The sequence below is a fragment of the Emys orbicularis genome, chromosome 1 (assembly GCF_028017835.1).
Source record: "Emys orbicularis isolate rEmyOrb1 chromosome 1, rEmyOrb1.hap1, whole genome shotgun sequence".
NCBI classification, from domain to species: domain Eukaryota; kingdom Metazoa; phylum Chordata; order Testudines; family Emydidae; genus Emys; species Emys orbicularis.
This window is the reverse complement of record NC_088683.1, coordinates 347,830,676-348,119,033: the sequence shown is the minus strand read 5'-3', so window position 1 is coordinate 348,119,033 and position 288,358 is coordinate 347,830,676. Positions and strand designations below refer to the sequence as shown.

Sequence of the window (288,358 nt, the reverse complement as noted above, 5' to 3'; positions counted from 1 at the left end):
TCCCCAGCCATGCTCTCCAGGGAGTTGTCCCTTCCCACCATAAGTGCCTTCCCAGGCTCCACAAATAGGTTGCCACCAGTTCTCCTTCCCTAATTTTCACCACCACTGCATTATTTCAGGTAGCAAGGCAAGATGAGCAGCTGAGTCTTTGGGCATTGTGAATGCTGCTGTGCATGCTTAACAGGTGTCATGCAACAGGCATGCAGCTGCATGACTGGCATGTTTCTCTTGGTGCTCAGGGAATCTCATTTATAACATCACAACCGAAGGTCATTCCTGAACGTGTAGTCTCCCACATGGGCTGTGCAACAGCACTGGCCCTTTGCCCAATAGAGAGTTTTCAGGATGGCATGTCCAGGTTATGAACATTCTTCTCTGGAGTTTATGATAATTCAATGATTTTATTTAACCTTATATTTTAATTTTCTGTACAGTGCCCAAAACAGCTTATGTGAATATTCTTATAGGCAAATGTTAGCAGGATTGAGGCCAAAATGTTTAACTAGGCGAATTAATTCACAGTGTTTAAGTGCAGAAGGGACCATTAGATCATCTAGTCTGACCTTCACAGGCCAGAGAAGTTCACCCCATTATCCCTGTATTGAGACCAATAACTTGTGATGGGCTAAAGCAGGGATTGGGAACCTTTGGCACGCGACCCGTCAGGGAAATCTGCTGGCAGGCCGGGCCAGTTTGTTTACCTGCAGCGTCCGCAGTTTTGGCCGATCGCAGCTCCCACTGGCCCCGGTTCACCGTTCCAGGCCAATGGGGGCTGCGGGAAGTGGCGGCCAGCACATCCCTCAGCCGGCGCCGCTTCCCACAGCCCCCATTGGCCTGGAACAGCGAACCACGGCCAGTGGGAGCTGCGATCGGCCGAACCTGCAGACGCTGCAGGTAAACAAACCGGCCCGGCCCACCAGCAGATTTCCCTGATGGGCTGCGTGCCAAAGGTTGCCGATCCCTGGGCTAAAGCATATCTTCTAGAAAGACATCAAATTATGTACATATCAATATTTTATCAAGAATAAATTAATTATATATCATTGATCTAATATAATTTTTGAGGGCTTTGAGTTTGAACTGATAGCATATTTGTGTGGCTTTGGGACATCTGAGTTTAGTTTGGTATATAGGTAAAAATCAGGCTTATGTTGGGAAACAAACTTCGATCAGAATAAGGACATGAAAACTATATTTTGTTCCCTTAGCTGAGAATAATTGTGCTTCCGAATAGTTCAGAGTTGCCCTCATTGCAGAGAGGTGAAATGCAATTATGCCAGTGTTTTGAAAGGAAAATGTAGGATGTACTTGATTAAGCACTGAAATGTGTCCTTAAAAACAATGAGAACATTTTCAAATTGTTTGTTTATCTGTGTTGCATTCTGGAAGGATGAGAGCTAACAGTATTAAGAAGAGAATTTTTCTCTACCCAGACTAGATATGGTCAATGCAGCTACAATTTTCATTTTCTATTCCTTTAACACCACCCTCATTCTTGACTCATTCAAAGCAAATGTTTTTAAATGAACAAAAGAGAACTGATTTCACCTCTGTGCTATGTCCCTGTTGGACTTTCCTTTGAACAAAGAGAGTGAATCTTGGTGAAACACTGCAAAGCTAGGTTTGGCTGTGTGACATGGTCAGATGATTCCTATCAGAACACACCAAATTTCAGACTGTAAATCATGCAGAATTAAGTCACCTAGTATGAATGTAAGATACATTATGCTATTCAGTACACAAAACCATTCACTTTAGTAATTTGTAAAGAGGGATTGTAATCTGAAAAGTTATTTTGTAGAAATATATATTATTTGTTTAGCACCAACAGTGTATTTGGTACTCCTGCCCTGAAGTCTTTAAATAACCAGAAATTGACTCCTGGGATCTAATTGTAATCTAAATTACATTAGTCTAAATAAGAAATAATCTCAACGAAGCCTACAGTGTAACCAAGATCAGAATTTGGCCCTCTGTATTTAATACTTTATTTGCAGAGTTGAGAAGCTAGGGATTTGTGTGCATAGTATATAATGTTTTGTTACGCATGGAGGACCCAAATGGATTCTCCATCTCTGGCAATTTTAAAATGAAGATTAGATGTTTTTCTAAAATATATGCACTAATTCAAATACAAATTATTTCAGGGAAGTCCTATGGCCTGTGCTATAAAGGTCAAACTAAATGTTCACAGTGTTCCTTTCTGGTTTTATAATCTAGGAATCTCTGAAAAGCAACACCTTTTTGGAAGGGGGAATTGTTTTTCTTTAACTCTGTGTGTGTGGGCACGTTATTATGGTAGATAAATGAGTGCTATGGCATGGTTACAGATCAGCTGGAAGGAGAAGAACAAACTCATAACTCCCGCAGAAGCAAATAAAGCTAATGGAAGTAGCTTCCTCTGCTCCAGCTTGATGAAGAGAAAATTGGGATCTCCTTTTAAACTTACTTCCTGGTAAGTGCTGACATTAGGCTCCAGTTAGCCCAGCTGCTACTAATTTCACCATGGTAAAGAATTTTTCTGGCTCATCACTTTGACCACATCACCCTCACTTTGCATCCTTTCTTCACATCAAACACAAAGTTTTTGTCTTCTCTTTTAAGGTCCTTCATGGCCTATCACTGTGTCCACAAGTCCCAGGGTCTGATCTATGCCCCACCCTTTAACCAGTCTCCTGGGTGCTGGGTCCCAACAATTTCCACTGTTTTACAGGAGCAGGCCTGTGGCCTCCATAACTCTCAGGCCTTCAGGCCCCAGCAATCCCTGTTGCTCTCTGCAGCCAGGGCCGGCTTTAGGCCGATTCGGCTGAATTGGGCCCGGCGCTAAGAGGGCCCCACGCCGCAGCTCTCCACCCCGCCCTCAGCTCACTTCCCCCTCCTCCCCTCTCCTGAACGCTCCGCCCCCTGCTCCTCCCCCTCCCCTGCTTCCCGCGAATCAGAGGTTCGCGGGAAGTCTGAAAAGAAGCAGGGGCGGGCAGGCAGCACCAGGTAAGCTGGGGTGGCGGGGGGTGCGAGAAGGGCTCCGGGGAGGCGCGGCCCAGTCCGGCCCCGGTTCCGGCCGAGCACGCAGGCCCCAGCGGCTCTGGCCCGGCTTGGCTCCAGCCCGGCCCCCGCGGCGCGGCGCAGCTCCGGGCCTGACCCAAGCCCGGCAACCCCGGCCGGAGCGCGGCTTGATTCCTGGAGGCGGGGCTTGCAGCAAGCCCCGCCCCCAGGAATCGGGCCCCGCTCTTGCTAAAGCCGGCCCTGTCTGCAGCTGGTTCAGCCAAGCCAGACTCCTGTGAAAGAATTTTTCCTCCCTTCGGGGCATGGTGTTCTTCAGTCTGTAACTGCAGTGACGCCAGGCAGCCCTTTAAAAAAAGGGAACAATTTATTAACCACCTGGAATACAAAATCTGAAAGCCTTTGGGTTAGTGTGAGAAAGGCAGACTTCAGATAGAGTTCCTGTGGGTGGAAGCCAGGGCTTCGCTATGCCCTACTTTCCTGAGCTCCATCCTCACTCTACACCCCCCCACAAGTCTCTCAGTCCCCAGAGAGCTGCTGTGAGTCTGCAAACTCTGTTTTTATCACAGGTTCCTGACACCTCCAGTCCATTTTCCTCCCACTGCAAAACCATGGTGAGTTCACATGTTCAGCCTGCCTGAACAGCCCCTGCTAATTATTTGATCATTGGGGTTCCTATTGTCTTCTGATCCTCCACTGATTTGTGGAGACTCCAGCTAGCTCCTGACAGCTCACATTCATACCACCCCAGACAGCTGTGTGACCCAAACATCTCATGCCTTCCCTCTGTCCTAGAAGAAGGATTTTAACCCATCTGCACCCACTGGGTAGCACTACCAAGCCAAATGGGTCAAGTAACATTCATATTGTCAAATATCAGGGGGTAGCCGTGTTAGTCTGTATCCACAAAAACAACAAGGAGTCCGGTGGCACCTTAAAGACTAACAGATTTATTTGGGCATAAGCTTTCGTGGGTAAAAAACCTCACTTCTTCAGATGCATGGAGACATTCATATTCATAAAAATGTTACAAAAAATTTCTTCTTTCATCGAATCCTGCCCTACTTTCCCTATCATTTCTTATAAGCTATAGAGACATAGACTTTTGCTTCTGTTGTGCCAGTGATGCCAATCTTTCTCACCGCTTTGTGAAATTCTTGAACAAGCACCTTCATACTTTCTTCAGTGCTGTCCCACTCGCTTTGGAGGAGCTTCCCGTAAATCCCTGCCAAGTCACCACGTTGTCCTCCTTCAAATTCCTCCTTAAGACTCTCTTCTGTTGTTATGCCTACCAAAAATAAAAACAGAAAAACCTAGCCAGTGGTTAGGCAGATAGTGTGCTGTGACTGCTGCTTATCATGCTGACTACAGTTGGTCAGAATTTTTTACCACAAAATGTTCCAGTTGGAAAATGTGGTTTTGCCATTTTGATTAAGTGTTTTGATTTTCCAACTGGAAAATTTAAAATGGAAAAAATTGTTTCTGATCAACATGTTGAAATGAAGTGCAATTGTCCATTTCACTTCTACTTAAAATTGTGGGTTTGGAAAAGGAAAAATTGGTTTTGATTTTCTTGTTTCTGGATTTCTTCATCTCTCTCTTTTTTTACTTCCGCCTCTGCACCTATTATTGTAAAAAAGGAATTGGTATAGTGTGGGTAATTTTGTTGCATGGTAGGGAAGAGATAAGACTGGATAATGAATATAAAGGGGATTCTTTATTGAATGTACTGAACACAGACAGGGGACAGGGCCTTATACTTTTCCCTGACTCTCTTGCTCCCATATAAGCCAAGCATATAGTACCTAGTGCCAACACGCAGGGTTTCTCTACATTTTGGCTTAAATTCAGCAATCCTGGGAAGGACTATTGAATATACAGTAGTGCTTTGTGTAAAAGACCTGAAGCCCTAGCTTTATGCTGACATTTGCTAGGAGCTGAAGAGGAATATGAGGAAAAAGCCCTAGTGTTGCCTCAAGGGCAAATCAAATGTCCTAGATTCTGGTTGCTCTTGTGATTTCTAGGAGGCTGTAACTCATGTTTAATTTATCATTTCTTTGTCAGTAAATGTTTTATTTTTACACCTTGAATCAACTTGTTCTGAGTCATCTGTTTCTAGGCCCTACCCAAGTCACCTGGCTGGTGACACATGCTGTTGTGTCAGTAGCGCTGCAATTATGGTGCTTCCTCACTTTCATTTGTAAGCCTCATTTGTTAGGAATTCAGATCTTTTCAGATAAATTTTTATGTTGTCAAAAATGGTGTGTGTGTGTATAATGATTTATTCTGAAGTGCTCAGAATATGGCAGAATAAAGAGTGGTGGGGAATGATACACATTAAAATTGTTCCAATATTTTTTTTTAATTTTTTTTTTGCACTCATACTTTCAAACTTTCTATAGTATCAATCCTCAGTTAGGATGGTAGGGAACTTTAAAGAAATGCAGTTTTAAAAATCACTGTACAGATTTTAGCTCAGAACAGTGACACCTCTTGTTTTCTGTATACTGTATCTTTAAATTTCTAAGACATGCCTGTCTGCAGAGACAGCCACCATTTTATTCTTTTACAGTTGCTAAATTACAGAGGAAACAGGGTCACTGTGCTATATGATAGAGACTTTTCTTTTGTTCTTTCTTGTTGATATTTTTCTTAATCTAAAAGGAAGTCTCTAGACTGAAGTGCCTGTTTTGCTATTTTTGTATGAAAACATAACAGAAATAACTAACCATTTTCAAACACAACTTTGTGTACTTGGTAAAGAGTTCCTGACTCTGTTACAGGTATAGAAGCAAGATCCAAAAATAGGTCATTTGTCTATCCTACCTTAGACCAGATAAAAAGTGGATTGGGTACTTATCTAGCCCCCACTTATATTGTAAGCAAGCACCTCATCATGCTTGTCACAACACCCCTGTGAGGTAGGGAAGACCCTATTTTTCAGATGGGGCACTGATACACAGAAAGGTTAAGTGACTTGCCTAAGGTCACACAGGAAGTATGTGGCAGAACAGGGACTTGAAACCAGGTATCTTAAGTCCTAAGCTATTGCCTTAATCACAGGACCATCCTTTCTCTGGCTTTCTGGAAGTACTCACTTACTGGAAGGTGAGACAATCCTACCGAAAGCAGAACATGCTCCTTAACAGGTGTTAGCTTTGAATAGCTAGGGGTTTTCCAGTTTGGCACAGGAAGGTGGAGTTTATTGGGAATCAACTCCATTAAGATCTTGTTCTTTAAATTATGACACATGACATAGTTATTTTTAAGGGTGAGGAAAGAGAAATAATTTATGTACAGTTTTTATGGGCCCTAACTTATAAAAGCCAATAAAAATTAATAGCATTATTCCACAATTCTTAGTATTGCAATGCAACAGAAGGAGAGTGCCTCTGATCTGCTGTTGACACTACTGTATTTATCTATACATTTTACTCTGTCTAGGGCTGCTTCCCCTGCTGGTATTCTTCCCCCATCTCTTCAAAGGGACGCTCAGGACTTTTAAAAAACAGGTCACTTACTCAGGTCCTAAATATGGATTTAGGAGTCTAACTTTAGGCACCCATTCTTGGAAATCATGGCCTGTATCTTGGGTCTAATACATGGGCACTCACCTGAATAACTTAGCAGGGTGTCCCCAGTTGAAACCTAGTCAGACTAAACACACGCTTTGAACTAACATCAGCCTGAACAACCATCTGAAAACTCACAGGGCTCTGTTTTCTCTGAAAAACAAACAAACAAACAAACTTGGATACTCTGTTAAACCTACTGCACCAGCTTCTGGCTCTCCACTCAGACACAGAATTCCATCCTGAAGAAAAAGAAACCTCAAAACTCCTCACATAGAACAAAAGGCCCCATGCCCCACACTCACTTCCAGAGGAGTGTGGACTAACCTCCACGCTCATTTGTGCTCTTGGGCACTTCAGAACAAAACTCAATTCAGGGAAAGAGAGTGGTCTGTGTTAGACTGCCTGCATAGGGCATAAACACTCCCCTGTGGCTCTAAGGGGAGGAGGCGAGGGAGAGAGACATTGGGTATCATGCTGTTAATACCTTCTCTTCCCCAGCACACATGAAAGGACCAAGTTCTGCCCTGACTTAAACTCTTTAAATCATGTTAAAATCAGTGGGGTTGCTGGGGGTGGTGTTACATCAGGGGCAGAACTTGGCTCTGGTTCTTGGGGGCTGACACTGAGCTCCCCTCTACTCAATCTTCTTGCACCCAGTGTGGGAAAGAGGGTATCCATAGGGAAAATGCCAGGTTCTTAATCCTGATGCCCAGTCTCTGGAGACATTGAGGGCTGAGGGCAAGATAGAACCTCAAAACATCCATCCCATTGTTAGCTTAAGAGACCTACTTTCATGGAAACCACAATAGCCCAATTAATGGCAAATACATTAATTCTTTAAAGGCTCTGCCCATCCTCAGTTCTGAGAGGCTGTATAAATAGTTTCCCTCTGTACGACTAAAGTGTAATTAACCTTTGGCAAATATTGATATTGTAGGAGTGGAACCTTGTAGAGAATGCAGCAGTGCTAGCCAAGATGCAATGCAGATTTTTAAATGAATGGGCAGCTTAAATAAATAGCAAGCAAACATTCAAACTGGGAGAAAAGGAGCCAAATCCATCCCATGGATTATGTAATTTTAATTTTTTTAAATTAAGCAACAGAGCAAATTTCTACATCATAGTAAATGTTTTCACTGGCTTCTTATGGCTGCTTTTCAAGTAATCTAGCTTGCAATTATACTATATTATCTAAGTTAGCCACATAGGCCTTTGTAGCAGGCCCTTCAGTATAGTATCTAGAATCAGGCCAGGCCAGAACTTGGAAGTGAGACCACCAACGAAAACTTAGCTGCTGCAGACAATGGTGCTGGAGATATAGGAAATGACCCAGTGCCCCACATGCTGTGAGGGGGCTCTGTGCTGTTTTTCAGAAGGGATGTGAAACAGAGGTTCTGATCTCTTGTGGTCATTAAAAATACTAGCGCACTTTGCGCAAGAGTAGTGGTCTGCTCTCCAGGTCCCATTGTAATTTGGATGACTACATTTGACCTACCTAAATCTCCTCTGGAGTCTCACTTGCTTGTTGCTTATGTGGCATTCTTCTCTACTTCCTGTCCTAAATTGTTGGGGAGTTTTGCTCCTGCGCTTCATGCCAGAAGCACTTGCATTTCAGAGGCAAGTGAAACCATTTTAAAAAGTATATTAGGAACAAAAAGAATCTTAACAATGGTATTGGTCCATTACTAGGTAGAAATGGTAGAATTGTCAAAAATAATTGAAAAAAGGCAGAAGTGTTCAATAAATATTTCTGTTCTGTATTTGGAAAAAATTAGATGATGTACTCATATTGTATGATGATAAAACACTTTCCATTACACTAGTATCTCAGGAGGCTATTAAACAGGAGTTACTCAAGTTAGACATTTTAAAATCAACAGGTCTAGGTAACTTGCATCCAAGAGTTTTAAAAGAAATGGTGATGAGCTTGCTGGACTGTTAATGGGGCAAGTTCCAGAGGACTGGAAGAAAGCTAATGTTGTACCTATATTTTAAAAAGGCAAACAGAATGACCTGGGTAATTATAGGCCTGTCATACTGACATTGATCCCAGACCAAAAAAATTCATGGTTGATACATGATTTGATTAATAAAGAACTAAAGGAGGCTATATAATGAATGCCAATCAACGTGGGCTTATAGATAGATCCTGTCAAACTAGCACAATATCTTTTTTTTTTATAAGATTACAAGTTTGGTTGATAAAGATAATAGTGTTGATACTTAGACTTCTGTAAGGTGTTTGATTTGGTACCGCATGACATTTTGATTAAGAAACTAGAATGATATAAAATTCATGACATGGATTAACAACTGGTTAAATAATAGGCCTCAAAATTTAATTGTAAACCAGAATCATAATCAAATGGGTGTGTTTCTAGTGGGATTTCACAGGGATATTATTGGCCCTCAGCTATTTAACATTTTCATCATTGAGCTGGAAAAGAGCATATAATCAGTGATGAAGTTTGCAGATGACACAAAGAATGGGAGAGTGGTAAATAATGAAGAGGACAGGTCACTGATACAGAATAATTTGGATCGCTTGGTAAAATGGATGCAATCAACCAATATGTGTTCTAATATTGCCAAATGGAAAGTTATACATCTAGGAACAAAGAATGTAGGCCATACTTACAAAATGGAGGACTGTATCCAGGGAGGCAGCGACTCCAAAAAAGATTTGGGGGTTGTGGTGGATAATCAACTGAACACGAGTTCCCAGTGCGATGTTATGGCCAGAAGGGTTAATGGGATCTTTGGATGTGTAAACAAGGGGATATTAAGTAGGAGCAGAGACATTATATTACCTCTGTATTTGGCACTGGTACAACCACTGCTGGAATATTGTGTCCAGTTCTTGTGCCCACAATTCAGGAAGGATGTTGATAAATTGGAAAGGGTTCAGAGAAGAGCCACAAGAATGACTAAAGAATTGGAAAATATGCCTTATAGTGATAGACTCAAGGAGTTCAATCTAATTATCTTAATGAAGAGAAGGTTAAGGGGTGACTTAATTACAGTCTACACGTATCTACATGGGGAACAAATATTTAATAATGGGCTCTTCAGTCTAGCAGAGAATGATAACTTCCAATGGCTGGAAGTTGAAGCTAGACAAATACAAACAGGAAATAAGGGTAAGTTTATAACAGTGAGGATAATTAACCCTTGGAACAACTTATCAAGGGTTATGGTGAGAAAAGGTGGGTGAGGTAATATCTTTTATTGGACCAACTTCTGGTAGTAAGGGAGACAATCTTTCAAGCCACACAGAGCTCTTCTTCATGTCTGGTAAAAGAACTCCAAGTGTCACAGCAAAATGCAAGGTAGAACAGATTGTTTAGCATAAGTAATTAGCACATATTGTCAGGGAACATTCAAGGTAGAGTGACCTGTTAACACCTCTAAAGTCATAGGACAAAAAGAGGGGGGTTACAGATTTTTGTAATAAACCATAAATCCAGTGTCTCTGTTTAGCCTAGCAGAGTAATTAATTTAAGTTCCCAGGCTCACCTTTTGAAAGTGTTGTGCAGGTTTCATTTGAGGATGAGGAATGAAAGGTCAGATATAGAGTGATTGCTTTCAGGGGTGCTGAAACAATTTTTATAACGGGGGTGCTGACAGCCATCGAACCACACTGTAAACCCTGTATATAATGGAAACTCCTTCAAGCCAGGCGGTCCAGCAGCACTTTGTGAAAAGTGTTCACAGTGATAGAGGTATTTTTGTCTTTTGTCATTTTCCTGTGTGAGTTCATTCAATAGCATGGCCGGCTTTAGGCCGATTCGGCTGAATTGGGCCCCGCGCTAAGAGGGCCCCGTGCCGCAGCTCTCCACCCCGCCCCCAGCTCACTTCCCCCTCCTCTGAATGCTCCGCCCCCTGCTCCTCCCCCTCCCCTACTTCCCGCGAATCAGAGGTTCGCGGGAAGTCTGAAAAGAAGCAGGGGCAGGCAGGCAGCACCAGGTAAGCTGGGGTGGCGGGGGGGGCGCGAGAAGGGCTCCGGGGAGGCGTGGCCCGGCCCAGTCCAGCCCCAGCCGAGCAGCTCCCTCCGGCCCCGGTTCCGGCCAAGTGCGCCGGCCCGGCTCGGCTCTGGCCCCCACGGCTCGGCTCGGCTTCGGCCCCCGCGGCACGGCTCGGCTCGGCTCCGGCACGGCCCCCGCGGCTCGGGTCCGGCCCGGTCTCCGCGGCGCGGCTCGGTTCGGGTCCGGCCCGGCCTCCGCGGCGCGGCTCGGTTCAGGTCCGGCCCGGCCCCTGCGGCGCGGCTCGGCTCGGGTCCGGCCTGGCCCAGCCCCGCGGCTCGGGCCCAGCCCGGCTCGGCTCCGGCCCCCCGGCCCGGCCCCCGTGGCTCGGCTCCGGCCGCCGACCGGCTCCAGGCCGGACCCAAGCCCCGTGACCCCGGCCGGAGCGTGGCTCGATTCCTGGGGGCGGGGCTTGCGGCAAGCCCCGCCCCCAGGAATCAGGCCCCGCTCTTGCTAAAGCCGGCCCTGTTCAATAGCATAGTGATTGTCTGGTTTCACCCACATAATTGTTATTGGGGCATTTAGTGCACTGGATGAGGTACACCACATGTTGTGATAGGCATGTGTAAGATCAATGGATCTTGAAAGGTGTGTTGTGGGGGGTGTTGATCGTTGTAGCAGTGGAGAGATGTCTGCAAGTTTTGCATCTGTTATTCTGGCAGGGTCTGATGCCACTTTGAGTTTGTGTGTCCTGGTCAGTGAGAAGCTTGCTTCTGATGAGGTTGGGGGGTTGTTTGAAGGCCAGAAATGGGGGGTTGGGAAAGATTTATTTCAGAATGGGGTCCCCATCGAGTATGGGTTGTAGTTGTTTGATGATACCCTATATGGGTCCCAATGTGGGCTGGGAGATGACAACTAGGGGTGTGTGGTTGAAGGAGGTTTTATTTCTGTATTGAAGCAGGTTCTGTTGGGTTATTTTGGTGGCTCATTCCATTATGTGATCTACTTCTCTGGGGCAGGGTTTGTCTTTTTGTTCTGTGTTTGTACAGCAGTAACGACAGTGGGACCCTGCTTTGTGCCCTGGGGCTACTAGGCACGACAACAATACAAATAATAAAAAGTTCCAACGCTGCAATACTGGCACAAGAGTTGGGTTGGGTCTTCCCTCACCCTCACCAATTCCTCTTGAGAATCTCGGCTTTGAACTTGGCCAAGAGATTCCCACCCAGGGGACAATTCTTACTTCCTGAGAGGTGTCTGCAGCCCTTTCTGTTGCTGACCTTCAGCAAATCACAGAAGAGTCTGAAAGCAATTTTGGCAGGTGCTCCTTTTTGGCCCCAACCCTGCTGCCTCCTTGATGGGTACAGAGGGCCCTTCCCGGGGAGCAGGTACTGAGGTAGGGATTTGGAGAGATGCATGCTCCCTGCACAGCAAGGCAGACAGCCCTGCAGATGCCATTGTCCTCCATACAAAGTGTGTGGGTGGGTGGGTGGGTGGGGTGAGGGGTGCTGCAGAGCTCCCTAGGGCCCGGCTACTCGAATGGGGAGGGGATTGTCCCCCCGCTTTGCGCTGGAAGCTGCAACTCCCACACGGGCCCACCAGGGGGCGCTGCTTGAACGCCGACACCACAGCGCAGCTGCAAAGGGCGGGGAGGGGGCTGAGGTTGCCGGAGTTACGGGAGGAAGTTTGGGCTGAGGAGCCCGAGCGAGGACGGCCGCGGAGCTCGGGAAGTGGGGGCGCCACAGCCGGCCAGGCCCTGGTAACAGCCCCGCCACCCGCCTGGGCCCGCGGCAGCTGGGGAGGGGGACCTGTGGGGCGGGGGCGGGAGTCGGAGGGTCAGGGAAGCGCCAGGGTGGTAGTGGCGATAGTGGCTGGGGGTGCAGGAGGGTGACAGCAGTGATGGTGGGGGTGCAGGTGGGTGTTGGTGACAGCGGCCGAGGGTGCAGGAGGGTGACAACAATGATGGTGGGGGTGCAGGTGGGTGTTGGTGATAGTGGCTGAGGGTGCAGGAGGGTGACAGCAATGATGGTGGGGGTGCAGGTGGGTGTTGGTGATAGTGGCTGGGGGTGCAGGTGGGTGACAGCAGTGATGGCGGGGGTGCAGGTGGGTGTTGGTGACAGCGGCTGAGGGTGCAGGAGGGTGACAACAATGATGGTGGGGGTGCAGATGGGTGTTGGTGATAGTGGCTGAGGGTGCAGGTGGGTGTTGGTGACAGTGGCTTGGGGTGCGGGTGGAGGTTGGTGATAGTGGCTGAGGGTGCAGGTGGGTGTTGGCGACAGTGGCTGGGGGTGCAGGTGGGTGTTGGTGACAGCGGCTGAGGGTGCAGGAGGGTGACAACAATGATGGTGGGGGTGCAGATGGGTGTTGGTGATAGTGGCTGAGGGTGCAGGTGGGTGTTGGTGACAGTGGCTTGGGGTGCGGGTGGAGGTTGGTGATAGTGGCTGAGGGTGCAGGTGGGTGTTGGTGACAGTGGCTTGGGGTGCGGGTGGGTGTTGGTGATAGTGGCTGGGGGTGCAGGAGGGTGACAGCAGTGATGGTGGGGGTGCAGGTGGGTGTTGGTGATAGTGGCTGGGGGTGCAGGAGGGTGACAGCAGTGATGGTGGGGGTGCAGGTGGGTGTTGGTGATAGTGGCTGAGGGTGCAGGTGGGTGTTGGTGACAGTGGCTTGGGGTGCGGGTGGGTGTTGGTGATAGTGGCTGAGGGTGCAGGAGGGTGACAGCAATGATGGCGGGGGTGCAGGTGGGTGTTGGTGATAGTGGCTGGGGGTGCAGGAGGGTGACAGCAGTGATGGCGGGGGTGCAGGTGGGTGTTGGTGACAGCGGCCGAGGGTGCAGGAGGGTGACAACAATGATGGTGGGGGTGCAGGTGGGTGTTGGTGATAGTGGCTGGGGGTGCAGGTGGGTGACAGCAGTGATGGCGGGGGTGCAGGTGGGTGTTGGTGACAGCGGCTGAGGGTGCAGGAGGGTGACAACAATGATGGTGGGGGTGCAGATGGGTGTTGGTGATAGTGGCTGAGGGTGCAGGTGGGTGTTGGCGACAGTGGCTGGGGGTGCAGGTGGGTGTTGGTGACAGCGGCTGAGGGTGCAGGAGGGTGACAACAATGATGGTGGGGGTGCAGATGGGTGTTGGTGATAGTGGCTGAGGGTGCAGGTGGGTGTTGGTGACAGTGGCTTGGGGTGCGGGTGGAGGTTGGTGATAGTGGCTGAGGGTGCAGGTGGGTGTTGGTGACAGTGGCTTGGGGTGCGGGTGGGTGTTGGTGATAGTGGCTGGGGGTGCAGGAGGGTGACAGCAGTGATGGTGGGGGTGCAGGTGGGTGTTGGTGATAGTGGCTGGGGGTGCAGGAGGGTGACAGCAGTGATGGTGGGGGTGCAGGTGGGTGTTGGTGATAGTGGCTGGGGGTGCAGGAGGGTGACAGCAGTGATGGTGGGGGTGCAGGTGGGTGTTGGTCATAGTGGCTGAGGGTGCAGGTGGGTGTTGGTGACAGTGGCTTGGGGTGCGGGTGGGTGTTGGTGATAGTGGCTGAGGGTGCAGGAGGGTGACAGCAATGATGGCGGGGGTGCAGGTGGGTGTTGGTGATAGTGGCTGGGGGTGCAGGAGGGTGACAGCAGTGATGGCGGGGGTGCAGGTGGGTGTTGGTGACAGCGGCTGAGGGTGCAGGAGGGTGACAACAATGATGGTGGGGGTGCAGGTGGGTGTTGGTGATAGTGGCTGAGGGTGCAGGTGGGTGTTGGTGACAGTGGCTTGGGGTGCGGGTGGAGGTTGGTGATAGTGGCTGAGGGTGCAGGTGGGTGTTGGTTACAGTGGCTTGGGGTGTGGGTGGGTGTTGGTGATAGTGGCTGAGGGTGCAGGAGGGTGACAGCAGTGATGGTGGGGGTGCAGGTGGGTGTTGGTGATAGTGGCTGGGGGTGCAGGAGGGTGACAGCAGTGATGGTGGGGGTGCAGGTGGGTGTTGGTGACAGCGGCTGAGGGTGCAGGAGGGTGACAACAATGATGGTGGGGGTGCAGGTGGGTGTTGGTGATAGTGGCTGAGGGTGCAGGTGGGTGTTGGTGACAGTGGCTTGGGGTGCGGGTGGGTGTTGGTGATAGTGGCTGAGGGTGCAGGAGGGTGACAGCAATGATGGCGGGGGTGCAGGTGGGTGTTGGTGATAGTGGCTGGGGGTGCAGGAGGGTGACAACAGTGATGGTGGGGGTGCAGGTGGGTGTTGGCGACAGTGGCTGGGGGTGCAGGTGGGTGTTGGTGACAGCGGCTGAGGGTGCAGGAGGGTGACAAAAATGATGTTGGGGGTGCAGGTGGGTGTTGGTGATAGTGGCTGGGGGTGCAGGAGGGTGACAGCAGTGATGGTGGGGGTGCAGGTGGGTGTTGGCGACAGTGGCTGGGGGTGCAGGTGGGTGTTGGTGACAGCGGCTGAGGGTGCAGGAGGGTGACAACAATGATGCTGGGGGTGCAGGTGGGTGTTGGTGATAGTGGCTGGGGGTGCAGGAGGGTGACAGCAGTGATGGCGGGGGTGCAGGTGGGTGTTGGTGACAGCGGCTGAGGGTGCGGGTGGGTGACAGCGGTGATGGTGGGGGTGCAGGTGGGTGTTGGTGACAGCGGCTGAGGGTGCAGGAGGGTGACAGCAGTGATGGTGGGGGTGCAGGTGGGTATTGGTGATAGTGGCTGGGGGTGCAGGAGGGTGACAGCAGTGATGGTGGGGGTGCAGGTGGGTGTTGGTGATAGTGGCTGGGGGTGCAGGTGGGTGACAGCAGTGATGGCGGGGGTGCAGGTGGGTGTTGGTGACAGCGGCTGAGGGTGCAGGAGGGTGACAACAATGATGGTGGGGGTGCAGATGGGTGTTGGCGATAGTGGCTGAGGGTGCAGGTGGGTGTTGGTGACAGTGGCTTGGGGTGCGGGTGGAGGTTGGTGATAGTGGCTGAGGGTGCAGGTGGGTGTTGGCGACAGTGGCTGGGGGTGCAGGTGGGTGTTGGTGACAGCGGCTGAGGGTGCAGGAGGGTGACAACAATGATGGTGGGGGTGCAGGTGGGTGTTGGTGATAGTGGCTGAGGGTGCAGGTGGGTGTTGGTGACAGTGGCTTGGGGTGCGGGTGGAGGTTGGTGATAGTGGCTGAGGGTGCAGGTGGGTGTTGGCGACAGTGGCTGGGGGTGCAGGTGGGTGTTGGTGACAGCGGCTGAGGGTGCAGGAGGGTGACAACAATGATGGTGGGGGTGCAGATGGGTGTTGGTGATAGTGGCTGAGGGTGCAGGTGGGTGTTGGTGACAGTGGCTTGGGGTGCGGGTGGAGGTTGGTGATAGTGGCTGAGGGTGCAGGTCGGTGTTGGTGACAGTGGCTTGGGGTGCGGGTGGGTGTTGGTGATAGTGGCTGGGGGTGCAGGAGGGTGACAGCAGTGATGGTGGGGGTGCAGGTGGGTGTTGGTGATAGTGGCTGGGGGTGCAGGAGGGTGACAGCAGTGATGGTGGGGGTGCAGGTGGGTGTTGGTGATAGTGGCTGGGGGTGCAGGAGGGTGACAGCAGTGATGGTGGGGGTGCAGGTGGGTGTTGGTGATAGTGGCTGAGGGTGCAGGTGGGTGTTGGTGACAGTGGCTTGGGGTGCGGGTGGGTGTTGGTGATAGTGGCTGAGGGTGCAGGAGGGTGACAGCAATGATGGCGGGGGTGCAGGTGGGTGTTGGTGATAGTGGCTGGGGGTGCAGGAGGGTGACAGCAGTGATGGCGGGGGTGCAGGTGGGTGTTGGTGACAGCGGCCGAGGGTGCAGGAGGGTGACAACAATGATGGTGGGGGTGCAGGTGGGTGTTGGTGATAGTGGCTGGGGGTGCAGGTGGGTGACAGCAGTGATGGCGGGGGTGCAGGTGGGTGTTGGTGACAGCGGCTGAGGGTGCAGGAGGGTGACAACAATGATGGTGGGGGTGCAGATGGGTGTTGGTGATAGTGGCTGAGGGTGCAGGTGGGTGTTGGTGACAGTGGCTTGGGGTGCGGGTGGAGGTTGGTGATAGTGGCTGAGGGTGCAGGTGGGTGTTGGCGACAGTGGCTGGGGGTGCAGGTGGGTGTTGGTGACAGCGGCTGAGGGTGCAGGAGGGTGACAACAATGATGGTGGGGGTGCAGATGGGTGTTGGTGATAGTGGCTGAGGGTGCAGGTGGGTGTTGGTGACAGTGGCTTGGGGTGCGGGTGGAGGTTGGTGATAGTGGCTGAGGGTGCAGGTGGGTGTTGGTGACAGTGGCTTGGGGTGCGGGTGGGTGTTGGTGATAGTGGCTGGGGGTGCAGGAGGGTGACAGCAGTGATGGTGGGGGTGCAGGTGGGTGTTGGTGATAGTGGCTGGGGGTGCAGGAGGGTGACAGCAGTGATGGTGGGGGTGCAGGTGGGTGTTGGTGATAGTGGCTGAGGGTGCAGGTGGGTGTTGGTGACAGTGGCTTGGGGTGCGGGTGGGTGTTGGTGATAGTGGCTGAGGGTGCAGGAGGGTGACAGCAATGATGGCGGGGGTGCAGGTGGGTGTTGGTGATAGTGGCTGGGGGTGCAGGAGGGTGACAGCAGTGATGGCGGGGGTGCAGGTGGGTGTTGGTGACAGCGGCCGAGGGTGCAGGAGGGTGACAACAATGATGGTGGGGGTGCAGGTGGGTGTTGGTGATAGTGGCTGGGGGTGCAGGTGGGTGACAGCAGTGATGGCGGGGGTGCAGGTGGGTGTTGGTGACAGCGGCTGAGGGTGCAGGAGGGTGACAACAATGATGGTGGGGGTGCAGATGGGTGTTGGTGATAGTGGCTGAGGGTGCAGGTGGGTGTTGGCGACAGTGGCTGGGGGTGCAGGTGGGTGTTGGTGACAGCGGCTGAGGGTGCAGGAGGGTGACAACAATGATGGTGGGGGTGCAGATGGGTGTTGGTGATAGTGGCTGAGGGTGCAGGTGGGTGTTGGTGACAGTGGCTTGGGGTGCGGGTGGAGGTTGGTGATAGTGGCTGAGGGTGCAGGTGGGTGTTGGTGACAGTGGCTTGGGGTGCGGGTGGGTGTTGGTGATAGTGGCTGGGGGTGCAGGAGGGTGACAGCAGTGATGGTGGGGGTGCAGGTGGGTGTTGGTGATAGTGGCTGGGGGTGCAGGAGGGTGACAGCAGTGATGGTGGGGGTGCAGGTGGGTGTTGGTGATAGTGGCTGGGGGTGCAGGAGGGTGACAGCAGTGATGGTGGGGGTGCAGGTGGGTGTTGGTCATAGTGGCTGAGGGTGCAGGTGGGTGTTGGTGACAGTGGCTTGGGGTGCGGGTGGGTGTTGGTGATAGTGGCTGAGGGTGCAGGAGGGTGACAGCAATGATGGCGGGGGTGCAGGTGGGTGTTGGTGATAGTGGCTGGGGGTGCAGGAGGGTGACAGCAGTGATGGCGGGGGTGCAGGTGGGTGTTGGTGACAGCGGCTGAGGGTGCAGGAGGGTGACAACAATGATGGTGGGGGTGCAGGTGGGTGTTGGTGATAGTGGCTGAGGGTGCAGGTGGGTGTTGGTGACAGTGGCTTGGGGTGCGGGTGGAGGTTGGTGATAGTGGCTGAGGGTGCAGGTGGGTGTTGGTTACAGTGGCTTGGGGTGTGGGTGGGTGTTGGTGATAGTGGCTGAGGGTGCAGGAGGGTGACAGCAGTGATGGTGGGGGTGCAGGTGGGTGTTGGTGATAGTGGCTGGGGGTGCAGGAGGGTGACAGCAGTGATGGTGGGGGTGCAGGTGGGTGTTGGTGACAGCGGCTGAGGGTGCAGGAGGGTGACAACAATGATGGTGGGGGTGCAGGTGGGTGTTGGTGATAGTGGCTGAGGGTGCAGGTGGGTGTTGGTGACAGTGGCTTGGGGTGCGGGTGGGTGTTGGTGATAGTGGCTGAGGGTGCAGGAGGGTGACAGCAATGATGGCGGGGGTGCAGGTGGGTGTTGGTGATAGTGGCTGGGGGTGCAGGAGGGTGACAACAGTGATGGTGGGGGTGCAGGTGGGTGTTGGCGACAGTGGCTGGGGGTGCAGGTGGGTGTTGGTGACAGCGGCTGAGGGTGCAGGAGGGTGACAAAAATGATGTTGGGGGTGCAGGTGGGTGTTGGTGATAGTGGCTGGGGGTGCAGGAGGGTGACAGCAGTGATGGTGGGGGTGCAGGTGGGTGTTGGCGACAGTGGCTGGGGGTGCAGGTGGGTGTTGGTGACAGCGGCTGAGGGTGCAGGAGGGTGACAACAATGATGCTGGGGGTGCAGGTGGGTGTTGGTGATAGTGGCTGGGGGTGCAGGAGGGTGACAGCAGTGATGGCGGGGGTGCAGGTGGGTGTTGGTGACAGCGGCTGAGGGTGCGGGTGGGTGACAGCGGTGATGGTGGGGGTGCAGGTGGGTGTTGGTGACAGCGGCTGAGGGTGCAGGAGGGTGACAGCAGTGATGGTGGGGGTGCAGGTGGGTATTGGTGATAGTGGCTGGGGGTGCAGGAGGGTGACAGCAGTGATGGTGGGGGTGCAGGTGGGTGTTGGTGATAGTGGCTGGGGGTGCAGGTGGGTGACAGCAGTGATGGCGGGGGTGCAGGTGGGTGTTGGTGACAGCGGCTGAGGGTGCAGGAGGGTGACAACAATGATGGTGGGGGTGCAGATGGGTGTTGGCGATAGTGGCTGAGGGTGCAGGTGGGTGTTGGTGACAGTGGCTTGGGGTGCGGGTGGAGGTTGGTGATAGTGGCTGAGGGTGCAGGTGGGTGTTGGCGACAGTGGCTGGGGGTGCAGGTGGGTGTTGGTGACAGCGGCTGAGGGTGCAGGAGGGTGACAACAATGATGGTGGGGGTGCAGGTGGGTGTTGGTGATAGTGGCTGAGGGTGCAGGTGGGTGTTGGTGACAGTGGCTTGGGGTGCGGGTGGAGGTTGGTGATAGTGGCTGAGGGTGCAGGTGGGTGTTGGCGACAGTGGCTGGGGGTGCAGGTGGGTGTTGGTGACAGCGGCTGAGGGTGCAGGAGGGTGACAACAATGATGGTGGGGGTGCAGATGGGTGTTGGTGATAGTGGCTGAGGGTGCAGGAGGGTGACAGCAGTGATGGTGGGGGTGCAGGTGGGTGTTGGTGATAGTGGCTGGGGGTGCAGGAGGGTGACAGCAGTGATGGTGGGGGTGCAGGTGGGTGTTGGTGATAGTGGCTGAGGGTGCAGGTGGGTGTTGGTGACAGTGGCTTGGGGTGCGGGTGGGTGTTGGTGATAGTGGCTGAGGGTGCAGGAGGGTGACAGCAATGATGGCGGGGGTGCAGGTGGGTGTTGGTGATAGTGGCTGGGGGTGCAGGAGGGTGACAGCAGTGATGGCGGGGGTGCAGGTGGGTGTTGGTGACAGCGGCCGAGGGTGCAGGAGGGTGACAACAATGATGGTGGGGGTGCAGGTGGGTGTTGGTGATAGTGGCTGGGGGTGCAGGTGGGTGACAGCAGTGATGGCGGGGGTGCAGGTGGGTGTTGGTGACAGCGGCTGAGGGTGCAGGAGGGTGACAACAATGATGGTGGGGGTGCAGATGGGTGTTGGTGATAGTGGCTGAGGGTGCAGGTGGGTGTTGGTGACAGTGGCTTGGGGTGCGGGTGGAGGTTGGTGATAGTAGCCGAGGGTGCAGGTGGGTGTTGGCGACAGTGGCTGGGGGTGCAGGTGGGTGTTGGTGACAGCGGCTGAGGGTGCAGGAGGGTGACAACAATGATGGTGGGGGTGCAGATGGGTGTTGGTGATAGTGGCTGAGGGTGCAGGTGGGTGTTGGTGACAGTGGCTTGGGGTGCGGGTGGAGGTTGGTGATAGTGGCTGAGGGTGCAGGTGGGTGTTGGTGACAGTGGCTTGGGGTGCGGGTGGGTGTTGGTGATAGTGGCTGGGGGTGCAGGAGGGTGACAGCAGTGATGGTGGGGGTGCAGGTGGGTGTTGGTGATAGTGGCTGGGGGTGCAGGAGGGTGACAGCAGTGATGGTGGGGGTGCAGGTGGGTGTTGGTGATAGTGGCTGAGGGTGCAGGTGGGTGTTGGTGACAGTGGCTTGGGGTGCGGGTGGGTGTTGGTGATAGTGGCTGAGGGTGCAGGAGGGTGACAGCAATGATGGCGGGGGTGCAGGTGGGTGTTGGTGATAGTGGCTGGGGGTGCAGGAGGGTGACAGCAGTGATGGCGGGGGTGCAGGTGGGTGTTGGTGACAGCGGCCGAGGGTGCAGGAGGGTGACAACAATGATGGTGGGGGTGCAGGTGGGTGTTGGTGATAGTGGCTGGGGGTGCAGGTGGGTGACAGCAGTGATGGCGGGGGTGCAGGTGGGTGTTGGTGACAGCGGCTGAGGGTGCAGGAGGGTGACAACAATGATGGTGGGGGTGCAGATGGGTGTTGGTGATAGTGGCTGAGGGTGCAGGTGGGTGTTGGCGACAGTGGCTGGGGGTGCAGGTGGGTGTTGGTGACAGCGGCTGAGGGTGCAGGAGGGTGACAACAATGATGGTGGGGGTGCAGATGGGTGTTGGTGATAGTGGCTGAGGGTGCAGGTGGGTGTTGGTGACAGTGGCTTGGGGTGCGGGTGGAGGTTGGTGATAGTGGCTGAGGGTGCAGGTGGGTGTTGGTGACAGTGGCTTGGGGTGCGGGTGGGTGTTGGTGATAGTGGCTGGGGGTGCAGGAGGGTGACAGCAGTGATGGTGGGGGTGCAGGTGGGTGTTGGTGATAGTGGCTGGGGGTGCAGGAGGGTGACAGCAGTGATGGTGGGGGTGCAGGTGGGTGTTGGTGATAGTGGCTGGGGGTGCAGGAGGGTGACAGCAGTGATGGTGGGGGTGCAGGTGGGTGTTGGTCATAGTGGCTGAGGGTGCAGGTGGGTGTTGGTGACAGTGGCTTGGGGTGCGGGTGGGTGTTGGTGATAGTGGCTGAGGGTGCAGGAGGGTGACAGCAATGATGGCGGGGGTGCAGGTGGGTGTTGGTGATAGTGGCTGGGGGTGCAGGAGGGTGACAGCAGTGATGGCGGGGGTGCAGGTGGGTGTTGGTGACAGCGGCTGAGGGTGCAGGAGGGTGACAACAATGATGGTGGGGGTGCAGGTGGGTGTTGGTGATAGTGGCTGAGGGTGCAGGTGGGTGTTGGTGACAGTGGCTTGGGGTGCGGGTGGAGGTTGGTGATAGTGGCTGAGGGTGCAGGTGGGTGTTGGTTACAGTGGCTTGGGGTGTGGGTGGGTGTTGGTGATAGTGGCTGAGGGTGCAGGAGGGTGACAGCAGTGATGGTGGGGGTGCAGGTGGGTGTTGGTGATAGTGGCTGGGGGTGCAGGAGGGTGACAACAATGATGGTGGGGGTGCAGGTGGGTGTTGGTGATAGTGGCTGAGGGTGCAGGTGGGTGTTGGTGACAGTGGCTTGGGGTGCGGGTGGGTGTTGGTGATAGTGGCTGAGGGTGCAGGAGGGTGACAGCAATGATGGCGGGGGTGCAGGTGGGTGTTGGTGATAGTGGCTGGGGGTGCAGGAGGGTGACAGCAGTGATGGTGGGGGTGCAGGTGGGTGTTGGCGACAGTGGCTGGGGGTGCAGGTGGGTGTTGGTGACAGCGGCTGAGGGTGCAGGAGGGTGACAAAAATGATGTTGGGGGTGCAGGTGGGTGTTGGTGATAGTGGCTGGGGGTGCAGGAGGGTGACAGCAGTGATGGTGGGGGTGCAGGTGGGTGTTGGCGACAGTGGCTGGGGGTGCAGGTGGGTGTTGGTGACAGCGGCTGAGGGTGCAGGAGGGTGACAACAATGATGCTGGGGGTGCAGGTGGGTGTTGGTGATAGTGGCTGGGGGTGCAGGAGGGTGACAGCAGTGATGGCGGGGGTGCAGGTGGGTGTTGGTGACAGCGGCTGAGGGTGCGGGTGGGTGACAGCGGTGATGGTGGGGGTGCAGGTGGGTGTTGGTGACAGCGGCTGAGGGTGCAGGAGGGTGACAGCAGTGATGGTGGGGGTGCAGGTGGGTATTGGTGATAGTGGCTGGGGGTGCAGGAGGGTGACAGCAGTGATGGTGGGGGTGCAGGTGGGTGTTGGTGATAGTGGCTGGGGGTGCAGGTGGGTGACAGCAGTGATGGCGGGGGTGCAGGTGGGTGTTGGTGACAGCGGCTGAGGGTGCAGGAGGGTGACAACAATGATGGTGGGGGTGCAGATGGGTGTTGGCGATAGTGGCTGAGGGTGCAGGTGGGTGTTGGTGACAGTGGCTTGGGGTGCGGGTGGAGGTTGGTGATAGTGGCTGAGGGTGCAGGTGGGTGTTGGCGACAGTGGCTGGGGGTGCAGGTGGGTGTTGGTGACAGCGGCTGAGGGTGCAGGAGGGTGACAACAATGATGGTGGGGGTGCAGGTGGGTGTTGGTGATAGTGGCTGAGGGTGCAGGTGGGTGTTGGTGACAGTGGCTTGGGGTGCGGGTGGAGGTTGGTGATAGTGGCTGAGGGTGCAGGTGGGTGTTGGCGACAGTGGCTGGGGGTGCAGGTGGGTGTTGGTGACAGCGGCTGAGGGTGCAGGAGGGTGACAACAATGATGGTGGGGGTGCAGATGGGTGTTGGTGATAGTGGCTGAGGGTGCAGGTGGGTGTTGGTGACAGTGGCTTGGGGTGCGGGTGGAGGTTGGTGATAGTGGCTGAGGGTGCAGGTCGGTGTTGGTGACAGTGGCTTGGGGTGCGGGTGGGTGTTGGTGATAGTGGCTGGGGGTGCAGGAGGGTGACAGCAGTGATGGTGGGGGTGCAGGTGGGTGTTGGTGATAGTGGCTGGGGGTGCAGGAGGGTGACAGCAGTGATGGTGGGGGTGCAGGTGGGTGTTGGTGATAGTGGCTGGGGGTGCAGGAGGGTGACAGCAGTGATGGTGGGGGTGCAGGTGGGTGTTGGTGATAGTGGCTGAGGGTGCAGGTGGGTGTTGGTGACAGTGGCTTGGGGTGCGGGTGGGTGTTGGTGATAGTGGCTGAGGGTGCAGGAGGGTGACAGCAATGATGGCGGGGGTGCAGGTGGGTGTTGGTGATAGTGGCTGGGGGTGCAGGAGGGTGACAGCAGTGATGGCGGGGGTGCAGGTGGGTGTTGGTGACAGCGGCCGAGGGTGCAGGAGGGTGACGACAATGATGGTGGGGGTGCAGGTGGGTGTTGGTGATAGTGGCTGGGGGTGCAGGTGGGTGACAGCAGTGATGGCGGGGGTGCAGGTGGGTGTTGGTGACAGCGGCTGAGGGTGCAGGAGGGTGACAACAATGATGGTGGGGGTGCAGATGGGTGTTGGTGATAGTGGCTGAGGGTGCAGGTTGGTGTTGGTGACAGTGGCTTGGGGTGCGGGTGGAGGTTGGTGATAGTGGCTGAGGGTGCAGGTGGGTGTTGGCGACAGTGGCTGGGGGTGCAGGTGGGTGTTGGTGACAGCGGCTGAGGGTGCAGGAGGGTGACAACAATGATGGTGGGGGTGCAGATGGGTGTTGGTGATAGTGGCTGAGGGTGCAGGTGGGTGTTGGTGACAGTGGCTTGGGGTGCGGGTGGAGGTTGGTGATAGTGGCTGAGGGTGCAGGTGGGTGTTGGTGACAGTGGCTTGGGGTGCGGGTGGGTGTTGGTGATAGTGGCTGGGGGTGCAGGAGGGTGACAGCAGTGATGGTGGGGGTGCAGGTGGGTGTTGGTGATAGTGGCTGGGGGTGCAGGAGGGTGACAGCAGTGATGGTGGGGGTGCAGGTGGGTGTTGGTGATAGTGGCTGAGGGTGCAGGTGGGTGTTGGTGACAGTGGCTTGGGGTGCGGGTGGGTGTTGGTGATAGTGGCTGAGGGTGCAGGAGGGTGACAGCAATGATGGCGGGGGTGCAGGTGGGTGTTGGTGATAGTGGCTGGGGGTGCAGGAGGGTGACAGCAGTGATGGCGGGGGTGCAGGTGGGTGTTGGTGACAGCGGCCGAGGGTGCAGGAGGGTGACAACAATGATGGTGGGGGTGCAGGTGGGTGTTGGTGATAGTGGCTGCGGGTGCAGGTGGGTGACAGCAGTGATGGCGGGGGTGCAGGTGGGTGTTGGTGACAGCGGCTGAGGGTGCAGGAGGGTGACAACAATGATGGTGGGGGTGCAGATGGGTGTTGGTGATAGTGGCTGAGGGTGCAGGTGGGTGTTGGCGACAGTGGCTGGGGGTGCAGGTGGGTGTTGGTGACAGCGGCTGAGGGTGCAGGAGGGTGACAACAATGATGGTGGGGGTGCAGATGGGTGTTGGTGATAGTGGCTGAGGGTGCAGGTGGGTGTTGGTGACAGTGGCTTGGGGTGCGGGTGGAGGTTGGTGATAGTGGCTGAGGGTGCAGGTGGGTGTTGGTGACAGTGGCTTGGGGTGCGGGTGGGTGTTGGTGATAGTGGCTGGGGGTGCAGGAGGGTGACAGCAGTGATGGTGGGGGTGCAGGTGGGTGTTGGTGATAGTGGCTGGGGGTGCAGGAGGGTGACAGCAGTGATGGTGGGGGTGCAGGTGGGTGTTGGTGATAGTGGCTGGGGGTGCAGGAGGGTGACAGCAGTGATGGTGGGGGTGCAGGTGGGTGTTGGTGATAGTGGCTGGGGGTGCAGGAGGGTGACAGCAGTGATGGTGGGGGTGCAGGTGGGTGTTGGTCATAGTGGCTGAGGGTGCAGGTGGGTGTTGGTGACAGTGGCTTGGGGTGCGGGTGGGTGTTGGTGATAGTGGCTGAGGGTGCAGGAGGGTGACAGCAATGATGGCGGGGGTGCAGGTGGGTGTTGGTGATAGTGGCTGGGGGTGCAGGAGGGTGACAGCAGTGATGGCGGGGGTGCAGGTGGGTGTTGGTGACAGCGGCTGAGGGTGCAGGAGGGTGACAACAATGATGGTGGGGGTGCAGGTGGGTGTTGGTGATAGTGGCTGAGGGTGCAGGTGGGTGTTGGTGACAGTGGCTTGGGGTGCGGGTGGAGGTTGGTGATAGTGGCTGAGGGTGCAGGTGGGTGTTGGTTACAGTGGCTTGGGGTGTGGGTGGGTGTTGGTGATAGTGGCTGAGGGTGCAGGAGGGTGACAGCAGTGATGGTGGGGGTGCAGGTGGGTGTTGGTGATAGTGGCTGGGGGTGCAGGAGGGTGACAGCAGTGATGGTGGGGGTGCAGGTGGGTGTTGGTGACAGCGGCTGAGGGTGCAGGAGGGTGACAACAATGATGGTGGGGGTGCAGGTGGGTGTTGGTGATAGTGGCTGAGGGTGCAGGTGGGTGTTGGTGACAGTGGCTTGGGGTGCGGGTGGGTGTTGGTGATAGTGGCTGAGGGTGCAGGAGGGTGACAGCAATGATGGCGGGGGTGCAGGTGGGTGTTGGTGATAGTGGCTGGGGGTGCAGGAGGGTGACAGCAGTGATGGTGGGGGTGCAGGTGGGTGTTGGCGACAGTGGCTGGGGGTGCAGGTGGGTGTTGGTGACAGCGGCTGAGGGTGCAGGAGGGTGACAAAAATGATGTTGGGGGTGCAGGTGGGTGTTGGTGATAGTGGCTGGGGGTGCAGGAGGGTGACAGCAGTGATGGTGGGGGTGCAGGTGGGTGTTGGCGACAGTGGCTGGGGGTGCAGGTGGGTGTTGGTGACAGCGGCTGAGGGTGCAGGAGGGTGACAACAATGATGCTGGGGGTGCAGGTGGGTGTTGGTGATAGTGGCTGGGGGTGCAGGAGGGTGACAGCAGTGATGGCGGGGGTGCAGGTGGGTGTTGGTGACAGCGGCTGAGGGTGCGGGTGGGTGACAGCGGTGATGGTGGGGGTGCAGGTGGGTGTTGGTGACAGCGGCTGAGGGTGCAGGAGGGTGACAGCAGTGATGGTGGGGGTGCAGGTGGGTATTGGTGATAGTGGCTGGGGGTGCAGGAGGGTGACAGCAGTGATGGTGGGGGTGCAGGTGGGTGTTGGTGATAGTGGCTGGGGGTGCAGGTGGGTGACAGCAGTGATGGCGGGGGTGCAGGTGGGTGTTGGTGACAGCGGCTGAGGGTGCAGGAGGGTGACAACAATGATGGTGGGGGTGCAGATGGGTGTTGGCGATAGTGGCTGAGGGTGCAGGTGGGTGTTGGTGACAGTGGCTTGGGGTGCGGGTGGAGGTTGGTGATAGTGGCTGAGGGTGCAGGTGGGTGTTGGCGACAGTGGCTGGGGGTGCAGGTGGGTGTTGGTGACAGCGGCTGAGGGTGCAGGAGGGTGACAACAATGATGGTGGGGGTGCAGGTGGGTGTTGGTGATAGTGGCTGAGGGTGCAGGTGGGTGTTGGTGACAGTGGCTTGGGGTGCGGGTGGAGGTTGGTGATAGTGGCTGAGGGTGCAGGTGGGTGTTGGTGACAGTGGCTTGGGGTGCGGGTGGGTGTTGGTGATAGTGGCTGGGGGTGCAGGAGGGTGACAGCAGTGATGGTGGGGGTGCAGGTGGGTGTTGGTGATAGTGGCTGGGGGTGCAGGAGGGTGACAGCAGTGATGGTGGGGGTGCAGGTGGGTGTTGGTGATAGTGGCTGGGGGTGCAGGAGGGTGACAGCAGTGCTGGTGGGGGTGCAGGTGGGTGTTGGTGATAGTGGCTGAGGGTGCAGGTGGGTGTTGGTGACAGTGGCTTGGGGTGCGGGTGGGTGTTGGTGATAGTGGCTGAGGGTGCAGGAGGGTGACAGCAATGATGGCGGGGGTGCAGGTGGGTGTTGGTGACAGCGGCCGAGGGTGCAGGAGGGTGACAACAATGATGGTGGGGGTGCAGGTGGGTGTTGGTGACAGTGGCTGGGGGTGCAGGTGGGTGACAGCAGTGATGGCGGGGGTGCAGGTGGGTGTTGGTGACAGCGGCTGAGGGTGCAGGAGGGTGACAACAATGATGGTGGGGGTGCAGATGGGTGTTGGTGATAGTGGCTGAGGGTGCAGGTGGGTGTTGGTGACAGTGGCTTGGGGTGCGGGTGGAGGTTGGTGATAGTGGCTGAGGGTGCAGGTGGGTGTTGGCGACAGTGGCTGGGGGTGCAGGTGGGTGTTGGTGACAGCGGCTGAGGGTGCAGGAGGGTGACAACAATGATGGTGGGGGTGGAGATGGGTGTTGGTGATAGTGGCTGAGGGTGCAGGTGGGTGTTGGTGACAGTGGCTTGGGGTGCGGGTGGAGGTTGGTGATAGTGGCTGAGGGTGCAGGTGGGTGTTGGTGACAGTGGCTTGGGGTGCGGGTGGGTGTTGGTGATAGTGGCTGGGGGTGCAGGAGGGTGACAGCAGTGATGGTGGGGGTGCAGGTGGGTGTTGGTGATAGTGGCTGGGGGTGCAGGAGGGTGACAGCAGTGATGGTGGGGGTGCAGGTGGGTGTTGGTGATAGTGGCTGAGGGTGCAGGTGGGTGTTGGTGACAGTGGCTTGGGGTGCGGGTGGGTGTTGGTGATAGTGGCTGAGGGTGCAGGAGGGTGACAGCAATGATGGCGGGGGTGCAGGTGGGTGTTGGTGATAGTGGCTGGGGGTGCAGGAGGGTGACAGCAGTGATGGCGGGGGTGCAGGTGGGTGTTGGTGACAGCGGCCGAGGGTGCAGGAGGGTGACAACAATGATGGTGGGGGTGCAGGTGGGTGTTGGTGATAGTGGCTGGGGGTGCAGGTGGGTGACAGCAGTGATGGCGGGGGTGCAGGTGGGTGTTGGTGACAGCGGCTGAGGGTGCAGGAGGGTGACAACAATGATGGTGGGGGTGCAGATGGGTGTTGGTGATAGTGGCTGAGGGTGCAGGTGGGTGTTGGCGACAGTGGCTGGGGGTGCAGGTGGGTGTTGGTGACAGCGGCTGAGGGTGCAGGAGGGTGACAACAATGATGGTGGGGGTGCAGATGGGTGTTGGTGATAGTGGCTGAGGGTGCAGGTGGGTGTTGGTGACAGTGGCTTGGGGTGCGGGTGGAGGTTGGTGATAGTGGCTGAGGGTGCAGGTGGGTGTTGGTGACAGTGGCTTGGGGTGCGGGTGGGTGTTGGTGATAGTGGCTGGGGGTGCAGGAGGGTGACAGCAGTGATGGTGGGGGTGCAGGTGGGTGTTGGTGATAGTGGCTGGGGGTGCAGGAGGGTGACAGCAGTGATGGTGGGGGTGCAGGTGGGTGTTGGTGATAGTGGCTGGGGGTGCAGGAGGGTGACAGCAGTGATGGTGGGGGTGCAGGTGGGTGTTGGTGATAGTGGCTGAGGGTGCAGGTGGGTGTTGGTGACAGTGGCTTGGGGTGCGGGTGGGTGTTGGTGATAGTGGCTGAGGGTGCAGGAGGGTGACAGCAATGATGGCGGGGGTGCAGGTGGGTGTTGGTGATAGTGGCTGGGGGTGCAGGAGGGTGACAGCAGTGATGGCGGGGGTGCAGGTGGGTGTTGGTGACAGCGGCTGAGGGTGCAGGAGGGTGACAACAATGATGGTGGGGGTGCAGGTGGGTGTTGGTGATAGTGGCTGAGGGTGCAGGTGGGTGTTGGTGACAGTGGCTTGGGGTGCGGGTGGAGGTTGGTGATAGTGGCTGAGGGTGCAGGTGGGTGTTGGTTACAGTGGCTTGGGGTGTGGGTGGGTGTTGGTGATAGTGGCTGAGGGTGCAGGAGGGTGACAGCAGTGATGGTGGGGGTGCAGGTGGGTGTTGGTGATAGTGGCTGGGGGTGCAGGAGGGTGACAGCAGTGATGGTGGGGGTGCAGGTGGGTGTTGGTGACAGCGGCTGAGGGTGCAGGAGGGTGACAACAATGATGGTGGGGGTGCAGGTGGGTGTTGGTGATAGTGGCTGAGGGTGCAGGTGGGTGTTGGTGACAGTGGCTTGGGGTGTGGGTGGGTGTTGGTGATAGTGGCTGAGGGTGCAGGAGGGTGACAGCAATGATGGCGGGGGTGCAGGTGGGTGTTGGTGATAGTGGCTGGGGGTGCAGGAGGGTGACAGCAGTGATGGTGGGGGTGCAGGTGGGTGTTGGCGACAGTGGCTGGGGGTGCAGGTGGGTGTTGGTGACAGCGGCTGAGGGTGCAGGAGGGTGACAAAAATGATGTTGGGGGTGCAGGTGGGTGTTGGTGATAGTGGCTGGGGGTGCAGGAGGGTGACAGCAGTGATGGTGGGGGTGCAGGTGGGTGTTGGCGACAGTGGCTGGGGGTGCAGGTGGGTGTTGGTGACAGCGGCTGAGGGTGCAGGAGGGTGACAACAATGATGCTGGGGGTGGAGGTGGGTGTTGGTGATAGTGGCTGGGGGTGCAGGAGGGTGACAGCAGTGATGGCGGGGGTGCAGGTGGGTGTTGGTGACAGCGGCTGAGGGTGCGGGTGGGTGACAGCGGTGATGGTGGGGGTGCAGGTGGGTGTTGGTGACAGCGGCTGAGGGTGCAGGAGGGTGACAGCAGTGATGGTGGGGGTGCAGGTGGGTATTGGTGATAGTGGCTGGGGGTGCAGGAGGGTGACAGCAGTGATGGTGGGGGTGCAGGTGGGTGTTGGTGATAGTGGCTGGGGGTGCAGGTGGGTGACAGCAGTGATGGCGGGGGTGCAGGTGGGTGTTGGTGACAGCGGCTGAGGGTGCAGGAGGGTGACAACAATGATGGTGGGGGTGCAGATGGGTGTTGGCGATAGTGGCTGAGGGTGCAGGTGGGTGTTGGTGACAGTGGCTTGGGGTGCGGGTGGAGGTTGGTGATAGTGGCTGAGGGTGCAGGTGGGTGTTGGCGACAGTGGCTGGGGGTGCAGGTGGGTGTTGGTGACAGCGGCTGAGGGTGCAGGAGGGTGACAACAATGATGGTGGGGGTGCAGGTGGGTGTTGGTGATAGTGGCTGAGGGTGCAGGTGGGTGTTGGTGACAGTGGCTTGGGGTGCGGGTGGAGGTTGGTGATAGTGGCTGAGGGTGCAGGTGGGTGTTGGTGACAGTGGCTTGGGGTGCGGGTGGAGGTTGGTGATAGTGGCTGAGGGTGCAGGTGGGTGTTGGCGACAGTGGCTGGGGGTGCAGGTGGGTGTTGGTGACAGCGGCTGAGGGTGCAGGAGGGTGACAACAATGATGGTGGGGGTGCAGATGGGTGTTGGTGATAGTGGCTGAGGGTGCAGGTGGGTGTTGGTGACAGTGGCTTGGGGTGCGGGTGGAGGTTGGTGATAGTGGCTGAGGGTGCAGGTGGGTGTTGGTGACAGTGGCTTGGGGTGCGGGTGGGTGTTGGTGATAGTGGCTGGGGGTGCAGGAGGGTGACAGCAGTGATGGTGGGGGTGCAGGTGGGTGTTGGTGATAGTGGCTGGGGGTGCAGGAGGGTGACAGCAGTGATGGTGGGGGTGCAGGTGGGTGTTGGTGATAGTGGCTGGGGGTGCAGGAGGGTGACAGCAGTGATGGTGGGGGTGCAGGTGGGTGTTGGTGATAGTGGCTGAGGGTGCAGGTGGGTGTTGGTGACAGTGGCTTGGGGTGCGGGTGGGTGTTGGTGATAGTGGCTGAGGGTGCAGGAGGGTGACAGCAATGATGGCGGGGGTGCAGGTGGGTGTTGGTGATAGTGGCTGGGGGTAAAGGAGGGTGACAGCAGTGATGGCGGGGGTGCAGGTGGGTGTTGGTGACAGCGGCTGAGGGTGCAGGAGGGTGACAACAATGATGGTGGGGGTGCAGGTGGGTGTTGGTGATAGTGGCTGAGGGTGCAGGTGGGTGTTGGTGACAGTGGCTTGGGGTGCGGGTGGAGGTTGGTGATAGTGGCTGAGGGTGCAGGTGGGTGTTGGTGAAAGTGGCTTGGGGTGCGGGTGGGTGTTGGTGATAGTGGCTGAGGGTGCAGGAGGGTGACAGCAGTGATGGTGGGGGTGCAGGTGGGTGTTGGTGATAGTGGCTGGGGGTGCAGGAGGGTGACAGCAGTGATGGTGGGGGTGCAGGTGGGTGTTGGTGACAGCGGCTGAGGGTGCAGGAGGGTGACAACAATGATGGTGGGGGTGCAGGTGGGTGTTGGTGATAGTGGCTGAGGGTGCAGGTGGGTGTTGGTGACAGTGGCTTGGGGTGCGGGTGGGTGTTGGTGATAGTGGCTGAGGGTGCAGGAGGGTGACAGCAATGATGGCGGGGGTGCAGGTGGGTGTTGGTGATAGTGGCTGGGGGTGCAGGAGGGTGACAGCAGTGATGGTGGGGGTGCAGGTGGGTGTTGGCGACAGTGGCTGGGGGTGCAGGTGGGTGTTGGTGACAGCGGCTGAGGGTGCAGGAGGGTGACAAAAATGATGTTGGGGGTGCAGGTGGGTGTTGGTGATAGTGGCTGGGGGTGCAGGAGGGTGACAGCAGTGATGGTGGGGGTGCAGGTGGGTGTTGGCGACAGTGGCTGGGGGTGCAGGTGGGTGTTGGTGACAGCGGCTGAGGGTGCAGGAGGGTGACAACAATGATGCTGGGGGTGCAGGTGGGTGTTGGTGATAGTGGCTGGGGGTGCAGGAGGGTGACAGCAGTGATGGCGGGGGTGCAGGTGGGTGTTGGTGACAGCGGCTGAGGGTGCGGGTGGGTGACAGCGGTGATGGTGGGGGTGCAGGTGGGTGTTGGTGACAGCGGCTGAGGGTGCAGGAGGGTGACAGCAGTGATGGTGGGGGTGCAGGTGGGTATTGGTGATAGTGCCTGGGGGTGCAGGAGGGTGACAGCAGTGATGGTGGGGGTGCAGGTGGGTGTTGGTGATAGTGGCTGGGGGTGCAGGTGGGTGACAGCAGTGATGGCGGGGGTGCAGGTGGGTGTTGGTGACAGCGGCTGAGGGTGCAGGAGGGTGACAACAATGATGGTGGGGGTGCAGGTGGGTGTTGGTGATAGTGGCTGAGGGTGCAGGAGGGTGACAGCAATGATGGCGGGGGTGCAGGTGGGTGTTGGTGATAGTGGCTGGGGGTGCAGGAGGGTGACAGCAGTGATGGTGGGGGTGCAGGTGGGTGTTGGTGACAGCGGCTGAGGGTGCAGGAGGGTGACAACAATGATGGTGGGGGTGCAGGTGGGTGTTGGTGATAGTGGCTGAGGGTGCAGGTGGGTGTTGGTGACAGTGGCTTGGGGTGCAGGTGGGTGTTGGTGATAGTGGCTGAGGGTGCAGGAGGGTGACAGCAATGATGGCGGGGGTGCAGGTGGGTGTTGGTGATAGTGGCTGGGGGTGCAGGAGGGTGACAGCAGTGATGGTGGGGGTGCAGGTGGGTGTTGGTGATAGTGGCTGGGGGTGCAGGAGGGTGACAGCAGTGATGGTGGGGGTGCAGGTGGGTGTTGGTGACAGCGGCTGAGGGTGCAGGAGGGTGACAACAATGATGGTGGGGGTGCAGGTGGGTGTTGGTGATAGTGGCTGAGGGTGCAGGTGGGTGTTGGTGACAGTGGCTTGGGGTGCGGGTGGAGGTTGGTGATAGTGGCTGAGGGTGCAGGTGGGTGTTGGTGAGAGTGGCTTGGGGTGCGGGTGGGTGTTGGTGATAGTGGCTGAGGGTGCAGGAGGGTGACAGCAATGATGGCGGGGGTGCAGGTGGGTGTTGGTGATAGTGGCTGGCGGTGCAGGAGGGTGACAGCAGTGATGGTGGGGGTGCAGGTGTGTGTTGGCGACAGTGGCTGGGGGTGCAGGTGGGTGTTGGTGACAGCGGCTGAGGGTGCAGGAGGGTGACAACAATGATGTTGGGGGTGCAGGTGGGTGTTGGTGATAGTGGCTGGGGGTGCAGGAGGGTGACAGCAGTGATGGTGGGGGTGCAGGTGGGTGTTGGCGACAGTGGCTGGGGGTGCAGGTGGGTGTTGGTGACAGCAGCTGAGGGTGCAGGAGGGTGACAACAATGATGGTGGGGGTGCAGGTGGGTGTTGGTGATAGTGGCTGAGGGTGCAGGTGGGTGTTGGTGACAGTGGCTTGGGGTGCGGGTGGGTGTTGGTGATAGTGGCTGAGGGTGCAGGAGGGTGACAGCAATGATGGCGGGGGTGCAGGTGATAGTGGCTGGGGGTGCAGGAGGGTGACAGCAGTGATGGTGGGGGTGCAGGTGGGTGTTGGTGATAGTGGCTGGGGGTGCAGGAGGGTGACAGCAGTGATGGTGGGGGTGCAGGTGGGTGTTGGTGACAGCGGCTGAGGGTGCAGGAGGGTGACAACAATGATGGTGGGGGTGCAGGTGGGTGTTGGTGACAGCGGCTGAGGGTGCAGGAGGGTGACAACAATGATGGTGGGGGTGCAGGTGGGTGTTGGTGATAGTGGCTGAGGGTGCAGGTGGGTGTTGGTGACAGTGGCTTGGGGTGCGGGTGGAGGTTGGTGATAGTGGCTGAGGGTGCAGGTGGGTGTTGGTGAGAGTGGCTTGGGGTGCGGGTGGGTGTTGGTGATAGTGGCTGAGGGTGCAGGAGGGTGACAGCAGTGACGGTGGGGGTGCAGGTGTGTGTTGGCGACAGTGGCTGGGGGTGCAGGTGGGTGTTGGTGACAGCGGCTGAGGGTGCAGGAGGGTGACAACAATGATGTTGGGGGTGCAGGTGGGTGTTGGTGATAGCGGCTGGGGGTGCAGGAGGGTGACAGCAGTGATGGTGGGGGTGCAGGTGGGTGTTGGCGACAGTGGCTGGGGGTGCAGGTGGGTGTTGGTGACAGCGGCTGAGGGTGCAGGAGGGTGACAACAATGATGGTGGGGGTGCAGGTGGGTGTTGGTGATAGTGGCTGAGGGTGCAGGTGGGTGTTGGTGACAGTGGCTTGGGGTGCGGGTGGGTGTTGGTGATAGTGGCTGAGGGTGCAGGAGGGTGACAGCAATGATGGCGGGGGTGCAGGTGGGTGTTGGTGATAGTGGCTGGGGGTGCAGGAGGGTGACAGCAGTGATGGTGGGGGTGCAGGTGGGTGTTGGTGATAGTGGCTGGGGGTGCAGGAGGGTGACAGCAGTGATGGTGGGGGTGCAGGTGGGTGTTGGTGATAGTGGCTGAGGGTGCAGGTGGGTGTTGGTGACAGTGGCTTGGGGTGCGGGTGGGTGTTGGTGATAGTGGCTGAGGGTGCAGGAGGGTGACAGCAATGATGGCGGGGGTGCAGGTGGGTGTTGGCGACAGTGGCTGGGGGTGCAGGTGGGTGTTGGTGACAGCGGCTGAGGGTGCAGGAGGGTGACAACAATGATGTTGGGGGTGCAGGTGGGTGTTGGTGATAGTGGCTGGGGGTGCAGGAGGGTGACAGCAGTGATGGTGGGGGTGCAGGTGGGTGTTGGCGACAGTGGCTGGGGGTGCAGGAGGGTGACAGCAGTGATGGCGGGGGTGCAGGTGGGTGTTGGTGACAGCGGCTGAGGGTGCGGGTGGGTGACAGCGGTGATGGTGGGGGTGCAGGTGGGTGTTGGTGACAGCGGCTGAGGGTGCAGGAGGGTGACAGCAGTGATGGTGGGGGTGCAGGTGGGTATTGGTGACAGCGGCTGAGGGTGCAGGAGGGTGACAACAATGATGGTGGAGGTGCAGGTGGGGGTTGGTGATAGTGGCTGAGGGTGCAGGTGGGTGTTGGTGACAGTGGCTGAGGGTGCAGGAGGGTGACAGCAGTGATGGTGGGGGTGCAGGTGGGTATTGGTGATAGTGCCTGGGGGTGCAGGAGGGTGACAGCAGTGATGGTGGGGGTGCAGGTGGGTGTTGGTGATAGTGGCTGGGGGTGCAGGTGGGTGACAGCAGTGATGGCGGGGGTGCAGGTGGGTGTTGGTGACAGCGGCTGAGGGTGCAGGAGGGTGACAACAATGATGGTGGGGGTGCAGGTGGGTGTTGGTGATAGTGGCTGAGGGTGCAGGAGGGTGACAGCAATGATGGCGGGGGTGCAGGTGGGTGTTGGTGATAGTGGCTGGGGGTGCAGGAGGGTGACAGCAGTGATGGTGGGGGTGCAGGTGGGTGTTGGTGACAGCGGCTGAGGGTGCAGGAGGGTGACAACAATGATGGTGGGGGTGCAGGTGGGTGTTGGTGATAGTGGCTGAGGGTGCAGGTGGGTGTTGGTGACAGTGGCTTGGGGTGCAGGTGGGTGTTGGTGATAGTGGCTGAGGGTGCAGGAGGGTGACAGCAATGATGGCGGGGGTGCAGGTGGGTGTTGGTGATAGTGGCTGGGGGTGCAGGAGGGTGACAGCAGTGATGGTGGGGGTGCAGGTGGGTGTTGGTGATAGTGGCTGGGGGTGCAGGAGGGTGACAGCAGTGATGGTGGGGGTGCAGGTGGGTGTTGGTGACAGCGGCTGAGGGTGCAGGAGGGTGACAACAATGATGGTGGGGGTGCAGGTGGGTGTTGGTGATAGTGGCTGAGGGTGCAGGTGGGTGTTGGTGACAGTGGCTTGGGGTGCGGGTGGAGGTTGGTGATAGTGGCTGAGGGTGCAGGTGGGTGTTGGTGAGAGTGGCTTGGGGTGCGGGTGGGTGTTGGTGATAGTGGCTGAGGGTGCAGGAGGGTGACAGCAATGATGGCGGGGGTGCAGGTGGGTGTTGGTGATAGTGGCTGGCGGTGCAGGAGGGTGACAGCAGTGATGGTGGGGGTGCAGGTGTGTGTTGGCGACAGTGGCTGGGGGTGCAGGTGGGTGTTGGTGACAGCGGCTGAGGGTGCAGGAGGGTGACAACAATGATGTTGGGGGTGCAGGTGGGTGTTGGTGATAGTGGCTGGGGGTGCAGGAGGGTGACAGCAGTGATGGTGGGGGTGCAGGTGGGTGTTGGCGACAGTGGCTGGGGGTGCAGGTGGGTGTTGGTGACAGCAGCTGAGGGTGCAGGAGGGTGACAACAATGATGGTGGGGGTGCAGGTGGGTGTTGGTGATAGTGGCTGAGGGTGCAGGTGGGTGTTGGTGACAGTGGCTTGGGGTGCGGGTGGGTGTTGGTGATAGTGGCTGAGGGTGCAGGAGGGTGACAGCAATGATGGCGGGGGTGCAGGTGATAGTGGCTGGGGGTGCAGGAGGGTGACAGCAGTGATGGTGGGGGTGCAGGTGGGTGTTGGTGATAGTGGCTGGGGGTGCAGGAGGGTGACAGCAGTGATGGTGGGGGTGCAGGTGGGTGTTGGTGACAGCGGCTGAGGGTGCAGGAGGGTGACAACAATGATGGTGGGGGTGCAGGTGGGTGTTGGTGACAGCGGCTGAGGGTGCAGGAGGGTGACAACAATGATGGTGGGGGTGCAGGTGGGTGTTGGTGATAGTGGCTGAGGGTGCAGGTGGGTGTTGGTGACAGTGGCTTGGGGTGCGGGTGGAGGTTGGTGATAGTGGCTGAGGGTGCAGGTGGGTGTTGGTGAGAGTGGCTTGGGGTGCGGGTGGGTGTTGGTGATAGTGGCTGAGGGTGCAGGAGGGTGACAGCAGTGACGGTGGGGGTGCAGGTGTGTGTTGGCGACAGTGGCTGGGGGTGCAGGTGGGTGTTGGTGACAGCGGCTGAGGGTGCAGGAGGGTGACAACAATGATGTTGGGGGTGCAGGTGGGTGTTGGTGATAGCGGCTGGGGGTGCAGGAGGGTGACAGCAGTGATGGTGGGGGTGCAGGTGGGTGTTGGCGACAGTGGCTGGGGGTGCAGGTGGGTGTTGGTGACAGCGGCTGAGGGTGCAGGAGGGTGACAACAATGATGGTGGGGGTGCAGGTGGGTGTTGGTGATAGTGGCTGAGGGTGCAGGTGGGTGTTGGTGACAGTGGCTTGGGGTGCGGGTGGGTGTTGGTGATAGTGGCTGAGGGTGCAGGAGGGTGACAGCAATGATGGCGGGGGTGCAGGTGGGTGTTGGTGATAGTGGCTGGGGGTGCAGGAGGGTGACAGCAGTGATGGTGGGGGTGCAGGTGGGTGTTGGTGATAGTGGCTGGGGGTGCAGGAGGGTGACAGCAGTGATGGTGGGGGTGCAGGTGGGTGTTGGTGATAGTGGCTGAGGGTGCAGGTGGGTGTTGGTGACAGTGGCTTGGGGTGCGGGTGGGTGTTGGTGATAGTGGCTGAGGGTGCAGGAGGGTGACAGCAATGATGGCGGGGGTGCAGGTGGGTGTTGGCGACAGTGGCTGGGGGTGCAGGTGGGTGTTGGTGACAGCGGCTGAGGGTGCAGGAGGGTGACAACAATGATGTTGGGGGTGCAGGTGGGTGTTGGTGATAGTGGCTGGGGGTGCAGGAGGGTGACAGCAGTGATGGTGGGGCTGCAGGTGGGTGTTGGCGACAGTGGCTGGGGGTGCAGGAGGGTGACAGCAGTGATGGCGGGGGTGCAGGTGGGTGTTGGTGACAGCGGCTGAGGGTGCGGGTGGGTGACAGCGGTGATGGTGGGGGTGCAGGTGGGTGTTGGTGACAGCGGCTGAGGGTGCAGGAGGGTGACAGCAGTGATGGTGGGGGTGCAGGTGGGTATTGGTGACAGCGGCTGAGGGTGCAGGAGGGTGACAACAATGATGGTGGAGGTGCAGGTGGGGGTTGGTGATAGTGGCTGAGGGTGCAGGTGGGTGTTGGTGACAGTGGCTGAGGGTGCAGGAGGGTGACAGCAATGATGGCGGGGGTGCAGGTGGGTGTTGGTGATAGTGGCTGGGGGTGCAGGAGGGTGACAGCAGTGATGGTGGGGGTGCAGGTGGGTGTTGGTGATAGTGGCTGGGGGTGCAGGAGGGTGACAGCAGTGATGGTGGGGGTGCAGGTGGGTATTGGTGACAGCGGCTGAGGGTGCAGGAGGGTGACAACAATGATGGTGGGGGTGCAGGTGGGGGTTGGTGATAGTGGCTGAGGGTGCAGGTGGGTGTTGGTGATAGTGGCTGAGGGTGCAGGAGGGTGACAGCAATGATGGCGGGGGTGCAGGTGGGTGTTGGTGATAGTGGCTGGGGGTGCAGGAGGGTGACAGCAGTGATGGTGGGGGTGCAGGTGGGTGTTGGTGATAGTGGCTGGGGGTGCAGGAGGGTGACAGCAGTGATGGTGGGGGTGCAGGTGGGTGTTGGTGATAGTGGCTGGGGGTGCAGGTGGGTGACAGCAGTGATGGCGGGGGTGCAGGTGGGTGTTGGTGACAGCGGCTGAGGGTGCAGGAGGGTGACAACAATGATGGTGGGGGTGCAGATGGGTGTTGGCGATAGTGGCTGAGGGTGCAGGTGGGTGTTGGTGACAGTGGCTTGGGGTGCGGGTGGAGGTTGGTGATAGTGGCTGAGGGTGCAGGTGGGTGTTGGCGACAGTGGCTGGGGGTGCAGGTGGGTGTTGGTGACAGCGGCTGAGGGTGCAGGAGGGTGACAACAATGATGGTGGGGGTGCAGGTGGGTGTTGGTGATAGTGGCTGAGGGTGCAGGTGGGTGTTGGTGACAGTGGCTTGGGGTGCGGGTGGAGGTTGGTGATAGTGGCTGAGGGTGCAGGTGGGTGTTGGTGACAGTGGCTTGGGGTGCGGGTGGAGGTTGGTGATAGTGGCTGAGGGTGCAGGTGGGTGTTGGCGACAGTGGCTGGGGGTGCAGGTGGGTGTTGGTGACAGCGGCTGAGGGTGCAGGAGGGTGACAACAATGATGGTGGGGGTGCAGATGGGTGTTGGTGATAGTGGCTGAGGGTGCAGGTGGGTCTTGGTGACAGTGGCTTGGGGTGCGGGTGGAGGTTGGTGATAGTGGCTGAGGGTGCAGGTGGGTGTTGGTGACAGTGGCTTGGGGTGCGGGTGGGTGTTGGTGATAGTGGCTGGGGGTGCAGGAGGGTGACAGCAGTGATGGTGGGGGTGCAGGTGGGTGTTGGTGATAGTGGCTGGGGGTGCAGGAGGGTGACAGCAGTGATGGTGGGGGTGCAGGTGGGTGTTGGTGATAGTGGCTGGGGGTGCAGGAGGGTGACAGCAGTGATGGTGGGGGTGCAGGTGGGTGTTGGTGATAGTGGCTGAGGGTGCAGGTGGGTGTTGGTGACAGTGGCTTGGGGTGCGGGTGGGTGTTGGTGATAGTGGCTGAGGGTGCAGGAGGGTGACAGCAATGATGGCGGGGGTGCAGGTGGGTGTTGGTGATAGTGGCTGGGGGTGCAGGAGGGTGACAGCAGTGATGGCGGGGGTGCAGGTGGGTGTTGGTGACAGCGGCTGAGGGTGCAGGAGGGTGACAACAATGATGGTGGGGGTGCAGGTGGGTGTTGGTGATAGTGGCTGAGGGTGCAGGTGGGTGTTGGTGACAGTGGCTTGGGGTGCGGGTGGAGGTTGGTGATAGTGGCTGAGGGTGCAGGTGGGTGTTGGTGACAGTGGCTTGGGGTGCGGGTGGGTGTTGGTGATAGTGGCTGAGGGTGCAGGAGGGTGACAGCAGTGATGGTGGGGGTGCAGGTGGGTGTTGGTGATAGTGGCTGGGGGTGCAGGAGGGTGACAGCAGTGATGGTGGGGGTGCAGGTGGGTGTTGGTGACAGCGGCTGAGGGTGCAGGAGGGTGACAACAATGATGGTGGGGGTGCAGGTGGGTGTTGGTGATAGTGGCTGAGGGTGCAGGTGGGTGTTGGTGACAGTGGCTTGGGGTGCGGGTGGGTGTTGGTGATAGTGGCTGAGGGTGCAGGAGGGTGACAGCAATGATGGCGGGGGTGCAGGTGGGTGTTGGTGATAGTGGCTGGGGGTGCAGGAGGGTGACAGCAGTGATGGTGGGGGTGCAGGTGGGTGTTGGCGACAGTGGCTGGGGGTGCAGGTGGGTGTTGGTGACAGCGGCTGAGGGTGCAGGAGGGTGACAAAAATGATGTTGGGGGTGCAGGTGGGTGTTGGTGATAGTGGCTGGGGGTGCAGGAGGGTGACAGCAGTGATGGTGGGGGTGCAGGTGGGTGTTGGCGACAGTGGCTGGGGGTGCAGGTGGGTGTTGGTGACAGCGGCTGAGGGTGCAGGAGGGTGACAACAATGATGCTGGGGGTGCAGGTGGGTGTTGGTGATAGTGGCTGGGGGTGCAGGAGGGTGACAGCAGTGATGGCGGGGGTGCAGGTGGGTGTTGGTGATAGTGGCTGGGGGTGCAGGAGGGTGACAGCAGTGATGGTGGGGGTGCAGGTGGGTGTTGGCGACAGTGGCTGGGGGTGCAGGTGGGTGTTGGTGACAGCGGCTGAGGGTGCAGGAGGGTGACAACAATGATGGTGGGGGTGCAGGTGGGTGTTGGTGATAGTGGCTGAGGGTGCAGGTGGGTGTTGGTGACAGTGGCTTGGGGTGCGGGTGGGTGTTGGTGATAGTGGCTGAGGGTGCAGGAGGGTGACAGCAATGATGGCGGGGGTGCAGGTGGGTGTTGGTGATAGTGGTTGGGGGTGCAGGAGGGTGACAGCAGTGATGGTGGGGGTGCAGGTGGGTGTTGGTGATAGTGGCTGGGGGTGCAGGAGGGTGACAGCAGTGATGGTGGGGGTGCAGGTGGGTGTTGGTGACAGCGGCTGAGGGTGCAGGAGGGTGACAACAATGATGGTGGGGGTGCAGGTGGGTGTTGGTGACAGCGGCTGAGGGTGCAGGAGGGTGACAACAATGATGGTGGGGGTGCAGGTGGGTGTTGGTGATAGTGGCTGAGGGTGCAGGTGGGTGTTGGTGACAGTGGCTTGGGGTGCGGGTGGAGGTTGGTGATAGTGGCTGAGGGTGCAGGTGGGTGTTGGTGAGAGTGGCTTGGGGTGCGGGTGGGTGTTGGTGATAGTGGCTGAGGGTGCAGGAGGGTGACAGCAATGATGGCGGGGGTGCAGGTGGGTGTTGGTGATAGTGGCTGGGGGTGCAGGAGGGTGACAGCAGTGACGGTGGGGGTGCAGGTGTGTGTTGGCGACAGTGGCTGGGGGTGCAGGTGGGTGTTGGTGACAGCGGCTGAGGGTGCAGGAGGGTGACAACAATGATGTTGGGGGTGCAGGTGGGTGTTGGTGATAGTGGCTGGGGGTGCAGGAGGGTGACAGCAGTGATGGTGGGGGTGCAGGTGGGTGTTGGCGACAGTGGCTGGGGGTGCAGGTGGGTGTTGGTGACAGCGGCTGAGGGTGCAGGAGGGTGACAACAATGATGGTGGGGGTGCAGGTGGGTGTTGGTGATAGTGGCTGAGGGTGCAGGTGGGTGTTGGTGACAGTGGCTTGGGGTGCGGGTGGGTGTTGGTGATAGTGGCTGAGGGTGCAGGAGGGTGACAGCAATGATGGCGGGGGTGCAGGTGGGTGTTGGTGATAGTGGCTGGGGGTGCAGGAGGGTGACAGCAGTGATGGTGGGGGTGCAGGTGGGTGTTGGTGATAGTGGCTGGGGTGCAGGAGGGTGACAGCAGTGATGGTGGGGGTGCAGGTGGGTGTTGGTGATAGTGGCTGAGGGTGCAGGTGGGTGTTGGTGACAGTGGCTTGGGGTGCGGGTGGGTGTTGGTGATAGTGGCTGAGGGTGCAGGAGGGTGACAGCAATGATGGCGGGGGTGCAGGTGGGTGTTGGCGACAGTGGCTGGGGGTGCAGGTGGGTGTTGGTGACAGCGGCTGAGGGTGCAGGAGGGTGACAACAATGATGTTGGGGGTGCAGGTGGGTGTTGGTGATAGTGGCTGGGGGTGCAGGAGGGTGACAGCAGTGATGGTGGGGGTGCAGGTGGGTGTTGGCGACAGTGGCTGGGGGTGCAGGAGGGTGACAGCAGTGATGGCGGGGGTGCAGGTGGGTGTTGGTGACAGCGGCTGAGGGTGCGGGTGGGTGACAGCGGTGATGGTGGGGGTGCAGGTGGGTGTTGGTGACAGCGGCTGAGGGTGCAAGAGGGTGACAGCAGTGATGGTGGGGGTGCAGGTGGGTATTGGTGATAGTGGCTGGGGGTGCAGGAGGGTGACAGCAGTGATGGCGGGGGTGCAGGTGGGTGTTGGTGACAGCGGCTGAGGGTGCAGGAGGGTGACAACAATGATGGTGGGGGTGCAGGTGGGGGTTGGTGATAGTGGCTGAGGGTGCAGGTGGGTGTTGTTGACAGTGGCTTGGGGTGCGGGTGGGTGTTGGTGATAGTGGCTGAGGGTGCAGGAGGGTGACAGCAATGATGGCGGGGGTGCAGGTGGGTGTTGGTGATAGTGGCTGGGGGTGCAGGAGGGTGACAGCAGTGATGGTGGGGGTGCAGGTGGGTGTTGGCGACAGTGGCTGGGGGTGCAGGTGGGTGTTGGTGACAGCGGCTGAGGGTGCAGGAGGGTGACAACAATGATGCTGGGGGTGCAGGTGGGTGTTGGTGATAGTGGCTGGGGGTGCAGGAGGGTGACAGCAGTGATGGCGGGGGTGCAGGTGGGTGTTGGTGACAGCGGCTGAGGGTGCGGGTGGGTGACTGCGGTGATGGTGGGGGTGCAGGTGGGTGTTGGTGACAGCGGCTGAGGGTGCAGGAGGGTGACAGCAGTGATGGTGGGGGTGCAGGTGGGTATTGGTGATAGTGGCTGGGGGTGCAGGAGGGTGACAGCAGTGATGGTGGGGGTGCAGGTGGGTGTTGGTGATAGTGGCTGGGGGTGCAGGTGGGTGACAGCAGTGATGGCGGGGGTGCAGGTGGGTGTTGGTGACAGCGGCTGAGGGTGCAGGAGGGTGACAACAATGATGGTGGGGGTGCAGGTGGGTGTTGGTGATAGTGGCTGAGGGTGCAGGAGGGTGACAGCAATGATGGCGGGGGTGCAGGTGGGTGTTGGTGATAGTGGCTGGGGGTGCAGGAGGGTGACAGCAGTGATGGTGGGGGTGCAGGTGGGTGTTGGTGACAGCGGCTGAGGGTGCAGGAGGGTGACAACAATGATGGTGGGGGTGCAGGTGGGTGTTGGTGATAGTGGCTGAGGGTGCAGGTGGGTGTTGGTGACAGTGGCTTGGGGTGCAGGTGGGTGTTGGTGATAGTGGCTGAGGGTGCAGGAGGGTGACAGCAATGATGGCGGGGGTGCAGGTGGGTGTTGGTGATAGTGGCTGGGGGTGCAGGAGGGTGACAGCAGTGATGGTGGGGGTGCAGGTGGGTGTTGGTGATAGTGGCTGGGGGTGCAGGAGGGTGACAGCAGTGATGGTGGGGGTGCAGGTGGGTGTTGGTGACAGCGGCTGAGGGTGCAGGAGGGTGACAACAATGATGGTGGGGGTGCAGGTGGGTGTTGGTGATAGTGGCTGAGGGTGCAGGTGGGTGTTGGTGACAGTGGCTTGGGGTGCGGGTGGAGGTTGGTGATAGTGGCTGAGGGTGCAGGTGGGTGTTGGTGAGAGTGGCTTGGGGTGCGGGTGGGTGTTGGTGATAGTGGCTGAGGGTGCAGGAGGGTGACAGCAATGATGGCGGGGGTGCAGGTGGGTGTTGGTGATAGTGGCTGGGGGTGCAGGAGGGTGACAGCAGTGATGGTGGGGGTGCAGGTGTGTGTTGGCGACAGTGGCTAGGGGTGCAGGTGGGTGTTGGTGACAGCGGCTGAGGGTGCAGGAGGGTGACAACAATGATGTTGGGGGTGCAGGTGGGTGTTGGTGATAGTGGCTGGGGGTGGAGGAGGGTGACAGCAGTGATGGTGGGGGTGCAGGTGGGTGTTGGCGACAGTGGCTGGGGGTGCAGGTGGGTGTTGGTGACAGCGGCTGAGGGTGCAGGAGGGTGACAACAATGATGGTGGGGGTGCAGGTGGGTGTTGGTGATAGTGGCTGAGGGTGCAGGTGGGTGTTGGTGACAGTGGCTTGGGGTGCGGGTGGGTGTTGGTGATAGTGGCTGAGGGTGCAGGAGGGTGACAGCAATGATGGCGGGGGTGCAGGTGGGTGTTGGTGATAGTGGCTGGGGGTGCAGGAGGGTGACAGCAGTGATGGTGGGGGTGCAGGTGGGTGTTGGTGATAGTGGCTGGGGGTGCAGGAGGGTGACAGCAGTGATGGTGGGGGTGCAGGTGGGTGTTGGTGACAGCGGCTGAGGGTGCAGGAGGGTGACAACAATGATGGTGGGGGTGCAGGTGGGTGTTGGTGACAGCGGCTGAGGGTGCAGGAGGGTGACAACAATGATGGTGGGGGTGCAGGTGGGTGTTGGTGATAGTGGCTGAGGGTGCAGGTGGGTGTTGGTGACAGTGGCTTGGGGTGCGGGTGGAGGTTGGTGATAATGGCTGAGGGTGCAGGTGGGTGTTGGTGATAGTGGCTGGGGGTGCAGGAGGGTGACAGCAGTGACGGTGGGGGTGCAGGTGTGTGTTGGCGACAGTGGCTGGGGGTGCAGGTGGGTGTTGGTGACAGCGGCTGAGGGTGCAGGAGGGTGACAACAATGATGTTGGGGGTGCAGGTGGGTGTTGGTGATAGTGGCTGGGGGTGCAGGAGGGTGACAGCAGTGATGGTGGGGGTGCAGGTGGGTGTTGGCGACAGTGGCTGGGGGTGCAGGTGGGTGTTGGTGACAGCGGCTGAGGGTGCAGGAGGGTGACAACAATGATGGTGGGGGTGCAGGTGGGTGTTGGTGATAGTGGCTGAGGGTGCAGGTGGGTGTTGGTGACAGTGGCTTGGGGTGCGGGTGGGTGTTGGTGATAGTGGCTGAGGGTGCAGGAGGGTGACAGCAATGATGGCGGGGGTGCAGGTGGGTGTTGGTGATAGTGGCTGGGGGTGCAGGAGGGTGACAGCAGTGATGGTGGGGGTGCAGGTGGGTGTTGGTGACAGCGGCTGAGGGTGCAGGAGGGTGACAGCAGTGATGGTGGGGGTGCAGGTGGGTATTGGTGATAGTGGCTGGGGGTGCAGGAGGGTGACAGCAGTGATGGTGGGGGTGCAGGTGGGTGTTGGTGATAGTGGCTGGGGGTGCAGGTGGGTGACAGCAGTGATGGCGGGGGTGCAGGTGGGTGTTGGTGACAGCGGCTGAGGGTGCAGGAGGGTGACAACAATGATGGTGGGGGTGCAGGTGGGTGTTGGTGATAGTGGCTGAGGGTGCAGGAGGGTGACAGCAATGATGGCGGGGGTGCAGGTGGGTGTTGGTGATAGTGGCTGGGGGTGCAGGAGGGTGACAGCAGTGATGGTGGGGGTGCAGGTGGGTGTTGGTGACAGCGGCTGAGGGTGCAGGAGGGTGACAACAATGATGGTGGGGGTGCAGGTGGGTGTTGGTGATAGTGGCTGAGGGTGCAGGTGGGTGTTGGTGACAGTGGCTTGGGGTGCAGGTGGGTGTTGGTGATAGTGGCTGAGGGTGCAGGAGGGTGACAGCAATGATGGCGGGGGTGCAGGTGGGTGTTGGTGATAGTGGCTGGGGGTGCAGGAGGGTGACAGCAGTGATGGTGGGGGTGCAGGTGGGTGTTGGTGATAGTGGCTGGGGGTGCAGGAGGGTGACAGCAGTGATGGTGGGGGTGCAGGTGGGTGTTGGTGACAGCGGCTGAGGGTGCAGGAGGGTGACAACAATGATGGTGGGGGTGCAGGTGGGTGTTGGTGATAGTGGCTGAGGGTGCAGGTGGGTGTTGGTGACAGTGGCTTGGGGTGCGGGTGGAGGTTGGTGATAGTGGCTGAGGGTGCAGGTGGGTGTTGGTGAGAGTGGCTTGGGGTGCGGGTGGGTGTTGGTGATAGTGGCTGAGGGTGCAGGAGGGTGACAGCAATGATGGCGGGGGTGCAGGTGGGTGTTGGTGATAGTGGCTGGGGGTGCAGGAGGGTGACAGCAGTGATGGTGGGGGTGCAGGTGTGTGTTGGCGACAGTGGCTAGGGGTGCAGGTGGGTGTTGGTGACAGCGGCTGAGGGTGCAGGAGGGTGACAACAATGATGTTGGGGGTGCAGGTGGGTGTTGGTGATAGTGGCTGGGGGTGGAGGAGGGTGACAGCAGTGATGGTGGGGGTGCAGGTGGGTGTTGGCGACAGTGGCTGGGGGTGCAGGTGGGTGTTGGTGACAGCGGCTGAGGGTGCAGGAGGGTGACAACAATGATGGTGGGGGTGCAGGTGGGTGTTGGTGATAGTGGCTGAGGGTGCAGGTGGGTGTTGGTGACAGTGGCTTGGGGTGCGGGTGGGTGTTGGTGATAGTGGCTGAGGGTGCAGGAGGGTGACAGCAATGATGGCGGGGGTGCAGGTGGGTGTTGGTGATAGTGGCTGGGGGTGCAGGAGGGTGACAGCAGTGATGGTGGGGGTGCAGGTGGGTGTTGGTGATAGTGGCTGGGGGTGCAGGAGGGTGACAGCAGTGATGGTGGGGGTGCAGGTGGGTGTTGGTGACAGCGGCTGAGGGTGCAGGAGGGTGACAACAATGATGGTGGGGGTGCAGGTGGGTGTTGGTGACAGCGGCTGAGGGTGCAGGAGGGTGACAACAATGATGGTGGGGGTGCAGGTGGGTGTTGGTGATAGTGGCTGAGGGTGCAGGTGGGTGTTGGTGACAGTGGCTTGGGGTGCGGGTGGAGGTTGGTGATAATGGCTGAGGGTGCAGGTGGGTGTTGGTGATAGTGGCTGGGGGTGCAGGAGGGTGACAGCAGTGACGGTGGGGGTGCAGGTGTGTGTTGGCGACAGTGGCTGGGGGTGCAGGTGGGTGTTGGTGACAGCGGCTGAGGGTGCAGGAGGGTGACAACAATGATGTTGGGGGTGCAGGTGGGTGTTGGTGATAGTGGCTGGGGGTGCAGGAGGGTGACAGCAGTGATGGTGGGGGTGCAGGTGGGTGTTGGCGACAGTGGCTGGGGGTGCAGGTGGGTGTTGGTGACAGCGGCTGAGGGTGCAGGAGGGTGACAACAATGATGGTGGGGGTGCAGGTGGGTGTTGGTGATAGTGGCTGAGGGTGCAGGTGGGTGTTGGTGACAGTGGCTTGGGGTGCGGGTGGGTGTTGGTGATAGTGGCTGAGGGTGCAGGAGGGTGACAGCAATGATGGCGGGGGTGCAGGTGGGTGTTGGTGATAGTGGCTGGGGGTGCAGGAGGGTGACAGCAGTGATGGTGGGGGTGCAGGTGGGTGTTGGTGATAGTGGCTGGGGGTGCAGGAGGGTGACAGCAGTGATGGTGGGGGTGGAGGTGGGTGTTGGTGATAGTGGCTGAGGGTGCAGGTGGGTGTTGGTGACAGTGGCTTGGGGTGCGGGTGGGTGTTGGTGATAGTGGCTGAGGGTGCAGGAGGGTGACAGCAATGATGGCGGGGGTGCAGGTGGGTGTTGGCGACAGTGGCTGGGGGTGCAGGTGGGTGTTGGTGACAGCGGCTGAGGGTGCAGGAGGGTGACAACAATGATGTTGGGGGTGCAGGTGGGTGTTGGTGATAGTGGCTGGGGGTGCAGGAGGGTGACAGCAGTGATGGTGGGGGTGCAGGTGGGTGTTGGCGACAGTGGCTGGGGGTGCAGGAGGGTGACAGCAGTGATGGCGGGGGTGCAGGTGGGTGTTGGTGACAGCGGCTGAGGGTGCGGGTGGGTGACAGCGGTGATGGTGGGGGTGCAGGTGGGTGTTGGTGACAGCGGCTGAGGGTGCAGGAGGGTGACAGCAGTGATGGTGGGGGTGCAGGTGGGTGTTGGTGACAGCGGCTGAGGGTGCAGGAGGGTGACAACAATGATGGTGGGGGTGCAGATGGGTGTTGGTGATAGTGGCTGAGGGTGCAGGTGGGTGTTGGTGACAGTGGCTTGGGGTGCGGGTGGAGGTTGGTGATAGTGGCTGAGGGTGCAGGTGGGTGTTGGTGACAGTGGCTTGGGGTGCGGGTGGGTGTTGGTGATAGTGGCTGGGGGTGCAGGAGGGTGACAGCAGTGATGGTGGGGGTGCAGGTGGGTGTTGGTGATAGTGGCTGGGGGTGCAGGAGGGTGACAGCAGTGATGGTGGGGGTGCAGGTGGGTGTTGGTGATAGTGGCTGGGGGTGCAGGAGGGTGACAGCAGTGATGGTGGGGGTGCAGGTGGGTGTTGGTGATAGTGGCTGAGGGTGCAGGTGGGTGTTGGTGACAGTGGCTTGGGGTGCGGGTGGGTGTTGGTGATAGTGGCTGAGGGTGCAGGAGGGTGACAGCAATGATGGCGGGGGTGCAGGTGGGTGTTGGTGATAGTGGCTGGGGGTGCAGGAGGGTGACAGCAGTGATGGTAGGGGTGCAGGTGGGTGTTGGCGACAGTGGCTGGGGGTGCAGGTGGGTGTTGGTGACAGCGGCTGAGGGTGCAGGAGGGTGACAACAATGATGTTGGGGGTGCAGGTGGGTGTTGGTGATAGTGGCTGGGGGTGCAGGAGGGTGACAGCAGTGATGGTGGGGGTGCAGGTGGGTGTTGGCGACAGTGGCTGGGGGTGCAGGTGGGTGTTGGTGATAGTGGCTGGGGGTGCAGGAGGGTGACAGCAGTGATGGTGGGGGTGCAGGTGGGTGTTGGTGATAGTGGCTGAGGGTGCAGGTGGGTGTTGGTGACAGTGGCTTGGGGTGCGGGTGGGTGTTGGTGATAGTGGCTGAGGGTGCAGGAGGGTGACAGCAATGATGGCGGGGGTGCAGGTGGGTGTTGGCGACAGTGGCTGGGGGTGCAGGTGGGTGTTGGTGACAGCGGCTGAGGGTGCAGGAGGGTGACAACAATGATGTTGGGGGTGCAGGTGGGTGTTGGTGATAGTGGCTGGGGGTGCAGGAGGGTGACAGCAGTGATGGTGGGGGTGCAGGTGGGTGTTGGCGACAGTGGCTGGGGGTGCAGGAGGGTGACAGCAGTGATGGCGGGGGTGCAGGTGGGTGTTGGTGACAGCGGCTGAGGGTGCGGGTGGGTGACAGCGGTGATGGTGGGGGTGCAGGTGGGTGTTGGTGACAGCGGCTGAGGGTGCAGGAGGGTGACAGCAGTGATGGTGGGGGTGCAGGTGGGTATTGGTGATAGTGGCTGAGGGTGCAGGTGGGTGTTGGTGACAGTGGCTTGGGGTGCGGGTGGGTGTTGGTGATAGTGGCTGAGGGTGCAGGAGGGTGACAGCAATGATGGCGAGGGTGCAGGTGGGTGTTGGTGATAGTGGCTGGGGGTGCAGGAGGGTGACAGCAGTGATGGTGGGGGTGCAGGTGGGTGTTGGTGACAGCGGCTGAGGGTGCAGGAGGGTGACAACAATGATGGTGGGGGTGCAGGTAGGTGTTGGTGATAGTGGCTGAGGGTGCAGGTGGGTGTTGGTGACAGTGGCTTGGGGTGCGGGTGGGTGTTGGTGATAGTGGCTGAGGGTGCAGGAGGGTGACAGCAATGATGGCGGGGGTGCAGGTGGGTGTTGGTGATAGTGGCTGGGGGTGCAGGAGGGTGACAGCAGTGATGGTAGGGGTGCAGGTGGGTGTTGGCGACAGTGGCTGGGGGTGCAGGTGGGTGTTGGTGACAGCGGCTGAGGGTGCAGGAGGGTGACAACAATGATGTTGGGGGTGCCGGTGGGTGTTGGTGATAGTGGCTGGGGGTGCAGGAGGGTGACAGCAGTGATGGTGGGGGTGCAGGTGGGTGTTGGCGACAGTGGCTGGGGGTGCAGGTGGGTGTTGGTGACAGCGGCTGAGGGTGCAGGAGGGTGACAACAATGATGGTGGGGGTGCAGGTGGGTGTTGGTGATAGTGGCTGAGGGTGCAGGTGGGTGTTGGTGACAGTGGCTTGGGGTGCGGGTGGGTGTTGGTGATAGTGGCTGAGGGTGCAGGAGGGTGACAGCAATGATGGCGGGGGTGCAGGTGGGTGTTGGTGATAGTGGCTGGGGGTGCAGGAGGGTGACAGCAGTGATGGTGGGGGTGCAGGTGGGTGTTGGTGATAGTGGCTGGGGGTGCAGGAGGGTGACAGCAGTGATGGTGGGGGTGCAGGTGGGTGTTGGTGACAGCGGCTGAGGGTGCAGGAGGGTGAGAACAATGATGGTGGGGGTGCAGGTGGGTGTTGGTGATAGTGGCTGAGGGTGCAGGTGGGTGTTGGTGACAGTGGCTTGGGGTGCGGGTGGGTGTTGGTGATAGTGGCTGAGGGTGCAGGAGGGTGACAGCAATGATGGTGGGGGTGCAGGTGGGTGTTGGCGACAGTGGCTGGGGGTGCAGGTGGGTGTTGGTGACAGCGGCTGAGGGTGCAGGAGGGTGACAACAATGATGTTGGGGGTGCAGGTGGGTGTTGGTGATAGTGGCTGGGGTTGCAGGAGGGTGACAGCAGTGATGGTGGGGGTGCAGGTGGGTGTTGGCGACAGTGGCTGGGGGTGCAGGTGGGTGTTGGTGACAGCGGCTGAGGGTGCAGGAGGGTGACAACAATGATGCTGGGGGTGCAGGTGGGTGTTGGTGATAGTGGCTGGGGGTGCAGGAGGGTGACAGCAGTGATGGCGGGGGTGCAGGTGGGTGTTGGTGACAGCGGCTGAGGGTGCGGGTGGGTGACAGCGGTGATGGTGGGGGTGCAGGTGGGTGTTGGTGACAGCGGCCGAGGGTGCAGGAGGGTGACAGCAGTGATGGTGGGGGTGCAGGTGGGTATTGGTGATAGTGGCTGGGGGTGCAGGAGGGTGACAGCAGTGATGGCGGGGGTGCAGGTGGGTGTTGGTGACAGCGGCTGAGGGTGCAGGAGGGTGACAACAATGATGGTGGGGGTGCAGGTGGGTGTTGGTGATAGTGGCTGAGCGTGCAGGTGGGTGTTGGTGACAGTGGCTTGGGGTGCGGGTGGGTGTTGGTGATAGTGGCTGAGGGTGCAGGAGGGTGACAGCAATGATGGCGGGGGTGCAGGTGGGTGTTGGTGATAGTGGCTGGGGGTGCAGGAGGGTGACAGCAGTGATGGTGGGGGTGCAGGTGGGTGTTGGTGACAGCGGCTGAGGGTGCAGGAGGGTGACAACAATGATGGTGGGGGTGCAGGTGGGTGTTGGTGATAGTGGCTGAGGGTGCAGGTGGGTGTTGGTGACAGTGGCTTGGGGTGCGGGTGGGTGTTGGTGATAGTGGCTGAGGGTGCAGGAGGGTGACAGCAATGATGGCTGGGGTGCAGGTGGGTGTTGGTGATAGTGGCTGGGGGTGCAGGAGGGTGACAGCAGTGATGGTGGGGGTGCAGGTGGGTGTTGGTGACAGCGGCTGAGGGTGCAGGAGGGTGACAACAATGATGGTGGGGGTGCAGGTGGGTGTTGGTGATAGTGGCTGAGGGTGCAGGTGGGTGTTGGTGACAGTGGCTTGGGGTGCAGGTGGGTGTTGGTGATAGTGGCTGAGGGTGCAGGAGGGTGACAGCAATGATGGCGGGGGTGCAGGTGGGTGTTGGTGATAGTGGCTGGGGGTGCAGGAGGGTGACAGCAGTGATGGTGGGGGTGCAGGTGGGTGTTGGTGATAGTGGCTGGGGGTGCAGGAGGGTGACAGCAGTGATGGTGGGGGTGCAGGTGGGTGTTGGTGACAGCGGCTGAGGGTGCAGGAGGGTGACAACAATGATGGTGGGGGTGCAGGTGGGTGTTGGTGATAGTGGCTGAGGGTGCAGGTGGGTGTTGGTGACAGTGGCTTGGGGTGCGGGTGGAGGTTGGTGATAGTGGCTGAGGGTGCAGGTGGGTGTTGGTGAGAGTGGCTTGGGGTGCGGGTGGGTGTTGGTGATAGTGGCTGAGGGTGCAGGAGGGTGACAGCAATGATGGCGGGGGTGCAGGTGGGTGTTGGTGATAGTGGCTGGGGGTGCAGGAGGGTGACAGCAGTGATGGTGGGGGTGCAGGTGTGTGTTGGCGACAGTGGCTAGGGGTGCAGGTGGGTGTTGGTGACAGCGGCTGAGGGTGCAGGAGGGTGACAACAATGATGTTGGGGGTGCAGGTGGGTGTTGGTGATAGTGGCTGGGGGTGGAGGAGGGTGACAGCAGTGATGGTGGGGGTGCAGGTGGGTGTTGGCGACAGTGGCTGGGGGTGCAGGTGGGTGTTGGTGACAGCGGCTGAGGGTGCAGGAGGGTGACAACAATGATGGTGGGGGTGCAGGTGGGTGTTGGTGATAGTGGCTGAGGGTGCAGGTGGGTGTTGGTGACAGTGGCTTGGGGTGCGGGTGGGTGTTGGTGATAGTGGCTGAGGGTGCAGGAGGGTGACAGCAATGATGGCGGGGGTGCAGGTGGGTGTTGGTGATAGTGGCTGGGGGTGCAGGAGGGTGACAGCAGTGATGGTGGGGGTGCAGGTGGGTGTTGGTGATAGTGGCTGGGGGTGCAGGAGGGTGACAGCAGTGATGGTGGGGGTGCAGGTGGGTGTTGGTGACAGCGGCTGAGGGTGCAGGAGGGTGACAACAATGATGGTGGGGGTGCAGGTGGGTGTTGGTGACAGCGGCTGAGGGTGCAGGAGGGTGACAACAATGATGGTGGGGGTGCAGGTGGGTGTTGGTGATAGTGGCTGAGGGTGCAGGTGGGTGTTGGTGACAGTGGCTTGGGGTGCGGGTGGAGGTTGGTGATAATGGCTGAGGGTGCAGGTGGGTGTTGGTGATAGTGGCTGGGGGTGCAGGAGGGTGACAGCAGTGACGGTGGGGGTGCAGGTGTGTGTTGGCGACAGTGGCTGGGGGTGCAGGTGGGTGTTGGTGACAGCGGCTGAGGGTGCAGGAGGGTGACAACAATGATGTTGGGGGTGCAGGTGGGTGTTGGTGATAGTGGCTGGGGGTGCAGGAGGGTGACAGCAGTGATGGTGGGGGTGCAGGTGGGTGTTGGCGACAGTGGCTGGGGGTGCAGGTGGGTGTTGGTGACAGCGGCTGAGGGTGCAGGAGGGTGACAACAATGATGGTGGGGGTGCAGGTGGGTGTTGGTGATAGTGGCTGAGGGTGCAGGTGGGTGTTGGTGACAGTGGCTTGGGGTGCGGGTGGGTGTTGGTGATAGTGGCTGAGGGTGCAGGAGGGTGACAGCAATGATGGCGGGGGTGCAGGTGGGTGTTGGTGATAGTGGCTGGGGGTGCAGGAGGGTGACAGCAGTGATGGTGGGGGTGCAGGTGGGTGTTGGTGACAGCGGCTGAGGGTGCAGGAGGGTGACAGCAGTGATGGTGGGGGTGCAGGTGGGTATTGGTGATAGTGGCTGGGGGTGCAGGAGGGTGACAGCAGTGATGGTGGGGGTGCAGGTGGGTGTTGGTGATAGTGGCTGGGGGTGCAGGTGGGTGACAGCAGTGATGGCGGGGGTGCAGGTGGGTGTTGGTGACAGCGGCTGAGGGTGCAGGAGGGTGACAACAATGATGGTGGGGGTGCAGGTGGGTGTTGGTGATAGTGGCTGAGGGTGCAGGAGGGTGACAGCAATGATGGCGGGGGTGCAGGTGGGTGTTGGTGATAGTGGCTGGGGGTGCAGGAGGGTGACAGCAGTGATGGTGGGGGTGCAGGTGGGTGTTGGTGACAGCGGCTGAGGGTGCAGGAGGGTGACAACAATGATGGTGGGGGTGCAGGTGGGTGTTGGTGATAGTGGCTGAGGGTGCAGGTGGGTGTTGGTGACAGTGGCTTGGGGTGCAGGTGGGTGTTGGTGATAGTGGCTGAGGGTGCAGGAGGGTGACAGCAATGATGGCGGGGGTGCAGGTGGGTGTTGGTGATAGTGGCTGGGGGTGCAGGAGGGTGACAGCAGTGATGGTGGGGGTGCAGGTGGGTGTTGGTGATAGTGGCTGGGGGTGCAGGAGGGTGACAGCAGTGATGGTGGGGGTGCAGGTGGGTGTTGGTGACAGCGGCTGAGGGTGCAGGAGGGTGACAACAATGATGGTGGGGGTGCAGGTGGGTGTTGGTGATAGTGGCTGAGGGTGCAGGTGGGTGTTGGTGACAGTGGCTTGGGGTGCGGGTGGAGGTTGGTGATAGTGGCTGAGGGTGCAGGTGGGTGTTGGTGAGAGTGGCTTGGGGTGCGGGTGGGTGTTGGTGATAGTGGCTGAGGGTGCAGGAGGGTGACAGCAATGATGGCGGGGGTGCAGGTGGGTGTTGGTGATAGTGGCTGGGGGTGCAGGAGGGTGACAGCAGTGATGGTGGGGGTGCAGGTGTGTGTTGGCGACAGTGGCTAGGGGTGCAGGTGGGTGTTGGTGACAGCGGCTGAGGGTGCAGGAGGGTGACAACAATGATGTTGGGGGTGCAGGTGGGTGTTGGTGATAGTGGCTGGGGGTGGAGGAGGGTGACAGCAGTGATGGTGGGGGTGCAGGTGGGTGTTGGCGACAGTGGCTGGGGGTGCAGGTGGGTGTTGGTGACAGCGGCTGAGGGTGCAGGAGGGTGACAACAATGATGGTGGGGGTGCAGGTGGGTGTTGGTGATAGTGGCTGAGGGTGCAGGTGGGTGTTGGTGACAGTGGCTTGGGGTGCGGGTGGGTGTTGGTGATAGTGGCTGAGGGTGCAGGAGGGTGACAGCAATGATGGCGGGGGTGCAGGTGGGTGTTGGTGATAGTGGCTGGGGGTGCAGGAGGGTGACAGCAGTGATGGTGGGGGTGCAGGTGGGTGTTGGTGATAGTGGCTGGGGGTGCAGGAGGGTGACAGCAGTGATGGTGGGGGTGCAGGTGGGTGTTGGTGACAGCGGCTGAGGGTGCAGGAGGGTGACAACAATGATGGTGGGGGTGCAGGTGGGTGTTGGTGACAGCGGCTGAGGGTGCAGGAGGGTGACAACAATGATGGTGGGGGTGCAGGTGGGTGTTGGTGATAGTGGCTGAGGGTGCAGGTGGGTGTTGGTGACAGTGGCTTGGGGTGCGGGTGGAGGTTGGTGATAATGGCTGAGGGTGCAGGTGGGTGTTGGTGATAGTGGCTGGGGGTGCAGGAGGGTGACAGCAGTGACGGTGGGGGTGCAGGTGTGTGTTGGCGACAGTGGCTGGGGGTGCAGGTGGGTGTTGGTGACAGCGGCTGAGGGTGCAGGAGGGTGACAACAATGATGTTGGGGGTGCAGGTGGGTGTTGGTGATAGTGGCTGGGGGTGCAGGAGGGTGACAGCAGTGATGGTGGGGGTGCAGGTGGGTGTTGGCGACAGTGGCTGGGGGTGCAGGTGGGTGTTGGTGACAGCGGCTGAGGGTGCAGGAGGGTGACAACAATGATGGTGGGGGTGCAGGTGGGTGTTGGTGATAGTGGCTGAGGGTGCAGGTGGGTGTTGGTGACAGTGGCTTGGGGTGCGGGTGGGTGTTGGTGATAGTGGCTGAGGGTGCAGGAGGGTGACAGCAATGATGGCGGGGGTGCAGGTGGGTGTTGGTGATAGTGGCTGGGGGTGCAGGAGGGTGACAGCAGTGATGGTGGGGGTGCAGGTGGGTGTTGGTGATAGTGGCTGGGGGTGCAGGAGGGTGACAGCAGTGATGGTGGGGGTGGAGGTGGGTGTTGGTGATAGTGGCTGAGGGTGCAGGTGGGTGTTGGTGACAGTGGCTTGGGGTGCGGGTGGGTGTTGGTGATAGTGGCTGAGGGTGCAGGAGGGTGACAGCAATGATGGCGGGGGTGCAGGTGGGTGTTGGCGACAGTGGCTGGGGGTGCAGGTGGGTGTTGGTGACAGCGGCTGAGGGTGCAGGAGGGTGACAACAATGATGTTGGGGGTGCAGGTGGGTGTTGGTGATAGTGGCTGGGGGTGCAGGAGGGTGACAGCAGTGATGGTGGGGGTGCAGGTGGGTGTTGGCGACAGTGGCTGGGGGTGCAGGAGGGTGACAGCAGTGATGGCGGGGGTGCAGGTGGGTGTTGGTGACAGCGGCTGAGGGTGCGGGTGGGTGACAGCGGTGATGGTGGGGGTGCAGGTGGGTGTTGGTGACAGCGGCTGAGGGTGCAGGAGGGTGACAGCAGTGATGGTGGGGGTGCAGGTGGGTGTTGGTGACAGCGGCTGAGGGTGCAGGAGGGTGACAACAATGATGGTGGGGGTGCAGATGGGTGTTGGTGATAGTGGCTGAGGGTGCAGGTGGGTGTTGGTGACAGTGGCTTGGGGTGCGGGTGGAGGTTGGTGATAGTGGCTGAGGGTGCAGGTGGGTGTTGGTGACAGTGGCTTGGGGTGCGGGTGGGTGTTGGTGATAGTGGCTGGGGGTGCAGGAGGGTGACAGCAGTGATGGTGGGGGTGCAGGTGGGTGTTGGTGATAGTGGCTGGGGGTGCAGGAGGGTGACAGCAGTGATGGTGGGGGTGCAGGTGGGTGTTGGTGATAGTGGCTGGGGGTGCAGGAGGGTGACAGCAGTGATGGTGGGGGTGCAGGTGGGTGTTGGTGATAGTGGCTGAGGGTGCAGGTGGGTGTTGGTGACAGTGGCTTGGGGTGCGGGTGGGTGTTGGTGATAGTGGCTGAGGGTGCAGGAGGGTGACAGCAATGATGGCGGGGGTGCAGGTGGGTGTTGGTGATAGTGGCTGGGGGTGCAGGAGGGTGACAGCAGTGATGGTAGGGGTGCAGGTGGGTGTTGGCGACAGTGGCTGGGGGTGCAGGTGGGTGTTGGTGACAGCGGCTGAGGGTGCAGGAGGGTGACAACAATGATGTTGGGGGTGCAGGTGGGTGTTGGTGATAGTGGCTGGGGGTGCAGGAGGGTGACAGCAGTGATGGTGGGGGTGCAGGTGGGTGTTGGCGACAGTGGCTGGGGGTGCAGGTGGGTGTTGGTGATAGTGGCTGGGGGTGCAGGAGGGTGACAGCAGTGATGGTGGGGGTGCAGGTGGGTGTTGGTGATAGTGGCTGAGGGTGCAGGTGGGTGTTGGTGACAGTGGCTTGGGGTGCGGGTGGGTGTTGGTGATAGTGGCTGAGGGTGCAGGAGGGTGACAGCAATGATGGCGGGGGTGCAGGTGGGTGTTGGCGACAGTGGCTGGGGGTGCAGGTGGGTGTTGGTGACAGCGGCTGAGGGTGCAGGAGGGTGACAACAATGATGTTGGGGGTGCAGGTGGGTGTTGGTGATAGTGGCTGGGGGTGCAGGAGGGTGACAGCAGTGATGGTGGGGGTGCAGGTGGGTGTTGGCGACAGTGGCTGGGGGTGCAGGAGGGTGACAGCAGTGATGGCGGGGGTGCAGGTGGGTGTTGGTGACAGCGGCTGAGGGTGCGGGTGGGTGACAGCGGTGATGGTGGGGGTGCAGGTGGGTGTTGGTGACAGCGGCTGAGGGTGCAGGAGGGTGACAGCAGTGATGGTGGGGGTGCAGGTGGGTATTGGTGATAGTGGCTGAGGGTGCAGGTGGGTGTTGGTGACAGTGGCTTGGGGTGCGGGTGGGTGTTGGTGATAGTGGCTGAGGGTGCAGGAGGGTGACAGCAATGATGGCGAGGGTGCAGGTGGGTGTTGGTGATAGTGGCTGGGGGTGCAGGAGGGTGACAGCAGTGATGGTGGGGGTGCAGGTGGGTGTTGGTGACAGCGGCTGAGGGTGCAGGAGGGTGACAACAATGATGGTGGGGGTGCAGGTAGGTGTTGGTGATAGTGGCTGAGGGTGCAGGTGGGTGTTGGTGACAGTGGCTTGGGGTGCGGGTGGGTGTTGGTGATAGTGGCTGAGGGTGCAGGAGGGTGACAGCAATGATGGCGGGGGTGCAGGTGGGTGTTGGTGATAGTGGCTGGGGGTGCAGGAGGGTGACAGCAGTGATGGTAGGGGTGCAGGTGGGTGTTGGCGACAGTGGCTGGGGGTGCAGGTGGGTGTTGGTGACAGCGGCTGAGGGTGCAGGAGGGTGACAACAATGATGTTGGGGGTGCCGGTGGGTGTTGGTGATAGTGGCTGGGGGTGCAGGAGGGTGACAGCAGTGATGGTGGGGGTGCAGGTGGGTGTTGGCGACAGTGGCTGGGGGTGCAGGTGGGTGTTGGTGACAGCGGCTGAGGGTGCAGGAGGGTGACAACAATGATGGTGGGGGTGCAGGTGGGTGTTGGTGATAGTGGCTGAGGGTGCAGGTGGGTGTTGGTGACAGTGGCTTGGGGTGCGGGTGGGTGTTGGTGATAGTGGCTGAGGGTGCAGGAGGGTGACAGCAATGATGGCGGGGGTGCAGGTGGGTGTTGGTGATAGTGGCTGGGGGTGCAGGAGGGTGACAGCAGTGATGGTGGGGGTGCAGGTGGGTGTTGGTGATAGTGGCTGGGGGTGCAGGAGGGTGACAGCAGTGATGGTGGGGGTGCAGGTGGGTGTTGGTGACAGCGGCTGAGGGTGCAGGAGGGTGAGAACAATGATGGTGGGGGTGCAGGTGGGTGTTGGTGATAGTGGCTGAGGGTGCAGGTGGGTGTTGGTGACAGTGGCTTGGGGTGCGGGTGGGTGTTGGTGATAGTGGCTGAGGGTGCAGGAGGGTGACAGCAATGATGGTGGGGGTGCAGGTGGGTGTTGGCGACAGTGGCTGGGGGTGCAGGTGGGTGTTGGTGACAGCGGCTGAGGGTGCAGGAGGGTGACAACAATGATGTTGGGGGTGCAGGTGGGTGTTGGTGATAGTGGCTGGGGTTGCAGGAGGGTGACAGCAGTGATGGTGGGGGTGCAGGTGGGTGTTGGCGACAGTGGCTGGGGGTGCAGGTGGGTGTTGGTGACAGCGGCTGAGGGTGCAGGAGGGTGACAACAATGATGCTGGGGGTGCAGGTGGGTGTTGGTGATAGTGGCTGGGGGTGCAGGAGGGTGACAGCAGTGATGGCGGGGGTGCAGGTGGGTGTTGGTGACAGCGGCTGAGGGTGCGGGTGGGTGACAGCGGTGATGGTGGGGGTGCAGGTGGGTGTTGGTGACAGCGGCCGAGGGTGCAGGAGGGTGACAGCAGTGATGGTGGGGGTGCAGGTGGGTATTGGTGATAGTGGCTGGGGGTGCAGGAGGGTGACAGCAGTGATGGCGGGGGTGCAGGTGGGTGTTGGTGACAGCGGCTGAGGGTGCAGGAGGGTGACAACAATGATGGTGGGGGTGCAGGTGGGTGTTGGTGATAGTGGCTGAGCGTGCAGGTGGGTGTTGGTGACAGTGGCTTGGGGTGCGGGTGGGTGTTGGTGATAGTGGCTGAGGGTGCAGGAGGGTGACAGCAATGATGGCGGGGGTGCAGGTGGGTGTTGGTGATAGTGGCTGGGGGTGCAGGAGGGTGACAGCAGTGATGGTGGGGGTGCAGGTGGGTGTTGGTGACAGCGGCTGAGGGTGCAGGAGGGTGACAACAATGATGGTGGGGGTGCAGGTGGGTGTTGGTGATAGTGGCTGAGGGTGCAGGTGGGTGTTGGTGACAGTGGCTTGGGGTGCGGGTGGGTGTTGGTGATAGTGGCTGAGGGTGCAGGAGGGTGACAGCAATGATGGCTGGGGTGCAGGTGGGTGTTGGTGATAGTGGCTGGGGGTGCAGGAGGGTGACAGCAGTGATGGTGGGGGTGCAGGTGGGTGTTGGTGATAGTGGCTGGGGGTGCAGGAGGGTGACAGCAGTGATGGTGGGGGTGGAGGTGGGTGTTGGTGACAGCGGCTGAGGGTGCAGGAGGGTGACAACAATGATGGTGGGGGTGCAGGTGGGTGTTGGTGATAGTGGCTGAGGGTGCAGGTGGGTGTTGGTGACAGTGGCTTGGGGTGCGGGTGGAGGTTGGTGATAGTGGCTGAGGGTGCAGGTGGGTGTTGGTGACAGTGGCTTGGGGTGCGGGTGGGTGTTGGTGATAGTGGCTGAGGGTGCAGGAGGGTGACAGCAATGATGGCGGGGGTGCAGGTGGGTGTTGGTGATAGTGGCTGGGGGTGCAGGAGGATGACAGCAGTGATGGTGGGGGTGCAGGTGGGTGTTGGTGACAGCGGCTGAGGGTGCAGGAGGGTGACAACAATGATGGTGGCGGTGCAGGTGGGTGTTGGTGATAGTGGCTGAGGGTGCAGGTGGGTGTTGGTGACAGTGGCTTGGGGTGCGGGTGGGTGTTGGTGATAGTGGCTGAGGGTGCAGGAGGGTGACAGCAATGATGGCGGGGGTGCAGGTGGGTGTTGGTGATAGTGGCTGGGGGTGCAGGAGGGTGACAGCAGTGATGGTGGGGGTGCAGGTGTGTGTTGGCGACAGTGGCTAGGGGTGCAGGTGGGTGTTGGTGACAGCGGCTGAGGGTGCAGGAGGGTGACAACAATGATGTTGGGGGTGCAGGTGGGTGTTGGTGATAGTGGCTGGGGGTGCAGGAGGGTGACAGCAGTGATGGTGGGGGTGCAGGTGGGTGTTGGCGACAGTGGCTGGGGGTGCAGGTGGGTGTTGGTGACAGCGGCTGAGGGTGCAGGAGGGTGACAACAATGATGGTGGGGGTGCAGGTGGGTGTTGGTGATAGTGGCTGAGGGTGCAGGTGGGTGTTGGTGACAGTGGCTTGGGGTGCGGGTGGGTGTTGGTGATAGTGGCTGAGGGTGCAGGAGGGTGACAGCAATGATGGCGGGGGTGCAGGTGGGTGTTGGTGATAGTGGCTGGGGGTGCAGGAGGGTGACAGCAGTGATGGTGGGGGTGCAGGTGGGTGTTGGTGATAGTGGCTGGGGGTGCAGGAGGGTGACAGCAGTGATGGTGGGGGTGCAGGTGGGTGTTGGTGACAGCGGCTGAGGGTGCAGGAGGGTGACAACAATGATGGTGGGGGTGCAGGTGGGTGTTGGTGACAGCGGCTGAGGGTGCAGGAGGGTGACAACAATGATGGTGGGGGTGCAGGTGGGTGTTGGTGATAGTGGCTGAGGGTGCAGGTGGGTGTTGGTGACAGTGGCTTGGGGTGCGGGTGGAGGTTGGTGATAGTGGCTGAGGGTGCAGGTGGGTGTTGGTGATAGTGGCTGGGGGTGCAGGAGGGTGACAGCAGTGACGGTGGGGGTGCAGGTGTGTGTTGGCGACAGTGGCTGGGGGTGCAGGTGGGTGTTGGTGACAGCGGCTGAGGGTGCAGGAGGGTGACAACAATGATGTTGGGGGTGCAGGTGGGTGTTGGTGATAGTGGCTGGGGGTGCAGGAGGGTGACAGCAGTGATGGTGGGGGTGCAGGTGGGTGTTGGCGACAGTGGCTGGGGGTGCAGGTGGGTGTTGGTGACAGCGGCTGAGGGTGCAGGAGGGTGACAACAATGATGGTGGGGGTGCAGGTGGGTGTTGGTGATAGTGGCTGAGGGTGCAGGTGGGTGTTGGTGACAGTGGCTTGGGGTGCGGGTGGGTGTTGGTGATAGTGGCTGAGGGTGCAGGAGGGTGACAGCAATGATGGCGGGGGTGCAGGTGGGTGTTGGTGATAGTGGCTGGGGGTGCAGGAGGGTGACAGCAGTGATGGTGGGGGTGCAGGTGGGTGTTGGTGATAGTGGCTGGGGGTGCAGGAGGGTGACAGCAGTGATGGTGGGGGTGGAGGTGGGTGTTGGTGATAGTGGCTGAGGGTGCAGGTGGGTGTTGGTGACAGTGGCTTGGGGTGCGGGTGGGTGTTGGTGATAGTGGCTGAGGGTGCAGGAGGGTGACAGCAATGATGGCGGGGGTGCAGGTGGGTGTTGGCGACAGTGGCTGGGGGTGCAGGTGGGTGTTGGTGACAGCGGCTGAGGGTGCAGGAGGGTGACAACAATGATGTTGGGGGTGCAGGTGGGTGTTGGTGATAGTGGCTGGGGGTGCAGGAGGGTGACAGCAGTGATGGTGGGGGTGCAGGTGGGTGTTGGCGACAGTGGCTGGGGGTGCAGGAGGGTGACAGCAGTGATGGCGGGGGTGCAGGTGGGTGTTGGTGACAGCGGCTGAGGGTGCGGGTGGGTGACAGCGGTGATGGTGGGGGTGCAGGTGGGTGTTGGTGACAGCGGCTGAGGGTGCAGGAGGGTGACAGCAGTGATGGTGGGGGTGCAGGTGGGTGTTGGTGACAGCGGCTGAGGGTGCAGGAGGGTGACAACAATGATGGTGGGGGTGCAGATGGGTGTTGGTGATAGTGGCTGAGGGTGCAGGTGGGTGTTGGTGACAGTGGCTTGGGGTGCGGGTGGAGGTTGGTGATAGTGGCTGAGGGTGCAGGTGGGTGTTGGTGACAGTGGCTTGGGGTGCGGGTGGGTGTTGGTGATAGTGGCTGGGGGTGCAGGAGGGTGACAGCAGTGATGGTGGGGGTGCAGGTGGGTGTTGGTGATAGTGGCTGGGGGTGCAGGAGGGTGACAGCAGTGATGGTGGGGGTGCAGGTGGGTGTTGGTGATAGTGGCTGGGGGTGCAGGAGGGTGACAGCAGTGATGGTGGGGGTGCAGGTGGGTGTTGGTGATAGTGGCTGAGGGTGCAGGTGGGTGTTGGTGACAGTGGCTTGGGGTGCGGGTGGGTGTTGGTGATAGTGGCTGAGGGTGCAGGAGGGTGACAGCAATGATGGCGGGGGTGCAGGTGGGTGTTGGTGATAGTGGCTGGGGGTGCAGGAGGGTGACAGCAGTGATGGTAGGGGTGCAGGTGGGTGTTGGCGACAGTGGCTGGGGGTGCAGGTGGGTGTTGGTGACAGCGGCTGAGGGTGCAGGAGGGTGACAACAATGATGTTGGGGGTGCAGGTGGGTGTTGGTGATAGTGGCTGGGGGTGCAGGAGGGTGACAGCAGTGATGGTGGGGGTGCAGGTGGGTGTTGGCGACAGTGGCTGGGGGTGCAGGTGGGTGTTGGTGATAGTGGCTGGGGGTGCAGGAGGGTGACAGCAGTGATGGTGGGGGTGCAGGTGGGTGTTGGTGATAGTGGCTGAGGGTGCAGGTGGGTGTTGGTGACAGTGGCTTGGGGTGCGGGTGGGTGTTGGTGATAGTGGCTGAGGGTGCAGGAGGGTGACAGCAATGATGGCGGGGGTGCAGGTGGGTGTTGGCGACAGTGGCTGGGGGTGCAGGTGGGTGTTGGTGACAGCGGCTGAGGGTGCAGGAGGGTGACAACAATGATGTTGGGGGTGCAGGTGGGTGTTGGTGATAGTGGCTGGGGGTGCAGGAGGGTGACAGCAGTGATGGTGGGGGTGCAGGTGGGTGTTGGCGACAGTGGCTGGGGGTGCAGGAGGGTGACAGCAGTGATGGCGGGGGTGCAGGTGGGTGTTGGTGACAGCGGCTGAGGGTGCGGGTGGGTGACAGCGGTGATGGTGGGGGTGCAGGTGGGTGTTGGTGACAGCGGCTGAGGGTGCAGGAGGGTGACAGCAGTGATGGTGGGGGTGCAGGTGGGTATTGGTGATAGTGGCTGAGGGTGCAGGTGGGTGTTGGTGACAGTGGCTTGGGGTGCGGGTGGGTGTTGGTGATAGTGGCTGAGGGTGCAGGAGGGTGACAGCAATGATGGCGAGGGTGCAGGTGGGTGTTGGTGATAGTGGCTGGGGGTGCAGGAGGGTGACAGCAGTGATGGTGGGGGTGCAGGTGGGTGTTGGTGACAGCGGCTGAGGGTGCAGGAGGGTGACAACAATGATGGTGGGGGTGCAGGTAGGTGTTGGTGATAGTGGCTGAGGGTGCAGGTGGGTGTTGGTGACAGTGGCTTGGGGTGCGGGTGGGTGTTGGTGATAGTGGCTGAGGGTGCAGGAGGGTGACAGCAATGATGGCGGGGGTGCAGGTGGGTGTTGGTGATAGTGGCTGGGGGTGCAGGAGGGTGACAGCAGTGATGGTAGGGGTGCAGGTGGGTGTTGGCGACAGTGGCTGGGGGTGCAGGTGGGTGTTGGTGACAGCGGCTGAGGGTGCAGGAGGGTGACAACAATGATGTTGGGGGTGCAGGTGGGTGTTGGTGATAGTGGCTGGGGGTGCAGGAGGGTGACAGCAGTGATGGTGGGGGTGCAGGTGGGTGTTGGCGACAGTGGCTGGGGGTGCAGGTGGGTGTTGGTGACAGCGGCTGAGGGTGCAGGAGGGTGACAACAATGATGGTGGGGGTGCAGGTGGGTGTTGGTGACAGTGGCTTGGGGTGCGGGTGGGTGTTGGTGATAGTGGCTGAGGGTGCAGGAGGGTGACAGCAATGATGGCGGGGGTGCAGGTGGGTGTTGGTGATAGTGGCTGGGGGTGCAGGAGGGTGACAGCAGTGATGGTGGGGGTGCAGGTGGGTGTTGGTGATAGTGGCTGGGGGTGCAGGAGGGTGACAGCAGTGATGGTGGGGGTGCAGGTGGGTGTTGGTGACAGCGGCTGAGGGTGCAGGAGGGTGAGAACAATGATGGTGGGGGTGCAGGTGGGTGTTGGTGATAGTGGCTGAGGGTGCAGGTGGGTGTTGGTGACAGTGGCTTGGGGTGCGGGTGGGTGTTGGTGATAGTGGCTGAGGGTGCAGGAGGGTGACAGCAATGATGGTGGGGGTGCAGGTGGGTGTTGGCGACAGTGGCTGGGGGTGCAGGTGGGTGTTGGTGACAGCGGCTGAGGGTGCAGGAGGGTGACAACAATGATGTTGGGGGTGCAGGTGGGTGTTGGTGATAGTGGCTGGGGTTGCAGGAGGGTGACAGCAGTGATGGTGGGGGTGCAGGTGGGTGTTGGCGACAGTGGCTGGGGGTGCAGGTGGGTGTTGGTGACAGCGGCTGAGGGTGCAGGAGGGTGACAACAATGATGCTGGGGGTGCAGGTGGGTGTTGGTGATAGTGGCTGGGGGTGCAGGAGGGTGACAGCAGTGATGGCGGGGGTGCAGGTGGGTGTTGGTGACAGCGGCTGAGGGTGCGGGTGGGTGACAGCGGTGATGGTGGGGGTGCAGGTGGGTGTTGGTGACAGCGGCCGAGGGTGCAGGAGGGTGACAGCAGTGATGGTGGGGGTGCAGGTGGGTATTGGTGATAGTGGCTGGGGGTGCAGGAGGGTGACAGCAGTGATGGCGGGGGTGCAGGTGGGTGTTGGTGACAGCGGCTGAGGGTGCAGGAGGGTGACAACAATGATGGTGGGGGTGCAGGTGGGTGTTGGTGATAGTGGCTGAGCGTGCAGGTGGGTGTTGGTGACAGTGGCTTGGGGTGCGGGTGGGTGTTGGTGATAGTGGCTGAGGGTGCAGGAGGGTGACAGCAATGATGGCGGGGGTGCAGGTGGGTGTTGGTGATAGTGGCTGGGGGTGCAGGAGGGTGACAGCAGTGATGGTGGGGGTGCAGGTGGGTGTTGGTGACAGCGGCTGAGGGTGCAGGAGGGTGACAACAATGATGGTGGGGGTGCAGGTGGGTGTTGGTGATAGTGGCTGAGGGTGCAGGTGGGTGTTGGTGACAGTGGCTTGGGGTGCGGGTGGGTGTTGGTGATAGTGGCTGAGGGTGCAGGAGGGTGACAGCAATGATGGCGGGGGTGCAGGTGGGTGTTGGTGATAGTGGCTGGGGGTGCAGGAGGGTGACAGCAGTGATGGTGGGGGTGCAGGTGGGTGTTGGTGATAGTGGCTGGGGGTGCAGGAGGGTGACAGCAGTGATGGTGGGGGTGGAGGTGGGTGTTGGTGACAGCGGCTGAGGGTGCAGGAGGGTGACAACAATGATGGTGGGGGTGCAGGTGGGTGTTGGTGACAGCGGCTGAGGGTGCAGGAGGGTGACAACAATGATGGTGGGGGTGCAGGTGGGTGTTGGTGACAGCGGCTGAGGGTGCAGGAGGGTGACAACAATGATGGTGGGGGTGCAGGTGGGTGTTGGTGATAGTGGCTGAGGGTGCAGGTGGGTGTTGGTGACAGTGGCTTGGGGTGCGGGTGGAGGTTGGTGATAGTGGCTGAGGGTGCAGGTGGGTGTTGGTGATAGTGGCTGGGGGTGCAGGAGGGTGACAGCAGTGACGGTGGGGGTGCAGGTGTGTGTTGGCGACAGTGGCTGGGGGTGCAGGTGGGTGTTGGTGACAGTGGCTGAGGGTGCAGGAGGGTGACAACAATGATGTTGGGGGTGCAGGTGGGTGTTGGTGATAGTGGCTGGGGGTGCAGGAGGGTGACAGCAGTGATGGTGGGGGTGCAGGTGGGTGTTGGCGACAGTGGCTGGGGGTGCAGGTGGGTGTTGGTGACAGCGGCTGAGGGTGCAGGAGGGTGACAACAATGATGGTGGGGGTGCAGGTGGGTGTTGGTGATAGTGGCTGAGGGTGCAGGTGGGTGTTGGTGACAGTGGCTTGGGGTGCGGGTGGGTGTTGGTGATAGTGGCTGAGGGTGCAGGAGGGTGACAGCAATGATGGCGGGGGTGCAGGTGGGTGTTGGTGATAGTGGCTGGGGGTGCAGGAGGGTGACAGCAGTGATGGTGGGGGTGCAGGTGGGTGTTGGTGATAGTGGCTGGGGGTGCAGGAGGGTGACAGCAGTGATGGTGGGGGTGGAGGTGGGTGTTGGTGATAGTGGCTGAGGGTGCAGGTGGGTGTTGGTGACAGTGGCTTGGGGTGCGGGTGGGTGTTGGTGATAGTGGCTGAGGGTGCAGGAGGGTGACAGCAATGATGGCGGGGGTGCAGGTGGGTGTTGGCGACAGTGGCTGGGGGTGCAGGTGGGTGTTGGTGACAGCGGCTGAGGGTGCAGGAGGGTGACAACAATGATGTTGGGGGTGCAGGTGGGTGTTGGTGATAGTGGCTGGGGGTGCAGGAGGGTGACAGCAGTGATGGTGGGGGTGCAGGTGGGTGTTGGCGACAGTGGCTGGGGGTGCAGGAGGGTGACAGCAGTGATGGCGGGGGTGCAGGTGGGTGTTGGTGACAGCGGCTGAGGGTGCGGGTGGGTGACAGCGGTGATGGTGGGGGTGCAGGTGGGTGTTGGTGACAGCGGCTGAGGGTGCAGGAGGGTGACAGCAGTGATGGTGGGGGTGCAGGTGGGTGTTGGTGACAGCGGCTGAGGGTGCAGGAGGGTGACAACAATGATGGTGGGGGTGCAGATGGGTGTTGGTGATAGTGGCTGAGGGTGCAGGTGGGTGTTGGTGACAGTGGCTTGGGGTGCGGGTGGAGGTTGGTGATAGTGGCTGAGGGTGCAGGTGGGTGTTGGTGACAGTGGCTTGGGGTGCGGGTGGGTGTTGGTGATAGTGGCTGGGGGTGCAGGAGGGTGACAGCAGTGATGGTGGGGGTGCAGGTGGGTGTTGGTGATAGTGGCTGGGGGTGCAGGAGGGTGACAGCAGTGATGGTGGGGGTGCAGGTGGGTGTTGGTGATAGTGGCTGGGGGTGCAGGAGGGTGACAGCAGTGATGGTGGGGGTGCAGGTGGGTGTTGGTGATAGTGGCTGAGGGTGCAGGTGGGTGTTGGTGACAGTGGCTTGGGGTGCGGGTGGGTGTTGGTGATAGTGGCTGAGGGTGCAGGAGGGTGACAGCAATGATGGCGGGGGTGCAGGTGGGTGTTGGTGATAGTGGCTGGGGGTGCAGGAGGGTGACAGCAGTGATGGTAGGGGTGCAGGTGGGTGTTGGCGACAGTGGCTGGGGGTGCAGGTGGGTGTTGGTGACAGCGGCTGAGGGTGCAGGAGGGTGACAACAATGATGTTGGGGGTGCAGGTGGGTGTTGGTGATAGTGGCTGGGGGTGCAGGAGGGTGACAGCAGTGATGGTGGGGGTGCAGGTGGGTGTTGGCGACAGTGGCTGGGGGTGCAGGTGGGTGTTGGTGATAGTGGCTGGGGGTGCAGGAGGGTGACAGCAGTGATGGTGGGGGTGCAGGTGGGTGTTGGTGATAGTGGCTGAGGGTGCAGGTGGGTGTTGGTGACAGTGGCTTGGGGTGCGGGTGGGTGTTGGTGATAGTGGCTGAGGGTGCAGGAGGGTGACAGCAATGATGGCGGGGGTGCAGGTGGGTGTTGGCGACAGTGGCTGGGGGTGCAGGTGGGTGTTGGTGACAGCGGCTGAGGGTGCAGGAGGGTGACAACAATGATGTTGGGGGTGCAGGTGGGTGTTGGTGATAGTGGCTGGGGGTGCAGGAGGGTGACAGCAGTGATGGTGGGGGTGCAGGTGGGTGTTGGCGACAGTGGCTGGGGGTGCAGGAGGGTGACAGCAGTGATGGCGGGGGTGCAGGTGGGTGTTGGTGACAGCGGCTGAGGGTGCGGGTGGGTGACAGCGGTGATGGTGGGGGTGCAGGTGGGTGTTGGTGACAGCGGCTGAGGGTGCAGGAGGGTGACAGCAGTGATGGTGGGGGTGCAGGTGGGTATTGGTGATAGTGGCTGAGGGTGCAGGTGGGTGTTGGTGACAGTGGCTTGGGGTGCGGGTGGGTGTTGGTGATAGTGGCTGAGGGTGCAGGAGGGTGACAGCAATGATGGCGAGGGTGCAGGTGGGTGTTGGTGATAGTGGCTGGGGGTGCAGGAGGGTGACAGCAGTGATGGTGGGGGTGCAGGTGGGTGTTGGTGACAGCGGCTGAGGGTGCAGGAGGGTGACAACAATGATGGTGGGGGTGCAGGTAGGTGTTGGTGATAGTGGCTGAGGGTGCAGGTGGGTGTTGGTGACAGTGGCTTGGGGTGCGGGTGGGTGTTGGTGATAGTGGCTGAGGGTGCAGGAGGGTGACAGCAATGATGGCGGGGGTGCAGGTGGGTGTTGGTGATAGTGGCTGGGGGTGCAGGAGGGTGACAGCAGTGATGGTAGGGGTGCAGGTGGGTGTTGGCGACAGTGGCTGGGGGTGCAGGTGGGTGTTGGTGACAGCGGCTGAGGGTGCAGGAGGGTGACAACAATGATGTTGGGGGTGCAGGTGGGTGTTGGTGATAGTGGCTGGGGGTGCAGGAGGGTGACAGCAGTGATGGTGGGGGTGCAGGTGGGTGTTGGCGACAGTGGCTGGGGGTGCAGGTGGGTGTTGGTGACAGCGGCTGAGGGTGCAGGAGGGTGACAACAATGATGGTGGGGGTGCAGGTGGGTGTTGGTGATAGTGGCTGAGGGTGCAGGTGGGTGTTGGTGACAGTGGCTTGGGGTGCGGGTGGGTGTTGGTGATAGTGGCTGAGGGTGCAGGAGGGTGACAGCAATGATGGCGGGGGTGCAGGTGGGTGTTGGTGATAGTGGCTGGGGGTGCAGGAGGGTGACAGCAGTGATGGTGGGGGTGCAGGTGGGTGTTGGTGATAGTGGCTGGGGGTGCAGGAGGGTGACAGCAGTGATGGTGGGGGTGCAGGTGGGTGTTGGTGACAGCGGCTGAGGGTGCAGGAGGGTGAGAACAATGATGGTGGGGGTGCAGGTGGGTGTTGGTGATAGTGGCTGAGGGTGCAGGTGGGTGTTGGTGACAGTGGCTTGGGGTGCGGGTGGGTGTTGGTGATAGTGGCTGAGGGTGCAGGAGGGTGACAGCAATGATGGTGGGGGTGCAGGTGGGTGTTGGCGACAGTGGCTGGGGGTGCAGGTGGGTGTTGGTGACAGCGGCTGAGGGTGCAGGAGGGTGACAACAATGATGTTGGGGGTGCAGGTGGGTGTTGGTGATAGTGGCTGGGGTTGCAGGAGGGTGACAGCAGTGATGGTGGGGGTGCAGGTGGGTGTTGGCGACAGTGGCTGGGGGTGCAGGTGGGTGTTGGTGACAGCGGCTGAGGGTGCAGGAGGGTGACAACAATGATGCTGGGGGTGCAGGTGGGTGTTGGTGATAGTGGCTGGGGGTGCAGGAGGGTGACAGCAGTGATGGCGGGGGTGCAGGTGGGTGTTGGTGACAGCGGCTGAGGGTGCGGGTGGGTGACAGCGGTGATGGTGGGGGTGCAGGTGGGTGTTGGTGACAGCGGCCGAGGGTGCAGGAGGGTGACAGCAGTGATGGTGGGGGTGCAGGTGGGTATTGGTGATAGTGGCTGGGGGTGCAGGAGGGTGACAGCAGTGATGGCGGGGGTGCAGGTGGGTGTTGGTGACAGCGGCTGAGGGTGCAGGAGGGTGACAACAATGATGGTGGGGGTGCAGGTGGGTGTTGGTGATAGTGGCTGAGCGTGCAGGTGGGTGTTGGTGACAGTGGCTTGGGGTGCGGGTGGGTGTTGGTGATAGTGGCTGAGGGTGCAGGAGGGTGACAGCAATGATGGCGGGGGTGCAGGTGGGTGTTGGTGATAGTGGCTGGGGGTGCAGGAGGGTGACAGCAGTGATGGTGGGGGTGCAGGTGGGTGTTGGTGATAGTGGCTGGGGGTGCAGGAGGGTGACAGCAGTGATGGTGGGGGTGGAGGTGGGTGTTGGTGACAGCGGCTGAGGGTGCAGGAGGGTGACAACAATGATGGTGGGGGTGCAGGTGGGTGTTGGTGATAGTGGCTGAGGGTGCAGGTGGGTGTTGGTGACAGTGGCTTGGGGTGCGGGTGGAGGTTGGTGATAGTGGCTGAGGGTGCAGGTGGGTGTTGGTGACAGTGGCTTGGGGTGCGGGTGGGTGTTGGTGATAGTGGCTGAGGGTGCAGGAGGGTGACAGCAATGATGGCGGGGGTGCAGGTGGGTGTTGGTGATAGTGGCTGGGGGTGCAGGAGGGTGACAGCAGTGATGGTGGGGGTGCAGGTGGGTGTTGGTGACAGCGGCTGAGGGTGCAGGAGGGTGACAACAATGATGGTGGCGGTGCAGGTGGGTGTTGGTGATAGTGGCTGAGGGTGCAGGTGGGTGTTGGTGACAGTGGCTTGGGGTGCGGGTGGGTGTTGGTGATAGTGGCTGAGGGTGCAGGAGGGTGACAGCAATGATGGCGGGGGTGCAGGTGGGTGTTGGTGATAGTGGCTGGGGGTGCAGGAGGGTGACAGCAGTGATGGTGGGAGTGCAGGTGGGTGTTGGTGATAGTGGCTGGGGGTGCAGGAGGGTGACAGCAGTGATGGTGGGGGTGCAGGTAGGTGTTGGTGACAGCGGCTGAGGGTGCAGGAGGGTGACAACAATGATGGTGGGGGTGCAGGTGGGTGTTGGTGATAGTGGCTGAGGGTGCAGGTGGGTGTTGGTGATAGTGGCTGGGGGTGCAGGAGGGTGACAGCAGTGATGGTGGGGGTGCAGGTGGGTGTTGGCGACAGTGGCTGCTGGTGCAGGTGGGTGTTGGTGACAGCGGCTGAGGGTGCAGGAGGGTGACAACAATGATGTTGGGGGTGCAGGTGGGTGTTGGTGATAGTGGCTGGGGGTGCAGGAGGGTGACAGCAGTGATGGTGGGGGTGCAGGTGGGTGTTGGCGACAGTGGCTGGGGGTGCAGGTGGGTGTTGGTGACAGCGGCTGAGGGTGCAGGAGGGTGACAACAATGATGCTGGGGGTGCAGGTGGGTGTTGGTGATAGTGGCTGGGGGTGCAGGAGGGTGACAGCAGTGATGGCGGGGGTGCAGGTGGGTGTTGGTGACAGCGGCTGAGGGTGCGGGTGGGTGACAGCGGTGATGGTGGGGGTGCAGGTGGGTGTTGGTGACAGCGGCTGAGGGTGCAGGAGGGTGACAGCAATGATGGCGGGGGTGCAGGTGGGTGTTGGTGATAGTGGCTGGGGGTGCAGGAGGGTGACAGCAGTGATGGCGGGGGTGCAGGTGGGTGTTGGTGATAGTGGCTGGGGGTGCAGGAGGGTGACAGCAGTGATGGTGGGGGTGCAGGTGGGTGTTGGTGATAGTGGCTGGGGGTGCAGGAGGGTGACAGCAGTGATGGTGGGGGTGCAGGTGGGTGTTGGTGACAGCGGCTGAGGGTGCAGGAGGGTCACAACAATGATGCTGGGGTGCAGGTGGGTGTTGGTGATAGTGGCTGAGGGTGCAGGAGGGTGACAGCATTCATGGCGGGGGTGCAGGTGAGTGTTGGTGACAGCGGCTGAGGGTGCAGGTGGGTGACAGCGGTGATGGTGGGGGTGCAGGTGGGTATTGGTGATAGTGGTTGAGGGTGCAGGAGGGTGACAGCAGTGATGGTGGGGGTGGAGATGGGTGTTGGTGATAGTGGCTCAGGGTGCAGGAGTGTGACAGCAGTGATGGCGGGGGTGGAGGTAGGTGTTGGCGACAGTGGCTGGGGGTGCGGGTGGGTGTTGGTGATAGTGGCTGAGGGTGCAGGAAGGTGACAGCAGTGATGGTGGGGGTGCAGGTGGGTGTTGGTGATAGTGGCTGAGGGTGACAGCATTGATGGTGGGGGTGCAGGTGGATGTTGGTGATAGTGGCTCAGGGTGCAGCTGAGTGACAGCATTGATGGCAGGTGGGTGTTGGTGACAGCGGCTGAGGGTGCAGGAGGGTGACAGCAGTGATGGCGGAGGTGCAGGTGGGTGTTGGTGTCAGTGGCTGAGGGTGCAGGAGGGTGACAGCAGTGATGCTAAGGGTGGAGGTGGGTGTTGGCGACAGTGGCTGAGGGTGCGGGTGGGTGTTGGTGACAGTGGCTGTGGGTGCAGGAGGGTGACAGCAGTGATGGCGGGGGTGCAGGTGAGTGTTGGTGACAGCGGCTGAGGGTGGGTGACAGCAGTGATGGCGGGGGTGCAGGTGGGTGTTTCATAGATTCATAGATTCTAGGACTGGAAGGGACCTCGAGAGGTCATCGAGTCCAGTCCCCTGCCCGCATGGCAGGACCAAATACTGTCTAGACCATCCCTGATAGACATTTATCTAACCTACTCTTAAATATCTCCAGAGATGGAGATTCCACAACCTCCCTAGGCAATTTATTCCAGTGTTTAACCACCCTGACAGTTAGGAACTTTTTCCTAATGTCCAACCTAGACCTCCCTTGCTGCAGTTTAAGCCCATTGCTTCTTGTTCTATCCTCAGAGGCTAAGGTGAACAAGTTTTCTCCCTCCTCCTTATGACACCCTTTTAGATACCTGAAAACTGCTATCATGTCCCCTCTCAGTCTTCTCTTTTCCAAACTAAACAAACCCAATTCTTTCAGCCTTCCTTCATAGGTCATGTTCTCAAGACCTTTAATCATTCTTGTTGCTCTTCTCTGGACCCTTTCCAATTTCTCCACATCTTTCTTGAAATGCGGTGCCCAGAACTGGACACAATACTCCAGCTGAGGCCTAACCAGAGCAGAGTAGAGCGGAAGAATGACTTCTCGTGTCTTGCTCACAACACACCTGTTAATACATCCCAGAATCATGTTTGCTTTTTTTGCAACAGCATCACACTGTTGACTCATATTTAGCTTGTGGTCCACTATAACCCCTAGATCCCTTTCTGCCGTACTCCTTCCTAGACAGTCTCTTCCCATTCTGTATGTGTGAAACTGATTTTTTCTTCCTAAGTGGAGCACTTTGCATTTGTCTTTGTTAAACTTCATCCTGTTTAACTCAGACCATTTCTCCAATTTGTCCAGATCATTTTGAATTATGACCCTGTCCTCCAAAGCAGTTGCAATCCCTCCCAGTTTGGTATCATCCGCAAACTTAATAAGCGTACTTTCTATGCCAATATCTAAGTCGTTAATGAAGATATTGAACAGAGCCGGTCCCAAAACAGACCCCTGCGGAACCCCACTCGTTATGCCTTTCCAGCAGGATTGGGAACCATTAATAACAACTCTCTGAGTACGGTTATCCAGCCAGTTATGCACCCACCTTATAGTAGCCCCATCTAAATTGTATTTGCCTAGTTTGTCGATAAGAATATCATGCGAGACCGTATCAAATGCCTTACTAAAGTCTAGGTATACCACATCCACAGCTTCTCCCTTATCCACAAGACTCGTTATCCTATCGAAGAAAGCTATCAGATTGGTTTGACATGATTTGTTCTTTACAAATCCATGCTGGCTGTTCCCTATCACCTTACCACCTTCCAAGTGTTTGCAGATGATTTCCTTAATTTCTTGCTCCATTATCTTCCCTGGCACAGAAGTTAAACTAACTGGTCTGTAGTTTCCTGGGTTGTTTTTATTTCCCTTTTTATAGATGGGCACTATATTTGCCCTTTTCCAGTCTTCTGGAATCTCTCCCGTCTCCCATGATTTTCCAAAGATAATAGCTAGAGGCTCAGATACCTCCTCTATTAGCTCCTTGAGTATTCTAGGATGCATTTCATCAGGCCCTGGTGACTTGCAGGGATCTAACTTTTCCAAGTGATTTTTAACTTGTTCTTTTTTTATTTTATCTGCTAAACCTACCCCCTTCCCATTAGCATTCACTATGTTAGGCATTCCTTCAGACTTCTCGGTGAAGACCAAAACAAAGAAGTCATTAAGCATCTCTGCCATTTCCAAGTTTCCTGTTACTGTTTCTCCCTCTTCACTAAGCAGTGGGCCTACCCTGTCTTTGGTCTTCCTCTTGCTTCTAATGTATTGATAAAAAGTCTTCTTGTTCCCCTTTATTTCCGTAGCTAGTTTGAGCTCATTTTGTGCCTTTGCCTTTCTAATCTTGTCCCTGCATTCCTGTGTTGTTTGCCTATATTCATCCTTTGTAATCTGTCCTAGTTTCCATTTTTTATATGACTCCTTTTTATTTTTTAGATCATGCAAGATCTCGTGGTTAAGCCAAGGTGGTCTTTTGCCACATTTTCTATCTTTCCTAACCAGCGGAATAGCTTGCTTTTGGGCCCTTAATAGTGTCCCTTTGAAAAACTGCCAACTCTCCTCAGTTGTTTTTCCCCTCAGTCTTGATTCCCATGGGACCTTACCTATCAGCTCTCTGAGCTTACCAAAATCCGTCTTCCTGAAATCCATTGTCTCTATTTTGCTGTTCTCCCTTCTACCTTTCCTTAGAATTGCAAACTCTATGATTTCATGATCACTTTCACCCAAGCTGCCTTCTACTTCCAGATTCTCAACGAGTTCCTCCCTATTTGTTAAAATCAAGTCTAGAACAGCTTCCTCCCAGTAGCTTTTTCAACCTTCTGAAATAAAAAGTTGTCTGCAATGCAGTCCAAGAATTTGTTGGATAGTCTGTGCCCCGCTGTGTTATTTTCCCAACATATATCCGGATAGTTGAAGTCCCCCATCACCACCAAATCTTGGGCTTTGGATGATTTTGTTAGTTGTTTAAAAAAAGCCTCATCCACCTCTTCCACCTGGTTAGGTGGCCTGTAGTAGACTCCTAGCATGACATCACCCTTGTTTTTTACCCCTTTTAGCCTAACCCAGAGACTCGCAACACTTCCATCTCCTATGTCCATCTCTACCTCAGTCCACGTGTGTACATTTTTAATATATAAGGCAACACCTCCTCCCTTTTTCCCCTGTCTATCCTTCCTGAGCAAGCTGTACCCATCCACACCAACATTCCAATCATGTGTATTATCCCACCAAGTTTCAGTGATGCCAACAATGTCATAGTTGTATTTATTTATTAGCACTTCCAGTTCTTCCTGCTTATTACCCATACTTCTCGCATTTGTATATAGGCATCTAAGATACTGGTTTGATCTTTCCTCCCAGTTTTGTCCTGACCCTCCTTTCTCTCTGCCAATATAGCCCACACTCCCTCTCGTTTCCGACCCATCTCCCAGGTCTCCATGTTCCCCACTTACCTGCGGGCTTTGCTCACCTGTCCCCGTTGAATCTAGTTTAAAGCCCTCCTCACCAGGTTAGCCAGTCTGTGTCCAAATAGGGTCTTTCCCCTCCTCGAAAGGTGAACGCCATCTCTGCCTAGCAGTCCTTCCTCAAATAGCATCCCGTGTTGTTGATAGTGGCTGGGGGTGCAGGAGGGTGACAGCAGTGATGGCGGGGGTGCAGGTGGGTGTTGGCGACAGTGGCTGGGCGTGCGGGTGGGTGTTGGTGATAGTGGCTCAGCGTGCAGGTGAGTGACAGCAGTGATGGTGGAGGTGCAGGTGGGTGTTGGTGATAGTGGCTGAGGGTGCAGGTGAGTGACAGCAGTGATGCTGGGGGTGGAGGTGGGTGTTGTTGATAGTGGTGGGGGTGCAGGAGGGTGACAGCGGTGATGGCGGGGGTCAGGTGGGTGTTGGTGACAGTGGCTGGGGGTGCGGGTGGGTGACAGCAGTGATGGTGGGGGTGCAGGTGGGTGTTGGTGATAGTGGCTGAGGGTGCAGGAGGCTGACAGCAGTGATGGTGCGGGTGGGTGTTGGTGATAGTGGCTAAGGGTGCAGGTGGGTGACAGTGGTGATGCTGGGGGTGCATGTGGGTGTTGGTGATAGTGGCTGAGGGTGATAGCAGTGATGGCGGGGGTGGAGGTGAGTGTTGGTGATAGTGGCTGAGGGTGCGGGTGGGTGTTGGCGACAGTGGCTGGGGGTGCGGGTGGGTGTTGGTGATAGTGGCTGAGGGTGCAGGAGGGTGACCGCAATGATGGCGGGGGTGCAGGTGGGTGTTGGTGATAGTGGCTGGGGGTGCAGGAGGGTGACAGCAGTGATGGCGGTGGTGCAGGTGGCTGTTGGTGATAGTGGCTCAGGGTGTAGGAGGGTGACAGCAGTTACGGTGGGGTTGCAGGTGGGTGTTGCTGATAGTGGCTGAGGATGCAGGAGGGTGAAAGCAGTTATGGTGGGGGTGCGGGTGGGTGTTGGTGATAGTGGCTCAGGGTGCAGGTGGATGACAGCATTGATGGCGGGGGTGCAGGTGGGTGTTGCTGATAGTGGCTGAGGATGCAGGAGAGTGACAATGATGGTGGGGGTGCAGGTGGGTGTTGGTAACTGTGGCTGAGGGTGCAGGAGGGTGACAACAATGATGGTGGGGATGCAGGTGGGTGTTGGTAATAGTGGCTGAGGATGCAGGAGGATGATAGCAGTTATGGTGGGGGTGCAGGTGGGTGTTGGTTATGGTGGCTGGGATATGGGTGGGTGAGAGAAATGGTGTCTGAGGTGCAAGTGGGTGTTGATGGCAGCTGAGGGTGCGGGTGTGTGACAGCAGTGATGGCTGCGTGTTGATGATGGTGACTGGGAGTGTGGTGACAGCAATGATGGGTTCAGATGGGTGATAGCACTGATGATGTGGCTTGGTGCGTGTGGCTGGGGGTGCAGGTGGGTGGTGTGATAGTGGTGTTGGTGCTGGTGGGTGACAAGAAGGATGGGTGGGGGTGCAGGTATGTGTTGATAGTGGCTCAAGTTGCAGGAAGTGGTCCGCAGTGATGGTAGAGTTTAGGAAATAACAGTGGAGACAGTACGGGACTATGGTGGGGGCACAGTTGTGTATGACAGGTGGGAGATGCAGAGCATGTGATGTGATAGGAGAGTGTGAGAGTAACTGACAGTAGTTGGGGGAGCAGGTTGTGTGTGACAGTGTTTGAAGTGTAGGGTTAGTAGTGGGGGGCACAGTTGAAAGGGATGGTGGCAGTGATGGTTAACAAACAATTTGGATGTGGGTGGTAATCATGCTGGTGGTCACGGTGATGGGGTGTGTCATGACTCTGATGGTTACAGTAGTTTGGCTGTGGTGGAAGAATGAGTATTGCTGATTGGTGGGGAGATCACAGCAGCAGGGGTACTGATTGTAATGGTGGTGGTGGAGTTAGAGCTGTGACTGAGGGTATGTCTTCACTACCAACGTTAAAGCGCTGCCACGGCAGCACTTTAACGTGGCTGTGTAGTTGCAGCCCCAGCACTGGGAGAGAGCGGCACCAGTGCTGTAAAAAAAACACCCCCACAAGGGGAGTAGCTCCCAGCACTGGTGCACTGTCTACACTGCTACTTTATAGTGCTGAAACTTTCATCACTCAGGGGTGTGTTTTTTCACACCCCTGAGCAAGAAAGTTCAGCGCTGTAAAATGGCAGTGTAGACAAGGCGTGACAGTAGTTTGGGAGAAGATAAATAAATCATCCTTCTGTAAATTGTTTCTTGTTGGCTTTAAATCTGTAATCAATTTTCAGTCCCCAGAAATGTATCCTGCTCCCTCTCGTCTATTTTTCTTTGTTTTGCATTATCTATTAAATGTGTTATTACAGTATGTTATTCACCTTGGTCCGGCTTGGAGGCTTGTGTGGTGTTTGCCTCACTGAAGGAATTTCACAGATAAATCACTCGAGCTCAGCTGTGGCTTGAGCTTCAGAAACAAGCGCTGCCAAAAACTTGCTGCTTGAAATACTTTCTTGATCCCTGTATTCTGCACTAAGCATGGATGCATGGAATCCATTTAGAGCAAGACCCAGAGACCATAAATATGGAAGAGCCAGGGAGGAGGTGTGGGGGCAGGGGGAGAGAATGATCCACCATTTTCTATTTCTTAGGAAAATCACTACAGTAGATGCACAGATGGAAAAGGCAAATGGTTATTTTCCCCCCCTTTGATTCTGTATTCTGAAATGAGGCTGCCCAGAACCTAACCTGATCCTGCCTGCATTTCAAAACATGTTGTGCACCCCTGTGCTTGGGCTGGAAGTTTCAGAGAAGCCTAAGGGAGTCAGGCACCCACCTCCCATTGAATTTCAGTAGGATTTGAGCACCTAACTCAGTTAAGCCCCTTGTAAAATTCCAGCCTTAAAATCAGCATCCACCCCTCTCTTTAATTTTTAAATCTCTGCCTGTGGCCAACATTGAATTTGATCAATAAAAATGAACTTAACAAGTAATTGCAGGGAGGCTGTAGGCATACTAAGGACAGGTCTGCTGATCAGGGCCTTATACCCAAATGGGTTCCTGGGGCATGGTGGTTTCTTCATGTATGGCAAATGTTATGATGCTGCAGCAGACACATCACAATATGGTTCCATAATGCAAATATTTACTACTGTAAAAAGAACAGGAGTACTTGTGGCACCTTAGAGACTAACAAATTTAAATTTGTTAGTCTCTAAGGTGCCACAAGTACTCCTGTTCTTTTTGCGGATACAGACTAACATAGCTGCTACTCTGAAACCTGTCATTTACTACTGTGATACAAACATGGAAGTGTTGATCTAGGCCCCTTTGGATAGGTCTCCACAGCATATGGCTGCGAGGATCCCAGGCCAGGTCACGTGTCCCTGCTGGGAGTTTGAAGTTTCCAGGACTAGACTCTTATGATGAGAATTAGCTGTCACTGTTAAATAATTAGCTGGGGGGAGTGGGGGACACGGGTGGCTGCCTGGTCTAAGCATCAGATTTGAAACAATCAGCCCTTTCCTAGAACCACATAATCATAACGAGCAAAATTGACTCAGTCCTTCAGGGCAGGTAGATTTCCTATATGCAGCTTACTTGGAGTGGTGAAGATGCCTTTGAATAAAACATCAAGGAGAAGATTTTTCAAAGGCAGAAATGATAGGTTCCTAGCTCCCATTTTCTTCTCCAACCCTAAATCAGCCTTCTATCACTCCCTTTAAACTGCCCTTTTGCACTTGCCCTTTACCAATCTACCTTCTGCCAACGCAACCAACTACTATGCCAAACAATAGCCACTCATGCTGGGCAAAAAATAATCTTATAAAAGCTGGGATGTAGACTGGCAGGTTGCATGGTCTGTGGTAGATGGTTTTTGTAGTAAGCTTGGGTCCTATGGGTGGAGGACTAGACGTTGTCTAGAGTTAGGTGGCTTAAGTTCATTTCCTTGTTTTAATGGACTTGTGTTGGGTATGGTGTGCTGCTTCCCAACAATTTTCGTGTGTGTTAATTTTAATAGGAAACAGCCTGTCCTATTGTGGAGGTGGTGGTTGTGACTCAGAGTTAAGGCTGTATGTAAGGAGCTGGTGTGGGTTAGAGAAGCCCTGATGCTTAAGCCACCTGTTCTACACTTTTGGGTCCGGGAGAGCTCTGTCCACTGCAAGACGAAATAATCTAGCCTGCTGTGTATAATGACATTAGTTCTGTGGACTAGTAGCAACCTTTGTTTAAGTTTTGTGTGTGTTAATTAATTAACATTTGGAACTCAAGCAGCTGGGCAGTTTCATATTAAAATGAAAATACAGCTGAAATGTAATAATGAAGAAACTCTATAGATGCCCTTTCCTTGTGATTTGTTTTTCATATATGTATGCTACCAGCCTGTCAACAGAATCACTGTCACTTTATTCCTGAGGTTGGCATTGCAAGACAATACACGTAGGGATTACTGTTGACATGCATATCCCTTCCGAAAGCAGTTTTATTCCCAGCCCTGACAATCAAAACCCATGTCAGAGCTACAGCAAACATTCATAGTTCTGGGAGAACATAAAGAAGGGGAAGAGAGATGCATACTAAGAAGTGAGCTAGAGCTGGCCTGATAAAGATGGACCTGAAACAGAAGAAAAATGGCTAGAAAAGAAACAACTGCCGGTTGGATTTGTGAGAATGAAATAATTCCAATCCTAAGGAATGCAATTACTAGTTGCTACATAGGCCCCAGTTCAGGACAGCATTGAGTACATGTCACTAGAACGTAAGCATGTGCTTAAGTGCCTTCCCGAGCTTATGAATTTTCCTGAATTGGCAGACAGAGCTCCCCACTAGCATGAAGGGCCTGATCCTGAAAGCATTTACAATTGGGTCTAGTGCTTACTGCCATAATTTGTCCTGCTGAAGTCAATGCAACCACTCATGTTACAAAGCACTACTAGTAGTATATATTTGCAGGATTTGGCCCTTATTTAGCAATGGGACAGTGGGCCCAGTTTTGTAAGCCCTTCTGTATGGATTGACTAAATAACCTCTTGAGGTTCCTTTGAGCCCTACTGTTCCATGATTCTATGACTGAACTGAGGTCCTAAAATTAAACTTTTTCAAAACCTAAAATCAATAGAAATAGTTTGATATAATTATTGTTTAAAATTTCCAGTCAACATTTTCAAACAACACACATTTTTTTGGAGTGTTTGAAACTCAAATCGTAAAATATTGGACTAGAATGTGAGATTCTGACAGTGAAACTGAATAGAAAAATAAGGTGAAATGGGCTCATTTTTGTTGTCCAGGTTGAAATAAATGTAAAAAGTATGTGTGTGTGGGAATCATAAACAATAAAAAGTATATTAGATATTTAATCACACAATCACAGAATCATAGAAGTGTAGGACTGGAAGAGATCTCAAGAGGTCATCTAGTTCAGTTCCTTGCACTCAAGACGGGCTACATAATAGACCATTCCTGACAGATGTTTGTCTAACCTGTTCTTAAAAACTTCCAATCATGGAGATTCCACAACCTCCCAGGGCAATTTGTTCCAGTGCTTAACTACCCTGACAGGAAGTTTTCCTTAATGTCCAGGCTAAGCCTCCCTTGCTGCAATTTAAGCCCATTGCTTCTTGTCCTATCCTCAGAGGCTAACAAGAACAATTTTTCACCCTCCTCCTTGTAATGTACTTTAAAACTGTTTTTTTGCAGCATTGTTACACTGTTGTCTCATATTTAGCTTGTGATCCACTATAACCCCCAGATCCCTTTCTGCAGTACACCTTCCTAGGCAGTCAGTTCCCATCTTGTATGTGTGCAATTGATTGTTCCTTCCTAAGTGGAGTACTTTGCATTTGTCCTTATTGAATTTCATCAGTTTACTTCAGACCACGCTGCTGTTTGTAAACATAGGTAAGGAAATTTGTTTTCTAAACTATTATTTTTACCTCCCCAAGTAACTTTTTAATATTAGGTTTTTGAAAAAATAACCTATCTGAAATTGAAAAGATTTTTGGAAAAGTGATTTGTTTTAGCCGGTGATTTAATATTATTTCACTATTTCTATTTTTGCTGATAAAACATCCACTTTTTGAGAGCTGTTTGTTGCAGGTGCCACAGCCAGGTAAGACTGTGAAGTTATATAGATCATTAATTTCCCTTGTTTGTTTTTCTTAGATATGTTCTAAATTCCAGTACACATGCAGCATAAAACATGGGAAAGAAGAAGAAAAAAGAAAATCCGGTTGGGCAGTTTAAAGAAGCTAGATCATCTTTCCCAGAAGCTCTGCTGGCATTTCAGTATGTTTCATAAATTTAAATTCTCGAGTTGTATAAAACATATGTCACTTGTAAAACAGACAGCAAATAGCACTTACCTCAGTCAGTCGAAATATTTGCTGTTTTAACACGGAGAAATGTGATGATTGTGATTTTTTAATATTATTTTGTGATACAATGTACAGATTGTAAACCTGTGCATATGGGAAAAAAACATTTAAAATGGGTCAAACATTTTCTTTTTTCCTCGGGTTAGAAATTAGGAATTTCGCTTGCTTGAATGTCCTCAAAAAGTTTTTTTTAAAGCAACATATCTATACACTTGTACATAATGGGCTTTTTGTCTGTTAATAGTAAATATTTGATAAAAAAAATCTTGAAGTTGACATCTGGTTCTGGTAATTGTACATTTCTAGGATTTCCTAGACTTCACATGGATATGAAGTCACTAGGCCAGATTCTCAGGGCAGGCAGTTTGGTCCCCTGGTGCAGCGCAGGGTGGGGCACAAAGGAGGCTGTGAGATATCTTTACATCCCCCAGATCCTCATGCTGCCAGGCACCAGTCTGGTCCAAAGAAGTAACAGAGCAGCTTCAGGGGTACTTAAAGTTGTGCCACTGCCCAAGACCCTACGGGGGCCGTTCTGGGAGCTGGGAATCACATGAGCTCAAGATGGCACTCTCCCTGTGTCATCCTTAGGCTACCCATGGAAAATCCCATAAAATAAAGAGCAGCCTTAATGGGATAAATATCCAGCCCACAGACATTCTTCAGTGAATATAAAGGACCTAATTCTGATCTCACTTACAGCAGTGTAAATCAGAAGTTATTTCATGTAAAATCAATAGTTATGCTGGTGTAAAACCGATGCGAGTGAGAGCAGAATGAGGGTCAGAGATTCCTCTTTTAAAGCCCAGTGATAAAGTTTTCTGAAAAGTTTCCAGTGCCAACAAAAACCCTGATGGATCCTGTTGAATCTCACAAATATACCTCCTAAAATAGATAATCTAGAAATGATCTTCCCCAAATCATAGACTCCTTCCTTTCTCTCTTGTGCTCCTCCTGGATTTTTTTTCAAAGACAGATTCAAATTACCGTTGCCTTGCAGTTAATGAGTCGTCATTGCTTTGAAGTATTAACAAAGATCAAAAACAGCAACAAAATAATTCTTAGGAGTCAGTGTTATTTAGCATCCTCAGTAGAACTAGAGCCCAGGGCAAAATTGCAGCCTTAACAGCTCTGTCTAAGCATCATTGGACTACAGATAAATCACTCCAGGATTTGAGAAACAGATGGAAAGTTGGTTACAAAGAGACAGCATCGTTGGCCCTGCCTACACCGGAACCTTCTGTCAGGTTACTAACTGGTTAGTGGCACATGTGGCTAAAGGCATTATTTATTTGCATTCATCACACTGATAATAATTTGTTACTGACTGGTTAATCTTAAGCATCTGAATCCCCTGCTACAAATAATGTTCAGTTCCTGTAACTGGTTGGGAGCACATATTTTACTGTGTGGCTGGACACCCCAACTGTGCCTCTGTAACTAAGTTTAGTCCTCCCTCTTCCCATAGCTATGCAATCAGATATCCCACAAAATCATGTCAAAATGTACAATCCCTGGTTATTATGGATAACATCGTCTGATGGCGGCACAGAATCCATCAAGACCCATAGCAGATTAAAGGCCTGTTCATGCTACAACTTTGAATTGAATCTGTAACCTGTCACTGGCAGGGTTGGCTCTGAAGACAGTTTGTAGCTCCACACTTCCTGCTTGGTTAATCAGCATAACAGTTAACAGTATTTTTTCCCTGCTAGAGGCATATTTGGAACTTGGTTGCTTTCTTGTAACCAGTTCAGCACACTATTCCCGTTTTCAGTGGAGATAGGCCTCCCAAACCGTGTTTGTGTAACCAGTGTGACTGATCTTACTTCCTAGGGAAGGCATCCCAGCATGCCTTGCTCCCTGCATCTGTCTGCATGTCCTTGAGGCATTCTGTTCTTTGTTGAGGCAATAAAAGATAGCTGAACGGATTTCTCCAGCGTGCACTTGTATGGATTCAGGTAACCTGCCTGGTAGGTGTGGCCACACAAACACAGATGTCATGATGGCAGAAAAAGCTGCTGTGTGGACACAAACTAAACAGTGTTACTTGCAACCAACCAGTTATGGTGACTGTACCTCTAAGTTACACGGTCATGGTTAAAGATTGTAGTTGTGGACATGGCCACGTGGAAAGTTCCTTCATTGTAAGCTACTTGCACTGAGAAAAGCTGCATGTTTGGCAGCCCTCTGTTGACTTTGAAAATGATGGAGGGAAAGCCCTAAAGTGAAAAATGTTAAAGCAGAAGAGAAGAAGGGAGGAGAGAGGAGAATATACCAATATATTATTAAATAACCTGACTTACTAGCTGTCTGATTTTTTTGGAAGATGAATGACAGGAGAACAAGTTAATATTTAGCTCTGTGACTTTTATCAGACTTAATTTGAAAGGAAAACCCCCCCAGCAGCGGGCAAACATTCAACAGTTCACATCAACATTTGAAGAATAACAAGTACTAGTTCAATGTCTGGAAAAGGAACACAAGGCCAGACAGCAGAATAGCAGATGCCTACAGATCGAGTGTATTTTGCCAGAGTTTGCAGGACTTTGTGTAGGTTTTCTGTAGAACTGTATGAACTTTATTTAGCATTTTGCAAGGAGCACACTGGGAGCTCCCATAGAGTAACAGACCAGATTCAGCTGAGTTAAGATAGGGATGAATATGGCCCAATAAATCAACAAACAAAGCAATATATCATCCCTCTAAAAAACAGCCAAATATGTTATTAGGATGAGAAAAACAATAGCTTTCTTTTCAGTTCACAGTTTTGGCAGTTCCAACATCCAAATAGATGACTCATTTGTCAGGAGAGTCTTCCATTGACATGGGAATTGCACTAATTTATTTTTTAATCTCCTAATACCGTAGTGGGAGATATGCACATCTTATTTTTTTCCTCAGTACCTCTGTAAATCAGAGCCTTAACATCTGCCTCAGTTTTCTTATTTGTAAAAATGAGCATAATGATACGTAGGAACCTACCTCTCAGGTGTATCTTGAGGATTAATTTGTCAAGTTTTAAAAAACTTCCACATCTGCTTTTTCTCCCTTGGGTTGAAATTTCCTACTGTTGCTGTTCATAGATTTTTTGCTATTCTTTGCATCATTAATAGAGTTTCCTAATTCAATGATAGTAGCAACTCACTTGTGAACTAGTGGGGCCTTGTGATGTGCCACAGGTGAGTTACCAGACCATTTTGGTACTGGATTTTAGTGTGGTTTAATACTGCTCTCTACGTATTATAAAATATTGCATGCAATATACATTATTCCAGAAAAACAGTACCAAAGAGATTGTTAATCAAGCATGTTCACTAGTGCTTTGAATCTGACATTTTAATAGACAGCACTTTCAGGGTAAGAAAGTTACGTATAGTAACAAAAAACCCTGAAAATGTATTATACATCTACATATTTTTGATACTGAAAAAACAAAAACAGAGACATTAATACCATCCGATTGGCCAGCCTTGAGGTCCCATTGAAGCTTCCTTCACCCATTATGATGGAAATTAAGATCAGCATCAATGTTCAGAATAGCAAAATAGACCAGAAGAATTTTGATAAAATGAATGTAATTTAAATTGTAAATTAGTAAACAATGGGCATAGCATGCTGCCGAACCATAATCTCTTTGATCTGTAGTACATTTTTACTGTAGCCAAAGACTCCTCCATGTCTTCAATATATACTTTCCTCTTAAAATCCTTAAAAAGAGGATCTGAAGAATGCCTTGGAGCAGATACTCAGAGTGGCATATTGATAGCAGATGATGCAATGCTGATAACTTGTAACGTACATGACTAAATCCAGATCAAACTTATTAAGGGAAAAAAAATCTCTTTTCGACTCAATACACACTAGTAGGAATGGGGGAAAAAAAGAGAATGATACTTTTTGGAACAGTAGAGGATCTAATTGTAATTGGTTACACATGCCTTTTTTGGGCCCCAGGATAAGACAGTTCTGGAAAGAGGTATGACATAGATTAAATATGGTTTTGGAAATTAACATAACTAGTAACCTAATATATCTAATGTTAGGAGATTTCAGATCTTGAGAGAATTGGCTGTGTCTACACTACAGATTTCTGCTGGTGTAGCTATATTGGTCAGGAATATGAAGAGGTGAGATCCCTGACCAACACAGATGTGCTGAAAAAAGGCAGTAGTACGGACACAGCATATACTGGCAAAACTGCACTTTTACTGGTATGGCTTGTTTCACGCAGGGTTGTGTGCATGGGGTGCGTGGAATAAGCTATCCTGATAAGAGCACAGCTTTGCTGGTGTAAGCTATGTTCACACCCGGTAGTGTTTTATGGGTATAGTATATCAGTATTCCTATATACTTGTAAAGCACTCTTACTGTAGACATAGGCTATATGGACCACTGGAAAAAGTTGCCTTTACGAGATCAGTGGATAACCAAAACAAAACAAAAAAAGAAGTCATCCAGCAGGAGGTATGAATGTTGTGAGCTGGTTCACTGGGCTAGGCTTATCAGCAAATTCAGAATAAATTACTTTTCAGGTCTGAGCCTGCATTTCTTACTTACTCAGCGCTCCCCTGGAAGCTAACAGAAGTGTGGATGAGCAAGAAATACTGCATTAGGCTCACTGGGCCAGATTTTCAGAAAAGTTCTGCTCCCATTTAGGCACCAAAGCAAGTGGCCAGATTTTCAGAGTTCAGAATGTTGCATGCGGAGCTCTCTTGAAAATCTAGCCATAAGTATCACAGTGGGAGCTGCTGGGTGTAAAGCATTTTTGAAAATCTGGCCCCAGCTGTGGAAACAGCCCTTGAAAATGTGGCCCAGTGTTTGCATGATAAACTAGATAACTGGACTACTATGCCTGTCCTATATCGGTACAGTCAATACAACAGAATGTTATACATCAGCATACCAAGGTGCTTTGCTGTTAGACCTGCAGTCAGTATGGTTTATTTATACTCCTAATCCCTCCTCTTTCTTTCCTGTAGAAATAAAATTGTAAAATAGGAAATGCAGTTTCTTAGGCAAGTGCCACAGGGAGACTCATGGAAGCAGCTCATCAAGGTTTGGGAAGTTCTTCTTTCAGTGACTGCACATTTCATTCCACTGTAGGCTTGTGTGCACCCTGTGAACAGTTCACCATGCCCCCCTGCATACGGTATAAGAGGGCGAGGCCCTGAACCCCCTCAGTTCCGTCTTACCACTAGTGGCGGTTGCTGGAGCAATTCCAGACTTGTTAAGTCAAGTGCTTCCCTCATTTCTTTCTGTATAGATCCTGTCTGTGGTAAACTACTACTACGTTTTTTAGTGCTAGGTTTGCGTTCTAAGTCTTTTTTGACCACTTTTTATCATTTGGTACTGGGATTGGTACCGGAACGATGCCTCGTTTGCCGGGGTTTAAGTTCTGCCAGACATGTGTTAAACCCATGCCGGTCAGCAACCCACTCCCACCCTGCTTGAAATATCTGGGAGAATCCCACATTAGTGACAGAGGTCACATCTGCAAAAGATTCAAGCTCTGCTCCAAAAAGATAGAGGAACAAGACTCAAATGCTTGCTCATGGAGGCAGCGTTTTGCCCCCCACCAGAATCGTCACGCAGGGAAACCACCCCAAGTTCATCAGCTTCACTATGGAGCACTCAACAAGAGATGTCTGTGGCTCCTCATTCCCATTGCCAGTTCCGAAGAAAAGACTTGGGCCTTCCTCAGGTTTGGTATCTCTCTTGACTATGTTGGTACTGAAGTCAGACAGAGGCGGAGACTCTACAGAGCATTCAGGGAAGTGGCTGTTCCAGGAACACTTGTCATCTCCCAAAAGGGTATTGCCGCCTCCCGAGCCTCTGCCAGGTCTGCCGAGGCCAGCCCCTGAAGACTTTTGCGGAGCCATCAAATAGTGCCACTCCCAACCATGCTGGAGGCATATGCAGCTGCAAGGGACCTGCTTAACCTCTCAGTACTGGTATCACTGGCAGGTAGAAGGTCTGCAGCTGATACTGATGTCTACGGCTCATACCTCACCGCATCGAGATTCTGTAGTACCGCTACCCAAGCTTCCGCAAAGGCCCATGCTGTGGAGAGGAAAGCCTCCAGTGATTTTCCTGGCCCCGCCATCCCCAGGCTCGGACTACCTCTCACAGTCCCATCTGGATCTGCCCGTAAATTGTCAGAAGTATCTGACTTTTCTTCTTCGGACTCAGAGGTGAGGTCATTTGTATGCCATCCAGGATGGAGAAAATACCCCCCATAAGAGACTTTGGGACCATAGGCCGTGCAGCAACCTCAGCATTGACCTCCTTCTAAAGGTCAATTGCCCAGGCAAAGATGGGTTCCAGGCCCATACCAGTGGCCGTATTGGACATCATGGGACGTCCCCCCTCCAGCTAGGACCTCCCCTCAGCCATCTCACTCGTTATCATGCACCGAAGATATCCGCATTGAGTGCACCATTCTCCAGGAAGTGGTACTGAGACTGGTACCAAGCAGCCAGAAATCACTTGGGCAGCTTCTCCACCGCAAGTCATAGACCAATCACCACCTCAGATGCCTATTGCTTCCTCGTCCTCATCACCAGACGAAGCTATTGAGCAGTCAAGTGACTCACCACTGCCAGGGCTCATCAAGATCTTTTAAAAAGAGTGGCCTCTGTACTTAACATTCAGGCAGAAGAGGTGAATGAAAGCCCTCACAAGTTGGTGGACATTTTGGTGTCAACTATCCTGGCCAGGGTGGCTTTACCAATTAATGAAGCCACCATGGAGCCAGTCAGGGTTCTTTGGTAGACACTCTCCTCCTTGCACCCCAAAGCAAAATGAGCTGAGAGGACATGTTTTGTCTCCTCTAAAGCCTACGAATATTTTCACACTCATCCTCCCACCCCTGCCAATGAGCAGGAAAAACAGCACAACAAGCTTCCACACTGAAAGGCAAAGACTCAGAGACTGTATTTGTTTGGTCAGAAACTTTATTCCTCAGAAAGTCTGTGACTTAGGATTGTAAACCAACAGGCACTCCTGAGTTGCTATGACTTGACCCTCAGGGAGAAAGTTATAAAATTTAAAAACAAGTTAACAGAGGACTGTAGACAGGAGTTTGCAATAATGGCTGACGAGGGAAGCTGGTCTCCAGGACCGGTCTCCAGGACTGTTTGGATAGCGCAGACTCAGATGCTCGAACCCTGGCACCAGCTATTCCTATGAGAAGAGTGCATCTGGCAGCTATTTCGGCCTTCCATGTCTCAGTGGATAGTAGATATCTTTCCTCCAACCACATGGTCACCCAGTTCCTAACAAACTTAGTCAGATTGTAACCCCACATACAAGATCCCTCTTTGGGATCTGAACTTAGTCCTAGCAAAGTTGATGGGACCAGCCTTTGAGTTCCTTGCAACTTGCTTTCTCCTTCACCTCTCTATAAAGATAGTATTTCTTGTGGCAGTTACCTCTGCCAGAAGGCTGGACGAGTTGAGAGCCCTGGTTTCAGAGCCCATCTCTCCCCTCATCCAAAATTCCCCCAAAGCAGTCTCTAATTTTCATGTTAACCAGGCAGTCTATCTGCTGACCTTCTTCCAAAACCCCATGTGCACAGAGATGAGGAAAAACTTCATTCATTGCATGTGAGAAGGGCTTTAGTTTTCTACCTAGGGTACTGTTCTTTAGATCCTCCACGCAGTTCATTGTGATTGCAGACAGCGTTAAGGGCCTACCAGTTTCCATGCAGAGAATCTCATCCTAGATCTCTTCTTGCATTTGTTTGTTACCAACTGGCTAATAAACCCCACCAGTTAGAGTATTGGTGCATTTTACTTGAGCACAGGCAACTTCGGTGGCTTTCCTGGCACAATTGCCGATTGTAGACATTTGTAAAGTAGCGACTTGGTCATCAGTCCACACTCTTATGCCATTTCCCATCAGACCAGAGAGTCCCAGTTTCAGACAGATTCTCTTATAATCACTGTTCAGTTAGACTCCCGGCCGACCTCCATGCGAGTTTGCTTGTGAGTCGCCTACAGTGGAATGGACATGTGCAATCACTCAAAGAAGAAAAAGTGTTACCTACCTTTCTGTAACTGTTGTTCTTTGAAATGTGTTGCACATGTCCATTCCACAGCCCACCTGCCTTTCCTCTCCTTCAAAGTCTATCTGGTCCGAAGAAACTCAGGGGTTTTAGGGCAGCCCTGCCCACCTATACCAGCATGCCGGGGTGTGTGGCACTAGCGGGAGCTCAAGCCACCCTGACTGGTATTGCTGAGGGAAAAAAATCTCTGACAGCTGTGTCTGGGGCATGTGCACACCTACCGTGGAATGGACATGTGCAACATATCTTGAAGAACCACAGTTACAGAAAGTAACAGAGGGTCCTGTGGCACCTTTAAGACTAACAGAAGTATTGGGAGCATAAGCTTTCGTGGGTAAGAACCTCACTTCTTCAGATGCAAGTAATGGAAATCTCCAGAGGCAGGTATAAATCAGTATGGAGATAAAGAGGTTAGTTCAATCAGGGAGGGTGAGGTGCTCTGCTAGCAGTTGATGTGTGAACACCAAGGGAGGAGAAACTGCTTCTGTAGTTGGATAGCCATTCACAGTCTTTGTTTAATCCTGATCTGATGGTGTCAAATTTGCAACAAAGACTGTGAATGGCTATCCAACTACAGAAGCAGTTTCTCCTCCCTTGGTGTTCACACATCAACTGCTAGCAGAGCACCTCACCCTCCCTGATTGAACTAACCTCGTTATCTCCATACTGATTAATACCTGCCTCTGGAGATTTCCATTACTTGCATCTGAAGAAGTGAGGTTCTTACCCACGAAAGCTTATGCTCCCAATACTTCTGTTAGTCTTAAAGGTGCCGCAGGACCCTCTGTTACTTTTTACAGATTCAGACTAACACGGCTACCCCTCTGATACAGTTACAGAAAGATAGGTCACTATTTTTTTATCTAGCAATCAGTGGCCACATGCTAACCTCTGCTGTGCAAATTGTGACAGGGCTGGTGAGAACAGCAAGCTTGCTGTGTGCTCTCCACAGCCTCCTGTCCCCCAAACAGCAAGGAAGCCTTCCACACAGTTGGGGTAACAGCCTTTCTGCATGATCACGTCTGGTCTGACCAAATATCTGCACAGAAAGTTACTGCAGGCCAAACTATTAAATAATTCCCTCTTTTGCAGTTACAAGTTGTGTGTGTATATGCACAAGCATATGTTTGCGTGTTTCAGTGCAGCCCACCAGCAGGGAATGCATAGTTTGTAAGGTGTTCAGGAAGCCGAATCCCCAGCTGTTTCTGCAGGGAGCAAACTCCAACCCTTGGCAGGACAACTTAGAAGAATCTGCGAATAGACACCCATGGAGTTTCCCACCTCCCACTCAAAATTCTGCATTGAAGAGGCATTGGCCTATTAGGGAGACAGCATGATCCTGGGAATAGGGAAGCTGACAGAGTCAAGAGACCTGGGTCCTACTCTTGACTATGTCATTTGCTCACTGTGTGATGCTGAGGAAGTCACTTAACTGCTCTGTGGTCCAGTAATATGGGGATAACCATGCTTACCCACCTTAGCAAAGCAATTTGAGATCTACAGGCAAAAAGCACTAACTAGTATTTGTATCTAACTTACTTTAAAATAACTACTCGCTCCCTCTCTCTTCTGTAGCTGTATTATGACTCTTCATACATGCTTCTTTCTCCTCAGAATTCAGATAAAAGAAGAGACAATTGATCAGCTTCTATTTGAACTAAAGCAACTGAAAGAAAAGAACAAAAAATATCATGAAAGAGTAAGTAAACATGCATCTCTTTCCCATCTCATGCTCCCTAGTGTATTTTAGCTAGTAAACTAAATCATGTGTCATTGCAAACTAAATACTGTAGTTACAATAAGTGTATTGGTAGCAATTAATATTTTGCAAAGCCTAGGTTAGTGGGCTTTTGAAAACAAGGTTAGTGAATCACTTTATATGCTTAAGGAGGTATAATTTTGTCATTCTAAATTATATGTAACAAAGTGCAGTTCTGCTCTAAAAATAACTGTAAAAATGGGTTGGAGGGTATAATGATTTGGAACTTAGTAAACAATTCTGTGGCTGTTTGACAAGAAGAAATAGAATCCAACTCCCTCTCTATTACCCATGCTGGCTGTGCAGGGTTAAGAGGAATAAAAATCAGTATGATCTTATTTCTGTCATTTAAGTGAGCAGATAATGACTCTGAATACAGATCTGTTGAATAAGAAGGTGCCATTTTTATAATCACTTCTGATGTAGTGGAGTTGCACAAGTGAAAATGAGGGACTAGTGTGGCCTTCAGAACCTCAAATATAGTGACAAATGAGGAAAAGAGCTCAGCTCAACTCTCCAGGCTGAGTTTGCAACGTTGCCAGATAGAGAAATAACTTACTTGTAAATTAACCACATGGAGTCACTTTAGAAACAAAGAAAGAAACATGGAACCCCAGGGTACTAATTTTACATGGTCACTGTTCACACTTCAAAGAGAAATTTAGTACAAGGCCCAATTAGGTTGATATCAGAGCACAGTGAACTTTGAACTCCAGAAATATATATAATGTATTGATCAAGAGAGACTCTCAATGAAATGAAAGAGTTGGACCTTGGCAATCAAACAGTTTTGCAGACTAGGCTTCTTCCAGAAGGTGAAGTGGACAATAAGGTCCCTATCCTCCCCTTGCCCTCTGTTTGTAGCGCTTTACTAAGTGATAGAGTGTGATTAGGCCACTGATTTTAAGTCTCCTCTTAGGAGAGCTGTAGCTTCATGTGGCTGGTGTTTCCCAAATTCCTGCAGCATCTATTCTCTTCCAGCTGTGTACTGCTGACATCACTGGGAGCAGCTAATTTGGCTCTGCTCTCCACCGACAGCTGTAGTCTCTTGTGATTTTTCCCCCTAGTTAGCAGCCAACTCATGGTCTCTCATGGGACTCCTTTCACTTTTTACTTCTTGGAGGATATTTTAGAGTATGCTGCAGTACCATTTGTTTCAGTTAGCCTACTTTTGACAGCGCTTTGGGCTCCCTCTTTTTTCCACCCCATTTCTCTGGTCAGTTGGGCATTGATCCTTTGAGAAGCCAAGTGTCTCTGATGCTTTCTGGCTGTGTATTTTATTGGATTCCCATTGTTATGTATTTGGCTTGTATAGTACTTAGATCTCTCATGGTGTGGCATTGGAAGCAAACTCACTAAATTGGTAGCTGTAGACTGTTTCCAACTAGAGTTTGGGCGACATGATAGAGAGACATGGTGTAGTGATCTGAGTATAGACACGGGAACCAGAAAACCCCGGAGTTCTAATTTTGACTGTGATGCTAATTTTCTTCTGTGGCTGTAAGCAAGTCATTTAACCTTTCACTGTCTTAGTTCATCATGTGTAAAACAAAGGTGATAGAACTTATGTGGTATGTTGTTATAAGGAATGTTTGTATGGTGCCCAGAATTCTGCTGAATCTAAGCAAATAAGTCAGTAATAAGTATTATTGTTAAAACGCAACATGCAGCCTATATTCTCAGCAATGGGAATATTGAGCAGACTAACAGTCATTTGTTTCCCTTTTCCTGGTGGTAACAGGCTTGTGCTTAGTTAGAAACTTCTGGGACTTACAAAACACCTTCAACTCTACTTTTTGCAAGGGACCATGTTGTCACAGATCCAAGTGATATTTCAATTTGTTACACAGGAAGAGATTTTAAACCCCTTTTATTATGTATCTTACTCTTGTTCCTCTCGTAGAATGACTATCTGAAGGAAGAACAGCTGGGACACATCCGCAGTCTGCTAAGCAACTTGAAAACACAGGACAAAGAACTAGAGCAAAAGGAGGTTGTAACCAGGGATGATGTAGAGGCAGCAATGAGGGAGAAATGGCAGTATGTTAAGGACCAAGAACTGCTTCTGAAAGGTGAGTAGTAAGTTAGTTATGGAAGTGCAGTTTGCAGTTTTCCATAGTTAGGATTGAGTTGAATTTTGTACTAAAGCAGCACCACCTAACCCCAGTCTGGTGTCAGGCTAGCATTTTCCTCAGTTTCCCCTCACTCAAGTTGCATCTCCCAACCTTCCAGCCTGGTTTGATTGCTACAGTGTTTTGGCCAGCAAAGTCAGTAAAGAAAAATTCCCTGAAGGGTATCCACATTGAAAAACCATGGCACGGCCTTCCACCCTCAGTCTCAAACTGGGCACAGCCCCCTCCTTCCTGAGGGCTTTGTCTTTTCATCTGATTTCAGAACTCTTCAGCTTGCCCTCTGGAATCAGCTTTCCACCTTCCCTGGCTCTGCTCAGTCTCTTCCCTCAGACCATCCCTATGGGGGAGCAGGGCCCGGACATAGGCGCTGAGTTTCTAATCTGCCGGGGAGTGCTCCCCCCAGCTCTGCCCCCATTCCACCCCTTCCCCCAAGGCCCTGTCCCGCCTCTTCCCGCCCCGCCTCTTCCTTGCCTCTTTCCACCCTGCCTCTTCACTGCCAAGTTCCACCCCTTCCCCCAAGGCTCTGCCCCCCTGCCCCGGCTCTTCCCTGCCTCTTCCCTGCCCAGTTCCGCCCCCTCCCACAAGCACGCTGCACCCCCGCTCCTCTCTCTTCCCCCTACCAGCGCCTCCTGACGCTGCGAAACAGCTGATCCGTGGCAGGTGGTAGGTGCTGGAAGGGGGAGGGGAAACGCTGATTGGCGGGGCCCGCCGGTGGGCAGGAGGGGCTGGGGGGAGGGGGAGGTTCTGATAGAGGGGCTCTTCCTCGCCCTCCCCCCGTCACTCGCCTCCCCATTTGCCTCCTCACCCCGCTCGTCTGCCTGCCTCCCTCCCCTCCCGCATGGGGCCTCAGACCCTCCTTTGGGGGGTTCGTTTGGGTCTCTTCCCAGTCTCCAACAAGCATCAATTCCCAGCACTGGCTCTCCACAATCCTCTGCCTTATCTCCACTTCAGAAAGCCTGATTTAGCCTCATGACCTGCCTCTCATGTGACTTTGCTCATTTTCTCCACGTGGGAAAGTGAGTGAAGTGTGTTACTGGTGGGACTGGACCCCTCATCTTCACTTAAGGGCCAGTCACCATGTGACACAGAGATTCAACCTATTGGTTACATAGAAAGAATACAGCTTTTCCTCCCCAAAATTACAGAACTTACTCTTTGAGTATAGAATTAATTGTCTGGGAATTTACAAATAAATCAGTAAATCCGTTTATTGGTTTGAGTTATAATTAATTTTAAATGATTCCTGTAAGAAATTAGGCACCCTGTGTTGGTCCTTTTATGTCTCAAGTTATAATGGAATAATACAAACTCTTCAAATTTTCCATGTAGTTAAAACTCATTGAAATGTTGTGCATTGACTACATGCAGAGATTTTTTGTTAAGATTAGTAGCCATTTATTGCTGTTATGCTTCACAGCTGAAAGTTTCTTTTTCCTCAGAGGCTGAGGAATAATGTTCTACTACAGAAATTCCCAGCACTGCCCTCTTTCGAACTGGCTGCCGTTTCCTATTGTTCTTAGTAGGACTGGTGCCCTCAGTTTAAAATGGTCTCTTTCAAAATGGCCATGGTCACCTATTGTTCCCAACCAGGTGAGACCAAGCTGCCCTCAGGGAAAATGGTGGCCCCTGAGAATGTAGAGGGCCAGGATTTTGTAATAAGTTGTAGGATATGAGATTTCCTCCTCCACTCCCATTGAAAGCTCCCTAACTGAAAAAAAATTGATACAAAATTGATTGATAGAAAAAAGGATTCACCTTTCTGGTTTTGTTATTTTAATAGAGCTACACTCCAGGATAAATGAAGTTGAGCATAAACTACTGGTAAAACAGGCTGAGAAGGATTACTGGTTAGAGTACAAAAATGTGGGAAGTGGAGAACATGCCAAACAGATCAAGCTCCTAGAAAATGATATCCACGGACTCAAAGATGACCTTGAGCAAATGACAGGTCAGTTACGGCAAGGTCAATACAAGTACAGATAGTGCATAAATAAGCTACAGTCTTCATTTGCAGAAAGTAATTTGTGCTCAGACTAATTACATCCATTTAAGCCAAAATATTTAAACCTATATACCTGTTTGTAGGCAACTAAATAAAAGCAACATACTTTTCCGAGGTGCTCCACTGAAGTTCAGGGAGTGTTGCAGGTGTGCAATACCTTTGAAAATCAGGCTGCTTTTACATAGGTGGCTAAAAACAGATTATGGAGCCTAATTTTATGAACCTTAGTTTGAAAGTGTTGGTTTGTGCTACTGTGCTGAGTGCTTCTCATCGTGTACCATGCTTCACAGGGTTCCATTTGAAAGCTTCTTTAACACAGGAGAAATTTTAGATCATTTTTGGGATTGGTGAAATTCAGATCTAGCATAATCAGGTGCCCATGGAGCTTCACCTGGTTACGTAAGAACTGAATTTAGCCTACTGGTAACAAAGTCCTGTATCTGCGGCTTTGCAAAATCCCCAACATGAATATGTGCAAATTCAAGGCACAGTTTAAGTTCTGATGGAGCATATGTAAGAGCTTAGATATAGTGGTGTGTGCTCTATAAAACCATTATATAGATTCATTTGTATAGAGGACTTTTAAATAATATGCCAGTTATTTATGTGTTATGTCTTATTATTTAAAAAAAAGTCCTGATTTTTTTCCCCCTTGTAACACTCTTAGTATTCATTACCACAGCCAAGCAGCTGGTAGTGACAGGCAGCGACACCACTGTGAGAATGGTCCCAGTACAGTCGGTGCCAACCATTACCAAGCATCAAGTGCTGCAGATAAGAACCATTCAGTTATTCTCTTTGTCTTCCCCAGGGTAATTGTTCTGAAAACATACTTTATCTTGATAAAGATCTGAACTGTTTTTCCTATTGCATATTAGCCTGTCAGTTAGTATTTTAAGTAATTACCAAGGAAAGACTGGTATTTTGCACTTTGTCTTTTCCCTGTTTTAAATCAGTTCAAAATGTTATTGCACCAAGATGTAAAGCAGAAAATAGAGTGAACATTTATATAGATTCATAGATCTTTAAGGCCAGAAGAGACCATTATGATAATCTAGTCTCTTTCATACAGTGATTCTTGCATCTAATCCAATAATGTGTTTGAACTAAAGCATATTTATAGAAAGATTTACTATTATTTATATTGCTGTAGCATTTAGGAGCCCTAGTCATGCACCCAGGTCCCCATTTTGCTGGGTGCCATACAAACACAGAACACAAAGACAGTCCCTGCCCGAAGGAGCTTACAGTCAAAAGCTAAGATAAGAGACAAAAGATGGTGGTTCTTTGGGTGACTGCACATGTCCATTCCACTTCAGATGTGTGTATGCCCAATGCACAGTTGTCAGAGATTTTTACTTCAATGGTACCCATCAAGGTGTCACATGTGCCCTTGCACTGCTGGACCATGGCAGAAATGGCCGAGCTGCCCTCAACATTCCTCAGTTCCTTCTTATTGCCTGTGATGGAGGTTGGAGCATTCACCATGCTACTACAAGCTTTCCCTTGCTTCTAGTGTTGTATATAGTTGGTACTTGATTAACAGCTAATAGTTTTAGTGTTAGGATAGTTTAATAGTAGCTTTCCTTTTATTGGGGTACTTTTTTGTACTCTTAAGTTCCTGCCATTTGGGAACAGTGATCCACACTCCAGGTGCCTGAAGTGCCTAGGAAAACCTCATGTCCAAGACAAGTACCAAATATGCAGGGACTTTAAGTCCAAAACTACAGAAAGGATAGTAAAGTCAGAGTAAAATACTTTCTGATGGAGGCAGCCCTATGCCCATCCTCAGAGCCTCCCCATTCACAGCGAGTACCGAGCACATCTGCCTTCAGATGTTTTATTCTGGCCCTCAAGCTCCTGCCAGGGAGCGGGGTCTGGGGCTTGCCCCGCTCTGGCACTCCAGCCGGGGGCTTGCCCCGCTCCGCATGTGCTGTGGCTTTGTGTGGCTCCCGGAAGCAGCAGCATGTCCCCCCTCCGGCTCCTATGCCTAGGGTCAGCCAAGGGGCTCTGCAGCTCCTATTGGCCGGGAACCTTGTCTAAGGGGTCCGCGAAAGGTTGTCATTACCATAGAACACTGGTTTTCAACCATGGTCCATGGACCACTACTAGGGGTCCGCAGACTATGTCTAAGGCCTGGTCTACACTACCCGCCTGAATCGGCGGGTAGAAATCGACCTCTCGGGGATCGATTTATCGCGTCCCGTCAGGACGCGACAATCGATCCCCGAATCGACGCTCTTACTCCACCAGCGAAGGTGGGAGGAAGAGCCGTCGATGGGAAGCCGCGGAGGTTGATTTTGCCGCCGTCCTCACAGCGGGGTAAGTCGGCTGCGATACGTCGAATTCAGCTACGCTATTCGCGTAGCTGAATTTGCGTATCTTAAATCGACCCCCCCCCCTGTAGTGTAGATGTAGCCTAAGATTTCCAAAGAGGTTCACACCTCCATTCAAAATTTTTTAGGTGTTTGCAAATGAAAAAAGTTGAAAACCACTGATCTAGGCTATATTTCCCTAGTTTGCTTATGAGAAGGTCATGAGAGAGAGTATCAAAAGCCTTACTAAAGTCGAGATATATCACATCTACTGCTCCCCACCCTCAGTATCCAGAAGGCTTGGCAGCCTGTCAGAGAAGGATATTAGGTTGTTTCGACATGATTTGTTCTAGGCAAATCCATGTTGACTGTCACTTATCACCTTATTATCTTCTAGGTGCTTACAAATTGATTGCTTGTTTATTTGCTCCATTATCTTTCTGGGAACCAAAGTTAAGATTTTGATAATGATTCCCCAATGACTATTACTTTTTGAGATTTGTCAGTTGGCCAGTTCTTAATCCATTTAACGTGTGCTCTATTAATATTGTATAGTGCCAATTCTTTAATCAGAATGTCGGGCAATATGAAGTGAAAGCCTTACAAAAGTCTAAGACTATATCTACACTACAAGCTAAGGGTGTGATTCCCCTGTTCATGTACATATACTAATCCTAGCTTTCATTGACCTAGCGTGAGTATACACAGCGGAGGCATGGCTGAGCAGTGCCAAGTACGTACTCACCATTTTCAGTTGGGTTTGCACGCCTTTGCTGCTGTTGTCTGTGAGACCAGGGCTACACTGTTATGTATACTTGCACTCTCTCTCACTGAGCTATCACAAGTCTGTGTACATGAGCAGAGGAAGCACATACCTAGCTCATAGTGTAGATATAGCCTATCTGTATAGGATATAAAATCATACAAAGCACAGGACTTGGTGGTGATGGGGGCTTGGGTTAGCCACCTGGGTACGTAATCTGACTCCCTCTCGGATTTGTACTTGCATTGCTCACCCAGGCTGAAGCCTGTGCCTCCATATCTACACTACTCTTTTTACCCATGCTAGCTAGAGTAAACCTAGCATGGTACACTTCCCTGTGCTACACTCACATCCTCACTGCAATATCGACATGCTCTAAAGAGATGCTGGCTGTAGAGTCCCATGAGCTCAGTAACACCGAGTCAGTTATCTCATCATCTGCAGAGGGAATCAGTGTCACCTAATGGCTTCTGCTTTGCTTTTGAAAGAATATTATAGACATACTCTGGAAACGACAAAAGAAAAAATGGACAGATTGGTTGAGAAACAAATGAACGAAAAGAAGGAATGGGCTACTGAGGTACTTTTTCTGCTTTTATACTGAATGCTAATCGTGTCTTGATTAAAAATACTCATTCTCGTCTTATTGATTTTAAACTGGATTAAAAAAAAAAGACTGGCATGGGCCTTCATTAGTGGAATGACAGGGTATCTTATGGACTGGAACAGAATAAAATGAACTGTAAAATATTTTGTTGACCAGTATTGTCGTGCTCTTCATTCAAAGAGCTTTTACAAAGGTCAGTAGCATCATCCCTATTTTACAGTTGGGGAAACGGAGGCACAGAGGCTCACTCAAGAACTTGACATTTTACTGGGAATTTAATTTTGAAAAATAAAAATTAGTGAAAATTTCTAAGTGTGGGATTTACAATAAAATGTTGAATTTGTAATAAAAAATACAGAAAGTGGCATGTTTTACATTTACAGACAAATGTTAATGTCCAAATATTGATATTTCTCGCAATTTAAAAAAGTCTCAACAAATAAATGTAAACATGAACATGCGGAACAAAAAAAGGCAAATACAGAGTTTCAGTTTAGAATTTCAACTTAAATAACATTTGACATTTCAAAAAATCATGAATAAGTATTTTCTGAATGCTGTCTTTGCAGAAACAAAACTGGCAATGATCAAAGCCCTGTTCCTGCAAACACATATTCTTAGTTTCAAACATGTGAGTAGTCCCACTGAAGTTAAACATGTGCATAAGTGTTTGCAAGTTTGAAGCCTTAGTATGTTCTTTTCTTGAAGTTTTATATCATATTGTTTTCTCACTCAAGAATTAAGATTGATCCAAGAGTGGACCAAAATGGTCAGAAAGTTAGAAAAACATTCTTCAGTTTTCTGTAGTCTAACAACAAACTGTTAGATTTCATCAATATTTGTGGGATCTGATTCTTCTCTCATTTATACCAGTGTTAGTATCCAATCAACAAAGTGATCTATGCTGATGGATTTGTATGTCCCTCAGTAGGATCCCACACTTCATTAGATCCCTTTGAAGATTAGAGGTTTAGCTTCACTGACTTCAGTTAAGTTACTCTTGATTTACAATGGTGTGAGAAGAGAATCAGACCCATGGATTGTAAACATGTGATGCTAAACAAGGGATTCCTGTTAGTTCATTTCTTACATGAGTCAATAATGAAGACAAATCTCTGATCCTGCAATCAAATTCACTAGTACGGACCTCTGTACCTGAAAGGAGCCCCAAAGGATCAGGGTCACAACACTGAATTTGTGGTATTGCCTTCCTTCCATTGCAAAAGTCTGATTTCACACAGATAAGATTATGACTTCAGTGCAGGATAAATCAGAAATAGCAGATATGGAGGGAGGGAGAAAGCTCTTATTTAGGGAAACTCATATCAGAAATAATAACTGGTCACAAATTGCATTGCACTGGAACATCTGTGAGGAATAGCTGATTTGAGGGCTAACCCTCCTGCCTACTCCAAGGCCGAGCCTCTTCAAGTCTCACAAGAGAATGGTATAGGGGAACCTTGCACAGTTTCTAGTTCCCTGTGTGGATATTTCCTGCCTAGAGGATATTACTGCCCATTAAAAATGTTTTCCTCAAGTATGTGCCATTGTCAAAGTTCTGTCTTCAGAGAAGATCTGAAATTCTGTTTTCTCAGAATGCCGTAAAGCACATTGACAAAACCAGTCACAGGGAGATTGAAGAAAACGAATGGCTGAAGGAAGAGGTAAAAGCAGTATCTGGTTTTTCACGCCATGATAATTAGGGTTTGAATTTAGGGGTGGTCTGTAGTCATCACTTTGCTTCTTATTGTAGGCTTCTAAGGACTTCAGCGAGAAAGGTGAGCAGGATGTTGTCCTAAGTAAGCCACAGTTGTGAGGGAAAGACAGGTTCTCTGTTTGTGACATCAAGACGTCAAGATGCATATCCTGTCACAATTGCAGTGACAGCCAGAATCATGGCCCTGCTAGTGACTACTAGCATACAATCAACTCCATACAATCAACTGTTTAATAAGTAGAAATGTACGAGATCATCCAGTATACAATTTTAGGGCTCAGTCCTTCAAACATTTACAGAATGTAGTTTAAATTTGTATTAAAAGCCTGGTGCTGCAATATTGCAATAAAATAGGCACCCGCTAATTTTTTTCCGTGGGTGCTCCAGATTCCAGATGAAGTCTCACCAGTGCCTTAACACTTCCGTGTCTCTACTGGAAATACCTAGTCTGATGCATCCTAGGACTGCATTAGCCTTTTTCACGGCTGCATCACATTGGTGGCTCATAGTTAAGGCTACGTTTTAGTCATGGGTATTTTTAGTAAAAGTCATGGACAGGTCACGAGCAGTAAACAAAAATTCATGGCCCGTGACCTGTCCATGACTTTTACTATATATCCCTAACTAAAACTTGGGCAGGGGGGCTGCAGGTGCTCTGGGGGAAGGGGGTGGACCGGGGATGCCACTTGTGCTAGGGGAGGTGGCCTGGGACCCCTGCTGGTGCTGGGGGGGGGAGGGTTGGCGGGGCTGGCTCCCTACCCGGCTCCGTGTGTCCCTGCAGCTCCTAGGCAGCAGAGGGGCCAGGGGGCTCCACATGCTGCTCCTGCCACAAGCGCCGGCTGTGCAGCTCCCATTGGCCAGGAACCGCAGTCAATGGGAGCTGCGGGGGTGGGGCCTGCGGTCACGGGCAGCGCGCAGAGCCCCCTGGCCCTTCTGCCTAGGAGTAGCTACAGGACCATGCCGGTGGGAGCCGGGGAGCCCCCCACGGAGGTAAGTGCCCCCTCACGTCCCACCAACCTCTAGCCCCCTCCCACATACCCAAACTGCTGCTGCTGGCCTACGGGCTGCCTGCCTCTGGCAGCCCCTGAGCCAGCACCGGCCGCTGCAGAAGTCCATGACAGACTCGCAGCCTTACTCATAGTCATCCTGTGATCAACCAATACATCCAGGTCGTTCTCCTCTTGACCTTCTGTGTTGTCTAAGGCAACAGAGGGAGCTACTGTGAGACAGGATAAGAACTCAGGAAGCTCCAGGATCGTGACCCTTTGTGCAGGTCCCCCTTTCTTTCAAGATTACCTCATGTTTTTCTCATCTGCGACAGGTTGAAATGTACCGAAAGGAAGTAAGTGACTTGGAAGCATCTGCTCAGCTACTAGAAGAAGAAAATATATATATGATTAGGAGCCTGTTTAACTGCAGACTTCAAAATCTTAAAATATCGGGGTAAGAATGGTTCCATTTACAGACCTAGGCCCAGATCCTCAAAGGTATTTAGACACCTAACTTCCATTGATTTCAATGGGCATTTGAAGCCTAAATACCTTTGAGAATCTGGGCCCTAGAAACTACTTCTGCTGCCTCCACAGCCATTCAGTGTCCCTGGGCAGCAGAACCAATGCAGCTTTCCTATTCAAAAGAGGCAGGATTTGAGGATGTTGGGGGTGTGATTTGAAGCTCAGCTACCTTGTGACTCTGTATGCACCAGCACATAGGGATCAGGATGTGGGGGTAGCAAAACTGGATTATCTCCTGCTGTACAGATCTCCCTTTGCCGCCCCTCCCACCCCCCCACCCCCCAAGGCTCACAATTTAGGGTTGCAGTCCTATGGTGCTCGGAGGAAGAATTCCTTCTTGCCACACCTCCCCCTATATCTAGCTGTGCAGGCTGGACAGCTCCTTATTGTTGGTTCAGATATTTGGGGGCGTGAAGGCTAATGCTCTAATTTAGTTTTTTCAGTCCCGAGTACTGCAGATGACGTGCCGTCCTAAGCAGAAATAAGGAAGAGGCTCTTGCATGGCACTGTAAGGGTACATTGCACGGCCTGAAGTTCCTTCACATCTAATGGCGCTAACTTATTCCCCAAAAGAGAATTAATTTAGCATATGTGGTATGATAACCTCTGGTGTTACACGCTATGTTTATCACTCATCTCTTTACTGTCCCTGCCCCGGGATTTCAGCCCTGCTGTAGCAGTCACATCTTAACCACAAAAGGGGGTCTCTAACTCTCCTTGCTAGAAGAACCTTGGACTGCTTCTAAGTGAAGACTTTCAGCTCTGGTTTGGACTGTGTACTGATCCGAGACTGCATTTGTTTTCTTTGAATTTTATGGCAGACTTGAATTAGGGATACAAAAGAGCATAGTCATTAAGCTACCTGGCTGCCTCAATCACATTTTTAAACCATTGCATTATTCTGAGCTTGTGGTTAAATGTTAGCTGGCTTTTCGAGTACGTCTTTTCTGAAAACAAGGCATCGTTAATTGTTCCAGTTTCTAGGGAAATATGTTCAGAGCTCTAATGTCATGTTTGTTTGTTTTTAAATTTCATAGGCATTTATTTCTTACCCAGGGAGCTGGCCTGCAAGTTCAAGGAGAGGAATTGCTTAGTGAGGACTTGGAAGGACTACAGTGTAGAGATTATGCAGGTAATGCACATGTCAAGAAGTCATGGAACTTTATAAGTAATCTTACATTAAGTACTTTTTGTCTGCAAAGTCCTTTGAAAACATTCTAGTGTACATGGTGATCATTTCATCTACCACTGAAATGCAGTTACCTCGGGGTTAGCAGCCTGCACAGCAGCTCTACATCACAGTGCAGGACAGGAAGAAAATAATACACTATTGTATTAAGTGAAATAGATATTTAGGTCAGTAGGATATAGTTTCCCAAAATGGAACTGGGCCAGGCCAGGATGCTAGGATCAACTGCCTTGTGCAAAAAGATGCCTTGGATTTTTACTGTCCACGAATCATCATATACTGTCTTACATCTCATCCCAAAGATGGTCCCTCCAGCAGTACAGTGGCCCATGGTCTAAGAGGATGGTTTCAGTGTGTCTGTCCAAGACACATGCGGAATTAACTGTCAACTTGAGAGATTTTCCACTGGATTGTGCGATATACAGTGGTGCTATGGGTAGAGCAGCAGCATCTCAGCGGCTTGCATGTGCATTTGGCATAAAACTATTTACTCTTGTCCATTGCTCTTTTTTTACCTGTCCATAGTGTATATTTGGGAGTCTCCCTGGCAACCTCATAGTAAAGATTACAAACAATTTCCATGATAAGCCTTATTTCTAACCTTCACAAAGTATAACCCCATTAACATCTCATTGGACTTCCCCCAAAAAGCAAAGACAGATGCTGGAGATGAAAGCACCAAGAGCACAGCACCCCTAGCCATAGAGAAGGAAGTGTTTTCAGATACTCAGTCTGAGACAGAGGCCGAGAAGCAGGAAGACAGCTATGAGGATCTGTGGGGAGAGCCAATGGCTCCTGCTCTCAACTACCTATTGTATGAAGATGAAAAAGATATCCAGGTAAAGGATAAAATCAATGGGGCTTCTTTCACTTACTGTGGCACTAGCTTTTTTAAAATCAGGAAATGAGCTACCAGCAGCACTGTTATGGTGAAAGGTGCTGTTGGCTTCCACATTTGGGATTATAGATATACCGTATAAGCAGCCAGGGTGACACTCCCCATGAAAAGAGTTGGAGATGCTGCCATAGAGACACTGCACCCCAAGTGCCATTAAGGGTAATGTGTGGGTTCAAGTGCTCTCCTTTGTCTGGGCCTTAGACCTTTCTGAAGTTTGGGTTGGGAAGGGTAAATGGCCAGGCCACCTCTTCCAGACCTCACTCTCTGCGGGGAGGCTTGGGCTATGTCTACATCGCACTTTTCTCATTAAAACTTTTGTCGGACAGGGGTGTGAAAAAGACACCTTGTCGGTGGGAGACACCCTCCTGCTGACAAAGCTACCGCCCCCCACTGGGGCTGGTTTGATTTTGTCGGCAGGAGAGCTCTCTGCTGCCGACAAAGAGCGGCTACACGGCACACCTTACGGTGGCAAGGCTTGAGTGGCACAGCTGTGCTGCTGTAAACTGTGCAGTGTAGACATAGCCTTGGACTAGGGCTTCCCAGGTGTAAGTGCAAAGGGGCACAGAGTGTATTTAAGGCTATTGAATCCCAGACTGAGTTGGCAGGGCTGGCAGTTGGAATGGGAACCTTTTTTTACTTGTAAACTAAGCACATTTGATATGGAAATTGTTGAACATGGAACCCCTTGAGGACATCTTTACCGAGTCTCTTTAAAAAGGAAAACAGTAGTCTTCTGAAGTGCCTCTCTTTTGCCATGCAATTGCTGATGAACAACAATATTCCCTCTCTCTTCTGCAACTCCAGGAATACTCAAAACTGGGTCCCCTGGGGACGAAACTGATGAGTGCAGTGGGAAGAGCCATGCCTATTCATGAAGAATTGAGAGAAATGTCAAGCAAATGCCAGTTTGAAGACAGTTTTGATACCTATAAATCAGAGGGCCACATCACATACCGCATGATCAAATCTGTATTTACTTAGGAACAAAAGGTCCTGGTTGGTTAAAAATAGACTAATTTATATTGCTCATTTAGAAATGTAATTTGAAGTTCATTAAAACTTTGATCTGTTTTCCAGGTAATCTGTGACACAATGCTTTATGGAAGCTCTTTTCTTAAGTACCTAAAGCATTAGATTTAAATATTACACAATTGAAATAGCTGGCTGCATTAACAGGAATGTCTCTAGATGGCTAATATAAAGGTTTCTTTCCATAGTACTATAGACGGTGGGCATGAACCTGCACATTCCTTGTGCAATGTAAACTCCCACTAATGTAGATGGGGTGTAGCTAACGCAGGATCAGGGTCAATATTTGACTTCTATGGTCCCTACTTGCAGTCTTCCAGATACAGAATTCTAGTTTGATTAGACATTACAAACAGATAAACGTAGGCTGACATAAAAGGTGGAAGCTGCTAAGTATTTACTACTCGGTTTAAGCAAAGTACAATATGTTGAGAATAATCCAAACTATTGCCAAAATATTTGGTTGAATGATTTTCTTTTCACCTCTGTAAATCGAAGGATCAGATACATTTTAATAAATGGCATGAAATTAAACTGCAACACCAGAAAGTGGATTTAAAAATGTATATATTCTTCAATTAAAGCAGGGGTCTCAAACTCAATTTACCTTAGGGCCAGTGCCAGTCCTCAAATCCTCCCAGTGGGCCAATGTCACTCATGCCGCCCAGAACTCGCCCCCCCAAAAAAAACTCCACCCCCCAAAAAACCTCCACCTGCCTAAGGCTCTGGGACGGAGTTTGGGTGGGGAAGGATGTCTGGGGTAGGGGATTGGAGTGCAGGCTCTGGGAGGGAGTTTGGGTGGGGGAAGGGTCTGGGGTGCTGGCTCTGGGATGGAGTTTGGGGGCAGTAGGGGGTGTGGGGACCAGATGCAGGCTCTGGGAGGGAGTTTGGGTGGGGGAAGGGTCTGGGGTGCTGGCTCTGGGAGGGAGTTTGGGGGCTGAGGGGGTGTGTGGGAAGGGGGTGCAGGGCCTAGGAGGGAGTTTGGGGGCGGGAGGGTGTATGTCACTTACCTGGGGCTCCAAGGCGGGGCGGGCAGGCCTCCGTGCGCTTCTGCCCCCAGGCACCGCCACCACAGCGTCCCATTGGCCGCAGGGGCACAGCCTCACCCCGCCTCGCCCCTGGGCCTCAGGGAGGGGCCGGCAGCCACTGGAGTGAGCAGGCAGATGCCGTTCAGAATTGCTGCGCTGCCGGGGTCCCTGAGGGGGGAGCGCCTGGGGGCGGCAAGTGGGGCCAAGGGAGAGACCGGGCCCCAAAACTGCTGGAGCCCCACAGGCCACACTGGGGAGGCTTGCGGGCCGCAGATGGCCCACGGGCCGGGAGTTTGAGACCCCTGAATTAAAGGATTATAAAACATGCTGGGCATATTGTTCAGACCTGTCATGGTTATGGGGCTGGCTGTGTATCTGTCTCCTTGATCACTCTGAGTGCCTTAGGCTATGTCTACACTGCCACTTATGTCAGCAAAACTTATGTAGCTAAGGGGGGGGTGAATATTGCACCCCCTTGAGCAACGTAAATTTCACTGGCATAAGCACTCCTGCCAACAGCTCGTTGGGATTAATTATATCGACGGAAGAGCTCTCTCCTGTCGGCATAGAGCAGCTACACAAGGGATCTTACAGTGGTGCGTGCATTGGTACAGCTGTGCTGCTGTAAGCTCTCTCGTGTAGACGTAGCCTTACTGATTTTTCTGCTCTTTGAGCAGGACCTGGGTACTGTACCTCCTGTCTACCAGTGCCTATCGCCCTGCAGGCCTGACTGGGCTTTGGACATCTGTGTTTCCTTTTTTCAGGAGCCACAGTGACCAACAGCCTGGTTAGAACAAAGTATGTTTGTTTAGTAGTTGGAACAAAACATTGGAGGAAAAAGAGCTTTTAAAACAACCAACAGCCTAGCCTGTATGCATATTCAGTCTCATCTAATCTTACACTACATGACCAGCTAAGTTAGACAGGCTTTTCTCTTAAATTACAGGAACAGAACCAAAGCAATTTACCTTCTCACTGCAAGCCTTGAGCCTTCTGTGACCGAGTCTGTTCTCCACTCGTGTGCCCTGCTCTAGGCTATAGGCTTGTCATCACTGCAGCCGGCAGGTGATAACTGGGACTCTCCGTCAGCTGTTGCCCCCACCCATCTCACATCCCAACACACAAACCTCTCACCCAGGTGGCAAAGGTTAGTCTGGCAATTCAGAGTTAAGGGTACAATAATTAGGAAGTATGGACATTACCCAAATTACCTGAACTCTGCCCTCCTCCCACTGCTGGCATTCTCCCAGTGCACTGTGTGTCAAATAAATAGGCACATTTTAATGCAGTTTTTGATAAGGACTAAAGCTAATAGGCTGGAAGTGTAAACATCTTGAATCCACTAAACTCCTCTTTATGAGCACAGTCCTGCAATGTGCTAAGTACTTTGGCCCCCATCCAGCAAAGCCCTTAAGCATGTGCTTAATTGGATTGCAGCCAGAGTGCTCAGGATTGACTCCTCTCTGTATAATTTTCCTGTTGAGCCAAGCAGTTGTGGATTACATGGCTATGCATCTGTTTTATGTAAGTGTTAATCTTCACCACCCCAGGAGTGTCTATCACTTATTTGTAAAAAGCGACAGAGTCCTGTGGCACCTTATAGACTAACCGACGTATTGGAGCATTCACCCACGAAAGCTCATGCTCCAATACGTCGGTTAGTCTATAAGGTGCCAACGGACTCTTTGTCGCTTTTTACAGATCCAGACTACCACAGCTACCCCTCTGATACATCACTTATTTAATTTTTGGTCTGGCTGATTCGTGGGAAGCGGGGGCTCGGAGAAGCAGGGGCGGAGCGTTCAGGGGAGGGGGCGGAGGCGGAGAGGAGGTGATTGCGCCCCTCCCCTTTGTGCGCCCAAGGCAAGTGCCTCACTCGCCTCGCCCTTGTTACGGCACTGCCTGTAAGAATTACTCAGTGACAGGAATGAATGTTGCAGAGCCCACTCCTGTGGGATCCTCCCACCCTGTCAATGGACCAGGTGCCATCCCACCATGCAGCTCCTTGCCTCATGCTTTTGCTATCACAGTAAGAGACGAAGACAGAGTGCGACATGGGGGCTTGCTATTGAGCGAGCAATTTCTGGAACACTGGACGGGTTTTCTTTCCTTCCCTCTGCTCTCCTGTGTCTGTCTGTCTGTCTCTCTCACTTCTTGGCCCCCTCGTGCCCAGCGTGTACACTTCTGCCCTCCAGTGTGGCTCTAGTTCTCAGTGACCAGCCCCAGAGGTGGTTCCCTACTGCAGCTCTTTCCTCATCAAGACAATGACGTGTTCAAACTGCATTGGAGCTATAATTCATGCACACTGCCAACAGTCCCCACCAGAACTATAATTGAAAGCAGGATTCCTTGGCAAAGGCCCCAGTTTTGGAAGAGTTTCTAGGCAAAGCCATCCTGGAGTTAGGGTGAAGAGGGACTAAGGAAAAGTTTGTCGGAGACATACAAGTGAGATCTCAGTCACTGCAGCCTCATCTCTCTGTTCAATCAGCTTCAAACTTTTCAGAAAATAAAAACCACACATGGAAATTGCAGGTGTGTTGGTTTGGCTCAGGGATGTGATTCATCGCTGTTATTCCAGCTTTATGCTAGTGTCTCCATTAAAATGTATGGAGTTTATGGGGTCCCTGCAGCAGTGAGAGGCTCCGGATCTATGGTTAGAATGGAAGGTAGCTTCACCCCACAAATACCGTTCTACTCTGAAGTGACTAAAAATAGCATCATTTTGCTCAGCATATCTGCTAACTTTAGCAAGTAAAACTAGCTCCTACTTATTCCTGTTTGCTCTGTACAGCCAGCACAGCTCTGGGACAGCAAGCGGCCTTCTATTCTGGCTCATGGATTATTAGCATGGTCAGGTAACTCACTGGGCTGTGTGTTGTGTCCCCGGGGTGAAAGTAACTTAAAGGACTTACTGGAATGCCGGAGTCCTGAGCGGGGGCGGGGCCTCAACCAGAAGAGGCTGGGCCTTTAAATCGAGATTTAAAGGGCCCGGGGCTGCGGTAGCGGCAGCTGAGAGCCCCGGGCCCTTTAAATCACTGGCCTGGGGAAGCTTCCCCCTGCCGGTACGGTCGGCTGTGTACCGGCTCTTGCCATACTGGACCGTACCGGCTTACTTTCACCTCTGTGTGTCCCCCACCTACAGAGGGTAGGAGTTGTTACAGATATAACTACAAAGTCTGGCTCTTTAGTTCAAGCTGTGGAGATTGATGCTTTTAGCCCTGGAAGTCTCCCGTTCAATGCCTGTATTGTTGGACAAGACATAGGCCATCACAACTGCTTACTCACTGCTGACTGCAGAATCTTTATGGGTGGTGTTGGAGCCAAAAAGAACCCAGCCTGACCTGGATTCAAGGTTTAATCTACAGGAAGTCACTGAGAACCCATCAGTTGGGAACACCATAATGTCATTTTTAGAGTCACTTTTCAGAGAACCTCACCAACTGGTGAGTGACCAGTGGCTCTAGCATATTGTCTTCTAGAGTAGATGCTAGTCTTCACTCATCTTTTGAAAATGCTTTTTAATGCTGAATAAGAGCATAGTAGGCTGTTACCACAGACATCACAGCTATCCCCAAAGAAAGATACCTAAACATTTTAGAAAAGCTGGATGTGCATAAATCCATGGGGCCGGAGCTAATGCATCTGAGGGTGCTGAGGGAGTTGGCTGATGTGATTGCAGAACCATTAGCTGTGATCTTTGAAAACTTCTGATCGGGGGAGGTCCTGGACAATTGGAAAAAGGCACATATAGTGCCCATCTTTAAAAAAAGGGATGAAGGAGAATTTGGGGAACTACAGACCGGTCAGCCTCACCTCAGTCCCCGGAAAAATCATGGAGCAGGCCCTCAAGGAATCCATTTTGAAGCACTTGGAGGAGAGGAAGGTGATCAGGAACAGTCAACATGGATTCACCAAGGGCAAGTCATGCCTGACCAACCTGATTGCCTTCTATGACGAGATAACTGGCTCTGTGGATAGCGGTGGACGTGATATACCTGGACTTTAACAAAGCTTTTGATACAGTCTCCCACAATATTCTTGCCAGCAAGTTAAAAAAAGTGTGGATTGGATGAATGGACTATAAGGTGGATAGAAAGCTGGCTAGATTGTTGGGCTCAACAATTAGTGATCAACGGCTCGATGTCTAGTTGGCAGCCGGTATCAAGCGGAGTGCCCCACGGATCTGTCCTGGGGCCAGTTTTGTTCAACATCTTCATTAATGATCTGGATGATGGGATGGATTGCACCCTCAGCTAGTTCGTGGATGACACGAAGAGGTAGATACAATGGAAGGTAGGGATAGGGTCCAGAGTGACCTAGACAAATTGGAGGATTGGGCTAAAAGAAATCTGATGAGGTTCAACCAAGGACAAGTGCAGAGTCCTGCACTTAAGACGAAAGAATCCCATGCACCACTACAGGCTGGGGACCGACTGGCTAAGCAGCAGTTCTGCAGAAAAGGACCTGGGGATTACAGTGGATGAGATGCTGGGTATGAGTCAACAGTGTGCCCTTGTTGCCAAGAAGGCTAACGGCATATTGGGCTGCATTAGTAGGAGCATTGCCAGCAGATCAAGGGAAGTGATTATTCCCCTCTATTTGGCACTGGTGAGGCCACATCTGCAGTATTACAGCCAGTTTTGGGGGCCTACAGAAAGGGTGTGGACAAATTGGAGAGTCCAGCAGAGGGCAACTAAAATGATTAGGGGGCTGGGGCACATGATTTACGAGGAGAGGCTGAGGGAACTGGGCTTATTTAGTCTGTAGCAGAGAAGAGTGAGGGGGGGATTTGATAGCAGCCTTCAACTACTTGAAGGGGGGTTCCAGAGAGGATGGCACTCGGCTGTTCTCAGTGGTGGCAGATGACAGAACAAGGCCAAGGGTTATGAGTTCAATCCTTGAAGAGGCCATTTAGGAAACGGGTAAAAATCTGTCTGGGGATTGGTCCTGCTTTGAGCAGGGGATTGGACTAGATGACCTCCTGAAGTCCCTTCCAATTCTATGATTCTATGATCTTCTAAGTTGCAGTGGGGGAGCTCTAGGTTGGATATTAGGAAACACTATTTCACTAGGAGGGTGGTGAAGCACTGGAATGGGTTACTTAGGGATGTGATGGAATCTCCATCCTTCGAGGTTTTTAAGGCCCGACTTGATGAAGCCCTGGCTGGGATGATTTAGTTGGGGTTGGACTAGATGACCTCCTCTGGTCTCTTCCAACCCTAATCTTCTATGACTCTATGATATGGGTTCTGTCTCATCCTCACAATCTCAACACCAACCAAAGAGAGGTACATTGACCAGCCTTGCCTATTTTAATGTTGGGGAGGAAGTACAAAGGTCAGTATACAGCTGTTCTAACTGATGTCAGGCAAGGTCTGTCAGACTCAGGAGTAAATGTGCTATTAGAACTTTATTACCTCTTCTACATTTCTTTGTCCCCTTCTGTACTTCAGCACTATGCCCTATCTTATTCCTGATCCCCTTCCCTGGCACTTTGTCTGCTGTTCACTTGTATCACAGACTTTCCCTGTGGCCCATGGCTCTTTGGGTTCCAGATCCCCTTTCAGCCCTATTTCCCAAGCTGTAATTAACTCATTTCTCCCAGGTACTATCCCGCTCCTGCTTCCATCCTCTTCTGCCCAGCAATGACCTCTGAAGAACAGGCTCTTCTGGGCTGGCATTGCCTTTGCATCTACTTTTCTTATTCTGGAGTGGGCACCTGGAGCAAAAGGTCTTCAGGTGCACTGGCTTAACATCTTTGTCCTGGCTGGCAGCTTGGGGGAGGAGCAACAACAATCTGCCTGGTGGGCCTCATCCACAATGGCTGATTGGACAGACCATCTGATAGGATTAATATTTGTCTATTCTGAAAGAAGTTAGTGTTTCTGTGCCGCACAGGGTGCTTCTGGGGAGACAGTTCTTTCAAGCTATCAGGGACAATCTATTGCATGCAATATTGCCGTTACTTAAACCAATATTTTATATAGTACATCCCTGCGATCTGTTTGTTCCCTAGTGACTGCGTTTTCATAGCAGCAAGACCTTTAGATATATTATCACCCATGTTCTGTGTTCGGTACAGTTGAGTTTTTAAGAAAATAAATGAGATGTCCAATATTTATTTCTCAAATTTACACCAGAGACAGATTGTGATGACTTTGGCCAAAATAACTTAAAATCAAAGGGAAAGCCCCATTGCTCTGACTGCTTTTATTTTCTAATTTATACCATAAGGTTGTTTCTTTAAAATTTTCCCCCTGGTTTGCATGCTGCTATTCTGTTTTTCCAAATAGCCTGATCGGTCTCTAAGGAATCAGAGCCCTCTGTAACACCACAATCATCTCCTCCACTGCTGGCTGAATCAGATGTACAGAACAGCACGGAGAAGGCAGCTCTACAGCAGGAGTTCCTGCTCTTACAATAAAACAATCCAGCCTATGGGAATGAGGTGCTCAACCTTCATTGAAAATTAACGTGAGTTGAGCAACTCACTTAGGTGCCTTCAGAACTTCCAGCCTGACAGCCCACGCACATGAGAACAGCTTACTCCTGAAGGAGAGCAGCCACAGGGGGCTTTGAGGAGCAGTTTGAGTTAAAGCCTGTTAGCAGCTCCAGTCCAACCCCAGGCTACCCGAACCCTCAGGCAAGTTGCTGTCTCTTCATTGCTCTTTTAACCTGTCAGCTAGCATGTTAAGTTAGCCAACCCGCATTAACATACCTTTTCTTTGCAATCAAGGCGTAGCCTTATAAATAGGGCCCTACCAAATTCACCGTCCATTTCGGTAAATTTCATAGTCAGAGGATTTTTAAAATCTGAAATTTCACAATGTTGTAACTGTGGGGGTCCTGACGGGAGGGAGGGGGGGGCAGGGAGGAGGGGAGAGTTGCAAGGCTATGGGGGTGGGGGGGTTCGTGGTATTTCTGCACTGCTATTGGCGGCAGTGCTACCTTCAGTGATGGGCAGTTGGAGAGGGGAGACTGCTGGCCATGAGCCCAGCTCTGAAGGCAGCAGCGCAGAAGTGAGGGTTGCATGGTATGGTATTGCCACCCTTACTTCTGTGCCAGCGCCAGAGGTGGTCTGACCCGGCCCCGGAAGTAGCCAATGCAGGGGAGAGGAAGTCCCGTCCCTCCACAGCCTGGCCAGGACTGGCAGCCTGAGCCTGGCATAGGGTAGGAGCTCCCAGCCAACGTGCCCCTAGCCCTGCTCCTCCCCAGCACTCAGAGGTTAAAGGGGCCTTGGGCTGTGTGTGTGTGTGTGTGTGTGGGGCGGGGGTGCCCACCCATACAGCTGTCCCTGCTCCCCCCAAAGGTGATGTCCCCCCATACCATGCCACCCTCACTTCTACGCTGCTGCTGGTGGCGGCGGCACTGCCTTCAGAGTTGGGTGCCCGTCCAGCAACCACTGCTTTCCAGCCGCCCAGCTCTGAAGGCAGCGCAGAAGGGTGGTAATTTCGCAATCCCCTTATAATAACCAGATGTCACAGGGGAGACTATATTTCACAGCTGTGAATTTGATAGGGCCCTACTTATAAAACAAGGACATCACCACATCAGAGACACTTCATTTTAAAGATTGTTTGCAACTAACAAAGGGCTATAGACTTTTCAAATGAATCTCTGAAGTAGAAGGTAGCAGCCTGGGAGAAGTGCATTAGTGGGGGATACTAAAGATTCAAAACCTTTTACAACCTGTACAGGCAATATGTCCACTTTGCATACTAACAGAATAATATTGGCTCAGCCCTGCTCGGAGTCCTTAAAGTTACTTGTGTAGTAGCCATTTTACAATGTGTGCCAATAGAAGGTCAAGATTTAAACATCAGGGCAAACGTCAGAACAGCTGAAAACAGCCCTACTAGGTTCCCCTCGTTATGAACAGGCCCTTGCATCGTTCTTCCTAGACTTTGAGTAAGCCCTTTGCTTTCATGATGGGAACTCTGTCTCCAAAGTAAGTGACTGATGTCTCAGCAAGATGCTTCTGGCTTGTCAGCCATGGCCCAAGGCTGGAACATTTGAGGTAGTTGTGTAAGGGAAACTGGTGTAAGCCTGTTCATGCTTCTTTCTATGTTACCCAGTTACAAGCATCAAGTTGCCTGCTATAAGCATTTTGAGAATGTTAGGGGACACCAGACACCAATGATTTCAAGTAATAGATCCAGCTCTTGGTGAGAGGCTGTATTCACTCATTTCAATAAAACTAAGGTGCTGTACCACCATGGGGAGAGGCACAGTGTAAAAATCTAGACAGGTTCATATTGGTGCACTTCCTAGCATGTAATATGCATGTAATTAAATAGATTTGGTACTGTAAGTAAACAAAGCAATAATCCTTGCCCATTTTAAGAGGCAAAAAGAAAAGAAGTACCTCATACTTTCATACTGTAACAAAAGTTCTGTGGAAGCTGCATTTTATTTGAAAATCCACCCATTTTTGCTAACATACATTTTAATATTTTAAACAAAAATAGAATCTGCAGAGACAATGCAGCAAGTATGCTTAATTCATGTACAGAATTGCTTTCATATCATTGACTATCCTTCTGAAGGCCCCTTTCGACCCAAAAGTTACGATGTATTTACGCAAAGCACCGATCAACAGTGCTGCTTTAATTCTTCATTAACTAAATTCTTGCTAGTCATTTGTAAAGATGCTACTTCCCTTATTTATTTATTTATTTTTAAAGGTACATGATCATAAACATGGCACTAGCCAAATGAAAATCAAGGCTTTTTTCACATAATACCTCCTAGAGTTTTTAAAGAAAAGGAAAGTCTTAAAGTGAAAGCAATTCCTCACATTCATTCTGGAAAGGCCTTATGTCAAATGTAAAATAATGACATGCCAAGCACAAAGCAATAAAGTTCCTTCCCAATGCACTAATGCTGAATTAAAAATGTAGTGCTTCTCCTTGTCAGTTAACTGTTCCCTTGCAAAATCCTAGGCACAGAATTGACTATAAAGGATTAATGCATTTTATAACTTTCCTAATTCCCATACAGACTGAGAATTCATAAGATTCAGGCCTTTAAAATAGTTAGTGCTCTATATGTCAGCTGAAAAGCATTTTGAATCAAAATCATTCTTGTGGATAAAAAAATCAGACGTACTGTATACATCCATACTCATTTTCATAAGGAGTTTGATACAATATTAATGTTACTTAAATTGATAATCATAAATAAATACAAACAATACATAAGGAATGTCTACTGCAAACTGAATATATAATTTTTTTAAAAAGAAAAGTTAATTTTCATTGCTGTGTCTACATTTGTGAGGACTGAAGAAAAGGTAACTGCAGAAGTAAGAGTTAGGATCTGATCCCCCAAAGAAAATCTTGTTTTGAGTTATGGTAAAGGACACTCATCTTCATTCCCCACAGCATTCCCAAATACAAATCTTACAATTTCAGAATAAGAGCTTCTCTTTGTATGTTACTGATTATGGATATTAATAGGAGTTGAAAGTACTGACGCGTTAGTCACCAGAAAAGAACATCTTAAATCAGGGGAATTATTGGCTTTATATCATGTATTGACACTTTCCTAGAGAGTCGTCCCAGTTTCCTTTGTGGGCCTTCATGATTTTCCTGCATCATTTTAAAGGAAGAGGAGTTAAAATACAGCCATTTGGATTTTGCTGGAAGTAGGGGTTTGCTGTTGAGCACATGTCTTTTTGGAGCTGTTCCTTTCTCATCTGGCGTGATTACATAAACTGTATCTGGAAAGACAAAAAACATTCCAAGTTAACTTTTCTCTACTCAATATAATGAGACTTACTAAGAAATAAAGGTCTCTGATCCCTTAGTATGTGTTGGACATGGAAAGTCCTCCATATCCAGACTATCAGAAATAAAAGTTCCAAAGATGCTGATCAAAATAAAAATGTACAGCAAGAATGAAGCTGTATACAAGCCCTTGGGATTTCTTTCCAAGTACGCACTCTTCTGTAATGTTACTGTGCATTGGTTGCACTGTGTGTCCAAAAGATCAGAAAAAGGAAGTCGCCATCACAAAATTGTCACTGCCCAAGCATTGTCAGAAACTAATCTAGCACTAAGACATCAAAAGGAAAGCTCAACGTCCTATTTCTCTTTACTCTAGAAAGATAGCATTTGGTTTTCTCTAGGTTATGCACACTAAAATCAGTACTTTTAAAGGGTAATGTTTCCAAAGTAGTTTATATTTGCACACACATTTCATTATATATAAACATTTAAAGCAGACACATTAACATCACTGTTGATGCAAAAGAAAACTCCAATGCCATTTACTGTATAGAAACAGCTAGCAGGTGTAGTATCTATTTCTCCATAGCAGATAATAGTTCAGTTCTCTCATCATGGTGAGAATGGTCAATTAGATTGTATACCACAGATGGTAAATATTCATAAGAATTTTGTACGCCTGTTGCAAAAACACAGATCCACAAATTTTCCTACTGAAATAATTGCCAGGTGGTCTCCGCTCGATGAGCACAATTGTCCCCCATTTTTCAGTCAGGAGTTTGGTATGCATGCTGCCAGCAGTCTAGTAAAAAAGGAGCTCAAAACAGGGAGAATCATATTGTGTTTCCAATGGACAGAAGCAAAATTAGTATTAATGGGCTTCAGCAAGCTTCGTAACGGCACTGCTTGAGCATAATTTCTGTGAATCACTGTTTTTGGAGTTACACTTCAGCCAAAACAACCTGAGGTTACTTACCTGTAACTGAATGTGCTTTGAGATGCATGGTCCCCATCCGTATTCCACTGAGGGGTTATGTGCATGTGCCATGTGCCCAGAGTCAGAGCTTTTGAAAGTAGTACTGTTCGGCGGTCTGCGCATGTGCCCTGTGTAGCCTTGTGGTCTCGCTCCAGGTGATAAAGGGTGCGGGGGGGCTGCTGGCATCTTTAGTTCCTTCTCTACTGCAGAGCTACTGACTCTGCAGCAGAGGGGAAGGAGGGTGGGTTTCAAATACAGATAGGGACCACACATCTTGAAGAACATTCAGTTACAGATAAGTAACCTTGTTTTCTTCGAGTGATGGTCCCTATTGTATTCCACTGAGGGTGATTAACGAGCAGTACTTATGTCGGAGGATGGTGCGAGGAGCCTGTGGAATGGACGACTGCTGCTCTGAACAAAGCATCTGTTGCAGAATCATGCACTAGAGCGTAGCCCATCAAAGAAACTGTGTACCGAACTCCATGTGACCACCTTACATATGTCTGCGAGGGGCACGTTGTGGAGTGTAGCTGTAGTTGATGCTTGCACTCTCGTGGATTGGGCCCAAATCCTTTCAGGCGGAATTGATAGAAGTGCATAATGCACCCTGAGACCCACTTGAAAATTCTCTGGGTGGAAATGGCTTGTCCTTTCATTCTCTCCACTATGGCAACAAAAAACCTGGGAGATTTCTGAAAGGGCTTTGTTTGCTCAAGATAAAAAGCCAATGCCTTTCGAACATCTAACAAATGAAGCCTTCTTTCCTTGTTCAAGGCATGAGGTTTGGGGAAGAAAGTAGGTAAAAGTGTATGGGTTGAGTGAGGTGGATTTGGGAAACCACCTTCAGAAGGAACTTGGGGTGGAATTGTAGAGAGACTTTGTCTTTATGAAAAGTGGTGAAGGGGGTTAGCCATCATGGCCCCCAGTTTGCTAACCCTCCTAGCCAATGAAAAAGGAGAGATAGCAAGCATAGGTTTGAAGATGGTGATCAGCAAGAGGAGGACTAGTTAAGGTCCTTTTGGGGGCGATAGGTTGAATGGGACGGTATTTTCACAGGAGACCCTTCCAGAACCGCACAGTTAAAGAGCGGGTAAAGATTGAATGACCGTCTACCAGCAGATGAAAGGCGCCTATGGCAGCTGCACGGACTCTAATGGAACTGGCGGTCAGTCCTGAGTCCTTCAGATAAAGGAAATATTCCAGGAGTAGTGGGATGCCCACTGCTTCAGGGACAAGGTCCTGTTTGGTAGCCCAGGAAGTGAAACATCCACTTGGCTTGATACAAGTGCCTTGTGGACTCCTTCCTGCTGCTTGAGAGGACATCTCGTACCGCCATAGAGCATTCCTGCACTAGTGGAGGTGTGCATTCAAAAACCAAGAGGTGAAGAGTGTGTGGGTGGGACTCTCTGAGTCTGCCATTGTGTTGAGTCAGCAGCTCTGGGAATGTTCAAAGTGTGACTGGAGGGTGCTTTGATATTCAGGAGAAGCAGATGCCACAATCAGCAAGGCCAGAATGGGGCTATCAGGATGGTTGTTGCCTTCTGCTGTCCGATCTTGTGGATCACTTGCGGTAAGGGGGGAGGAGGGGAAGGCATAATTCGTCTGGTCCAAGCAATTGAGGACTAGGGCGTCCCCGTGATTGAATTCCAACTCCTCCCCTCCAACAATATTGGGTACATTTGGTATTGTTATGGGGTGCAAAAAGATCCCTCACCAGGGTTCCCCATTGGTCAAAGATGTCCATGATTACAGAGTCATGCAACTCCCATTCGTGGTTGGTTGAAAAGTTTCTGCTGAGAACATCAGTAATCGCATTCTGGGTGCCAAATAGGTAGGCTGCTGTCAAAAGAATATGGTGTGCGATGCACCATACCCGAAGGTGTATAGCTTCTGCACACAGGGCTCGGATCTTGTCCCCCTTGTTTATATAGAAGACTGTGGTGGTGTTGTCTTGACATGACAAGAATGTGTTGGTTTTGGATGGTTGGCAGGAACGCCTGGCAAGCTTTGCGTACTGCCTGGAATTCCAATATGTTTATGTGCATCCTGGACTTTCATGCTGTCTAGGTGCCTTGTGTCATGCAATCGCCGATGTGGGAGCCCCAGCCTGTGACGGATGCGTCGTATGATTGTCATGGTGGGCAAGGATGGGAGGAAGCTCATCCCTGATCAGACTTGTAGTGGGTTCATCCACCACTGGAAAGAGGAGAAATCTTCTGATGGCATGTGGAGCAGTGTGCGTGTGGATTGATGCATGGGGGAGTAGACCCTTTGTAGCCAGAGCTGAAGGCAGTGCAGGTGTAGGCAAGCGAAGGGTGTGACGTATATACAGGCTGCCATGTGTGGAGGATACCAAAGTGATTAATCCATCCTTGTCTGGAATCTTTCCCTTGGTAGATAAGCTCAGGCAGAAGTCTTGTCTTATGAGAGCTCCTATGAACTCCAGGGATTGTGTAGGGTTTAAAGTTGATTTTTTGACGTTGACACTGACACCCGGGGAGGAGAGGAGTAGAAGCAGTTGGGATGTCGACTCCTGGGCTTCTTCTTTGTACAGTGTTGCTATCAGCCAGTCATCTAGAGAGGGGAAAACAAGGATCCCTTGACGTCTGAGATGGGCTGCCATTACCAAGAAAACTTTTGTGAATACTCTTGGGGCAGTGGTGAGTCCCAACGGTAGGACCCTGTATTGAAGATGCCAAGTCCCCACCTTGAACCTCAGGAACATTCTAAGAGTTGGGTGTATATTGATATCTTGTATATCTATCAACCAGATGCCTTTTTTTTTTTTAAAAGGAGGGAATTATTGTTGCAAGTGTGACCATACAAAATCTTGGTTTGGAAATCGAGCAGTTGAGGTGGAGATCCAATATCGGTCTTCCCCCTCCAGTCTTTTTGGGGATTAAGAAGTAGCTTGAGTAGAACCCTGTTCCTTGAAAGGAGTCTGGGATTAGCTCCACAGCTCTCCTCTGCAGTAGGGAGTCTACCTCTGGTTGGAGGAGGTCATTGTGTGTGTGTTTCATGCATGCAGATCGAGGAGCACGGTGAGATGGAGGTGTCACTGTAAACTCTGTGACATAGTTGCTCTGGATAATATCTAGGACCCATTTGTCCCCCGTTATGGTTTTCCATGCTGGCAGGAAGTTTGAGGCGCCCCCCGAAGGGAATAGATGAAATGGGCATTGGTGTACGGAGTGGTTGACAGCTAAGGCACTTAAATACCGTTTATGTGACGTTTGGGTGTACTGCATTGATGGCTGGGCAATTGATGTAGGTTGACAGGACCTGTGGACCTTAGGGTACTTTTGAGGAGGCTAATAGGTATATTGGTGGAATAGCTGTGGGGCCCTGTAATTATATGATTGGTGCGGGCAGTAGAATGTCCTCTTGGGTGCTTTTGTGTAGATGCCCAGAGATCTTAGAGTGGCTCTATAGTCCTTCAGGGAGTGTAGGGTCTTGTCTGTCTTCTGATTGAAGAGGTGTGATTAGTCAAATGGGAGGTCTTCTATAGTGTTTTGCACCTTCCTGGGGAAGCCAGAGGAGTGTAATCAGGATTCCCTCCTCATGATGATCCTTGTTGCCAAGACATGGGAGGCCGTGTCTGTGGAGTCCACTGCTGAAGCATGGATCTGATGAGTAACTTGCCTTCTTCCAACACTGCCTGGAATTGATTGCAATCCTGTGGTGGTAGTTTGTCTGCAAACTCTGCCAATCGCCCATAGTTCATGAAATCATATTTGGCCATCAGGGCTAAGTAGTTTGAAATATGAAATTGGAGTCCGCCGAGAAGACCTTTCTGCCCATGAGGTCCATTCTCTTACCCGTTGTATTGGATGGGGTGGAGGCATTTTTTGAAATGTTCTGAGGCTGCCTGGATAACGAATGAGTTTGGTGGAGGATGAGAAAACAGGAACTCTGACCCTTTGGTGGGGACATAGTATCTCTTTTCAGCCCCCTTTGGGCGGGTGGACACGTGGCTGGGGTGTGTCATACTTTGTGTACCAGTTGGAGGATGGCATAGTTGATTGGCAAGACCACTCTCGTCGGTACCGAAGATGTCAAGCAGGTGGCATTGACGGTCTTGTACCTCCGCTAAGGGAATCTATAGAGTGTTAGCTATTTTCTGCAGCAATTCTTGGAACTGGCGATAGCCATCTGGTGGGGAGAACGGGATTGAAGAGGCGGCTGCATCCGGGGAAGATGAGGGATGCCTCTTCGGATCTATCAGTACTGTTGGAGTTGGGCTAATCAGTGCATCATCCAGTGCTATCTTGGAGCACCTACTTGACAAGGATTGTGGTGGTGAAGTGGGGGAGTACTCCCGGACCGAGCGGGACTGTTTGGAGGGTGAATATTGTGGCCACGAGCTCCAGTATGGCCAACCTGGTTGACCCTGCTGTTGTGTAGCCTGAGACAACGGTGCCAGAAACCAACTCTGCAGGTAAGGCAAGGTGGGGAATGTTGCCATTGGAACCTTCCAGTAGTCATGCTTCCAGAATGGGAGTGGTGGATTGTGTTGACCATCCGTATCATCTGAATCAGAAGAGTCAGAAACCTCACCAAATGGTGGTGCAATCAGGACTGTCAGAATGGGAGTCAGCAGGAGCGTAACAGGTGAAGGGTCCCTTCGACTTGGTGCCCAGATTGGTGGTCATGAACATCGAAGTCCCTTCGGTGCGAATAACTCGTGGGGATCCAGGGCAACTCGGAGTCTCCCAGGGGTCAATGGCATCCATTCCGCTGGAGGAATCAGTATTAGGCGGATGTTTCTGGAGACGGATGGTTCGCGGGACGCTGGCAAAGTCGCCGCGTCTATGATCGGTACTGGTGGATCCGGTGATCAGGGTGGCCATTTCTTGTTCTTGTGACACTTGGATCCTTCAGGGCCGGAACTCAAAGTTTTGGAGGAAGACTTACTGCCATGCTTATGTACTTGCTTCCTTTGTTCACGGCTGGGCCCCGGCATGAGGTTCTTAGCACTGGTACTGGCAGAGCCTGATGGGGGTTCCGTGGCAGAAGAGGCACTCTTCGTCTGTTCAGGCCAATGAATCCTATGGCAGACTCCATAAGGTGTTTCCTGAGATGGAGAGTCCAGTTCTCCCAAATACAACAGGTAAGGAGAGGCAGATACTGCACCTGGACACGATGTGGGCTTCCCGCAAGGAGGGAAGAGGTAAAGTTTGGCAGGAAACCCCGCTGAAGCCGCGTCCCAACTCCTAAATCCGGTACGAAAGGAAGAATCGAACAGAAAACAAAAAGTAAATGCAGAACAACTAAGAAATCTAAACTACTAAGAGTACCAGGGATAGTTTTGAAAAGTGCATCACAAGGACAACGGAGGAGAAGCTCTGACTTGGACCATGCGGCGATGTGAAGGAACTGGAGATGCTGGCGACACACCATGTCCTTTATCACCTCAGGCAAGACCACGAGTTGGCACAGGGCGCATATGCGGACCACCGAACAGTACTACTTTCAAAACCTCTGACTCTGAGTGCATGGCGCATGCGTATAACCCCTCAGTGGAATACAATAGGGACTATCACTCGAAGAAGAAACCACATTATTCAGGGTTTCCAGTCATATACTATAAAACTCCTTCAACAATAATGTGGGTCTAACATATATAATTCATGAACTGGCTCTGTAAGCTCCAAGAAAAAAATAAAGTTCTGCAAGGCTAGGGAGCTCCTGGCAAGCATCAAATGATTCTTTCCTGGTCATGTTTAACAAAGCAGCTAGCAGGACTACACTAATCAGTTGGTACTTCCACAATTCCCCCCATGCGACACTAACTTGTTTAGTGTATTAATGAATATCACTACAGAACTATATATGTTTCCAAGAAAATAGAACTGTCTCTTTAAATGATCTTTCACTTTATAAAAACCACCATCTCCCCAGAATAGTGAGCAATACCTAAGTTGTTTTACAAGAAATCCTGGAGAGAGAGCTCTGCAAAGGGATCCTTTCCTGAGGCTCTGTGAGGACTCTGACTGGAAGGGCTGGATGCTGCAGACAGCTGGTAGAGAAGACGACAGAGAGAGGGAAAGAAAGAAAAAAGGTCTCAGCATGACAGAATATGAAAGCAGAAAATGTAATGAAAGGGGGAGGGATCTAAAAAAGGCATTCTGGACAGAAATGGATTATTAAAACCAGACATTTGGTTGCATGGGAAGCTGAAGACCTGTTCGCTGGTATGTGTAATGTGGAAACAAGCTGGGTGTTACCCTACTCTTGGTAAAGGGAACAATTCTGGGTGGAGTGTCAACTCAGGTTCACGATACTTCACACTTACATAGTGATTTTCTCCTTCAAAGCACTTTACAAACATTAGGCCTAGTGACACCCACCCTGAGAGACAGGCTAATATTCTTCCCATTGTAGAGCTAGGCAAACCAAGGCAAAGAGATTACAAGGCTTGCTCATCGTCACAATAGGAATGTCAGCAGTGGGGTTAGAATTCAGGAATTCCCTATGCCCACGCAGAGCCACCACAGGGAAAGCAGTGGCATCTGGTTTTACAATCTACACATTGACCAACTGTATTTGTGGCTGTGAACAACATACTAGCAGCCTATATTTCATTAAAGCTCTGACCCTGTTCTAAACTCCAGTGCGAGTTTAACAGAATAGGGTTTAGTAATAGACTGTAGTATTAAGATTTCTATGTAGCCAAGGCCTAAATAGTAATTTGTACTATTTGACTACATTGGTTTAGAAATCAGAATCAGTGCAAACCTCTTGCACAGTGGACGCTTATTTGGTTTCAAGTGTGTTTTACAAAATGTCAATTAAGTTTATACCTTCCCGACATAAACTATGTCAATAGGGGCTCTCTCAAATTGAACCAAGTGTCCACTACCAAAGGGGATTGCACCCATTTAACTAAATCAGTATCTAAGCCAATTTAATTAAATCTGCATCGTTTTTCTGCATAGATTAGACCAGACAATGTTTTTAGTAATTTAAAGGTACTTTTTAAAATGCTGGCTCTAAACTCTTGCTTAGAGGGGGGAGGGATAGCTCAGTAGAGGGGAGGGATAGCTCAGTGGTTTGAGCATTGGCCTGCTAAACCCGGGGTTGTGAGTTCAATCCTTGAGGGGGCCACTTAGGGATCTGGGGCAAAATCAGCACTTGGTCCTGCTAGTGAAGGCAGGGGGCTGGACTCGATGACCTTTCGGGGTCCCTTCCAGCTCTATGAGATAGGTATATCTCCATATATATTCCCCTGTAGAAGCAGGAATTCTAGAACATCTCTTCTTACTGGAAAGGGCTAAGGACCTACAAGTTCTAGTAGCAGTAGTAAATAAAATCTCTTTTCTGGATTCCCAGACACGGACATTGTCAAGCAGTTAAATCCTTATTAGTTTTCAACTATAGCTTATATTTATCACAAACCCTCCTCTTTGCCAATGATGTGTATTATCGCCTTATATTCACTCCACAGTAATCTGCACTTTTGCTGATATAAAGTGCTTGGGTCACTTACAACATAGGAAGATGGGAAATGCCATACTAGATCAGACCAGTGGTCCACCTAGCCCAGAATCCTGTCTCCAGTAGTGGTCAGTACCAACTGTTGCAGGATAAGATGCAAAAAACCATGAAAGGCGGCAGTTGTGGAATAACTTGCCCACAAAGAGAGTTGTTTCCTGAACCTCACTATTAGAAGTTGGTTTGTGTCTCTTCCAAAACTCTTGGGCTTCTTAAAATCTTTACTATTAGAATTCTGGATATTCTTGTTACCATACTAAAGTCTACTCCTTTTTTGAATCCTGCTAAACTTTTGACAGTGATCTCATGGCAATGAGTTCCACAGGTTAGCTGTACATTGCCAGAATTCATTTTACTTTTATGGTTTTAAATGTGTCACCTTTCAGTTTCACTGAATGTTCCCTTGTGCTTGATTATGAGAAAGGGTGAACAGTAGTCCTGATCTCCCTTCTCTCTATGATCCATTATTTTGTTTAATTATCATGCCCCCTCTTCATCTCTAAACAATCAATTTTTTCACTCTGTTACTCTAGTGTTTCCATGTCTAATTCTTATTGCCCATCTCTGTATGCTCCCCACCCCACCCTCCATTACTGCAATATCCTTTTTGGAATAGGCTGACCAGAACTGAACATAATAGTAAGTTCAGCTAAGGGAATACCATTGATTTACACAATGATGTAATATTTTCCACATCATTTTCCATCCCACTGTTTAATGTATCCTGATACTGTCGGCTTTTTTGACCATTGCTGCACATAACGATGTCTTCACTAAGCTGTCCACAATGATACCCAGATCTTTTCCCCAAGTTTCAAAGCTAATTTAGAAACCAGTTAGGCATATGTAGTTCACACTATTCCTATGTGAATAACTTTGCATTTGTCAACATTGAGTTTCATCTGCCATTGTTTTGTCCATTTGCTTAGAAGTATCGGATATCAGGGTTGGAAGGGACCTCAGGAGGTCATCTAGTCCAACCCCCTGCTCAAAGCAGGACCAATCCCCAACCAAATCATCAAGCCTGACCTTAAAAACCTCTTTGTCCTTCTGATGTTACTGTTTTCGTCCGTCTTTACTCAATTAAATTGTGTCATCTGCAAGTTTTGCCACCATACTTGTTCACCCTCTTTTCATTGTAAAATGTACTACACAATGTACTCCAATCCTAACACACAACCTTGAGGCATCCTGCTGTTTAACTTTTACCATGAGGAAAATTGATGATTCTTATTCTCTGCCTGTCTAAGGGTACGTCTTCACTACCCGCCGGATCGGCGGGTAGTAATCGATCTATCGGGGATTGATTTATCGTGTCTCGTCTAGACACGATAAATCGGTCCCCGAACACGCTCCCCGTCGACTCCGGAACTCCACCAGAGCGAGAGGCGGAAGCGGAGTCGACGGGGGAGGCGCGGTCGTCGATCCCGCGCCGTGAGGACGCGAGGTAAATCGATCTAAGATAAGTCGACTTCTCATAGCTGAAGTTGCGTATCTTAGATTCCGCCCCCGCCAGTGTAGACCAGCCCATAGAGGCAAAGTACTGACACCATGTAAGTTTCCTGGTACCTTTGCTCCTCCAAAAGTGTTGAACTTAAATTGTGTTACTATTAATGGCACAACTACAGCAACTTCTTGAACTGCTGTGTGTAACTCAGTCCTAAACTGTGATTAGCATCTCCTTTTAGTGCTTCTCAACTGTTTCAAAATGGCAAATCATTATTTGAAGTAAAAAATGTTCAAGCCTCCTCCCACCGAATTTACTATAAAATTGAGTTAAAAGAATATCAATGTAACAAGCCTATATTATATCTGTGTGCTTGAGAGCTTGACAGAATACTTGGCTTTGAAAAGTAAAGGTATGCAGGGAGTGGGGGATTTTTCTTTAAATAATATTTTCAACGCTTGAAGATAATGATTTGAGAAACACTGGTTTAAAGGGCAAAGAAACTAACTCTAAATCTTATCCAGTTTAATTAGTTTCTATGCAAATCACTGAAGTCCCCAAATATTACATTTTACCAGACCTAGTTAGATGGTCAATATATATTGGTTGCACTGACCTCCAGGGCATTGGGATGCATCATGTCTAATTTCTAGGATTTTTACTGGCAGCAACTTTGATGGAAGTGGCCAGAGACAAGTGAAGTGCAGTTGGTACTTGGAATTAAAAAAAGCGCTCGACTATAAAAAAACCCAACCTAGCTGGAGACAGTGCAATGCCATTTAAATATCTGATGGGTTTTGCTACCTAACTGTAGCTGAAGCAGACCTTTCATGTTTCTACTAAGACTCAGATGGAGCTATCTGCTTCCCTTTTTATAGCTATATGTCGTGTATGTTGGGGTCATCCAAGTTACTGCAAATGCACTATCTTGACTCCTGGCAAATACACAGTAGTCTGATACTAAGAAGACACGAACACAATCAGGCTCTTGTATGCTTTTTTTTGTGCAGAAGGTTTTCTGAGCAGTGTGGTGGCACATTACATGGAAGATTATAATGCTGATTCCGCAATGTTTTGTACTAAATGACAGTTTATACCATCATATACACTACTTGGTTATTTAAAGTGACATGCACAGATTTTTAAGAAGTCAGGCTTGGCTTGTGCCTTTTTACTACTGTTTGAAGAATAAAGGCGATCTGAAAGGTTTAAATAAAAACAAAAATCTTTCCCTTTTTACTCTTCTGCTTTTCTTATAGGCAACAGGAATATCAAGTCTGGTCTTCCAGGGTTTTGCTAGAATACTGTGTAGTGAATCTTCTCACTCCTTACTTCAAGAGAAGGGGAGTTCAATTTTTAACCAAGATATCCTGGCTCCAATCTGTTCATTAGTCAATGAAGTTTAATAGGTATAAAACCAACCAATAAAACAGTTTAAGTAAAAATTACTTTCTTGCTCAATTACTCAGCTTACATTGTTTTGACTGATGTCAGACTTTCATCACTTCTCCAGTCACCAGAATCTTTCAGGGAATATAAATTATAATTTTCTAAAGTAAACTGGGGAAAAAAAGTGTTTTGGGGAGAATAGGTCCCGTCCCTCCCATGGAAGGCACTTTTAAGAGCAAATAATTCTAAACCCTAACATTTGGCTTGTTTGCTATTTCATCTAATGGTAAGATCAGTACTATTATCTAATTAAAAACTGAGATATTTTTGCTAATGGGCCAATAATTAGATAGGCATATTGCCCAAACAATTCATTAATGAGTGGCCTTATGGTGACTACTTTGAAGCAGTTTTCCAAGTGCTGTATAGAAGGTAAAAGCCAAAATAGATATTTGGATTAGTGTGCTTTAAGGGAAGAGGAATGGAGGAAGGGAGAAAAGGTTGTGAAGAATGAACATACAAATGGACAGGGAAAGCAGGGAGCAAAGTGTTCAAGGTATTTGTCTAATACATCTTGTGACCAAAGGCAGTGGGTATCACCTTCATGGCACTGACTGTGGCCTAGTATGCATCAACCAATAGCTTATTTTGCAACACAATAAATTGTTAACAAGCAATAAGCCTCACTTCAGAGCAATCCAATTGTGCAGCTCAGCTAACAAAACCACTGCCAACATATCACCATAAAAGGATCTTATGAAAACTAAGCCCAAATATAGAAATGATCATTGAAACTCTAAATATACAATCTTTCTAGTGTAACAGACTATTATAGTCAAACTCAGGAATTATTTAAATATCTACAGCCAACACTGTCCCTATTTAGCATGGTGAAGAGGCCCCCACAACAAGCCTTTGTGTTCCTTCTAAGATTTTATTGATCTCAGACTTATTTAAAACTCAGCAACTGCAAACAGATGTGATTGGGCCAGTGTCAGACTCTCTTTAGTTGCACAGTAAATGCCTAACAAAAGGATGTGTTTCCAGTAAAATCAATAGTTTCTGAAGGAACTGCAACTCCTAATGTTTTGTCTATATGACCCCAACACACAAAAAAGGAAATAAAAATTTTCATGCCAAACCTGTGCCTCCTCACACATTAAGTATTCCCAAACTAGGGTGAGGTCCATCTTTCTGCATTGGTTTTATCATCCTACCTGCTGAGGTTTTGGGGAAAAAAAGTCATTAAAAAGGTAATGGGGTCAGTTAGACCCTTCAATGTTAATCACTGGGGAAAATGAAAGTACTACACTTCCAAGGTCTTCGGGGATCTCTTGGACCCCAAACGTACAAAAATTTAAGTAAAACATGATAAGCAAACCAGTGCCTTTTCTTTCTTTAAGTATTCTCAAAGCATGATGAGAACAACTGTTAGCACTGGTTTTGTCTGTATACCTGTTGTGGTTTTAGCATAGCAAAAAAAGTCACAAAAGGTTATTGGGGTCAGTTAGACCTCAAATTAATTACGCAGGTATTCCAGCATCAGATTGTTTTTATTTTGAGGCAGCAGTTATGATACGAGTACATGAATCTTTCAGCATTGTTTTTCCCATAGTTTCAGTGGTTTTTGTTTTTCAAAAAAATACCACAAAAGGGTCTTGGTGATTTGCAATAACGCAGATAACATCTGCCTCACATATCAGGTATTATCACAATAGTCTCCAGAAGAGACCATCAAACTGATTTTCTGGGACACCTATGCTTGCTAGGATGAGTTTTCTGGGGAAGCCACAATTGTCAATACATTTTTTTGGCAAACCCACATTTGGCAGATGCTGTTGCTGGGACAAAGATTCACCACTGCATTGCACATGCACATTGCATGTCTGAATGCACATACAGTTTGGATTTTGCTGAATCTCACGTGGCATAACAAATCTTTGAGTAAGACCCGGCTGTTTCCCAGGGACCTGGGTACAGAAATGGTGCAGACCCTGGTGCAGGAGAGAATCACTGCAGCCTTGCCTCAGGGCTCTAGGGAAGAAGTGTCTAGTGTGCTGGTCACTGACCCAGAGCCTGAAAAACGAGGAAGTTGTTACATCTGTTCCAGAGAAGGAGACAGAAAAACACATCAAAAATGCAATTTGTCAAAAACATCCTGGGGTCAGTTAAACCCAACATAAATGCTGTGTAGTGTGCTTCTGAATCTATCGAAGTTTTAACTTGTTCATAGTTTTATAGTTCACTGGTTATAAAAAAGTCAGTTTTAAATGCATCCATGTGTCCCCCCCCCCCCCCCCCCCAATTCTGACATACTGTGGGTCTCCAAGACCCCAATACAGAAATAGCTGGGTGATTTGTAGTCCAGTATGAGGGTTAAAGGAAACCTACAAATCACCAGATTAAGCACACTGCCCACTTGCAACTGCATTCTCTCATCCCCCCCCCCCCCATTGCCCCCGCTTTATGGCAGTCAGCTGGGTCTCAATCCAGCCCCAAGACCTGCAATGTCAGTGGGAATGGGTGGGTTGCACTTTTAACAGTTCACATTAAATCTAAACGCATGTTTACTCTAGAACTGAATTCATTCAAGTGACAGAATAAATGTGCAAGTAGTAAAGTTTGCTTCTGCTTTTAAAAGGACAGTCAATTTGAAATTTAGTGAAATAGAAAATGAAGTACACCTATCTTTGAGGCACCCTAATAGCTACATTTTCCTATTTTAAAAAACATCTCTTTCCATCCTTAATGCTGCATAAAAGATCCATAGAGATGCTGACTGACTAGACAGGAGAACTGTGATAGTGATTATACACAGAGGGCTGTTATATGTCCAAAAGAAACAATGAAAGGGAAAACATTTCTTCAGATTGAAAACCACATTTGTATCTGACAGTGTCCCTCCCAGATCATCATGTCTTCCTTTTACCCCGAAGTCCCCACTTCAAAGAGGTGAGGCTGAATGTGAACATAGCTACTCTGATCAACCTGGGATGAGGGGCAAAGCACTGCAATACGATGTGAGGCCCTTCTCCTTGATGAGCACTGCCGCTGCAGTGTTCCTAAACACAAGGAGCAAGGGAACCAAGTAGAGTCACTACATCAGCAATATTAACAGTGGCAGACAGACATCTAATCGCTGTAATTTAAAGATATGGATACTTTGTGTATAGGCACGTTTTATTTACACACACATGCATTTCTCTGTATGTGGCAACACATATTACCCCATGTTACATAATACAATACAGCAATATTTAAATAGCCCATCGTGATCAATGATAAAAAGGCAAGGCAAAGTTCTCTGCAGCAAAAGGAGTATGCTCTAGCCCCTCCCACCCCCCGATCACTACTACTTTCAGATTAAAAGAAAAAAGCTAGCTTTGTTAACCAAAAAACTGATTTAATAGAAATGTAAAAATTTAGAGCTTCAGTATTTAATCCCACCAGCCTGTGAAGATCAGACATCCCTAAATTTAGATGTCCTCTAATATTATGGAGGTGGACATGATTTCCCCAAAGCAACCTCTCTTGTTTTAGAGTCCTCTCAAAGGTTGGAACGAGAGCACAGGAAAACTTTTCCCTTAGAGCCTCTCATTCAAAATTCCATCTTAACTTGAATAAGAGGATGAGATTTCTTATGAGATGGAAACGTGCTCTGGACTAAACTAAAGAAGTGGCATAGATCAGGAGAAAAAAGGGTACCAACCCAACTCCAATACTTATTTGCCTGTACTCACTTTTCAAAGCAAGGCTTCCATCAGACAAGCTAATATGAATACTGAAGGGGATAATATACTGGCTTCTTTTTCACTCAGATGTCTACAATGGAGTACAGAAGCAGGCAGTGTGTGACAGATTAATCAGAGGCTGTCCCTATTTGGTACAATCCATTACTCAACATTGAAAGTCAAGATTTTTTTTTTTAAACTGCCAACAGAAACTAGGTATCCTTTATGTACGTACATACAATAGAACATGAATCTATCCCCCATGTGCGATAGGGGACACACAAAAACTTGGAAAGAGACGGTGTTTGGCAGAACTGGGGATCCATCCAGGCTTTAAAAATCTGCACATTAGTTCTCTGAGCCCAAGACTGGTTTAGAGGTGCTGGCCAGCTTTAAACTCTGCAGTTAACATAGGCGAGTGAGTACATTCAGCACATTCAGAAAAAGGAGTCAGTATAATCTCTGGGAGGCATGGGGAGAGTGTAGTTCCTAGAGTTTGGAAAGTCAGGACTACATTGTGTCACAAGATGCTGAAATCTTTCACAGATTTGCTAAAGCCTATATTGGGTGCCCAAATTTGACCTCTGGAATTACCTGCAATTTTGACACACACAGCTATAATAAAAGGGCTTATGCTATATCAGCCTTGGGTTATTTTACTTGTGAAAAGTATGAGTTTAAGAGTACAAGAGGTAGCATTGGAGTGCAATTCAGGAGTCTGGCATGAAACATGTTTGCACAATGATATGCTTCCAGGAGAAGCTGCAATGAACAACATGAGAGTGAGATACAGTGGAACACAAGCTTAGTGATTAAAGGGGATGCACAAAAGTAAGACTAAAAATAGTTACTATCACCATTCATCTAAAGAAAAGGGAAGAAAGACATCAATCACCACCTCCTCCAGGGAACTGACCCTTGAGAATGCCATCCTTTTACTTTACTTTTGCAGAACAGGAATTTGTTGACACAAAATTTGAATAAGCAGCTGAGAAGCAATCCCTTTTCTATATAGCACAATGGAAATGGACTCCACATGCCACCACACTACAGGACAAAACCATCATTACAACAAACAGTGAGGGTGTAAATAAGACACCAAACTATTTGTGGCCTGGCTATCAACCAATTTCCAGGATCATGTAAATATAAATATTTTGGATTTATACTCACCTGTCCTCCTGAAACGGGGCCAAAAGGGTTTGGTGGTCTCATGATAGGTTGGCTGTATATTAAAGTTGGTTGTGTCATTACTGGTACACCTCCCATCTGTGTTGGCTAAAAAAAAAATCCAGAACAGCATAGAATTACAAAACACAATTAAACACCGGGGGGGGGGGGGGGGGGGGGGGGGAAAGGGCAGAGTGACTCTTAGCATTTGGCCTGATAAAACTGGAAAGGATTTCTGAAACTGGACTATAAACTGAGGGTCCCTAAAAATGAACATTGCAGACCTTTACTTTAGATAACATGTTTGTGCTGGAGTATAGATGCTGAAGCTGTTTCTATGTAATCTTCCCCCAAAATGTTTGGGGCATCGAAGCAGTTGTTTATAATATATGAAGAAATTGTGTTAGCACCACAAACATGCTGACCACAAACACTGAGGCTTTGACAGAGTTCTCCCCTCTCCATTATGTTGGAGGTACTAGAAAGCAGAAGTCACCTTACACAACATGAGTATTTAACATGCCATTGTTGTGGCTGTTTTGCACTTTCAAGAACTGATGAAATATGTATATAAATCAAGATAATGAGTTAATTCCCAATTTGTCTGACCGAGAAGTCTAGGTTTTCTGAAGGAGATAGTGTCAGGTTAGAGTTCAGACGCAAGAGTCACACATGTGGTAACATTTTTTATTAATTCTAATTTTATTTCCCCCACATCAATGTTGGGTGTTTTTGCATTTCACTCAGTCATGACAATAAAAATATATGGATTAATTTTGTTCTCTTTTTAACCATATTGACCTAACTATGGGTGTTTACATTACAGTTCAGCCACTGTTTAGTGGAAAAATCCTGGTACTATTAACCTCAAAATGCAGCAAAGGTCTATCCCGGTTAATTTGTTTACAATAGCAATTATCCACTAATGGATGTTTAACAGGGTGATCATTCTTGGAAAAGGATCCCCAGCTGTGGCAATCCTGAACAAATCTGGACTGTTTTCAGAACACGATAGGAAACCTCCTATTGCACATAGTCCATCCCTCAATTATGAGGCCTCCAGAACACATCATCGTGCTGAGGTGATGGAAGCTTTAAACAAGTAATAACAGCTGGATAAAGTGGAGGACTGTAGGCTCCTATACAGGATTTTTTGTGGAACCCTTCCTTCTGTGTTTGGTACTTAGCTACTGTGGTGACAGGTGCCTTTTGGTAGGGTTCAGAGGGAATTAAATTCAGAAGGAATGGTTAATTATCTAAGCAAACTTTAAACCTGAATTAACAATAGCATTTTTATAAATATAGTCACTGATTAATTAGTAAAACAACTGTGAGAAAGATTTTTCAATTATTTAGCAGAAGAATTATTTTTAGATGTTTTCCCCTCCATTCAGGAGCAGGCCCAGGTGCATGTAACTCTTTCCTTATTAAGTAATGTGGCACTCATTCCTCTTAAAATCTACACAGAATTGTCCCATTCATATCTGGATTAACTGGACAATTGGAAGTCTCCACCTTTTACTGTTATTTCAAGGAAGTACTTACTGTGATAGCAATGCTAGCATAGTGCAAAAAAGGGATGCATCCATGTTAAGGCTCGGTAATAAATTTACTGTGATGTTTTCACCATTAGATTTTCTTGTACCATTAATTATATGGCAAGTCAGTCTTGCATACATGGTGGATGAAGAGCGAGATTTCTATATATTTGTGTTGCTACTTCAGATTTGAAGTTCTAGAGACAAAGATCTGACCAACATACAACTACATGAGTTTTCTTTCTTCATGATGTTGAGTCTCCTGAAACATAGCTCTAAGTATTTCCTTAATAGTCATCCAATAAAACTCTTCTGCCTCAATAAGGACATTAAAAAAGGGGAGTTCTCGGAGTTATGGAAAGATGAAAACCTGAGGGAGAATTTAGTAAGTAATGGAAAATGAACAAGGAACTTGGTGACTACTTCATTCAATACACACTAAACGTATAGAATAAGTCATCCAGGGGCTAGGTGAAGAAGAAATGGGTAGAGATGAGGTTTAAGAGCCATAGTTTATTTTCCTGCAGAAAAATGGGATTGAGTGATTCAGCGAAGAACAAACAAGAGAAATTGATATTAAACTTACTTAACATGTTTAGGCCAAGTGACATATTGCTCCTAGAATGCTTTATGTTTGCAGCTAACTCATAATAAAAGTGACAAGTAAACCATGTATATGGCAAATTAAGTAACAGGAAATTTCACTAACCATTCCATAGCCCATCATTCCTGTTGGTGTTGTAGCAGGATAGGCCATTACAGGCGGTGCCTAACACAGAAAAGAGAGAACACTGAACTGCATGGAAGACTGACTGAGTTGCATACAAGATAATAAATTGCCTTTAAGTGTCAAACGGAGCACTGACTAGACAGCATATTACTAATATAGCAAAAAAGATCAGCTGACACCTATTAGCATTTGTAGGTTTCTGTTACAGTTTATCTGATTTCAGATCAATTGCAATACTTAGGCTCAAGGTTTCTAGATAGACTCCACATATGTATAAATTACAGACAAGACCAAATCTGTTAGGGTTTTGACTCACAGTAATCTAAAGTTCCACCTAGAGATATCTGAGTCTTCAGTCCAAAGAATGTATAGAGATCTAAATATGTATGTTTTGTACTTAATAGGAAATTCAGGAAATATTTACATATAATATACACAAATAAAATCAATATCATTATATGACAAAAGTGAATACTGCCCGAGTCCTATGAAGTATAAAACTTACTACTTATTTTACTGAAGTAACTGTGCCCAAGTAATTCTAAAAATGGAACCAAATATAAAGGCCAAGTTACTGCGGTTATAGTAAGAACATCAGAAGCTCTCTCTTTTCCAACCAGGCTACATACACACTAAAGATTTTAGGGGGGGGTCTCCATTACCTTAGCACTGATACAGCTGCGCCAGTCCTAGCAATGGTGGGAGTTCTAATGCTGGCTGGCTTTCAGTGTTTTACCAGCTTGCAGTCTAACCCCATTCATAGTAGGCCTAGGTGACATGGTAACACAGTTCAATGCTGGTCACTGGTGGAGTTGCACCTGTGCTAGAGCAATGATAAGAGGTAGCCCTAAAATCCCAGTGCAGACATTGCCCCACAGTATTTACAAGTGGGTACAGAACATTGATCTGCTACTCTAAAATGAGTTTCTTTTCAATTGTTAGGAATAGTTATTACAATGAATTAAAACATGGTAAATCACTACCAATACCATTCAGTCTATATAAATTAACATCATTACATGACAGCTATTGTGAAGTGGAAGAATGAGACTGGCATCCCTGCTCTAGGCTTTATCTCTGTCAACAGTAAACTGATAATATATCCCCTACTGTTTAAAAAATGCAATGCATATATAAAGACCCTCTGATACCTCTTAGAAAGCAGGAGGCGGCAAAAGATATATTCTGTTTAAAAGCAATTCTGCCTCCTTATATATTCCTTCGTCTTTCCACTCTCCCATGCCCCGACCCTATTTATTAGGGCAGACTTTGGCATGGAGACAAGAACTTTGTCTAAGAACATTATCTAGTTGAGTACTTATCAAGTACCAATAGACTGTGATATCTAGGGATCTTTATCTGCTCCACCTCCTGTTAATCCCTCAGTTGCAATTAATAATGCTCTGCTTGTGACATCCCAGTTCTTCGCTGTGTAAATTATAATTCATGACACTTCAGAAGATTGAACCAGACAAACTCCAAGATCATGCTTTCATGCATGTCTCTTGTATGACAAAGATTTTATTTGGGAAGAGACTCTCAAGGAAAGTGGTGGAGTAATTGTTACTTGTGACATTCAGAACTACACTGGAGAAAGAAGATATGTTGTAGGGAACAATATTCCACAGGCAGGTAATTTCACCCTCACAATCCAACCCCAGAAGTGTGATATAAGGAGGACTATTTCTGAATAGAACATTAATTTTTTGAGGTATCAGCTGCTCTTTAATATGCACTAGCCAATGGTAATTAGCATTCTAGCAGCTATTAGAACAAGTTTCAGTGTTTAAAGAATTACCTAGATTGTACAGTAACTATCTAAATATTATTCAGTTCAAATAGCTTTGAACATTCTTTAAATCATTCACATTATATGTATGTGTACACATACATATACACACAAATGCTGGCGATTATATATTTTTTTAAGAGTGCTCCAGTACAGACTTTACATCCTCCACTGTTAAAATTATCCCATAATGAAAACTGAATACAGGGAAAGACCAATATTGTTGAAATACAAAAAGATTATCTGTGAGTAAGACTGCATTCCTCCAAGAAAACAATGCACAAGTTATGGCTTGCCCTTTATAAACTTAATCATGAGCTGGGATTTTCTCTTAGTTTATTTGAACATAAATGACATATTGGTCTCTCCCTACTTGAAAACAAGATCTACAATAAAAGTGAATAAAGTGCCAATTATAACAGAAGCCTGTGAGATTTCATGCAATTATTCAAACGCACACAACTTATCTTCATTCAAACGTTACCAGATGCATTAAAGGCAGCACAGACACAGACCCAGCTATCTGGCAGCAAATGGCACAGTTTTAAGCAAGGAAAAAAAAATCTCAGTATTTCCCATGCCATCATTCGAGTCAAGAGCCTGCAGAACACCCATGAGATTTGTATATGCTAAGAAAAGCTCAAATCTTCTGCACACCAAAGATCTTAATATGAGAAATGTGTAATAGCAGGAAGGGTATGAGATTCTGCTACAGCAGTGGTTAATATAGCATGCCAATTGATTGCAAAAAGGCTGTTGGGGTTTTTTTTCACTTACGTATTGTGGAAAATGCATGCCATTCTGTATTTCCCAGGGAGAACAATTACATAATGCAATAATACTGGATTAGAAACAGGTACTTACACAACAGAATATACACAGATAGCATTTTAGTTCACAAGTATACTTAATGTCTGCCCTAAAATAAAAATTCTTGTAATTCAAGTCATCGAATAAATCTTTTAAGTGACACTGTCAAGGTTGATGGGTTTCATACCTGTTTGTATAATCCATTTATTTTTGTGTGCATTTATTTTCCAAAAACATATTCTTCCTTGTTTTCAAAAGCTTATCAAGCAGCAGCACAGCGCTTAGAATCAACGCTACAATAAATAGACTAATGGACAAAGTGGAGAAGAATTTGATGAACAAACCAATTTCCAATTTCCTCCTTCTAAGTTTTTTCAAACAATTTAATAGTGAGTAAAAGGTTTTGTATAAAACAAGATGCCTTGACAGTGTCTTTAAAAATTAATAAAAGAACTGGTTAGAAATGGAATGATAGGCTACAAGATGCATATAAAGATATTGTATATTTTGCTATGACAACAATTAAGTATTTTCAAGCACATGAGAAATAGCCAACTGCTAGCAAGTCATTCAGGTAGTAGGTGAGTACTACACAAACTGTAATATCCACAACCACTTTCACCTGCATACAAGATCTGAGTTGGCAGCTGCCACCCAAAATGAGAGCAGGTAGATGATCTGAAGAGAGATATTGTTTCTCTTTCCAAATCTGTAACAAATCATGTGTTTCATTGTTAAATCACAAAATCGTTTAATACCGTTTGATATAATAGCTTAAAACACTTGTTTTGTTATGTTTCCTACGCTTGTATACTATTCTCCAGTTTGTGGTAAAAGGGAGAGTAGAATTTACACATGTAGGTCCCACCAGCATAACTGGGAGCTACTCAAGTATATCCTTCCCTCCCTCTCTCAACACATACATTAATGGATGGGAGAACAAACCACTTTGGTAAAAACACGTGATCCACAAGACATGCTATCTGTAATGGAGTTGTAAACTAGAGAAAAATCAGATTGGTCACTGAAGGTGTTAAGTGGAGACATGTATTAAAAGCAAGCACACACTTCAGAGTGTGACTGTACTACACCTCTACCCCGATATAACGCTGTCCTCGGGAGCCAAAAAAATCTTACCACGTTATATCGAACTGTGTTATAGCCGAATTCGTGTTATATCGGGTCGCGTTATATCGGGGTAGAGGTGTAGTTGTATACATTTCTGAGGCACCTATCCCTATAACATCACTTCCCACACCCTCAGGTAGCAGAAGATGCACTACTTCCTGCCTCAAGTCACAGAGCAGGCTCAGTGTTGTGACATACAGCAGTGGTTCTTAGACAGTCTGTGGAGCCCCAGACTAAGGGGTCCACGAAAGGTAGTGGTTACCACAGAACAGTGGTTTTGAACCTAGCGATCTGCAGACTTGTCTAAGATTTTCAGTGGGGTCCACGCTGCCATTTGAAAAGGTTTAAAACCAACGACATACAGCTTCACCACACAGGATTATATTTCCACACTTCCAAACAGCATTCAGAATGAAGAGTAGCCCCTACCACTATTTCCAAAAGGTCAAGTTACCCTACTCAAATAATTACTAAGGGTTTGATGTTCTACAACCTAAGTTTCTGCCCTAGCAATACTTTTAGTTTACAGTATAAATTCACACTCACGCTACAGAATAAGTCATATGTAAGTCTGTGAGTCTGCCACGGAGGTCATGGAAGACAGCCAGCAGGTACGACTGACTCCAGGGCCGCTGGAGCATCTTGGGCGGTCCTGGGCCACCCCCCCAGCACCAGTGGCAGCGGTCCCGGACTGCCGCCCCTGGAGCATGCACGGGGGCTCCAGGGCCCGTCCCAGTACCAGCGGGTACCTTGGAGCCCCCACTCCAGAGCAGGGTGTGCCCCAGAGTCCCCCTGCCCTCCATACCAGCAGGCGACCCCCCCCCTCCAGAGCAGCAGCTGTGCCCCTGGAGCCCCCCAGAACACCCAAGATTTAGTCAGGAGTATATAGTACAAGTCATGGATAGGTCACGGGGCTGTGAATTTTTGTTTATTGCCTGTGACCTGTCCATGACTTTTACTAAAATTACCCATGGCTAAATCTTAGCCTTAGTCATATACAATGAAACAGCGTATCTGATAAAGGGGAAATAATCTAAATGAAGTTGGCCATCCAGTTACTGTTACTATAGCAATATACATTCTCAAACTGACCATTTATGATTCAAATAATCTTCAAAACCTATCCACTGTAATGACTCATCACCTCCACACCTTTATATTGCATGTTTGCCTATATTTTAAGTTACATAGATTCACTACTTCAGAATCTTCATTCACTTACAATTGTTGGAGCATTCCATGCAGTTGTGGGTGCAACCTTGGGCTGCCAGTTGGAACCACCAGTTAATTTCTTTTCGCCTGGCTGAGTCCAATTTACATCACTTCAAATAAATTTTTAAAAAACATTAGAAAACAGATTTTCTTTGCACCATCTTCAGATATAGTACATTAGTCAAATAAGCTCGCGTGTTTCCACAAGGTGAAAATCTACATTAATACTGACCCCTTAAGAGCTTAGTACTAACTCCTTAAGAGCTTAGTCACCAAATCAAGTTGTACAGTCACAGTAAACCTGGTCTGGACTAGGGAAAACATTGATCAGATTCAGCTAACAGAAGCTAGCTAAGACAGACCTAAACTCAACTACTTTTCTTAGCCTAGATGCAGTGCAATACTATTAGCTCCATTTTTGCAGGTCAAATTATAACGTGGGCTGGAGCAAATGTGTACAAATTCCTGGATGGTTTCAAGGCTAGAACAGTGTTTGTGTACAGACTACTCCACAGCAGCCCTAACTGGATTGACAGGATTCTTTTCTTTGCAGTGGTGCTGGAGTTGCTGAGGCCAATTGTGCTTGATGTTAAATACAACATCAAAGCTGATCACAATTATTCTGGATCAGGAGTTCACTTTCCTCCTACTGGCCCATCACACCCCAGATTTCTTAAACTTCATGGGATACTACACACAACTAATTTTATTTCAGATGTTTGGAAATGGGATGTGTTGAGGTCTGTTAAGGAGCTGCTAGTTATTATAGGCATGCATTGTAATACTAAAAAACACATACTGAATGACCAATAAACTACGTATTTTGTGAAGTTTATTCACTAAGTAAGAGCAACAGGCATCAGGGTCAAGAGCAATTAACACAGTAACAGCAACAGGATTTAGACCTAAACTCTAATCCGAGCTTTGTTGCTGCTGCCCTGCTCCCACCCACAAGTAGCTGTGGGTCAAGTCACTTCACCTAGGTTTCAGTTTCCTCCTCTGTAAAATGGAGGTAATACTGATTTCCTCAGAGATGCTGTAAAGACTAGTATGCACAAAGTGGTTATGAACATGAAGCGCTAAATACTATCAAGAATAAGCCGTTAAAAATCCAAGAAATTTTCCAAGTTTGATTAAAAACAAACACTCACTTTTTAGTAGTTCCATTTCCAATGCCCAAATCTGCCACAGAATGGGAAAGACATTACTGAAATAGCCTGTTCATTTTATACAATTACACACACACTTATCTTAAGATTTCCAACAAATACTTACTGCCTACAAGGTTGGCTAAGGATGAATCCAGATCATCTGATACTAACTTGTTAGGTGGCAGCTTGGCAACCAGAAGATTCTGGTTTTGAGAGGTCACTGTTGGTTTTAGGAGTCCACCTAATTCATCAAAGCCTTAAAATGATAAAACATATAAAACAGGCCTTAAACTTGAGGCTTCCACTGAAGATCAGATTACACATTTACACCAAGGGGGGAGGGTGTAAGGAGTCCTACAAAACATTGGTTAAAAATATGGAAGACTGAATCAAGTGTTGCACAAAACTACAGTATATAAAGGGAATAAAGCCATTAAACCTCAACTGCAAACAGGGATATTAATGGCACAGAAGAATAGCTGCTTTGAGACTGATCCTTCAAACCCTATGTGTGAGAAACTCCTATTGACTGCGATGCAAATGCCAAGTATGGAAAGTTTTCAGGATAGCATCTATAGTTTTAAAGGTCAAAACTCCTCTAAATTGTCCTGTTGCAGAAAAAAATCTTTTTTAAAAAAATGCACAGGAATGCTAACCCAAAGGTGCAAAAAATCCATCAAGCAGAAAAGATTTAACTACTGAGTGCTCAAAAGAATTAAAGGTACTCAGTATAAATCCAATTTCTCTGTTAAGTGTGTACCAACTGGCAATTTGCTATCTTGATCTTAAAATGATCATGTCCTAAAAAGAAGATTAATTATCCAAATTATTTAAACACAAATAAAAAAAATCAGAAATTAAACAGATTTGAAAGCTTAGGTTAATTGTTAACCTTCGGTTAATTAATAAGAGGGAAGGTCCTCATGGATCAGAACCCGTTAAAAGATAGGAAACAGTCAGTTTTCACAGTGGAGAGATGTAAATAGCGGGGATCCCCAAGGATCTGTAATTGGACCAGTGCTGTTCAACGTATTCATCAATGAACTGGAAAAAGGAGTAAACAGTGAGGAGGCAAAGATTGCAGTCAATACAAAATTACTCAAGACAGTTAAGTCCAAAGCGGATTGCAAAGGGATCTCACAAAACCGGGTGATTGGGCAACAAAATGGCAGGTGAAATTCAATGTTGATAAATGCAAAGCAATGCACATTGGAAAACATAATCCCAACTATTCATAGAAAGAGATAGGGTCCAAATCAAGAAAGAAATCTTGGCATCATCGTGGATAGCTCTCTGAAAACATCTGCTCAATGTGCAACAGCAGTCAAAAAAACTAACAGAATATTAGGAACCATTAGGAAAGGGATAAATAATAAGACAGAAAATATAATGCCATTATATAACTCCACGGTACGCCCACACCTTGACTGCTGCATACAGTTCTGGTCGCCCCAACTTAAAAAAGATATATTAGAATTGGAAAAAGCACAGGAACAAAAATAATTAGGAATATGAAAGAGCTTCCATATGAGGAGAGATTAAAAAGACAGACTTTTCATCTTAGAAAAGAGACAACTAAGGGGGGGGATATGATACAGGTCTATAAAATCATGAATGGTGGGGAAAAATGAATAAGGAAATGTTATTTACCCCTTCAGATAACACAAGAACAAGTGGTCACCCAATGAAATTAAAAGGCAGCAGGTTTAAAATAAACATAAAAATTTCTTCTTCATATAGTGCAGTCAGCCTGTGGAACTTACTGCCAGGGGAAGCTGTGAAGGCCAAAAGTATAACCAGATTCAAAAAGAATTAGGTAAATTCATGGAGGATAGGTCCATCAAAGGCTATTGGGATGCAACCCCAATCTCTGGGTGTCCTTAAACTTCTGACTGCCAGAGGCTGGGACTGGACAACAAGAGATGCCTCATTTGATAATTGTCCTGTTCCGTTAATTTCTTCTGAAGCATCTGGCATCATCCACTGTTGGAATATAGGATACTGGGCTAGATAGACCATTGGTTTGACCCAGTATGGCCATTATGTTAAACAGTGTAGAAAACTGCCTTTTAATTTCACAGCACTACGCAGTGAAGACAGAATTTAACTTTGTAGTTCATGGCATATTAGATTAAATTATATAGTGTTTTGATCAGGTAGTAACTAAGGCTAGTTCTGCAAATATTTATGCATGTGCTGAACTTTGTGCTTAGTCCCACTGAAGTAGTAAAAAATAACCTGTGTGAAGTTACTTGCATGCATAAGTGTTTGCAGGATCAGGGTCTAAATAAAAGGAGTGATTCTAAATATTATAGAGCAATCCCTACAAAAATATTCAGTAGAAAGGAGCAGCCCTTTAATTAGCAAAATACAAAAAAGACACACAAACAAAGTGAAAGATGCTGCTATTGCAAGTTTAAATCCACTTTGCTTTCACCAGTTGGAGTCTCTTCATAGCAGTCTGCATTTGTTTACACCAAAAACAAATGTCCCTAGCCTCTGTTTGCCAGAAACTGGGAATGGACGACAGGGAATAGATCACTTGGTGACTACCCATTCTGTTAATTCCCTCTGGGGCACCTGGCATTGGCCACTGTCAGAAGTCAGGATACTGGACTAAATGGACCTTTGGTCTGACCTAGTATGGCCGTTCTTAAGAGATCTACCTTCCATAGATGCCAAATGATTAAAGCACATTTGTTGCCTACATTGATATTAATGAAAGCCTCTCTTACCACCAGAATCTACGACGACATTAGAAGATTTGTTTCCAAACACAGACTCAAAGTCAACATTAAGGCCAGCTACGGGCTGTGGTTGAGCAACAGGAGAAGGAGTGAACCCTGAACAAAATATAAAGAGTACAAATGGATTATATAGCAATTGTTCCACAACTCCACTTTCTGTCTGAAAGAGGATATACCAAACCATGTGTATAGATTTGAGTATTATCCAATAGCTGCAATGATTGGATAAGTGAGTGTATGGAAAAAACCTCCTAAGGCCCAGATCACTCCCTGAAGTAGAAATGCACACAGGAAAGTATCTGGGTAGTGGTTTGCTCCAAGTAGTATTTTCCAAATCCATTTTCCTTCCCTTAAAAGGGGCTGCCTTTTTATCCCCAACAGATTCCCAGGAGGCAAGGTCAGCAATATACAGGCACAGAATCCCAAGACACTAACTTTTTTTGGGTGAGACTTAGGGCATGTCGCCATTAGAGGCATTATAGCAGCACAGCTGCATTGCCATCATGTAGAAATGCTTTCCTACATCAATGGAAGGGGCTTTTCTGTCTATGTAGATAATCCACCTCCACAAATAGTGGTACGTAGGTGGATGGATGAATTCTTCTGTCAACTTAGATACATTTACACCGGGGGTTAAATCAGCTTAACTATGGGGCTCAAAGATGTCAATTTTTCACAACCCTGTGCAACATAGTTAGGTCCATCTAAAATTTTTAGTGTAGATTAGGACTAAATAATATACAGCTTTTTCTTACCCAATGCTCACAGCTGTGCCACCACCACACCTTTACATAAACGGAAAGTGGGTGGGTAGAGAATCCTCCTCAAGCTTAACACTGTTCATATAATCTCCCTGCCAAATTCTCCCATGTCTCTATGCTAACAGGTGGAGTGCGACTACTTAACAGCATAGTTTTATTGCAGCAAATCACATTCCTAGGGCAGATGTCTCACCAATGTACAAACAAAGACAATCTACTATGAGACAACTGATAATAGAAGCTACTTAGACACTGTTACTACCAATATTTTTATAATGTCTGTTCTGTTGTTTGATACAATTCTATGTGGAATGCAGTAGTAATATGTCTAGTAGTTAAGGCGGGGGGGGGGGGGGTGTGGGAGTCAGACAAATTCTAATTTCAGTTCTTTCCCTAACTGTGGCCCTGTCAGAAGTGATACCACGTCATTTTCTGTGCATCTGCAGAACAAATAGGCAGTCACTATCTCACATATTGCAAGAATTATTTAATGTTTGTACACCACCACCTTGGAAGTTTAATATACTATTAAGTACTAGGTAATAAGTGGAAGTTTATGACCCAGTTCACTATATTAAGTACAGGAAAATAAAACCAAAATTAATACTGAGTTTTATTTGAAGTGTTTATTGCAACTGTTGCCATTTTACTTTGGCGGATAAATTAGTAAGGTAACTATTATATGAAAGGCACCATAAAAATATTTAACATTTTAAAACTTGTTTCCCTGACGAGTGTAACAGTAGCAGCTCTGCTTTTTATACCACTGAGTCAAGGAAAGGAGATTAGACAAGATCAAGTTTACCTAGGAATAAAAGTATCTTAATCAAAAGAAACAATTGATCAAAGACCATACTTCCCCCCCCCACACACACTTTTCTTACTTCTGTTAAAATGTATCTGTTTATCTACAGTGAAAAACTATTTCACCTCAACAAAATTAGTGTTTAAAGTTGTTTAACCTTGACAAAATATAAACCCGTTGGAGAAATAAAATTTCCGTTACCAGTCACACCATTTTAGCTGCCTTAAAGGAACACACAGTTAAGTTGAAGCAAAAGCACCAATAGAGAGCCAAAGAACTGCTAGACAGCTAATTTTTATTACAAAGCAACTTTAAACACTGTGTTTATGGCAAGACAAGGGAAATAAGTGCATTTCAAAGATTTCAAATTTTAGTGCGGAATTCATCTGGCAGGATACAATGTGGCTCTTTTAAAACAATCTTTGCAGAAACAGAAAGATTGATTTAAATAAAGTCTATGCTTTTACTTTAGAAAATGAGTCTTCTTCTGCAAAACAAGTGTCCGGCTCTCATACTTTAGAATTTTTCAGCTGTAAGAAACATAAATCAAGAGAACAACATTAGGGACTCATCAATTTCTAACTGTGGAGTGGGGGAGGGCAGTTTTACCCCTGGGTTTCTGCCACCAACCCAGTCAATTCCTCAGCCACAAGTTTATTTTGAAGATTTTAGCAAGTGAGGAGGGAAAAACCCAACTTTAAATCCTTAAGGGAGTTTGTGTTTAGCAAAAAATAATCCCGCCGGGAAGATGAGAAAACAGGAGTTAGCAAGAACCAGTGATTCTGCATGTTTTTCTTGATAGAGAGTAAGCTTTTTGCTTTGCATTGCTTTTTCATTAACCTTGAAATGTGCATGGAAGAATTCTAATTAAATGGATGGGGGACTGCATCCTGGGAAGCAGTGACTCTGAGATAGATTTGGGGGCCAGAGGGGATAATCAGCTGAACGTGAGCTCCCAATGTGATGCTGCAATCTGGAGCGCTAACGTGATCCTTGGATGGATAAACAGAGGAATCTTGACTAGGAGTAGAAAGGCTATTTTACTTCTGTATTTGGCACTAGCTGCTGGAATACTGCATCCACAAATCAAGTAGGACATTGATAAATGGAGAGGGTTTAGAGAAGAGCCAGAAGAATAAAGATTAGAAAACATGCCTTATAGTGATAGAACTCAAGGAGCTCAATCTATTTATCTTAAAGGAATGTTAAGGGATGACTTGATCACAGTCTATAAGTATCTACAGGGGGAATAAATAGGCTCTTCAGACTAGCAGAAAAAGGTACAATACGATCCAATGGCTACAAGTTAAAGCTAGACAAATTCAGACTAGAAATAAGGCATACATTTTTAACAGAGAATAATTAACCATTGGAACAATTTACCAAGGGCTATGGTGAATTCTTCATCACTGGCAATTTTTAAATCAAGATTGAATTTTTTTAAAAAAATATGCTCTAGGAATTATTTTGTGGAAGCTGTATGGCCTTTGGTACACAGGTGGTCAGATGAGATGATACAATGGTCCTTTCTGGCCTTGAAATCTATGAATTATTACCCAAGAAGTTAGTTTCTCTAACTTTAGCAATTCCTGTATACTTCACTGAAAGGCAATTTTGACGAGTCTTCAAACAAAAATTCCTCGACAATCTCAGAAGACACCCCTATAACAGCAACAGGGCCCATAATGCACATCCACACCAGATAGCCAGTGATTGACAACCTATATAATGACTTGTAGATACACTATAATGTCATTGCGGGGGTTGTACGAGTATCAGGTTGCTGTATTGACACATTACAACCCTGCAAGTGGAGAAACCAATAATTTCACACAACAGATGTCCTTAAACAGTCGACTCACCTAGCACAGCGGGGCTCTACAACAGAAGCAGAGATAAAGAACAAGGGAAACAGGAAGGTATGCCAGCAAATAAACCAGTCAGCAGAACACAAAAGGACCCCCCTAACTAAATTTTGGTATCTCTTCCTCATCCACCTTAGAGTAGTGGGGTAGGGTAAGATCACTTATGAATAGGGCCCTGTGTAAATCACTATTTTTTTAAAGAAAACATTGTAAATGGAAAAGTATTGAATTTCATGGAGTTGCACAGCATGAGTTTTACAACTATATTTAATCAAATTTGCAACTAAAATTAGCAGCAAACACAAACACATGCAATTCACTAAATGTTTACTTCTGTCACATGCACACAGCAGTTTAGAATTCCACACAAATTCATTCCATCCTTGAAATTGACTAAGGTAATTTTTCATATTAAAGGACTTTGTTGTAGACATTCTTTTTAACAAATGGCATTTTCACAATGCCTCTACCCTCTGTGAAATCATGATTTACACAGGACCCTGCTTAAGAACAAACAAAATTAGAGCCTGCTGTCACAGTTGCTTTTCATAAGGAACTGTTCAGTGTGGGATGAAGCAATGGAGGAATATTAGAATGGTGTCCTTGAAACAGAGGAGTTATTTACTGCACATTAGTGCTTAAAAGAAACATTTAGCACAAGTTTAAAACATAAGGTCTTGTCAATCACTTGTCTATCTGCAATGATGCATTTAAGGTAAGCAATGATACGAGTAATTGGAAATTGTTAGCCAATGTATCAAAACAATGCAGTTTTGTCAGCTAACTAATGCATCAAGAAGTTTTCCTTCTTCTAGGCCAGTGGTTCCCAAACTGGGCTTCGTGAACCCCTGGGGGTTCACGAAATGTTACAGGGGGTTCTCGGGAAAAAATTCCCTAATGGCGGACAGAGCTGTTCCTAGGGACCCCGGACAGCACGGGGTCAGCAGCCTGGAGCCCCTGGACTTCCAAGAGCTACGCAGATCAAAGCAAGCATATCTATCACACTGAGGAGATTTAAACTTCAAGACTCCTTATAAGAAATGGAAAGGGAGGTGGATATTTTTTTGCTGTTTTTAAAATTAAATAGGCAGTTAGTATTGTTTTTAAAATTATTATGAAGAACAAGTTTAAGCTTTGTTGTAACGTGCGTTGTTTACCTGGACTACTCAAGACCTGAATGCTTATGTAGGAGGAACTCTTTGAGTTGGCTTCTTAAATATCTTCATGCTGTTTCAAATCTGATACTCCTTGATGAAACATAGGAGCCTTGTCTCATAACAAGCTTATTCAAAGTGATACAAGCTACGGAAGTGAGATCTTGGAAGAGTGTTGCCGTTTTCATAATGTAATAAAAATAATGTAATTATAAATAATAATTAATAATAAATAGTGTGTAATAAGCATGTCATAAAAACAAAATTTTATATTTCCAAGATCACTGCTTTTATAATTTATACTCAGGTAAAGGAGAAAATCCCTGGAAACATTCATTTTTAGGAGGGGGTTCACGAGACTTGACATTTTAGTGAAAGGGGTTCACAGGTTGTTAAAGTTTGGGAACCACTGTTCTAGGCACATATCAAATTAATTCAAGTTGCTATGTCTGTGATAAAACCATATCACATTACCTACCTCCAAATAGACCAGCTACAGTAGAGGGCTCATTGCGGAAATGAGAAGCATTAGGATAAGCTTGAGGGCCACAAAATGAATCTGATAAGTCATATCACAGAACAGAAAGAGCAGAGAAAGAATAGGAAGAGTTACAGAAAGAAAAGAGCCAAAACATACTGTTTATATTGTCAAATACTTTGAACTGAAATTAAAAAAACTTAACCCGTGTATACTCTAATCATAAAATGGAACCAAAGGAGGCAACCTAATATATCAAACACCTTAAAAATGGAAACAAGTTTTATATTATCTAGAACATCAAGGGAAAGACACTGTTGCAAAATTACAACTAAAACACATGTACATTTTTTAGCTCAAATGTCATGTTTTACATCTTTGGAAGACACAAATGAGTGTAAAACCCCAAGTGCCAACTATTTATGCTAAACAATCTGCTCCACCTTGCATTTTACTGTGACACGGGGAGTACCTTTCCCAGACCTCAAGAAGAGCTGTGTGTGGCTCAAAAACTTGTCTCTCACCAATAGAAGTTGCTCCAATAAAAGTTATTACCTCACCCACCGTGTCTCTGTAAAAACCTTAAGGCATTTTCTCTAATACCTGAAGTATAATAATACAGTTGAATAGTGGATTCATATTTTGTTGCCACAAGGGGGTTTGGTTCGGCAAATGGACTGAAATGATCTAAAGAACCAGGAGTTATCTTAAAATCACATTTACATTGTAGCAACTTGTTTGTACTAATACAGTTAAAGTAATGCCTATGGGGCTTTTTTCACATTAAAAACCTAGTTTTCAGGGAATTATGATTTGGCTATAAGTATATATTCTAGGTTGTGACTTGGTTTTTACATAGACTTATCAGGGCTCCCCCCCAGATCAATTTCAAGAAAGATTTTTATTGTGAAAATAAAAGATCTGTCAGACTGTCTTCACAAATAGCTTTGCTCTAAAAAACAAAAGCTGTCATGTAATTAGTCTTATTTTTTATTCTTTTTAATAGGTTAACTGACAATTCTTCACATTGAGAAATAATCCAATTACTATGTACTTCCCCTAACACAAGTTTTAGGAGGATTTTTAACATAGCAGCCCTGATGTTTTGTCTACAGTGGCTAAAGTTGTGGGGTGTGTGCGCGTGGGGGGTGTGTGTGTTGTTTTTTAAGCAAGTTATAAATGGTGATTTATATGGTAAACTATTACCTGTCCACTGAGTGAAGAAGAATTTTTAAAAGTCAATAAAGTAACAAGATATTTTAGATCAGTGATGTCAATATTAATCACCACAATTAAAAAACTACGATTTCTAAACAAAAACTCCATGCCTCCAAAGAAATTCAGATTCAACTGCCACGTTTACAAGGTCATGACAATCCGACAAAAGCAAAAGCGGCATTTTCATCCATTCTCATTCTTGCATGCCTACGAATTTTATGAAATATGGTCTTTAAATATACTTATTTCAGAGCCCTTTATTACATAAGCATACTTGAGCAAGAACGCTTCAACTACAACTTTGAAATGTCTGACAATGACTACTTATGTATACTAAGCAATGATTTCTAATACAGCTATGATAACGTCTGAAATAGTGAGCCCACACCAATAATCAAAAGTAGAACACGGATTTTAGTTTGTTTCTGGGGGAAAAATGTACTTGATTAAAAATAATTCAATTTGTGAAATATTTTATAGCAGTTATTTAGCTAAAAGGTACATTACCAACAAATATTTCATGGGTGGGTGTCCTAGTGGTGAAAGTAGATACATCAGAGGATACAACAGACAGATGAACAGCATCATTAGTTTTGGTGAGGAAAGGATTTAGGCTTGGAATGGCATCATCAACAGCATCAACAGTAGCAGAGAATGGATCTGTGCAATGCCAGCGAGTAAGATAAAGAAGAAAGGGGAATTGAATTAGTAAGGAATTAATTGTTAGAAACAGCAGAAGAGATAAGAGTTCACATTGTTTTCCTCTCTGGGCAGCGACTGTTTTAGTCTGTACTGCATCTAGAACAACAGGTACTGGTTCTGGAATGAGATTCCAATGCATTACCATAATACAAATTAATAATTTACATGGCAGAATTGTAAGCCAGTAAACCGGTGAGAAAAACCTAAGACAAAATTACAGCCTTACCCAGTCTCTAAATGCCATGTTATTTTCTAGAAAGAATGTATGCAAGGACAGGATTGAAAATACCATACTTTGCTTCCTGTTTCTACGAAAGAAAGTCTCCCCATTACTTGGAACACAAGCAGCAATAAGCTCAGTAGGAATGCAGCATTGGCTGCAACGGAGCAAAGCCTGGCTGCTTCTGCTTCAAGAAGCAGCAGCCAAAATTGAGGCTGCCTGCCAAAAAAAAAAAAAGTTCACGCTGGGCTTGGGGCTTGACAGTAACAGGAATATATCCGGCTAAAAGAAGTCAAAGGTGGACAAAAGGGAGTTCCAAATCCTCCTGAGGTGGGCTGGTAAGGTATTCTTTTCCCTCCCATCTGAAAGCAGGAAAAGAGTAGGGCAAGCCAGTCAGCACCAACCCCATGGATTAGCAGGTGGCCGAAGGTGGGTTAGTTTCACTGCTGCCTCAACCCTATGCAAGACCTCAGATCTCCCACTGAAATGAGTGGGAGTTGGACCTGGCTCTTTAACTGCATTTTACTATTTTAAATAATACAACTATACAGGAATTCCTGAATAATAGTTGTGATTCTGCTATTTTTAGTAGTAGTTTTCAATTTCTGGCACTTTTACACTTTGCTGTAGAGACAAACTGATTTCATCCAAAACTCTTCCAGATCAAACTAAGACTTGTCATAGTTTCTCAAATGCAACTTGCAAAATATTATATACTCAGCATGAATCTGAGTTAATTCATATCAATTTGCCACAACAAGTACTGCATAAGATAGGCTAAGTCATAGCTTTCAGTCTCACCTTAGCCCTGAGCAACATGAAACTTCAGAATTGTGGCTGCAATTTTTCTTAGCATCTAAAAAACACTTTGAAATTGGCTTCAGACTTAGACTATTTTACACAAAAAAACCACAGACCTGCATTTGCCCCAGATTCGGTTAGGTTCAACTGCAAGAGTGGAAGAGCTCAGAGGCCTTGTAAGAAAATGGTTTTTAGTCAACTGCTTGACAAACAGTGCTTTAGTAAAGGTCAAGGACTATTAAATAATGCCATAAGATTATTATAAAATGGCAATACGAAATCCTATGCTCATGTGTCTTACCCACAATTTAGGCTTTAACGTCAAAATCTTGTAATCATTGTCTGCAATGGGTGCTAATACAAGAAAATTTGAGCTCTGGCACAAGCAGTTTAAAACAGTGTAAATGAAATTAGATTTTCATTTGACATCCTGCCCTTCCAAGTTTTGTCCTCTCTTGGTTGTATTTCCTTTCCTTGTAATCAACAGAAAATAGAACATTTAAGACAAACTATGGTTAACTCCAAGTTTATGGAAGTTTCAAAATACATCTTCTGCCTTTTGATTTCTGAAGCTTAAGGTACATATTGGCACTTGATAAACAGAACACACACAAGTCAGTCAGTCAACTAAAACACTAGGTATGGTCCTTTATAGTTTGCAAATACTTCATTTTTTCAATTATGTACCGACTGTTTGATTAAATAATTCAGACAAAAACAGCAGAAGGTTTAAGAGAACACTAAAGAAAGCTTTAAAAGTGTTGATCAGTTTATGTTGCTTTAAAGGTATTGTCAATTGAGTTCTTAGTATTTTATGTGCACAATGAAAAGGCTACTTAACACATTGGAACAGTGTCTGTTCCCTGAACATCAAGTTTCAGATTGCATTAGTATTGTTTGTCCCACCTGAATGTCGAGTAACACTGTCAAAACACTAGTAAAAAGCTATAAACCTCCTGCCCATTTTTTTCAATGCTCAGATCATAATTTTTGAAAATTTTAGATTCTACCCACTGTCCGACCTTGATTCCAATTAATGTATTTCCAATTTTATCTAGCTCTCAGTGTGACTTACTGTACTTACACTTCTGATATAAGAAATGCAACTTCATCAGACTGAAGTACATTGGGTTCATTTAGGCCCTTACATACTCAGCATAAGAAGCATGACAGAGAAGCATGCTCTCTTGCTAGCAGCAATTTTCAGTTCTTAAAGCCATGTTCCACCCTTGGATATGCACAGCCCCCATTTATTTCAATGGGAGCCCTGCTTGCACAGTGAAGGCAGAATCCGGCCTGTATTGCTGTATTGGAGCTAAGACTTTTTTCCCCCTCCCCCAAATAGTCATTTTCCATTTTGCAGGCCAACTTCTCTTCGCAAATAACCGCACTATAAGTATTTCAGCAACAGCAGAGGACAAAAGAAACCCTCAACTTTTTCAGTGGCTTCTATCATGTTATTAAAAGAAACTCTTAAGTGACTCAACATGTTCCCGCTCTTGAATAGCTGGTCAACTTCTAATCCCCCTAGATCTGAACAGTTTAGAAAACTAGAATCTCAAGACACTACCAAAATATTAATGCCCTTGTAGCTGGCTGTACATCCATCTGCACATCCTTAATGGATTGGTGAATAAAATTTTCAGACATGCCTAACTGATGTAGGCGCTCTAGCCCCGTTGTAAGCCAAGTTATACCTGGTCCATTACCCTTTCATTACCACAGATAGCCTTAAACTCTCTCTCACTCTCTCGGTACAAACATTACCAACATTAGAGATTTACCTAAGGGAGGGATGCTGTGCAGTGCTTAGAGCACAGGACTGGAAATAGTTCAGGTTCCAATCTTGCCTCTGCCACTGACTTGCTGTATGATCTCAGGCAAGTCACTTAACTGCTCAGTTTCCCCATCTGTAAAATGGGGAAGAGGAAGTTACTCACCTTGTGCAGTAACAATGGTTCTTTGAGATATGTCCCCCTACAGGTGCTCCACTGTAGGCGTGTCTGCGCCCCTCTGCCTCTGATTGGCCATTTTAGGTAGCAGTGTCCATTCGGCCTGCACATGTGCTCTCCCTCCCTCCCTCCTGCTCTGCCTCGGGGCTAACTAGCACTGTGTGGATGAACTGCCTTCAGTTCCTTCTCTACTGCAGAGCCCCTTTGTTGAGAACTCCTAAGTAGAGGGGAGGAGGGCGGGTTGTGGACTACACATAGGGACCCATCTCGAAGAACCATCGTTACTGCACAAGGTGAGTAACTTCCTCTTCTTCAAGTAGTATCCCTATGGGTCGTCTTAGTTTATGCGCAATGTACCTCAGATGGGATGTAACCAGGATTCATCACCACTCCACTGTAGGTGACTTCACAGCTGTATCCTATATGGGGGGCTGGGGCTTCAGAGTAGAGTCTATTATTGATGATAATACTGTGGAGCCAAAGATAGTATCAGAAGTCTCAAGTAATCACATAGTGTTCCGCAAAAGTATGACCACAGGCCCATTTGCAGCTGTGCAGATTTCTGGGCTGGGAACATCTTTAACCAATGTGACTGAGGTGGAAATGGATCTCATGGAGCGTGTGTGAATTCCTGATGGAGGTAGCAGGTAATGGGCACGGTAACAATAGTTAATGCAGTTCAAGACCCATTTGGAGAGCCTTTGAGCTGATATTGCGGAGACCTTGGATCTATCTGCAATGGAGAGGAAGATTTCAGGAGATTTCCTAAAGCACTTTGTCCTATCCAAATAAAATGCTACGGCTCTCCTAACATCAAGCATATGTAGTACTGCCTCCCTGTTGTTGCAGTGTGGTTTTGGAAGAAAGGTCGGGAGGTGGATGAGTTGGTTCATGTGGAAAAATGAGGCCACCTTGTGCAGGAACTTCGGGTGTGGTCTCAGAATGCCTTTATCTTTAAAGAAGACCATGAAGGGTGGGTGCGCCATCAATGCTGCTATTTTCCCTATTTGTCGTGCTGAGGTGATGGTCTTAATTGACAGGTGTAGAAGAGAGCCAGTTGCCCATAGGTTCAAAGGATAGTCTAGTTAGGGTCTTTAGAACTAGATTGAGGTCCCATATTGGAGTGGGGCATCTGGTATATGGAAAGAGGTTTCCCATGTCCTTGAGGAATTTGTGTGTTCTTGGATGGGCGAATACAGAATATCCATCCACCTGCTGATGGAAGGCCATTATCGCCACAAGATGTACTCTGAGCGATCTAAGAGAGAGACCAGTCTTTTGGAGATCTAGTATATAGTCTAGTTTCAGAGTAGCAGCCGTGTTAGTCTGTATCCGCAAAAGGAACAGGAGTACTTGTGGCACCTTAGAGACTAACAAATTTATTAGAGCATAAGCTTTCGTGGGCTACAGCCCACTTCTTCGGATGCATATAGAGTGCACATCTACCAATGTGATATATGGCATCATGTGCCAGCAATGCCCCTCTGCCATGTACATTGGCCAAACCGGACAGTCTCTACGCAAAAGAATTAATGGACACAAATCTGACATCAGGAATCATAATACTCAAAAACCAGTGCGAGAACACTTTAACCTGTCTGGCCATTCAATGACAGACCTGCGGGTGGCTATCTTACAACAGAAAAACTTCAAAAACAGACTCCAACGAGAGACTGCTGAGCTGGAATTGATATGCAAACTAGATACGATCAACTCAGGATTGAATAAGGACTGGGAATGGCTGAGCCATTACAAACATTGAATCTATCTCCCCTTGTAAGTATTCTCACACTTCTTATCAAACTGTCTGTACTGAGCTATCTTGATTATCACTTCAAAAGTTTTTTTCTCTTACTTAATTGGCCTCTCAGAGTTGGTAAGACAACGCCCACCTGTTCATGCTCTCTGTATGTGTGTATACATCTCTCAATATATGTTTCACTCTATATGCATCCGAAGAAGTGGGCTGTAGCCCACGAAAGCTTATGCTCTAATAAATTTGTTAGTCTCTAAGGTGCCACAAGTACTCCTGTTCTTTTTGAGTATATAGTCTAGGATCAAAGGGAGAGAGGAAGATGTTGGAGCAACTTGATTGGAATTGCCCCCAGGTAAGTACAATGTAGGTAAGTACGATGAGTCGATTTCCTACTGTGTAGTAACACTTCCTTCACCTCCTCAGAGCAGCAGCTCTCTGTGTTGGAACCACAAAGGAGCCAAGCCTGGAGCTGAAGGATCTGTAAGTTGGGGTGATAGATCTGTCTGTCGTAAAGGAATCGGAGGCCACATTGCTAACTGTCTCAGGTATGGGTACCACATTTGTCTCAGCCAGGTGGGGGCAATCAGTGTAACTCTTGCTTTTTCCTGCCTTATCTTTAACAGGACCTTCAACAGCAGAGGGATTGGAGGAAAAGCGTATGGCAGTTCTCTGCCCCATTGAAGAAGGAAAGTGTCTCCTAGGGACTGTTTCCCCAATCCGGCTCTGGAGCAGTAGCAGGGACATTTCTTGTTCTGGTAAGTAGCAAACAGGTCTATTGTTGGGGTTCCCCATTGACCTAATATGTTGTGGAGCACTGCTGGGTTCATTTCCCATTTGTGGCCGCATGAGAAATTTTAGCTGAGACTGTCTGCTGTTATATTTTGTACCCCTGGCAAATAAGTGGCTGATATGAGTACATTGTGGTGGCTGCACCAATTACAGAGGTTTAGTGCTTCTGTAAAAAGGGACGGTGATCTGGTGCCACTTGACAATTTATGTAAAGCATGCATGCTATGTTTATGTTGTCTGTCATGATTTTCATGTGAGTATCCCGATGAATGGAAGAAAGTTTGCACAGGCATTTCTGACAGCTCTTAAATCCAAAAGGTTGATGTGGAGCACAACTTCCGTTGCGGACCATTTGCCCTGAACTCAGTGATGGTTTAGGTGGGCTCCCCAGCCTATCAGAGACTGGTCAGTGTGTTGAATCTGCCATGGGAGGAACGCTCTCACTTGCACTGTGTCGAGTTCAGCCCCCTGTAAACGCCAAACACTGTACTGGAGTCAAGGTTGATTTCGGGGTATTGAGTTGTAAACCCAGTTGCGCAAATCTGTTGCATACTCCCTTCGGTGGCTTGTCTGGAGTCTTTGAAGGAACAAGGCAGTCGTCCAGATATGGGTAAATGTTGATACCTAATGTTCGTAGATGCGCCACTATGATGGAGAGAACTATGGAGAATACCCTGCGTGCAGACAAGAGGCCAAATAAAAGGGCTCTGTACTGGTAGTGGTCCTGCACCAAGGTAAATCTGAGGAATCTTCTGTTGGACAGAAGGATTGCGACAGGGAAGTAGGCAGACTGTAAGTTGAGGGCCAAGAACCAATCTCCCTGCTCCAGAGATGAATAGTTGCTAGTGTGACCATCTTGAATCTTTGCGCCTTCACATATCTGTTTAGTGCTCTTAGATCTAATATGGGTCTCCAACTTTCTTTTTTCTTGGGGATTCCTTTGGCAGCCATGAGAGGTGAAACCACGAAGCCGGCCTCATTACCACCGCCATCAAAACTGAGTGGGGGCCACTGTATCCATGGTGTCCAGTGTGGTCTGTAGCACTGTTCTTGCTACCAGCTAGCTCTCATGGATGATGGCTTTAAACTGTTCTCGTTGTGCTTCTGGCAAGTGGTCAATAAAGGTGCTGAGTTTCCCATAATTCATGTGGTCAGACTTTGCCATTAAGGCTTGGTAGTTTGAAATCCTGAATTGCAGAGATGCCAAGGAGTATGCCTTCCTTCCAAATAAGTCTAGCCTTTTTCAGTCTCTATCATACGGGGTTTATTTAGCATGTTGTTGCTTTCCTCGCAAATTATCGGCATCTACAATAGAGTTAGGCTGAGGGTATATAAAAAAGAAAGTCTGCCTCTTCAGGGGGCACATAATACTCCTTGTCTGCCCTTTTACATGTCAGCACAATAGAGGCTAGTGTCTGCCAGATAATCTTGGCAGGATCTAAAAGCATCTCGTTGACTGGGAGGGCAATGCAATATGTCCAGCAATTTGTGGTGAGTGTCCTTCACCTTTTCGAGAGATATTTGTAATGTGTCAGCAACCCTCTAACCGATCCTGAAAAAACTTGATATTATTGGCCAGTAATGGTGGAGAGGGCATCACCACCTCATGGTGATGCCCTCTCCTCCTAGTGAGGAGGAGATATTTGTCGGTGGTGTAGTCTCTTCTTGTAGTCCGGCCTCCTGCTACTCAAAAGTTTCCTCCTGAGGTTCTGGAGTTCTAGATACAGAGGCTGTAGGAGGAGTGTCTAGTAGACTCTCTGTAGGAGACGTTAGATGCCTGAGAAGTATGGTGCCTGTATGCTGCCCACGAGTCCCAGTACGGCCATTAGGGTGGAGGAAAAGGCATGGGTAGTGGCACCCACAGGTGGCCATACCAGGAGGGTTGGGGATCGGAGTGTGAGTGGGAGGGTCCTGGTTGTTGTAATGATGGGGCATGGTGTGAGGCCAGAGACATTGTCATTTTGGTCACTGTCTGACTCCTCACTGGAATAGGGTGGGACTTACAGAAAAGCTGGAGGCGAATGCCCCAGAGCCATTAGTCATTCTGGGGAGCAGGACATGCTCAGTACCAGAGCCCCGGTACTGAGTAGTAGGAACTCTGGAATCTCCACGATCATGATGTCCCTAGAAAAGTGAAATTCCTGCAATACCGTCGTTGCAAACTACCGTCAGATGTTGCCGGTGCTGACTCATTGGTACCGACGATCTTTTATGAGGCGCGCAGTCCGATGCGGATTGTTTCGAGGCGGTTGGTGCCAAGGATTTCTTCATTAGTGCCGATTTTGCAGAGGCAGCAGGGTCTCTGCTGTTATCTTTGGCAGACGGTGCTGCCACTTCAGAGCCTGTGCCCTTCAAGTTTTAAGGCATTATGGCAGAACTCGTACCCAAGGGTCCTGTGTCTTCTGGGTATCGTGTTTTGGAGCCGCTGGTGCCGAGGTGACCCCAATGGCACTGGGGATCTCCACTGGCTGGTCAGGAGCTCAGCTTGAGGGCTTGCAGCCCTCTTTTTGGAGGCTCTGAAAGGGGAGTCAGACAATTTTCTCTGTGGTTCTTTCTCCCTAGAATTTGAAGGCTCTGGGGACGATCTTCGCCGTGGAGGGATTTGGCACAGGGGTCGGATGTGAGTTTAAGAGCACCCTCCATGAGGAGGCGTTTCAACTTCAACTCCCAGTTCTTTTGGGATCTAGCCTTCAATTGCTGGCAGAAGGTGCACTTCTGCAGAATATGAGCCTTTCCAAGGCACCGGACACAGCAGCAGTGTCTGTCCGTAACCAGTATTGCCTCCCTACGGGAGAGGCACCATTTAAAACTGGTGGAGCTGGGCATTCCCCTTGCAGGAGACAATGCCCAAACGGGGGTGTGTGGGGGTGGAGGAGGGGGGAGAGACAGGGACAGGAAAAAAGAAAAAAACCTTTTTTGTTGTGTTTTGGAAAAATGAAAATGGAAGCTCCAGAAATGCTACAAAAACAAACTCTATAAGAAGCAATAAAACTAAACCCTATCAACTATAATGGAACACGAGGTAAGTAAACCAGATTGCTACTCACTATCTCAGACCAAGAGCGGCTGAAAAGGAACTGAGGGCAGTTTGCCCACGCAGCGCTAGATAGCCTCAAGGAAGAGCAGGTACGTGGGCCAAATGGACACTGCTACCTAAAATCTCCAATCAGAGGTGCAGGGGTGCAGACACACCTATAGTGGAGCACCCATAGGGACACTACTCGAAGAAGAAAATACTTCTTACCTACCTGACATAAGTGTTGAGGGTTAACGTTTGTAATGCTGCTTAGATATTTGGATGAAAGCAATGCAACAAAAACAAAAAGAATTTTCAGGCCCATAATCCAAAACAATTTAGCACCAGCCAATCCTGAAACCTTTGTAGCTATTGATATGATCTCTACAAGTATTTAAAAAGAGGTTCACACCTATGCAGATAGAACAGTCTGGAATGGCTATTATTAGGGTCTCTTACTAGAAGAGAAATTTAGGCTGAATTTCAGGAATGCTAAAATAGTGAGATATTAGCTTATGATGTGGTTTTTGTGAGGAAGTGGTATTAATCCCTTTCGCCTGTGACATTTAAAATTGGATTAGTCAAAGTACTAGAAAGTCATACAAGATCTAAGGATACCAGTAAAAGCAGCTAATATTTTTTTTCCATTTCTAAATTCTGACTCATCCTAGGCATGCAAATTTCAACATATAGCTTGACAGGCCCTCCACCGACTCTCTTTCTGAGGAAGGTGCTTTGCTCAGTAGTGTTTTGTATTAAAGGAAATACAGATTAATTATCCTATTTTTGAAACCAACACCATAGCTGGTGAAGCACTGGAGAATGAAGCAAAACTTTTAGAAGTCCTTGTGAAAGCCTGAAATCTTAACACTTAAGTAAGGCACAACATCTCTTCAGTAGTAGAACTACCATGCATTACCTGGAATTGTGTGCAAAGCTTTCCTACACGCCAATGTTAATTGTCAAGGTTATACAGAATGTGCACACATACATGCCCACAGGGAATAGCAGGTAACATACACACAATGTGTCTTATGAAAATTTACTCTTGCTGGTAGAAAAATTAGTTGAAGCAGGCCGAAGCTCACAAAATGAAGAATGAGATAAGATGTTGAGTGATTTCATCCTGTTAAAGAAAAACCAGGAAACAACACCGTTCCAATGCCTATATTTTCATTAATCCAAAAGTATTTTAGGAAAGTATTCTAATGCCTGGGTTGAAACCAAATTCTTTTCTCAAATCCAAATGGGAGTTTAGCACTCAGGGCTCATTTGGAAAGGTAACGTGTATTTATCAGATCATTTTATGTCTACAAAAATCTGGAATTGAAATGTGACCTCAGTTAGCTCACCATTTTACTAAATCCAACATCTTTATGTACAGAGATTAAAAAAAAATACACCCCTTCCTTGAAGTTTCTAGTGCTCTACTGATACCCACAATTACAACAGTAATCTTATATATCAATTACATGTTTCACCATTATTTACAAAATCCTAGAACACTCTTAAGTAATAGGCAAAGAAATATGAAAGGCTGGGGCAAGCCAAGAAATATTTAAATATGCTAATACCAGGTTGCTAAACATCCGAGGTCTGAATACTCTTGAAGGAAAATGGTTTAATCTGTTGAATTGCCTTGTGGAATGTTGTTGGCTACCCATAAGAAAAGCCAAATTTGATGTACACAGGTTTACAACATAATCTGCATCAGAAAAGACCTCTGTCTAATGCATCATCTAGACCACACCATGCAGTGTGACAGGATAATTTTACTGTTCTTAAACCAAACCTGAGAGAGATCAGTCGATTCTAATCTTCATTAGCTTCAGTCAAAGTGGTTCAACAGAGTCCCATGCATTTTTTTCCATTTCTTAACTATTCTAGGAGAGTGGTGAAGCACTGGAATGGGTTACCTAGGGAAGTGGTGGAATCTCCATCCTTAGAGGTTTTTACGGCCCAGCTTGACAAAGCCCTGACTGGGATTATTTAGTTGGGATTGGTCCTGCTTTGAGCTGGGGGTTGGACTAGATAACCTCCTGAGGTCTCTTCCAACCCTAATCTTCTGTGATTCAGTTAAACATTTTGTTAATATTCAACCAAAATTCTCTGCTGCACTCTTAAGCCTGTGCCTTTGTGGTTTGTATTCCTTGCCTAATCTGCATCCTTGTTTTATGTGGTTATAGGCCACCCTGTCTACTTTCAGCCTTCTCTCAAGCTTTTCTCATAGATCTTAGTTTAAAATATTTTAAATAATTTTATTGCTCTTTTCTGCACTATTTCAAATTCGTCCATTTTAAAATTCTGTGCTCAAAACCAAATGTCTCTCACACGGGGATATTTGGCACCAAGAAAGTGGTTGACAACTAGTTGGAAGATTCCTCCCAGCTGTGGATGAAGTCGTTTTGCAATCTCTGGATTGCTGGATGCACTGAACAAAGTATTACAGTACTGACTCATACAATTTGTCATACTAAATTTTACCAATAGCTCCCTTTCATCCTAAAGCACTTTATAGAACCCCCAAACCATTCAGTATGATCTGCATCCCTCTAGTTCAGTGGTTCTCAAACTGAGTCATGAATTTTAACGGTGCCACCAGGGCTGGTGTTAGACTTGCTGGGGCCTGGGGCCAAAGCAGAAGCCCGAGCCCCACTGCCCAGGGCTTCAGCCCTGGGTGACAGGGCTGAGGTTACAGACCCCCTGCCTGGGGCTGAAGCCCTTGGGTTTCTCCTTTGGCCCCCTGCCCTGGGTTGCGTGGCTCAGGCTGTCTCGGGCTTTGGTCCCCTCTCCGGGGGACCAGAAGGCATTGTCAGAAGGGGATCATGGTGCAATGAACTATGAGAACCCCTGCTCTAGTTTGCACCTGTGTTTGTTTGATCCTTCCCTCTCATACAGCACTTACATTTGTCCTTGCTGAATTCATTTTAAAGATTTCAGAGAGTTTCCCTATTTTAGCAAGGATAGTCTACACTATGGAGAATATCACTGACGGGAGAGTGGCTATACAGCAATTAGAAGCATGATCCAATTTAGAGTTCTTACCTCCCCATGTACCTCCTACTTGTGGCCCAGTGGATATAGGATGTACAGATGGATGAAAGGTTGGCTGCAAATCAAGTAGATCATTTGGCAGCTTTGATGTGCTACAGAGACAAATTAGGACAACTGTTTGAACTGTATCAAATAGTTTTCAATACAAGGCAGCATTTTCAACTATTATGAACAGATTCACTAAACATTAAGGGGGCATAACTATAGCAGTTTGTTTTTAATTTCATGGGGAATATCTTTGGATTGTAAACATAGCGAGCTCAATTCTCTGCCATGCTAAAGCCCCTCTGTGCCAATCCATCAGCACATAGCAACCATAAGCCTGGTGGGTATAGCCTACTGATTTCTCACACTCTCCTCAGACCCTGATGTCCAAGTGTGGCCAGAGCATGCCTGCACTTCAATGATGCCCAGCTCACAAAAGTGACCTCACGGGGGCTACTGGTAGCAAGTGGCAGCTCTAAACTGTGCCAGGAAATCCAACTGACACAGAACTTGTCCCAGACTGGAACTACAAATGGCTCCTCTGTGACCACTCCTCAGCTACACCATCATTTATTGAGTACAGCTGAGAATTTGGCTCAATGACTATAATGCTGATAAACTTTTTTAAAGCTTTTGAAGTTTTTTAAACACTGGCCAGAGCTGTACTGTCATCAGTGATACTGATGCATAAAAAAAAAAGGTAAATTTAATTACCTCTCCATTGGAAACAGATTCAAACCCCAAGAAGTGTCAAGCCCCAAAACTCATTGAGGGGAAGAGGAAATATTTCCTTGGTTAATACATGGAAATGGGGAGAAGGGCACACAAGTCATTATAACAATTGGATTTAAGATGTCAAGTATCTTTCAAACAATGGAGAAGAAAAAACATTTTAATGAGCCCTCTTAAGTTCATAAGATTTTACAGTTATAATACATTTCTTCAAAACTCTGGAGTAGTGTGTCCATCCAGGTCCTAATCATATTTTTACATATAGTACATCAAGAGTTAAAGTCTCCTTTAATCACCAGCAATATAGGAGACAGAATAATAAATACTTTTAAACCCAGTGCACAAAATCACTTAAATCCAAGTTATGTTGGCAATACTTTTTAAGTGAAAAGGTTAATCTAACTTTTGTACTGGTGCCCATCACTGTAGTATCTGATGACTTCTCAGAGTAAGTAGATTAGGACAGCAGGGGTCCCTAATTGAAATTCAGGGAAGCTTCTGCTCTAATCCAAATTCTACTCTCAGAATTCTACTTGGGGTAATTTTTTGAAGTGTGAGAGAGAAGAGGAATTCTATTCTTTCTATCTACAGATTATGGGAGAAATGTGACAAATATAGACAATGCATAACATCTAGTAAACCATAGAAATAAATTCCTTTCTATGCTCTTTTGCCTGTATTTCAATTAAAGTAATATGCATCAAGTATGTGATGAGTCGGAAGAAGAGATTCTTTACCTGCACACTAATTTGCGTTTTGAGATGCTTTGTCCCTATGGGTGTTCCATCGTAGGATGCGTGCGCACCAGTGTGCTCTCAACTGGAGATTGCAAAGCAGCGCCCATGGGACTGTGCAGAGCAGTTCCTCATGCTCCCATATGAAGTCAAATAGGGAAATGCGGACCCGCCACCACTCAGTTCTTTCTCAAGCCCAAAGCCAGAGGGGAAGGAGGGCAAGAGGTGGAGTCCATAGGGACAAAATAGCTCAAAGAACTCAAGTCACTCTCCCTTGAGTTTATGTCTCTATGGGCGCTCCACTGTAGGAGACCCCCCAATAGTAACTTAATGTGGAGGTGGGCGCTAAGGAGGCAGGCGCAAAACAGTTCAGAGGACTGCATCATCAACTGTTGTTTCAGTTCTAGAAGCAGGTAAGACAGCATAATGCTTGGGAAACATAAGGATGGAGGACCAAGTTGCAGACCTGCACATATCTGCTACGGAGAGCTTTTCGAAAGGGCTATAGACATGGACTAAGTGCTAGTGAAGTGTGCTGTCACTCAGAGTTGTATTCCAGCAGTCTCATAGCATGTTAAGATGCAACTTGAGACTCACTTCACGCAGTCTGTGTGTGAAAATTGGTTGTCCCTTCATCCTCTCCACAAAAGATAGAGATAGTCTGGGAGAGCCGCTGAAAGTCTTAGACCTGTAAAGGTGGAAGGCGAGATGTCCTCCTGACATCTAGTTAGTGTATATAGGCTAGTTTCCTCCCTGGAGGCATGAGGCATTGGATAGAATACTGGTAGATGGGTTTCCTGATTAATATGGTACTCCAAAGAGACCTTAGGGAGAAAACCAGGATGGAGATGTAGGGTAACTTTATCTCTGCAGAAAGTAGTGAATGGTGGTTCTGTCATGAGAGCACCGATTTCTCCCATTCATCTAGTCTAAGTGATGGTTATAAGGAATGAAGTCTGAGGGAGAGGAGGAGGAGGAGAGAGCAGGTAGCCATTGGTTTGAAGGAGGGTTTCCACAGGGCATCAAGAACCAAATTTAGATGCCATTGGGGGGCCGGGTTCCAAACAGGAGGAAATAAGTGGTGAGTGCCCTTAAGGAATCTGGTCATGGGAGGAACTGAGTGGAAGGAGGAGGATTCAAGGTCCCTAAGTTCTATGACAGTAGATCCCTCCTGAGGGGAAGGCGGAGAGGCACTGAAGAGAGGTGAAGGAGGTTCGAGTACCACACCTGTCTTGGCCAGGACTGTGCTATGAGGATAACCCTCACTCCTTCCTATTCCAGTTTGAACAAGGTCTGGAGAATTAGAGGTAGAGGCAGGTAAGCATATCGCAGGGTATGGGGCCACGGTGTTCTCAGGGCATATCCCAGCAGTATCCTCCTTTGGAGCAGAAAAGGTGACATTTTGTGTTGATTGGAGTAGCAAATAAGCCTTCTTCTAGGAGACCCCAGGTTTGGCAGATGCTGTGGAAGACAGTTGCTGAGTTCCCTTTCGTGGTCCTGATGGAAGTTCCTGCTCAGGGAGTCTGCAATCATATTCTGGAGACCTGCTAGATAGACTGCAAGTGTTTTCCATAAAGTACATGTAGGCAATAGTATAACCTTATTGACTGGTAGGGACATCTTTCCTTGGGGGGTGATATTTAAAATATCCACCAGGGAGTGTTGAGAATCCTGACCTCTTCTAACAGGATCTGGAGGGATTCCACCTTGTGTTTCATTAGGTCCTGGAAGGCCCTAAAGTCACCAGCATAAAAGAACAGTGGTGGTATTACCACCACGGAGGAAGAGGACTTGGCTGATGGGGGTGAGGTTTCCTCAATCTGTGACGCCCGTTCATCTTGCGTCTCTCAGTACCAAGGGAGCAGACTGTGCTGGAGGATAGTCTGTCAGACAATGATGTGGTACTGGCAGGTGTTGAGTTTTCTTTTTGGCTGGTACCCTTTAAAACTGCTCGTGAAAGTGTCCCCAGGAGTTCCAGTAAGCCCATTGAGCAGGGAAATGTCCCCAAATGTATTTACAACTGCTAGGTCTAGAATGTCTAGCAGGCTCTGAAAAGTTCTCTTCAGTATAAGAGCTTAGAGGAGTATGCTGGTACAGTATCAAAGAGCCCTGTACCGATACTTCAGAGTCAGAAACAATATTCTCCTCCAGGCTGAAGAGGGGGCTTCTAGCATTGGTGTTAGTACCAAGGGTAGGGGTTCTGATCCTGGTCAGATGAAGAGGGGTTCAGGCTGCAGATGTCAGAGCAGTACCGGGGGGGTGAGGGGAACTGACTCTTGTGGAGCTCCTTAAGAGAGGAGACTCCAGTTCCTCCAATATAATACAGTCTCCTGGGGAGAGAAATCTAGAATGCTGGAGGACTATGGTAGCCTGATACAGCCGGTACTGGGGCCTGGAACAGGGATCAGTACCAATCAGGAGATGGCCTCTCGGGTACCATATACAGTGACCCCAGTCTGAGTGCTCTTTATGGCTCTGAGATGAGGATGACATCAGGGTTCATGTAGAAATGCTGTGTGCATCTTGGTGCCTAGATGTGTCAGGAGGTATTGAGGTAGGTACTTTGTGCTACCTGGTAGATATCTGATCCTAGCTACTTAGGCAGTACTGATGCCTTGGTATCAATTTCAGCAAGGTCTCTCGGGAATCAGATTTATGGGGCAACTGACCCCTTTTCTTTGATTGCCTGACAGAAAAGAGAAAGAAGCCTCTCTTCCAAGTCTTTATCTGTGGAACGGTTGTTGGGGCTCCTACAGTCACTGGAGTGGCCTGACATGTTGACCCCACACTGTAGCTAGGGAGCACTACATCAGGAGGAGCTTCAACCTAGCACATCTATCCTTTCAAGACCTGTCTTTGAATCCCGTGCAGATCTTGCACTTTGACAGCACATGGGTGTCTCCAAGACACCAGACACAGCTGGAATACCTATTGCTATGGGGAGAAGACCTGAGACGGCTCTGACAGGGCTTTAACCCTGGTGTCTTCACAGCATAACCCTGAACATCAGAGTACTAAAGCAAAGGTTCAGCAAAATAAATGAGGCAGGAACCCCCTTTTTAAAGTACAACTGTGCTGAAATACCAGAACAACAACAAATGAACTAAATAAACAAAAAAGAAGGGAATAATAAGACATGCACAGCAAGTGAAAGGCAGGAAGCTGTGAAAACAGCAGACACTGAATGCTCTGTTTCAAGCCGCAGGTGGGTGAGAAGGAACTGAGTGGTGGCAGGTCCACACCTCTCTCTAGGCCCTGGTATGGGAGCATGAGGGTGTGGGCCTGCAGACACTGCTTTGCAATTTCTGATCAAGAGCGCACAGGCACATGAGCGTCCTATGGTGGAGCATCCACAGCAGGGACATATACTCAAAAAAGAATACAGCATTTCTAGATGCTGCTCATCTGGATCTGAAAGCACTGCAATCTGTATTACAGCTTGTATAGAATGATAAAAGTGTACTTAAGTGATATAAATGTCCAGATAAACACAACTCTTAGTTTTCGGATAATATGCTTGTTTTTTTAATTAATCTAACTTCCTATGAACTGGCTCATTTTATAGTTACTGCCCAACTTTAATGGGATACCGTAAGTTACATCAGTATGTTCTCTTCAACGCACTCTGAAGTGCAGCATTAGTGGGTCCGGTAGATCAGCAGGAATAGAACTATGTTGCCTACCAAGAGACTCAAAATCTAAGTGCCCAAAGATATGCACCATTCCTATCTGAAGGCAGACATGCCTTTGGCCATAACTGAAGATATTAATTAGAAAATTCTTTAGGATCCTTTGTCAGCCTATCAATACACTGGCACTGCTGGGATCCACTCTACTACGCTCGCTTAACCAGAAAAAAAGGAAATGAGAGAACATTAAGAAAAAAAGGAAAGTAAAATCTGACTCATAAGACTACTACTCAAGGTATGTTCTTGAAATACTTTATCTCAGCAATGAGAGAGAGGGTCAGCAGAATTGTATTTTGTAACATATATTTTGAAAAAAACTAAAGTAGGCTAGAATAGATTAAAACACTTACGAACTTTTCATCGGCAAATGATGTCTGTCTATAATGTAACTTTTTTGGCTGTTAAAGTAGCTTTGCCAAAGCTTGGGTTTCAGATAACTATCGATGTGACTAACAAATGTTTTTGGATATCCAACAAATAAAATTACATCTGATCATTTTAAATGCTCTGTCCTTTATCAAGGAAGAAACTCAAATGACATATACTCTTCTGTTTTTACCCTCATGACTTCCGGTTACTAACACCAACTGCTCATTTCTGTAATTCTGAATGTGTTTTTTGATTCAGATACTTGCTAAATGGTTGGTGTCCTATAAATCATTTCCTATATTTGTCGTCTAGTGGGAAATAAAGCCTACCAGAGTGCAAACAGTTTTTGAAGAACAGCAAAGAGAGAAGAGAGGAAATGTGCACGTTCCCCTGTGAATTCCACAGCAATGGTTAAAGGTTCTTTGGGTTCAAATCCTGACCAAGTCCCTGCACAATATGGCACTATTTTGTATGACTACGGGCATGTCTACACTACAAACTTAAGCTGACCTATGTTAGGTCGACTTACAGCCACCACAGTAATTACTGCAGTGATTCATGTCCACAAGACCCTCCTTCTGACAGTTATGCACATCCTCACCAGGAGTGCTTCCACAGACTTCAGAGGGGCGAAGGCGGATCTGAAAGCCCAGGCTCTCAGCTCCATGCACAGCTCCCCAGAGGGAGCATGGCTGCCCCCCACACCCTTGGTTCTCGGATCCTCGCCAGGAACCTGGGCATGAGCCTGGCTGAGAGCAGGGAGCCCAGGCAGTAGTTCAGCGGGGATCCCAGGGAGCAGCCCATCTGGGAGCAAGGAGCCAGAGGCAGCCTGGCTCCAAGCAGGGAACCAGGGCAGCATGTCGGCTGGGAACCTGGAGCCCCAGGTGAGGGTGGGGTGCAGCTGGGCTCTAGCTGGAGCCCCATGGTGACAGCCCGACTGTGATCAGCCTTCTTGACAAGAATGACAGCCAACAGCCAAAGTAAGTAACCAGCAGTGTCTATACGGACACTGCATCACCCTAAGCCCTACACCTCTTGTGGAGGTGGAGTTATTATATCGATGTAATAGGGCACTTACATCGGCGGGAGCAATGCTGTAGTTTGTACACGGACATAATTAGGTTGACATAAGCTGCCTTATGTCCATCTAACTTTGTAGTGTAAATCAGGCCTAATAGTATTTTTATAAACTAAGCCCAGAATGGAACAGCAGGAACCATTGGTATGGGAGACCAGGACAAGCATTAAGTAATTCTCTGGTGACAGAATTTGCATAGCTCCTTTACCCTAGTGGCACTCACCCCTTCATTCAAACTCCTGCCCTCAAATTCTCTTCTGAAACACCTACTAATGGTCACCCACATCAGTAACCCATTTAAAAAATACAGATGAGAGATTAATTAACCACCATCCTCTGGACCCATCAGTGAGAATTTATATCTGACCTTTGCCAATCTATTTAGTAAGGTCCTTGAGGGCAGGGAGTACATGTGCTGAGCATAACTGGCATTTAGATTAACAAGAAGAATCACAAGGGTCATTAAACAGCTTGTTATCAAATTAATCTGAAGAGGGAGGAAAAATTATTTCTACGTCATGCTTATATGAAAGGTGTTTCAATGAGAACATCCCAATCAAAAATCACTTATGGATGGATTCTAGGTAAGAGTAAATTTTTCCAACACACAATGGCAGTGCAGCTGGATGAATTCAGCTGGAGCTAGCTAATAACTGAAGCATAACTACTGAAACATACCTGTTCGAAGAGCTAGGGGTGGAAAAAATATCAATGGCTGGGGTGGTCATTATGCTTCCCGCTGCAGTAGACACGGGAGAGGCTGCTGTTGTTAAAGAGGTATGAGGTTTCTTTGCAAGTTCTTTTAGCCGTTGTTCCTGTTGGGAAAGTGAGCTGGCATAAGAAATCCAGAAACAAGGTTTGTTTATATGGCTTCTGAAGAAAGTAAAACAAAACTCTAAAGAATTCTCTTTACTTATTTCATACAATAAGATGGCAGTCAAGTATGACTGTCTATTTCCATACAGAAAGAAAAGCCAGTACATTTGCAGGATTAAAAGATGTTACATGCCTGTTTTAGAAACTGAGTAACTGATAATGGGAAAACTCTCCACAACTTTTATGACATATTAGAAGAAACTCCAACGAGATGCATTCGCACAGTACGTGTGATTACAAAAGTGACCTTAACTTTTCTGTAAACAGGAAACCACCTACCTTTAAAGCTTTTAAACGAGCTTGCTCTTCCTCTAATGCAGCTTGTTTTTCCCTTTCATCCACTCTGGTGAGAGACAGGCCAGTGCTTGCAAGGGAAGAGACTGCATTGGAAAGTGTGGTAGCCCTGATAATTGAACAGGGGGGAAAAAAAACTGGTTGTTCATATATGTGTCACATGATGGGAACAGCTGTTACGAAAATGCTTTGCTTGTTTTTTCTCAGTTCCTTTATAGAATTTGTAATCTTAGCCTGTATGACACACAAATCTGAGATTATATATAAAGTGTTACTTTAAAAAAATGAAATTACGTTAATAAATTATTGCAGTGCAAAATTTAAGTGCCTATACTGCAAAATAGGAATGTTTAGAAATGGTGCTATCTACTCTCTTGTACATTGGCTCTGTGATCACTCCCCTTAGATATGCCCCTTCCAAGCTGCCTCATATGAATTCATGTTGTAGATTTTTTCTGTTCCTCTGTTAATTTATGAAAATTCAACTTAAAATGAGAGATTTGTACGTTTTGTGGAGGAATATAAAGTTCTGGTAAGTTATCTACTATTTTCAAATACAGTTAAATTAAGCAAGCTATCTGGCTCAATTATGAGACTATGTGCTTGATACAATGCATTATATTCCCAGGCAAAAGAGTTTTCACAGATTCCAAGGCCAAAAAGGACCATTGTGATCATCTAGGGTAACCTCCTGTTTAACACAAGCCATAGAAGTTCCCCAAAATGATTTCTAGAGCATGTTTTAGAAAAATGTCCAATCTTGATTTTAAAATTATCAGTGATAGAGAATCCACCATGACCCTTGGTAAATTGTTCCAATAGCCAATTCCCCTCACCATTAAATATGTGTACCTTATTTCCAGTCTGAATTTGTCTAGCTTCAACTTCCAGCCACTGGACCACGTTTCACCTTTCTCTGATATACTGAAGAGCCAATTATTAAATATCCATTACCCATGTAGATACTTAAATGCTATAATCAAGTCACCTGTAAACGTTCATTTTGTTAAGCTAAATAGATTGAGCTCTGAGTCTCTCACTATAAGGCAGGTTTTCTAATTCTTTAATCAATCCCGTGGTTTTTTCAAATTTGTGATCACATTTTAAAAACATAATGGGAAAATAAACAGTTAGAAAAAAATTTGGTTTGACAAATCTGGTTTTACTTTTAAGATAGACCAGCGGTTCTCAAACCGTGCATCAGGACCCCAAAGTGGGTCTCGACCCCGTTTTAGGGGCCAACGCCCGAAGGATTCAGCCCTGAGCAGCAGGACTCAGGTTACAGGCCCCTTGGCTGGGGCTGAAGCCTTTGGGCTTTGGCTTTGACCCCTACCCAGGTCAGTGGGGCTCGGGCTTTGGCTCCCCCACCTGGGGCAGTGGGAATCAGACGGACTCAGGCTTTTGTCCCCCGTCTTGGGGTCGTTTAGTAATTTTTGTTGTCAGAAGGGGGTCGCAGTGCAATGAAGTTTGAGAACCCCTGAGAGGAACAAAAAATGTTATTTTAAATACTCCAGTAAAAAATTAACCAGTTAGATTTTATTTTACATTATTGTAATTTTGACAGTACAGGAAGAGGACAAAATCATTGAAAACTAGCACTAGCCTACTAAAATTTAGTTTTAAAAGTTACAGTCTTATATTTTAAGGTCAATATAAACATGTTACATGGAAATGAAATTTTTAATTTTGTTTTTCTTAAATTTTAGTAGCAACACAACAAAGAGCAGCTGACTGTCATGATTTTATCGCCAGGGACATTCCCAAAGAACCTCCAATTCCCTAGACTATTTTGCATTTTAACAAATGTTACAAAAGCAGTGGGGCCATTCATCGACATTGCCGCCACCACTTTTTATGCCATTCAGTGTCTGATCACACTCATGTATTTCGACTCTTTATTTCAGTATTTTTCTGAGAAACAAAAGGACAACTTGAGATATTAAAAGACGTAATGAAGAGCATGCATATGTGTTGAGTATTTTACAGAAATACCAACACTGATTTATAAGAACAATCTAATTAATAGTATGGAAAATTAAAGATTTCCAAGCAGCAAGCAAAGGCACCAAAAGTCTTAAGGTGAAGTCTGAAAGTTCTACCATTATGAAGGCTTCTACCATTATGTGAATTGTTCTCAGTTCTGTCTACTCTAGTTGCACTACATTTAGGCCTGGTCTACAATACAAAGTTAGGTCGACATAAGCCTTCTTGTACATTTGTCTACACTTAATTTGTCTCCCACTGATGAAAGTGCTCCATTATGCCAATGTAATTACACGAGCTCCCTGAGCGGCATTAAGCCATGCTTGATGTTCAGAGGACAACGCAGCGCATGTGTAGACACTGCATTACTTATGTCAACCCTAGAAGTTCTCAAGCAGCTATTTCACAAACACTGACCGCTCTGGCCACAATTGTGACCTCCACTACCCAGGGGTCACGTACACCTCCAGCTCCCCCTCAAAACCCTATTAAAACCCCTGCAATTTTTTGAAATGCCTTTTCCTGGTTGCACAGGATGGTGAGCACACCTCTATCTGCTTTCCATTATTGTGCGAAACTGCCTGGCTGACCATGCTGGCTACATACTCCAAATGCACTCCTGCCTAGAGTAGACAGGAGATAATGGATCTCTTGGGCCTGTAGGGAGAATAGGCTGTGCAAGCATAGCTCAGAACAAGCTGTAGAAACGCTGACATCAATGAGCAGATTGCTTAGGGGATGAAGGAGAAGGGGTACAAGGACCAGCAGCAGTGCACTAGAAGAGGTAGTGTTAGAAGTAGTGGTATAACAAAAAGGCAGAGTTGCTATCTGCTTTTCATTCCCATCTAGAGTTAGGCAGTTTGTTTATGTACACAAGAATGACCCTTGAATCCTCCTGAGAGATGTTGATGAAACTTCCACAGAAGTACACTGCAATCCTCTCTCAAAGCTTTTCTAGGGATGGCAGCCTTATTTCTTCCCCCATGGAAGGACGCTTTCCCTCAGCGATTACTGCAATGGGGCCTGCAGAAGTTAACAGGCTACTGGCATAAGAGGATGGAGCTCATCTGATAACCCTTGTGTCTGGCTGTTCAAATTCAGGAAACAGCTGTTCCATTCCACCCTCCACCCCTTTGGCAAATTTTCTCCCAGGGCTTCACAGATATTATGCAGGACACAACAGTCAACTATAACCAAGGGGATATTTTTCCCACAGATCCAGTCTAATGAGTGAACAATGCCAACGACACTTCAATTTATCAAAAGCATATTCAACTATCATTGTGCACCTGCTGAGTCTGCAGTTGAATCTTTCCTTGCTGTTGTCAAGGTGGCTGGTGTATGGCTTCATGAGCCAGGGGAGTTAAGGGGTCAGCTGAGGAGTTAAGAAGGAAAGAAGCAGACGCAGGGAGCCAAGTATGCACGCAGACAAGCAATATAGTAACTGTAGCAGTTGTCTGCTGATGTAACTTGAATTGGCAAAACTTTGTACTGTAGACATGGCCTGAGACTGGAAAGCTTTACGTTGTTTAACCAACAAATACTATGCTGTCAACAGCACCAAATTCATCAACTGTTTCAGTGCTGCAACAGCAACATAATGTTCATTTCAACACAACCCATACAGACTATTTCAAAGTAAGGAACCTAACATTTGATTCTTAACACAACTGTATAAGAGGACAAAGGCACATATACCTGCTTGCAGCTGTGGAGTCTTTGATTTTCTTTCCTTCTAAAGAGGCTAAATGTTGTTCCAAAGCATCAAGAAGACTGCTTGGTGCCTGCAAAAGGGCAGTGAGGGCATAGATATGAAAAATCCAAGACAAAACCAGGCACCAGCTAAAAAAAATAAAAAAGAAAGGTATGATCCTGTCACCACAGTGCCAGAGAATGCAACTGAGGGTAACCGGACATGGTCTACAGCTCAAAATATTGACACCACAGTATTTTGACACTAAGAACATAACTTGGGCAAAGTATTTTATATTATCAGGTGGTACAATATCATCCACTACCATGCCAGTTCTATTACTCATGATTAGGGCCCTACCAAATTCACAGTCCATTTTGGTCAATTTCATGGTCATAGGATTTTAAAATCATAATTTAATGATTTCAGATATTTAAATCTGAAATTTCATGGTGTTGTAACTGTAGGGGTCCTGACCCAAAAGGGGGTAGTGGGGGCATTGCAAGGTTATTGTAGATGGGGTCATGGTATTGCCACCCTTACTTCTCCGCTGCTGCTGGCAGCAGCACTGCCTTCAGATTTGGGCAGCCAGAGAGCAGCATTTGCTGGCTGGGAGCCCAGCTCTGAAGGCGGCGCCACCGCCAGCAGCAGCATAGAAGGAAGGATGGAATGGTATGGTATTGCCACCCTTACATGCTGCCTGCAGAGCTGGGCCCTCGGCCAGCCGCCGCCAATCTCCAGCCGCCCAGCTCTGCAGGCAGCACAGAAGTAAGGGTGGCAGTGCCACGACCCCCCTACTATAACCTTGCAAACCCCGCCCCATGACCCTCTTTTGGGTTGGGACCCCCAGATTGAGAAACACTGGTCTCCCCTGTGAAATCTGTATAGTATAGGGTAATAGTACACACAAGATCAGATTTCATGGTGGAGACCAGATTTTATGGTCCGTGACACATTTTTCACGGCCGTGAATTTGGTAGGGCCCTTCTCATGATGGTGCCTATCAAAAAAGCAATCCATGAAAATGTCGGAAAATAAACACTAAGAAAAGGCATAAAGAAAACAGACAATTGAAATGAGTAGTCTATGTTCCAACTGAGATTAGAAAGGAAGCTGTACCCATCTGAGGCAATACACACATACACAAACTGCAAGTCTTTACAAGTAACCAACTGATACTTTGAAGCCTTCTGCTTAGAGTAGCCACCTTGCTAAGGGATCTCATTTGTGAAAGCTGCATTACGTAAGCCTCTACTACAAACAGATCAGTTTCCATCATACTTTAAAAATGGTTTCAAACTTAGGAATTTCATGTTTCTTCAAATATTTGATTTTAATTCTCTATTTTCTGCTCTCAAAATGATATTAATTTGACAATTGTAATATATTACAACTGTAATTAGTTTGCATTTTCACACATTAGGATCCTGGAATTTGTGAGTGAAAGACTTTCTGGTTAGAGTTCAATTTAGTCACGACTCATCTCAGAATTTAAGAATATGGTGATAATGTATGCAAGAAAACCAATACATGACTCCACATTTTTCTGAACATGCAACCCAAGAAAGAAACAAACATGTATTCACATATGCATAACAGTTTATGTACCTGAGAAAGATCTGGTATGTCTCCTCTGTCGATTCCAACTTGCTGTAACAAAACAGATTTATGAGCTTTAGAACTAACTAGTGTTTATTTAAAGATTACATTGCTAAAAAGGAGAAACCACGTTAACGTGCTGTCATGCAAGGAAAGCAAAAATCCTCTGTACTCTTTTTAGTTTACATCTGTTTTAATCTAAAAATTTAGAGCTCAAATTATGTAAAAAAAAAAATCAAAGGAAATCAAAGTAAAATATATGTATACATTAGGCTGTAGTGAGTTTAAAATGTTACCAAACCTAAATTTGGAGTGCCCTTCCTGATGGTCCACAGAAGAGATTTTGAGAACCAAGCAGGTGATGGTTTGTGTAGGAAGGGAAATTCATGAGAGCATTTCTCTTACAAAGTAGATTACAGAACGCAAGCATTGAGAACTACTGACACAGTACGTATTTGGAAGTACAAAAATAGTATATTGCATTGATACAGCCTCTTTTATCCTCCAAGTTCCAAATCACTCTACAAGCTATACAACATAGACATCATAACTGAACAGCAGCCATCCCTGTTGTAAAACATCATATGGGTTTCACAGTGCAGATTGACACTACACAACAGTTTAGAACCGTCAAGTGAGGATAAGTACCATATCAGACAAACTGCAGGGAGAATTTTAGATAGGCAGAACGTAATTACCCTTTCTGGAATTTGACCAGGACACTTAGATTAGCACTCTACTGCTCAGACTGAAACCTCGTTAGTTCAGCAAAGCTTCAGAAGAATGCATGCTGCTACCCACTGAATCAACAAGAAAAACCAAGAAAAAACACATTGCACACAACAGAAGTTTTTTAGATGCTGTAAAACTCCTTGTGAAATCCCCTATCATCAGCTTCAGCCATTGCTTTCTCATTTAATGTTGATCCTCAAATTCTTTCATCCCTCAAGTTTGACATAGCAGAATTGATGGTGCCAAACAAAAAAGGGCTAGACATTGTCTCTCAGAAAGAAAAAGACCACCACACACACTTTTCTTCTTCCTAAGTTTACTTTTAAAGAAAACTAAGCACAGCTATATTTTGTGTGTGTATACAAGCTAACACGCAATGTCTCCCTGGACCACAGTAGCCACTAGCCCTTTATACAGTAGGACATTTATATGTTTATTCTTATATCCTCTTCTCAGCAAAGAAAAGCTACTTCTCAGCAAAGAACTGTTAAAAATTTTATTTCTTTCAATATGCAGGCCCTTATTGAGCTTGTCCCCTTGTTATTAAACTCTGATAAAATGCTCCTCGATGGACATTAAATCTGCCAAATGGAAAGGAAACGTAGCTGCTTTATCAGAGTTAAGTATTTTATAAACCGTTTGAGCATGAGGGCAATTTTGGCATAGTAAGGTTTACCTCTGCAACTTTGAGGAACTCTGAGATCCTTGTCATTCTAGTGAGAAACTTCTTATATATGTCAAGGCCTTCTTTGCACTGGTTTTTTTTCATGTCAAAGTATTTTTCTGAAAATGGGAAAGTATTCAAAAGTCACATAAGAAATAAATATACTGGATATATTTTAAACAGAGAGCATGTACAAGTAACTATAATGCAAGACAAGTTACTTCACTCATCACTATGAAAATAAAAAAGTATCAGCAGCCTTGTTTCTTCACTTTTCCACGTTAACGGTGGAGGCCACTATGATACCGCATGAGAGATGGAAGAGCAGGCAAGATTAATATTGGAGTCAATGCTTATGCTGGCCAAGATAAAGACACAAATTAATGATTTTTGTACATTTTCCCTTCTCCAGCACTTGATGTTTTTGGTTCAGTCTCCATGTTTAACATGGTCAGAGATTTTAGTGCATATATCTATATCTGGAAATCAAGTAAGGAAACCCCAATGCCAAGCCACAAGGTTATCTGACAAACATAAAAAGTTGGTCAAATAGGTGGAGTTACTAGTAGGCTGTTTACAGAGGTAGCTGTAACAATGATCACAAATTAACTTCCTCCCACCAGTTAAAAATACCAAAGTGGGTGTGACTGAATTGAAGCTGCTCTGTAATTTCTGAATACTGTATGTTGACCTGGTTATTGGGATTTTTTTTTCCGCAAACACTTGTGGGTTGCTAGGGACAATGCTTGAACTGTTAGCTTTGAAGATTTTACCTACTTCCTAGCCAACCTAAGAAACCAGTTTTGTACCAGAAAGGCCAAAGCCCAGGAACACAGAAGAAAAAAAACAACATGTCCATTTAAAAAGGCTTGTTCCCTCAAGAGAAAACAGAGTTTGGGGGAGCCAGAATGAGCCAAACATGCTGGGGTGCCTGAAGAAGTTCGAAAGAACAGGACTACTTGTGGCACCTTAGAGACTAACAAATTTATTTGAGCATCAGCTTTCGTGGGCTACAGCTCACTTCATCCGATGCATAGAATGGAACACACGGAAAGAAGATATTTATACATACAGAGAACATGAAAAGGTGGAAGTAGCCATAAGAAGTTAGGTCTGCCTAGTTTACTACCAGGAATAAGCTGCTAAAATAAGTCATTCCTTTTAACTTAAATTTTAATATTACTTACAGGTTTAAGTTTCTCTGCCCCTCCAGCATTGTGGCACATTAAAAAATATAAGTAATTCAGCCTTTAAGGCATACTCTGTGTGTAGGGCCCTACCAAATTCACGGTCCATTATGGTCAATTTCATGGTGATAGGGTTTTTAAAAATCATAAGTTTCATGGTTTCAGCTATTTAAATCTGAAATTTCATGGTGTTGTAATTGTAGGGATCCTGACCCAAAAAGGAGTTGTATGGTTGTTGCAAGGTTATTTTTTTGGGGGGTGGGGGAGGGGTGTTTGCGGTACTGCCACCCCCACTTCTGCGGTGCTGTCTTCAGAGCTGGGCAGCTGGAGAGCGGTGGCTGCTGGCTGGGAGCCCAGCTCTGAAGGCAGAGCCACCACCAGCAGCAGCGCAGAAGTAAGGATGGCATGGTATGGTATTGCGACTCTTACTTTTGTGCTGCTGCTAGCAGGGTGCTACCTTCAAAGCTAGGTGCCTGGCCAACAGCTACTGCTCTCTGTCCGCCCAGCTCTGGAGACAGCGCAGAAGTAATGGTGGCAATACCGTGACCCCCCCTGCAACTCCCTTTCAGGTCAGAACCCCCAATTTGAGAAACGCTGGTCTCCCCCATGAAATCTGTATAGTATAGGGTAAAAGCACACAAAAAAAACAGATTTCACATGGGAGACCAGATTTCATGGCCTGTGATGCATTTTTCATGGCCGTGAATTTGGTAGGGCCCTATCTATGTGATAGATCATGCTATCGTTTAGAGCAGGTACTCATTTCACAGGGATAAGCAACAACAAAAACCTTCATAGCCAGCCAAATATAATACATATAAAAAATTATAAACATTGTTAGAATTAAGTTCTAACTATGGAAGTTAAACTCTCTATGCTTCTTTAACAATTCACAGTGGAGAAAAAACTGTCAATTTTGCTATTTGATTTTGAGTCGAGGTTCTCAGTGACAGGCGGAAAACCAGTTCAAGGAAAAATAAATTTTCCATGCCAAAAATTCTTGGACTTTGTTTTTAGGAAATTGCATACTTTGGATTACATGTAAGGAAAGTACTAACAAAGCAAAAGAATCCTTGGTAATAAAGCTGTCCCAAAAAACTGAAGATTTTCTTAAAACATTCTATCTTCATGTACTGCTTTGTCTTATTCCTTAAAGATCCAAACAGCTATAAATTCTGAAAAAAATTATATCTCTTTGCTTACTGAAAACACAAAGAACTAATTCTGCAGAGTAGAGTAATATTTACCCAGAAGGTTAATAATTCCTTCATTATATGCTGCAAAGAGTCTAATGGCATCTTTGAAGAGGAGCATGAAGGCAGCATTTATTACACCATTTGTAAGCTCGTTGCTATTGACCTAGGGAGATTAGAAAAGAAAATTAGCTCATCTGGATTGACATTTTATCAGAAAACTTCCAATTAATAATTAAGTTTCAATATTCTAACCCAAAGACCTGCTTTCCATTAGCAAATGGACTGTTTATAGAACATGGTAGCATTCCAAGTTAAATGGAACCTCTACCAGCATCAAAGATGACAAGTTAAATAATCAAAGAAAAGCAGGTCAGCAAAAATACACAGATTAAGAGGGGCCAAAAGAATAATTAGAATAAGTTTTGTTTATTTAAAAAACTTCTTAAAGGCATGTACCCCTAAATGAACATTAATGAAGTGGTCATCTTATTGGGACATCAGTACTTCAAATTAAGTGTACCAGCTACAAGGCAATGTTCCAGGTGTATTTTGCTCCTCAAATTAACTATATTAGACGGGACACAACATGTTAAAAATATGGAAGGGAATTTTACTTTGTACATATTGCATCACTTGTTTTCATAGCTTGTGAAAAGCTGTGGAGGAAAAGTCCAGCTGTGTTAATTGACAGTGTCTCTGATGTGTGCAGAAATTAAACTTACATTGAAGTCAAGAAGTGCATCCATCTGATTTTGTATAATTGGTACGGTTTTAAGGAGTTTTTCTGTGTTCATTGTCCTCATGACTCCATCAGCCCTATTATGCAAACAAAACAGAAAACACACCACCAATTGGATTATGAAAGAATATTTTATTAGTTAATATGAAACACTGGAGCATATGAAACAGATCAAAAGAACAGCAATGCCAGAGGCAGCATATTCAGACGACTGAAGTAAGAGGCACGCCTTGTGATACTCAAGTTGTCTGGCCAAAAGAATGGCAATGATTGTCCAGAAGAGCCATAGCCAACTCTTCTTGGCCAGAAGACAGCACCTGTGACGGGGTCTTCAAGGACTGATCTTTATTCTCTGAGACCAACAGAAATGGCCATGCTCAAAACTATTACATTACCTCACCCACCTTGTCTCTCTAAAATCTTTTAAAAGCATTCGTAAAATGTAGGATTATAAATACACTATGTGGAAATCTGCAGTTACAGAAACACTGAACAAGATTTTACAATTACATTTGACAAGGTTTTTTTAATAAAATAATTGGATTTTTTTTTAAAGAGAATGTCAGTTATCTGGGTCTATTTAACTTTCATTTGGTTGATGTTTTAAACTAGATATCCAGAGAAGACACAAATGCTAAGAGAAAAAGAAGGTGCCCTAGGAGCAAATGAACAACAAACAAGAATTATTGATAGTAAACATTTGCTTTCTACACTACACGGACTTAAAAATAACATTCACTTTATGTAAAAAGGCTTGATACCAAAGTCAAAACTTCTACCTCTTATAACCTCTTGCTTGTTCAAACTAAAAATCAGAATCCACTGGACTCTGCAGCACAAAAGGCTGAGGATTATTACAACTGGAAAAAGCCAAGGAACGAACACCATCAATAACTTCTTCCTGTTAACTGAATTCCTTACAATTAAAAATAGTCCTCTTGCCTGTTGGTCAGGTGGTGAAAGAATGGTTAATTACCCTACATTAGATGAGCTTCTTCAAGAGGGGTGTCCACATGGATCACACTCTTGGTGCACGTGTGCCCCAGGCGGACAGATTGGTTTCTTTTCGCTAGTAGTGTGTGTTGGGGCCACAGTTGCACCCTAGATATTCTTGCCCACCCCAAGCACCCCAAGGGCATAAAAGAGATCAGGACCAATCGTCCCTCAGTTCCTTCACCAATACAGAATCTCAGCGGCGTATGACTTTGCAGTAATGGGGAAGGAGAGCAGGTCATGGAATCCATGTAGACAAGATCTCTAAGAACCACAGTTGCTGTAAGTAACCATTCTCTCCGAGTAATTGTCTATAGGGATTCCACCTTAATACCATTAGATCGAGTGCATGAAGTTTAACATTCCCGGGACTAGTGTATAGTCCAATATAGCTGAATGGGTGCTGAGGGAAGACCGCTGGTGACAAGATGCCCAAATAGAAAGCCTCTGTCATTTATGAGGCTAATTCAGTCTAGTTGAGGCTTTCCTTTTCAGATCAACAGATTCTTTTGGGGGATGTCAGTCAGCCATGATCTAGGCTGTCAGATAACAACAACAATGGGTCCAGCTGTAGAATTTGATGGTTCTGCAAGGCTATTGGGCATCGCAGGCAAAGTGACTGGGGGCTACATTGAGATGTTGACCAGATCCGAATGCCAGAATTGCCTGCCCCCATCAGGGCAATCATGATTATCAATCATGTATCTTGCCTCAGCTACCTCAGACTCTCTGTAATATGGGGGTTGGAAGGCAGGCATATATCAGTGCAGGCATCCAGCGGATGAGAAAGGCATATGACAGGGAGCCTGCACTGGAAACCCCCATGGAGCAGAATAATTGGCATTTCTTGCTCTGGTCTGTTGCAAATAAGTCTGTTTGGATATCCCTACTTGCGGAAGGTGCTCTGCAACACTGGGTTCTTGACCAACCACTTGTGGTTGTCTGAGAACTGTCTGTTGAAGTGATCTGCTAGCAAGCTCTGAACACCTGAAAGATGCAGGACCAGTGGCACGGTCCAGTGATGAATACACTAAGCCCAGAGCCAAATGGACTCCTGGCAGAGTGGCGATGACCTAACCTCTCTTTGTCTGTTGACACAATGCACAGTTGTGGTGCTCCATCAGCCCTGGAATAGCAGATCCATGCAGTTGAGACAGAATGCTTAGCATGCCAAGTGAATGGCTCAGTTCCAGGATATTTATGTGCAGATGAGCTCCAGGAAGGGACCACAGGCCCTATGTTACAAAGTGATCTAGATGAGCCTCTCTTCCCTGGGTGCAGACATTTGTCAGAGTCTTAGTCGGCAGAGGTACAGAGAAAAGTACTCCATTGCACACCTGCAGTGGGTCTTTTCCAGTTAATGAGGACAGGACTTCTTGTGGAATCCTGACCAACATGGCTATATGGGGATCTGCTGTGTAGATACACTTATTTCAACTACCCTTGCCTGGAGACTAGGTAAAGTCTGGCAAGCTGTCTCAGAAGTATGAGGCTGTATGTCCCAGAAGTTTGAGTCATGGTCTTACTGATGTCTTTGAGTGAGCTTGTAGTTGATGAGGTCCACTATGGTTTGGAGTCTTGTGGAAGATAAGCTCTTGCTGACACTTCTTCTATGACCTCTAAGCTTTGAAATAAAGTAAGTGTGGGTATTTCTCCATTGATTTTGAGGACCAACGTGGCAAAAAGCTTTAAGATCACCTACAGAGGTGATATTCCCTGGATCAATCCACCGTCGAGGTAAGCATAGCCCTGGATTCCTTGCCTCCTTAAGCGAGCTGCTACCACTGCCAAGTACTTAGTAAACATGCTTGGTGCTGTGGGAAGACCAGTATAACCATCCTGAGCTTGAAATGATGAACAAACCTGCTGAGACAAATGCCCAGAATGGGACGTCACCAATCTCTTTTTTTCTTTGGTATGGAGAGTTCACGATCAGAGGATTTTATTCCCATTACTTTAAGGAGAGAGTCCACCTCTTGCTTCAATAGTATTTCGGGGGGATGAGGGAGCTGAAGAATCAAGGTGGATGCCTAACAACCATGAAAGGTTAATAAAAAGAGTAGTAAAAATTCTTTTTTTTTTAAAAGCCTACAGGTAAAAGTTAACTACTTAAAAGGTACACTAACTAATCAGTAACACCAACAGTCACAGAGAAGCAGGAGGACACTGTAAGGGTTCCTTCTTGCTGCTGCAGGAAGAAGAAACTGAAGGATGGCTGGTCCCACCATTTATACCATTGGGGGGGGGAGGGGCAAAAAGACACCTGGGGCACAGGGTTGGCCCCAGCAAGTACTGCTGGCCAAAAGAACCAGATCTTGTGTAAATAGGGAACATGACCACCAAGAGTAGAATCCATGTGAACGTTCACTTGAACCATGGTTGATTTATTACTTCAACTACATTAGAGCCACCATGGCTTTAACGTATGCCATATCTAAAGCAGTTGCTTAACCAGCAGTTGACCACTGTATGCCATAAGATACGTAAATTGATCAGATGTCTTCCCCCACTCCCCATCCCCAAAAGGGCACGATGGTCATTCTGTGTAATTACCATTGTAAAGTCCATAGTACTGTAATGTACTAACAGCCACGTTGAGAGCGGCATGAAGAAGGAACAGATGGTACAGCAAGGCATTTCACAAATGCCCACCTCCATAATCTTCTCAAATGAGCTGCGTAGTTAAACACCAATAGTGCCAAACACAAGACAGCTTTCTGGCATATCAAAGAACATCTTATTGGCCAGATTAGGTAGCTACCACCGGTTGCCTCAATCCGATGCACAGTCTGATTTCTATTTCATTTTTTTTTTCAAAAGACAGTGTTCCCCAAAATTTCTGAAGACAGACACATTACAACTCAACTGCACTGACATTTTTGGTGCATAATGCACAGAGTATATTGATCAATACCAGTGAAAAGATATTCAACTTGGTTATCTGAGAACAGCTTGTTAGTACGTACTGCAAGCCAGATCTTAAAGATAAGAAAAATAAAAACTACAGTTCTTACCCTCTTTTTACTTTGGTGAAGTCAAAAGCCACTTGTCTGTAAGAAACTGCTTTTTCATTCAGATACCTACTATACCGTCTGATAAACGTGGACATGTCATACCCTAAAAGAGAAAAGGTTTCAACAGCTTATCGCTCCTCCAGTCAATTTTTATACAAAGCCAATTATTCTGACTAGGCAATAAGATATACACTTATAGATTGTTTTTGTTTACAAGTTTTCCCTTAATCCACCAATATATAAAAACTGTTACAAAAGACTGGTCTCAATTTTTTTTGACACATATAAAAATATTGTGGTGTTAAGAGCTATACCAGGGGTAGGCAACCTATGGCACGCGTGCCAAAGGCGGCACGCGAGCTGATTTTCAGTGGCACTCGAACTGCCCGGGTCCTGGCCACCGGTCCGGGGGGGGGGGCTCTGCATTTTAATTTCATTTTAAATGAAGCTTCTTAAACATTTTAAAAACCTTATTTACTTTATTTACAACAATAGTTCAGTTATATATTATAGACTTAGAGAAAGAGACCTTCTAAAAATGTTAAAATATATTACTGGCACGCGAAATCTTAAATTAGAGTGAATAAATGAAGACTCGGCACACCACTTCTGAAAGGTTGCCAACCCCTGAGCTATACACTGTACAGTACACACCCTGAAAATCTGAATACATGATGTAGCAAATATCTAAAGATGTCACATAACTGTGTAATTTCCTTTACCGTCTGAAGTTAACCATCTCCTGGAAGTCAGTGAGCAGATTAAATATTTTTATATAAATTTGTGGATACTAGCAAAGAAAGTGCCTATATATGCTTACTGATTTATTTGTTGTAAGATTTCTTAACTAGCATACATGTATGTATAAAAGTCTTACGTTTTCAGAGCCAATCTCAAAGTCCCTACATACTCTTTTAGAAGTTAATACAGCAAAATGCACTGAACTAAATTGACATTAATAAGTGGGAGTTTGCACATGCAAAGATTGTAGGATTAGATTGACGTATCTTAATTACATCCAAAAATCTTTCCTATGGGTGCAGGCCATGAAATCCTATCCTCTGCTTTATTCCCCAGAGGAAACACGGGAGTTAGATGGCAAAGGTCTCTTTTCATATTCTATGCCAGTCTACCCTTGAAAATTAAGTCTCAGCTTGACAGTTTTGAGTCATTTACCACAATGAAAACTGCTGTCCAAAGCAATCAGCAAGAGTACGTATATTATACTATAATTATGGCAAAACAAAATTGAAGCAGCTATATAAAGTGCAAAGTTGGAGACAAAACAGCTATTTCAGTACAGGCAAATTAGTAAATTTTTAAGAATAGCTCCATGCATGAACAGAATTACATGCAGCAGTGGGGAAACCTAGTAATAGGGACCAGTAACTGTTTCTTGCCCGATACCTACTCTAAACAAAGAGACATCTAACTGAAACAATTATAGTTTCAAGCAATTGGTCCCTACTACAGCATGTACAGGAGTTCATTTAGTTTTGGCCCTTTTATTTTGTTATACTTCTCCCAGCCTTGCAGAATACATGAAAGTGAGTAGCTCAGGCACAAAGATGTATTTGTCTACCCTTTACCACGACGATGGATAATTTACAAATGTTATTTCCTTGTTAAAAATTTTATTTACCCCTTCCTTGCAAGGAGGCAAGTAGAATTTTGCAAGATGGAATTCAATCATTCTATAATCATTAATAATAATAAGCAGTATAATAATAACATAAAAATAAAATAATAATAAAAATAAAAGGAGGACCCCAGTGTGTGAGGTAGTATGTGTGAAGTTTTTGGTGTAGAGCAGCGGTTCTCAAACTGTGGGCCAGGACCCCAAAGTGGGTCCCGACCCCCTTGTAATGGGGTCGCCAGGGTTGGCTTAGACTTGCTGGGGCCCAGGGCTGAAGCCCGAGTTCCACTGCCCGGGGCCGAAGCCAAAGCCTGTGGGCTTCAGCCCTGGGTGGTGGGGCTCAGGTTGCAGGCCCCCTGCCTGGGGCTGAAGCCTTTGAGCTTCAGCTTTGGCCCCCTGCCCAAAGCGGTGAGGTTCGGGCTTTGCCCCCCTTCCCACCCGGGCAGGCTCAGGCTTTGGTCCCCTGTCCTGTGGTCGTGAAGTAATTTTTGTTGCCAGAAGGGGATCACAGTTCAATGCAGTTTGAGAACCCCTGGTGTAGAGAATACAATACAGTCTGATCTGATCAAATCATTATCTTTGGAGCATGACCTGTCTCTTACTATATGCTTGTACAGTGTTTAACACAATGGGATTCCAATCTCAGCTGGACCTCTATGCAACATTAATAATAGTTTTTGAATTGATTTCTTCCCTGGTAGAATTGATTTCTTCCGACCTGGAAACTGAAAATTTTATTTCATATTTATTCATTTAATTAATCCTACATAGGCATGGGGATAGGCTGGATGACCACCAACTTAAATAAAAATTAAGTGCTATTGGTCTTTTTGTTTCAACCAGTACCAGCCAGCATCAAGAATAAATCTCTCCTGCCCCATGATGAAACTGGAATGCATTATGGGAGTTTTAACCTCTCATTTTATCTTGTATTGGCTGTTGTTGGAAACTGGTTCAGAACTATAATAAATAGCATGACTAAAATCAAACTTATATAAGATAAAAAATTATATCTATTCTTTCCATGTGGCACTATTTTCTACAATGCCACAAATGCTAGTCAGTTGGAAGATTATGAATGACATCCACAGAAGTGTTCTAAAATGAAGAATTTCACTTCTTGGAATGATATGCAATTTTTTAAACTACTGAAGAGAGGCAGTTCATCATAACTTGTGAAAATACAGTATTTATTATTCCCTAAAATACCATGTTAGTTTTTATAATGAAGATACCTTACCTTGCAATCCACTTTTGTCTAGGAAATTGCTCAAATTAAACAGTGTGTTTCTGGAAGCTAGATACTGGATAAAACGCTAGATGGAGAAAAAAGATTTTGAATCAATAAGAAGTTATTGCTTTGCTGGAATTTTACTTAATTCTGCACTTAAAAACAGTTTAGTTAACTCAGTGCTATCAAACTTTCAAAAAATTTGTAGTGTAACTTGCAAATAACACAAACAACCCCTATACTTCTGGGCAAAGTTGTAAGTGGAGGAATACAGGGTTTAACTACTATTTAACTGGTATTGGTGAAGGATTAAAGGACCCTTTGTTCTAAACTAGAATTAGCCACAAGAGGGCAAACTTCTCATACAGGCATTAAAATTTGGCATTACAACTTTTTTCTTCAAACATACTCTATTTGTAGAATCTTTCTGCACAGCTGGTAGCAATTTTTGAGCTAAATAAATACAAAGATATACTGAATGCAAATCAATTTCAAGTTAGGATAACTGATGGCATGTAACAATCAGTTTGACAAGTTGCCTTCCAACTTGCAGACGATTTCTCCTTTACTTACAAAGTAAACCTGGCAATTCGAATGCCAAACCAATTTTATGAGGATTATGAGGCTAACAATATTTCTTATGATGGAACTTTTTGGTAACTAGAAATGACAATTGGAAGATGAAACTCCTAAAAACCAGGATCAAGTGGTCTTTTTAAGACTAGGCTCAGATCAAAACCTCAAAACAAAGGTTGTAGAGCATCCTGCAAGAAACTTGAAAAAACTCAACTTTGGTTTCGAAGTCCTTGTGGTCTGTTCCAATTTAGTGCTGGCTGTAGAACAGTCTCGTGATTCTTTGGTTCACATTGCATTGGTTTCATGAAGTACTTATTTGAGGTCTGATTTTCAAAGACACTGAGCACCTGCAGCTTGCATTCACATTATTTGGCGTTGGGTGCTCTGCACCTCTCAAAATCAGGCTTTTAGTTACTACAAATAGCGAAAGTGTACATTTTAACAATACATAATCCTATGATTGCCTGCTTTAATGGAAGTGAATTAGCAGTAAAAGTATTACAGACCTGAACTCTTCTGTTTCTCAGTTGCTTTATTTTGTCTCATTCAAAACATTAGCAGAGACTTGTTTTTCATTTGGTTTACTTTTGTAGCAGAGCTCTACACAAGGAATTCTGGTTCACGAGACAAAATCTCCCTACCCCCACATACACAATGTCAGACGCTCTGACATGTACTGGCAGAGAACTATACTATTTTTTTTACCAGATCAGATTAGCAGTAGTCACTCTATGAAATGTAAACCTTTCAACTGAAAATGAGTGTCTGTATTTCAAAACAGATTACTTAGACATAAGCATGTTGCTCTGCTCTAGCTGAAAAAAGAGACTCATTTTTCAGTGTGCACATTGTGGTTGGGGCGGGCTAGGGATCATACCTCTGTAGAACTTTTTTTTTTCTTCCATATCTGTTTTACAGTGTATAGTGTGCATCCACAGCCAAGGTCTCTTTCAAAACTTCTTAATCAGTTACCTCTCACATGTGGTGGCTTCCAGAACTGATTGTAGTACAAAGGCTTTCTTCACTTATACTGCCTACATCAACACTTTGGCATTTGTAATCAGGGTATCAGTAGATTACCAGGAAATAATGTCTACCTGTACCAAGAAGTGAGCTAGGGGTTTCTTGACAAGCTTTATCTTTAGTTCCCTGTACACTTAGGTTAAATTTAAAATATTTACCTGAATGTTGTTTAATTTAATTACCTTTAAATATAATTATGGGATTTTATTTAAGAGATATTCAGCAGCATGAAGATTTACTATTAATACTACATAAAGATTCTTATTCACATTAAATAAATTCAGGAACCTAAAGGAGAAATTTTCTTATCAATTCAGGTTTCATCCTGTCTAGTCTGTATCTCATACTTTAGGAATTGCATGTCTAACCAACACCAGTACTATATTTGGCCTTCTATACTGAAGATTACATTTTCTTTCTTTCCATTCAAAACATTTTAGAAGAGCAACTTTACTGTACTCTTCATGGATTATAAATCATATTTCAGAGGATTAGAGAGACAGGCATTTTATTCCCTTTCGTTTCCCTCTCCCTCCCCCCCCCCGAACCCCAAACCATGGTAGTGTTAATTTTCATCAGTAAAGAAACCTCTTCCCCAGCCTTCTAAGCAGCCACATGGCTTTTCATACTTGTACTCTCAATGCTACATTCTAGCCTGCACAGGATTCTCTTGAGGGGAAACTCTCCAGAAGTTGTGAAATATTTGCTTAATCCTGCTATTCTAATGACCCTTTCAGCATTTGTTTAGGATTAAATACTGTTAAATCCCTACTGGGCACATGTATGCTTCAGAGGCCCTTTGAAGAAAGGAAGAGTTTTTTGCTAGCCAGTAAGAAGGGTTGCTATGAAAAGAATTCTGAATACTGACTCGCTCAGCCCTATTTTTAGTCTCTTTAGAAGTTTTCCGATGTATAAAGAGTGAAGAGGAGAGCTAGGTGGAGAATGGTCATTCCATTTTGTGAAGATCCTGGGAGCGCTGGGTCCAGGGCAGTTTATCAGGAGGGCTGAAGAGGAAGTAGGCAGGTAAGCTCCCAAGAAGCCTGCCTTATTTCTGGCAGAATTTCACTGATATTGAACCATATCTGTGAAACATTTCCATTTCAACAAATTAACAAAAAAGTTTTGTCAAAATGTTTCCAACAAGCTACAGTGAAAAGGCATCAGGATTTGGAGTGAGCTGAATAACTTGCACCTATGGGAACAAATTTATTTCCTCTTCCTCCCTGCTGGTCTGAGTAAGGGTATTACCTACTACACATATTACAAATGTCTTCCTGAAAGTCATCCATCACATAATTTTTCCTTATGTGCTAACTTTAGAAGAAATGAGATGGGCAGAAAAGCCAGTGCCATTGGAAAAATGAATTTTGAGGCAGCAGTTTAGTGAATTTTCAAATCAAGTCTCTTGCTAAACGGGATTCAGGGCCTGGAAGAAGTTACATCCTTATTGTAATCTCTAGTTTTATCCATTGCAGCTAATTCTACAGCTCAAGGATGACATGGATTCATTCATAGGGTAAAGATCTTGATAACTGCCCTGTTGCAGGTATGTGCATAAAATTAATGCTAAATCTTGTCACTGAGTATTTCTGTCTCTGAAAACTGATCCCCGAGAACTGATACAATTAATACGCACTAGTGCTGAGTTTTGCTAAGCTATATGTGGGGAGTTATAGGTTATCATCACTTGGTGGTAAGGGTCTTTTTCCCCACTCATAACTCTTGGCTTTTTGTAAGTGTACTATCTGAAAATACCATTGTAACCTAAAACATCATGCAGAGAATGGTTATATGGACATTGTACTGGGTCCAAATATACAATGTATCAGATAGGACTATAACAGAAAAATTCTGTTTTCAGCTGAAGTGACTGATTTTACATAGCTTGGGGTGGGGAGGGGGGCGTGATAGCCTTGAACATTCCAAACCTAGGCCAATTCAATCTCCATTGAAGTTCCAAGGATTAGACCACTTTCAACACTCTAATATGACAAGTAGTCTGTCTGGGAGTAGGATTTGTTTTTGAAAATTCCTGCTGGTCTAATTTAAAAAAACTGATGTTTACAAAAGGGCGAGGAAAAAACAAGAAATAATTTAAATCATAGCTAGTGAGCAAAATAGCTGCATTTTCTTCTCTCCCTAGGAAACTCCTCACAAAATCCACAGTATTGGGACCCATACATGGAAAATGTGTATCAATGATTGAGTATAAATGGGATTAGAATCTTAACTATGATGATTCTTGCTCACATGAACAAGATTAAACTGTATGACCCATGAACAACTCAATGCCAACTGGCAATGGGGTTACAATAATATCCTGATTCTGGTAAGTACATTCTGGTTCATCAAAGAATGCCATGTGAGGTCTTAAATGAAAACAATGGTCACATTAGTCATTACTATCGTTGTGAAATGTATCTACAGACACTATGTAAGGAGCTATGTATGTATACTGAAAATATGTTCTTAAGAGTCTGTATCACAGCAGAAGTGGAGAAACAGGTTTCCGGTCACAAAAAAAATGGTTATTCACCTGTCCGCATGTAAAATTAAGCATTGTAAGCTAACACAATGGTGGCCAATTTACATACAAAGTCAACAGAAATATCAAGTCAAAAAAGAAAGCATACAGAGGTGGAAGGCAACCTTATCTTGAGATACACTTCAAAGGTTTGCTGGACTATCTGGGGAACAGAGAAGACACCCTGTGATCCTGGACCTAGGAAGTAAAAGGGCAGTGCATTTACATTCGTGAAACCAGTCTTAGTTGAAATGCTGCAGAGAACACTTAGGGTGAGAAAAACTTCTTTAGACTGGAGGTTAGCCTGTTAAGTCAAGTCTAGTCTCTAGAAAGCGTGTTATGATTTTGTTTTATAGGTAATCTTCTTGCTTCCATTATCCTTACTACCTCTTAATTCTTAGATAATAAAAACTTAATATTGTTTTCACTATAAATATATCTCAGTGCTGTGATATTAAGCAAGAAGCTGATCCTGAGTTGAATCATACAAGCTGCTGTACACACTGTTCCTTTGGGGACAGCAGATGTGGTATTTCTGTGAGCATTCAGTGGAAGAGAGGCTGGACACTACAGGGGAACACTTCAAAAAGACTTGACTGGGTATACCAATTGTTAACCTGAATGGCAAAATAAGGGCTGGCATAACCCAGAGGAGATTGTTTGGGTGGCTAACAGGCTGGTAGTATCAGGGAGCCAACATCCAATTAAACACAAGCAAGTCTCCTTCATGCTGTAGGCTGGGAGTAACAAGGTGACTCTCAGTCCTGGGTACCCCAAGAACTATCACAAACTGATTGCCAAATTCAGTGATAGGAAAGAAAATTCTTTCCCAGCATATTGGCAGGGACTACTAGGGAGGAAAGAGCTTCTCATCTTCTCTGCCCACACTGAGCAGAGATAATTTGCTGGGCTCAGCTGAAACTATCCCACATACATTTCCCTGAAATTCTAAATGCCAGGGTGCAGGAGAGATAAGAGCCTGTGGATTTCAATCCTTCCCATCTTTTATTTATATTTTCTCCATTAGACTGATTTTATCATTGCTCATTACATACTTTAACTGTGCAAATACAATATGAACCCTTATAGAGGGATCTCAATAGTCAAACGTAATGGGCTCACAGTAGATCAGGGGTGGGCAAACTACAGCCTGCGGGCTGCATCTGGCCCACCACGGCCCTCCAGCTAGGGAGCAGGGTCGGGGGCCACTGCGTGCAGCTCCCGGAAGCAGCGGCATGTCCCCCCTCCGGCTCCTTTGCATAGGGACAGCCAGGGGGCACCGCTCCACACGCTGCCCCCCGCCCAGCGCCACACCCACCGCTCCCATTGGCCGGGAACCGCGGCCAATGGGAGCTGCAGGGGCAGCACACAGCAAAGCTGTCAGGCTGTGCCTCCGCATAGGAGCTGGAGGCGGAACATGCTGCTGCTTCTGGGAGCTGCTTGAGGTAAGCGCTGCCCAGAGCCTGCACCCCTGACCTCCTCCCACGCACCAACCCCCTGCCCCAGCCCTGATCCCCCTCCCACCCTCCAAACTCCTCGGTCCCAGCCCGGAGCACCCTCCTACACCCCAAACCCCTCATCCCCAGCCCCACCCCAGAGCCTGTACCCCCAGCTGGAGCCTTCACCACCCCCCACCTGTCCCAGCCCGGAGTCCCCTCCCGCACACTGACCTCCTCATTTCTGGCCCCGCCCCAGAGCCTGCACCCCCAGCCAGAGCCCTCACTCCCTCCTCTACCCCAACCCCATTTTCGTGAGCATTCATGGCCCACCATACAATTTCTATACCAGATGTGGTCCTCGGGCCAAAAAGTTTCCCCAGCCTTGCAGTAGATCCAGAACAGTTTTCCATTCACATTCTGACTCAGTTAGGCTTGGTCTACATCATTCAAGGCTGTGAAAAATTTTGCAGCCTGAGCACCGTAGTTAAGTTAGTCTAACCCCTGATGTTGATGTGGCTAGATCGACAGAAGAATTCTTCCACTGACCTACTTACTGCCTCTCAGAGAGATGGCAATTATAATCGACAGAAAAACCTCTTTAGTCAACACAGAAAACTTCTACACTATGGCGCTCCAACGGCTCAGCAGCAGTGCTATAGAAGTTGTAGAATAGGCATGTCCTTAGTATCTGAGGGTCTTTCAATTCCTGTGCAGATACTAATGGAACCAAAGAGTAGCGTTAATGGCTTTGTAGAATCCCATGAAAAGTCAGAAGGTATTTTTCTGTTTTTTCCTTATGACAAATATATACTATGAACTGTATGAGAAATTTCATTTCAATTGTTTCAATGTAAAAGAAATTTGACTGAACATGAAGGGGAATCTGAATATTGCCCATACCATACATATTATATCACGTATGGATTATACACAGTAGCCACTTTTCAAACTTAATTTTTAAAATTCAAATGGTAGTTTAAGAAAAAAAGGCCTCAAAATGTCTACTGTGCTATACATCAACAGAGCTAAAATTTTACGTCTTTTTTTAAATGCAGGAAGTTCACAAGCCACAGTTCATTTGGGTTAAGCATCTTAAAAAATAGGGCTGTATCATGGAAACACCACAATACCTATTTTGTCAAGGTTTCTGTGGAGAACTGAGGGCATGTAAGCAGGATGGGGCTTACTACTTTTTTTTTACATCAGCTGATATGTTAATTTTATTATTTTGGGCTGTTAGCTCATATTTAATTGATTGCAAACTTAATTGTTAATTATGGGTGCCTACTGCTCACATGTAAACATTCTTCATATTTTTAAATCAAATATAAATAAAAAGATGGTTGGTCCCCAACTAAAAAGTTTGGAAAAAACATACAATTTACAAACAATTCTGACTATAAAGAAAAAGCCTGTTTTGTCAGAGGCATGACTAGGTGACCTAGTAAGTCTCTTTCATCTTATGTCATACTTTTTTTTATTTCTCTGAATTTTTTTAATGATAAAAACAATACTGGCATAGAAAAGGAACCCTCTCTTACAGTCCTCTTACTTCCTAGTAAGTAGAAGGGCAGAAATATTGAAGATTTTCTTATAAAGGTATCTAGTCAAAGACATCTCTGTGACGTTGTGCAGTCTACATGGTTTTATAAAAACATGATAATAAGTGAATATAATGTAACTGGGATAGTTTTATAAAAAATTTGATAATAAGTGACTATAATGCAAATGGGATATGCTTTGTGCAAAAGGTCTCTTGTAAGGTATCATTACAAAGCTCATAAGCTACTGAGTGTGATCATCCTATTTGTAGAAATGTACCACTCTTGTATCTAAAACTAGAAATATAAAATGTAACTCTGAGGGCCTATTGTAATTATGTAAAGTGTGGGCCATTAATGATGGTTTGGAATCTTGATGACTCCCATTGTCTGCAGATGGCTGTTTACCTGTGAGTCTCCCTGTATATGTGTGTGCTGGCAAGTGAGTAATGAAGTCTTGCAGTGACATGTGATCATGTCACCTGAACTGGAATCCATCTTTAACCTGGTGCTTTTCCAGTGAGGGGAGGGGGTGGGAACCCAGAGGAACAAAGGGTTCCCACCTTATGCAAAAGATATATAAAGGGGTGGAAGAGAACTGAGAGGGGGAGAGGAGCCATCATGGAGAATCCCCTAGATAACACCTAAGCTGGAACAAAAGCTGTACCAGGGGAAAGAATTGTGCCCAGGCCTGGAAGGTGTCCAGTCTGAGAAAAACTTACTGAAGCATCTCTGAGGGTGAGATTATCTGTATTTAGTTTGATTAGGCATAGATTTGCGCATTTTATTTTATTTTGCTTGTGACTTACTTTGTTCTGTCTGTTACTACTTTGAACCACTTAAATCCTACTGTCTGTATTTAATAAAATCACTTTTTATTTAGTAATTTACTCAGAGTATGTATTAATACCTGGGGGAGCAAACAACTGTGCATATCTCTATCAGTGTTATAGAGGGCGAACAATTTATGAGTTTGCCCTGCATAAACTTTATGCAGGGTAAAACGGATTTATCTGGGTTTAGACCCCATTGGGAATTGGGCATCTGAGTGCTAAAGACAAGCACACTCCTGTGAGCTGGTTTCGGGTAAACTTGCAGCTTTGGGACTAGTGATTCAGACCCTGAGTCTTTGTTAGAGCAGACTGGAGTGTCTGGCTCAGCGAGACGGGGTGCTGGAGTCCTGAGCTGGCAGGGAAAACAGAAGCAGGGGTAGTCTTTGCACATTGGGTGGCAGCTCCCAAGGGGGTTTCTGTGATCCAACCCGTCACAGTAAAACAATACTGGCATAGAAAAGGAACCCTCTCTTACAGTCCTCTTACTTCCTAGTAAGTAGAAGGGCAGAAATATTGAAGATTTTCTTATAAAGGTATCTAGTCAAAGACATCTCCATGATGTATCTTTACAGAAGAGATACGATTTTGTACTAAAGAAATTGTATTACCTCATTTCCATACACCATTAGATGGTGAGTTGTGATGAGGGACTTGAAGACCACCACCCAGCTACTATTGGTAGTTCTTTCAAATAAGCTGTCCGCCAGCTGGGGGATGTTCACATTCATCTCATTTGTGCACTGGATTAAGTCTGTAATAAAGAGAATTGATTATTGTTATTTTACTTGTATATTTAGTATTCTTGAAGCTTGGTTATCATGACGGTACACATATATTTCAGTTTTTCATTCAATGGAGCAATCTAGAGATTATGGAGCCTTTCCCTGAATACCTCTGATTTAGCTCTCAAAGGTTTTCACTCTGTGGCCCCCTAGGAAGATGTCAGAGAGCTGCAGTTTGAAAGCCTTTAAAGTATTTCATTCATCCACAGAATAGACAGTATGAATAAAAATAAGCTTCTCAAATTTATTCTAAAAAGGACATTCTGCAAGTAAGAGTCATTTTCCTTGCCCATTTAATCCTTGGTGTTTGCTTATAACGTTACTTTACCATTAGTTAACTGTGATGGCAATTTTCATGATTAACACCTATCTACTAGAAACTGAACTGAGATTATCAATTTCATATGGATCACTGAAAAGCCATGCAATGGTAACATTATCATCACTGACACTGGCTAGACTCAAACTAGTGAGCTGGATATGAAAGTCTTCATATCCTGTATTCAGATCCCTGAGTCATGTAGTCCCCTTCCTAGGGCTCTTCTTTATGTTATTTCTCAATAAAGAGTAGGGTTGTGGTTTATTTGCAGATAACTCACGCGATTTACTCAAAAAAATTAATCGCAATTTTAAATTAGTTTTCTAAACTAAAAACTGTCATGATAAAGATATTGCACTACAGTACTTGTATTAGGTGAATTGAAAAATACTATTTCTTCTGTTTTTTTACAGTGCAAATAATTGTAATAAAAAATAAATATAAAGTGAGCACTGTACACTTTGTATTCTGTGTTGTAATTGAAATCATTATATTTGAAAATGTAGAAAACATCCACAAATATTAAATAAATGGTATTCTATTCTTGTTTAACAGTACGATTAATCACAATTAATTTTTAATCGCTTGACAGCCCTAATAAAGAGTACTTTTTCCATGTACACCATTGACACATTTTTCAATTTTAAGCCATTCTAAAAGGAACAAATGAATCATCCATCTTTCCTATGTGCGAAAACCACTGTTGTACAAAACATAATTTCTGCATATAATTATTTGGGAAAATATTTACTTTCAGCTTTTCTCTCAGCTCAATAAAAGCAGCAAAAACAGGCTTTAAAGTTTCCAGTTATCATATCAACACAGGGTTTGTGAAAGTTAATGTTAGAATTAAGAGTCCAAGCACCAAAAAGAGGATTGGTGGTTTGTTTTTTGTTAAATGACATCACAACTTGTGCATATATGATTATTTTAGATATACGGGGGGAAGCAAGAAAGTGTAATTTGGTGATTTCTTTTCTCTTAGTCTATTGGAAGTGCAAAGGAGTTTCTTGTGGAGATGGAATCTATTTTTTCCATTCATTACTATGATGTAGGTTAATGCAGTTTTCGTTAATGGGATTTTTCCCTTGGTTTTCAGGAATTGTGTGGGTGGGTTTTGCATGTAGCCAACATTAATTTCAGAAAAGTTATTATACTGAACGCAAAAAAATTAGCATTAATGAAACAAGTTAAGAAATCAAGTTAGCCATTGCAGAGTAGAGGCTGAAAGTCTGACCGTAACTCTTGTGCTAATTAAGTTTTAAAATATGTTCTATTTCACAATTGTGTCTAATACAATGAAACTGTGATTTACTTATAGTAAATTACAAATACACCATCTTCAGATATGGTTTGATTTTTCTAAAGGCTTAATGGGACTTATAAAAACATGCCAAGTTTGAACACAATATGGTCAATAGTTTTACAGTAATTAATCTTTAAATTAATCAGATTTAAATATAGTGTCTAAAGAAGAATGCATTTAAGAGACAGTAATCTATAGCAAGAAATATACTTGAAGTTACAATGGTCCAGAATTTTCTACATTCAGGAGCAGTGCGAAAGAAAGCACTGGTTGAACAAGAAAATAGCAACCAAAATAATCATTAATGTACTGAACTACCATTTACAAAATCCAATGTTTTGTACCATTGAAAAGCTGGGCTTTCCAATGAAATAAATTATTTCTTGTGAACTACTACAGACCTTGCCATGTCAGACCTTAAAAAAGGTTCACATAATTCCTATATAATTTATATTCTCCTCCCACTGCCAAAATTTCAATTCTACAATGACTTTAGTCGTTGCCTTTAAGAAGCCCTAGACAAAACAGCAATTATCTAAAAGCAACTTGGGACTCCCAGCTTTCAAACTGTACAGAGCATTAAATGGCTATCAAGGGGTTCACACGTGGTATCATTACTTAAGTCTTGTCCAAATTTACAGGAAAAAAAGATTGTGACCAGCGTTAGGTGATCTTAAGGTCTGATACCTTATAACTTTGAATAAGTATCAGAGGGGTAGCCATGTTAGTCTGGATCTGTAAAAAGCAACGAAGAGTCCTGTGGCACCTTATAGACTAACAGACGTATTGGAGCATAAGCTTTCGTGCGTCTGACGAAGTGGGTATTCACCCACAAAAGCTTATGCTCCAGTACGTCTGTTAGTCTATAAGGTGCCTCAGGACTCTTTGTAACTTTGAATAAGAGCATTTAATGGATCAACTTTTTCCCAATGGGTCAGTAAACCTTTTTAAGAACTGTTCCCAGCCCAGCAATCAGAAAAGATTTACGATTTTAATCTTGGTATAGGTTTAGTTTCTGTAATAATGCAATAATCAAACAACACCTTCCCACACCCAAAAAATTCATAAAAAGGCAGCTAAGTGAAACAACGTGGCTCCAACTACAACTTCAGAAGTAAGTAGAATTTAGTTAGTGGATAAATCTGTGATTAACTGAGGACATGGTATAAAGCTACTCTAAGAATTCAAGGTTGGGTACAAGGGCCACCTGAGCTTTGCCCAACTGAGTTAAAGGATAGAAGGTGGTGAAGCATCACAGAAGTGACTAAGCACCCAAATATACTATTATAGGGCAAGTTGATCACAATTAACATGAAATTCAGCGTGATACAGTTGATGGGTCTTAGTGGCATTTTCAGTGTTCAAAAAGTATCAAAATACAGTTTTACTGAAATCTTGTACCCCTACCAATGGCCAGGACAGCAGAGAGCCCCATAATAAAACTCTGTTGTTCTTTCGCCCTTTGGCTGCTCCAGCTTACACTAATGCCACACATCAAAATTTGAACATAGCATGGTGAAGGAATTAAAAATGAAGTCAACCCTTTACCTTATGAGAAGAGGTTTTGCATCTCCAAACCTATCCTTCATCCTGAAGGATTCCAGAATGCTTTAGAAACTGATACAGGGATCACTTCTTCCAATCAAAATGCAGCACTCTCTATGTGTATACTATCACCCCAGCAACACAATAAAACGATATAGGACAAGATAAAAAGAATACCCATCTGCTAATGAAATTGCAGGATGAAATTAACAAACAAGATGTAATTACCAGATTTGAAATTTATTTGTGATATGGAGATTAACCACTCCACTCTTGTATGTAAAACCTTCTATGACCACAAGCACTTATGCCCTCAATTTTAAGTCACATCTAAAAGTAGCCCCCAACAACAGTACTAGCCAGGGTGTATTTTTATTTAAATCGGATTTTTTTGGTAAAATGTTTGAGGAAAAAACCTATCTAAAGATAGTTTTAATTAAGATACATTATAGCTCAAAGATATCTCATCATGGAATAGGGATTATAAATTCTAATTCTATAGTATGAGACAATATATTCATGGAATGTTTAAGAAAAGTTTTGTAAATGAGTTCCAATAGTCCATGGATTAGGGATCCAATCTTATGGGGTTCCAGGAGCTTCTGTATAGATTATTTAGGTTAATCTTTCTATCTACCCAATGGGACTCAGTGCTCAGTCTAGAAGATACCAGAGATGCTTATCTTTGCAGTTCTCAAACTGTGGATTTGTGTCTCCAGAGATAACATGCTTGTTAACAGCAAAAATGTTTTTAAATAAATATATGGAGGTGAGAAATAACAGACCTCAACCCTATTGTCCCTCTGCAAATTTGTGTACACGAAGTCAATCCCTTACCCTCTCTCTAAAAGTGCAACGTTTCAAAAAGTTCAATGAATAGAAGATTGTTGGGGGTGGAATAGATCTGGACAAGGATAAGAAGTCTGGAGATAAATGTGAGAAGGGAGGGACAGGCAGTAGAAACAAAAGTGAAACTGTTTGAGCAGCATATTCCAGAAGTATTGAGGTCTTTCTCAGGGCAGGCTCCAGCTTTTTTGCCGCCCCAAGCGGCGAAGAAAAAAAAAAAAAGCCGCGATCGGCAGCAGCTCTACCGCTGACGCTTCATTCTTCGGCGGCAATTCAGCGGCCGCTCCTTCCTTCCGAGAGGGACTGAAGGACCCGCCGCCGAAGACCCAGACGTGCCGCCCCCTTCCAAGGGCCGCCCCAAGCACCAGCTTGCTGCGCTGGTGCCTGGAGCTGGCCCCGGTCTTTGAGTGTAGCCTTCATGGATTTGAGATCTACCATACCATTCTCACACTAGAGGGGAATATTTTACCTGTGGGTAAGACAGGCATGCGTGCAAAATGCAAACAGTGCAACAAAGAAAGGCAAGGCCTGGTTGCCCGAATGAAACAACATCATGAGAAGTGTTCCTTCTCAAGAGAAAGATGCACTGGAAGATGATGAAAGGAACATGTCTGAACATGCAGGATCTTCAGGTTGGTAACAACCAACAAGAATGCACTTTTATTAGAAATCCATGATTAAATCGAGTCTTCCTGACTAGTGATTTAAATCAATTTGATTTAAATCAAATCCGCCCTGGTACTAGCTAACATTATATTAGAGTATGACTCAAGATCTTGTTTGCTAAGTCACTAAAACCACTTCCTACAGCTTCTAGATCTTCTTCAGGTCTCTCCATCCTTATCTTGTGGAAACCTGCTTAGCTTGTGCTATGTGTTGGAATCTCATATCATAATGTAGTATGACTGAACACCATATGCAAAGAAATGCATAATAGCTCAATTAATATAGTAAGTAGGAGATGTGTAATGTGAATGAAAAAAATCTACTGAGAAATTCTCAAATGCAGAGTTTTGAAAGCTAGCTAAGAAAAGAATTAAGAACATGCATGATACATTAATGCACTACCTAAAATTCCTGAAGCGTTATACAAACCTAGAATTTTGTGTTTTTCATGCTGAAGGGTTTTTATTTCCTGAAGCAATTTCAAAACTTCTAAGGGTATGTCTACACTACGAAATTAGGTCGATTTTATAGAAGTCGATCTTTAGAAATCGATTTTATACTGCCGACTGCGTATATCCGCACTAAGCGCATTATGTCAGCGGAGTGCGTCCTCACTACTGTGGCTAGCATCGACTTACAGAGCGGTGCACTGTGGGTAGCTATCCCACAGTTCCCGCAGTCTCCGCCGCCCATTGGAATTCTGGGTTATGCTCCCAATGCCTGATGGGGCAAAAACATTGTTGCGGGTGGTTTTGGATACATGTCGTCAGTCGCCCCTCCCTCCGTGAAAGCAACAACAGACAATCGTTTCGCGCCTTTTTTCCTGGGTTACCCGTGCAGACGCCATACCATGGCAAGCACGGAGGTAGAACGTGCCTTTGGACGTTTAAAAGCTCGCTGGCGCCGTTGGTCAGACCTCAGCGCAACCAACATTCCCATTGTTACTGCTGCTTGCTGTGTGCTCCATAATATCTGTGAGAGTAAGGAAGAGATGTCTATGGCATGGTGGGAGGTTGAGGCAAATCGCCTGGTGTCCAATTTTGAGCAGCCAGACACCAGGGTGATTAGAAGAGTACAGCAAGGCGCGCTGCGCATCAGAGAGGCTTTGAAAACCAGTTTCATGACGGGCCAGGCTTCGGTGTGACAGTTGTGTGCGTTTCTCCTTGATGCAAACCTGCCCCCTTTGTTGATTTAATTAAAAAAAAATGAGATAACGAACAAGGTAGCCCGGGTGGGGTGGAGGAGGAGGGAAGGACAAGGCCACATTGCTTATTGTAGCCACACTAAAAATCAAACTGTTTGAATGACAGCCTTCTGTTGCTTAAGCCATTATGATTCATAATGAATGCTATCCTCTAGGACTTAGTTTCTCTCACGGAGACACTATTTTTTGTACTCACAATACACAGACACAACGATTTAAACTCAAGATGGAATGACAACAGCCTTAAACATATTTAAGTCAAGGCTACTTTAGAAATATTTACATATTTAACTCTAATCAGGTCAGGCTACACTGTAGTCTGGTACCATAAGGCAGCAGAAGGTACCATCTGTGACTGGCTGAAGCCACAGGAAATACCAATGGCATGGTATAGATGAGCGCCTGTGGTGGGTAGTGGGACCTGCAATGGAGGAAATGCCATCGAAAGGCAGATGAGTTAAACCACAATGTAACCAATGGCAGCCACAAATCAAAAGGAAGGCAAAGGGAAATCACGCTCTGTATTTTCTCCCATGAGAACTATCATGCCATGTTAGCAATGGATTGATAAGGTTTCTGAATTTTCTGCTATCATGTTACCAGTATTTAGACATGAATGGACTTCACTTAACACTAACTAGTAAAATATTTTGATAGCTACATTTGACTTAAATCAGCAGTTATTGCACCAGCAGTGGTGCGAAGAAAGTATGGTATGCAAGGTGCTATCAGCTCAGAAAGACCTTGCTACATACACAAGTAGCTTTTCTGATTAGTCCTGCACATACATACGAACAACTGTCAATACGGAACAAGAACAAGGAGGATAGTTTTTTTTATCTTCCACTTCCTGCACTTAGCAAGGAACAACCATACTCCCATCACACCACCAGATAAGAGTCTGGAGAAAGCATAGGTTGCTGCTAGGCACTTAGAAGTTCTAATGTAAATATCTCAGCTGTATTTTATTCTTACTGTCTGAATATACTGTTTTTCATATAGTTAACTGGAACATACGTTTCACAGCTTTTGTTTACGAGGGCAGGCATGAGAGGGTGAACACTTATTCCAGAGGATTAAGCCTATTAGTCAGAGGTAAATATGAACGATGAGGGTGGGGCCCTCACCAGCAATACCTCAGGGCAAGGCACTACAGAGTAGGGTGACCAGATGAGAGGAACAAAATATCGGGACACCAGGGGTGGGGGGGGGGGGGAGAGAGAGAGATCGGTCGGGACGCGGGACTAACACTCAAAAATCGGGACGGTCCCGATTTTATCGGGACGTCTGGTCACCCTGCTATAGAGAACCCCTGCAACGCTGACTAGGAAGGGAAAGAGTGCTAGGATTTCTATCATTGTGCTGTCCCTAGACCCTCTTTGGGAGTTCCATCACTCATATCTTCTTGATGAATCTTACATTTTAATCTCCTTTCCAGAGGCTACAAAGGGTGGAGTGACTACTCACTCTCTTCCCCACCCTTCCAGCCAGCCAAGGGGGAGGTTCTACGCTTCACAATCCCTTTTACAGAGCCTCCTGGCAACTGTGAGGGTGGAGGATCTCCATTAAGTGCAAACCAACGTACTGAAGATAGTGCCCAAGCAAGGATAACACTGCCTATCATGAAAACACATGTAACAAATTCCTCGTCGTTCTTGCATCTCTTCTTATGTGTACTGGTTCAATGCAAAGCCATACAAATTTAAGGTTTCTAACAATTATGTGGGACATTTCAGGTTCTTTCTGGTTTGAAAATAAAAACAGATTTATAGTTCAAACCTTTTGGTTTACATCATTAGCATTGACTAGACATATTGCAGGCTGAACATTACCCAAAACTGTGTACATACAGTATATCAATATTTCCAGAGTGTTTTAGCTACAGCCTGCAGTATGCACAATGTTCCTATTCATAACTGGCAATCTGAAAATGTTTCCAAGACTCAGATCTACCACTCCATAAAGAAAGTGTTTCCCATACCTATGACCACTCCTAAGAAGATCAGTCAAAATTCAGGAACTCAGACTGCTACCATAAGAACCACTGCTTTCATCTTTCAGTCTAGATCAGTGGTCACCAACCAGTCGATCGTGATCGCCAGCGGCAAAGCAGTGTGGCTGCCGCTAAGGCAGACTCCCTGCCTATCCCGGTCCCACGCCGCTACCGAAAGAGGACAGCGCAGCCCTGCGGCCCTGGGGGGTGGGGGGTCTCCCTCCATGTGCTGCTCCTGCTTGCAAGCACCGCCCCTGCAGCTCCCATTGACCGGGAGAGCTGCAGGGGCGGTTCTTGCAGAGAGGAGCAGCATGCAGAGCCACGTGCCCCCTGCCCCCTCCCAGGGGCCGCAGGCGCGCACTGGCCCCTTCCGGGAGCCGTGTAGGGCCAGGCTAGGCAGGGAGCCTGCCTTAGCCTCACTGCGCCCGCTGACGACCGGGAGCTGCCAGAGGCAAGTGCTGACCGGCAGGAGGTCGCACCCCAAAACCCACCGAGCCCCCTCCCAGAGCCAGCACCCCAAAACCCCTCCTGTACCCAGCACCCCATACCCCCTTCTGCACTCCGAACCTCCTCCTGCACCACAAACCCCAGCCCTCACCCCCTCCCAGAGCCAGCACCTTGTACCCCCTCCTGCACCCCAACACTCTGCCTCAGCCCTGATGGCCCTCCCAGAACCAGCACCCTGTACCCGCTCCTGACACCCCAAGCCGGAGCCCCCTCCTGCACCCAAACTCCCAGCCCAGATCCCACACCCCCTCCCGAACCCCAAACCCCTGCTCCAGTGAGTGAGGGTGGGGGAGAGCAAGCGACAAGGGGGGGGGGAAATAGAGTGAGCGGGGCAGGGCTTTGGGGCAGGGCTTTGGGGAAGGGGAGGGGTAGATCCTGGATTGCTCTTAGATTCAAAAAGCGATCTTGGGAGTAAAAAGGTTGGAGACCATTGATCTAGATCAGGGGTCTCAAACACGCGGCCCGGGGGCCACATGCGGCCCGCGGGGTTATTTTCTGCAACCCGCGAGCTCCTCGCACCTCCCCACAGCGTTTACCTACAGCGGCTACGGCCCGACGCGCACCGGGGGCAGGGCAGGCTCCCTACCTGTTTGACCTGCCCCCACACCGCTCTAGGAAGCCGAGGGAACCTGGGGAAGGAGGGGCGCAGGGGTGTGTGTGGCTGTTGCTTCAGGCACCGCCCCCAGGAGCTCCCATTGGCCGGAAATGGGGAACCGTGGCCAATAGGAGCTGCTGGGGGCGGTGCCTGAAGCAACAGCCACACACATCCCTGCGCCCCTCCTTCCCCAGGTTCCATCAGCTTCCCGGAGCGGCACGGGGAACCTGCCCTGCCCCCCGGTGCACGTCGGGCCGGTGCACGTCGGGCCGGAGCCCGCCTCCCCGAACCGCTACTGCACCCGAACCCCCTGCCCTGAGCCCCCGATGCACCCTGCCACCCTGCCCTGAACCCCCCCACTGCACCCTGCACCCCTCCTGCACCCCAACCCCCTGCCCTGAGCCCACTGCTGCACCCCACACCCCAACTCCCTGCCCTGAGCCCCCGCCACACCCCATACCCCTCCTGCACCCCCTGGGGGCAGGGAGGGGGCGGAGTTGGGGTGGGGATTTCGGGGAAGGGTTTGGAATGGGGGCAGGGAACAGATGGGGCAGGGGCGGGGCCTCATGGAGAGTGGGTTTTTGGGTGGCTGAGAAAGTCAGCATGCTGTCTTGTAAGTTCAGACAGCAACAGACACCCCCCTCTCTCTCTCAGACAGCATTCCACAGTAATGGTTGCTTTGTCTCGTAGCAGATAAGCATGCCGGCTATCAGAAACAGAGCTTTCAAAGGGCATATTGGCATGCCTGCAGTGATTCCAAAACAACAACAAGAGTGGCCACTTGGCTTAAGGGGATTATGGGACATTTCCGGAGGCTGATCAGAGCGCAGTAATGCAACACCTCGTTCACACTGGTGCCCGGGCATTTCAGCCAATGCGCACCAAGTGTTAATCTTCTCACCGAGGTGGAGTACCAGGAGCGCTCTAGCCCTGAAATCAGAGCGTTCTACGTGCCTTGCCAGTGTGGATAGGTTGTGAGGTAGGGTGCCCGGGGCTGCTTTAATGCGCTCTAACTCGCAAGTGTAGCCATGCCCTACGATTTTATGAAGACAAAACATACACTACATAATTTAACCACATTTATTCCTCAGTGTAAAAAGGAATACTGCCGAAATGGAAAGCTTTCCATTCCACACGTACAACACGTGAGCACAATAATGTGTACCCAGTTTACTAACTAGTTTAATAAATAGATTCCAAAGCCACAAGGGACCATTGTGATCATCTAGTCTGACCTCCTGCATAACACAGGCCACAGAACTTCTCCAAAATTCCTAGAGCAAATCTTTTAGAACTCCAAATCTTGATTTAAAAATTGTCAGTAATGGAGAATCCATCATCATCTTTGGTAAACTGTTACAATGATTAATTACTCTGTCACAAATGTGTGCCTTATTTCCAATCTGAATTTGTCTAGCTTCAACTTCCAGCCATTGGATTGTGTTGTACCAGTGGTTTTCAACCTTTTTTCATTTGCGGACCACTAAAAAATTTCAAATGGAGGTGTGGACTCCTTTGGAAATTGTAGACACAGTCTGCGGACCACAGATTGAAGACCACTGTGCTATACAATCTGCTAGACTGAAGAGCCCATTAACAAGTATTTGTTCCCCACGTAGGCAACGAAGTACTTACAGATTGTATTCAACTCACCCTTTAACCTTCTTCTTAAGCTAAAGAGATGGCGCTCCTTGAATCTCTCTCTATAAAGCATGCTTTCTAATCCTTTAATCATTCTCGTAGCTCTTCTCCTGAACCCTCTCCAGTTTCTCAACATCAGTCTTGAATTGTTGACATCAGAACTGGACATAGTATTCAAGCAGCAGTCATACCAGTGCCAAACACAGAGGTAAAATAATCTCTATTCCTACTTGTGATTCCAGTTTATGCATCCAAGGATCACATTAGCCTTTTTGACCACCATGCCACACTGGGAGCTCATATTCAGCTGACTATGCACCCTTCTCCACTGCTGGAGAAAAGATTATAACTTAGTTTCTTAACAGGCATACAAGTACAGAAAATGAAAACACAAAAAGCCCACTGTAGTAAAGAGAAGTTGGGACTCTGAAGTGCCAGATCTGAGACCACAATAGAGTCCCGTGTGGACACTATTCTAAAATAAATGTGACTTTATTCTGGAATCAATAATCCTCTAACAAAGTGGAGTAATTATTCTTTGCCATATCAGCTTTGGGTATAACTCGACGTCGTGCTTTTTTGCAGGAGTCAGATGGGTGAACAGGAAGAGAGTCTGAAGTGGAGGTATTGCAGTCCTGGGAAGTAGCCAGTTTACAGAAATCAAGCGGATTTTAGGGAATCTGCCAACCAGAGGAGCAGTAAGGAGAGGAAGATGGAACTATGCCACAAGCTATCATTGTTGAAATAAACCCAACAAAATTAAGGCCGTGGCCATTATCCTGGTTTTTATTGTATTCTAATTACATATTTCATCATATAAAGAATTCCACAAACTAGTTGAATTTATTATTGCTCTTGCTTAATATATCTGACTTTCACATTGAAGCAATCTGGTATGTAAACAAGTGGCATTTTGCTTGGCTGATTTGTTTTTCTGTTTTCCCTATCATAATTGAAAGTACCGGCATTCTAACGAAGGCTGCCTGCCCCTCAAACCAGCTTCTCGATGCCCAAGTGAAGTCATATTCCTGTGTTTGGTATTAATCTGTTGCCACATAAATTGATGTCACACATTCAGCATTATGACTTCACTGAAGGAATAAATAGGAAAGTGGATAGATGAGCTATATGTAGGGTGACCATACATCCTGTTTTGGCCAAGACAATCCCTTTTTTAAGCCCTGTTCTGGCCGTCCTGACTTTTTTGGCAAAAGTAGACATTTGCTCTGTTTGCTCTTGCTGACTTGATCAGTTGGAAAGAGCAAACGGGACACTTTTGTCAAAAAAGTGGGGTGCGGTGTGGAGAAATGTGCGGTGGGCAAGCGGAGATGCTAGCCCTGTGCAGGGTGGAAGGCAGGGCTCCGGCAGAGGGCCGATAGGGTTCGAGCGACAGGCTTGTAGAGGGTTCCAACAGCTGCTGGAAAGATGCTCTAGTCACTATTAATAAATTCACAGAAGTTGAAGAGAGGAAAATTAATAAAAATAATAAAAAGTAAATAAAAATTTGGCTGCCAGTCCAATGAGATTTTCAGAAATTCTTCCTTCTACTTACTCTGGCCTACCACAACTATATGTTGAAAGCACAAAAGTTGTAAAAGATCTATACAAGTAATAAGCCCTAAATTAAACAATTCAGATAAAATTCTGGGATTGTAGCATCCCAATGAAACAGATATTTCAATATTGTTATGAAAGAGATAATGTAATTTACTAAACTAAGCAGATGGCTAACTTTTCTTTAACATTACCCTTCACCCACCCTAAAATTTTGATAAGTATTCTTAGTAGGGCTGTCAATTAATAGCAATTAACTCAAGCAATTAACTCTGAACAAATTAATTCGACTAAAAAAATTAATCGTGATTAATCACCGCTTTAATTGCACTGCTTAACAATAATGGAATACCAACTGATATTATAAATATTTTGTATCTTTTTCCACATTTCCAAATATATTGATTTCAATTACAACACAGAATACAAATATATTTGAAAATGTAGAAAAACATCCAAAAATATTTAGTTTTTTTTTTAAGTGTGATTAAAATTGCGATTAATCTCATGATTAATCACAATTAATTTTTTTAATCATTTGACAGCCCTAATTCTTTGCCCTATCAAAAAAGTGTTCAAACCCTGATGTGTTAAACCCTTTACAAATACTATGCTAGAATATCAGGGTTGGAAGGTACCTCAGGACCAATCCCCAGACAGATTTTTGCCCCAGATCCCTAAATGGCCCCCTCAAGGATTGAACTCACAACCCTGGGTTTAGCAGGCCAATGCTCAAACCACTGAGCTATCCTTCCCCCGTGTCTCAGAAAAACAACAAAACACTAAAAAGCCAGCTAAGGAAAATGTTACAAACACAATCTGCCTAACATGTGTCTTTTTTTTTTTTTTTTTAAATACAAACAACCACACAGTAAGAACTTCGGATAAAAATGCATATTAGTTTCAACATTCCAGGAATACAAAGAGGTGAACTGCTGACAACAGAGCTTGCTGGATTTCACAAAGCAGTTCTTTATTTGCCTTTTACCCTTCATACTCTTGGGTAAAATAATTCTAATAAGTAGATACACCTCTACCCCGATATAAAGCTGTCCTCGGGAGCCAAAAAATCTTACTGCGTTATAGGTGAAACTGCGTTATATCGAACTTGCTTTGATCCGCTGGAGTGCGCAGCCCCGCCCCCCCCAGAGAGCTGCTTTACTGCGTTATATCTGAATTTGTGTTATATCGGGTCGCGTTATATCAGGGGAGAAGTGTAGTTAGATTAATAATAATTCTTGTCAAGAAAAAGTGGATTTCTTGATTCAAACATGGGTCCATGGATCCACTCCATAAAACATACACCAGATATATACTGGATTAAGTTCACATTTTGTACACAAAAACCCTTGAGTCCAAAACACAAAGAAGGAGGAAGCAGCTGATTCCACTTTTACATAAAAGTAACTGTAACAAGTCATTTTTTAATAGTTTTGGTAATTTTTCCTATGAAACTGTTCTAACTTAATTCTACAGAACACACACGTAGCCAATGAAGAAATCTTTTGCAGTAACATATGGATTAACTTCAAATGAGCTGAAGAGGAAGATGACGTGACCAAGAACTACATGGCGAAGCAGATGCTATGTGCTTAGTCATTGGAGGCCAAGCACATAGCAACAACTATAATTAATGGAGCCGCAGTGTTTCCTGTCTAGAAGGCCTCTGCAGTTGGTTATCACCAACTCTTAACTTTTCCTTTCAGGATTAATACTCAACATGCCATCTGTGTGAGGAGGATTTGTTTGAAATCTGAGCACAGTACAGCTATTTAAATATTGGAGGGGAGATATTTATTATAAAAAACCCCAGCTCTCATAGCTCCAGTTTGCGGTAGCACATTCAAATTCATCATTTAGCTAGTCCGTAAGCTTAAGACATATGGTTTTAGGTGACCTAATGAAAGTGAGTTTAGACTCTGCCAAGTACTAGAAGAAAGTTAAAAGGTTTTAAAGCAAAAAAATAAACAAAACTAAAAAAAAATCCACCAAAAAAGACTTCATGCATGTGCACTGATTTTAAAAACAGTTTTATAAAAGTCCCGCCACATTTTATTGGATATAAAAGTGTGTTTATGCAAGATTTCTCATTCCACTGCAAATGGATGTAGAATAAGGTATGTAACAGTGAAAACAGGCCTGAGACAAAAATAATGCACAAATGAACTGGTGTATCCCCCTGCAACATTCACTGGGCATCAGCCAATAAGCATCTAAATGAAGCAGAGGCCCTCCAGAAAAAAAGATGAAAGTTGTGATTATATAATTAAAGACAGTATTATCCATATGCACACACCAGGGGCAAAGTTAAAGTTGCATAGGCAGTTTTGACTTAGGCCTGGTCTACACTACGAGTTTAGGTCCTCTTTAGCAGCGTTAAATTGAATTAAGCCTGGACACGTTCACACGACGAAGCCCTTTCTTTCGACTTAAAGGGCCCTTTAAACCGGTTTCTTTACTCCACCTCCGACGAGGGGATTAGCGATAAAATCGGCCTTAGCGGGTCGGAATTGGGGTAGTGTGGACGGAATTCGACGTTATTGGCCTCCGGGAGCTATCCCACAGTGCTTCATTGTGACCGCTCTGGACAGCACTCTCAACTCAGATGCACTGACCAGGTAGACAGAAAAAGCCCCGCGAACGTTTGAATTTCATTTCCTGTTTGCTCAGCGTGGAGAGCACAGGTGACCACGCAGAGCTCATCAGCACAGGTAACCGTGATGGGAGTCCCAGGATCGCAAAAGAGCTCCAGCATGGACAGAACGGGAGGTACGGGATCTGCTCGCCATATGGGGAGACGAATCAGTGCTAGCTGAACTCCGTAGCAGTAAACGAAATGGCAAAATATTAGAAAAGGTCTCCAAGGCCATGAAGGACAGAGGCCATAACAGGGACGCACAGCAGTGCCGCGTGAAAATTAAGGAGCTAAGGCAAGCCTACCACAAAGCCAGAGAGGCAAACGGAAGGTCCGGGGCAGAGCCGCAAACATGCCGCTTCTACGCGGAGCTGCATGCCATGCTAGGGGGTGCAGCCACCACTACCCCAACCGTGTGCTATGACTCCCTCACTGGAGAAACACACAGGGAAGCGGGTTCAGGGTACGAGGAAGATGAGGATGAAGATAATGTAGATAGCTCACAGCAGCAAGGAAGCGGAGAAACCGGTTTCCCCAACAGCCAGGATATGTTTATCACCCTGGACCTGGAACCAGTAACCCCCGAACTCACCCAAGGCGTGCTCCCAGACCCTGAGGGCACACAGGGGACCTCTGGTGAGTGTACCTTTGTAAATATTACACATGGTTTAAAAGCAAGCGTGTTTAATGATTAATGATTAATTTGCCCTGGCAATCGCGGCCAGTACAGCTACTGGAAAAGTCTGTTAACGTGTATGGGGATGGAGCGGAAATCCTCCAGGGACATCTCCAGAAAGCTCTCCTTCATGTACTCCCAAAGCCTTTGCAAAAGGTTTCTGGGGAGGGCTGCCTTATCCCGTCCGCCATGGTAGGACACTTTACCACGCCAGGCCAGTAGCACGTAGTCTGGAATCATTGCATAACAAAGCATGGCAGCATATGGTCCCGGTGTTTGCTGGCATGCAGACAACATCCATTCCTTATCGCTCTTTGTTATCCTCAGGAGAGTGATATCATTCATGGTCACCTGGTTGAAATAGGGCGATTTTATTAAGGGGACATTCAGAGGTGCCCCTTCCTGCTCTGCTGAACAGAAATGTTCCCCGCTGTTAGCCACGCGGTGGGGGGGAGGGGTGAAGTGATCATCCCCGATAATTGGGTGTGGGGGTGGGAGGGGGGTTAGTTGGGTTTGTGCTGCATGTTAACCCAGAAACCGCAGCCCCTCCTTTTACATTGCAAACCCATTTTAAGTGGCCAACCCAACGGGTGCTTGGTATGGGAAATGAGGGCGCTACTGTTTGAAACCATTCCCACATGTTAAGAAGGTTAAAAAAGCCAAAAGACTGTGGCTTACCATGGCTGCCTGCAAGCCGAAATCTGTTGCCTGGCACTGCGTGAGTGATCTCTCACACCAAACCAGCAGGCCCTCAATATAAGAGGAAAAATGCAACCTTGTAACGAAAGCACATGTGCTGTGTAATGTGAACAGCAAAATTTAACGTGAAAGAGTGTACCCATTGTTCTCTAAAATGTGTCTTTTAACCACCTCTCCCTTCTCCTCCACCAGCTGCAAATGTTTCTCCTTCACAGAGGCTAGTGAAGATTAGAAGGAGAAAACGGCGGACTCGGGATGATATGTTCACGGAGCTCCAGATGTCCTCCCACGCTGACAGAGCACAGCAGAATGCGTGGAGGCAGTCAATGTCAGACTACAGAAAAGCACAGTATGAACGAGAGGAGAGGTGGCGGGCTGAATCGCGGGATGAACAGAGCAAGTGGCGAGCTGAAGATGATAGGTGGCGTCAGCTTGCAGACAGAAGGCAAGAGTCGATGCTCCGGCTGCTGGAGCATCAAACTGATATGCTCCAGCGTATGGTTGAGCTGCAGGAAAGGCAGCAGGAGCAGAGACCGCCGCTACAGCCCCTGTGTAACCAACAACCCTCCTCCCCAAGTTCCATAGCCTCCTCACCCAGGCGGCCAAGAACACGGTGGGGGGGGGCCTCCGGCCACCCAGTCACTCCACCCCAGATGATTGCCCGAGCATCAGAAGGCTGGCCTTCAAATAAGAGTTAAAGTTTTAAACTGCAGTGTGTCCTTTTCCTTCCTTCCCTCCTCCCCCACCCATCCCGGGCTACCTTGGCAATTATCCCCCTAGTTGTGTGATGAATTAATAAAGAATGCATGAATGTGAAGTAACAATGACTTTATTGCCTCTGCAAGTGGTGCTCGAAGGGGGGAGGGGAGGGTGGGGTGGTTGGTTTACAGGGAAGTAGAGTGAACCGGGTGTGGGGGGGGGGGCGGAGGGTTCATCAAGGAGAAACAAACAGAAGTTTCACACCGTAGCCTGGCCAGTCACAAAACTCGTTTTCAAAGCTTCTCTGATGTGCACCGCGCCCTGCTGTGCTCTTCTAACCACCCTGGTGTCTGGCTGCGCGTAATCAGCGGCCAGGCAATTTGCCTCAACCTCCCACCCCGCCATAAATGTCTCCCCCTTACTCTCACAGATATTGTGGAGCGCACAGCAAGCAGCAATAACAATGGGGATATTCTTTTCGCTGAGGTCTGAGCGAGTCAGTAAGCTGCGCCAGCGCGCTTTTAAACGTCCAAATGCACATTCCACCACCATTCGGCACTTGCTCAGCCCGTAGTTGAACAGGTCCTGACTACTGTCCAGGCTGCCTGTGTACGGCTTCATGAGCCATGGCATTAAGGGGTAGGCTGGGTCCCCAAGGATCACGATAGGCATTTCAACATCCCCAACGGTTATTTTCTGGTCCGGGAAGAAAGTCCCTTCCTCCAGCTTTCGAAACAGACCAGAGTGCCTGAAGACGCGAGCATCATGTACCTTTCCCGGCCATCCCACGTTGATGTTGGTGAAACGTCCCTTGTGATCCACCAGGGCTTGCAGCAGCATTGAAAAGTACCCCTTGCGGTTTATGTACTCGGTGGCTTGGTGCTCCGGTGACAAGATAGGGATATGGGTTCCGTCTATGGCCCCACCACAGTTTGGGAATCCCATTGCAGCAAAGCCATCCACTATGGCCTGCACGTTTCCCAGAGTCACTACCCTTGGTATCACCAGGTCTTTGATTGCCCTGGCAACTTGGATCACAGCAGCCCCCACAGTAGATTTGCCCACTCCAAATTGATTCCCGACTGACCGGTAGCTGTCTGGCGTTGCAAGCTTCCACAGGGCTATCGCCACTCGCTTCTCAACTGTGAGGGCTGCTCTCATCCTGGTATTCTGGCGCTTCAGGGCAGGGGAAAGCAAGTCACAAAGTTCCATGAAAGTGCCCTTACGCATGCGAAAGTTTCGCAGCCACTAGGAATCGTCCCACACCTGCAGCACGATGCGGTCCCACCAGTCTGTGCTTGTTTCCCGTGCCCAGAACCGGCGTTCCACGGCATGAACCTGCCCCAGTAACACCATGATTTGCACATTGCTGGGGCCTGTGCCTTGTGAGAGGTCTATGTCCATGTCAATTTCCTCATCACTCTCGTCGCCGCGCTGCAATCGCCTCCTCGGCTGGTCCTGGTTTTGCTTTGGCATGTCCTGGCTCTGCATATACTCCAGAACAATGCGCGTGGTGTTCATAGTGCTCATAATTGCCGCGGTGATCTGAGCGGGCTCCATCCCAGTGCTATGGCGTCTGGTCTGAAAAAAGGCGCGAAACTAGTATCTGACGGACGGAGGGAGAGAGGGAGGGGCGAGTGATGACATGGCGTACAGGTACAGGGAATTAAAATCAACAAAGGTGGCTGTGCATCAGGGAGAAACACAAAAAACTGTCACACAGAATGGCCCCCCCCAAAGATTGAACTCAAAACCCTGGGTTTAGCAGGCCGTTGATTTCACGGAGGGAGGGGGAAGCAAATGAATACAGAACAAATCTATTTTTTACATCTTAAGCTGGCAGACGACGGTGCAGCATGACTGATAGCCCTCGGCATCTTCTGGGTGCTTGGCAGAAAATACTGGGCGCTTGGCAGAAAATAGCATACTACGACTGATAGCCATCATCATCAAGACAGTTCGATAGGACTGAGCATGTCTGCCCAGGTGCCCATGATTGACAGCCACTGCAGTACAATGACGACGGATACCAGTCGTAATATACCATCTTCTACCAAAAAGCAAGGGGCTGATGCTGTGTGCAATGCAGCCCCACATCTGCCAGCCCCACCTCTGCCAGCACCCAGATCGCCGATTAAGGCTACCAGTCATACTGCACCGTCTACTGCCAAAAGGCAATTAGCTGCTGCTGTGTAGCAATGCAGTACCACGTCTGCCTGCACCCAGAGGACATATGGTGACGGTGAGCTGAGCTGAGCTGGGCGGGCTCCATGCTTGCCATGGTATGTTGTCTGCACAGGTAACCCAGGTAAAAAGGCGCGAATCGATTGTCTGCCGTTGCTCTGACGGAGGGGGAGGTGCCTGATGACATGTACCCAGAACCCCCCGCGACACTGTTTTGCATCATTCGGGCATTGGGATCTCAACCCAGAATTCCAATGGGCGGCAGAGACTGCGGGAACTGTGGGATAGCTACCCACAGTGCAACGCTCCAGAAGTAGACGCTAGCCTCGGTACTGTGGACGCGGTCCGCCGACTTAATGCACTTAGAGCATTTTATGTGGGGACACACATAATCGGCTGTATACAACCGATTTCTATAAAACCGGCTTCTATAAATTCGACCTAATTTCGTAGTGTAGACATACCCATAGACTCAGACTTTAAGGCAGAAGGGACAATCATAATCACCTAGTCTTACCTGCTGCACATTGCAGGCCACAGAACCTGACCCACCACCCACTCCTGTCCATAACATCTGGCTGAATTACTGAAGTCCTCAAATCATGATTTAAGGACTTCAAGTTACAATGAATCCATCATTTACACTTGCTTAAACCTGCAAGTGACCCATGCCCCATAGGAAAGCGGAACACCCCAGGGACTTTGGCATTTCCTGACAAGTGCTGCACTTAGCAACTTCAATGTTAGCAGTTGAAGTGAAATTAAATATTGGATTAAAGCTAGCCAAACTGCTTTTAACACGGTTGTTGGGCTTTCATATTGATCCACTTTTAGTTAGCGTCAGACTTTGCAGGAAGAAGTTAGTTAATCCCTTTTGGCTCACTGTGGTATGTGCAGCTCATTTTCTCATTTTGGACATATGAAAAGTCTGAGTAGCCCCTCTGGTCAGAGGGACCTAGGGTCTATGATGAGGATAAGTGGTCCTAAGGCAGAAACCAAGGGGAAGAGTTTTTCAATCTATACGGTGTACAGTGATCATTTTGGAACAGGGCAGAGGACGCTGACTGTTCACTCTCCTTGATACAAACCCTTTATGGAGTTAACCAAGTCCCAGTTGTTGCTCAGAGTTTATTCTCATTTGAACCAGATACTCTAGAACAGATTTAGCAGTCTTAGCAGCTTGTCTATACATGGGGTTTATTCCTGATTAACTCCATGTGTGGACACTTATTCCAGAATAAATAAGGAATTCCATGTGCAGAAAATATTTTATCCAGATCTTTCAGAAAATGTTAACCTGTAACGAGGGAACACTGAGGCAGATGAATAGCTACAACAAAAAATTATGCAACACACTTTCCAAAAAATCAAGGGATTAACTTTATTTCAACAAATCAAACTTTGGTAAAACCTTTTGGAAACTAACTTTCAATTAGAGCAGTTCAAACATCCATATACACCATCCCTAATCAATATTCAGACACTGATGTATTCAAATACAAATTTCCAAAATCTATCATTATTCAAATCAATTGCATGAAGTCATAAACGTCACAATAAGAGTGAACAGACCACTAGTCAGATCACAGTCAATAAATCTTACTTGATATATCAAGTACAAGCAACACTGAGAGAACTATCAAAGTGTGAATTCTGTCTCTTCAAGCTCACATGCAAGGAAGGTAGCCTAACTCTATGTCTACACTTAAAATGCTACTACATTGATGGGAGGGATTCTCCACCTCCCAGAGAAGCAGTAGCTAGGTTGATGAAAGAATCCATCCATCAATCTAGCACTATCTACACCAGGAGTTAGGGGGGCTTAGCTACATCTCTCACAGGTGTGGATTTTTCACACCCCTGAGAGACAGCTATACCAATCTAACTTTTCAGTGTAGACCATCCCTTAGGTCATCTTAACTACACCGCTCAGGGGATTTTTCGCACCCTTGAGCAATGTTGCTGGGTCAACCTAATTTTCTAGAGTAGTAAGCTAGCCATCACCTACAGCCCCCAACTAAAACCTCTCCAGAGCATCATCAAGGATCTACAACCTATCCTGAAGGACAATCCCTCACTCTCTCAGACTTTGGGAGACAGGCCAGTCCTTGTTTACAGACAGTCCCCCAACCTGAAGCAAATATTCACCAGCAACTACATACCACACAACAAAAACACTAACCCAGGAACCAATCCCTGCAACAAACCCCGTTGCCAAATCTGTCCGCATATCTATGCAAGGGACACCATCATAGGACCTAACCACATCAGCCACACCATCAGGGGCTCATTCACCTGCACATCTACCAATGTGATATATGCCATCATGTGCCAGCAATGCCCCTCTGCCATGTATATTGGCCAAACTGGACAATCTCTACGCAAAAGAATAAATGGACACAAATTAGACATCAAGAATTGTAACATTCAAAAACTAGTAGGAGAGCACTTCAATCTCCCTGGACACAACAACAGACTTAAAAGTGGCAATGCTTCAACAAAAAAAAACTTCAAACACACACTTCAACGAGAAACTGCAGAACTGGAATTAATTTGCAAACTGAACACCATCAAATTAGGCCTGAATAAAGACTGGGAGTGGATGGGTCACTACAAAAGTAATTTTCCCTCTCTTGTTATTCACCCCTTCTTGTCAACTGTTGAGAATAGGCCACTTCTACCTTAACTGAATTGGCCTCGTTAGCACTGACCCCTCCACTTGGTAATGCAACTCTCATCTTTTCATGTGCTGTAATGTTTATACGGACGCTCCCCAGGTTACGCAAACCCGACTTACAAAAATCCGCACTTACGGAAAAAGTTCCGTAAGCTTTTTTTTTTTGGGGGGGGGGGGGGAGTGAAGAGTGCGTAATTGTCAGGTATACATTCTCAACTTACACAAAATTTGACTTAAGCAAGGCATTCCGGAACGGAACGCTTGCGTAAGTCAGGGAGTGTCTGTACTGCTTACTGTATTTTTCACTCCATGCATCTGATGAAGTGGGTTTTAGCCCACGAAAGCTTATGCCCAAATAAATTTGTTAGTCTTTAAGGTGCGACAAGGACTCCTTGTTGTTTTTGATGATACAGAGTAACATGGCTACCCCTCTGAAAATAGGAATGGGAAACTTATTATCTGTATACATCTTCTAAATCAGGGGCTCTCAACTTTTCCAGACTACTGCACCCCTTTCAGGAGTCTGAGGCTGTCTCTACACTGCCACTTTCAGCACTAAAACTTTTGTCGTTCAGGGGTGTGAAAAAACATCCTCCCGCACCCCCCCGAGTGACAAAAGTTTTAGTGCTGAAAAGTGCCAGTATAGACAGCGCTTTATCGCTGGGAGCGCAAAGCTACCACTGGCTCGTTCGGGGTGGGGTTTTTATCATCGCCGGGAGAGCTCTTCCCCGGCGATAAAGCGTGTCTACACTGCCATCACAGCGCAGCCACGGCCGCGCTGTAACATTTGTGGTGTAGACATACCCTGATTTGTCTTGCATATCCCCAAGTTTCACCTCACTTAAAAACTACTTGCTTGCAAAACACTATTACTGAAAAATTGCTTACTTTCTCATTTTTACCATATAATTATAAAATAAATCTCTTGGAATATAAATACTGTACTTAAATTTCAGTGTATAGTATATAGAGCAGTATAAAAAAAGTCGTCGTCTGTATGAAATTTTAGTTTGTACTGACTTTGCCAGTGCTTTTTATGTAGCCTGTTGTAAAATTAGACAAATATCTAGATGAGCTGATGTGCCTCCCTGGAAGAACTCTGGGCAAGGGTGTGGATTTTTCAAAAAAAGGTTGTCAAAAGCCACCTGTAATCTGAATCAATGTTTGTAACATGCTGCTTGCCAAAATGATTTTTGACCAAGAATGTGTGTCTAGAAATGAAAGATACTGCCTATTTTCTTGTAACTACACAAAGGAAGTCTGGATTAGCAGATTACAGGTCAAGACATGCTATGCTTAACATTTGTTTTGTCCAAATCTAATTTTTTTCCTCTGATCTCAATAAATCTAATTCTAGTCAAACTAGTCCTCTGGTATTGGCAATTTGGGACTGTCTGCATTAAATTCCCAAATAGGTGAAACAATTTCAGTCTCCTAGGCAGTAAAGAAAGGGAGTATGGAGCCTACGCTGCTAATGTTTCTCAAGCAAAAGAGCAGATTAAGCATCCTCTTCCCCACCGTTTGTCATTTCAAGAGCTAGGGTCCAAATGATGCAGAGGAAAAGACCTCAAAAACATGGATGGAAATCAAGTTTAAGGGGCGCCTACAGTAAACAAATAGATTTTGAAAGACTTTGGAATGTAACAGGCAAGATGAGATTCAGGGTCCCCCCCCAGTCTCATTATCTAACCAGACTGATCAGTGTAGAAAGGCATAACAGCAACCTTTCATTTTAATATGAAACAGTAATTGTTGGCTGTATAACCAAACGGTTTTCATTGGATGATGTCATCAGTTTGTACTTTCCTTTTTTCTTTTGAATGGAGGAAAACAGTCATCCAAACTAAAATTTTATGTTTCATACTGTTATTTACACCTAAAAGTCCTCATTTAGATTAAATCAGACCATGTTTCAACGGACACAAAAATTAGTGCTCTTGCTTTAGCTACAGCTTCCAAAGGCACGCCTACCCTACACCCACTAAAGTGACACAGCTACAGCATTGCAGCTATGTCACTGTAGCGTAGGTGCTTCCTACATATATGGAAGGGGCTTCTCCATCTATGTAGTTTTGTCCGTCTTGCTGAGAGGCTGTGACTAGGTCAACTGAAGAATTTTTCCATTGACCTAGCCAAATCTACATCCAGGGTTAGGTCAACTTAATTATGTTGCTCAGGGCATTAAATTTTTCACAGCCCAAATCGATGTAGTACGGTCTGTCTAATTTTTAAGTGTAGGCCATACCTAACATGTACTTCTATGGCAACTGTTTGAACAGACCCTTACTACTCTGAGATGTTCGGTAAGGTAAGGTCTACACTACAGACTTACATTGGTATAATACATCACTCAAGAGTGTGAAAAATCCACACCCTTGTGCGACATAGTTATACGGACCTATCCCCAGTGTAGACAGCTTTATGTCAGCAGAAGAGTTTCTGCCATCGACATAGTTACCGCCTCTTGGGGAGGCATCTTCATTAAAGTGCTACAGCGTTTTAAGTGTAGTGTTTTAAGTGTAGACCTGCACTCAGTAAACTTAAAACAGCTCAAGTCTCAGGCCTTGTGTACTCCAGAGAGGGTTTGAAGGTACAGTTCTATGGGCTTGATTCCTTGATTGGGCGGGAAAACTGACATTTTCCAAATGCCATCCACTTTGGTCACCGAAATAAGACATTACTCAATAAAATGATTACAGATCTATGATCCTCTGTCTTTCTTACACAACAAATTAACAACTGTTTGATGTCAACATTCACTCTGACTTCATCCATTAGCTCCCCTTCTCTACTATACCCACAAACTGCTCATTCTTAGTTTCAAAGCTCTTCACAGCCTACCCTATCATCTCTCGTTCACTATCAAAATATCAACTTCGTGCCAATCGTGCCATCATCCACTTGTTAATTTTTCTAACACCTCTGGGCTTTGTCCCATGCCACCATCATCACACCTGGAAGGAGCTCCCTGTAAACATCTCCATAGGTACCTTTTTATCCCCCTTTTGCTATGATGCCTACAAAAATAACCGAGTTAAGCCACTGATGAGTTGAAACCACTGCCTATCCTGCTGAACGTTATCCTCTCACATTTCCTTGTATTCCTCCATTTGTCTATCTGTATCCACTCACTGTTAGATTGTAAACATTCGGGGTCAGAGACTTTTTTTGGACCCTAGCACAATGGTCCTGATCCATAATTAGGGCTCCTACTTACCATGGTAATACAAGCTGTAATTGAAATGATCAGTGGGGATCGGGGATCATCTCATTTGAGCTGTTAATGGGCAGTTCATGCCTCTTAAGGCTATTATTTCAGGTTCTCTGTAGACTCAAAGACATCTCAGCATTGGGTAGCTTACATTTGAGGTTCTCACCACCAAAAGCTAGAAGCTGAGGTTCCTGAGAACAAATATGATAACTTCAGAAATGGGTCAGCAGAGCAAATGGGTATATGCAAGCAGTTTCCAAACCCTGGTTATCGGGTAAATAATGACTTGTATTAGTTTAATACTCCCAGATTGCAATCTGAACTCTATGACAATAATGCAAATGTGGTCTACCTGCAAGCCAAATAGAGAGAGAGAGAGAGATTACTTTCAAACAAATGCATTAGGAAGTAGAGCAGTGTGGCGAGTACCACTTCAGATTTTTAGAGTTTATAAAATCTTCACAAGTGAAGCCTCAAAGTCTTGAATGAGGAAGGTAAAAAAAAAATCTTCTGCCGAAATCCCCAGCGTAACTACCTCTGGTTATTAGAATTAGGCTTCTAACTAACAGATTAGTACATTTTTCAAGTCCTGCTGACCACTATTTGCTAAATTATATAAATCCTTTAGGTGACTGAACTGTTTACAAAATGGACAAATGGTGTTGGTAGTCAACAAGGCAAAAGAATTCCCCCACAATCTAATGCAGGCCAAGATGGAGGCAATGGACAAATTGTGTCAACCTGATAGACAACTAAGGAACAGAATTAGCTAGCAAGATGCAGCATTAGGTACTGGGCCGGCATTTTCAGCTAAATGTTTGTGACCTGCAACTATGTACCACCTGTCGCTGGAAGCTTTTCAGTGTTCGGGGGTCAGGCTGCTTGACATGCCATAATTTTTATAACAAAAACAGCAGACATGACAACTTTTTAATTACAGAGCCATTTTGCACAAGTAAGGAAGTCAGCCCCAGTGTCTTAGCCAAATACCAACCTAGGTAATTACATTCTACCTATCTAAACATTTTCCATGCATTTTCAACTACAGAAATAGAGGGAAAGTGAGCACAGTAATACTTGAAGCATGCTGACAAAGCTGCTGTATCGCAATAGCACAGACAGAATACACTATAAAGAGTTTTGGGATGCTTCCTAGACACAATGCTGTTATTTTTCCTTTGCAATGGATTCTACAATTTTGGAATAACATGGTGGAATAACATTTTGTTTATATTACTGTAGGATCACTTACAGGAAAGGAGGAATTGTCATAGGAGACGAGATCCAGAGTCCACCTAATCTGACAGTGGTCAGTAGCACATTCTTCAAAGAATGGTGTAAAACCCCATGATGGACAATTATGCAGTTGTTTTGAAACAAACATTTATATACCTTAGAGGTGAGTGTTTACTGCAACTGGGTATTCTTCATAAATGTCTAATACTTTTGAACCCTGCAAAACTCTTGGCCTAAACTTGAGGCAGTGAGTTCCCCAGTTTAATTATTCAACATGAATACATTTTTCAAAGGCTCCAAAGTCACACACGTGCCTAAGTGTCAATGTATTTCAAGGGGACAAACTCCTAAATCACTTTTGACACTGATGAAAGGAAACTGTTTTTCACAGGGTAAAATTTTCAAAAGCTCTCATACGTGTTGCCTTTCAGTTTCATTGGTGACTCCTTAATCTAGCATTACATCTCACGCCTTAGTTTCCCAACAGAATTACTTGGGGAAAAATAAGTTTTGGTGGTAGGTAAATGAAAGAGGCTTGCTCCAGTTTCACTATTTAAGAGAAGTTGCTCTGTGTAAAAAGGTTTCAGAGTAGCAGCCGTGCTAGCCTGTATCCGCAAAAAGAACAGGAGTACTTGTGGCACCTTAGAGACTAACAAATTTATTTGAGCATAAGCTTTCGTGGGCTACATCTGAAGAAGCAGGCTGTAGCCCACAAAAGCTTATGCTCAAATAAATTTGTTAGTCTCTAAGGTGCCACAAGTACTCCTGTTCTTTTTGAGTAAAAAGGAGCACCCAAATAACTTGACAACTTGATTACCAGTCTATATCTCCAGTACGTCTCCAAATTAAGCAGTCTTAATCATTTAAGGCTGCACACCACTGGCGGCTGCATGCAAGGTATGCGTAGCTACACACTGCAGCAAAAAGCAGGCTGAGCACACACTGCAATATGTAGCTACGTGTCAATGAAAGGCCCCAGTGGCAGGAGCCCTCCTGCTGGCAGGGAAAGACTCCAGCAGTGGGAAAGCAGCAGGACACTACACTGTTAAATATAGCAGTGCAGACAAGAGAGGCACCGCTTGGTCACGTAGAGAGCCGTGTAGGGTACAGGTGCATCTTTAGTTGCTTAAGCTGTGCCTCACTGTCTACACTGCCATTTATAACTATGCTACAGGGTGTGCAGGGTAGACATACCCCAAGTGTCTAAGCCAGGGGTGGGCAAACTACATGCTGTGGGCCACATCCAGCCCTCGAGCTCCCGCTGGGGAGCGGGGTCTGGGGCTTGCCCTGCTCCAGCTGGGGAGCAGGGTCGGGGGCCGCTCCGCATGGCTCCCAGAAGCAGCAGCATGTCCCTCCTCCAGCTCCTACGCACAGGGGAAGCCAGGAGGTTCCACTCCAAACACCCGCATAGTTTCCATACCCCAACATAGCCTTGGGCCAAAAAGTTTGCCCAATCCTGGTCTAAGCACATACAGGTCTTCCCATGCTTCTAGTTTTAGTCATCCTTCTCTGGATGCTTTGTTTCTACTATGTAGCTTTTGAGGTGGGGTGATCAGAAGTGAATAATGTTCAAGGTGAGTGTGTACCAACGATCTATGTCATGGCATAACTTTCTGTATTATTATTGCATATACATCTTAACATTGATTCTTTTATTTTTATCACTTCTCACTGAACAGAGATTTTCACTGAGCTAGCTACAACGTTGTCTAGATCTTTTTTTCTGACAATGTAGTTAGTTCAGAACTAATCATTACATATGTGCAGTTCAAATTATTCTTTCCATTCAGCATGACCTTGAGTTCCTCCCACCTTTATTTTCACCTGCCTCTGTACTGCCTGTTCACCCCCTTTCCCTAGCTCAGTAATAAACAAACACTAGCCCTGTTTGGGATATCCTATTTTAACCTTCCATATTAAAAACTGACCACTTACCACATCTTCCTCTATCAACTAATATCTATTCCAGAACAGAACTTTACACCTCATTCCTTAGTTTCCTTTCAAAGTTACTTGGGGAAAAAATAAGCCTTGGTAGCAAGCAAATGCAAGAGGCTTGCTCTGGTCTCCCGATTTGACAGAAGTTGCTCTGAGACAAAAATGGCAGAACCCTTAAGTATATGCCCTGCCCAGTGGCAGATTAGTCACTGGGCGAACACGACCCACGCCCAGGTGCCCGGGGCAAATGGGCGCCCCCGCGCCCAGACCCACTCCACCCAGCACTCCTGGCAGGGAGCAGGGTCAGGCTTCCCCTGCTCTCCGGCAGGAGCACCAGGCGGGCGGGGCAAGCCCCTGTGCCCCAACCCTGTACCCCGGCAGGAGCGCCAGGCAGAGGGGCAGCAGGCCCCCGCGCCCTAGCCCCTTTTCCCCCGTAGAAGTGCAGGGGAGGGACTGCAGGCAGAAGGGGTGGGGAGAGGCCACCACTTGCTCTGGTCTAGGGCCCCACAAAAGCTTAATTCATCTCTGGCCCTACCTCTCCTATGAAAAAAACATCTTGGCAATAGCATGAAAGTATCCCATTGGTCAAGCTATGCCATTCACTATACCAGGAGGGCTTCCTTTCCATTTCTGTCCCTCTCTCTTTCAGTAGAGCTATTTGTTCATTTTTATTTGACTTAGGAGGGCAATTTTTATAGTCATGCCTTTTAATTTATTTTCATTTTGTTTTACAGAACCCGAAGCGTCTTGGCAAACGGGAACTTCATAAATGTAGAGTGTAGAAACGTCTCAGCAGTCCTTCAATTACCCTATCACTGACATTGCAATGCTAATTTTTAAAAAATATATTTAAACACTACTTTTGTCTTGTAATTGAGGCAGGTTGACGCACTTTTCCAAAGAACTATTTACATTTAGTTTTAGTAAGATAAACCAAGATCCTAGATTTAGCTCTTGCATTGGCACCGTTAAAGCACGCCTATAGATTCAGTATTCCAGTTTCTGAAAAGCATTGATGCTGAAAAGCCCTTCCTACTATGAAGTGCCTTAGACCTGTGTAAGGCATTCCAACGTACATGGTATGCAGCTTTGAAGTCTGCCATGTAACTTCCAATTTCATGCAAAGTTAGCTTATTCCAAGACCACATGTTAACCTTTAATTTTATTGAAATGACTAAAAACATCTGCCAGTGAGAAAATATAACTAATGCATGCACTGTAGCTGAGGCCATCCACTAGAGGCCTCGTCTATATTAATGTTTGCCAGTATAGCTAGTGGAGTTAAATCAAAGGAGGCTGTAAATGGGGAAAACCCAGGGGACATGAAACAACAGAGATAAGATAGCCTAAGAAACACACCTTCAAAGCAGCTGGGCCATCAGTGGGGGAAGGAACTACCTGTATATCTCCATCCAGTCTAGAATGTTTACTCTTTCCAAGGCTGTAAGTCTGGGATAAAACAAGATCTAAAACCTAAAAGTCCTAGAAAAGGAAGAACTGGGGAGGCTAGCAACCCCATTCAGAGATTCAGACTTTTTCAGCCAGGGCTGTCTACTTCTCCCAACTGATGGAGTTAGCTGGGCAGAGAATGATTTACCAAGGTGTAAACATTACTCTTTTATGTAGGCCTGCTATTGTTTTTATTCTTTGCTCTAAGTGCTTTGTACCTATGAGGAATGAATAAATAAAGGTTACATTTACTCTATCTTAAGCCTTAAAACACTTAAAAAAATACAGCTGAAGTGTATTTTTTTTTATTGAGAAAGGGTTTTCTGAGCTATATTTTGACCAAAAAATTCAAACATGTCCAAAATCAACAGTGCTGCAGTGATCATGCCAAACAGTTTAGTACATGCAGAACAAATTCTCTGAATTGCCGAAATCAGAGAACTGCTAGATTATGCCACAGCTTTTAATACTCTCAACCCTCCCTCCCTCTCCCCCAAAACACACCCCATGTACTACTTTAGTCCGTGTTCTTCCAATGTTTATGGGATCTACCTGTCACTGGTCAAAACTCTTTCCATCAGATAGTATGAACGAAGAAGAGAAAGGGCTACTGTGCATTTCAAATGCTTGTTAAGAAAAAGAAAAATCCACCAGAACAGAAATTTAAACTAAAGGTGAACACACACTGAAATGTGGACACTATCCCCTATTAATGAAGAGGTTGGTGGGAGGGGTCAGCACACAAGTATAAACAAACCTTTCAAAATCATCTTTATAGCTAGAAAAAAGTCTTTGCTTTTGACACCCACAAGTTAGTCCGTGACATTAGATACTAGATTTCCAGTACTTTTCTCCACAGCTGAAATACAGCCATTACTGGGTGAAATTCAGAAGTAGCTATACAGCAATACAATACACAACAGTTTAGGGAAGGAGGAATAATGTATACATTTGCAACTGGAGTAAGAATTTAGAAATAAATCATTACCCAAATTAAAATTAGTCTATATTAGTGAAAGACACTAAGTGGCACGGATTGTCATTCGAAAGACTAACAAATTTTTAATCAAAGTGAAAGATGAAATATTTTAAGAATCATGGCACAGAAATTTAAACACCAAAAGCTGTCCATTAAACGGGTGTCACTGTCTGAGATTAGCTAACAGGGAAGCAACACTGAATGTAGAGGGGGAAATAATAATTACATTTTTAAGAGCTAAGGAAATATATTTTCATGTTATTCAACAATACAGTAACTCCTCTATTTTACAAACAGCTGGTTGCAGTTTTAAGAAGACAGCGTAACTAAGAATAAAACAATATTATGGTTTCAGCCATAAAATACGGAAGGAGGCAAATTATCATATGAATCATAAACCTACTAAATGGGTCTCAGGAAAAAAATACAGGCTAGTTCATTAATTACATCAGCTTTTCTACCAATGTAAAGTTAGCTTGTACAAATATTAGTGCAAGAAAGAATTTGGAATACTTTGTTGGTGTGCATATATTTATCCGTATCTGTATCCAATAACATGTACTGAAGTGATTCTAATACAAAATAAGAATGAGCTGCAAACAAATAGTTGTTGTTTTTTTTAAACTCATAGCTACACTGCCTTTACTCTTGGTTTAATTATGCAGACACTACATCAATTTGAAGTAAATAAATAGAACTGAAGAAAGTAAAGCCAAGACTCAGAAAAATTGGAAACATATCTTATGTAATAGTTGGTTGAGATTTACAGCCATAATTGTAACTTATGAATATTTCACTTGCAGTTAACATTTTCACGTTAAGGAAATAAAAATGAATCTAATTTTCAAACTGAACAAAGATCCACTCGTCAGTGAGAATGCTGACTTCAATCAATTTATAATGTAATCAAAATAAATGCAAAAAAAAAAATTACCTCAATCTTTCACTTAACGTAAGAACTGGTCCCACTGCAAAAAAGGAAAGCATGAAATACAAAAACATGCACTAAATTCTTACAATACATGTTACAGTTATACCAAAGAAGAAATCTGTAACATAGCGAAGCAAAGTAAAAGAAGCTGTACTCCACTGAAAACTGCAAAGCGGAGTTTGTAGAGGCATAATTTTGCAAATACACCTCTACCCCGATATAAAGTGACCTGATATAACACGAATTCGGATATAACGCGGTAAAGCAGTGCTCTGGGGGGGCGGGGCTGTGCACTCCGGTGGATCAAAGCAAGTTCAATATAACGCGGTTTCACCTATAACACGGTAAGATTTTTTGGCTCCCGAGGACAGCGTTCTATCGAGGTAGAGGTGTAATTATACCACAAATGGGATTTTAAAAACAACAGCTTTAGTTTAGTATCAAAATATAAAGTTGTCTGCTTATCTAGATATTTTGAATTTAAACATTAGTAAGCTAATGAGATATTAGAGATGTTGCTGCTGAATTTATGGCCGTGTTATGGGGGCATTTAATTTAAGGAGATTTGTTTAAAATTATTTACTAACCTGGAATTTAGTAAAACACTTTCTGAATTTCTCCCATTGTGGACTGTGAAAGTCAGTTTTACTGTCAGGTTCTCAAAGCTGCAATATTTGGGATGCAAACATCGCAGCAGAGTGTCTAGTTCAAAACAAATCAATAGTTTTATTGCATTTTTAAAAATAGTTTCATGAAAACATTTTTCATCTGAATTTTGTAAAAACTATCAAATTTGAATTGTGAATGTTAAGCATGTTAAAAATTTCACTAGCAAAAGTGTTCGATAATAAAGAACAAAAGCATCATTTTAACAGTTAATGTTGAGTACACCCAATATACTGAAGAAATGCAAATTTTCAAAGTATTAAACTGATGTTTCACAATTTGCATTAAAATCCCTCTAGTTTCTAGCCAAGCAGGAATGATGCTGCTAAGTTTGTATGCAGTGCTGATTTTAATGCTGAAAAAGTAGTTTTCTCATCTCAACTCTAAAGAATTCCTCAACCTCATCTCAGAATGTCACACAAAGTTTCCTTCTCTAAATTAATTTTTTCTATAAATTCACAAAATAGGATTATCACTTGGCATGCAAGTAAGGATTATCACTTTTGGATGTTGGTTTCACTAACAAATAATTCTGTTCTCAGTTAACATTTGTTTTACTTCAATGCTGATTAGAATGCCAACAAATATTAATTAAATTTGTGAAATTCCATCATGTTCAAACTAAATCCATTACAACAATATGTTAGAAAAGGAAACGGACAGTAGAGTTTGTTTCAGACTACAGAATTGCTTCTTGGGCACATTCCACCATCTCACTATGGTTCATGTCCGACAAACGTTGATAGATATCCATTGCTGACACAGTGGGCGCCTGCAGTAGTTAAATTGGAAACTACTACAAGGTACCATAGTAAGTGTACATATAGAGAATACTAGAGAGCATTTTTAAAGGGTGCTACCTTTAGCAATTCTAGTGCTAGACAGCAGAACAGCTGCTTCTATCTAATACTAAGGGTATGTCTACACTACGAAATTACTCCGATTTTCCAGAAGTCGATTTTTGGGAACAGATTGTATAAAGTCGAGTGCATGCATCCACACTAAGCACATTAATTCGGCGGTGTGCGTCCATAGTACCGTGGCAAGCGTCAACATTCCGAGTGGTGCACTGTGGGTAGCTATCCCACAGTTCCCGCTGCCCATTGGAATTCTGGGTTGAGCTCCCAACGCCTGATGGGGCCAAAAATTTGTCGCAGCTGGTTAATGGTAAATGTCATCAACCAACCCTTCCTCCGTGAAAGCAATGGCAGACAATCATTTCGCGCCCTTTTCCGTGGACTGCCCGAGCAGACGCCATAGCACAGCAAGCATGGAGCCCCGTTCGGCTCACCGCAGCAGTTATGAGCATTGTAAACACCTCGTGCATTATCGTGCAGTTTATGCAGAACCAGAACCTGCAAAACCTGGCGAGGAGGCGACGGCAGTGCGGTGACGAGAGTGATGAGGACATGGACAGAGACTTCTCTCAAAGCGCGGGGCCCGGCAATGTGGACATCATGGTGTTAATGGGGCAGGTTCTTGCTGTGGAACGCCGATTCTGGGCCCGGGAAACAAGCACCGACTGTTGGGACCGCATAGTGTTGCGGGTCTGGGATGATTCCCAGCGGCTCCGAAACTTTCGCATGCGTAAGGGCACTTTCATGGAACTTTGTGACTTGCTTTCCCCGGCCCTCAACTGCAAGAATACCAAGATGAGAGCAGCCCTCACAGTTCACAAGCGAGTGGCGATAGCCCTGTGGAAGCTTGCAACGCCAGACAGCTATCGGTCAGTCGGGAATCAATTTGGAGTGGGCAAATCTACTGTGGGGGTTGCTGTCATGCAAGTAGCCAACGCAATCACTGAGCTGCTGCTATCAAGGGTAGTGACTCTGGCAAATGTGCAGGTCATAGTAGATGGCTTTGCTGCAATGGGATTCTCTAACTGTGGTGGGGTGATAGACGGAACCCATATCCCTATCTTGGGACCGGACAACCAAGGCAGCCAGTACATAAACAGTAAGGGGTACTTTTCAATGGTGCTGCAAGCACTGGTGGATCACAAGGGATGTTTCACCAACATCAACGTGGGATGGTCGGGAAAGGTTCATGGCGCTCGCGTCTTCAGGAACTCTGGTCTGTTTAAACGGCTGCAGGAAGGGATTTACTTCCCAGACCAGAAAATAACCGTTGGGGATGTTGAAATGCCTATAGTTATCCTTGGGGACCCAGACTACCCCTTAATGCCATGGCTCATGAAGCCGTATACAGGCACCCTGGACAGTAGTAAGGAGCAGTTCAACTATAGGCTGAGCAAGTGCAGAATGGTGGTAGAGTGTGCATTTGGACGTTTGAAGGGTCGCTGGCGCAGTTTACTGACTCGCTCAGACCTCAGCGAAACCAATATTCCCATTGTTATTGCTGCTTGCTGTGTGCTCCACAATCTCTGAGAGAGTAAGGGGGAAGACGTTTATGGTGGGGTGGGAGGTTGAGGCAAATCGCCTGGCCGCTGATTACGTGCAGCCGGACAACAGGGCGATTAGAAGAGCACATCAGGAAGCGCTGCTCATCAGAGAAGCTTTGAAAACCAGTTTCATGACTGGCCAGGGTACCGTGTGACAGTTCTATTTGTTTCTCCTTGATGAAAACCCGCACCCTTGGTTGACTAATTCCCTGTAAACCAACCACCCTCCCCCCTTCGATCACAGCTTGGAAATAAAGTCACTATTATTTAAAAACCATGTATTCTTTATTAATTGATTATAAAAATAGGGAGATAACTCACAAGGTAGCCCGGGTGGGGTGTGGGAGGAGGGAAGGAAAAGGCTTCAAAACTTGTTGAATGATAGCCTTCTGTCCACTGGGGTGGAGTGGTTGGGAGCCCGGAGCCTCGCCTCGCCTCCCCCCCTCCCCCTCACGTTCTTAGGCATCTGGATGAGGCGGCAGCTATGGAACTTGGGGAGGAGGGAGGGCGGTTAAACAGGGGCTGCAGCGGCAGTCTCTCCAGCTGACATTCCTGAACCTCCACCAGACGCCGGATCATGTCCGTTTGTTCCTGCAGTAGCCCCAGCGTTGCATCCTGCCTCCTGATCTTCCTGCCGCCACCTCTCCTCACGTTCACTGGCCGCTTTCCTGTCCTGTGCTATTGTGTCTCTCCACACTTTCTGCTGAGCTCTTTCAGTGCAGGACGCCTGCATGAGCTCAGAGAACATTTCATCGCGGGTGCATTTTTTTCGCCGCCTTATCTGAGATAGCCTTTGGGATGGAGGAGGGAGGCTTGAAACATTTGCAGCTGCAGGAGGAAAAAAAGGGAGAGAAGTATTTAAAAAGATACATTTTACAGAACAATGGGTATACTCTTTCACGGTGAACACCACTATTCACATTACATAGCACATGTGATTTCGGTACAAAGTCATTTTTTGCATCTTATATTGAGTGCCTGCAGCTTTGGTGTTCGAGATCAAACGCGCCACGCAACAGAATTTGGCTTGCAGGCGGCCATGGTAAGCCATAGTCTTTCGGCTTCTGCAACCTTCATAACAGCAGCACCCTCCTTTCCCATACCAAGCAAAGTCCGTTGAGTTGTCCATTTAGGGCTGCGGTTTTCGTGTTAACATGCAGCAGCAGAAACCAAACTAGCCCACCCCAATCCTTTTCTCTGGGATGACCGCTTTAACCCTTCCCCCACTGCAGCGCATGGCTGGTATCAGGGAAGATCCCTGCTAGCCAAACGCGAACAGTTCAGCGTGAAGCCCCCTTCCCCCATCCTTTTCTCTGCGATGATCGCTTTAACCCTCCCCCAACCGTGTGGCTGGTATCAGGGAAGATCCCTGCTAGCCAAACGCGAACAGCTCAGCGCCAATGGCCACCCCACCGCTTGGCTAACTGCAGGGAGGATTTCTTTTCAGCCACAGACAAACAGCTCAGTAAGAACAGCCACCTATGAATGTCACCTTAATTAAATTCCCATATTTCAAAAAGGTTACCATGAACGATATCACTCTCCTGAGGATAACACAGAGATAAAGAATGGATGTTGCTTGAATGCCAGTAAACACCGGGACCATACGCTGCCAGGCTTTGTCATGCAATGATACCAGATTACTTGCTACTAGGGTGGCGTGGTAAAGTGTCCTACCATGGAGGACGGAATAAGGCTGCTCTCCCCAGAAACCTTCTGCAAAGGCTTTTGGAGTACCTCCAGGAGAGCTTCATGGAGATGTCCCTGGAGGATTTCCGCTCCAGCCCCAGACCCGTTAACAGACTTTTCCAGTAGCTGTACTGGCCACGAATGCATCCCAAGTCCTCAGGGCAAATTAATAATTAAAAAACGCTTGCTTTTAAACCATGTTTTATATTTACAAAGGTACACTCACCCGAGGTCCCTTCTATGGCTTCATAGTCCAGGATACCGCCTTGGGAGGGTATTTCAGTCAGGGTGAGAAAAAGATCCTAGCTGTCGGGGAGAACGATGTGCTCTCCTCAACCTCGTCCTCCTCCTCATCCTCCCCGCCCGCAAAATCCTCAGGCATGGCAACTGAGAGTACCCAATCATCGGAGTCCACGGACAGGGGTGGGGTAGTGGTGGTGGTCCCCTTCTAGAATTGCCTACAGCTCAACATAGAAGCGGCATGTCTGTGGCTCTCTCCCGGAGCATCCGTTTGATTCTTTGGTTTTCTGGTACGCTTATCTCAGCACCTTAAGTTTCACGCAGCACTGTGTTGAGTCCCTGTTGTGGCCTCTGTCCATCATGGCCTTGGAGATTTTTTCAAATGTTTTGGCATTCCGTCTTTTGGAACGGAGTTCTGATAGCACGGATTCGTCTCCCCATACAGCGATCAGATCTAGTACCTCCCGTATGGTCCATGCTGGAGCTCTTTTTCGATTCTGGGACTGCATGGTCACCTGTGCTGATCAGCTCTCCACGCTGGGCAAACAGGAAATGAAATTCAAAAGTTCGCGGGGCTTTTCCTGTCTACCTGGCCAGTGCATCCGAGTTCAGATTGCTGTCCAGAGCGGTCACAATGGTGCACTGTGGGATAGCTCCTGGAGGCCAATACCAAATTGCGTCCACATAAACCTTTATTGAAACCGGCAATGTCGATTTCAGCGCTACTCCCCTCGTCAGGGAGGAGTACAAAAATCGATTTTAAGAGCCCTTTATATTGATAAAAATGGCTTCGTTGTGTGGATGGGTGCAGGGTTAATTCGATTTAATGCTGCTAAATTCGTCCTAAACTCGTACTGTAGACCAGGCCCAAGAGTTCCTGGGGGAGAATAACTGAACACTTTTCTTTTGGTGAGGAGGAAGCACATGCAAGCGAAAGGGGAGAAAATTACAAGAAGTTCTACAAAAAGTTTGGTCCAAAAAAGCAATGCCACCAGAAAGTCTAAATCCAGTATCGGAAAGTGAAAGATTTATGGAAGAGTCGGATCATCTGAATTTAAATTCAAGATGGAATCCTCTTTTTTAATGTTTTGACCTTTCTGTGTCATTTGCAAGACAATGACCCATCTCAACACATTTCTGATATGAATCACAGAATCAAAACCACAGGAGTCAGAGATTGAGGACACCTATTAAGTCTTCTACTCCATCTTCCAGCCACTGCAGCATTGTTCCCTCCAGGACATATTCTAATGCTTTGTCCTAGAAACTGAGGGGCTGAGTTATTTTTTGGTGTAGAAGGACCAGTTATTTCATGCCTTAGATTCCTACAAACCGTCATTTTCCTTAAAAAAGAAATATTTTGATCAGGTTTAAACATATAATGGTCCATTCAGACATTACTCAGCAAATGAACTTTAGAGAGGGTTAGTCAGTCAAAGGTAGTTTAATTGTACATTTTACTATGTTTGTTATATCAGTTTGTGAAAAGCTTACCTAAATAAAATTAAATCCAAAAAGAAACACATGAATTACTTCAAACTGATTGCCCTATTGCTCACCTGGACTTCCAATACCCAATCTGTTGCAAACATCTTGTAACATGAATTTTCTGTTAACACAGACTTGAGTACGACATTAAGGCCTTGGCTACACTGGCGCTGTACAGCGCTGCAACTTGCTGCGCTCAGGGGTGTGAAAACGCCTCCCCCCCGAGCGCAGCGCCGTAAAGTGCCAGTGTAATCAGCGCCTGCAGCGCTGCACGCTCGCTCGCAGCGCTGCAAGCTACTCCCCTCGGAGAGGTGGAGTACTTACAGTGCTGCGAGACAGCTCTCGCAGCGCTGGCGGCGCGACTACACTCACGCTTCACAGCGCTGCCGCAGCAGCGCTGTGAATTGCCAAGTGTAGCCAAGGCCTAATAATAATTATACTAAAACTGTTCTGAGATTAAAAAGGTGTTAATTGCTGACCGACCACTAGTCATAATATAGAGCAAACAGAAAAGTATGCACTGAGACACTGTCTCCAAGATCCACTTCTATAAATGTCAGAGTATGCCAATCAATATTCAACAAATACCATAACACCACTTTACATACGTCAATCACTATCGCAAAAATGCACTACAGATTCCAGCAGAGTTGCTTGCTTGAATTATGTTCTAAAACACACACAGAACCTGTGAAATAGCAAGAGAAAGCAACTAAAACAACAATTTGATGCCAAGTTAGCTTTGGCTATCATATCTTTTTCTTATGCTGTACTGCAGCCACGCATTCAGCTACATTTAGCTAAACATTCATTGCTTAGATATTTCTTTCAAATCCAATGCAAGGGTGACCCTTAACTTTTAAAGACCTCCCTGTGCTATGCCAGCAAGGTATTAGCCCCAAATTATTACTTTTCTTAAAGAAGAAACTTGAGTTGGCAGGAAACTGGAGTGAGTGCATAAGAATGGATATATTAAATCATTCTTAAAACACAAAGCAATGTTAGCAAGCTACCACAGAAGAGGAGGTTCCTACTATAACACAGACAGAATAGTTTGCTTTTTTGAACACCTGGCCACTTAAATCTATTGTAGCAAGGTAAAAGGGGATGTTATTCTTAAATTGGAACTATTTGGAAATGGTAAACAATGTAACATCTGTTACTGAACTACAAGGGGACTTACAAGATTCCTAACAAGCACATATGCACGTTATACTAGACCAAGTACATGTATACAGAGTTCCTGCACAATTTAAACAAATTTAAAACTACTACATTGGGACACGTTTATCTGACCTTGTTAGGATTCATGCATAAATTGACTTAAGACTGCCAATAAAAGATCAAGTTTTTAAAGAAATATGAAGCATACAAATACTACCAAAATGTGTGCTTTAGAAAAATGCATAACATTTTACACGCAGATTGAATTCTCAAGTTTTTTAGTAGCTTAACACCTCAAAACTCTCCCAGCATTTCACTCATATCACTTGATAAATCTTATTGATGATCTCCACCATGGAGTTTTTATAAAATTCAACCTTTAAGATGGGAAGGAACAGAAAAGCAATTTAATGTTGGATAAACCATATCTTTTGCAATATTTGTCATTTAAAGTATTGTTACTTTGTGCTCCAAATGTAAAATCTCTAAACAAGCTAATTAAAATTGAATTGAAACCTTTAATTATCATACAAATGAGAAACAGTTCTCAGAGTCAGAAGCTGGAGATGGAAATGGCCTATTAGGTCATTTAGTCCAACCCACAAAAGAATGTGGGGAACCTTTCCTGTGCAGCACAAGATATTAAGGTTAATGACGGCCCTATTAAAATTCAGACCATGTTGTAGCTCAAAATTGCATGACTATTGAACAAGGTCAGTTGGTGAGGCAACAGAAATCTGAAGATACCTGGCATAAACATAGCAAGTGTTCTACAGATGAAGTAAGATGCAGAAACTCAAAAGAAGCTGAGAACTGATGCAAGCTAAAGACAACAGTTGCACAACCAAATAACCCATTGGTGATTTGAACAAGAAAGCCACAGTTCTTGTACCCTGATAATGGCAAGACTAGATGTTCCTGAAGAAGTCCAGGGAAAGCTAGGAAGAGTGATATAAAGCTAGCATCATATAGGAATCCAGAAAGGAAGATGGAAGAATAGCTTGAAAAAAGTCACAATACTGTAATTATCTAGATTTGCACAATAATCAGCTATCATAATTCGCCTTCAGAAATCTCTCAATGAACTATAAACTGGGAAGGCCAAGAGGACTTCAGGTGATCCTGCGACGCAGACTAAAAATATGAAGCTGGTAAAGTACCATAACATCACCAAAGCAAAAAAGGAAAAGAATCTACCCGAGAACAAAACAACAAAAAACAATAGTTATTGCCTAATTAAAACTGACCAACTCATTTGCTGCTGTATTTCAAGAAGGTTGATCTTATGTTTAAGGCACTGGACTAGGACTCATGAAATAGGTTCTATTCCCAGCTCTTCCACAGACTTCCTGTATGACACTGAGTAAGCCACTTAATCTCTGTGCCTCTGACCTTTATCTTTAAAATGGAAAAAATACTTCCTTTCTCCCCCATTGTCTATTAAAAATTTAAGCTGTCCCACACTGAGAATGTCTGTGTGTTTGTGCGGTGCCCAGCAAGATTTTATTAATTGTATTATTGTGCCATCTAGGAACTGAACTGACACATGCATGGTGTGAAAAAATTACAATCAACTGCTTAGTCTATCAACTTCAGTTAATATAATAATATTACTGCTTTGATAGAAGGATGCCCCTAACAAATGGCTAAATAGTATCGTAAGAACGTGGTGGGAAGGAATAGGAGGATTTATTAGGGACACACCTATCAGTCCAGGTGCATCTTTTGGGGGCCTATGATTGTATGCATTGAGGTGAAGGCAGAGAGCTGAGCTATTCAAAGTCTACATGTTGCACTTTGGCTACATAACCAGGTGATTTCAGGAATGGATGCTGATGGTCATAGGTTTTGATGTCAATACAGGTATATTCGTAGTGCAGAAGTTTCTTCTTGAACTTCATAATCTCATGTCTTAGAAGTGAGCTGGAAAGCCTTATTACTGTAGGACAACCTTGCAAAATCCAACTCCCCTAGTTGACCTGAGCTAGTCTTTTTTTGACTGAAGTAAAAATCTCAATTTTCATTATAATCAACATGGTAAAGCTTGGCTAGCAGATTTGTGCCTAGATTAGTAAACGTATTATAGTTCTGCAAGTCAGGTATGTGGAGTAGAGTTCCTCACAGGCCAGATATTAATTCTTGAGCCTCTCAAACCTTATGGTTACAGGGAATAGGGTAGGTACGGGGTAATTCAAAGAGTGATTGTAGGGACAAGATAAGAGGTACAAGAAATTCAGGTGGGAGCTAAGCCATCAATTTCTGCAGAATGTAAGTATTCATTTTAAAAGACATGTTCTGACTCCCCCCCCCCCTTTACAGTTGCAAAGAAAATATTCCAAATGTTATTTTCCCCCATGTCAGTAAACATTCAGCTCCAGTGCAGCTGCTGCCTCTCCTACCTTGTCAAACACCAGCAAAGTAAAACTGAGAACTATAGTCTGTTTCATTGCTTAGTCAAGTGGGCAGAGGTGAAATTGACCAAAAAACCCCAAGTTAACTTGACTCTGCTGCAAGGAACAGCTATGCCAGGTAGAGACAGGAACTGGAAATATTCATAGGCCAAGGGAGGAGTAGAGCAGCAGAAACCCCAGTGACTTGGACCCATGAAAAGGCTTCAATGTTGAGGGACCAGGAAAGAAAGAATAAAAACTTTCATCCTTCTGGCAACCAGAGGTAGGCTTTTGTTGGGAAATTCAAAACATAAAGCACCTTCTAGCCAACGATTTGTATGAAAGATGATGCCCCTGTACACAGTACAATTCTCACATAAAACCCAATAACCTCTCCTTTAACAGTAGCTGTTTATGGTGAGAGAGTTGCTCCTGGGGACTCTGGTGAAGCTCACCACCCTCTCATTTGTATTGGCCTCTGAAAAGTAGCTGAATTCACCTGTTGAATATGAGGGAGTTTCAGTTACTCAGAGTACACATGCTTCTCATGCCCTCTCTCTGATGTTGTGCATTGATCAGTGGGCCCAGCAGAAGCCCAAGGGGGATCCCCTAGTTACTTGCAATTCAGTGGTCCCATGATTCCCTACGTATAGAAGCTAAGGGGCTAGACAAGTATTTGAGCAGTTTGGTTACTTGCAATCCAGATGTTTTACCATACCCCAGGGATGGGTGGAAAATGTTCAAGATGTCCCTATCAGGCTCCCAGAGGAATCTCTCCTGCCTCACCCCATCCCCAGACTCTCAGTCCCCTCAGCCCCCAGAGGGGACCTTTCCCGCCCTCCCCCATGGTACTCAGTCCCCACGGTCCCTGGAGGGAACCTCTCCTGCCCCCCCACAGTACTCTCAGTCCCCTTGGCCCACAGGGGGAGGGGTTGGGGGGGAGAGAGAAAGAGACACGACTCTCCTACCCTCCAGGGGAACCTCTCCAGCCCCCCACCCCACCCGGGTACTCACAGACCCCACAGCTCCCGGGGGGAACCTCTCCTGCTCCCCCCATACTCACAGTCCCTACAGCCTCCAGGGGGAACATCTCCTGCCCCCCACGTACTCAAAGAACCCCCACGTACTCACAGACCCCACGGCTCCTGGGGGGGAACCTCTCCCATCACCACCACCAGTATTCTCAGACCCCACGGCTCCCAGGAGGGAACCTCTCCCCCCCTCACCGCCGGTACTCACAGACCCCATAGCTCCTAGGGGGGGAACTGCTCCAGTCCCCCACTTCCCCAGTACTCACAGACCCCACGGCTCCCATGGGAACCTCTGACAATTGCCCCCATTACTCTGAGACCCCAAGTCCCCAGGGGGAACCTATCCGGTGCCCTCTATCCCCCCCAGCTCCACCCCCCCCCCCATACTCACGGACCCCACGGCTCCCGGAGGAACTTCTGCCACACATACCCCGTACTCACAGACCCCACGGCTCCCGGAGGGGAACCTCTCCCCCCGATACTCACAGACCCCACGGCTCCCGGAGGGGAACCTCTCCCCCCCCAATACTCACAGACCCCACGGCTCCCGGGGGGGGAAACCTCTCTTCCCCCCCCCAATACTCAGACCCCACGGCTCCCGGGGGGGGGGAACCTCTCTTCCCCCCCCAATACTCACAGACCCCACGGCTCCCGGGGGGGAAACCTCTCTTCCCCCCCCAATACTCACAGACCCCACGGCTCCCGGGGGGGGAAACCTCTCTTCCCCCCCCCAATACTCACAGACCCCACGGCTCCCGGGGGGGGAAACCTCTCTTCCCCCCCCAATACTCACAGACCCCACGGCTCCCGGGGGGGGAAACCTCTCTTCCCCCCCCAATACTCACAGACCCCACGGCTCCCGGGGGGGGAAACCTCTCTTCCCCCCCCAATACTCACAGACCCCACGGCTCCCGGGGGGGGAAACCTCTCTTCCCCCCCAATACTCACAGACCCCACGGCTCCCGGGGGGGAAACCTCTCTTCCCCCCCGATACTCACAGACCCCACGGCTCCCGGAGGGGAACCTCTCCCCCCCCCCCGATACTCACAGACCCCACGGCTCCCGGGGGGGAACCTCTGCCACACACAGCCCGGTACTCACAGACCCCACGGCTCCCGGGGGGGAACCTCTGCCACACACAGCCCGGTACTCACAGACCCCACGGCTCCCCGCACAGACCCCAGGGCTCCCCGGGAAACCTCTGCCACACACACCCCAGTACTCACAGTCCAGGTGCTTCTTCTTGGGGCCCATGACCTCGTGGGTCGTGGCTTTGCAGACGATCTTGGAGACAGCCGAGCCGGTCACGCTGTGCTGCGCCGCCGTGATGCGGTCGGTGAGGCTCTGGCCGGACATGGTGCTGCGGCGCCGGGCTGGGACGGGACGGGACAGGACAGGGGGACGGACCCGCTCAGACACGTCGCTCTGCCCCGCCGCGGGCAGCTGCGCTGCGCTCCGCCCCCGGGGACGGCCCTGTCACCCGGGCAGCGACCCCTCCTCCTGCCCCCCGCCCCCGCCCTTCGCTCCTTCCGCTCGGCCGGGGTCGGGGGACACACGCTCACTGGGCGCCGCAGGAAAATGGCGGCCGCACAGCGCCACCTCGGATCATTCCGGGCCGCCCGAATCACGTGACTAATCCCCCCTCACGGCCCGGCCCGGCCCCGCCCCGCACGGGTCACGTAGCTCACTCTGCTCCTCCTCCGCCCCCCCTCCGCCCACATCACGTGACACTCCTCCCTCCTGGCGCGACAAGGGGAAAGCTGGCACAGAAGGTCACGTGGTGCTGTGCCGCCTTGCCTGTGTCTTCTTAGCGCCAGCTCGGGCGGGTCCCAGGCGGTGCCCCGGTGCCAGCCCTCGTAGTGCCAAGGGCTGATGATGTTGTCCAGGACTCCTGGGTTCAATCACCAGTGCTGCCCCGATTGGCTGGGACCTTGGACAGGTCTCTTAGTGTTGCGATGCCGCAGTTTGCAGAAGTGGGGTGTCAGCGCGGTCCCATGTCTGCCAGCGTGCCCGTGGCCGCGGTGGGAGGTAGGGTCAGCCCTTGCTGCGCTGGTGGGGACTTGCCAGGGGCCTGTCTGAATTCATCCCGCTGGCTCCGTCTGCAGCGCTCAGCACTTCTGATCACAAAATGCCCCTCCCGCCTCCAAGAAGCTACAGGAGGGAACGTAAGTGCCAAACCCACAGGCCTGCAAATGTTGTTCTTCCACTCCCAGAACTGCTTCCTGAAGCGTTCTTCCAGGTTGGGTCAGTGCTGCACCTCATCCACAGGAAGCCGTTAGGCTGGGGCGTTGATAGGTAAAGTAAACACCGAATGAAAGGGAAGCAGCGTGTAGATGATGCTCTCAGCTCAATTTCTCTTTTACAGGATGTGTAAAAGTCCTCTTGATGCCAAATGGAGATCTGCACCAGGATGAAAGATAGCTGGCAAATGCTGAACCCAAGCAAGACTAAAGCTGTGCAGGTAGGTAGAAGGAAACACTTTAAAAGAACTTGCCTCCTCTGCCGTGCCCCCAACAACTTCAAGAGAAACTCTACGACCTCATCCCCCACAAACCACCCCACGGACATTCTACATACTTCCCAAGGTACACAAACAAGGGAACCCAGGCAGACCCAATGTATTTGGCCACAGCACTCTTATTGAAGACTGCCAGGACTTGTAGACACCATCCTCAAACTAGTCACCATACAAAGCACCAGTTTCTTCCAGGACACAACTGACTACCTCCAGAAACTCCACAACATTAACAGTCTCCCTCAGAACACCATCCTTGCCACCATGGATGTCACCTCCCTATGCACCATCCCTTACAATGACAGAACAAGTGCCTGCCTTAAATAGCTAAAAGACAATGGACAATATTCAGATATCCATCCCAAACACATCGCCAAACTCATCCATTTAATCCTCACCCATAAGAATTTTATGTTCAACAACAAACACTTTGTCCAATCCCTGGGAACAGCTGGGTGTAATAGGATAGCTCCCCAATATTCCAGCCTCTTCATAGGACACCTTGAAGAAGAATTTCTGGACAAGTGTACCATGAAACCAATGATATAAATGTGCTACATCAATAATATTTTCATTCTCTGGACAGATGACCTAAAGTCCCTCAGATTTCCACCACAACTTCAACAACCACAACCCATCCATCAAACTCTCCCTAGAACACTCTCCCACACTAGCATCAACTTCCTGGACATCATGATCAGCTTCAACAATGGAATCCTACTGACATCAAAACCAAGAAACCCATGGAGTTCCATGCTCATCTTCACAGATTTAGTAACTACCCAGACACACCAACTGTGCAACTTGCCATCATTCAATGCACTCTTTGTTGTGTAGTTTTGGCATTGCATAGTGGGGCAGAAACAGCTCACACAGGGGTGACTGGGAGCAAGGGGTCAACTTCTTGTAATGCAATGTTCTCCACCCCATAATATCTCTATCTATAATTTTTGTGCCTCTTTTCAATTTCCCATAAACCCACACCGGACTTGTTGGTGTCTGCAATCTGTGATAGAAACATGGAGCCTGCACAGCTCTGCACTATTGTCATGAACATTGTAAGTACAGGACACATGATCCTCTGGTATTGGCAGAGCCGCAGGGAACATGACAATTTCCTGTTGGTCAATTTGCTGTGGGATGTAGTGAGAACCAATTCAAGGTTGTTGTTGCTGTTCATGGAGCAGGATGGAGTGCTGCTTCTGGCTGAGATACAAGCACTGCCTGGTGAAATTGTATTGTAATGCAGGTTTGGATGTGCAAGGCCACATTCCTGGATCTGTCTGCCGCGCTTGCCCCAGCCATCCAACGCAGGTATACCAAACTGAGAGCCGCACTGACAGCGGACAAGCAAGTGGCAATCACACTGGAAACTTGCAATGCCGGATTGCTACAGCTCAGTGGGAAGTCATTCTGGAGTGGGACAATCCACTGTGAGGACCGCTGTCATGCAAGTGTGCAGGGCTCTTAATCGTCTCCTGCTATGCAGGACTATGACTTTCTGCAATGTGCAGGACAAAGTGGATGACTTTGCAGCTATGGGGTTCTCAAACTGCAGTGGGGCAATAGAAAGCATGCACATCCCTATTTTGGCCCTAGAGCATATCAACAGAAAAGGGTACTTTTTCATGATTGTGCAAGAGCTGGTGGACCACCACCACTGATATCAGTGTGGGCTGGTCAGGGAAGATGCATGATGCCCTCATTTTTAAGAACACAGGACTCTTCAGAAAGCTACAAGCAAGGAACTTCTTTCCCAACCAACGGATCATCACTGGCAATATTGAAATACCAATAATGATCCTGGGGGGGATCCAGCCTACTCCTTACTCCCCTGGCTCATGAAGCCATATGCCGGCCACCTTGGCAGCAGCAAGGAAAGATTCAACTACAGGCTCAGATGCAGAATGACAGTTGAATATGCTTTTTGGTTGACTGAAAGGTTGCTGGCATTGTTTACTCACCAGATGGGGTCTCAGTGCAAAAAATATCCCAAGGAGAAAACTTGCTGAAGGGTTGGAGGTGGGACGGCTGTGTGCTGAGTTTGAACAGCCAGACACAAGGGCTATCAGATTAGCTCAGTGAGGAGTGATATGGCTTAGGGAAGCTTTGAAAGAGCACTATAATAGCAAGCCACAATAATGTGCACGGTGCTCAGCCTGGTGCTGCAGTTTGAGGATCTGTTAGGAATCTTGTGGTGCTTTCTGCATATCTATACATGTATCACTGGCAGTGCTCCTATTACTGCTGGGGTGCTTCCTGTACATTTTATGATGACTACACTGTTTGGCATTGATCTTATGGGTTGTGAGTGTACAAGACCACTAATTTCTTGTAGGCAGCAGGCATTATACACCATGTGTTGTCATCTAATAAAGGTGAACAACTTTTTAAAACAAAAGCGATCTATTCATTTACAAGAACAGCTAAAAAAATCTGAAGAACTTGAAGTAAAATATAAGAACTTCAATAAGTAAATAAGAGGAAGGAACACTGATGTCCAGTGTAGCTGTGAGAGCCATGGTTGATGTATGTGAAGCTGTGGTTGTCTCTGCTTTCCCCTGGTATGGAGTGGTAGGCATGCGGGTACTGAGGCCTACGTTCCCGCTAAGCTGCGTGGCCGTGCAGCAGGCTATTAAGGGCCGTGCAAGCGCGCAGAGGGGAGAGGCGCTTTGGCCCCGGCCCCACCAGAGCTGCTGCGGCAAGGGAGAGGTGCCTCTCCCCTAGCCCCACCGGAGCTGCCGCAGCCAGGGAGAGGCGCCTCTCCCCCGGCCCTACCAGAGCTGCCATGGCTGGGGAGAGGTGCTTCTCCCTCTCTCCCAGTCCTGGCACAACCAGAGCTGCTATGGCTGAGGAGAACTGCCTTGGCCACAGCCACGGCCCTCTGGAGCTGTTGCGGTGGGGAGAGGTGCTTTCCCTCAGCCCCGGGCTTCTGCAGCAAGAGAGGGTGGGGGGAGTCTTTTCTCCACACCGCAGCCCCGGGGCAGCCTGCACCCCAAACCCCTCAGCCCCACCCCAGAGCCCATATCCCCAGCCAGAGCCCTCACCCCCCCACCACACCACAACCCTCTGCTGTAGCCCTGAGCTCCCTTCCACACCCCAGACCCACCCCAGAGCCCGCACTGCCAGCCAGAGCCCTCAACCCCCTGCATCCCAACCATCTGCCCCAGCCCTGAGTCCCCTCCCACACTCTGAACCCCTCAGCCCCACCCCTGCCACATATCATCTCCATATTGGTGCACATAACAAAATTCAGTCCGCACATGGATGTAAAAAATTAGAGGGAACACTACCTGAGGCTATGTGGAATGGGGGGTGGAGCGAGGTAGGGTAGTGCTACGCTGCAGTTTTCCACAGACTGCAATTGGAGTCGAATGCTGGATTGTTGAATCTGGAGGTCCACAAGAGTCTTCAGTATTTGAGTTTGGTGACTGAGAAGCCCCATTATGTCCTGGTGCATCTCCCTCTCCTTTTCCTGCCCTTTCTCCTGTCTGTTCTTTCCTTCACCATAGAGTCTCAGTATTCACCCTCCAGGCCCTCTGTTCAAGGCCTGATGCAATACTGGCTTGCAGGATCTTGCAGAACATGGCGTCCTACATCTTTTTTTCCCTCCTCCTCCTTTTCTGAGTCAGTTGTTCTGGTGGCGTGGAGGGGGTACCCCTCCAGGCTGCAATGGCCACAGCTACAGATAAAACACACAGAGGCACCATTGTCAGTATAGTAGGAATGGAAAGCAAAACTTAAGATTCAGAACTCTCCCCTTCCCTCGCGCCCCTACAGTGTTAAACAAGACATGCTTCTGGACACTTCTGCTTTGGACTGCTTGTGCCCAGTGCCAATTTTAGCTCTAGCCGGGGTGAGTATGACACCGTTTTCTACAGGTGCTGGTGGTTTTCGCTGATATTTCACTCCTGAGGGTAACAAAGGCAGAGACTGCACAGCTGCTGCTGGCATCCCGACGTCGCACGGGCCCATATGCCGCTAGCTTGTTTACTGCAATGAAGCCTGCCGAGGTTATCGCCGACTGGCATGGGAAAGTGTCCTACGGTGGAGGAAGAAATACGGCTGCAGTGTATCTCCATGGAAGTTTCATTGAGATCTTTCAGGAGGCTGCAGTGTACATCCCAGTGTACATAAACAAACTGTTCTGCATGCCCCTTCCCCTCCTCCCCGCATATCTCACTCTACAGGGGAATGCAAGGCAGATAGCAAACTCTGCAACATCTGTGTAAATACAGTGAAATGGGAGGGACTGGGGACCAAGTGAAAATTATATACCGGGACACCAAATTTCTCTTGCCTGGCCTGGGGATAACAGTCATGCGGGGTGGAGCATGGCCCCCTCTATGTGTTGTAGGGTGCCTAACTGGACTGGGCCCCCCACAATGCATTATATGGCACCCAGTACATTCATGGGACGGTATCTTCTCTATGTTGTAAGGCATCCACCAGGCTAATAGAACCAGGGACCCCAAATTGTGTTATAGGGTGCCCATCACACAGCTGGCACCACATCGTCCTCTCTGCCTCCCATGATACCGAACACATTGACAGTACTGTGCAAATTGTGAAGAAAGATTCACTTTTCTTCATTTTTATAGTATTCATATTTAACTTAACTGTAGCCAGCACCACACCAAAACCCAGGGGTTTTGCCTGAGATTCGTGGGGGAGTTCAAACGTACTTGGAACTGCCTCCACGATCTTAGGACTTCTGGAGTGCAGCCCTGAAAGTGATACAGGTTCCATCCAAACATGCAGTAATGAAAACAGTTCTTGAGATCCACCATTATTGGGATTAAGTTACAGTGGTAAATATACTATTCCCCCCAATTTTTAATAAAAAAAATGCATAGGAAGTCGGCCTTGTTTGTTTTTGTTGTTGTTTGTTTAAATTACAGAGAAAAAAATGCCAGAAGGAGGAGGTTATGGGTGCAAAGCTCAGCCCTTCAACCTCCCAGCGTAGCCAGGTATGGGCTCTACATGTGCCTGTGATAACATTATAATAAATCTATGGCCTCTTTTGTCACTTATGCTGCACCTCATGGTGTCTCAGAACTTTATGGTGAAAGCAGGGCTAGGACTCAGTTCCCGTTTCTCTAGTAGCACAAACCCTTATCTCTTGCTAATGGAAACTTTTTGTTAACACTACTCACCGCCTCGGGCCAATGGCACTCAGGCTATGGCTGCACTACAGAGCTTACAGCGGCACAGCTGCACCGATGCAGCTGCCCCACAGTAGCGCTGCGAGTGCAGCCGTTCTAAGCTGACAGGAGAGCTCTCCTCCCATCGACTTAATTACTCCAGCCCCAGCGAGCAGGGGTAGCTACGTCGATGGGAGAAGCTCTCCTGCCGACAGAACGCTGTCCACACCAGCGCTTTGGTTGGTGTAACTTACGTTGCTCAGGGGGGTGGCTTATTCACACCCTGAGATACATAACTGACACCAACTTAATCTGTCGTGTGTACATAGCCTTAATTGAACAGTTCCAATTGTGCCAGTAAAGGGACATAAGCACTACTCAATTTCTTACAGTATAATAATTTTAAAGACATTTTCAAAGCGTTTTGAAAAGAAAGATTTATTTTCTGTGCATTTCTATGAGGCATTTAGAATAATATTCAACATTGACTACAGAAAGCACTAGCTATAATTTGCATTGCTATAACACCTTCCATCCAAAAATCTTACACATTAATTAAATTAAGCCTTATGATGCCCCTGTGAGGTAGGTAAATGTTATTACCCTACTGTACTGATACAAAACTGGTAATTTACAAAAGGTGAAGGTCAAGTGGCACTTGTTAGTGGCACAGTTGAGAAGAGAGTAGATCAGGAGCACTGCTCTAACCACTGGTGTATGCTGCTTCTGGCATTGCCAAATGGATTACAGATGTAACTTTTACAGGTGGGGAGTCAGATTTAGGGCTGCTGGTATGGCACAAAATAGCAACAACACACTACAGAATCAGATTCATTTTCTCTCATTGTTAGCTCTCTCCACTACCCACTTTATGGCTGCTTACACCCACATCATGCCTGCCACTCAGGCCCATAAACAGGACATCAACTCTTCCCACTCTTCCTTCCCTTACACCAGTCCATGGCCACATCCTGTTTATCCTCCTCTTCTCAGGGCTTCTGTAGATACTCACATCAGCCCCCTTGAATCTGTACAAAATGCTCCTGCCAAAATTCTCTCTCACCCTTGTTCTGACCACATCCTCCAGCTGGCGCCTCATTGCCCTGTGCATCGAGTTCAAACTCCCTGCCCTTGCATTCAAGGAATTACATCACTCAGCCCCAACCTATATCTGACCCCATCTCCTTTCAGTCCCTTCCATTCAGGGTCCCACTGCCCTTCTTGGGGCTGTGTGGATTTAGACCAGATACAGCCCTAGATCAACTTTTCCCAGCTGGCCTCTTTTTATTTAGGCTTAGATCCCTAAAAGTATGTAGGCTTCTAATTTAGGAACCTAAATACCTTTGGAAATGCAGGCCCTAGACCATGAGCTAGGAGATCAGTCCTTCCCTGTTATGAGGGAAGAGGCAGACTATATACTGCCCTCTTTTACGGTGCTTATCCTGGTTGCTGGGGAAGAGGGGAGCCTTGCCCCACCCTACAAGGCTCCTGGTCCCAAGCCCTTAAACAGCCAATAGTCTATGTTTTCTCCAAGCACTAGCTATTCCCTGTGACCACTTCCTCTTTCCTAACACCTGCCTCTGCTTTCCCCTCAGTCTTCATCTGCTCCATGGGTTTAGAAACCTTAAAGGGTCATGCCGTCAAACAGGGGTTGACTGACCCCCTAGTCTCTACTACCCTTAAAGGGTACACCTGTTACACCCATCCAGTTGCTAAAAGAAAAAGTCCACATAACCCTACCCAACCCCAGTGATAAGTGCCCTGGTTAACACCCTCCAGGTAGCTACAAATTCCTCAAGACCATCTCCAAAGGCAAAGCAACTCACCCATTCCCAACTAAAGAAACTGTCTCCAACCCTTCCCCTGCTCCTCTAGTAGTGCCCATTCTCAGCTGCCAAATGCTACCAATGCTCTTTCCCCCATCATACCAGGCTGGCCATGTTCTTGGGACTTGGCAGGAGATCGAACTTGATAAGGATCCTTCTCCTAGCACTTCACAGAGGGCCACACTTAACTAATTTCACTCCCATACCAGCTCACAAGGACTAAGGCATCAGAGAGAGCCCAGGAGGGACTGCATTCCTTTCAAGCTCATTTAACTCAGAAATAGCCCCTATCATTTTCTTCAATCACCTTTGACCCAAGAACAAGGGTAACAAATTTTAGCCCCAAAGGAATACTTTTAAAGGAAGTTATAATCAACTGGAAGTAGAGGGTTAGAATAGAACAGCCACTTCAACCTATTGCCTGGCTATAATTAGTAGTTACACACATACACAGAGTGCAGAATTTAATACCATTTAGGCTCACGCTCTCATATTCTATCAGTGTCTGGCAAAGCTTTACAGCTACAAGAATTTTGATGTAGAGATAAAAAATGTTGATGCTTACATTGCTAACTACACCAGGGGAATAACTACATTTGGGCCCAGTCCTGTAAGCACGTGAATGAATAGTCCCACTGACTTCAATGGGACTTCCCACTTAACAGGAAAGCTACATGTGATCGTTTTTTTCAGGATTGGGCCTATAATCAGTACAACAAGGGTGTATCCTGCTTCACTTACTCATATCACTAGTTCCATGTATGCCAATGAGCCAAATTCAGACCTGGTGTAAGCAGGTGCCACTCCTTTGACTTCATCTTACACCAGGTCTGAATATAGCTAATAGGATGACTCCTGTGAATAAGGCTCTCAGGGACTAGCCGTGTATTTCTACATGTCAGTAATTTGTGTGTGCAAACTTAGTGCTCATCTAGTAACCCAGAGGCTAATTAGATTGTGTATAAGGTTTCATGAAACTTAAAATTAATAGATTTTTCATAGATTCATAGACTCTAGGACTGGAAGGGACCTCGAGATGTCATCAAGTCCAGTCCCCTGCCCTCATGGCAGGACCAAATACTGTCTAGACCATCCCTGATAGACATGTATCTAACCTACTCTTAAATATCTCCAGAGATGGAGATTCCACAACCTCCCTAGGCAGTTTATTCCAATGTTTAACCACTCTGACAGTTAGGAACTTTTTCCTAATGTCCCACCTAAACCTCCCTTGCTGCAGTTTAAGCCCATTGCTTCTTGTTCTATCCTTAGAGGCTAAGATGAACAAGTTTTCTCCCACCTCCTTATGACACCCTTTTAGATACCTGAAAACTGCTATCATGTCCCCTCTCAGTCTTCTCTTTTCCAAACTAAACAAGCTCACAACACACCTGTTAATGCATCCCAGAATCACGTTTGCTTTTTTTGCAACAGCATCACACTGTTGACTCATATTTAGCTTGTGGTCCACTATAACCCCTAGATCCCTTTCTGCCATTTTAATACATTCCAATGTACCTGAACACAAAAATGAAAGTGACTTGATGTTTGCCACTGGGCGAAATAAAGGACATACAAAATGGCAAGGGATTGTGTATTTAAATTAGTTCAGTTTTAATGATCTGAGATGTTATTAGTAACATAGGAGCAAGGAGGAGATGTACTCAGTCCTCTAAGCACCCTGTGTTCTTTGCTTCTGTCTCTGAGCCCTGATCCTACAAGCTTTTATGCACATGAGTAGTTCCATCACAGTCAATGGAATTAATGATGTGCTTTAAATGTACTCACTTGCCTCAGCGTTCCTAGAATTGGGGCCATAGTTTGTAAACTCTTTGGGTCACAGACTAGGTTTATTTCATGTTTTGTACAGGTCAACACAACTATTATTATTCATTAAAAAATGAAGAACACCCTGCTTTTTTTTAATGGGAAAGCCAGACAAGTGGGCGGTGCTTATAATGGTAGGAATGAAGGAGCATGATCCATAGGAATGGGATACAGTTGCTGAATTGCATTGAGATGTCATCAAGTTAGGCACTAATCCAGCATATATTGTATCCATTTTTAACTTTCTCTTAGCCATCTGCTTAATAATGCCTTTGTTCATTGCAACACAAGTCTGAATGCAGGACGAGTTTGCTATTGGAGCTGTACTATTGAGCTTGGTGTACAACATCATTTTATTAGCCCCCTTAGCCCATAAAACAGCAAAAGATAATAGGCATTTTTCTCCTGTTATCTGAGTTGTACTTGTTCATATTACATAAGCCAGTTGCAGGGAAAGGAGAAGATAAGTAACTTGTGCAACAGTTTGTTGACCTCAAAGTCCAGATGCTCAAAAGAACATCTCAGTAAGAACAGCTGTAAGGAAAAGAGAATGAAATCGGCAGGTGAAACCACATATCTGATATTTTGCAGGTACATATTTTGTCATGTGCACTATATTTTCAGAGCCCAAATCCCAGTCCTGTTGAATCAATGGCAAAACTCCCATTGAGAACAAACAGAGAAGGATTTGTCTCAGTTGAGAGCATGCAGAGCAGTACTGATGGAGTGACTATAGAAAAAGGTGCTCTGGATGTGGAATAAACACTAAAAGTTCAGCATCTTGACTCTCTTAACACTTTATCCCCAAATTAACAAAAGCAATGTACTTTTTGACCTTGCCCCCTTTTAGCTACCTTATATTTTTAAAATCCTAAATACCTTAAAGTCTAACTGCAAACACGTTTAATGCTAGTAAACTTTGTTGAGTGGTTTACTTTAGCATATCTAAAAATTGGTTAAACAAAAAAAAATTCACTTTAAAGCAGAGATTTGACAGCAATTTTTGCCCATCAAGTTTTATAAAAGCTCAGCACTGTTATTCTCCCTGTCCCCAACCAGTGACATTATGATAACTGAGATTCTGTCAGAATGTACATTCTTAGGCCTTGATTCTGCAATTGGATCTGCATGGATAGACCCTTGCACTCACATGGAATCCCTTAGCATTATGGCATGGGAGGGAGAGGGGGGAGAAAGAAATAACTTTATATATAATTAAATAATAGTTCACCAAAATAGATCTATTTGTTAAGAATTCATCTGTAATATTTTAAAATAGAATAGAAATAGAGCTGTTGTATTCTTTACTATAATTAGCAGAGTTTAAAGATAGCCAAATCAGCCTTGGACACAGCAGGAGATATCCAGTTTGTCCTGATTGTGTGGGAAATGAAAAAAATTGTAATACTTGGCACACAAAAGAAATGTGTTAACCAAAAATGCTGTTGAAATATTAAATTAAATATGTTAGCTTACTAGGGGGAATAGTATGTACTTTCTAACAAACTGGAAGAACAGACCTTAAAATTGTGAACTACAGAAAAAAAATTAACCAGTGAAGTTTAATGATCAACAATCCTCTATAGACTTGAAAGATGACGACAATACTACATAAATCATTCAAGTCCTTGGGACATTTTTGGATACATTTACTCTCAATGAGTCGCACTTTATCATACAAATAGTCCTATTAGCTTCAGAATCTAGTCTCGTTACACAATTTGAGTTGCAAACTGTTTAAATTAGGAACAGCATTTTCAATAGCGGCCATTGATTTTTGAATGGCTCTGTTTCTGGGGTGTCCAGCTGGAGTGTCATGTAGCATTGCAATGATAACTGAGGTTGTGGGATACATTATTACTGTTAGTTAAATAAGTTAACAAATAGATGTTTTATCAAGGCTGTTGTCATTTAGCCTAGATGTAGTTACTGTTTGTGAGAGAATCAGCAGTACATGTAGCACTGCATAGTATCCTGGAGGATGTGTGGCAGCTCTGCATTTTCTGCTAAGTGTGACCCTTCAGAGCAAATGGAGGGCAGAGTTATCAGAAGTGCTCAGCCCTTGCCGCTCCCATTGATTTATGCTGGAATCGGGGGTGCCCAAGACTTATCATCAGGCCCCTGTTGCCTCATGTTGGGCATCGAACAATGGAGCACCCAGAATCACTGGTCTTTTTCAAAAATCCCATTGGAAAGACTTTATTTGGTGGCCCACAAGAAATCAGTTGGTGGTTTCAATACAAGTCAGTCCTCAGGGGACAGGTGTCCGCATTAGAAAATACACCGCTGCATTTGGCATTAGTTTGTAGCCTTAGGCTTGATTCACCCCCTCTATCAAAGGGAAAACCGATTCTTCAGGAGGCAGTGCAGGACATTTCACCCCAGCGGACGTTCACCTCTGGGGATGGGCACTACTGCCTTTCTTTGGGAGTTCCATTGAGGGAAAGCAGCATGAGGTTGTGAGGTGAGTTCCTGCCAGTGGAGATTGTGCAAGAAATGCACTGAATTCGTGCCTACAACAGCTGCTCTGGCCATACCCGCTCCCCAGCCAGCATGATTTGGGGCATGTATTCGCTACAGCCGTGGGCCTCTCAGTGGTCTGTGCCACTGCAAACCTCTTCTGGGTAGACTTTCTGCTGCCAAAGCCCATTGGTGGTCTGAAGGGGCTTCCCTTAGAGTTGGTCCCTCCAGGGTAGAGATAAGGCATAGTGGTGGAGTGGCATGGTGAAGAGCTGTTGCCCATGCTCTACTGTTCCGTGCATACAAAGATTACCTTATTATCTAGGCCAGTGGTCTCCAAAGTGGGGTACGCAAGAGGATCCTTGGGGGTGCGCGGCAGGAGGAGCGCTTTTTTTTTTTTTTTTTTTTTTTTTTGCTTTGAGCGGCTTTTTTTTTTTGCTTTGGCAAAAATGGTAGAGCCAGCGCAGCAGGGGGAGCGTGCTCAAATTTTTTTTACTGATAGGAGTGCACGATCAAAAAAGTTTGGAGACCACTGATCTAGGCTGTCAACCCTGCACTTTTCACTAGCAGGAAATTCACTTAAAATGTTTTCTAATATCCACAGCTGTGGGTTCTGAAAAAAACATGATATGTTGATAGTGAGTTAGCAGATTTATTATTTACCGGCCTTTTCTATATTTAGAAATGCATGCCATTTCCCCCCCAAGAACTTAATTATGTGGATGTTTCTTCTTGTTTATGGACTTGACATTTCATAGCCCTGCTTTAGAGGAAGAGATTAACTGAAGAACTTCTCCACTGTGCAGGGAGGAACATATCTTTAAGTGCTTCTCATCGCTGGAGCGTTCTGTTTCCTTGAAAGGACAGCTTACAGTTTCACAGGCACTTCTGCAAGAGTGTCCTTCCTCTGTGGAGATGGTCTGCCTGATAAAAATACCATTCTTCCAAAGGTTAACAAGTGTAGCATGCAGGGCCGGCTCCAGGCACCAGCTGAGCAAGCTGGTGCTTGGGGAGGCAGATTGTTCGAGACGGCATTCTGCCCAATCCTAGGGCGGCACGGCCGCTTTTTTTTTTTTGTTCCGCTCCGGCTGCCCTGTAGGGGGCAGCGGCGCGGAGAACCAGAGCGCCCTGCAGGGCAGTCCTCTTCCTTCCCTCCCCGCCAACCGGAGCGGAGCCCTTGCGGCAGGTGGCGGCGGCGCAGCGGGAGGGACCGCGTGGCAGCGCCCCTGCTGTAGCCCTGGCCGCCCCCTTCTCTCTCTCTCCCGCCCGCTCCCTCCCCCTCCCCCCCCTCCCCCTCCGGTCCCCCTGCACCCGTGCTCCGGCTGCGCCGCAAGCTTTTTTTTTTTTTGCTTTGCCGTTCTGGCCACCCCGTTGGTTTTTTTTTTTTGCTTGGGGCAGCCAAAAAGCCAGAGCCGGCCCTGGTAGCATGCATAACCTGAGTTCTCGTCTATGCTACAAAGATTTACCAACAAAAGTCCTCTTCTGTCAGCACAGCCTGGTGTGTGTCCATACTTAAATTTGCATCCCACCAACAAAACCATTTATTTTTGCCAGCACAGATATTCCCTTTTCTAGAGTGACATACACCCTTTGTCGGTACTGGACTATTAGCATAGTGGCAGTATGGACAAACATGTAGTGTCCTCTTGAAATTTATCTCATACTTGTAGTGGGAGGATAGAACTTAAAAGGGTTCAGGCCAACTTTGAGGACCTTTGTACCTCTGAACAAGTTGCTTTTGGATGTGCTCATTCTTTGTGATCTTTCCTAATCTCTTCAGGCCAGATCCTGAGATGCTGAGCACCCAGATCTCCTGTTGAAGTCTACAGGAATTGCAGAGCCTCAGTACCGCTCCACAGACCGGATTGCCCTGCCTGGTCTAGAACACACAGGACAGGGCTAAGAGGAAGGAAGATCCCCATGCAGAATTTCTCCCCCACTGTTCAGTGGAAGGTGTGGTTTATCTCTTTTTGGAGAAGGGCACAAGGCTAGTCCCCAAACCTCACAGCTCTGGTAGGATTCAAAAGAGAACATGTACAAACTCTTGCTGGCTCACTGCATCTGTGTCCCCTTTCCCCCACTCTCTGGCTCAAACAGAGCTGTGCACCAGGGATCCCCACCCCCACTCACAGCTGACCCCTCCCCCCTTTCACTGGCAGATGTAGCTTAAAAAATTATGGCACAATTTGGCCATTTGTACTTCTATACTGGCTTTCATCTCAAACAACTTTACAGACAATTAATGCATCATCTTTGAGGTAGGTAGGGATAACTGTAATGCAACCCATTTTGCAGTTGGGGAAACCAAGGCACAGAGATATTAAAGACATGAGGATTTGATGGTGGGACAGAAACCTTCCCCGGAGGCAGATCACAACAGTGACCACTTTACAGCCAACCCCACACAGCTGCTGTGACCTCCCCATATGAGGAGTATTTGACCACCTTTGTTCCCCATAGTTAGAGATCCCCAGACCTCGTCTCTACACCATCTCTGAAATCCCATTCGTGCTAGGGTGCATGACTCTCCAGCACGGCTATGGTGCATGGGAGGCAGGGGTTTCAGAATCCTTGCACATGATTCTCACCGTTTCCTCCTGACATACAGCAGACCTCACTAATGCCACTGCATCCAAGGCCTTCTGAACCAAGAGGGTAGGGCGGGTGGATTTGCCTCTAAGTGATTTGCCCAAGGATAGACAGGGAGACAGTGGCAGAGCTGAGAACACGTTCCTAACTCCCAGTCCTTTGCAATAAGCCCTGAACAATACTGCCTCCTTTCTTAAAAAAAAGCAGAGGAACATAAACGCCTTCGTAAACCAAACTGCAGCTACAGCCAGGTATGGCCAAAAAAGGAGCAACTATGGGATTGTTATTTCTTGAAGGCGTTTTCCTGTGCGTGGAGCATTTGATAAAAGCTTATTTAGATCCAGCCAGTCCAGGAGCCTCAGGAGTCACGTCTTCTGCTTTAGAGCTGTGCCGATACTTCACTGAGGCCAAAACAGCTGCATGGGGTTTTGACGCCGCACTGGGAGAGAAGGAGCTTTGAAGCTTGAGACTGGAGCTTGTGCAGCATAGGGCTGAAACAATTTGTTTAATTAAAACATTCTGCCAATTAGATCATCTGAGTCGCTTGCTTCAGACCCTGGGTGGCCCACCACCAGAAAATGTGGAGAAAGACACGGCCACCCAGACTCTCCCCTGGCCTTCTTTTATCTATCTCAAACACTGCCGTAAAATCCATCAGTGTCTACAACTGCTCCAGCCATGATCAGACGGACCCTCTTCGGATGCCTTCCACTTCATAGCTAAGCTCCTTCTTTTCCCCTTCAAGGCCCTGCACAGTTTAGCACCTGCCCATCTCTGTGCTGTCATTTTTCTTTCCCCTCCTTGCTCCCTTTGCTCCACCTAAGCTACATATCAACCCCCCTTCCCGCACACACTTTGTGCCCTACGCCCAGTCTGATCTCAACATCATCTTCCCTGTGGCTGCTCTACCTGGAATCCCCCATCCCTGACCTGCCCCCCCTTGAGGCACATTGCTTCTAGCAAGAGGCATAAAAACCCCAGCACTCCCTACAATATTGTTAGCCACCACCCATGTGCCCCCTCCTGGCCAGGGGTGCCTCTGCACTGCACTGCCCTGCTCTTTATTTGCCTTCATTCAGGCCCATTTACACAGATTCCACACACATCTGTTCATCCAATCACAACATCCCTTCTTGGGCTCTCGGTTTGTTTAGATAAAGGCCAGGTCGACCCAACGAACTTACACTGGTATAACTGTGTTTCTCAGGGGTGTGAAAAATCCACACCGCTGAGCAGCGCAGTTATAACCACAGTGTAGACAGCTTCTCCCATCCACATAGCTACTGTCTCTCCTGGAGTTGGATTAACTATGCCAATGGGATAAGCTCTCCTGTTGGTGTAGTATCATCTTCACTGAAGCACTACAGAAGTATAGCTGTGCTGCTGCAGCTTTTTAAGTTTAGACCTGCCCAAAGTAAACTCAAAAGTAAAACGTTTAAAGTCCCAAAACCAAATCCATCAATTTTTACCCTCTTGTTGGGTCACTCCCCAGCCTTACCTGCCTATAGTTTCAATCCCCCATCCTAGGGCTTTCAACTGGAGCCTGCTCACGCCTAGTAATTTCTTGTCTCTCTAAGCATGCCCACCCCTCCCCTGACTACAGCCTCCAGCTGATTTTTATAGGGAAAACACCTGATCCCTATTAGGTATAGCTAATTATGTAATCAGGGTTGTCTGACCCCTGACTTTCCAGCCTGTGGGGCAAGCCACCAAGTTACACTCCCCTTAAAGAATGGTTAATAAAATAGTGAATGAAAATATATCAGATAAAAACCATGCAACTGACAAGGCAAGTGCTAAACAGCATCACTCAGTCATGTGATTGTCATATCCCATCATCCATCAGCCTATGTAGTCTGATTAGACCTCTGCAGTGAGCTCCATGTAAGTACAGGGTCCATCCATGCAGAGCTCCTTGCTGAATCAGAGTTGTAGGCCTAGATCATGCAAAGACTTACTCATGTGCTTAACTCAGCATTATTAATGCGAAGCCTTCAAAAATTGTGAGTCAGAGCCCAAAAATCATGAGAGTGGCTTAAAAATCATGAGATTTAAAATATTTTTTTAATTTGCCTTCTGGGTTTTTGGTTTTTCTTTGTGCCTTTACAGTTCATGTTTTCAAGTTTTTCTCTGCAACCAAGAGGGCTAGAAACTAACTTTCTATTTTGAAATAATAGCTGAAATTCTCACAATCACATGACTCCATCAGCTGGGGCTTTAAGAAAAAAACCCAATATTAAGAGTCTCATAAAATCACAAAAGTTGGCAACAACATTAAACTTTATGCAATGTAAGTAGTCCTATTGAAATTAATAGAACTACTTGCAGTGCTTAAAGTATATAAGCTTAAATCTTCAGAGGATGATGGCCATGTCTACATTAGCACTTATGTCGGCAAAACTTTTGTCGCTCAGGAGTGTGAAAAAACATCCCCCCGAGCGACATAAGTTTTGCCGGCATAAGTGCTCATGTGCACAGCACTATGTTGGTGGGAGACACTCTCCCGCTGACATAGCTACCGTCGTTCATTGAGTTGGTTTTAGTATGTCGACAGGAGAGTTCTCTCCTGTCAGCATAATGGGGCTGCACGAGTGCTCTTACAGCAGCGCAACTGTATCAATACAGCTGTGCCGCTGTAAGCTTGTAAGTGTAGACATGACCTTAGACTGCAAACGCCTCAGAACAAGGACTATCTTCTCCCTTGCCTGTAAAGCATTTGTTGCACCTTTGGTGCTATGATGTGTTTCCATAACTATTGCAACTGTAGTTTAAAAGGGACACACAAGGTTAGTAGACTTACAATTTACCTTCCAGCTCTCTCCCCTTCAGAGCCCCCCATTATTTGTTGGCAGGGTCATCTAATTTATGTATTTTACACACACAAAATAAAATACTCCACTGTTTCCACCAGCCTTCTTTTCAAAAATAAACCAGTGCCAACAATGAAATCCTCTTAAGCAACAAAGCAGTGTGCGCCTACAATGGAAACAACACTCAGTAAAGAAGACACATTTTCATTTCAGGCATTTAAGGGTTTTTAAACAGTGAGTAAGAAACATTTTAAGTATTTCAAAGAATAGAATCCTCAAGTGACCTTTGAAACTGAGGAGCATTTGAAATGTTACTAATTTTAACAGTATCCATTCCTGAGGGCCTGTATGGGAGTTCTGTGCTCAGGTCAAGAGCACTCCGTGGCCCCAAGACAGATTTAAAATTCTACTTGGCTGAGACACTGCTGTTTAAAACAGATGTGAGCATTTTTATTTTGGGAAATAAAATTTGACTTACAGTTTAAGGACAAGGGGATTTATAGTGGATTTGTTTAATTAAAAAACTATACCTGAATGGGGAAAAATAGTTTATTAATAACATTGATCTTGAAATTCTGAGATTAAACAAATGCAGAGGGACACATTTTCAAGGGAATGGCCTCCATTCTGTAACTGCACTTCATGTCCACAAAATTTGCTCCCGCATCCTGGACATGTAGCTGCAAATCTGAGAACTTGCTTTTCTAATTATGTGATTGTGGGCACCAAAAGGGAGTCTGGTCTCAGCCATTTGAATATTTGCCCCACAAGACATTGTCCCTGGCTAGCATGATTTCCTCATGCCTTTGATATCCAGCCAAATAAGAATGAATGAAAGACACGTAGCTCTCAAAGTCCGGTTTTAGGCTTAACACAGCTGAGGAGAGATAATTACAGTTGCATCGCATTTTGCATGTTCAAAGTACTATACTAATATCTCCAGACTGGGACATACAGCGACTTGCCAAAGGCCAGACATCAAAGGCCTGTTTTTCAGTAGTGTCAAGCATCTGCAGCTCCTACTGATTTCACTTGGGGTTGTGGTTGCCCCACACTTGTGAAAATCAGGCCCAGAGTCAGGAACAGGAACAGGATTAGAATTCAGGATTTGCTGGCTTTCCAGTCCTGTGCTGCCTCATAGGCATCAGAATCTCCCACAGAATTTGCTTAGCACCCATTATAAAAACTGGACTTTATTTTATCGGGGCCTAGAGGAAAACTCGGTTGGCTGGAATGTATTTTTTGGAAGTTTTCCTTGTCTTCATTTCCACCATGGAGAAGTTCCTCCTCAGGGACCATTCTGGGTATTTTCACTTTTCATTATAAACAGCAAATTTAAAAAAGCAGCTTTTCTCTTGCACGTAGCACAAATGTCCAACCGGCAGTAACACAGCTTGTAATTAGATCTGAGCAAGCATGTACTTAAACCTTGGATGTCATGCAGTCATACCTTTGACACGGATGTGGGAGTCAGCAGAATGAAGGGTAAGGAAAGCCAATCCACTGTTATTCAAATTAACAGAGCGGCCTTATTTGCAGTGTGGAGGTGTGATTGCAACTATTTTTAAATTTAATGATGGGATAGGTAGAGTTCTTTGGCTTTCAGGCTACTTGAGCTCCTCACCTACTCTTTTTATTTTTGCATGGTGTAAGTATTGCTATTTATGTAACAGGAAAGGTGTTAACCACATCAGTGCTGGCTAGTGAACCATGTGAGGCCACACTATGTTTTTGGATAGAGTCATAGAATTGTAAGACTGGAAGGGACCTCAAGAGGTCTTCTAGTCCAGGCCCCTGCATTCAAGGCAGGATTAAGTAACATAATGGGGTGACATTCAACTCTGTGCATGGCACTAAGGCAAACCTAGCCACTACTTATACTCTATTATAAGGACTGTTGCACTAGTTTAGATGGAATAAAGGGGCCCAACGAGTGAAAGATGTTAACATGACCTGTAACTGTCTCACACTGAACAGTTTTGAATAACATTCGGGGTTTGGCTTACAGACGCCTCAGGGTACTTAGAACCATGGCAAATACCATTACGCATTCTTTTAATCTTTTATTAAAGATACAGAAAAAGAAGAAAAAAGTTAAAGCATTTGAAAAGCAAAGTATTAAATAAGACTTTCATTTTAACAACATCCCAGCTTGTTCCCTTTAGCTAGAGCAGAGGTGGGCAAACTACAGCCTGCGGGACCCTCCTGCCAGGCCCTTGAGCTCCTGGCCCGGGAGGCTAGCCCCCAGCCCCTCCCCTGCTCTTCCCCCTCCCCCGCAGCCTCAGCTCACTGAGCCACCGGTGCAATGCTCGGGGCGGCGGGGCTGCGAGCTCCTGGGGCAGCGCAGCTGCAGAGCCCGGCCTGACCTGGTGCTCTGTGCTGCGCGGTGCATGGCTGGCTCCCGCCGGGCGGCACAGCTGTAGGATTCACTGGGTTTGGGACTGAACCCCCATTTGTTCCATGTGGGGAGGATCAACCACCTGATGATGGAACAGTTAACAGAAAGAAATTCTGAACAGTGGAGTGGGAGATTGTGGAGGAATTCCCCTGACTCTAGTTACCCCTCCTGTCTCTGGCTCATAAAAATATTTCTGATGAGAAAAAATGTTTACCTTTGAAATGCATGAGACTGCAGGTAGGTATTTTTGAAACAATAGTCTCAGGTCAGGAATTCCTGCATCCCCAGAGAAGGATGGTATTCCCAAGAACCCACCTTTGCAAGCTGCTCATTTCACACACATTTCCTGTTCAGTGAAAGTAGTACACGGAAGGTAACGCCTTTGTACCAATAATACAGAATAATCTCCCTGTAGGAGTTTTGCAAGCAACTTGCACTTGGAAAAGCTGCACTTATGCAAGGCTACAGCCAGCTGCCAATTAGACAGCAGCCTTGACTCTCCCAAATTCTGTTCTTCTTTTCCTGCCATTCTGTGGGTATGTCTACACTACGGGATTAATCCGAATTTATCTAATTCGAATTTAGGAAACCGATTTTATAAATTCGAATGTATTCGGCCACACTAGGCACCATTAATTCGGTGGTGTGCGTCCAAGCTACCGTAGTAGCATCGATTTCCAGAGCATTGCATTGTGGGTAGCCAATAACATTGAATTGCCAATAACATCGAATTGCGGCCACACTAACCTTAATTCGGATTAACAATACCGATTTTGACGCTACTCCTCTCGTCGAGGAGGAGTACAGAAATCGAATTAAAGGGCTCTTTAATTCGAATTAAATGGCTTCGTTGTGTGGACGGGTCAAGCGTTAATTCGAATTAAGGCAGCTAAATCCGAATTAAAGTCGTAGTGTAGACCAGGCCTGAATGTACCAGAGTCCCCAGGATGCTCAGTCAGTTCACTGCTGCCCTGGTACTGACTTACTTGTCAAGTGTCTGTCAGTGTCTCTAATTCACCCAGGGATGCTTGGAGGCTTCCCATATAGACTCCTTCAAGACAAGCCTTCAAGCCATTTGAAGCCGACGGAAAGCATGGGTGGATGAATTTAGTGGTAAGCACTGGCAGTATGCACTCAATATTCAGCAAGCATCCACACGGGGCTTTAACATTTCTATTCTTTTGCCTCTCCCCACATCAGATTGGCCCAAATTTTGGTGCCTCAGGTGATCACCCAACATGACCACACAAGGGTGCAAGTCGATAAATAAAAGAGATATGCGAAAAAGAAGATTCTTTTCACTCCGGAGAGGCTGCAGTCAGTGTTATCAGTTTGTAAGTGCTTTGGGATCCCTTGGGAGGAAAGATGCTATGTAGCTGCAAATTACCAACATCAGTGCTACTATCAAGAACCCTACCCTTACCCTTCACTAATTGTTCATTATTGACAGGCGGGAGACCAGGGCTGAGAAAAAAACGATAATTGCACTTGCAAAATTAGTATTTCTACGAGTAAGTCTTCTATCAGTCTCCTAAGGCAGCGTTTTGTTGGCCAGCTCCTACTGGTAAAATTCTGACCGTGCCTTCATAACTTATTTAAATAAATAAATCATCTCACTGCTGATAAAACTGGGAAAAATGTGAGGTTGGAGACGGCAGTGTCGTGCATAGGTGCTGACATCCCCTTTGCCTGGTGGGTGCTCGACAGCCCTCCCCACCGGCCCCTGGCCCCGCCCCTGCCCCCCCCCTTCCCAGCCCCTGCACCACCCTCACCCCACCCCCATTCCACCCCTTCCCCAAAGTCCCCGCCCCCATTCCACCCCCTTCCCTCAAGTCCCCGTCGCAGCCCTGTAGCGCAAGGACACGAGAATGAGAGCTGCCCTGCTGTTGGAGAAGCACGTGGTGGTTGCACTGCGGAAGCTGGCTACTCCACACTACTACCGATCAGTTGCTAACCAGTTCGGAGTGGGAAAGTTGACCATTGGACTCGTGTTGACGTAAGTGTGCAGGGCCATTAATCGCATCCTGCTCCGAAAGACCATGACATTGTGGATGGCTTTGCACAAATAGGTTTCCCTAACTGTGGAGGGACGATAGATGGCACACAGATTCCAATTCTGGCACCAGACCACGTAGCCACCGAGTACATTAATTGGAAGGGGTATTTCTCTATGGTTCTCCAGGCACTTGTGGATCACCGTGGGCATTTCATGGACATTAACACAGGCTGGTCTGGAAAGGTGCATGAGTGCAGTGGGTGCTGGGAGTCTGCGGTGCTGGACTGTGAGGGGGGAGGAGTGGAATGCCGCGGGTATAGACTGGAGTCAAGAGGTTGATAAGAGTGTGTTGGTGGTGTCTGGGGGGTGCATGGGAAAGAGTTTTGCAACAGCGGCTGCAGGGGAGGGCGGGTGCAGAGCTGTTCGGTTTGCAGTGCTTGTATCGCCTGGAGCGTGTCCACTTGGCGCTCCATAGCAAATAAGAGCTGCTCTGTGGCTTCATTCTGGCATGCCACGTTCTCCTTTTGGTCCCTCTTCTCGCTGTCCCACCACTCCTTCAATTCCTGTTTTTTGGCTGCGGCGTGCATCATGACATCACACAGAAAGTCCTCCTTAGTTCTTCGTGGCTGCTTTCTAATTCTGCACAGCTGTTCAGCCGGCGATAACAAAGAGGGAGGCTGGGCTCCCAAGGTAATCTCCGTAAAGCCAAAATGCAACCTTTTACAGAAGCAGTATTGTTTGCAACACACACAACACTGATTCAGTGATTTAAAACACTATTCACATATGTCATAACTATAAAGGGAAGGGTAACAGCTCTCCTGTGTACAGTACTATAAAATCCCTCCTGGCCAGAGACTCCAAAATCCTTTTACCTGTAAAGGGTTAAGAAGCTCGGGTAACCTGGCTGACACCTGACCCAAAGGACCAATAAGGGGACAAGATACTTTCAAATCTTGGGGGGGGAAAGGCTTTTGTGTGTGCTCTTTGTTTAAGGGGTTGTTCGCTCTTGGGACTGAGAGGGACCAGACATCAATCCAGGTTCTCCCCATCTTTCTAAACAAGTCTCTCATATTTCAAACTTGTAAGTAAAAAGCCAGGCAAGGCGTCTTAGTTTTACTTTGTTTTCTCAACTTGTAAATGTACCTTTTACTAGAGTGTTTATCTTTGTTTGCTATACTTTGAACCTGGGCTAGAGGGGGGTCCTCTGAGCGCTTTAAGTTTGATTACCCTGTAAAGTTATTTTCCATACTGATTTTACAGAGATGATTTTTACCTTTTTCTTTAATTAAAAGCCTTCTTTTTAAGAACCTGATTGATTTTTCCTTGTTTTTAGATCCAAGGGGTTTGGATCTGTATTCACCAGGAGTTGGTGAAAGGAAGGATGGGGCAAGGGAATGGTGGCAGCGGACCAGAACTAAGCTGGTAGTTAAGCTTAGAAGTCCTCATGCAGGCCCCCACACTTGTACCCTAAAGTTCAAAGTGGGGATACAGCCTTGACATGGTGGCATAGCGGTGGGAAACATTTTAAACCCAAAAGCTAGTAAGAGATTTTTTTTCCCTTCTAGCTGCTTGGAAAGCAGAGCTGAAGGTAGATGCATATCTTATCTCTCCTTGCCTGAAGGCAGAGGTGTTAAGTTTTTTTTAAACAAGGGCCTTTGTTAAGAGAAGGGTTCAATTAATGAGTAAATGACTGGTAAAAGGAATTTACAAGCTGAATTGGTTTTTTTTCTTTTTACATCCTCGGGAGTAGCTAGTTAGAAAGTCTCTGTTAACTCAGCAGCAGCCTGAGCTAAGTGCATCCCAGTTTCAGTCAACTGCAGAGGGGTGTGGCCCAGCACAAGAAAACAGGAAAATGACTACAAAAGAAGAAAAAGCCAAAGAGGATGCCCACAAGAGAGAGATGGAGCTAAAAGAAAGAGAAGAAAAAGCCAAAGAGGAGGCCCACAAGAGAACTATGGAGCTGGAAAAAGCCAAAGAGGAGGCCCACAAGAAAGAGATGGAGGAGAGAGAAAAAGAGAGGAAGCATGAACTGGAAGTAGCAAGGGCTAGGCTGGAAACACCAGCCAATCCTAGCAACTCCTCTCCAGGTACCACTTCCCATCCCAGAAAATTCCCCACCTACAAGGCAGGCGATGATACTGAGGCCTTCTTAGAAAATTTTGAAAGGGCCTGCCTTGGATACAGCATCACTCCAAACCAGTACATGGTAGAGCTGAGGCCGCAGCTCAGTGGACCCTTAGCAGAGGTGGCGGCTGAAATGCCTAAGGAACACATGAACAGTTATGAACTTTTTAAAAACAAGGCCAGACTCAGAATGGGGCTAACACCCGAGCATGCCCGTCTGCGGTTCAGAGCCCTAAGGTGGAAACCAGACGTGTCATTTACCCGGCATGCCTACCACATTGACAAAAATTGTGATGCCTGGGTATCAGGAGCAAATGTTAAATCTCTGGAAGATCTGGTTTCCCTAGTAAAAATGGAGCAGTTTTTAGAGGGTGTTCCTGAGGAAATAGAAAGGTACATCCTAGATAGGAAGCCTAAAACTGTAACCGAGGCGGGGGAGATTGGAGCCAAATGGGTGGAGGTGGCAGAAAAGAAAAAAACTAGTAGCAGTTGGAGCGAATACCAGAAGGGGCAAGCCGAAACAAAACCTTACCACCGGGGACAACCCAAGGCCCCACCCACATCCCAAGGGAAACCCCAGACGCCTTCTCACCCCACCACACCAGTCTCCACCAACCAACATCGCCCTGGTGATACCTTAGCAGGGCGATGTTTTAAATGTAATGAACTGGGACATATAAAGGCTCACTGCCCCAAGAACCCCAACCGATTACAGTTCATTACACCCCAATCACACCAAAGATCCCCAGTCCCAGATGCCTCTCTCATACCCTCGGAGCGAAGGGAAACCTTGAGAGTGGGCGGAAAGAAGGTTATCGCTTGGAGGGACACTGGGGCACAAGTGTCAACTATCCACCAATCCCTAGTGGACCCCAAACTCATCAACCCAGAGCATCCAGTGACCATTCAACCCTTCGTGTCACAGTCTGTAACCTTGCCTACAGCCAAGTTGCATGTCCAGTACAAGGGCTGGTCAGGAATGTGGACTTTTGCAGTCTATGACAATTATCCCATCCCCATGCTGCTGGGGGAAGACTTGGCCAACCATGTGAAGCTAGCCAAGAGGGTGGGAATAGTCACCCGCAGCCAGGCTAAGCAAGCTTTCACCCCCATCCCTGTTCCTGAGCCGTCCACCATGGCCCCGTCTGTGTTACCGGAGGCCCAAACAAAAGTGGTGGAACCGGATCCCCTGCCAACGACTGCAACAGCCGTAGTGGATCCAATCCCAGAGACCCAGCCAAAGCCAGGCCCAGAACCGGAACTGGCAACGCAACCAGCACCAGAACCATTGCCAGCACTGAGTCCAGCGCTTGCAAACCCGTCTACAACTCCAATGCCAGAGGGCACCAGCGAGCCTGAACTGGCGGAAGCAGCAGATAACCCTACCCAAGAGGCTCAGCCAGAGCCTGAGATACCACATAGTGCACCAGCGGACAGCGGTTCACAGTCAATGGAAACAGCCCCAGCACCTGCATCGCTTCCAGAGGGACCAAGCCCCAGTCCACAGTCCAAGGAGGAACTGATGTCTCCAGCATCAAGGGAACAGTTCCAGGCCGAGCAGGAAACAGATGACAGCCTTCAGAAAGCTTGGGCGGCGGCACGGAGCACCCCACCGCCTCTCAGCTCTTCTAACCGATCCCGGTTTGTTGTAGAACAAGGACTTTTATACAAGGCGACTCTTTCTGGTGGGCACCAGGAAGACTGGCATCCTCAAAGACAGTTGATAGTTCCCACTAAGTATCGGGTAAAGCTCTTGAGCTTAGCCCATGATCATCCCAGTGGCCATTCTGGGGTGAACAGAACCAAAGACCGGTTGGGGAAGTCCTTCCACTGGGAGGGAATGGGCAAGGACATTGCTAATTATGTCCGGTCTTGTGAGGTGTGCCAACGAGTGGGAAAGCCCCAAGACCAGGTTAAAGCCCCTCTCCAGCCACTACCCATAATTGAGGTCCCATTTCAGCGAGTAGCTGTGGCTATTCTGGGTCCTTTCCCAAAGAAGACACCCAGAGGAAAGCAGTACGTACTGACTTTCATGGATTTTGCTACCCGATGGCCGGAAGCTGTACCCTTAAGCAACACCAGGGCTAAAAGTGTGTGCCAGGCATTAGCAGACATTTTTGCCAGGGTAGGGTGGCCCTCCGACATCCTTACAGATTCAGGAACTAATTTCCTGGCAGGGACCATGAAAAACCTGTGGGAAGCTCATGGGGTGAATCACTTGGTTGCCATCCCTCATCACCATCAAACCAATGGTCTGGTGGAGAGGTTTAATGGAACTTTGGAGGCCATGATACGTAAATTCGTAAATGAACACTCCAATGATTGGGACCTAGTGTTGCAGCAGTTGCTTTTTGCCTACAGGGCTGTACCACATCCCAGTTTAGGGTTTTCACCATTTGAACTTGTGTATGGCCGCGAGGTTAAGGGGCCATTACAGTTGGTGAAGCAGCAATGGGAGGGGTTTACGCCTTCTCCAGGAACTAATATTCTAGACTTTGTAAGCAACCTACAAAGCACCCTCCGACACTCTTTAGCCCTTGCTAAAGAAAACCTAAAGGATGCTCAGGAAGCGCAAAAGGCCTGGTATGATAAACATTCCAGAGAACGGTCCTTCAAAGTAGGAGACCAAGTCATGGTCTTAAAGGCGCTCCAGGCCCATAAAATGGAAGCGTCGTGGGAAGGACCATTCACGGTCCAGGAGCGCCTAGGATCTGTTAACTATCTCATAGCCTCCCCCACCTCCAACATAAAGCCTAAGGTATACCATGTTAATTCTCTTAAGCCCTTTTATTCCAGAGAATTAAACGTTTGCCAGTTTACAGCCCAGGAAATAGATGACGCGGAGTGGCCTGAAGGTGTCTACTACGAAGGAAAACAGGATGGTGGCGTGGAAGAGGTGAACCTCTCCACGACCCTTGGACGTCTGCAGCGACAGCAGATCAAGGAGCTGTGCACAAGCTTTGCACCGATTTTCTCAGCCACTCCAGGACGGACCGAACGGGCATACCACTCCATTGACACAGGTAATGCTCACCCAATTAGAACCCCACCCTACCAGGAGTCACCTCATGCCCAAACTGCTATACAAAGGGAGATCCAGGACATGCTACAGATGGGTATAATCCGCCCCTCTAACAGTGCATGGGCATCTCCAGTGGTTCTAGTTCCCAAACCAGATGGGGAAATACGCTTTTGCGTGGACTACCGTAAGCTAAATGCTGTAACTCGTCCTGACAACTATCCAATGCCACGCACAGATGAGCTATTGGAGAAATTGGGACATGCCCAATTCATCTCTACTTTAGACTTAACAAAAGGGTACTGGCAAGTACCACTAGATGAACCCGCTAAGGAAAGGTCAGCCTTCGTCACCCAGGCAGGGGTGTATGAATTCAATGTACTCCCTTTCGGGTTGCGAAATGCACCTTCCAAAGACTTGTAGATGGTCTCCTAGCGGGATTGGGAGAATCTGCAGTTGCCTACCTCGATGATGTGGCCATTTTTTCTGATTCATGGACAGAACACCTGGAGCACCTGGAAAAAGTCTTCGAGCGCATCCGGCAGGCAGGACTAACTGTTAAGGCTAAAAAGTGTCAAATAGGCCAAAACAGAGTGACGTACCTGGGGCACCAGGTGGGTCAAGGAACTATAAATCCCCTACAGGCCAAAGTGGATGCTATCCAAAAGTGGCCGGTTCCAAAGTCAAAGAAACAGGTCCAATCCTTCTTAGGCTTGGCCGGATATTATAGGCGATTTGTACCACACTACAGCCAAATTGCCGCCCCGCTGACAGACCTAACCAGAAAGAAACAGCCAAATGCAGTTCAGTGGACTGATGAGTGTCAAAAGGCCTTTAACCAGCTTAAGGCAACACTCATGTCTGACCCTGTGCTAAGGGCCCCAGACTTTGACAAACCGTTCCTAGTAACCACAGATGCGTCCGAGCGAGGCGTGGGAGCAGTTTTAATGCAGGAAGGACCGGATCAAGAATTCCATCCTGTCGTGTTTCTCAGCAAGAAACTGTCTGAGAGGGAAAGCCACTGGTCAATCAGCGAAAAGGAATGCTACGCCATTGTGTACGCGCTGGAAAAGCTACGCCCATATGTTTGGGGACGGCGGTTCCAACTACAAACAGACCATGCTGCGCTACAGTGGCTTCATACCGCCAAGGGAAATAACAAAAAACTTCTTCGGTGGAGTTTAGCTCTCCAAGATTTTGATTTTGAAATACAACACATTTCGGGAGCTTCTAACAAAGTGGCTGATGCCCTCTCCCGGGAAAGTTTCCCAGAGTCAACTGGTTAAAAATTGTTCTTGGACTGGAACATATTGTTAGTTTTTTAATAATCAGTAGTATGTCTAAAGGTACATGTGTCTTATTAACTCTGTTTTCTCCTAGAGCTCCAGGAAGAAATCACAGCCAGTGTGGAACCGAACGTCCAACACTATCTGTGATTTGGGGGGCGTGTCATAACTATAAAGGGAAGGGTAACAGCTCTCCTGTGTACAGTACTATAAAATCCCTCCTGGCCAGAGACTCCAAAATCCTTTTACCTGTAAAGGGTTAAGAAGCTCGGGTAACCTGGCTGACACCTGACCCAAAGGACCAATAAGGGGACAAGATACTTTCAAATCTTGTGGGGGGAAAGGCTTTTGTGTGTGCTCTTTGTTTAAGGGGTTGTTCGCTCTTGGGACTGAGAGGGACCAGACATCAGTCCAGGTTCTCCCCATCTTTCTAAACAAGTCTCTCATATTTCAAACTTGTAAGTAAAAAGCCAGGCAAGGCATCTTAGTTTTACTTTGTTTTCTCAACTTGTAAATGTACCTTTTACTCGAGTGTTTATCTTTGTTTGCTATACTTTGAACCTGGGCTAGAGGGGGGTCCTCTGAGCTCTTTAAGTTTGATTACCCTGTAAAGTTATTTTCCATACTGATTTTACAGAGATGATTTTTACCTTTTTCTTTAATTAAAAGCCTTCTTTTTAAGAACCTGATTGATTTTTCCTTGTTTTTAGATCCAAGGGGTTTGGATCTGTATTCACCAGGAGTTGGTGAAAGGAAGGAGGGGGGAAGGGAATGGTGGCAGCGGACCAGAACTAAGCTGGTAGTTAAGCTTAGAAGTCCTCATGCAGGCCCCCACACTTGTACCCTAAAGTTCAAAGTGGGGATACAGCCTTGACAACATACCTGTCACTAACTGGCTGACCCCAAGCAAGCACACATGAGCCACAAGAGTAAGACCCCCAAAATGGTGAGTAGCCACAGAGGCAGAGCAAATCAGTGTTCCCGGACTCTACTGTACACTGGGCACGTAGCTCTTGGGGAGAGTCAGCACTATAGGGGGGGCCTGATAATCATTCCTGTCCCCACATTTTCCACAGGCTGTGTTCATTATGGAAGATATCTCGCTGCTGAAGGTGAGCAGGGAATCAAGGGAGGGTCTTCTCCAAGCCTGCAGCTTCTGCCCTGACCCTTATGCAGCTCTCCTGTGTGCAGCAATGGTCTCCCTCCTCCCCCCAGTGATGGCAGAGTGGCATGGGAAAGTTACTGTTAATGGGGCAAGAAACAACTTGACGATGACTAGCTGTTAGGCTAATGTAATACACTTCCCAAAGACATCTGGCCTCCAGTCTGTGATTCCTCCTTTATGGTGTTTCCAAGTCTCAATCCCACTGACTTCTGTAAAATTACAGGAAATTTCATTGAGATCCAACTCCAGATTGAGGGTTTGTCTACACTTACAGTGCTGCAGCTATGCTGCTGTAATGCTTAGGCCTTGTCTACACTGGCAAGTTTCTGCGCAGTAAAGGAGCTTTCTGCACTGTAACTCCCGAGGTGTACACACTGCCAAGCCACTTAGTTCACAGAAACTGTGCAGTTGCAGCGCTGAAAAAAAATCACCCCGATGAGAGGTGTACAGCTTTCTGCGCCGGAGCTACAGTTCCGCGGTGCCAGTGTAGACACCCACGTCATTTACAGCACTGCAATTGGCCTCCGTAAGGTGTCCCACAATGCCTGTTCTTGCCTCTCTGGTCATCCGTTTGAACTCTACTGCCCTGCCCTCAGGTGACCAAGCATCATTCCCACTCCGTAAATTCCTTTGGAATTTTGAAAGTACCCTTTCTGTTTGCTCGGTTATGCGTGCAGTGGGCTCAGCGCATCTTTCCAGGTGGCCATGCCTGCTCCACGCACCAGGCAATCCACCGCTTGGAGCAATGCCGAGCTTCTGGATCTCATCAGCATTTGGGGAGAGAAGGCTGTCTAGTCCCAGCTGCGCTCCAGCCATAGGAATTATGATACCTACGGGCAGATTTCACGATGCATGACAGAAAGGGGCCATGGCCGGGACACACTGCAGTGCAGGGTCAAAGTGAAGGAGCTGCGGAACATCTATCACAAGGCATGGGAGGCAAACCGCCACTCCAGTGCTGAGCCCATGAACTGCCGGTTCTACAAAGAGCTGGACGTGATACTCGGTGGCGACCCCACCTCCACTGTGAAGACCACTGTGGATACTTCGTTGGCTTGCGTGCCAGTCGAGAGTGGACCGAGCCAGGGGGAGGAAATCTTGGACGAGGATGTGGAGAGGGAGGGGGACCAGAGGCAGAGGACGACTCGGAGGTCAGAGATGCGTGCAGCCAGGAGCTCTTTTCTATCCCGGAGGAGGCTAGCCAGTCACAGCTGTCAGATCTTGGCGAAGCACAAACAGGAGAGGAGGTCCCTGGTCAGTGGATTTGATTTTGGGAATCGCTGAAGCGAGTTGTTGGGGGCAGGAGGGTTGCAGAAAGCAGGCTTGTCTCCCACCACATGCCTAGTCTGAGTGACGGAACAGGCTGTTGATTGACTTCCTCATTTCGTGGGAATCTGCCTCAGAGATCTCCAGCAAAACTCTTGTGGAGATACTAGGCAATCCGCTGTCGCTGGTTCTTTGGCAGAGCTGATTTGTTTCTTGTTTTTTCTTTCATATTTGAAGTTGTGTATGTGCTCAATAGTACTGATGATGAAATAATTGGTGATATAGTACAACTAAATGTTTTATTTTGTCAATATAATATCCATGGAGAGCCTACATGAAAGCAGATCTCCAATTGTCAGAAGTCCCAACCCCTGTATTTACTTGTAAAGTATTATAAATAGTGTGACAAAGTTCCTCCTCTATCTTGGTGGGTCCTGCGCTTATTGGTGGATTTTCTTGCCTCAGAGATTCACCATGTGGGTTGGAGAACAGCCCAGAGGCCTTCCCCTCTGGAAGAACCCACAGTCCAGGTCAATTGGGAGGTTTGGGGGAACCTGGTCCCACCCTCTACTCCGGGTTCCAGCCCAGGGCCCTGTGGACTGCAGCTGTCTATAGTGCCTCCTGTAACAGCTGCATGACAGCTACAACTCCCTGGGCTACTTCCCCATGGCCTCCTCCAAACACCTTCCTTATTCTCACCATAGGACCTTCCTCCTGGTGTCTGATAACGCTTGTGCTCCTCAGTCCTCCAGCAGCACACCCTCTCAGCTCCTTGCGCCTCTTGCTCCCAGCTCCTCACACTCGCACCACAAACTGAAGTGAGCTCCTTTTAAAACCCAGGTGCCCTGATTAGCCTGCCTTAATTGATTCTAGCAGCTTCTTCTTAATTGGCTCCAGGTGTCCTAATTAGCCTGCCTGCCTTAACTGGTTCTAGCAGGTTCCTGATTACTCTAGTGCAGCCCCTTCTCTGGTCACTCAGGGAACAGAAAACTACTCATCCAGTGACAAGTATATTTGCCCTCTACCAGGCTCCTGTACCCCACTGGTCTGGGTCTGTCACAATAGATTTTTGGGTTTAGGCCCTGTGTTATAGTCTTCATTTAAAGCAAAATAACAAATCTCTATTTAGTGATGGTAGTCTAGATAGGATGCATTGTAACTCCTGTTCAGTAATGGTTTATCTTTGCAGGGTTATTCATAAAAAGGAATTTGAAATTGTTATTTGTGTGTTTGTGTAACTGTCTTAAGATAAAGATTAACAGTGGATTCCTAAGAAGAGAAAAAGTGAATCCTAGTATAATTTCCACTTTTGGTATTTAGAGGGTTCCTATAGAAAAAACACCTCTCGTCTCTTGCAAGGCTAGGAATTCATGGTCTGTGCAAATATTTTAAGTCAGTTAGAGGAATTCCGTAGCACAGAATTGGTAAGTAAATTGACTTATCTCCCCTCTATGTAGGTTACACAGGCATGACGCATACATGTTCTTTGCATCAGACATTGAAAAGTGATCTTATCTTGTCCAGGTATGATCTGGGAACTTTCACTAGTATAGGCCCTGAGCTGGCACACCAAGTCCAAAGTTATAATTCCTGAACAAACTGGTTTTCAGTTAAGACTTGGACACTCAGAATTTTGTGGCAACATTGAGAGTAGCACTCCATTCCTCCTGGGTCAAAAATCACAGAGCTCTACCACTTGAACTAAAAAAGATCTTCCATTATAGTGCCTATGTCACACAGTGTGGCTGTTCTGGCTCCAGCCTGCAGAGGGCAATGATGATTACATGCACACACAAAATGATTCGTTCCTTACAATCCTCTGCACTTCTATATTGCCTCGTTCACCCAAGGGTCTCACAGCATTTTCACACACACACACACACACACACACACACACACACACACACACACACACACACACACACACACACACACACACACACATTACATCTCTTTAAAGAGCAAAGGAAGCTAGAGAAGTTTTAGAGACATAGTGTTGTCCAAGGTATTAAAGTGGAAACCAAATTGTTTTCATCTTACTCAAGTAGAGTAAGATGAATATACTTTAACCAGACTACTCATGAGAATAAGGCATGTAGAATCCAACAAAGTCAGTGACAATCAGGAATAAAACTCAGGATTTCCTCCTTTTCAGTGCCCGACTCTAACTAACTTTTCATGCAGGGAAGTACTCAAGTACTAGGGAGTGGCTGATCCATCAGGAAAGGGTACACTGAATGAATGAATGAATGAATGAATGAAGCAAATCTTAGCTTATATTTGCAAAAACTTTAACTTCCAGTGAACAAAATTCATAGGAAAAGAAATAATATAAGTACAAGAAGCCAAAGCAGGTCCTCTATCATGTTAGGAAGAATTTATTCTAATGGACTGAATGTCACAGTGATGTATAGATATCTTATCTCCTACCCCTCAGGCAAGGCATTCCATTACTAATGGTCTTAATTTCTACCAGCAGATGATGAATCTCATTCTGGATCCAACACCTCCTACTATAAAAACCAACTGATCAGCATTTCAGAACAGCTGGTACCTTACCAAATGCCTATGCTATTGTGCTTAAATTTAGGGTGCTAGCCACACTTCCTGCATCCATCTGTCCGCCTCAGTAATTACTCCTGTTTCCTGAACAGGACGGAGATGTCTACAGCCATTATCTTATTTAGGACTCAATTCACATACCCCTGTGATAGTGAAGTGCCAGAAAGAGAAAAACGCAGTTGGTTTGGACTCTTCTGCTTTCTATAATTTCATCTGGTGCTCAGAGAACAAGGTGATCGATGCCTTGTAAATTCCATAGATTAGATACGTGGCTGTCAGGATCTGTTTCCATATTAAGAAATATTTTTAAGCTTCCACTGTCAATTGTTCCTCTTCTGTTAAACTGGGTTAAATCCACGGAAGACAATGGGGTTGAACTATTCTGAGAGCAGAATTTTAAACCTCCTCCATGCCAAGTGCCCTTCTTCATATCCATCATCTATGAGTCTATTAAAACCCAGTACCTAAACAAATTGATCTACAGACCATTTCTTCTTCTCCTCTTGTATTTGCATCATAACTCCGTATATTATGGGTCACATTCACCAGCATGTTCTGGCTGCTTTGTGCTGCTCTGGTGATGCAAAGCACTGTCAACTTCATTTCACTGGTCATTTGCACCAGGTTCATGGCTACAACACTGGAGCAGTGCAAAGCAGCCAGTGTAGTGATGAACCTGGCCACATATTTATACAACTGAGACTCCCTTCAAGCAACGGTCAGGTTTTCTTAATTATTTTATTAAGTGTGGTATACACATGCAGTGCTTCATATATAACATCTGCATATCAGTACTAGAGCAGTATTATGAACCTGCTCTGTACAACCAAGCACTCAGCATAAAACCAGTCTGCACTTATATTTGGCTGCTATTACGTTTGATGTTCAACTTCTATTGCTGGAGGAGAGCTGTCATTCCTACAGTGATTGTCAAAGACTGGCAGAATGCCCAGGAAGAGCCATTCCCCAGGCAGCCTAACGTAGACACCATTAGTGAACAAGCCAACATGAGATACTGGCACAAGCTGTTGAATATGCTATCTTGAGGTCTCCAAGATGCAGCTTTTAACAATTGCTAACAACAAGCTACGGGGAAAAGTGGTTCTGTATTGTAGCTACAGGAGGTGCAGAAAGTGTTCTGCAAACAGTGCACTGGTACAAGGCCAAATACCAAAAGATGCTCAGCAAAAGCACTATTCATCCCTCTGAAAATAAGGCTATATGAAATATTTGACTCTTAAGAAATACTCCAATTTCCTTTTGCTTTAATGAAAAGGCAGATCTTCCTCCCCAACCATTTGTCTCAAGGGATATTTTTTCAAATTTGGACACAAAATGCACAACCTGAATATCTGTCAACATGTCAAGGCAGCTTTTTTTTTTTTTTAATTTAACTTTATTGTCACACAGTGGAAGGAACATGATATTTCTCATGCTTCCTTCTTGGTGGAGTCTATCCCAGGTGCTCAGGAGAGTGAGCAAATGCTTTTCTCCATTTTCCTCAGCAAGGAAAGAGGCTGCACCTTGTGTGAGCTCTCTGAGCCAGTCAGAAAAAATCTGACTGACAATTGTTTACAGCATTTAGTGTTGTCAGGGAACCAATTTTGGAGGGCCAAGATTTTCAAAAGAGACTGATTTGGGGCACTGCACTATATGGATGCTCAACTTGAGATACTGCAACGGACCTGCTTTTCAGAAAGTGCTGAGCACCAACCTTTAGGGTACGTCTACACTGCGTTTAAAAACCCCTGGCAGCGACTGTCAAAGCCCAAGCCTACAGATGGACTCACGCGGCTCATGCTACGTTGCTAAAAACAGCTGGTAGACATGGCTTGGGCTGAGCTTGGGCTCTGAAGCCCAGGGAGAGGGGTAGGCCTCAGAGGCTGTGCTCCAGCGCATGCCCAAGCATCTACACTGCTATTTTTAGCACCGTAGTGCAAGCCCCACAAGCCTGAGTCTGTAGACCCAGGCTCCGAGACTCGCTGCCATGGGTTTTAAAATGCAGTGTAGACAGGGGCGATGGAACAATTTTTGTAGTGGGGGTGCTGAACTCAGAAACTATGTATTTGGGTTGTTATTACTACTTCAATCAGGGGGTGCAGCCGCACCTCCAGCACCCCTAGTTCCAGCACGTCTGAGTGTAGACGTACTGCTAGAGGGGCTTCAAGTTGGGCATCCAAAAATGGAGGTGCCCGAAGTCATGGTCACTGGTGGAAATCTTGGCCTAATTAATCTTCACATTTTTATTAGCATATCATTTTACAAAGGGAGTGGCCCTCTGAAAATCTGTTGGGTTGTGTTTCTGTCTGTGTGATTCCTGAACTCTTCTAGGCACCTATTCTATTCAAGTCTGCATTCAGCAAAGTACTTCAGCATCTGTTGGACTTTAAACATGTGCATACTTCAGTGGAACTATTCGTGTTTAAAATTAAAAAGATGCTTATGTGTTTTGCTGAATTGGGTCTGGTACAGCCTGAAAATGTATTTTGTCCTCAGAATTTGGTGGGATAGGTTGGTGTATGTCTCTGACTATGTAAACTATATAGACAGTGAGGCAGATATGGAAAGAGGTCCCCAGTATGTGTAGTGGGTCAGAATTAAGGTGGCTAACAAAATGTGTAAGGGTGAATGTTCACATATCGGTATTGTGTACAGTAATGTATGAATGGTAGGGCCAAGAGAATATTTATGTAAGTAATTTTAATTGGTCATTTCCATTCTTTCTAAGGCTTAGGTTTCTTAATTGTAATGATCTTATTATGATTTTGTATAAGGGATATACAAAATCATGTAATTGTAACTGAAAGCTTTGTAACTTGGAAATGTCTTTGTTTTTATTGTATTAAAGAAATATAAGTGGTATGTCTTATAGGCTGCTTTTACCTGTGCTAGGGGTCAAATTGGCTCCAGTTGGACCTAGGATCAGTGGATTGTACAAATGAAATATAGATTCCTTTCCCCCCATTCTGCTGTGGTCCTGGGACAAGTGGAGCTCAGAAGATCTGAGATCCAGTCTGTCAGGTATAATCTGCTACATACACTAAGGAGATGGTATCAGTCACAGAAGTTAGAGATGGAAAAGGCCAGATAAGTGGTTGTCCAGCTCTCTCCCCTGCATTCATGGTTTGAGACAGCAAGACTGATAAGTGGTGCTGGAACATTTTTAATAGGGGGGGTGCTGAAAGCAGTTTTTACTTTTTACCTCATGCTCCCCCTTACCCTTGTCCGTGCCCCCCCTCCAAATCCTCCAGAGCTGGGCTGGGAGCAGGACCGTGTTTCCGGGAGGGTGGGATCTGGACAGAGGTAAGGGGGCCAAGGCTGGGGCCACAGCTGGGGGAGAGCACAGGGTCAGTAGAGACCCAGGCATGGGGCCGGCAGCCGGGACCCTGCATGCGGGGCCAGGAGCAGAGCCCCGGTGGCAGGGCCGGTGGCCAGGACTCTGGGAGCAGAGCCCCAGCCACGGGGCTGGGAGCAGGGCCCCGGGACCGGAGACCCGGGAGCAGGGAGAGGGATGGGGAACAGGGCCAGCGGCTGGGACTCCAGGAGCAGAGCCCTGGGCACAGGGCTCCAGGCACAGGGCCAGCAGCCGGGGAGTGGGGCACGCACAGGGCCAGTGGCTGTGACCCGAGCCCTGGGCGCAGGGCCGGGAGCAGAGTCCTGGGTGCGGGGCCCCAGGTGCAGGGACGGAAGCGGGGCGCTGGGCATGGAGGCCCATGCACGGGGCCAACAGCCAGGGAGCGGGACATGGGGCTGACAGCTGAGCCCCGAGCCCCAGATCTAGGAGTGGAGCCCCGGGCGCGGGGCTGACGGCTAGGGCCCTGCATAAAATCTGGGGGTGCTGCAGCACCCCCCCGCATCCCTAGATCCTGCACCTATGAGACTGATGCATTATGTGATGGTGATTTGATCCACATTCACTTCTTTGCAAAGCTTCATGAACTTATATTCAGGAGTTTCATTTACAAAAACCAAACCCAGCTGTGTGCTGTTCCTGCTTGAAATGCCATGAGTAGAAGTGGCTTGTTGCAGTTTTGCATGATTCAGTGGGAAAAGGAGCAAAACGGGAAGCTTCTAGGGCCATGAAATTACCCCAGAGAGAACAGCAAATACGTTGACATGAATTTTTTTTTTAAACGTCACACAGCTCATCTTGAAAGCGATGTGCCAACATCAAACAACAGCCATGGCCATGGAGTTGGAACAGAAACAATCAGATCAACCTCATCTGCTATTTAAGGAATTAGAAGTTTGATAAAATGCTCTAAGCCTTTCTAGTGCTATGGTAGATACAAGGGAAGCTACTGGAGCAGCTGTGTTGTAACAGGCTTTACTGAGAGAGCATGGAGACTATTTGACTTTTTCTAAGCAGGGGTTTGGCAGCTGCTGAATAGATCAGAGAGTGCAGACATGAGGAAAGGGACCAGAGCTGCATGCAAAACACACAGACTGACAGAGGCTCTTGAAGTTGAACTTCTGTTTTATGTCAGCAGAGCATCCAGATGCAGGGAGCTGCCATCCCCACTGAACTTGTCATTAACATGGATGAGGCTGATGTGGAGAATGGGGCCAGATTCTGTCCTCATTTATACCAGTGTAAATCCAGAGTAACTCCACTGATCTCAGCAATGGCCTTGCAGTGAATGAACTCTTCTAGGCACCTAACCTGTTTATAATCCCCTCACTGGAGTCATTCTGAATTTAAGCTGGTATAAATGACATCAGGATATGGCTTGTGTTGTTAGATGGGCAAGACAGAATATGGCTGAAAGCTGATTTTAGATAGGAGAAGACTGAAAGGAAGTTTGGGATCTGAGATATGAGAGACTTCTTCTCACTCTGCATATTGGCATAGCAGGTCAAGAGGAGCTAAAAAGGGTTTAACGCTTTTTGCTCCTTTATGTTGTATAAAGAAGATTTGGGTGGTTTGGCTTGTTTGTTTTTGAAAGGGATTTTTATTCCACATTTTTTTTTTAAAATGCTCTTTGAAATATCTGGAATAGCAACTCTGTTCTTCCCGGTTTTGCTGGAGAGTCTCTCAGAGGTTTCAGGAGATGTGTATTGCAAGCTAAAGAGATGGGATCCTTAGCAAAGCTTTCTCCAAAGTGTTCATTAGGGAATGGAGTTAAATAGGCCTTAACAATAACCATGAAATACCCAAGTTTTAAACAGTGGCTAAAAATCCTTTCCCCTCTCACTTGCTCAGCCATCAGGGTTTTGTGAGGTTTTTTTTGTCTTTTGTATTGTCAACATTTCACATATTCCCCAGTCTCTTGCAAGGTACACAACAGTTGAATTTCTAATACAAAAAGAAAGCTATTTTTTTCTTAGGCAAACCCCTTTTAGGCTTCATTATTGATCATAAAGAAACAAAAAATGGCCCAAGCCTAATATATATATATATAATGTCCAGGTCATCTTTAAGATCAGCTGAGAATCTTTTGTTATCTGAACCTAGATTTGATACCTCCAAGCTAAATTCATCCTTGGCCTAAGCAGGCACAACACCACTGATGTTAATTTAACCTTTCATGTGCTGTGGTGGTGAACAAAACAAGGAAATAAATCTCTATTGTTGGATTACAGTAGTTGAGAGAGTTTGACTCCTGTATCAAGGCAAGATAGCCATCTCTGAGGCACTAAGTGTATGTCTGCATTGCAGCTGGGAGCGTGTCTCCCAGCCTTGGTAGACAGACTTGTGTTAGATATGCCCCATGTGGCCCTGTAATGCAAGCAGCCTAAATTTTGGACACTCATGTTTGGAAGTTGGGACCCCAGTGAACTGCAGCTAAATCATTGATCTCAGTCAGAACCCTAAATACTTTCGTCTGCTCCAGGTGGATATGCACACAAATCAGTTCATCTTTAGCAAAAGCTGTCAGGGACCAACCAGCATAAAAGGAAGAACACATCAAAGTAAAAGGGGAAAAACCTGTTCAAATAAACTGCTTCACTTGGATCTTAGAACAAATTAGATGCCATCCAGGTCTTCTCAAGGGAGTGTGGCAGTATGAGGATTTTCATCAGAGGCACCAAACTGGGCACAGCTTTAAACCACTTCAGAAAAAAACAGAACAAACATCAGCCCTCTTACACTGAAATGGATGTTTTTTGAAGGTGGAACATGGTATCCATCCATCAAGGAGAGGAAGGATCACATAACACCAGGCCTAAGTGGAAACTGCCAGTTTTTGCAGGCTTTATTATTATTATTTTTAAACCAGGGAACTCTTCTACATTCCTGCTGGAGCTATACAGATCCTTCTGTTTCCCCCACTTTAAACCCCATGCTGTCCACATCTAGAGCTCTCAAACTTTTTCATAGTGTGGAATGCATCTTACAGAGATTGTTTCATGAGCACCTCTCCTCTCATTCATAAGAACATAAGAACATAAGAAAGGCCGTACTGGGTCAGACCAAAGGTCCATCTAGCCCAGTATCTGTCTACCGACAGTGGCCAATGCCAGGTGCCCCAGAGGGAGTGAACCTCACAGGCAATGATCAAGTGATCTCTCTCCTGCCATCCATCTCCATCCTCTGACGAACAGAGGCTAGGGACACCAATCTTACCTATTCACTGTTTCATAACATCCCAGTGGCAAATACAGCAATTGTATACATGGAAAAATATCAGGCAGGTATTTAATGTATTTTTAACATCTTTTAATGCAAGTCAGCAGTGGGAAGTGAGGAAGAGAGCCAGCATCAGGTAACTAGGGATCTCTCTGTGCACAACCAACAAGTGCTCCATGGACCTCAGTTTGGGAGCCACTGCTTTAGGCCAGCTGCATGCAGACCTCATTGGAGCCTGTCAGCAAATCATCTGGAGAGGGGCCCAGGGGCCTTTCTTCAGGGACCAAGTGGCAGCTGCTGCTACTTCACCCCCCGCCCACACACTTTAAAGATCTATTTAATTTCATAGAAAATGATGTCTTTTCTATAGGCTTTCTCCCCTTTTTGGACCATTCTATGAAGTTGAATATTCCTGGTATAGAATTCTATGGGAAGGTTTAAAAAAATACTATAGAAAGGATCTCATTCTCTAGTCAACTCTATAGGTTTTTAAGAACAATTTGTATAAAACCCTATTGGTTTAATAGCTGTTAAAGTCTATGGACTTTTCTCTCTGGGTTTTGATGTTTTTTTAGTGTACATGATTGTACTTACAAAATATGTTGGTTTAATAATTCTGGCAAATCAATTCCTTCCTGTATGCACAGAACAGGGGAGGGTTTGGTCAGCTGAAGTTTTTCAATTATTTTTTCAGTATTTCTCAAGCTGCGAGTCCTGACCCAAAAGGGGGTTATAAGACTATTGTGGTGGGGTCGCGAGAGTGGCTGCTGGCCGGGGGCTCAGCTCCAAAGGCAGTGCTGCCGCCGGCAGCAGCACAGAAATAAGGGTGGCATAGTATACGGGGGGGGGGGGCATCACTTTTTGGGAGAGGGGTCATCACAGCCTGAAATAGTTTCAAAGAGGGTCTCAGCAAAAAAAGTTTGAGAACCCCTATGCTAGACTGAAAGTTGTTACAATCTCATGGCTGGGCAGTGGCATATTGAGAAATATTTGGTGGTTTCAGTCTGTTTCCAATGGACAGAGGCCAACATCACAAAGCCAATATTGCTTGGCATTAGCTGTGCACTTGAGGGCAGTACAAGCAGAAAGGCTAAAGACTGAATGGCATGAAGAGTGACCTACTTCCTCACCTGCAGATGTTGTGTTGTGTCCCCAGGTCTGGTGCAGTGGGTCTGGGGAAGCTTATGCTGTAATTCTTTGTGTTCTATCTATTCTGTGAATAAAGAGAGGGCTTCATGGTCCAGGAATGCTGAGCTGGTACCATTCACAAGCTCCACATTTACACAAAAATGTAGCTTTTTAGATGTTAGTAAAGAACAGGAGTAGCATAGACAGCAGCAGTGCATGGTTCCTTGCTGTACTCCACCTCCTGGGAGTTTCAACTCTCATCTGGAGGGACCTGAAAGGATCATTTAATTTCTATATTGATTCAGCACTTGGCTTCTCTGCTGAGAGGCCAGTAATGATGCCACCTGGGACAGTGGATTTGTGAAATGGACTTCTGCCTGCTAGCAACTGGATGGAGACCACCAACTCTTTCAATAGAGCTTGGCAAAGATAATTAAGGGCTGGTTTACACTAGATATAGTTAAGCTGACCCAAATCCCCAGTGTAGACAGGGCTAGGTTGATGTAAGAATTCTTCTGTATACCTAGCTACCACCTCTCATGGAGGTGGATTACCTATGCCAACAGGAGAACCCCTCCCATAGCTGTAGTGTCTACCCTGAAGCGCTACAGCGACGCAGCTGTGACTATAACATTTCAAGTGTAGACAACGATAAATGTTCTAAATTGGGAGGTGGCTGTTTTCAGACTGTAACAGCACTATTCTTGCCCCTGTAGTTGTGACCAGTGTACAAACTCATAAAATAATCCCACGGGACATCAAGGTCTGGTCTTCATTAAGGATCTAATCCAAAACCACTGATGTTAATAAGAATTTTTCCATTAACTTCAGTGGGTTTTAGATTAGGCCCTAAATAAGGAATTTAGTGTCAGGAGAGTTTTAGGTATACATGTTTGTGACGGGTCTGTGAGGCCTTCTTTGCCCCCTGCTGGAGGAAACAATGCTTTGGCCCTCCCTTGCTTAAGGATAACCGGTTCAAGATGGGCTACCAATAAGACTTAGTCCTCCAGAGGTCTAGGAGGGCCAGGAGAAGATACTGACCAAAGCAAGCCAGCAGGCCGGGTAAGAAGGCTTGCTTGCTTCTTCTAAAGGGTAGTGCTGAGTGGAGCTGGGACAGAAGTGGAGTACTAGACCAGACCCAGGTCAGGACCCTGGATTAAACACTGTGAATAAAGTCATCTTTTGTGTTAGTTTGTGAGTTTAAAGAGACAGATAGACAAATATTAAGTTTGTTTATTGTGAACCATGAAAGACTGATGCTGAGCTTACAACACAGGCCATTCTCCTCCAGCCCAGTTGCTGCACTGTAGAAAGTGAAAGGTGGGGCTAAGAATCATCAGCATGGTTGTGATTAGTGACATTGTACTACCAACCGTGGATTTAAAGGGGTGGTGTAAATAGTAAAAAAACAAAGATTCCAAAAAAGAACAAGACCCAAATTATAGTAATGGAATGCAAGTGATGTCTTGAAACAAAATAGAGCAGTTCCAAGCAACACCAGCATTTGCCCTAAACATTCCTAAAGACTATCGTATCCAAAGCCGAAGACAGTTCAAGGAGCACTGATGAAGAACAGCCACATGGCTCAGTTGGCTGCAAGAGATCATCACAAACTTTCTGGAAGCCATTATCGGTGCAATGCTCCAGTCCAAAACATAGGCTAATTTCCTTGTTAAGTCCTCTTCTAGGAAATAAACTATTTCATTGAAGAAGTTATTACGTTAAACAGAGATGAGTAAGAGCCAGATGCTGTCGCCCTTACTCATGTTGAATATAACCTTAGTCCGTGAACACTCAATTCTTAAAGGACATGGACTTTCAAGAAGTAAACTTTTAATTTACACAGTTGCAAGTATTTTTAGCAGAGCCTTAGTCTTATTTCTGAATTTTTTGGCTCTTGCCACAAGGACTTACAACTTCTCTGGATTTAATATGGAATAATGCTGAGTTGCCACAGAGTATGATTTCATTTGCTAAGGAGGATCAGGCCTGGTGAGAAACTCTAAGGAGCTACAGGAATTGGTAAAGGGCGTACAGTAGGTGGCATACTTTTCCATATCTGTACTGAGCAATGCTCAGCCTCGTGCTGGGCAACACTTGTCAAATAGTAAAAAAAATTCAAATGCATTCACAAATATTTTTGTGAATACAAGCAGAGAGTTTGGTTTGTTCTGACTACTGGGCTCATAGGTATTTGCGAGAATTCGGATGATGACCAGACTTGTGTGAGAGGAATGGTCACACATCCTGACTTTTTCCTGAATTTTAGTACAATTGTGTATTCGGCACTTTAATTATTGACTGTTCATTGCCCTTCTGTTTTAAAAGTTTTAGTCATCCATTTAGAGAGCAGAAGCAATGCCATGTGAAAAGGGCATGTCTAGCAGTTCAGACTGTGGGGGTGTAAATAGCAGTGTACACCAGAGTGCTGCGCTGTAACTCCCCCCATGTGGACGCTGCGGGTGCGAACAAAAGGGTTCTTAGTTGAGTTCACGTAAGGATTACTCGAATGCGAACTAGGAACCTTTTGGCTTGCAGCCCCAGCATCCACATGGGGGAGTTACAGGACAGCACTTTGGAATGCACTGCTATTCACACACCCCCAGTCTGAACTGAGGGACAGCATAGACATGTCCTAAGGCTATTGTCTTCATTGCAAACAAAGGTGTGGGTTTCAGCTAATCTGAGAGATTCAGCTAATCTATCTCATGTACAAGCCTGGTGGAGAGAAAACACTAGTTTTTAATCTTGATGTAACTAGACAAAGGCCTGGTCTACACTAGGAGATTATGTCGAATTTAGCAGCGTTAAATCGAATTAACCCTGCACCCGTCCACACCACGAAGCTATTTAGTTCGACATAGAGGTCTCTTTAAATCGATTTCTGTACTCCTCCCCAACGAGGGGAGTAGCGCTAAATTCGACATGGCCATGTCGAATTAGGGTAGGTGTGGATGGAATTCGACGCTAATAGCTCTGGGAGCTATCCCACAGTGCACCACTCTGTTGACGCTCTGGACAGCAGTCCGAGCTCGAATGCTCTGACCAGCCACACAGGAAATGGCCCGGGAAAATTTGAATTCCTTTTCCTGTCTGGCTAGTTTGAATCTCACTTCCTGTTTGGACATCGTGGTGAGCTCAGCAGCACTGGCAACGATGCAGAGCTCTCCAGCAGAGGTGACCATGCAATCGCAGAATAGAAAGAGGGCCCCAGCATGGACTGATCGGGAAGTCTTGGATCTGATCGCTGTGTGGGGCGATGAGTCCGTGCTTTCGGAGCTGCGATCGAAAAAACGGAATGCGAAGATCTACGAGAAGATCTCCAAAGCCATGACGGAGAGAGGATACAGCCAGGATGCAACGCAGTGCCACGTGAAAATCAAGGAGGTGAGACAAGGCTACCAGAAGACCAAAGTGGCAAACGGATGCTCCGGATCCCAGCCCCAGACATGCCGTTTCTACGAGGCACTGCATTGCATTCTAGGTGCGGCCGCCACCACTACCCCATCACTGACCGTGGACTCTGACGATGGGGTATTGTCGACGGCCGCTTCCTCGGAGATGTTAGCAGACGGGGAAGATGAGGAAGGAGATGAGGAGGACGAGGCAGTCGACAGTGCTTACAACGCTGATTTCCCCGACAGCCAGGATCTCTTCATCACCCTCACGGAGATCCCCTCCCAACCCTCCCAAGGCGTTAACCGTGACCCTGAATCAGGGGAAGGATCAGTCGGTAAGTGTTTTAAACATGTAAACATTTATTTGGAACAGAACAGGAATGGAATATTAACAATGGGTTTTTCATGATTACTTTGCCCTAGGCGCTTAACTTTTTAGTCCTTGCCAGTGCAACTACTGCAAAAGTATCTCAAAATGTCTGGTTTCTCATGATTAGTTTGCCCTAGGCGCTCTACTTTTTAGTCCTTGCCAGTGCAGCTACTGGAAAATTAGGTCAATATGTCCGGGGATAGAGCTGAAATCCTCCTGGGACATCTCCACGAAGCTCTCATGGAGGTAATTTGAAAGCCTTTGCATCAGGTTCCTGGGGAGAGCGGCCTTATTGCGTCCTCCATGGTAGGAAACTTTTCCGCGCCAGGCTATCAGCAAGTACTCTGGGATCAGTGCCTCGCACAGCATGGCCGCATACGGCCCTGGTTTTTGCTGGCATTCACGCAGCATGTGGTCTTTCTCAGTGTCTGAAATCCTCATCAGAGTGATATCACTCATGGTGACCTGCTTTAAATTAGGGGAATGTTAGTATTGGGACTGATTGCCTGTTCCTTTACATAAGTGTAACCGGCGGTTTACAGCCACGTGGTGGAGGCGGGACAGGGGCAGCATACAGGGATCTTTCCCGGGGACAGCCGTGAGGGGGGTGGGACAGGGGCAGAGTTCATGCTGGCCGGATTGCCGGCACCAGGAACTGGCCAACGCTAGGGGCATTGCTTTGAACGTGAAAGGAGGGCACTGCTATAAATTGAGCTTTCAGGAACCAAAAGTCTACGGCTTACCATTCCGCCTGCTACCCGAATTCCACTGTCCTGCCCCGCTTGTGTGATCTGTACTCCAAGACCCCAGGCAGTGAATGGGAAGGCCGAAAATTCGACCTTGTCCCGAGTGCGCATGTGATAGGTGCTGTGCATGGTCTTGTTCACAGAGAAAGATTATGTTCATTGTTCACAAAAATGTATCTTTGTGAGGAATTCACTCTCTTTTTCCCATCCCACAGCTGCGAATGTCTCCCGACCTACCCCGGCATCCCCCTCCCAGAGGTTGGCGCAGATTAGGCGCCGTAAGAGAAGGACATGGGACGAGATGTTCTCCAAACTTATGGGCTGCTCCCGAGCCGAGGCGGCACAGCAGACCCAGTGGAGGGAGAGCATGTCGCAATACCAGCGATCACACAGCGAACGGGAGGACAGGTGGCGGCAGGAAGACCAGCAGGCGACTCAAACGCTGCTTGGACTAATGAGGGAGCAAACGGACACGCTCCGGCGCCTTGTAGATGTTCTGCAGGACTGGAGGCAGGAGGACAGAGCCCCGCTGCAGTCTATCTCTAACCGCCCTCCCCCGCCACAAAGTCCCATCCCCCCCTCACCCAAAGTCCCAAGAAGGAGGGGCGGCAGGGGCCGTGAAAACAGTCAGTCCACCCCTGCAGACTGCTCAAGTACCAGACGGCTCTCATTCCCAAAGTTTTGATAAGTCCTTTCCTTCAGTCCAAAAGCACCTCACCCAAGCCCCCGTCCCAGTGTCATCTCCTACCTGTGCAGTTGTTAATAAAAAAATATGTTTCTTTTAATTACTGTTTCCGTCAGGTTCTTTTAAAGGAGAGTGTCTGAAGGGGGGGAAGGGGGTTGGGAATTGGAGAGGACAGTCACCTTTACCAGGGTACAGACACGGGGGCAGGTTCAGCAGCAGGTCACACACACATTGCAGTCACTAGGCACCCTGGTCAGTCTGGGAGGTGGTTTTCATGTTCTGTGTGGGGGGGCTATGTGAGTTTGTGGCGGGGGAGGGCGCTTACAGATCTTATGCAGCGGTCCTTAGCCTGGATGACAGAGCCACGCAGCAGGGGATCTGTAACCGTCCTCCCCCGCCACAAAGTCACATAGCCCCCACACACAGAGTCCCAAAAAGGAGGGGTGGCAGGCTCCGTTGAAACAACCAGTCCACCACTGCGGACCGCTCTAGGAGCAGGAGCCTGTCATTCCTCGAGTTTAGAAGCGTCCTTTCCATCACTACACCCGCTCCCCACCACAGTCTGCGTCCCAGTTTCAACCCTTTACCACAAAACCCTTAATAAAGAAAACGGTGTTAATGAACAAAGTTCCATTTGTTTTATTTTTAAAGGTGTGTTGGAAGGGGGGAAACGGGGTGAAGGGGATATGTAACTGGAGAGGGTAGTCAACATTAACTGGGCAAAGAAACGGTGGCAGGTTCAGCTTCTCTTTAAACAAACTTAATAGTCACAGGTTACCCTGCTCACTGTGGAACCTAGCTTTCAAAGCCTCCCGGATGCACAGCGCGTCCCGCTGGGCTCTTCTAATCGCCCAGCTGTCTGCCTCAACCTCCCACCCCGCCATAAACGTCTCCCCCTTGCTCTCACAGAGATTGTGGAGCACACAGCAATCTGCAATAACAATGGGGATATTGGTTTCGCTGAGATCAGAGCGAGTCAGTAAGCTTCTCCATCTCTCCTTGAGACGTCCAAAAGCACACTCCACCACCATTCTGCACTTGCTCAGCCAGTAGTTGAAGAGTTCTTTTTCACTGTTCAGGGCGCCTGTATAGGGCTTCATGAGCCAGGACATTAGCGGGTAGGCTGGGTCCCCGAGGATCACTATAGGCATCTCCACATCCCCAACAGTTATTTTGTGGTCCGGGAAGTAAATACCTTCCTGCAGCCGTCTAAACAGACCAGAGTTCCTGAAAACACAAGTGTCATGAACCTTGCCCGGCCATCCGAAGTTGATGTTGGTAAAACGTCCCCTATGGTCCACCATTGCTTGCAGCACCATTGAAATGTAGCCCTTTCGGTTAATGTACTGGCTGGCCTGGTGGTCCGGTCCCAGGATAGGGATGTGAGTTCCATCTATAGCCCCACCGCAGTTTGGGAATCCCATCGCAGCGAAGCCATCTATGATGACCTGCACGTTTCCCAGGGTCACTACCTTTGAGAGCAGTAGCTCAACGATTGCGTTGGCTACTTGCATCACAGCAACCCCCACGGTAGATTTGCCCACGCCAAAGTGGTTCGCGACTGACCGGTAGCTGTCTGGCATTGCAAGCTTCCAGAGGGCTATGGCTATTCGCTTCTGGACAGTCAGGGCTGCTCGCATCCGGGTGTCCTTGCGCTTCAGGGCAGGGGACAGCAACTCACAAAGTTCAAGGAAAGTTCCCTTACGCATGCGAAAGTTTCGCAACCACTGTGATTCATCCCAGACCTGCAGCACTATGCGGTCCCACCAGTCCGTGCTTGTTTCCCGGGCCCAGAATCGCCGTTCCACAGCATCAACATGACCCACTGCCACCATGATGTCCACGGCGCGGGGTCCCGTGCTTTGCGAGAGGTCTGTGCCACTCTCAGACTTAATGTCCTCACCGCGCTGCCGTAGCCTCCTCGCCCGATTTCTCAGCATCTGCCTCTGGGAAAGGTGGATGATAAGGTGCGAGGTGTTGACAACGGCCATAACTGCAGCGATGGTCGCAGCGGGCTCCATGCTCGCAGTGCTGTGGCGTCCGCGCTGTCACTCACCAGAAAAGTGCGCGAACTGATTGCCCGCCAGCGCTTTCAGGGAGTGACGGTTGAATGACGACAGTTACCCAAAACCACCCTCGACACATTTTTTTCCCCAGTAGGCATTGGGGGCTCGACCCAGAATTCCAATGGGCAGCGGGGACTGCGGGAACTGTGGAATAGCTGCCCACAGTGCACCGCTTCCAATGTCGACGCTTGGCCCGTTAGTGTGGACTCACAAAGTCGAATTACTGTTCGTAGTGTGGATGCACACATTCGAATTTGTAATATCGGTTCCACTAATTCGATTTAAGTAAAATCGAACTATTCTCGTAGTGTAGACATACCCAAAGTAAACCCCAGGTAGTGGGGAATAGAGTTGACTGCGTCGCACTTCCTTTTTCTGCAGTGAAGAGAAAGCCTTAGATGCCAAACACACAACATGAATACTGAATAGCAAACAGTGTAAGCAAATGATTCACAAAAGACCCATAGGCTGAGAATTACTCATTGAAAATATTTGGTGAATACTTATGAATATCACAGATACATTTGAAAAAAAGATTCACTAACCAAAAAAAGGTGATTAGATTAATAAAAAAATATTATTCAAAATTATTTGTTCACCTCGCTCGTTTTTTTCTAGCTCCAATGCTAGCAAGCACTGTAGTGATGGAAGTACCTTCTTCTGGATGAAACGTAACGCTAAGGATGTGGCCGCTTGTAACCATTACTATTATGTCACTTTTCACAGGAATAGGGGTGTTAACTTCAGTGACCTGGCTAAATTCTAACTCGTGTTTTTCTTTCTTTCTCAGTTTTCTCTGTAGTTTTAGTTTGATGAGATATTTCTCACTTCCCATCCTTTGTATAATGTTGATGGCATAGAACGGCTACTGCATTTCCCACCAATGAGACTGCCTATGGCCAGATTGCCTGAAATGCAGCTAAGGGATCTCTGTACAAAAACCACCACAAATATGCCCTCGGGACACATTCACTTAAGGGGAGCTGCATATTGGAAAGCAGAAGGCAGTCCACAGCCCAAGAACTTTGGGATCCTTGTTGATTAATTGTGCTAGAGAAATGGAAGGCATTATTATACGGAGGAATGTCAGCCGGACTCATTCTTCATTTATGGAATTCAGGGGCTTTTTTTCATGCCAAATAAATGAGAGGAACAACTGGGA

At 47.8% G+C, this 288,358-nt stretch overlaps 2 protein-coding genes across 2 annotated transcripts; one reads left to right on the top strand and one right to left on the bottom strand.

Annotated features, from left to right (window-relative positions):
- Positions 1–80,734: 80,734 nt before the first annotated feature.
- On the top strand, positions 80,735–104,851 carry CCDC83 (coiled-coil domain containing 83). The gene is made up of 10 exons (XM_065397426.1): positions 80,735–80,820; positions 90,589–90,673; positions 92,637–92,805; positions 94,646–94,813; positions 98,434–98,525; positions 100,148–100,216; positions 101,591–101,712; positions 102,821–102,915; positions 103,624–103,811; positions 104,675–104,851. Exons 1-10 carry the CDS (start codon positions 80,735–80,737, stop codon positions 104,849–104,851), a joined length of 1,251 nt encoding a protein of 416 aa, XP_065253498.1.
- A 9,467-nt stretch (positions 104,852–114,318) lies between these two features.
- On the bottom strand, positions 114,319–238,686 carry PICALM (phosphatidylinositol binding clathrin assembly protein). The gene is made up of 23 exons (XM_065422919.1): positions 238,469–238,686; positions 194,510–194,652; positions 185,975–186,050; positions 183,099–183,201; positions 179,075–179,168; positions 178,404–178,515; positions 175,982–176,088; positions 174,583–174,624; positions 172,980–173,065; positions 169,284–169,407; positions 168,807–168,943; positions 161,533–161,633; positions 149,759–149,911; positions 148,034–148,114; positions 142,959–143,066; positions 140,348–140,479; positions 140,224–140,254; positions 139,083–139,182; positions 136,700–136,723; positions 134,113–134,172; positions 131,869–131,973; positions 122,551–122,653; positions 114,319–115,648 (listed from the first exon to the last, which is right to left on the bottom strand). Exons 1-22 carry the CDS (start codon positions 238,596–238,598, stop codon positions 122,561–122,563), a joined length of 2,142 nt encoding a protein of 713 aa, XP_065278991.1. The 5' UTR covers positions 238,599–238,686; the 3' UTR covers positions 114,319–115,648; positions 122,551–122,560.
- Between the last annotated feature and the right edge of the window lie 49,672 nt (positions 238,687–288,358).

Bases quoted from the DNA above. Each gene is read 5' to 3' on its own strand.
- CCDC83 (XM_065397426.1), top strand. From the start codon at position 80,735: ATGGGAAAGAAGAAGAAAAAAGAAAATCCGGTTGGGCAGTTTAAAGAA. The intron at 94,814-98,433 runs GTCAGTTACGGC...TGCTTTTGAAAG, and splicing joins TGACCTTGAGCAAATGACAG to AATATTATAGACATACTCTG. The intron at 102,916-103,623 runs GTAATGCACATG...TCCCCCAAAAAG, and splicing joins ACAGTGTAGAGATTATGCAG to CAAAGACAGATGCTGGAGAT.
- PICALM (XM_065422919.1), bottom strand. From the start codon at position 238,598: ATGTCCGGCCAGAGCCTCACCGACCGCATCACGGCGGCGCAGCACAGC. The intron at 149,912-161,532 runs GTAAGAACTCTA...GGCATTGCACAG, and splicing joins AGTAGGAGGTACATGGGGAG to ATCCATTCTCTGCTACTGTT. The intron at 148,115-149,758 runs GTAATGTACCTT...ATGACTTATCAG, and splicing joins CACCCATGAAATATTTGTTG to ATTCATTTTGTGGCCCTCAA.